The sequence below is a fragment of the Amblyomma mixtum genome, chromosome 3 (assembly GCF_055824585.1).
Source record: "Amblyomma mixtum isolate Tamu chromosome 3, ASM5582458v1, whole genome shotgun sequence".
Classification (NCBI taxonomy): domain Eukaryota; kingdom Metazoa; phylum Arthropoda; class Arachnida; order Ixodida; family Ixodidae; genus Amblyomma; species Amblyomma mixtum.
Genome location: NC_143014.1, coordinates 30994157 through 31256953, shown reverse-complemented (window position 1 = coordinate 31256953; position 262797 = coordinate 30994157). Strand labels below are relative to the sequence as shown.

The window sequence follows — 262797 nt, the reverse complement described above, 5'->3', positions numbered from 1 at the left end:
GGACGTCCTCGCAACCATCAGACGCGACCACACTCAGGTGCGTCGGTGTGCGTGACGCTTGCGCTTCCGCGTGCGTCAGCATGAGGGCCGTGCAGCGGTGTAACCGCGAAGCTTGCCGCCTGAACACTATGGTGCGCAAGCACTGCCAGCGCACAAGAGGAGTATTTTACGCGGACCATGGTGTTGTGATTCTACCCCCCCCCCCCCCCCTAACTCTCTTTGTGTGTTCCCGTCACATCTGTATCCACATAGGCCATTCCCAGAGGCAGTGCGTGGTTCTGCTAATGTGGTCTTTCTCCGTGCACGCGCTCCCATGCGACCCCCTGAAAAGAAAGGTGGAACCGGACACGAGGGACGGATACGACTCCTGGATTCCACGTACCTCCACTTCTGCCTAACTGCCACGACGTGTTTTTCTCGAGTTCCCCTTAAACGGCACCCAACGCAGCAGTATTGATGAAAAACTGTAGCGCTCGAGACGAGGACACAACGAAGACGACAACACATGCGCTAACTTTCAACGTTGAAAGTTAGCGCATGTGTTGTCTTCGTTGTGTCCTCTTCTCGAGCGCTACAGTTTTTCATTATGAGCAACCAACTCGCCCAAACATCCACCCTGAGCAGTATTGACCCTGCGACCTTGTGTGTACAACCGTCAGGGTGACATGACTCAACGCCTGCTGTCACTTGCGGAGACGAGCGTCTGCCATTCAACCGCGCCTGGCTCTTTTGTCAACTGCGCGGGTGACGCCGCTGCAGGTGTTCGCCTTCGGGCGTTTGCTTGAAACAAGATATGGAATCCACCTGGCCGGACGGGACACTTCCGAGTATCCAAGTGCCTCAACCGAGGAAGACGATGAAGCGGGGTGACGCCGCTGCAGGTGTTCGCCTTTGGGCGTTTCCTTGAAAGAAGATATGGGATCCCCCTGGCCGGAAGGGACACTTCCAGGAAACTTTATTCAAGTGGCTCAGCCGAGGAAGACGATGGAGCGGGGTACGACCTTGAGGAGCACCCGGACGAAGTCCCTACGATTGGTCGAAAAAGGCGGGAAGACCTCGGGAGGGACTATTTAAAGCGCTCGACACGTTCATCGAGGAGCTATTCCCTGAGCGATTCCTTCAGCGTTTCCCTGAGACTTCTCAGCTTTTACCCTGTTTGTCTTTGCTTGTAAATAACTTTGTAAATATGTGAATACAGTTTTTCCTTTGCTTCTCCTACTCCCTGTCTTCGGCCCACGTTCCTTCCTCCGTCGGCACTGCGGCGGTGCTCCTGGACCCGATGCCTGGTGGAACACGCTACTAGCCCGGCAAAACATATAAATGGGCTGCAGCTTCTTCCACCTGCATGAGTGATGGCCGCAGACGGCCTCCACCTCAATTTCGAAGGTGTGGCCATCGTCGCGGGTCACCTCCAGCAAATCCTGCTCTGGAGACCTTCAAGGGCCCCGTCAACGTGGTCTGAACACGCCAATTCAAAAATTAAATACTGTTATGTTCGTCGAATCGCTGAATCGTACTCGCTGAGGGCGTTTGCTGAGGTACGTAACTTTTTTTTCCTGCAGTTATGAAGGCCTCCTTATTGACTGAACGAGTTCACAGGCGGAATAATTTTCCGAGAGATGAAGGTCACCTAGCTCTCCTAGCTCTGGTATATTTTATTCGAGTTGGCGCAGTTGAGCCAGCCTCCAACTCCTACTCCTCTGCGGTGAGAGGACGGGCTTTTCTACTCCCTGCCGAGAGTGAGCATGACATTTTATTCCTGAAAGAATTTAGACATAGTCCATAGCTACCGGAGAGAGTAAAGCAGCCAGCTTACTCCTTTCGTTCGGACTACACTTTTTAGATTGCACGGGGCGCTGCATTGTAGTGCAGTTTTGCTTAGTACAGAAATACTTTCGCATCATCGCCATTTACAGAGAAGTTAGCCAGTGTACGAACAGTTCCTTTTTGACAATACTCATGGTGTACCTGAGTTTCTTATGCTACCGTTCGGTCGTTCTGAACACTTTCTCGACGCCTACATATGTCTGGTGCATCAGAGTTCCATCTATTGCGGATCAACTGAGCCGTAAATAGAACAATGCGATTTGCGCTTCGGCTTGAAGAGAGCGTAATTAACGTCTACGTGTCCATGCGTGACTGTGTGTGTGGATGGTATTGGTCGTTCTTTATGCGGGGTTTGTTGCAGTTTCCTGCGTTCGGCGCTGCTCTTCGGCGCATTCAAGGTAGCCTGGTTTCCATGCCGCGTACAACCGCATACGCGCCGCGAGCACCGGCGTCGTGCGGCTGCTGCGCGTTGCTCCCAGGCGTAGTAATGCTGGGTACTATGCAAGCGTACGTGAATGAACACTGCCACCATGCCAGCCACGTCATGCGTGAGCCACGAGGCCGGATGCTTTGGCAACGAGGTTACTTCCCCAACAATGGGACGCTTGCGTACTCAGACACGCTGCTGAGAATTCTCTGTCGACGAGAGCGTTGTCAATGCAACATCTTTTTTTTTTCTGAGAGGCGGGGGGGGGGGGAGGCAATTTTCTTTTATTGCCACATTGAGCGGTGCGTGGGCTGAAAGCACCGTTGATTCGCACTAAGTGCGAAGGTGGTCGTTGATCTGGCTGTCCATGGAGCCTGATCACTTGAAGATTCACGCTCGATATCAGCATTGTTAAGAACTGCTCCTGCGTAAGACAGCAGCGTCTGGAACAGCGGGGGCGTAAGGGATGGATAGTTGAGTACCTATGGGTGGAGATATGCATTTAGTCTACTTTTCTGAACTGCTGCGGCGAAAGAAGAATTCCACAAGGTTTTTACCCCGAATTGAGATAAAAATACGCGAGTAGTTTGGCTAGAATTGCAGTAACGTTTTAGTATAGCACCAAAGGATACCCGTAGCGCTCCCTGCTTGAGGCATTTTGATATTTAATAACTATCGCAGTCAGCATAAATTAATACGTGCTAGACGCTGCGGTATTTCGCAATGTGTCCTTGCGCTCAAAGCCTTCTATCCTCCACAAATGCAACTGCCACTATTTAGCAGCACAAGTGCGACTACTGTGAACAGGCTGCAGTTTGTTTCTTGAAAGAGCTTCTGCAGAGAAATACACTTGCGAAATGAACTAATGAAATAATTAAGGCACACTCTGCTTTGGCTGTCAAGATGTACCCTTTTGGCGTACAGTCTGCTGCTGCTGATAATTCAATTCATTTAATTTATTTATTCAGCACCACTTCATAGTACTGGGAGTGTGGAAAAAAATCCATCAAAATCGTCGGCCTGACGTGAACCGCGCTCCAGTTATAAACATCGGTTTGTAACGGGAGCAAGCGTTATTTTGCGCACGCCGAAACCGCTATAGACAACTATTGGCATCCCCATTGTATAGGGCGGTGGCGAGTGCCATCTTGCAATTAAAGCGGTTGCTTCATCTATTTTGTGCTATTATACCCCCCTCCCCCCCCCCCCCCCCCCCCCAAAAAAAAAAATGCAGATATAACGCGCCATCTGTCGAATGTTATGACTACTATACATCACCCTACAGGACGAACAGCGGAGAAAAAAATGACAGTCGATTTGAGCAGTTAGGCCAACTGTCCGTCAGGTGCTCCAGAACTGTGTGTCCATTGTTTTGCATTGTTTATTGCGCGTATGCGTTGTTATTCACGATATTTTTCTGTGATTGAAGTGGATTAAGTGTATTCTATGTGTTTGCATATATAGCACGGATGAAGCAAAGTTGATACCAGACACAATGATTATTACAGTCGTTCTATGCATGCATGTCTGTCACAGCTTCCGTTCTGCAAAAAATTCGGCGTCGTAGTCGGTGTTGTGAGCGGGAAAATGATTGCAGTTTAGCTAAGCTAACGTGGCTGCCACACCTGCACCCCTCTTCCATTTGAAGGCCAAATTGCTGCGCCGATGACCTCGGCTTGACCAGGCCAGTAAAGCTTTCGCTTTAAAAAAGGTGGCCCATCCAGGTTACAGTACCTTATGACGTCATCACAGCCTGCCCCCCCCCCCCCCCCCCCCCCACACACACACACACTTATATTACTATGCCGCAAAAAGTTTCTTTTCCTCAAAACTCCGTTTTGGAATTCAGCCTGTGGTGGTCTTTCCTGAAATACCTGATATATTGATATTAGTTAAAAAGTTGACTTTTAGAATTTAGTTAATCGCCTCACTATTTAACTTGATTCGCCCGTTTTCTGACGTCCGCTAACAATGGTATTAGTATGCCGCAAAACGCTTCCCCTTGCCTCAGAAACCGTGCCTATAAAAATTAGTGGCGGGCTTCCCTGAAACACTTGGTACATATGGATGCCAGCATATATGCTATACACCCACACCTGGGCAGATCAAGCAAGCTTCAGGCAAAGATCGCCGAAATCGGTGAGTGGGGGACCTCAGTGCTAGCGTACTTATAAGCATCTTCCGCGATGAATACGGGGACCAGTAGGAGCAGCGCCTGGTCACAAAGGGTTTTGTTTGTTCAGTCTGCCTTATCAGGGCTGGTAGGACCTTGTTGCGGTTGGGCTTCGCTCTGGATGCTGTGGGCTGGGCTAGAATGAAGCCAAGTTGTGGTCTCTTAGGACAGAATTATGGGCCGCCTACGCGTCTTTTACATCCTGGTTCACGATAAAAGCTGTTTGCTATGCCCTCAAGAACCGGCACCGTGCTGGAGGGTGCGTTTTCTTTAATATAGAAAATGAGCCGTACCGGGTGAAGTGGTTATTCCACCTGCGTACTTTCTTTCCCTTTTTACCGCTTAAAATTTTATGGATATTTCTACCCCCCCCCCCCCCCCACACACACACACACACACACAAATTTTCAGGGATCTTCTACGAAGGAACAGCGTCTATGAAGCGAATAAATACGTATGCTTGAGACAATATTGCGAGCAGCCACCAAAAGCAGGCACCCGTAGTTTTAGGCATGGAAGGCCCCAATGAGCCTCACCAAATTGCTGTAATCGTCAGATGTCTAGAATTGTTGGTCATGAAGTATTGCAGGTTAAAATTTTTGGAGGAAAACACTAAATTTCTATAAGGGTTCCTCTGAAACCACATTGCTTAATGGCAACTTCCCTGAGGCAAATGTATGTGCATTGAATATTTTGCTGCCTGGCTACGTGGTGCAGTGCCTGTGCTGTAGAAAAAGGTTAAAAGAGCGTTGGAAAGTATCAGTCGAGGAATTAAAGGCTCGGATGCGCTGACTTCTCGTCACAACAAGCGTAAATATCTGAAATAAAACAAAAGAAGAAAGAAAATCTGTCGAGAGAGGCTGTAAAGCCAGAGCTATGATACTCGGGAACAATGGCATTAGTACTACAAGGTAGGTAAGAAAACATACAAACCACCGAGTGCACGTAAAGGCACCGATGTAGGATATGGATACGGTTTTTGATAGTGAGCGAGCTGTCACTGAGCGATTCTTGGCAACAAAGTAGGGAATAAACGAACAAACAAACGAACGAACGAACCAAAGAAGGAACGAATGAAGGAACGAACGAACGAAAGAAGGAACGAACGAACGATCGAACGAACGAAAGAAAAAAGGAACGAAGAGGCAAGCAAATGAACCAACACCAAGAGGTGGACAGACCGACAAGCAACCATTCCGACACACGGAAAAACAAACATCCAAACAACGAAACAAAACATTCTCGAGCAGCTTTTCACATTTGCGGGATGCAAAATTGGAGGAACCAACGGCTCGATGTGAGCGGGCGAAAATGGATCGAAATGGATCGTGCCCTAGCCGCGTCGCCTACTGGTGCCCTGAGTTCGCGCATGTAGTATTCACGCAGATCCGCGAACGTGTATACCAGGCGTCATGGGCTCGAGTGAACGTATACTCCCAGAGTAAATCCGCGCTCCAGATGTGCCCATTCCAACACACTCCGAGCACCAAGCGTCCCCGCGGTAGAGCTCGCCTCACGTTCGGAAGAGATGCGGAAAAACGGGTTTCCGCAACGCGCTGTACCGTCGAGCGCGCTGCTCGCCGAAGCCTCCCTCTCTCGGTTTCGCTGGCGTAGTATCTGCAGCGTCGGTATGTGCGCCCGGCGCCGAGCGAAGACTAATGCATGCATTCCGCCCGCTCCTGTTCAGTAATATAGGTAGCGCGCTCGCAAATGAGGGGAAAGTAGACAAAACAGAGAAAGCAGCTCGCCGTGGGTTGCTACAGGCAGCGGGAGAATTCGCCCGCCCCTCCGTCACCCAGACCACGACGACGGCGCCATTTATAAAAGCGCGCTGGCTCCGAGTAGAGCAGAGCTTTCGCAGCCGCTGGTTCTTTGATGGTGACAAATGCAAATTCCTCGGGCCCTATTTCAGCGGATCGATCGGTTGCTACCGAGAGCACGGAAATAAAGGTATTTCCCCTGGGCGTCACTATCTTTCGGGGCCGCCGGAGAGCTTTTATATAATGGGGCGGTAAGCTGGAGCGCGGAGGAAAAAGAGAAGCACAGCGCATGCGCCTCTTGGACGCTGTTCCGAGGATGTGTGGGCGGTTTGGTCCGGTGTCCAAAGCGGACCGGACACGTGGTATGCGTCAAGGACGCTGCTAAGCTTTCACGTGGCGCTGCATTTCTTTGGTTTCACCTCCATTACGTGAAGCTCCACAATTGAGTAAAAGAAAAATATTATCAGTTATCACAACGATGCGAAGAAAATGTTGACATCATCATCATCATGCGCCCACTCCATGACAAAGACCTCTGACATATCTATTCAATTAACGCTCTCCTGCGCCATCCGCGGCCACGTGCACCTTATCCCTGAAATTAGCACCCTCCGCTGCGTCACAGGTGTGACCGCCGCCTTGGTCAGTTGCTCCGCAGCCGCTGGGGACTGAGAACCGAGGGTTATTTGATGTATTCATATAAGAGGTTGCGGCCGAGTACAGAGGAGAGAAGCGCTAATAGTCTAGTCCCCAGTGCTGTCTAATTCGCAGTCTAAACCCTCCCGTTGGTTTTAAGGAAAGGAAAGCCGCATGACAGGCTCACTAGGTCAGTGGGCACCTCAATCGCGCTTTCAATAAACAACCATCAATAAATAAATGAAACAAACACTGCCGCGACTGGGATTCGAACCCGCGCTGGCGCGAACAGATATATGCTTCGCTGGCCATTGTACGAGAGCACTATGCTATCGCCGCAACCGATCGCGCCTCATTGCACATCGTCGTCTTCATTAACTAATACTAATACGGAACTAATATACACACCCTGGAGCTGTGCTTGCACATCGTCGTGTTCATCAACTAATTCTACTGGAATGAAGAAGATGACCGTGCACCGACGCCAACGGCAACGAAGCTCTTGAGGCGCCCGGCTGACGCTCGCGCTGGCGACCCTGCATGCCTTGTGACCCTGCCTCTTGCCCCACCGCTTCATATATCACTTGTGCAAATAGTCTTCGTCGCCGGCGCTTCCCACGTTCCAAGAAACCACCCTTCACTACTATCTAATATCGTCGCCAGACGTGCCGACGACCAGCAAAGCAAAACCATTAGCCAACCAGTCCAAACACATGCTTTCGCACGCCTACTCGGTTTAATAATTGCTTTAAAAGCCCTACCGCATTTTCGTCTCATGGAGCGATCACTCTTTCATAATCGGCGAGTATAAAAGGTCTAGAATGGCTTTCTTTACCAGCGCAATATTTTCTTGCCTGCAACTTTGCGTGTAGGGTGGTAGATTTCACGTTGTTTCGAAACAATATAACGTAATTTTCTTTTTTTTTTAAACTTAGCTATGTGAGATACTTCCCTCGGGGTTAACGACGATGGCATCCGTGTTTTAACGTAAGACAAGCACGGTCATCTCGTGCCGAAATCTCGAGCCTGAAACTGGGGGGACGTAGAGAGGGCGCAGTGGCCCTCCATGCAAGTGGAACGGGTGCTCAGTGGGAGCGGGAGTTCAGACACGGTAGAGCTGTTGCTGCTACTTCTTTGCTGTGGGGACAAGCTTTAAAACATTGCTGCATGTCGCTATGAAAGGTATTCGCCGTCACTCTGTGCCAGCGTCTTTTTGTACTTTCACTCTTCAGTTTTAAATTATTTTCTGCAGCCTTTTGTTGTCACCCTTTATTTCCTGCACCCATTCTACAACGCAGAGTAGCATGTCGAAGATTTTCATACTTGGGTAAAATGTCCACCGTTCCATGTGCGTCTTGAAGAGTTTTCTACCTTCCTCTTGCAACGAAATTTTCCACCCCAAATGCTTCTACTTTATTTTGCCACACAAGAATCCGTGCTAATTAAGAGGTCGAGGTTGTTGATAGCTACTAGTGGGATTAGCCTTGGAAATATTTTTCCGGCAATTGATCCACCATAGTGATACTCAGACGTTAATAAAGAAGGCAATTTCCAGGCCAGATATGTGATATACCATATTTACGTCGGCTTGCGCACAATTCCCACGACAGTCAACTGCAGCTGTCACCATCTGGAGTCCAGGTCACAGTCTCGGCGAAATTTAAGAAGGCGGGAAGCATCCTTTCTGTATGAGCGGTGTCCGCGCGGGTATACGAGTTCTTGGAGTGAAGCGTGTGGCGCTCCTGCCCTCTAAACTTCTGTACGCTACACTTCCACAGTGTGTGCACGATTTCGTCAACTACTTGCCGAACTCATCTCCACAGCGCATAGTACGAGAATTGGTCCCCGCTCTAGCCCGGCAACGCACAAATCTATGGGTGCGTAGTAGGCATGCGCGAATATTCGGTATATATATACGCTCCTCAACATGTTAAGTTGAGCCTATAAATCGTTCGTCAGGTCAAAGTTGGAATTCGCATCACCAGTTTGGAATCCTCATCAGGCTTATCTCATTAATTCTCTTGTGTCCGTCCAAAATAGCGCGACAAGTTTATTCACGCATCCTATGCTTTTGAGATTAGCGTTTCTGCCTTGAAAACGGCATCTGGTTTACCGTCCTTATCATTCCGTCGTCGAACTTCTAGCTTATATTTATTTCATAAAATCTTCAATAGCCCCATGCGCACCGCTCCTTATATTCTTCCTCCCCCAGCAGGCATATCACTCCGCACCAGCCATCATTTTCATGTGGCCCGTCCACCCTCGCGCACTGTCACCTTCGTCAATTCCTTTTTTTCCCCGCACAGCTGCAGACTGGAACGACCTTTCAAGCGACATTTTCATCTTCTCCTTCTTATCCAAGTTCACTGAAAATGTAAATAAGTATGTACAATTGTAAGAACGTTTTCTTTATTAGTTACCACCTCTTATATCATTCGGTAGTCAATATTTGATTCCGTCTGAATGTTTGGTATGCGAAATCTCGAGATTCGCCTCGAGAGAATAATTTTTCTGGAACTCTTGCTGCGTGTGGTTACGCCTAGGGTGCCTCGATGCCAGCGCTGCTTTTCAAAAGCGGCGCTGGCATCGAGGCACCCTAGTTACGCCGGGATCGGCGAAACCACTCGCAGCACACAACAAAGCACACACCTTCTCCGGGATCGCATCGCGGCGCGCGCGCAACCAAAGCCGAGACTGCGCGCCGCGTACTGGAGCCATGACTCACGGCAACAGACGCAAGCAGGTAGAAGCGCGGCTCCCCGATGCGTACCTGGACGATGTCTGCGGCCGCGCTATCCGCGGTGTGCATGCGCCGTAAACGGCAGACCGATAGAGATATTTAGCATAGCGAGATCTGCTTCCGAGAACCGCCAGTGTGCACGCGTCGATTTGTCCCGATGGGGCAGGCCTGCAAACAGCTGGCCGGCGCCTGGCACCCTGTGGCGTCCTCAGGGCGATCTACGCTTCCGCAGTAGCTCCCCGCGGAAACGGATCACACCGTGCTAAACCTCTCTAATCGGAAAACGCGCGGCTCCCTTGACTTGAGCGGAACGAATCTCAGCTGACTGCAACTGCCGCAGGCGCTTTTCTCCACGCGAAATTCGCTGAACAAGCGTGACGACGCGAGCACGAAGGGGAGCTAGCCTAAGACACGTGGAGATGGGTGCCCCTTTAGCAAGTGAGCGGTCCTAATCCGCTTTGACTCAGGGAAGGCGTTTTTCAACACCACGGGAAATGCAGAAAGGAAAGAGAAAAAGAATAGAAACACATTATTGTCACAGTCCGAGGCTGACGCGGGGTGGCGCTGGGAGCTTGGCGCACGTAAAGTCACTGGAACGGGAAAAGTACCGCAACCAACGCCGGAGTCGCCGACCCACCGCCATATTTGGTCCAGCGCCGCTGAAGCGACGGCCGCGCGCGGTGCATTTTATACTGAATAAATTAGGTTTTGCGAATTGTGCATGCTTTTACAGCAATTAATGCAGCATACTGTTGTTCACTTGCTAATTAGGCGAAAAAGGGCTGTAATTATTAAGGCGGAAGCCCTTCTAGGCTCATGGAACGAAAATCTGTCCGCGGCTGTGTGACCGGATGTGTCACTCGTGCATTAGAAGGCATGTAAGGAGAGAAATTTGACCGTGGCCGATATGGGCAAAAACCGATGTGCAACCGAATTTTTCCACCACGGACACAATGGTGACCTCCAAATCTGGCCCGAGCCACTCTCAAATTTAGCCCACTTCCGCCGATTTGCACCAAAATCGATGTCCAACCTAATTCGACTACGGCGAACGCGATGATGACCTCCAAATTTAGCCCGGACCACTCTTATATTTGGGCCAACCACCCCTGAAATTGGACCTCGGCCGATTTGGACCACAATCGTTGTGCAACCTAATTCAACTGCGAAAAACACTATGGTGACCTCCAAATTTGGCCTGGGCCGCTTAAAAGAATCACAAACGATGCATAGGAAGGCACAAATGCTTTTGCATTATCGCACGTAAGGAGACTTAAGTGCTCCCCTAAATTTTTAAGGCGAAAGCCTTTAATGGCTCATACATACTGTCGTGACCAAGACGTGTTAGCAAATTTGTCCGCGTTTAAGATCGGTCGAAATGGTCGTGACGTCACTGCGCGCGAATTTTGACGGGTGTCCACCGAAATATACGAGACAGTTACTACGCAATTTCATTTTCTTAAATACAATTTTCGACTGGTGTTCACCGAGGTATGTGAGACAGTTACTGCGTAATTTCCTTTCCTCAAATACAATTTTCATTTTCTTCATTACGGCACCTCTTTCTCTTTCTTCTTTCACTCCACTTCCTCCCTTCCTGTACGGTGCGGTTCAGGTGTCCACCGAGAGGCCAGAGAATTACAGCGCCATTTCCTTTCCTCAAAAAGCGTTGCGTTCAAAGGGCAACGCATCGCGCCGAACGGGTGGTGGCGTTCCGTGGACTCCCTGGCAGCGCTACAACACGCTATCGCGTTCCACTCCTAAAGGCAAAGATTAAGCGTCATTAATTGGCAGTTAATTAATGCACCAACAGAATGCGAAGTGAACAATCGTGTAGCAGAATGCAGCCCTCAGGCTTTCGCCTTTCACCACTTTAGCCGCTAAAGTTCCTCGTAATTTTGCTTTCGTATGCGTCACGTGTACTATGATGCATACTTGCGAAAACTTGCGAACAGCGCGGTGTGTGTGCGCTCCGCTCTTCGCATTTATTAAGGCGGAAACCTTTCTTGTCTCATGAGTGGCGTGGAATGGCAAACAGCGTTTTCCCGATTCCCGCCGATTGCCGCTCCCAAAAGCGCAGCAACCAGGCATTCTTCGATGTCTTTTGCAGGCATCAAATGCACAAGCGTCAATACGCGACTGGAAACGCTGCGCACGCTTATCTAAGCCCTTTAGAGCAAGTTGTGTAATGCTCCGGACGATCTGCGTGTCGGCGACCGCGAGAAATAAGCAAGCGGACCATTTATGGCGAGGAATGACCACGTGATCGCGGAGAACGAATCGGGAGCGCGCGCGCGCTGGCGCGGCGGCGAGAGAAAACGAATGCGGTACTTTTCCCGTTCCAGTGACTTTAGGCGCACGTAGTGTTCCTGCACAGGATGTTTCACCTATGACTTTACGCAATTTTTAAAAATAGGCTTTTGAGTTGGAAGAGCGCTTTTTTCGACATGGCACTGTCAACGGTGTCAGTACATCAGAATACTGCTGGGGTGTGCTAACTAGCAGTGTGGTTAATTAATAGTGAATAGTAATTTTTTTAACTATCATTGTTAGGGTTCTTAATTATTGAGAGGCATATAGCCTACCGTAAGTAATATTCATATTAGTTGTTAGAATTTCGAAAACGCGGTTACCCTCGGAAATCAGACCCAACAAATTTTGGCTACATCGCACCAAGATACATACGATATCGAGGAGTTTGCAGGCAAAGCAACTCCTTCCGTGCATGTGACTCGTCGAAATAGCAGAAATTTGTTAGGCCACAGCGCCGAGGGTAACCGCGTCTTTTTTTTTAATTGAGCAAATATGCCCTGCGGCATAACAGAGTTATACATACATGTGCAAACCGATGGCGGCTTCAAATGCCAGCAAAGCCCGATATTGGGGTTCACGGGTCCAGATTCGAGGGCATTCGAGGCAGTAGGGGCTCTACGGCGCGTAGCCTGTTCCCTGGCCATTGTTGTCGATGTGTGCACCATCGCGCAACCACGCCTTCGAAATTCTAAAAACTGATATGGATATAATTATGGTGGGCTACATGCCTTTTAATAAATAAGGAGCCTACGAGTAATAGTAAAAAAAGTTAACTATTCAATATTAGTCAACCAGCCTGCTAGTTAGAACATCTAGCTGTATTCTGACGTGCAGCTCCGTTCAGAATGTTATGCCAAAAAAAAAAAACGCTCTTCTAACTCAGAAAGCCTAAGTTTAAAAATTGTGTAAAGCCTCGCATGAAACGCCCTGCATATGCTCCCGCAGGGAGCGTGTACAGGAACACTAGGCGCGCGGTGCGTGTGCCTAGCAGGTGTCGTGAAGTGGCCGCCTAAAGCAGCATCTGCGCAAGGACGCAATAGCAATTAAGAGCAGCAATTGGATGCCCCAAATATAGGTCTCACATCCCACAGATACGTCGGCACCGCATATAGGCCGACTCCCACAATTTTTGATGGCCATTTTTGCAGAAAGTCGACACAGCTTCAATGTGGGTGACAAAGCTTCAGTGCATTCGCTTTTTTTTTTTTTTCATATAATGGCCTCGTGTGTTCGAAAAATAAACGATTTTGAAAATGTGTATTGTGTCGTTCAACCTTTTTTGTTTGCCAGAAGTATTAAAAAAAATTTGAGGGGACATTTTGGCTCCGCCTTAAGCGTATGACGTGATAGCGTAATGAGTTAATTCCCATATATGCAGAATGTCATTCTCTACTCTACGTTCACAGGTCCCTGGTAGTCCTCGTACCACTCCTGGTGCAGTGGTGCAGCGGTTAAGGGGTGCGCCACTGCTCTGCGATGGCAGGTGCTCCCAGCGGTGGGCTTTTTGTGGCCTAGGTTGCTCTTACCGAGGGACCATTGATTAATTTAAATGTCACCTGCCACGGTGGGCAGTTTGTGATGACGCCACAAGGTCACGTGACAGGTGGCCACCCTGCTTCCTAGGTTGCTTTCTGGGTATAACCTGCGAGAGCCATGCTCGTGATTTTTCGCTCATAAAGCCTACAACACCAACGCCGTATTTTCTGGGTAACAGTGCCTTCAACGCTATCGCTTTAATATTCGCTTCGACATTATTCAAAGAAAATGACTTTTCGCTTCGAATTCACTTCTAATCAAAAACCACTATTCGATTTTGCGCGTCGTGGTTGGCGTGCGGCGTTCGCGCGCTGACGTTGCCGCGCTCGCGATCTATTGCGCCTGCGTGCGGAGTAAGCAGAATCAGCTCTGCTCAATGCGGTACCTTTACCGCTTTCGGCCACAAGTACCCGTCTTGAAGGCATAAACTGCCATCAGAAGCGGTAAATGTCTCACAAATTCAACATCGCGTGAGCGCTTCTTGGACAGTTTGTAGACAGTTGTTCACTCCCTGCATTCTCTATGATCACCTCACATAGCTTCATCTAGTATGACGGTTTTCTATTTTTTTTTTTTTTGCAGATTGCTGGCTTGGGTGTCGTTCTGGACCTGATGTCATGGACCAATGAAAGCGGATGAAACAATTACGGTGAACCTCCACGAGATCATCAACCGCCGGTCCTGTCGCCAGGTCGATGGTCCGATGCATCCTCAACACTTGCTGTGGACTTGCTTGGCAACCTCATCTGTTGTAAAGCGTCATACAAGGCCAGCATCTAAGGAGGACATGGGCTGCAACCGCTACTACACTGTGCCCCTATGTTGCATTCTGCTCCCTCCTATGGCTGGCAGTCTGGCTTGGACTTTTGAAGCGAAAAGCTTCACTAGGCTAGTCAACTCCGAGCCTCGCATGTGCTCCGTCGTTAGAAAAAGCCACAGCTGCGCATGCGCAGAACTGGGGGACGTCACAGGAGAGGCGCAAAAACCCTCGCCCGCTGGGGGCGCCCAGGCCCAGGCCAGGCCCAGCGCTTCCCCTCTCTCGTTCGGGGCCCGCCGCTGCTCTTCCCTCCTCCTACCTCGGATTACCCCGGAGCGACCACGATGGCGGAGAGGGAGGGAGGGGGAAAGACCCACGTCATCACGTGTGCGGGCAGGTCTCCTTTCCCGCTCCTCTCGGTTTCGGCGGCCGCACGGGACACAGAGAGAACGGAGAGTGGAGACGAGACGTCGGAGACAGCGAACGCGACACCAGCGGCACCGTATTCACTACACGCGCGGCTCCTCCTCCGCCTCGCCGCAGCTTTTCGCTTCGCAGTTTTTTGCATTGACGCGATGTGGTTATACTGCATGTCTCTCCTCGCACCATCACTCGAGGCTTCGTCCTCAATAAACAAAGAGTTAGTGAGTCAATAAACGTTCACTGGCAGAAATCTTAGGCTTGTGTTCTGTACTCAGCCATAACGGCCATCTTTGCTTGCAGAAGAGTCTCGGCACAGGTGGTTGAGGTCCTCAGTCCAGGAGCCGTGCAGCTGTGGCAGCGGTCCGGGTTCGTTGAACTATAGGTAGAACTGGTCCTCGGCCTCCTCGGCCCTCAGCTGGTCCTTCCCCTGAGACTGCGAAGGGAGGAATTCAGGGGCACTGTCGGGTTGCGTGATAGAAAGGAGCGCGTACGCCACACAGATCAGTTAGGTACGGGTCTGGGGTTACAGGTAAAATGGAAGGAAATACTTCTGGAGGGGAATGAGGAGCTCTGCAGTCTTTTTCACGTGACGCTTGTAAGGTGAGGGCAGCGATGTTGTAGAGGTAGAGCATCTGCCTCGCGTGCAAGAGGACCGCGGTTCGAATCTCGCCGCTGCAAAATTCTACTCCGGATAAAAGAAAAATTCGCGTGTCGATGGAATTGAACAACCAGACCTGGAATACGACCTGATACCGGCGACCAGAGCCGAATACGCACTCCCTCACTAGAACGGGATTCGGCCATCCTGGTGTGAGACTTCGCCATCCTCTTCTATATGAATTACACTAGATAACCACCCGGCCTTCAGTTTACAGCTGCTCCGGAGCAACTGACGAAGGTGGCGATCAGACCTGTGAGACAGCAGAAGGTGTTAAGAAATATCTGGCTCCGGACAGGCTGCCATTGAAAACTGAATCTGGCAATGTTTAACATTTAAACCTTATCTAGTGAGACTAGTCTAGCAGCACTATTCGAGGAACTATCGGTTATTAAATGGGATGTCATAGGACCTAGTGAAGTAAGGAGAACAGAGAGAGAGGCTGGGGCTGCATCTGATGTTGTTAGCTTCTGGTGGGATTAGCCTTGGAATTATTCTGCCAGCAAATGCTCCACCGCACTGACTTAGATATTAATTAAAATCAGCAATTTTTAGCACGGACCTGTGAACTGGCAGATCTACTTCGGCAAGTGCAGAATACCTACAATAGTCGTCGACTGCTGTTTGCACCGTCTGGAGTTCAGATCACAGTATCGAACGAAATTTAGGAGGCGGGAAGCTTCCTTTTTGTATGAGTGGTGGCCAAGCGGGCAAGCAAGGTCTTGAAATGAACCATGTGGCAATCCTTCCTTCTTAAAGGGCGCTGGTAGGAAACACCTTTCCGCGTCGAAATCGTGGCAGCACATGATGCAATGCTCTACATAACCGCACACAACACCTGAAGAACACAACGGAGACGATGCCAGGTCCGTCTTATGCATCCATGTTGGGGTGTAATAAAGTGGCTCGAGGTCTCTTTCGTCCCTTGGTCACACACGGCTGGTGGAGTGGACACCACAGAGAACCCAAATGGCTGGGGCCCTTTGAAGCATCTCCTGACACCTTGAGGGATTTGAGGGATTTCGCTTGATAAATTCGCAGCGCTTCATGGGTGAGGTTATCCGCCGCCTCGTTGTCCAAGACGCCTACGTGCGAAGGTGTCTAATGGAAATTTATATAGTTGCCTCTGCAGTTCAGATTATGCACTCAGCGCAAAAAGCTAAGAGGCACCCCTTCAGACGGAAACCCACGCTCTAACCTTTGAAGGGCAGATTTCGAATCTGACAGTATGACAACAGGTTTTGCCGGCAAAGACCTTAGCCTCCGTAAAACCGCCTCAATGGCCACAATTTCATTCGTTGCGGAGGACACGACTCGAGTAAGGCCTGGAAATGTTCAAAGATGGAATATGAAATGCCATAGCGCCAGCTCCACTCACGTTGTCCCTAGAACCATCAGTGCAAACATTTTCCAATGTTCACCTGCGATTGCACGGATCTCATTGAAGTGCGAAGACAGAGGTGATACAACCGAATCCACAGCACGTCGCTAGTGGAGGCGGGAGTCAAGAATGATGCTAAGAAAGCGCATGTGACTATATTGGCGGATGCACGAGCTGCCAAGGCCTATCTTCAACCATGCATAACGTCTTCCAACACCTGGAAGCAGAAGAAAGCCCGACTTTTCCCCAGATATAGACAATCCCACACATTGAAGGTAATCCTGTGTCGAAATTAGGGTCTGTCGAGCTATCACGGCTAATGTTGATATATGATGGTAGCCGGTAAGCCACAAAATGGTTGGGAACGTAGTTAAACCGAGTAGACATGCGAAAGCAGGTGTTCGTTCTTCAATTGGAGGGGGCACTTAAGCTCCGCCTTAAGGGCATGTCGTGATATCTGTATTGGGTTAATACCCATAAATGCAGAATTGGTCATTATCTACTTAACATCCATAGATGGCGGCGAGTCCTAATACCACTACCAGCGCAGTGGCGCAGCGATTAAGAGATGCGCCACTGCACTGGCAGGTGGCTGCTTCTGTCACAGCCACAGATTGTGCGAACCATGTTGCTCTTCCCCAGCAACCTCTCGCGTATCTGCCGCGACACTCCTCAGAACTTACCCGAGCTTACCCGAGTAACTCGGGTAAGCTCGGGTAGTAACTTCTGTACCAATACAAATGCAGTCTGCATATACAGACATAAGGACCTGCCTGTGATTTTTTTTTTCAAGACCTCGGGAGGACTAGCTATTGTAGCGTTGAAGAGCGTGGGGTAAGAACACTTCCCTGAGGCACACCTCGCGATGCAGTCCTTTCCGTGCTTGAAGTGGTCCCTATCACCACTCGAATCGCATTATCGCCGATGAACGAGTCAATTACTGTAGAAGATAGCCCTGTGCACCCATGGCTTGCAAACTATTTAGTATTGAGCACTAACGGACGCTTTAATAAGCTTTTGCTACGTGAAGGAAAATGGGTAGTGAGTAAAGCCCAAAAGCCATTTTATGTTGAATGTGGCTTACCAGGTCCAAGACGCTATCTTGGGCACTCATGCCTGGGCGGATTCTAGTCATGCTAGATGTAAGTGCCTTTCTTTTTTCGGGCCACCCACGTTAAAGTCGCATTGAAGAGGAATCTGAATTGTTTTTTTTTCTTTTTTTTTCCCGCGGGAACTCGGTCTACATGTTCCGAGCATTCTCAGAAACTTCGAATTATTGCCCTGTGCGGCCGATTTCCCTAATTTAAATCGGATTAACATCCGGCTCCCGCCTTTCTTTTAATTTCCCGCAGATGGTGGGAGGAGTCAATCAACACATGGAGTTGTTTTTCAGGCAGTCGCGTGGGGGCTTTGCTTTAGCTTTTATTTTGTTTTATAGGTTTCCGTGAATAAATAGGTCTTGTCAGAGACTACATAGCTGCAAATTAGGCCCACAGAAATAAAAATACGCGTGGACTCTTGGCTTTCGCCGATCACTACGTATCACTCCGCCAATGGCAGAGCGGCAAGCCACCAAGGAAGTTGAAATGCTGGTTCACTCCTCCCATCATCTGCGGGGATTAAAAAAAAAAAACACGGCAGTCGGGATGTTTAATCGTATTTGAATTAGGGAAATCAGCCGCACAGGGCAATACGTAGAAGTTTCTAAGAACGCAGAACTTTCTGCGGGGCTAGTTGGTTCATTGTGACGTGAGTGAAAACAGCGCGAAAGAAGCGCTATCTCCTGTCCCTTCTTCGTTTCGCCTTCGGGCTTCTTTCGCGATGTTTTCACTGATGTTCTAAGAACGCTCGGAACGTGTAGATCGAGTTCCAGCGGTAAAAATACGAGTTCAGATTCCTCTTGAGTGCACCTTTAAGCGACCACTTGCCAGCTTCTTCATCAGCTTAGCCAGACAGGATGTGATCGACACAGAATGATACGAGGCCATGTCCGTCATCTCTGCGAGGATTCAGCACCGGAACAACACCAGCCACTGTCCATCATGACGGAACACCGCCGGTCTACCAAACTTGATTGAATTAGTTCAGGAACGCCTTCGTGTGGTCAGGAGAGAGGTTCTACAGTATTTGGTTGGTGACGCCATCGGGACCAGGTGCACACTGATGCCGTAGGACACTCGGGGCTGTCTGCAGTTCCCTAAACGTGAACAAGGCGTCTATGGCAGACATGGACAGAGCAGGAGGCGGACAGGGTTCAGTTCCAGAACTTGCACCTACAAATGCATCTGCAAAGTGTTCAGATAAGCATGCAAGAGGCCCCTGCTTGCGCCATACGAAGCATCAGAAGACTTCGAAGGAGGATATTCACCGGCAAGGCTCCCAATAACTTGCCGTATCCTTGGCATCGGAAGGGATACAGTCAAGCTAGCACAAAAAGAAGTCTACTGAGACCTGAAGAGTGTTTGCGTGCCGTCTAATAGCAGAATTCGGCCTATTGAAGGCCGTCTTCAGGGCTCTGTCGGCTTCTCTTTTTCCGTCGTCAAACAGCGCACAAAAAATACTGTTTGACGATGAAAAAAGTGAGGTACCAACTGGCCCAACGTTCTACCTCAGTGATGCTCAGAAGCATTGACACCAAGTATGAGTCTTCGGAACTGAGCCGGCAATTTATTATGAATTTTTAAAAATCGTGTTTTTTAAAATTCGCGGGCCACTTGGTGTCTTCGTAGGGAGCAATTCTGAAAACAAAATCGGGAAAACAGACGTCACTAGTCCCATGACGTCGGCAGGCCACCACACGCTGTCATTCGCTAGAGCCGTGCCGACGTCACGGGCACACTTCCGGTAGCGGTGAAAATCGTCTGCTCGAGCTGCCGCGCGACCTCCCTCGGGCAAGCGCGAGCGAGGGCATTGCCTTCGCGCATATGGTTTTAATTTACCTCTGCCGCCTCTTTCTGTCGCGAGTTCGGGAGCCACTCGCAGTGCCTTTTTCGACCGCCCAAGATGAATACGCCTTGCTGTGTCGTCGGCTGCAAACCCAGTGATTGGCGAGGTGTTGAACTCAGGCATGTTATTCCTAGAGACGTGCGTGAGCGAGCAGCCTGGATGGAGCGCATCGGACTGCCAGCGTCGCACGCCCGCCGAAGACTCCGCGTTTGCGGTCGACACTTCGCACCTGACGCTTACTACTATAACCCAGCGCTCGTTCGACAGTCAGGCATGAATGTCAAGCACCTGAAGCTTCGACCGAAGTCGCTGCCGACACTGTTTCTTCCCGCCGGGAAAGTTAGTTTCCAGCTAACAGCGATCGGTATGAACGTTTACACGATATGATCTGCGATGGAAGACAATTTTATCCACGAGAACTTAAAAAAAGGTGCCGCATTTACTTAGGGCACAGGACGAATTCGAAGCGTTAGCTGTCGCGGAGGGCCTTGGCCTGACGGCTACGTACTGCTGCGGTTCACATTCGGCTGCTGCTTCGACATGCAGACTCGGTCCCGACCTTCTTTCACTCTCCCGTCCGTTTTACGACCGTAATACCGTATGTTCCTTGTGTTCTAAGTCGGGCGGCGCGATTTTGCGATCCCGCAGCCGGGTGTCCAACATCATTCGACAGCTAGGCTCAGTATATGCACGGTGTTTCACGCCAAGACTTGGCAGCATCGGTGTGACGGCCGAACCAGCGCACAAAAAAATAAAACATTGTGTGAGCCGGGAACAGGTCCGGGTCCATTCTGCCAACTAGCAAAGAAACCCGACGCGCGCCGCAATCCAAGAAAGCGCCGAGACCGGAGAGACGCTGCCGACGCACGCTGCTCCTAGGGAGTGCGACAACCGGAAGTTGTAAACCGAACGTCAGCGAATGACGTTTTCATGGGCGGAGCCCAGTCCCGGAGCTGTTTTCTTTATTTTTTTATGGTGCCCCGCGCGTACGAGTTGAGGGGGGGAGAGGAGGAGGGTGATTTTTAATCGCCTATAACTTCGTTGTTATTGATGCTAGCTCAAAAATTCTTGCGCTGGAGTGACGAGTGATGGATTGCCTATCTTTACATAATCTCAATTAATTTGTTTCATAGTCACTTTAAATCCAGGCCAGAAAATGGTAGCGTAACTTGACCGCAGGGGTTTCTGGCATCTTATTAAATAAATTTTGACAATAATATCCCCAGATACGTATGCTAGGTGCTCTCTGTACTTGTTCCAGTGGACACCATGGCTGATTCTGCAGCCACGCCGACTGCATTCGGCAGCAAAAACTATATTTGGGTAATGGTTACTCCATATGCGGTCAGGTGCGGTTCACCATTTCACTGGGACGTCAGGTGAGTCCAAAATCAGGTATATAGCTGTGGCTGAGGCTGGTGGGCGAAAGAAGGCGGGGCTTCCATCGTTCGCAACACAAAGGTCCAAATTGCCAGCGATGTCTTCAGGTTGTCGTCCGCAGGAATCCGTGTACCTGTCACCCCAGGTAGAGTGATGAGTGTTGAAAACACCGCATATAGTTCGAGGAGCTGGGCAACGGTCACAAACTGGTTCAGAAGCCAATCGAACGTTACCTTTTTCCGCGGAGACAATGTACACAGATGCAACAGAAAGGGTTCTTGAGCCGAGTTGCATCCTCGTAGCCGCTACTTCAATGACGTCCGGTGACGCTCAAAGGAGCATGCAGAATTTCTCGGCGTAAAGTAGAGCGGGACATTTCCGTCGGGAAAAGAGTTTATGCTGCAGTTTTCATGGGTAGCATATCCAGACATAGACCTGCCACTTGGCGGGCCATCTTCGGAGAGGGCCAATACTGTAATGGGTTTCTTTCAAAAATAATTTCAGCACTGCCAGCCGACTGATAATCCCAGCGCAGTTTCACTGCAATGTAAATGGCACTTTGCTGTTGTTTTGAGTGCCATGATCTTCGATACAAGCCATATTAGAGCAAAAGAGCGTTCGCCGCGAGAGCAGTAATTACCGACTCAAAGGAAAGCACCCGCTGTAGGAAGTTCTTCAGTGTGCCATGCATCATCGCTGGGACATGTGAACGCATGGCTCTGAACAAAACGCACCGCAGGTCAGACAGACCCTAATTTTTGAGCTCCTTCTTTTCCGCAACGCATTCCCTCTCAATGTTGAACAAAAGATGCAGACTGGGACACACTCCTGACTACAGTAGTGGTTTATACGTCGTTTGTGTGGCACGGGAGGGTACTCTCTGCCATGCACTATGGTAGTTACCTGGTCCCTTAGGAGCATGGGCACTTTTTGCTGAGCAGCTCTCAAAACAGCCGACTCACTCGCAGGGGACCGTGGCACCTGGCTGGGCACCGGCCGCTCAGAGACATGGACACTTTCTGGTGATGCGGCTCGAGAATCCGGCTATAACGCACGGAACTGATCACTTTCAGGAACATATTTCTCAGTATGTCGTGTTTTGGGACCAGTAATGAAAGACTTTCAACGGTTTAGGGCGCTGGCACGGAAGGGGCAGCCGCCGAAACTCGCTGGGTGGTCACCGCCGCCGTTGACACAAAGTACGCATTGCTTGCTTTGAAATCGTGCGCCCGACCGCATCATTTACAGCACAGATACTTGGCGCAATATTTGGCCACATGTACAAACCATTGGCATCTAAAATGACGGGAAGGCGTTTCTGTAAAGTTGGCAATTGCGTGCTTTGTGAATCCGAGGTCAATTTTTTTTCTCTGGGCGTTCGGTGTTCGGAGCAAATGCAGCACAACAGAGTTAGTAGGTATCGTTGCTCATTATTTTCCTGGAGGCTCCACACGACGCACTAGTCGCCGCACATGAAGAACCCCTTGTGGTTTAACCTAAAGAAGGTCGTTCTCTGAGTGCTACGTTGGGACGCCCTGATAACATACGTGTTGTTCTAGTAGGAGTGGGGCAACCGGGCATTCACTCTTATGTCACCATTTTAAGAGCACTGTTGAAGGAGGTCCACCTGCTCTTCTGCCAGATGAAGAGCACATTGCGTTGTGAATGGGCTGCGAATCTGGGCTGATCCTAGCAGTGACTCAAGGGCCGTAAAGAGCATGACGGGGTTTCGCTCTCTTAAATCGACCCCTTACTCAGTTGGCAAAGCTATAACCGGAATCTCCACCGTTAGTTGCTTCCGATGATCGACTCTCCAATTTGAAACGCTCGCTGTATAAGTCAGATATATGCGCCACTTCCTCGTCACTGTCCGCGATCTTTGAGTCATCCCCACTGAGCGAGAAGCGCTGGACTGGTGTTCTTCCCCGTGGCCTGGCAGTTCCACGCCCTGTAAAGCCATGCCACCCTCCTCTACGCTGGCCTCCTTCGGATGCCGCGGTTCCCTTAGAGAAAGAGACCGTTCTGAACACGCGGTCACTTCTATTTGTATCTTTTCTTTTATTCATTTGCGCGGAGTCCTTCCTTGTCATTTTCATTTTTACTGAATCATCCTATGTCAGTTCATGTCCCTCCTCTTCCCTAGAAATGGAGAGACGGAAATCCCTCTAAACACCATCTGCCATCCGCTACGATTGGCAGGTGGAGACCGGGCACAGATGCCGACGTCGAACAGTTTTCACCTTCACGGCACTCCTTTCGCTTCAAAACACAGCATGCTGAACTGATGCGTGACTTCAGTACCAAGGTAGAAAAAAGGCAGGCTGGAGAACAGGCAGTTGGTGACTACGGCATAGATTCAAGGAATAGAAAGGGAGTGAGTAATTAGTAGTGTTAGCAGAGCGAAATAATTTACGGATCATGAATCCGCCGCTGCGGTGGCTCAGGGGTTGTGGGGCTCGGTTGCTGGCCCGAAAGACGCTGGTTCGAACCCGGTCGCGGCGATCGCATTTCGATGGCGGCGAAATACTAGAGGCCTTAAAGAACCCCATGTGGTCGAAATTATCCCGACCCCTCCACCACGGCGTACCTCATAGCCTGAGTCGCTTTGGGACATTAAATCCCATAAAACAAACCAACCAGATTATGAATACCTTCATCCGCAAACCACAAAACGGGAAGTGGACGTAGAAATATGAAACAGCCTTCATACTGTGCGCTTACCCTGGCATTGTGCAAGATGTGGAGGTGCTCAGCAAGGTGTGAAGCAGTGACCACAGGACGATAAGGACTCGCATCAGCTTAGGCCTAAAGCGGAGGAAACTAGTAAGAAGAAGTCCATCAAATAGCTAGCGGTAACGGGGAAAGCAGCGCAATTCAGGATCGCGCTGCAGAACAGATATTCCGCTTTAACCGAGGACGACGATGTTAATGTTCAAGCAATGAACCATAATCTTACTGGCCAATACCCCGCCGTGGGTATGTGCCATTAAGCCTGAGCACATCATCATCATCTTACGGATATTGCGGAGTGCGCAATAGAAGTAGGCGGTAGGATAGTTTGACAGGATACCTGTAAGTTTCCTCAGGAGATTAAAGTTCTGATTAAAAAACGCCAAAGCATGAAAGCCTCTAACCAGACAGATAGAATAGAACTGGTCAAACTATCAAAATTAATTAATTACCGTAACGTAGATGACAATTAACACTGTGAACGGCGGTCACTCGAAAAGTTTTTTTTTTTAGCTTAGTGAAATAAAATGCATTTTCCGTGCTTTCTTTTCCGAAGCCTCCAGCTTAGTGCGCTAGCATAGTGATCCCAAGGATCACTAAGGATCAGCGAAGGATCAGCGAAGGATCAGCGAAGGCATGCACGTTGTGCATGCCTTCGCTGATGTGCGCCGCGAAAGGCGTTGCGTTCTTTCTCTTGCTACCAAGTTCTTGTCCGCTATTCGTCGGATCGATAATGAAACTCAAATTATCACAAGGTGGCCCTAGAGTAAGCTTGCGGCACGAAAGGAGAGGAGAAAAGTGCCGAATGGGACGTCTTCCCGGCTGAATTTGTGCGTGTGTGAGTAAACATGCCTTCCTTTCGGCTCATAGAACCCTTTCACAGAACGATTGGCCACTGGCAAAACACAGCGTGACTCGCAGTCCCCAGGAATGCGACGATTATAGGACCCCTGTAGCCGCGCGCTGAGGTCGTTTACATAGCTGTGCACAAACAGTACAGATGGTTTGCTTTGCATGAAACGCAAGGTGTGCTCTCTTTATCTTAAATATTATCTACCCTTGCTCAGGTACCCAGAAATTGTAGTCTTACTCGCTTACACACTACGATAACATTGCAGTATAAGCGTCAATAGAGAAACGCTTCGCGTAGGACCGGCGCTTCCCGCTAATTGTTGCTTGTTCCTATTTTTAAATCGCGTTGCCTAAAAATACGTTCGGACACCACTCTCGTTAATGAAAACAGCCAAATTTGTTGTTCAGAGTCGACGCCGACGACTGCTGCCGGCTGCCTTCATCTCGTGCTTTGCAGACTGGGTCACATCGGCACTTTTCCCTTATTTCATGGGCCGCCGTGGGGGCTCAGTGGTTATGGTGCTCGGCTGCTGACCCGAAAGACGCGGGTTCGATCCCGGCCGCGGCCGTCGAATTTCGATGGAGGCGAAATTCTAGAGGCCCGTGTACTGTGCGATGTCAGTGCACGTCAAAGAACCCCAGGTGGTCGACATTTCCGGAGCCCTTCACTACGGCGTCCCTCAATGCCTGACTCGCTTTGGGACGTTAAACCCCTATAAACCAAACCAAACCCTTTTTGTACGCACGTTCTGCGATGTAGGCAGTCGTCCCTTTCAGGTCACTGTAGCCAGAACTGCATTCGACGGCTAGTTTCATGTGCTAAAACTTGTGAATTCGCTCCACACAATCGCCGAAATCGCACAGACGAAGCTTGTGGACTCACTATAGGCCTCGTCACAACTGGGGCCGGCGGTCCCGCCGACCGAAATCTAAGATCTGGCAAAAGTTAACCGCTGATTTCTATTAGAGCGTGAGATATTAAATGCAGCCGCCTGTTTTGCTTTTCCCGATGCGTATAAGGTACACACAAGCGCAGTTTTTGATGCCGTCGCTTCACCGGGCATGAAGCTCGCTCGGCCGCACAAGCCCAGGCGACGGCGGCGAGCGACAAGCGGCAGCGTCTTGCGGTGTTTTTTGCCCGTGTCGCTTGCCTCGCCTTTCGGTTCTACGCGCAGGCACTGACTGAAAGCACATCTTCGCTGGTGCTCGCACGTCGCATATGTCACCGTGGCTAACATGAGGTCCAATAAGTTTTAAAAGTTTTAAGTTTATAGAATGTCATAACAACTAGCCCCCCACCACAATCTTCTGGTTCCCACTACGCTCCCTCTTTACACTATACTCCGATACGCGGTCGTTGGTCGTGCTGGAGTCGTCGTCTGTCTAGCGTGACAGACCGGTGCGTCAGCGAAGGCATCTCTATACCGACCAGCACACCGACCGCCTATCGGCGTCGCATCGGCCTAGGGTGACCGGACCCTAGTTATACCGAAGAAAAACTACGTTACTGTTATCGATTTTGCGGTACCAATCACTCACATATGAGGGGCGACTGCTACTTCGATCGCCCGCGAAAGTACAGGGGACAAGAGAGCTCACTGCGCGCACTGCAGCAACGATAGTTGACATTTCTCCGTGTACGCCATTGTGACGTCCCGAGAGCATTCAATATGGCGGTCGCTGCCGGTGGGAGGAGTTTCCCGGTCGCAATATCGATCGCATTTTTTGGACTGTGAAGCGCATCCGGGGCACCCGAATTTTGGAAATTGAATTATAGGCTCTTGAATTATTTGCTGAAGTACAAAACTGCAATATGAAGAATGACCATGTCATTGCCCCTTTAAGAATGAAGGTAGTCTATAAGCGGCCCAGAAGAAATTGTGCATAAGCAAAATCTGATGTATGCGCTAAGGAACAAGGAAGGCAATGTCGTTACCTGTACGGATAAGATAGTTAAAGTAGCCAAGAAGTTCTACAGAGATCTATACTGTAGTCGAAGTAATCAGGATGATAATGAGAGAGGCAGCAGTGCAGAGCAATTGAACATCCTGCTGGTAATGAAAAAGGAAGTAAAGAAAGCCTTAGAAGCAATACAAAGAGGAAGAACAGCTGATGAGAATCAGGTAACGGCAGATGCGTGGAAGGACGGTGGTTGGAATGTGCTAGAAAAACTTGCTACCCTGTGTACGCAATGCTTTATGACCTTGACCATACCGGAATCTTGGACAAATGCTAACTTTATCTTAATCCATAAGAAAGTCGACGTCAAGGACTTGAAAAATAACTGATCGATCAGCTTACTGTCCGTTGCCGGCAAGGTGAATGCGTCGTCAGTCTGTTTCACCTTGTCCTCTGTCCGTGTTCTTAAGCGCTGTTATTTTTACGATGGTTCACCACCAACTCGCCCAATCCTCAGTTCTTGTTTTTTTTTTTAGGATGGAAGGTAAATGGGTTTATGGGGTTTAACGTCCCAAACCGACTGACTAAGCGATGAGGGACACCGTAGTGGACGGCTGCTGAAATTTCGACCCCCCGGTGTTTTTTAACGTGCAAAGTTCTGGCGATCGTTAACGTAAAAGTACACAGGCCTCTAGCATTTCGCTTCCATCGAAATGCGACCACCGTGGCCGGTATCGAACTCACGTCTTAACCATAACCACTCAGCCACTGCAGCGGTTGCTCCCTACAATGTATTCACTAAAGTAATCGCTAATAGAATCAGGATAAGGTTAGAGTTCAATCAACCAAAGAGCCAGGCATGCTTTTGTAAAGGCTACCCGACAATAGACGATTTCCACACTATTAGTCAGTTAATATATAAATGCGCTGCATATAACCAATCCCTAGATATAGCCTTCATATATTACAAGAAAGCATTTGTCTCAGACGAAACCTAAGCAGTCGTATATACGACAGTTAAGAAATCAGGGTGTAGAAAAGCCACATGTAAAAATAGTAGAATATATCTATCGCAGCTGCTCAGCCGCCGTAGTCCTCCATAAAAAAAAAAGCAATAAAATATTGCGGAGACACTTAAGTTCCACCTTAAGGCTATGACGAGGTAGCGTTAATAGGTTCCTGCAGAGGCATGGGGTCCTGTTTGCGTATCACTTCGTAGACATAGTCATTTCCTACTTCAGAATCATTGCTTGGGGGTGTCCTATACCACACCTGGCGCAGTGGTGCAGCGCGGCTAAGCGATGCGCCACTGTTTCGGCGGGTGGCTGCTTAAGACACAGCCACCTGTGGCATTTGTGAGACTCAGGTTGCTCGCTCGGAGCAACTTTTCGCGACCAAGCATTAATTTAACTGCCACCTGCCACGTACAAGGGCACGTGACAAAGGTGGCAGGTGAGCTACCTGCTTTTTCACTCACAACGGCGACAACGCCGACGCTGGATTTTCTGCATAACGGGAGCCTTGACGCTGTCGCGTTAAAATCCCATAAGTAAGGGTGTCAGGCAGGGAGACACGATCTCTCCAATGCTATGCACCGCCTGCTTACAGGAGGCATTCAGAGAGCTGCATTGGGAAGAGTTGGGGATAAAAGTTAATCAAGAACACCTTTATAATCTGCGATTCACTGATGACATTGCCTTGCTAGGTAACTCAGGGGACAAACTGCAAAGCATGTTAAAAAAAATTGGAGGGGCAATTTTTAACTAAGCTCCTCCTTAAGCATATGACGCGATGGCGGTAATGAGTCAGTGCCAATATATGCGGAATTGGTCATTCTCAGCTTTACACTCATAGGTCCCTGGGAGTCCTCATACCACTCCTTGCGCAATGGTGCAGCGGTTAAGGGATGCGCCACTGCCCAGCGATGGCAGGGGCTCTCAGCGGTGGGCTTTGTGCGATCCAAGTTGCTCTTCCCGAGCATCCTCTCACGGTCAATCATTAAGTTGACTGCCACCTGCCACGGTGGTCAGTTTTCTCACTGTCCGGTGGGTAGGTTCTGATGTCACCCCAAGGTCACGAGACCTACGTAGCCCACCTAGGTTGCTTCTCCGGGGGTGGCTTCTGATACCAAATCAAAACACATCATAACAGATTCGCGTTGGGCGTGTAAAAATTATGAGGCTGGCTGGATAACTCCACTAGCTGAACGAATACTAAGGAACTGCAGCCGAGACACCGATCCTACTCCCCGCTGCATAGTTTGGACTCCGGGCCATCAGGGCCTAGCAGGACACGAAGCTGCAGACGCGGCGGCCCGAGCACTCATTCACCGGGCGTTCCCATTGGCTCCTGAGCACCTGAAACCTGAAGGTGGCTCTTTACTCTCGTTCAAAGATATAACATCTTATTATAAGGATAGGCACCGCGTGTACCCAGCCCCTGCAAAGGGAAAGCAAACGAACGCGTTCTACTTAGACTATTCACTAATACAATGCTGTGCCCGGCAGTATTGAAACACTTCGATCCCGCGTTCACTGGCAGGTGCAAACACTGTGGCGAGGTGGCTGACACCTACCACATGGTTTGGGCTTGCCAGCGCAACTTAGCTCTCTCCCCCCACCCCAACCCTACCAGAGAGGAATGGGAGGCGGCCCTGCTTGGCTGCTCGGACCTTCAGGCCCAAAAGGCTTTGGTCAAGAGGGCTAAGCTGGCGGCTTCGACCAATGGGGTCCCGGAATAGGGACTCCACCCATTGCGGGGCTCTTTAAGAGAGCCTCACCTCTTTTATTAAATAAAGGCTTTTCGTCATCATCACCTGGGCCACCCCACGCCACACTATTTATCGCTCACAACGCCGATGCCGGATTTTCTGCGTAACGGGGCATTTAAAGCTATCGCGGTAAAATTGACGGGATGGTTACCACTGGTTAACACGAGATTCAGTGGCAGCTGTTAAGGTATTTGTGCATTACGATATGTTGTGGTAGAAAATATGAGAGCGACCTGACGTCTGTATAGTTCTGTAGGGCGGTCTTTTTAGATTTCCACATGCAGTCGTTTTTCGTCTAGGTCTGTTCTCAAAAACATTGCTTTGTTGACCTCTCTAACTACATTATATTGGATTAGCTTTCTGATATTGGCAATTATCTCATTTTGTATGTGTGGACTGGAGTACAAAGCGTTGTTCCTAGCTGTTTGAATGTGATCACCCAACGTCCCCTCCATTTGCTCTGTAGCGTAAAAGCGCCCTGCAGTTGCCGTCGTTTTTTATTGGCCTTTCAAGAGTAGGTAAGTCGCCCTACATCTTTGCCGCCTCTTAGAGCGAGGTCTTGTCTTCCGCAGGGCACGGTAGTCTCGGCGATTGAGCGCAGTTTCGCCTTGCTGTCTTTAAGCAAGTCCTTCACTTGCTGGTTGAGCTGCATGTGGACACTATCGACTTTACCGCTCATCACATCAAGGAAGCTTTGCGCTTCAATAGTAGCCCTCTTGTGGTAATCTGTCCGTGAATGGCTTTCGAAAGTTTCAATCACATGTTTCTATTTCATTAATGAAGTTGTCATGAAGCTTTTGCACGCTTAGTGGACACCAGCTTCAGTTTTAGCACGAAAAAGCAAGCAAGTTTTACAAAGTTCTCCCTTTTGAACGTCAGAAAAAGCAAGCCACTTATATCGTTGAAGCCAGTGACACTGGAACTTTCGTCTTTTGCCGTCTTTAGACACCCAGACGTCAAAGTCGTGGCCAAGATGCCGTGTTCATCAGACTTCGGCGCTCTTTGACGTCGCCAGAAACGCCTGTGTTATTAACGTACAGTCCAATGTCATATGCACTAATTGGGGTAACAGTTTTTGCTTCTTCTACGGCTTGATGAGATCTCTCGGTATCCCTGCCTATCACTGCTTCGTTTGTGTCTGAGGAAGTGGAACCTAGCTGCTTGCTAAGCTCTTAGTAAAAGAAAAAATGTATTCAAAATTAGCCCCAATATGCATTGTACCATTTAGTGCATCTAGACATTGTTTAAAGACTTGCTTTGAGCTACGATGCTGATGGCTCAACCAATAAATGTTCCTGACCTCACCGCTGATCGCCACTAGCTAGCACTATGTGATGATCTTACAATACAGTGTACAGAGTTTTCTGGACATGTAAATTGTGCCTTATTGCACAAGTTAGATCATTTCAAATTAGATCACGCTAAGAATGGATGATCAGTATTTTCGATTTACCAAGTTATATTGTGTTACATGCCTGATCAATCATATCGAAGCTCAAAAACTTGATCTCGAGCGGTGGACTCCTGCACTTGCAGGCACTGCTGTTGCTGCCAACTTCGGAAAATACTGGAAGACGCTTGAAAATCTATAGAGGGAATGTTTAAGCGCTTCATCGCATTAAAACTTCACGCATGCGCGTTGTCCTCGGTATTGCGCGGAAGAAATGTAAGTAGCCCAATACGTAGAACAAGCTTCAAAGTGAAGCTTAGCGATGCGCTAAAATATGGCGCCTATTAGAGAGGGAAGCGGGGGGGGGGGGGGGGGTATGTTACGTCTGTTATTAAATTACTATTAACTGCCCCACATAAAAAAAAACTACTCGAAACACTTTGCAAAAAATGGGTTTCTTTATAGGTACGAGTAGGTTTAGCCTTGCAGAAAGGTCTCATTAAAGGTGCTGCGTCTTTCAGCAATACCATGCAACGTGAGTTAATGTTTTTATTTCTTCCATTAGATAAAGAAACCTTCCTGCATGCCAAGTGCGACAAATTGTAGAAAAAGATAATCTTTCTGAAATTGCTAAGAATAGCTGGGCGCACTCTGCAAATTTTGCAAAAACGCTATAAAATTTACAGGAACCTCATTGTAATATATTTAAAGTTAATCATAAGTTCAAAACCAAATTGTGCATTAGTTCATTGCTTTCGAAGTAGTCCGAAGCTCCGAAAGGGTACTTGAGCACACGTGCGGGGCTAGGGGCTCCAATCAGGAGAGGAAACAAAATATATTAGACTATTAAGAATTTCGTTGAGAAGCAGAACCGTGCAAAGAGAAATTGCTCTTCAGGTCACCCAAAGCAGCGAACAAGAGGCAAGTTCTGAAGTATTCGAGGGAATAAATAAATTTCAGTTGGTAAATTCTCTCGGCTGCCGGCAGAATAGATAATAGAGAGTTTTAGAATAGCGTCGTGGCGAATAGGGTGACCCTATCCGCATGCGCTTAGCGTTAGGGGAACGGGTTCACGTTTTCTGTCTATAGAATAGGGTCGCGGATGGTCGCTTTGCGTTGCTTGAAGGCAGCGTCATGACGGCGGGAAAGAGAAGCTTTCAGTAATGGTTTTTTTTAATATTTTGCATTGAATATGGAAGGTAGAAGAATTTTTTCTACCCCTGCATCTGCTATCGCTGCTGGAAGCACCTGAGCTGGGGCAGCGGAAATAAAGGATAGCAGGCAGTGTGTAGAAGTGAAAAGAAAGAGGGGAGGGGATAGTAGAAAGGACAGGGGGAGGGGTACACTGAAAATAAATATATTTACATATACACATGATAAATATAAATATATACAGGTCGCACGCGCGTGAAGGTCTGGTAAAAAATTGCAAACCTGTTTGTGGAGATTAGTAGTTCAAACCTCCCGCGCTTTCTGACGTCAGTCGTCGAGTACTCGCTAAGCCTAGCAGCTCTGTAAACACGGAAGCAATCTGAAAATTAGGCGTGTTTTATCGCTAAAATTTTGTTGTTCAGGCAAGTTCAGCCAAAGCGAAAGCCTCGTGCGCCTTTAGTTTGATGTGAGCGTCAGCCACAGAGCAGCGCCAACGACGAATGGGTGATGAAGCGAGAAGCCCCGCTTCGACGGGCGCCGCCATGTAGACCCAACGTAAAGCGGCTTTGGGGCGCACGCTATTTCGCCGATTTAGCGTTAGCGTCGCCCGCTCACCCAAACACCCAAGGCCCGATAGCGTTCTGCGCATGCGCAGTAGCATCCCGCTACTCCCCGATGACCCAAAGCGATAGGGTGACGCTATACTAAAACCCTCTAATCATACTTCCTTATCCGGAAAAGGCATGTCAGCGAATTTTACATCGTTCATTCTAGATCAGTTTCTGCGGAACGCAGCATTAAATGTTTGGACTTATACTTTATCTGTTTTTTAAGATAAAGCCACAGTTAAAATAAAAAAACTTCATGTACGCCACGTTTGCAAAAATTTAAAAACCACATAAATTTAAAAAATTACATGAAGTGCACGTACTGTTCTGTAATTATAATTTCCCTGTATTCAGATGTGAAGGCATATTTCCGGAACATGCTTTAAGTTATTTCTCCTGGCGTTTTCTCCCTATTTCAACGTCCATAATTTTTATTGATTCCATTTCTGCGGAGTTTAACTTTCTAATTCTTTCGATAGTCTTGTCTGTATTGGGCACGGGAGTAGTAAGTAGAATTAATGACCGGAATTCTTGGCAGATTCCTGACATCAGGACGGACATTATATTTGCAATCTATTTAAGACTTGGTGGAAGGGAGGAAAAGGGGAATCCTTCAGTTGACTGATTTTACCGTGTCATTTATTATTCGAAGAAAATATTTTGCTTTCAAATATGGGCAATCTGCAACGCGCTTTGAAAAGACACTGCGGCGAAACGTTGGAGTAAGATCTCGCACCAACTATGGCCGCTGAACTCAAACTGTCGCCAACGCCCATTCTTAGGGCGCACGTGATGTTTGTGCAATCGACCAAGGTAGAAGAGCGACTGCCATGTTCTGACGTCAATCGGGACGTCTTGGGTTCGTATTCTGGCGGCATCGTTTGTGTGTGCTGCCGCACAGCGCGGCTGCACGTGCACTAGGCCTGCGCCAGCCGTGGCTGAAATGAGACCGCGCCGCCACCTCCGGTGCGCAGGATCCTCGCGTTGCCCATGGGACACAATGGTTTCCCACGGCGCGCACAAAGACGGACGCGGAGGGCGACATGCGAGCACCCACCGGCAAGGAACCCGAGTCCCGGAAGGCAGAGACAAGCAAGCGACAAAGAAAGGGTGCACGCCGTGGCGGCGGTGCGGGCAGTGCGCATGCCCGGGGATCGGCTGTCTAGTCGACGCCTGCGCAGCGACAGCATACTCCCGCCGCTGACGAATCAGACAGCTTTCGGCCACCCTCCTGGGCAGACGGGCCTCGACGTCTGGGGTCGACCTGCGGACGGCGACTACGTGGGTGGACGCCATACGGTAATATGACTTCTGCGCAAGGCGCAATTACTTGCATTGCATGCATGATCAGTGGTATTAATCGCGGAGTTAACGGCTAATTAATATTAAAGAGTAGTAAAAACGTTTTCAATCTATGAACAACATTGCTGCCGGTAGCGGCCCTTTAGACATCGCCGTTAGGCCTAAGTCACAGTAACGTTGCCACAGGTAGCCATGATTAGGCTTTTAAGATTAAAATGTTCATTCCTCAATTGTGCATTAAAGGATTAAAGAGTTAACTGCGCCGAAGGGCTAGGACATCGGGAGACACAATCACAACACTTAGAAGCGCAGACTGACAACTTTTTGTCAGTCTGCGCTTCTAAGTGTCGTGAATGTGTCTCCCGGGTGTCCTAACCCTTTCGCGCAGTTAACTCTTTAATTCAGGAATGAACCAACTAGCCCGGCAAATCCTTTTGCATTAAAGGCTCACCTGACAGTCTGTAGGGAAATTAGTTACGCAAGGAAGACGTGAAGGGCCGAAAACACTAATGTCAGAACGAAGCAATCTGCAATTCACAATTTTCGAAGAGAAACCTGTTCTGTTCTGTAGAATTATTGACAGCACAGGTGGATCTAGTATTACATCAGTAACACTTCACATTACACGCCGGGCACCGCCCTACAACGAATTCTAGGCCTAGGTTCCCGCCATTTTCTAGTACCTCGAGTCAAGATGGCGGCGAGTTTCCGCTACCCTAGCTGCAATTCGAGCACTTCCTGTCTCTCTTCTGCTCCCACCGTATTCGCTCCCGTGATTCCCTATTTTACCGCCGCTTCGTCGAATCGCTATTTTCGCATTTCCGTGTGGTCTGTCTAGTTCTTACGCAACTATTGAGCTTATTGTGAATGCGAAAAAAAAAGAGGCTGGAATGTACAAAGGAACACTATGATCGAGGCCAGTCTAATGTAACAATTATTTTCAATTTGATTGTATTTAATTCTTGGACGCTGTGCTGACTGCTCGATCCCAATGATAGCGGTGGTGTCACATTGCTTGATGCAATTACAGACGGATAAAAAAGCAGCAAGAGAATTTTGAATAGATCCATTATACCGGGTGTTTTTTAGAAGGTCCAAAATTTTTAAAGAATGGTAAATTCCTTTAGATTTATTTTAACCCTGGGGCTATACTGAGGGCTACGGCGGAGGCCAGGTAGGAGGAAAACTGCTTTAATTAGTTCGCTGATTAACTGAATACGTTCATTAACTTTTATAATTTTTATTTTAGGGGATATGTTGTATTAGCAGAATTGGAGATGGTCTTCCAACAGTACAGCCAAGAAAAAAAAATTCATGAAAAAATTTTTTGCGCGCGTTACGAAGCGAGAAAAAGTCACCCTGGTAGGCAGCTTCACACTGTAACACAGCGTCTGTGAGCGCCTGTGACGTAGTCCGCTCCGCCCTGCGCTTTGTGCCAGTGCGTTTTTGTTCCAAGGCGGCATTCCGTGAGGCCGCGGAGTGAAGCGAGATAAGCCGCGATAGCGCAGGCCGCCCGTCCAGGACGCGTGACGAAAGCGGAGGGCGGAGCGAACTACGTCAGAGGTGCTCAGCGCCGCTTAGTTACGGTGTGAAGATGCCTACCATGGTGACTTTTTCGCGCCTCGTAACGTGCTTGAAAAATTGTTTATTAAAATTGTTTTTTCTCGGTTGGACTGTTTGGAGGACGATCTCCAATTATGCGAATACAAAATACCCCCTAAAATAAAAATTAGAAAAGTTTATTAACATATTTAGTCAATCAGCAAACTAATTAAAGCAGTTTTCCTCTTTCCTGGCGCCCGCCGTAGCCTCCAGTATAGCCCCAGTGCTAAAATAAGTCTAAAGAAATTTACCTTTTATGCGAAGCATACTACTTTAGCTACCACTTCAGCCCTTCACCGTGGTTATGCGCCTCCAAATCACGTGATACATGACGTCACACCACGTGACACGATGACGTCACGACAGTGGAGAAACGGGGGCCCATCTCGCGCCGTCGCTGTGGTTGTGCGCCTCCAAATCGCGTGACACGATGATGCCACACCACGTGACACGATGACGTCACGGCAGTGGAGAAACGGGGGCCCACCTCGCGCCGTCGCTGTGGTTGTGCGCCTCCAAATCACGTGATACATGACGTCACACCACGTGACACGATGACGTCACGGCAGTGGAGAAACGGGGGCCCACCTCGCGCCGTCGCTGTGGTTGTGCGCCTCCAAATCACGCGACACGATGATGCTTCGCATTCTCCAGGCTTAACCAAGTTAAGCCTCAGCCATTTTTTTTTTAAATTCTGGACCTTCTAACAAAAAAAAAACACCCGGTATTACACCAGCCCTTATAAATGGGTTGAGGGACGTTGTAGGGTACGTGCCTGTGCTGTCAGCTAACTATTTTCTCTATATGCAACTTTGTCTTCATCCGTCTGGTTTAGCGATGTGCCATGATATTGCACAGTGAGTATTTTACATGGCACATTGTACAGTGATGTATTGTACATTGTATTGTACAGCGACGTGTGAACAAGTGCCACGCACAGTAGATTTTCAAATTACAACTATTCTCAGTTTCGCTTAGAAAGTTGCCTCTTTTTTGCGCTTTATTTGGCGGAACTGACTCCTGGCGTCTTTCACACCTACAGGCAACGGCTTGATGATTTCGAAATCATTTTTAATCTCCAGAAATTTAAGATAGAAAGGTTCTCTTAACAAGGCCGGCTAAACACAACAATTCTTCCTGTGATTCAAACTTCATTCCTTTCGCCCACCGCTCCCACTAGCCGATCACGACGGTACCGGAAGTGTGGCGTTATTAAAGCCACTGCCGAATGGCGATAGGAAAGCAAATTAAATACAATTGTAATGAATCCTTTATATTATCCCGTCACAGTAGAAAATTAAACTTCACAGTATACCTAAGTCCTGCCTATGGCAAGACAGCGCAGGCCCTTATGGCGCAAAGATTAGTTTGGTTTGTTGGGGTTTAACGTCCCAAAGCGACTGAGGCTATGAGAGACGCCGTAGTGAAGGGCTCCGGAAATTTCGACCACCTGGGGTTCTTTAACGTGCACTGACATCGCACAGCACACGGGCCTCTAGAATTTCGCCTTCACCGAAATTCAGCCGCCGCAGCCGGGATCGAACCCGCGTCTTTCGGGTCAGCAGCCGAGCGCCGTAACCACTGAGCCACCGCGGCGGGGCCAAGCGCAAAGATTATTTCTGGATACATATCCTTCTGTCTTAATTATTGTCTCACCTTTGATACATGAGCCGGCGACATGCATTTACTTATCAGGACGGGGATTCCAATTCTATCTCTTTTCATTCTCCACCATTGACAGGGGCGCCGCGACGCCTTTGATGTCATCGCGGTCAGCCAATCGGTGCGGCGGCTGATAACAATGAATAAAATGGAGTGAAAATAATTCCTATAAGTGCCCAATCCTGATGTCGCGGCCCCTCCAAGACAGCACCCTCTAAAACTTTGTCATATGTTCGCAGCTGAAGCCACTCAATCCCACGCACGGTCATCTCAGGTGAACTCGCATCGAGAGACTGTCGCTCCGGTTGGTGCGACGCCCGCCGCTGTTCGGCGTGTTCGAGCATGCGGGAGGGGCGCTCCTTTTGCGCCCCGCACTTTGCGGTAGGTTCTGTCGGAGCTGCGGGTGCTCGTGAATAATCAATTAACGAGAACCCCACACCAGGATGCGGAAGCGCGCGTGCCGCTCTCCTTCGCCGCAAATCTTTTCGCGCACGGTGGTCGCACACGACGCCCAACTGTCGCCACGTAGGCTCGTTAAACATTCACGTTGGCAGCCAGATCGGCTTGTGGCGCCGCAAGCGGTGGGCGCGCGCAACACTGGAAGCGGAACGACGCGGTGCACAACTTCGCGAAAATGGCGCTGGCTTTGGCACAGTCGACGAGGCTTAGCTGAGCGCGGGCAAGCATGCACCACTCGTGCCTGCTGTCAAGGGTGCCGCGGTCCGGGACAAATGAGGCGCCCTTGCAAGCTTGTGGCCCGGACGGCAGCGGCTGGGCCTGAAGAGAGCTGACATCATCCAGAAAGAGACTCGGGTAATCCGATGCCGTGCCACGGTATTATTTCGTAGTTTTGTTTTCAGGGCGAGTTGGGGCATTTGCTCGAGCGCTCAGTGTTTCCATGGCCTTCGCTAATAGGCCGGAAACAAGGTCAACTGGATTAGCTGGGACGTCACGAGGGGCTGTTTGTTTACCGCTGGCGTAGAGAGTGGAAAGGGCGGACTTCTATCGAGACCCACACCAGCGACATGCACTTTATGTTTAGGCCTCGACGAAGCCGCATAACGAGCCTTGCAAGTTGGAAAACACCTTGCAAATATGAGGACATCAGCTGTGCAACACGGGCTGCAGCTCTTTTCCATCACGCACGCACGCACGCACGCACGCACGCACGCACGCACACACACACACGCACACGCACACACACACACACACACGCACACACACACGCACGCACGCACACACACATGCACGCATGCACGCGCACGCACGCACGCACGCAGGACTATGGTAGCTGTGCACTCGTTATAGATATCTTCCAATATCTGCGCCTTCTAAACCCAGATTGCGCAATGCCTGCATGACAGCTGAGGTTTGCACTGAGTCAAATGCTTTCTCGTAATCAATGAAGGCTATATAGCATCTGGTATACTTGTGTCCTTTTCCCACACAATTTTTGCAATCGCCCCTCTGTTCACAGCACGCAGTGAAATCGCTTCCTTAGCATTCTAAACATAACTTTAGATTCACTTAGTAAAGGCTGCAGTGTTTTCAGATTACAATAGTTCGCAAAAATCTGCCAGTTGCATAGTTAGTAAGAGCAATTAAATGCGAGTCAATTAGAGTTTTTTGTGGGGTCCTAAGCCATGGTGAGAGTAATCTCGGTGAAAATTTTCGAGTCTTTCACATTCAATCCCATAAGCATTTTGAAAGGCTGAGCTGAAACAGCCCGTGCATTCGTAGATTTTTATCGAGACATTAGAGGGTGCTCAGAAACTGCACTCCTTAAGCATTTTAACCTGCCGCTTTCTCCGAAAAGCAGTTAGTGCGCTGTGAAGTTCAACCTGGATATTGCAATTAAGAACATTTTAAAGGACGAAACTGCAACTAAGAATTTAAACTTAAGAACCCTTTGAGAAAGGTGGATATCTCTCACTGTGACTTTACCGCATGCTATCGAGGAAAATCGGGAAACCCCATTTAGCCCCCGTTTTTATAGACTGTAAGTTTTTTGCAGTCTTGATTCGTGGATGCAAGCGGATATTTAAAAAAAACTTAGTCTATAAAAACGGGGGCTAAATGGGGTTTCCCGATTTTCTTCGATATCATGCGGTAAAGTCACAGTGAGAGATATCCACCTTTCTCAAAGGGTTCTTAAGTTTAAACTCTTAGTTGCAGTTTCGTCCTTTAAAATGTTCTTAATTGCAATATTCAGGTTGAACTTCACAGCGCACTAACTGCTTTTCGGAGAAAGCGGCAGGTTAAAATGCTTAAGGAGTGCAGTTTCTGAGCACCCACTAATGTCTCGATAAAAATCTACGAATGCACGGGCTGTTTCAGCTCAGCCTTTCAAAATGCTTATGGGATTGAATGTGAAAGACTCGAAAATTTTCACCGAGATTACTCTCACCATGGCTTAGGACCCCACAAAAAACTCTAATTGACTCGCATTTAATTGCTCTTACTAACTATGCAACTGGCAGATTTTTGCGAACTATTGTAATCTGAAAACACTGCAGCCTTTACTAAGTGAATCTAAAGTTATGTTTAGAATGCTAAGGAAGCGATTTCACTGCGTGCTGTGAACAGAGGGGCGATTGCAAAAATTGTGTGGGAAAAGGACACAAGTATACCAGATGCTATATAGCCTTCATTGATTACGAGAAAGCATTTGACTCAGTGGAAACCTCAGGTGTCATGCAGGCATTGCGCAATCTGGGTTTAGAAGAGTTTTATGCGCAGATATTGGAAGATATCTAACGAGTGCACAGCTACCATAGTCCTCTATGAAGTCAGCATTAAAATTCCACTAAGGTAAGGTGTCAGGCAGGGAGACACGATCTCGCCAATGCTTTTCACCGCCTGTTTACAGGAGGTATTCCGAGGCCTGGATTGGGAACAGTTGGGGATAAGAGTCAATGGAGAGTACCTAAGTAACCTGCGATTCGCTGGTGACATTGCCTAGCTAAGTCACTCGGGATATGAATTGAAAAGCATGGTCAATGAGTTAGACATGCAGAGCAGAACGATGGGTCTAAAAATTAACATGCAGAAAACCAAAGTAATGTTCAACAGTCTAGCAAGGGAACAGCAGTTCGCAATTGGCAGCGAGGTGTTGGAAGTAGTAAGAGAATATGTCTACTCAGGGCAGGTAGTGACAGCTGATCCGGATCATGAAAGGGAAATAAGTAGAATATGAACGGGGTGGAGCGCATATGGCAGGTTCTCTTAGATAATGAATGGCAGTTTACCAATACCCCTCAAGAGCCAAATATACAACAGCTGTATCTTACCGGCATTCACCTATGGGGCACAAAACGTGGAGGCTAACGAAGAGGGTTCAGCTTAAGTTAAGGACAACGCAACCAGCTATGGAAGGAAAAATGATCGCTGTAACGTTAAGAGATCCGAAGCGGGCGCAGGGGGTGAGGGAACAAAAACGGGTTAATGGAAACCTAGTCAGAATCAAGAGGAAGAAATGGGCTTGGGCAGGGAATGTAATGCGAAGGCAAGACAACCGCTGGTCCCTAAGGGTAATGGAGTGGATTCCAAGAGAAGGCAAGTGTAGCATGCTAGTTGGGCGGATGAGATCAAGAAGTTTGCGTGGATAGGGTGGCCGCAACTGGCAAAGGACAAGTTTTATTGGAGAGGCATGGAAGAGGCCTTTACCCTACAGTGGACGTAGTCATGCTGATTAAGATGAAGATGATGATGCTAGATGTCGCAGAAATATTAATGTAAACAAGTTTTTTCAAATAGACGGAGTGTCCTAGGCAAGCGGAACCAACTTAGTCATTCAGTGCTGTTCAGAGTCGTGTAGCTTTATCTGCAGTATATTTTTTCGTTCTAGAAATTTTATGAATAGTTAGGACAGACTGGCTCAATTATTGAATATTGGCTTCGGGAAAAAGTGTCAATTCGAAACATGTAGATCTTTTGAAAAACAGCCGGCGGAAATGTTTGCAGCAAGATGGCGCTTTGGTTGCTTTTTTACCGGCCGTAAAAGAAAGAGCTTGAGATTCAATATCTACCACTTGACAGCGGGTCTACTTGAGTGCACACATGTGATCTCAGATGGAAATATCCTGCGCCCAATGGAAACACAAAGCCCTGGTGGAGACAGCGCTGCCGGAGATTACTCTATTTTTCCTCTGACAGCGTGTCTTGAGGCGCTGTAGAATGGTAGTTCTTGAATTTCGCGCGATTCCTGTTAGAGTCGGTTAAAAAAAGTTACGTAGATTGTTCCTTGTTGCAAGTATTTCAGCCGTGTGCTTTTCAAGATGATCTAGTAGTTTTGATAGGACACTTTATTCACGAAGACAATATTTAAAAAGTTAGGTCATTCTAATTAATTAGGCAACGTTGCTGCACGAGTAAAATGCTGCAGACTAGGCTACACATGTCTCAACAGCAGTTAGTTTGCTTTATTCGCCTAGAAGACTTCGTCTTTTAAAACTTGATTACATTTAGCTTGGACGCCCAGTATAGCCGTCGAATCGGCGGCTGCGCCGTGGGATCGTCGCTATTTGACCGCTATACTACCACCTTAGCTGCCATATTGACCTCGGTCATTTCGGCTTGTCGGCCGAGTCTGGATCGCCGGGATAGCCGGGAACAGCCCGTGGACTCGTCAACTAGGGACGCCTTTTCTGGCAGCCTAGTCGCTCGCGCTCTTCGGCGTCCCAGTTCTGGTTTCATGCTTGATACTGGCCAAAATGAAAGCATCCATTCCATCCAGCAGACTTTTTTTTTACTTGGATACGAGAAAGCAGACGACTGCATCAGTGTGGGCTAGACAGTTTTGATCACAGACAGTCGCCAGTTACAAAGCAATTGGCGCACTTTGGACTATTAGTTCGATAAATGGCGTGCCGAGACATTTCAACAAGTCTTCTTCCGTTGTATTGATCGCAATGAAATCATGCGAGTACCACGCATGCCCTGTTTTTAAGACGAACTCTTAACGAAACGCCTCCGCAACAAGGCTTCCGTTCCTGGAAGTAGGTACACGTCGCTTGCATTTGTTAATCTGGCAAGACTGCAGAAACTGGTTGCCGACAGCTGAGTAGATGCAGCACACGTGCTAAGCTCTTCTTGCATTTCGAAGATTTTCACAACACGTTCAACCCTGAGCATTTCGTTGAAAGTAAGGTAGAAAGGAAATCTAGAAAGACCGCCCGTTTTCTTTCGAAATGAGTTCGTTAAACCAGTGAGACAAATGCGTTTCCTCAAGCAAGCGAAGTGAGCAGCGAAAGCCAAGTGGCGCGAGCCGCGCTAAACGGGGTGCGCATTCACCGGTGGCTGCTTCGCTAACAGCCCCGACGCTAACGTGGCATATCGCCGAGGTTGTTGCTCTTTCTCGTTGCACAACAGGAGCATAATAGAGCGACCGGTTGCCTCGCAGGGCTGTCTGGATGAGTGGTTTGCCAAGAACATCAGCGAGCTATCTCTGCGACCAGCCTGTTATAAGGAGCGCTCGGTGGCAATCGCTAGACGTCTGAGCAGGCCCACTACAGAGAGCGCTACATTTAGCTCGTTAAAATAAGCTCGACAAAAGCAACGCGTGCTGCTTGCCTTGCAGGAATTTTTGGATTTGCAAACAAAAACGATGCAAGGCCGTGTTTTTGTCTGCCACCCAAGTCGGCCCACGCGGTGTCAGCGTCTACGTGCCTGCTGTCTCGCTCTTTATTCTTGGCTCGGGCTAGGAGTACCCCCTATCACGAAATCTTTCTTCGCTGGCTGACTGCTCGTCAGTTCAATACTGACGTTAGTCGGTTCTGCGAAGCGAGGTTTATTATTATTATATCCCTACAGGTGGCGGAAATCGCGGCTGGTGAGCGCAGCACGGCCTTTGACACTCTCCGCTTCTGTGACGTCTACAGCGCAACCTCTGCCAAACAGGTGTTTTCTTTCCGGTGAATAGCGGTGCATGTGCACTTACTTTAAACCCAGTCCCGCTTGCTGTCGATGCCGTTGTGAAGCGATATGCTGCTTCCTTGCACGGTGGCAGCAAAGCGAGCGTTCGAAAGAGCGAGACGAGGGCAGAATGCGGCGTTTGCTTCTCGCCATTTCTGCGTGTTTCTGATTGCGAGGAATGACAAGCCATGGCAGGTCACCCTGATAAGAAACCCGCCATCCGCCACAACATTCTCAAGGCTTGGCAACGGTCCGGTGGTCGCTTCGAGATGCTTTCGATGTTCGCATATACTGGTTGCGCTACGGAGCAGTGAGCTCACATTATGCCGCAATGTTGCCGTGACGTAAACGGACGCGATGAATTTGCGTCCTAACGACGTCTTGAACCAGCCAATTGGGATTCATTTCACCGCAGCGCCGTCTAGTGAGCATAGCAGACCCTTAAGAAAGAGCGACTTGGGAAGAAGAAACATCAGTGGCGCTTGCAGTATCATATATAAAAAAGTTTTCGTTTGTACAGGCTGTTATAGCTAAGTAGTTCCGAGCTGTAAAAAACGCCAACGCGTTCTACGATGATTTAACTAATGCAGAGATATAGGCGGTCGTCCTTACCCGCTCAGCATATTTTTCAAATCATCCTGATTTGGTAATTAACAAAGACAAATTAGCTAAGTTTTGCCGTTAACTTTAGCTCACAATATTTAACATAAAAATTGTAGACCACTCTGAGAAAATTACTTTCAGTTGTCTTCGTCAAAGTAGCTTAAGTGTAATTTCTTTTTTTTTTAACTTAAGGCCCGTGAGCTTTACGAGTTGTCACTTGGTGGTGGTGGTAGTGATTTATTTTTAAAAGTAAAAATAAAAAAGGTGAAGCAAAAGAGAGTTGCCGGCCGCGGCAACTGCTATCTAACATCTTAAGCACCCGAGCTGCAGCCGGCGGAAATGAAAGGGAGAGGATAGTGAGGAGATTATAGAGGGAAGCGATAGCAAGAAAGGACAGGGGAGAGCTCTGTACACTATTTACAAAAACGAGTTGTCACTTGATCAGGCGTTTTAGCTTCGCGATGTTACACCTGGAGACAGCTTTCTATAGCAGCACTGAATAATGTGCCAAGAATGCGGAGGTGCTACAGCGGGTACATTGTGATAATCAAGTGACACCGATGCTTTGCACGATGCGGTGCCGAGCGGAGGAGGTTTGAAGCCGCGAGATTTGAATCAGGTTGTGTTGCTCGACTATGTGGCAAACATAGAGAGCAGGTCCGTGTGATATAAGGCTGCTATTTGTGTGAAGGAGGCAACGCCAGTGATCCCTATTCGTCCTGAGTCATGAAGATATTCAGACTGGAGAGCTTACCGGAAGTGGTGTCAGCGTAGGGTAGGAAACCACGCCGTCTTTTCTTCTACAGATTGCTACAGCGCTATGGAAAACGGACAAATGAAGAAGACACGCAAGCCAGGAAGGGCGCATGGTCGTGCAGCAATTTTTAAATCTCGTGGGCTTCATGTCACTTCTAAAAGAAAACGAACCCCGCTAAATTTAATTTGAAGAAAACAACTGAAGTGAACATTTCTCAACATGTTTAACAACATTTACACTGAATATTTTGAGCTATAGTGTTAACAAAAGTTAGCGAACTTATATTTGGCAATTAGAAAACCAGGCGCGTTTAAAAATATACTGAGCATTTCAGGGCGGTTTCTGACAACCCGGCACTAGTCGAATATTCGTAGCGCGTTGCAATTTTTTTTTGAAGCTTAGCATTACTTAGCTGAAACAGCCTGCATCGAAAAAGAAGCCGAGTTACACTAAGGGAAATGAACTTTTCGTTAATTTTACAGTGATATGAGCTAACTCGGCCCATTTTGTCGCACTTAGTAGTTACTAGCAATTTGTAAAAGTATAAAGAAACATCGCATATGAAGGCCCTATCGAATAACTGTTGACACACAGCAATAATCGCTGTGTATAAGCAAACGTTTATAGCCTGTTTTCGGCGATAAGAAGATTTTGGCGTATTTCGTAGTAGCTGTGTTTGGAGCGTTGCTAGAAATGATAGACGCTCTGCCCGTGCAACGTCCGGGCTTTAAGAGCAAATTTTTCTCACATATCCAAAGAACGCACGGTTCGTTTACTGGCTCGGTTAGTGCTCCCGTACGTTGCAGTCGTGCGCGAAAAGTTGACGTGGCAAGAGGGCACTGGTCACCGTCACGGGAGGGGGGTGCCGCAGAAAGTGATGTCTGTGTACATGCGAGTCGCAAGCCAAACTTTCTCGTCGCTCATCAGTGACAGGCTGAACAGCCGCTGTATACGTCCAGGGCAGTAAATTGCGAATTCCGCCGGCCGCCTCTTTCCTCGACAAAACGAGAGGGGATAAAGAGTGTCCGGACGCCGCGGAAGAAAGCAAAGAACGTAGGAAGAAATGAGGCAAGCCAGTTCGAGCGCGAACAGACGACCGGCCCTGTCGGAGCCCGGCGAGTGCGGGCCGCGCAACGTCCTCCGACCACTTGTATATAAACACTCGCGTCCAGTCGGACTGTCTCGCTCGCGAGAAATTTACTGGCGCCGAAGAGGAGAGGCGCTGCTGACCCCATGGGGCTGTTTGTTTTCGGGTACCGGCGCAAGACCGCACAGATCGTGGGTCGGGCTCAGTTTGCTTTCATCTTCGTGTCTCTCGTCCCCGCGGGGAAGTGGGCCTGACCCCTGCGCGCGCTCTTCAATACGCTCACTGTTGTCTGCGCAGTTTCTACCACCGGCACAATCGGCCCTCTCGTTCAAAGCACCGCGCCGTGCGAAAGGTGCTAAGAAACCAAATTTGAAATTTTTATCCCTTTGCAAGCTTTAAAGGCGGCACTGATAGCGACAGTATCGGGTGGCATTCTGGCAAGCTTTTCCTGACTGCCGTGTATTTTAAGCATACTCACATTTTAAACATACTCTCATAATCACATTTAAACATGATCATATTTTAAACTTGCTCTCTACTCTGGAACCGTCCTCATTGACAGCGGTGTTATAAAGCTGTGTCATTAATAAACTCGATCACCATGCTCTCATTAATAAACTTTCATCATGTGGAATTAGTGGGACAGTTTTAGCTTTACTCTAACCTTATTTTGAAAATAAGCACTAGTTTTATATGTATTAATAAACAAATGTTATCTTTCTTACCAAACATATGTGGTATACCTCAAGAAAGCATTTGCGGCTCCTTTTTATTTACCACTGCTATCAACGATATTGTCAACATTGACGCTTCAGTTAAAATCGTTAACTACGCTGGCCATAGTACCTCACTTCTGAGAATAATATCAGCCAACTAGCATTAAGGTGCAATGATATCCTTACTAAACTGCAAGCATGGTCAGAGTAAATCAAATCAACGTAAATCCAATTAAATACAAAGCTATAACCTTTCGCGATAAGGAGAAAGTAGTTCCTCCGCAGTACTCACTCATTTTTCAAGACCAGCACAGAGAAATAGTTAATCAACATAAGATTCTCTAAATGATACTTATCTCTCATATTTCAAGACCAGCACAAAGAAATAGTTAATGAACATAAGATTCTCAAAATATACATATCTTCCCACCTTTAATGGACGCCCATATGGAATATATCTCTAAAAATCACTCTGCTGCTAATGGTGTAACCTCGTGCTGCTGCACATTGCTTCCCCTAAGCACTTAACTACAAATTCATTAAGCTATGTTCCTTTCCCGCGTTAATTACGACACCCTTGTGTATGCGACAACAACCAAAACAAATATGAACAAACTTCTCGGCTTGCAAAGAAAAATTGCTCATCTCATCGTAAAATTTGAACCAATGTCGAGAATTAATCTCGCAATAGCATCGCTAATATGATTCGTGTGGATAATATCTATGAATTTTGTTTGTTGCAATTAACGTGCTTTTCTTCGACCGGTATTAGTAATTTCTTGGAATTCTGGCTATCGCGCTGCCGTTGTAAACACTCGATGTACTGGTATTTGGTCTATATCGCAGTTTAGAACTAATTACAAACTGCAGTCCTTGAGTCATAACCTTTAATTTTTTCTTCACAAATATTTTTTTCTTCACACGCGTAACACGTACTTGACGCTTCAGTTGTATTGCAGCCGACAGTCCTCAAATTTTTGGAGCTTGCCGAGCTGAGTCTGTTGCCACAAAACTGACTAAATTTTGTTAAAACGTTTGTGATATATGCTTTGCATTGCAGAACTGGTGCCCTCGAATTTGTTTGTTCTTGTCTTTGCTTTAACTAGAACCATCCTTTTTACTGTATTACTGTTCTATAATTGTTTTATCTGGAAGTTGTTTATTTTTTCAACTGAGCCCACCCCTGTAAAAACCCCAGTTGGGGTTGACAATACAGAAATAAAAAAAATTAAAAAATAGGCACTGCTGGTTTTAGTCCAGAGCAGCGGAGAACTTATTTTGCGCAAATGTAATCTGCACCCTTCCCTTTGTTATTACTTCAATTATTATTCGTCATTATAAACTCGTGTCTTGCTGCTAGTTTCACTATTGATAAACCTTTAGTGTGCTTCTATCTGTTGTGTGCTACTGACGCAAGTTTTGATTAAAATCTGGTGGGTGGTAGTGGTTTATTTTTAAAATAAAAAAATAAAATGTGAAGCAAAACAGAGTTGCCGGCCGCGGCAATTACTATCTAATATCTTAAGCACCCGAGCTGCAGCCGGCGGAAATGAAAGGGAAAGGGAGAGGATAGTGAGGAGAAGTATAGAGGGGAGCGACAGCAAGAAAGAACTGGGGAGATTAAAATCTCGATGTCTGCACCAAAATTGTTTATAAATCCTGTTATTTCGTTGTTTGCGGCAGCCATGCAATGTAATGGTTTCCTGGACATTCGTCAAGCCGCTTGTACATCGTTACGTTAAGGGACCAATTAAATTTCTGGAAAATAAATTTCATTTTGATTGATTTGATCTGATTGAATAATTGTGACCTCGCACGTTACACTTAGGATGTTCTGCAGCGATAGCTATGGACATTCCTTTGGTACGCTCTGTGAAACGTCATTTGGAACTGGTTTTGGATTCCCATGAGAACTCTGTCGCACCACTTTGGAAACTACATTGCGATCTCCTTGGGGAGCTTGGTAACTACTGTAGAAGCACCCCGTCTGGAGTTGATCATCAGAGTGTCTCCTTCGGAGTATCCTTAGCTTTGCAAGAAGGTTATGAGGAAAGGAAAAGCGCTGTAACTGTCGCGCGAAGTCTCTCGCCGCTCGGTGTAGAGTAGGGTGTGGGGTGTGCACTCCCAGTAGTGTAGGGCAAGCCGCTATCGCCATAGAAAATATGCAGCGGTTCCGTGACGCGCGATGTCACACGTGAGAGAATCTCACTGCGTAGAATGCATCGCTACCAAACGATTGCCAGCTGCAGCTTCGAGTGGGTCTGTCGTGAACATTAAGGGTGCACTGAAGAGGAATCTGAACTCATATTTTTACCGCTGGAACTCGATCTACACGTTCCGAGTGTTCTTAGAAACTTCGAATTTGCCCTGTGCGGCTGATTTCTCTAATTTAAATCCGATTAAACTTCCTAGCTCCCGCCTTTTTTTAAAATTCCCCGCAGACGGCGGAGGAGTCAACCAACCTTTCACCCAGTCCTGTGGCGGCTTGCCGCTCTGCCATCGGCGGAGTGATATGTAGTGATCGGCGAAAGCAAAGAGTCCACGCGTATTTTTATTTCCGTAAGCCTAATTTACAGTTATGTAGTCTCTGACTAGATCTATTTATTCACGGAAACCTAAAAAACAAATAAAAGCGAAAACAAAGCCGCCACGCGACTGCCTGAAAGGCACGCCATGCGTTGGTCGACTCCTCCCACCGTCTGCTGGGAATTCAAAAAAAAAAAAAAAGGCGGGAGCCGGATGTTAATCCGATTTAAATTAGCAAAATCGGCCGCACAGGGCAATAATTAGAAGTTTCTAAGAACGCTCGGAACGTGTAGAACGAGTTCCCGCGGTAAAAAGACGAGCTCAGATTCCTCTTCAGTGCACCTTTAACATGTGCACTGCGGGAGCCACATGGGACTCCAAGCTCTGTTGGCTGGTTGTCTATTCGTTGTTTTCTAGCTGCATCTGAACGTTCACTTCTGTGCGACCGTGTTTTTCGCGGCATGTTTCAGCCAACTGCCCACGAATGAAAGAATTTTTGGAGTGTTACTGCTTCGTGTTAGGTCATTACAATGAGATTAACTTTGGCCCCTGAGAAGAGGGGATACGATGGGCCCCTTTCCCTTGTTGTCGCGACGAAGACCCCGAGAATTCACTGGCGCGACCGAAATTCGTCCAGTATTGGACGACCGACACTAAGACCAGATATAAGAGGAATGGAAGAAGGTACCGCATGGGGAAAGGTTTTCACTCAAGGAGGAACACACAGTCAGCACAGAAGACGCAGGAAGAGGGCCAGTCCTGTGTACGGTCCTCTGCACTGATTGCGTGTTCCTCTTTGCGCCAAAGTCTTTTTCCTGAACACCTTTTTTAAACCCATCGAAGGATTTTAGTGCGAACTAATTAACCAGTCTTCATAACTCGAACGGAGGCCATTGCTTGATGACGCCCTGTCACAGCGCCGAAGGATTTCAGCACATCTTCCTTTGGGGTTGACGGCTTTGTAACCAAGTCCGGGATTCTTGGACATAAATTTTATAATAGTGCAGTATTGTAAGGTATCGTTATGGAAATATTCAAGGTAATGGTTTATTCTTCCAATGCGTAGCAAAATCTTTCTTTCAATTTTGTCCATCGGTCGCATCGAGTAGTTAAGATTGCCATAGAAGGTTTGAAGGTTTGAAGGTTTATTTATTTCCGCAACTGGGTGTTGCGAGGACAGCCAGGGAAAAAGCTGTATAGACAGCTTGAGAGGTCCTGGCTTCCTCTTACAGTGCAGCATTGACGGTGGCGGAGTACGACATCAAACAAAATGTAAGTAAAGTATGTTCGGTACAGAGAATGAGACATGTACGTTCAATACGTAGTACATTGTGCTTATAAAAGAAAGAAGAACTACATTAGATCAAAGAGCCTATAAAGGCAAACACAGGGAGGAGAAAGTAAATGACAGCAAAATTGACAGGTGCACTCAAAGTGGTAATAGGAAGAAAAAAAAAAACTACATGAACATTTGGGGCAATTCTTTCAGAGAAATATTGGATAGATCAAGATTCTTGTGGCAGTACAACTGGTGGAAAACCAAGGAAGAACGTTTTTGACGATAGCCATAACATTAATAGCAAAAAAATTCATTCCTACCGAGAGAAGATCTGCAGATATATTGATTCTAATAGTGTAATCTTAGGATGTACGAAAAAATTGCGTTCGTAAACTATTCCCTGTTGAAAAGCGCGCTTGTCCAGAATTTCTGCGTATGGTGCAGTCATTTCATCACGGTACAGCGTTTGCTACTGCTTCGGATCTACTGCCCATATCTACAGAATTTATTACATACCTTTTTGCTACCGCTGCACCATCGTTAGATATGCACGTTCTGCGGCAAAGGCTTGAAACCACGCCCTCGGTTCCGGATGTTCGAATACGAGGAGGCGACGTACGGCAGAAATCCGGGCTCACACGCGTAACACGTACTCGCCCACGCTTTACTGACCAGCAGGGCCACTTTTTTTTTTTTTGTATTTGCGGCACGTCCCAAGCACAGCTCCTCAACACTGAAGTCACAGGATGCCCTTCATTCGCTGACTGTCGTCGATGTCGTCATACTTAACGTACTGCCGTTCGTCGGCAAGGTCAAAAAGCGCAGTGACACACATACCTACTTACCCTCTCCAACATGATATGACCACGTGTAAATTCAGCTCACGGCAGCGCACTTCGTTACATGAAATGCGGCTAGGCTTTTATTTGTTAATTGGTCGCCATATTGCTACGTGTCAGTGAGAGAGCCCCATTCGCGGAGGCGGGTAGCCAGCGTGTCAGAGCGCGGTGGCAGCTGGGAAGGTTCGAGAAGGACGACCCCGGAGGTGACGCGCGCATTTCAGGCCGGCCACCCAACAACTCACACCGCCTGCTTCTATGGCACGTACTACATGCCTAGCATTCATTCGACTGCTCGCCTCACAGAATCGAGTTTAGTGGATATATGCACATGAAGCGGCAGTACAGAAATAGCCCACAGCGTCATGACTTAAACGACTTCGGGTTTAGTGCATGCTATAGCGCTTTAGCCCCATCAAAAGTTAGTCATCTTTAGGCTCCCCACAGAGTTGCTTTTAAAACCTTCATCGGGGAGAAACGACGGCCGGGCAAAAGGGCGAGATCGGCCTTGAAACACAGGTCAGCGCTTGTTTCGAGCGGGGAATAACGGGAGTGTACACACGGCGGGCAATTAACCGTGTGGAGACTGCGCGCTCATCCGGTGTCGCTCACAGGCGCTGTACGTCGCACCGGATTCCGGGACTCGGGCCGCGAGTTGCTCCTCCGCCCCGAGCGGAGCACTTGTTTGGCGAAGGTGGAGTTGAGCCCCGCGCTGGCTCCAGCCGGGCGGCCGGTGATAATTGCGCTCGTGTCAACTGGGATCGCCGCCGCCGTCGTGGTGACGGCCTCATCTCGTTAGGGCGCTGCAGCTTTGGCGCTGATTACGCGCGTCCTCCGGGAAGAGCGTGGCGGCGGCCCGCTACGGGACGCAGCGCCGGTGGTGGGGAACTCGCAGAATGTGCGATGAGCGGAGCTTACGAATGTAGGGCTTATGCGCAACGCACGTGTTGGGAGTCCGGTTGTGCCCATGGGGAACGTAGGCGCCCAAGAAAAGGGCACTTTGAAATTCAAACCCATTTGGCTTGGAGATCGTATAAAGAAAGTTGGGAAGGCGGTCGTTCCTGGAGTCCACTCCGAGACCAAAGGTCGGGGGCGTAGCGGCAGGACTGCGCTCCGATGGGTCACAGAGGGGGAAAGAGAGGATGATCTGCAAGAAGACTTTGCGCGCTCCTTGTTCCAGTCGCGGATTCGTTTCCTGTCGAGCTTCATACGGAGAGAAGTGTCCTGCACATTTCTTGTGCACGAGAAGATGCTGGTCCCGAAGTGACAGCGGCAACTCCACCGTCAGCGTCCTGCACTGGGAATAGATTCGCAAGGCGATCTTAGCTCTATATCTATTGCCGCGGAGCACCGATACAACAAAATCGGGCGGAGAGCAGAAGGCCTGCTCGAAACTGGCCGGTGATTTCAGTAGCCCGGACGGTTGAGTTTGCTGGCCGGTTATAGTGAAGAAACTGCAGGGCCACAAGAAAACCAGGGACACAACGGATGAAGGCGACAGCATAAGCGATTCCAGATTTCAGGAAAAGGGGAAGGGGAGCTCGTACGAAATTTCACGGTGTACGCACAAATTGAAAAAGAAAGGGAAGTCAGAAATATAAATCATTGCCTTTTCCTTATTGCGATGCCATGTGAAGATTACAGAGCGTAGTATGCAAGTCCTAATTTTTTGTTATTACATTTTTGTTCAGGGCATCATCACAATCATCATCATCATCAGCCTGACTACGCCCACTGCAGGGCAAAGGCCTCTCCCATTTCTCTCCAATTAACCCTGTCCTTTGTCAGTTGCAGCCACCGTATCCCCGCGCATCTTAATCTCATCCGCCCACCTAACTTTCTGCCGCCTCCTCCTATGTTTGCCTTCTCTTGGAATCCACTACGTTAAACGGGGTTAACTAAAAGATGATATTTGGATCGATCGTCATTGCTAAATTTGACCGATCGTGCTATCGTTTGCTCTTTTCTAGTAGTCATCATCATCAACCTGACTACGCCTACTGCAGGAAGAAGGCCTCTCCCATGTCTGTACAATTAACCCTGTCCTGCGTCATGTGCGGCTTTCAAGCGCCCCCGCACCCTGCCCGCAATAACGCTATTTGAAAATAACAAGGCACCAGATTTTTTTATCTGCAGTTTGGACCCACGGCACAGCGCGCCCACAAGCCAAACTGCCAGCTGCCTGTCTTAAACCACCACCTTTCTTTGTATTGCTCGTGCGTGCGCGCTGTACGCTGCACACGACGCGGTACGTATATACGCTTCAAGTTGTCTAAAAGCGCACGCGCCAGTTAGTCGTGTTGATAGATCATAGCGTTTTCGTGTATTTCTCTTCCCTCCAGGGTAGTGCTAAAGCGCAGCACAAGCCAATTTATGCGGGAACGGTGCCTATATAAAACAGGCTGGTGCTGACAAGGAAAACTGAGGGAGCACGAAAAGTGGTTGGAACGTTGGAAGGGCTCCATGACTGAGGTGCGCTATCTTCCTGCACTCTGAGCTGTATCTGCACGCCAAACGACGCCTGCCTATAGCGGCAAAAATTAACATAGGCACGCGGCTCCATGCGATGATCGTTCTCAGTCGAACTCTCGGGAAACGCCAAGATCAGTTGCGCAAAATACGAACGTACGGCTGCTGCGTACACACGCAGGAGAAGGAGGGACAAGCAAAGTGCTGATTTCTTCTTCTTCTTCTTACGTTTTGTCTATGTCAGAGTTCCAGATTGTCGTGCATGGCATTCTTTCGGAAAGTGGGTAAAGCCGGAACATATGATCACGTATGTCGAGAAACACGTGTTGCATGTCTTTTATCGGGCGCAGTGAAGTTTACTTCGGCTTCTAGGCAGAGGATCATTCGTTATATTGCAAGGGTATTATACGAGTCATTTTCACTCTTATAAAATCGTTGTACGGATGGAGCATACAGATATGAGGGAAAAAGTAATGGCCGGTCCTTTTGCTTAAAGGTACAAAACCACAACGCCATGGTGACAACACAAAAAGAGCGGTGAGAAAAGTCCGCATCGAGACACCAGGTTTAAACGGCCACACATCGAGCGGCAATGCGCGATTTAGCGATTCTTTTATGTCAACGCACCCGCTTTTTTTCATGACTTTGTCAGGCAGTCGAGGTAGTTCGTTGCCAGCCCAGTGCTGACCGGTAGTGAAGCAATCCAGCATGATCTACGGACGCGCTAGCTTCGATGACCGGCGTAAAAACCGCCCCGGGGGAGAGCGTGCAAGCGAATTAACCTCTCTGCGTGGCCCATCACCTGCAGCGCAAGCCACGGTAGCTCGCGTGCCGCTTTTCTACCACGCTAAATTGGCGGCGACGACGCTTCCCTTGCCTGGGAACGAGAGGTCGGTTGGTCGGCCGAGACGACCTCCCGCAATCGAACTCGCATGGACGGCTGAGTGCCGAGATTTCTCATTGTGGCCGTGCAACACAGCACGCTAAGCCAATCACAGGCTCCTCGCTGCCACTGCCCCCTTCCGATGCGAACAGATATCAAGAAGGTGTTGGGATACCCTTGGGCAGATTCAGAAGGGTACTCGCAAAATAATGGCGGTTTCGCTCTTTCGGTCTTTGCTCTAACCTAGCCTTGAACCAGTAATTATGGTACGAAACCTTAATTACTCCAGCATGCGAGGAAATAATCATATGGTCATTTATTAATGAAAAGTTTCGGCGGCGCCTGGAATGAGACCCACCACAGTGGCTTGGTGGCGGCAATCAGCTGCTGAGCATAAGGTCGCGAGTCGAATCCCGACCATGGCGGTCGTATTCCTTAGGAGGCTAGATGCTAAAACGCCCATGTATTTGGCGACGTATGGTGTTTCTTGGGCGTGAGAACCCACGTACCATACCATACCATACCATACCATACCATACCATACCATACCATACCATACCATACCATACCATACCGTACCGTACCGTACCGTACCGTACCGTACCGTACCGTACCGTACCTTTGATATGTGCAGGGAGTGCGCCGTGGCGCCGCTAGGGATGGTGAAAACTTTTATTTTTAATTACGGTGGGGTGGAATTAAAGCAGTTCCTTGGATTGGGCGGCATCTCAGGTCCAACTGATGCCGAGGTAAACATAGCAGGTGGTGTCGTGTGCTCAGAAGACGCGCCTACATGACAGGTCCGAGATGAGCTGTCAGTGTAAATCGACCTCTGACGTCAACCCTCAATGAAATGCGTCACAAAAACTTGCAGACTCCACGCATAGGCACCGAATAACTTAGCCCCGAAAAGTCAAGATGATGCGTGGTGTATATTGATGTCGCGGGGAGCAGCTTTTCCGTAGTAATCTTACAGATTACTAAATGACACAGGCTGCGTTGACTGTTAACACTTTGCCATTAGGCACCTTTGTTACACATAAGTCCAGCCACATGCCTATAACAAGCTCGAAATATTCTGCTTATACTCCTTCGGGAGCCCCAAGGTGATTGTAGAAATAAATTACTAGTGAGGCATTTCTCTTGTTATTTGTTGTTATTGTGAACTAGAGAGTACAATGCTGAATTTTTCGCCCTCACTGCCGGACGGCTTTTCGTGCTTGAGCTCCGAACGAGGGGTAGCTGGCAGGTACGACACCTAGGTAACGCGACCTCGTGACGTCATCGCAACCTGACTACTTGATTGTGAGATAACGGCCCACCGTGGCAGGTGGCAATCAAATTATTATTGGTCGCGAGAGGTTGGTAGGGGAGAACAAACTGGGTCTCACAAGCCCTGCCGGGGGCAGCTCATGCCATCACGAAGCAATGGCGCATCGCTTAACCGCTGCGCCAGGAATGGTATGAGGGCTCCCAGCGATCAATGACTGAAAAGGTTTGGTTTGGTTTATTGGGGTTTAACGTCCCAAAGCGACTGCGGCTATGAGAGACGCCATAGTGAAGGGCTCCGGAAATTTCGACCACCTGGGGTTCTTTAACGTGCACTGACATCGCACAGCACACGGGCCTCTAGAATTTCGCCTTCAAGAAATTCAGCCGCCGAGGCCGGGATCGAACCCGCGTCTTTCGGGTCAGCAGCCGAGCGCCGTAACCACTGAGCCACCGCGGCGGGGGAATGACTGAAAAGTAAAGAATGGCCTATTCAGCATATATGGGCATTAACTCATTAACACTACTGCGCCATACCCTTAAGGCGAAGCACAAGTGTCCCCTCCAGCTTTTTTTTTGTTTATTCCTTGGCTAAAGGTAGACAGCTGGGCTAGTTGGTGGTTTCTAACACTATGACTCTCTCCGTGCGTTTGATGTGCGCTGGAAAGATGAGTAATTCCTTGGTCTCGTAAGAGGGCCACAACTAGCACAGAAACATGCAAACATTTATGAAGAATGCAGCGCCAATCGTGCTTATTGTTTCTTTCTTCTAGACTACATGCCCACATTTATTTCACGATCGCTTAGTTGCCCCATGATGGGAACTTAAAGATGCTTATTTAACTGCAAAAGATGACAGAGGAGAAATGTGCTTTAATCAACTTTTCAGTTGGGCAATGAAGCAGCGCTGCAGAATAATTGGCTTCAGTTATGCAGTACAAATCTCCGTCGAAAATTCCGGTTTGGAAATTAAGGAAAAGAATAGTGTACGTAGATGAGCCTGCAAAAAAAAAAAAATGTTGGTCCCGGACCAGTACGTGATAAGCTATCAGCTCTTCGCACAACACATGAACTGCAGTTTCCTGAAAAAAAAAAAAAAAGTACTGAGCGTATCGCATGTCCTTACCATACCTAATGCTACGCCGCCAGCGGCTGCGTAGCCCATTTATTGCCGACGTACCAGGTTAACGATTTTTGGGCTTGTAAAAGGAATAGTGAATGCAACGTTCCCACCTTCCTTGTATCACTTATGGTGTGGTTGTCAGGCTGCATAGTTAGACGCGCGCCCTGTCCCTTTTCCTCTGGGCGAGATTTTTCTGTAGTCACTTCCTCTGATAGACGCTGTTTCGTGGCATAGCCAACAGACTGCAGCCTATGTCGGGTTGTTCAAAGCAACCGATCCTTGTATCAGAGTGCACTGGTATGCCGTATACTTTTGAACTGTCGTCCAGAAGGTGCTCAAGAAAGTCATAGACACGATGTCTTGATAATTCCATTTCCAAGATGACAGCCCCACGATTCTTGTAACTGCCGCGAGGAACTGCTGCCAATGGTAGACCGTGAGGGGTGGATGGATGAGGCGAAGAAGACTAAGAAGGTGATGTCAGCGGTTGCCTTTAACTAACATTGCCGTGGCGCAACGGCACAAGAGCAAGGACAATGGCAACCGGCTTATAGGACCTGCCGTAAATCATCAATTGTGAAGGCTGAAGGCGCAATACGCACGAGACGAAGTCGATGACGAGGTTCGGGAAGCTGGTTTTTACGAAACCGGTGTCATCGACATCGATTATAAAAAGCTTAGCGGCCGCAAACTGTGTTGAAGACGAAGTTCAGGTGTCATCGACTAATCCTTGGATTCGAAAGCAGCACGACGAAGATGGCGACGAGCGATGACGGCAGCGGGACAGGGAAAATCGTCAGAGGCAAAGCACAACGTAAACCATATAACAATTTGGCATACGGTGCTCTGCACGACGTCCAAGTTTCACCGCTGACAGGGGCCAACCTTTCATTGTTTTATTCCTGCCACCGGCGTCCACATCGACGCCGAGCATGGGATATTTCATTCTTTCTCTCTCCCTCGCGAACATGATGCGATGCGTGCCCGCAGACTCGCGTCATCGCGCGTGTTTGTAAATACGACGCCTGCACCGACGCGGCCGGGTCGCTCGGTCAACCGCCCACCGAGGGCGCGTGCCAAACGCTGCACGAGGAGAGATCAAACGGTCGTCCGTTGCGGGAAAAGAGCGCTCGCACGCGCGCAGCAGCCACGATAGGCGAAATGCAAATCGAGCGTGCCGAAGCGCGCCCGCTGCACACTAAGCATGCTGCGTCAAGGCTGGCGCGTACGGCTCGCAAACGAGCTCGGAATCGACAGGAAAAAAAAAAAAATGAAACATACGAGCAAGTGTGTAGGGGGGGACGACGAGGGGGAGCGCATAAAATTCGTTCACGCCTTCCCGAGCTGGCAGTGCGGCTCGGTACAACGATTTGCGGTCATTGCGAAATGCATCAAGCTTCGCGTACGACGTGTCCAGATGGGCGCAGGCGCTGAAAGACCCGACGTGAATAGGGATTAACGCTCGCTGGGGCACTCTCCACGCAGATCGCGCGCGGACAGTTTCACGTCTCTGTTGCTGCCGCTGCTGCACTCTGTGAGCGCGTTTTATGCATAACACGAGCCCCGCTGGCAAAACTCGTTTCATTCTGCCTGCATAAAAAAAAAAAAAAATTCTCAAAGATATTGAGAGCCGTAGTTTGAGCTTTTGCGCATTGTATCTTTTTTTTTCACCTCGCGAGAAACAATTAAAAAAATTTGATCCCCGGGTATATTTCCACGCTTCCCCGAGACAGCGGCTCGTAAGAGACGCTTATTGAAACGGTGTTGAAAGGAGCGCTCCGAGTACGTTGTGCTTGCTCGATTTCTACTACGGATTTATTTGTCATACATTTTTTCGGCTTCATACGTCTTCTCCAGAACCTGTTAGGTGGTCACAAGGCTCGCTTAAACATGCTTAAATATGAATAAGTATACTTTTTTTTTGCAAAAAAAAATACAGAAAGTTACAAAAAAATTAACCGCTATCTACGTCACCATCACATGCCTGAGACTAAATTATTCGAGCCAGAAATGGGCCTCAATTATTTAAGAAGAACCTAGCTCAAGAAGCACGACACACATTTCATTGTTCCTGAGTCATTAGACAAAAATGCCACAGCATGCCTTCAGATCTGGGTGTTTGTGCTGAGCGAAGACGCGCTGACACACTCTACTCGCGTTCACTCTTGAAGAGGGCCGTCCCATTTGAACCGTATTGTCACCAACAAATAGTTAACGTGCGCAGGGCAAGTTTACTTAGACCTATTCTGGGACGTGCAAGGCAGCAGGTATAACTCGAGAGAGGAAAACGAAAACACCTCGTCCCTAGAATGTCCATGGCTTGCCAAGTCACCTTTACTTATTTCATTTACTTCAGTTTCATTTGCTCTTTCATCGGAAAACAATGGGGTTAATCATTGTTTTCCCATGTAAAATTTACAACTTGGTTGGTTGGTTTATGGGGTTTAACGTCCCAAAGCGACTAAGGCTATGAGAGACGCCGTAGTGGAGGGCTCCGGAAATTTCGACCACCTGGGGTTCTTTAACGTGCACTGACATCGCACAGTACACGGGCCTCGAATTTCTCCTCCAAAGAAATTCAACCGCCGCGGCCGGGATCGAACCCGCGTCTTTCGGGTCAGCAGCCGAGCACCATAACCACTGAGCCACCGCGGCGGTAATTTACAACTTAAGTGGAAGGGGAATTCCCTCTTATGAAATCTGCCACTGTTTGCGTTGCTTGCTGGGATTTCCGCGCGGCCTGCACCGCTGTAAAGGAGGTGGTGAAATAACGGAGTATATCGGCTCGTCTTGCAATAAAAAAGAGTTTACCATATGTGGTTGCAAGCAAGAATGCGAGGACGTGAGCTTTGCGAGCTCTGCTTAGCCTCCCAGTGCGCGTAGTACGCAGCCGCTCGTGCTAAGAGCAAGCTCGATGATTGCGGCATGGTCAATGCGATGGCCACCTTTCAGCGCCCATGCTACGTGCCGTTCCGCTCGCGTACGACTCCCTGTGCGTGCGTGGCATGCTAAAAGGCTCGCTCGAACCAATTGGCCGCGGACTGCATTCCCCTTGGGCGGTCGCCGCAGGTGCCTGGTCGACGGCCCACTCTACAGGGCTCTTGCTCTAGCAAACAAAAGAGCTAACCTACAGTTGGCGCTGCAATTTAAGAAAAAAAAAAAGAAGAAAAGAAGTGCGACGGCGGCTGTGGCAAGCGTCGAAATCCGTGTCTGTGACGCAGTGGGGATGAGCCGCGAAATCCTCCTTACTCGCAGAAAATCAAGATTGCTGATCTGCAAACGACCATTTTTGTGAGCATGAGCCCACTGTAAAAAATGTAACAGAATGCATTTCATGCATCACTGAAAACATTGCATGTGCCGCTCTGTATTCAAGCAAAAAAAAAAAAAAAACTCGCGTTACGGCTCGAAAACGCTGCAAGCTGTCCATAACCAGAAGAGGGAAGGCATATCTAGACAGCCTTGTTGTTTTTGTTTTTGTTTTGCGCGAGATTAAATTTCAGTACTAGAATATAATGCTGATGCGCCCCCGCATATTTCCCATTCTTCTGCGCACCGCTTTCTTTATTTAAATGTGAATTTAAATTTAAACGCCTGTAGACAATTTAAGCCGGCTAGCGCGAATCGGCAAGCGAACACTTTTTCTTCCTTTCTTTTTTTTTTTGTGGTCACTGTCAGACCGTGCGTGTTTTGATACTTGCAGACAAACAAGGTATAGTTCCACTGTGTGTTGAACGCGCCGTACTGTCGGAAACTCAAAGCTGCACGGCCACATTTCTCACGGTCTTTCGCTCACAGGTTTTGCAGCTTTCTTTGGGAGACAGGAACTCCGGATGCAGGGGCGCAGGGGAAACGTACCCCCCCCCCCCCTAGTTACGATCCCTCGAACAGTTTCTACTAATGTCGGATTTATAACTGAAGTGCTCCAACTGTACCATGACATAAAGCAGTCTGATCTTATTTTCTTCTTAGGTTTATATCAGGGCATTTCTTTGAACAATGTAAGGCGATCGCACCCCAACAAATGAAGTTTATTGATAGATTCCACTTCATCCATGTAATAAGCTCTCTTACTAAGCACAGATATTTTCTAGCTGATAGTCAGATCACTCCTCGCATGCACGGTTCTAAGAACACCAAATTTTGTTTGATAATTTGTAGCCAATAAAAAAGTTACATTGGCTAAGCTGTTGCTTAACGCGAACGATTCAGCGATCCGGTTAGTGAAGGGTTCCGGATAATTTCGTGCGCTCACATCGCACACATGGGCCTCTAGCCTCAGTCGAAATGCGACCGCCGCGGCCAGGATCGAACTTGCGTCTTTTGGACCACCAGCCGAGTACAACAACCATTGAGCCTTGCATTGCAGGAAAGGCGTAGCGCGACTATAGGACGGCTCATAGGTGGTGGTAGCCGTAAACCGGCATTGGTCAGGACCCTCGGCTACTGAGCGCGCCCTCGGCTTCAGTCCCTTCTCTTCTTCGAGCTAGGCGGTCTCCCTGGCTGCGTTCGCGGCTCGAGGAGCCCCCGCCACCAGCCGTTTTTCTTAGCTGTACAGCGCGCTCGACTTCCTTCCTCAAGTGTGGTGCCATAGCAGCATCCCTTGCTGCTTGCGATTTTTGACGCGCCATTGTGCTCGGTCACTCTTCATCGGTCTTAGCCGTGCACGCGTTCGGCCGCCTTGGCGGCCTTCTCACCTTTGTGAGCGGCTGCTTGAAGCTGCTGTTAGCAGCGCTAAGGAGCTTTTCTATCACCTGACTCACCCGACAGCATTGCACAGCCACTGCAACAAAGCTATCTGGCGCCAAGCACTTGAAAGCGCCGGACACAAATGGGCGAAAGATGACGAGGACCACGATTTCGAGCACGCAGCGCGGGTAGCTATAGCTCGACGCTGCGGCGGTGGCCGACTGGTACAAGGCATCGGGAAATGAAGCTCAAACCCGGTTCAAACCAGGGGCGTGGCAGTGGTAGGGCGAATCTTTGTTATCCTGGGTTCTCTTAAGGCCGAAAACTTGGGAATGTTTCAGAAATGTTCGGCTTTGTGTTTGGCCTTCTGTCCGCCACACTTTCACCCGAGTTTTTCGAGATTGAGAGCCGAAAGCATTTTAGGCTAAGAATGAGATCCTTGTGTAAAATGGAGGAGGCCATGCTTGAATAATTCACTCCGGGCGAGCACAATTCGTAGCATCCGTGCACTACTCCAGATTCCAAGACCACCATCTATTCCGCTTCGGCTGCGTTCGCCTTCCTTGCAGTCGCTTTGACAAAGGTAACTTGCAAGTATTTTTCCCTGAAACAAAAAAAAAAAGAAAGGGTTCTGCCTGGCGTTTGCGTCCTACTGCGCAACACGCTAAACTGAACGAAAACTCAATGGACGATTACGATGCTCGGTAAGGCGATACTACAGTGCAACTTTTGAGAAGGATTCCTACTACTGAATGTACAGGCTTTTTTTAATGCTAAGTGAAGTATTTGAGACATTTTATTGAGATAACGTATTTTCTCCGTGTTTTTTTTTATTTTCACGTTTTTAATTTTGTGCGTTGAAGCGCACCTTCTCTTCGAATATTGTTATTCACAGTGACAAAGGGCCGCCTTGTGGTCTGATAAATGAACGCATATGCATTTTTACCGTCGCATAATGTTCGATCCCAACTCTATCATTTAAGCCAGATTCGCATCGCGTGGCCTTCGTTGTCATATTATATACATGTCTGAGGTGTACGACCTTGCTGTTGACGGAGCCTTCAGGTTAAGGTCTGTTTCAGGTTAAGCATGCAAGGTTTTCTATGCAGAACAATATGAGTAGTATACTCCATTAAGGCTGTTTTGTTTTATTGTCATTAAAACAGCTTGCTTTCAATTTTTTTTCATTGCCGATTTCCACTTTCACTGAAAATTGCGAGGTGATTGATACTATGAGTCATTACGTCGGTATTTAAAAAATAAAGATGATAATTTCAGATCATAGCGCGTCACACACTCACTTGGCACAGGTGTTATTTATTTATTTATTTTACTCTAGAAAGACCCTTTGAGAGGCCAATATATGGGGAAGGGTAAAAGAAGACAGGTATGACTAAGAACTTTGCTTTCATGCAAATTTCTTCTCGAGTCCTGTACACTTTGCGGCTGTCGAATCAGTAAAAACTACCTCATCATGATTTCTTGTTCTACCTTCCGTCTGAAAGGATCAATGCGTTGTTCATCGAAATATTTATTTCAACCATCCGCTTTCTCATAAAGCAAATCATGCTAAGTTCGCAAGTGATCCTTTATAATAATTGCATGCTGCCGGGCGAGAAACGATTTTAATTTAAAAACTTCTAGTACACCATTAAGACTAAAAACGTATCGTTCCGTCAATCCATCTCATGTCACCTAGCACATGGCAACCTAGTATTCCTGCACAGCTTGTAGACCGGTCTTACGTACGTAATATGTGAAATTTATGTTGTTTAATGTGTCTCCTTCTGACTGTATTTCTACGCTCAAAAGAAGTTGTTAGCCCTTTCTCACTGCATTAACACAGGAACCTTTTACGCCCTGTTTAAAGAAGCTATAGGTTACGTCATTCGCTTTATACGTGAAGTTCACGACTGGTAAACTCATGAGAGCTGATTATGGGCAAAACAGCTCAAGCAATGCCTCAGTCCTTAGTGGCTTTAACTGCTTGTGACAGAAAGGTGTTCCAAGGCCAAAGCATACGCTAACGGCTGCTTTCTCCAACCACTGGCGTATTATCACAGACTGCGTGTCGCAAGTGATTCACCGCACCACGCTTTCCCCGGGAGCACGGCCCTTTTGCTGACGGGCCGCAACGTTGTGCGCGTACAGCTTTATTCCAGCAGTGGGTCATTATATATCCTTGTCCCCGATGTATTGACGTTATTGCGGCTATTACTCCCCTTCTTATTTCGATCCTTTCTGCCTTATCTTCGTGCATTGGCGCTGTTCCCAAAGTTGACGCTTGCCGAGCGCCGGCGTGCTCAAAATCACACCTGCCGATTAATTACTTCATGCCTCCTGTTCTTTCTCCGCTCGTCTCCACTTCCCGGGACGATGCATGTGCATGCTTTCGTATTGGGCAAGTGAGCATTGTGTCATGTTGCTTTCTTCCTCCTTTATTCGTGGATTCGCTCCTCGCCCACTTTGATGCGCGTTGACATGTGCGACGTTGAACGATGCCACCGCTCAGAGCTTTTTTTTTTTGTTTTGCAGCGGGCCACAACGTCCAGCTCCAGGGCGAACGGGGTGGATACAGCGGTTGCTCCAGACAGACATTCTGACAGCAAAAGTTTTGACCGATCCTCTAAGGTATACTATTGTGAGCGGTGCATTTACCAGACGAGTGATTTTATATTCATGTGAGTCAGGCAGGTTCCTTCCTACTTTCTCTTTTGTTTCCTTCTCCTCCCGATTCAGCCAGACCACAGCGAAGATGTCAGATCATACAGTGCCGATTTTATTTACAGCTATTTACAAGCGCGGTGACACAGTTTTGCCGTCAGGGTGCGGCCTCTCTGCACGTTGTCCAAAAAACTACAGAGAATATTTACTACATTCGAATCGGAGCGAAAGCACGGATTTGTGCTACGTAGAAGACGACTAATTGTGAAACAACAGCTCGAAGAAGACGGGGACAACAGTGAAGATGACAAAAGGAGCGCTCGTCAGCGCTTGTTTTGTCGTCTTCACTGTTGTCCCCGTCTTCTTCGAGCTGTTGTTTCTCAATGAACCGGTACAAACTCGCCCAACTCGCTCTTCTTCTAGAAGACGCCGGTGAGTAGGCAGTGCCGCGGGACGGAGATAGAAGGCGACGACGCTCTCCAGTGCACAGCGAGACAGTGTAGTGCAGTTTAACCCGAGGCGTGTTGGCTGCGGCGATAGCCTAGTTGTCTCGCTGAGCGGCCCTTAAAGAGATCTGTGTGTACATGACGGTCTTATATTTAAGCACACATGGCAATCTTAAATTGAGCACACATCTTGTAACCTTACAGCTTGATCATAATCGCAGTAATGCATTGTGGATCACAAGGACAATTACGGGCGACCACGAATGAATATGCGGACTGACGGGAGCATCCTATGTTAGGGCCATGTTTCGTGCGCAGCGTAAAGGAAGAAAAAATCTACAATGATGAAATTGCATAAAACAAAATACGGATGAAAGGGTTGAAAAATCTAAGGCAACAAAGCGAATGAAAGGAGGTCCTTCGATCCCACGCCGCTCAGAAACGTGAAAATTAACCCGCTAGCGTTGTTCGGGTACTCGAGGTCCTGCACAAGAATATATCGTCACAAACAATGCGTCTGGCGCTTCTTTCGCCGTGCGGAAGCACATAGCTTGCATGCAGTCAGTTGTCGTAGGCTGTAAGGCAAGCAAGCGAAGAATAACTGTTTTAATGCACGTTTCGCTTAAGTCACCGTTTTCTCTGCAAATATTTTTAGGTGCATAAAAGATGGACCTGTTCGCCACAAAACAATTGATATGACACACAAGTTGGAATGGAGCCTTGTCACATCCGTTCGTCCAGGTCTAGATGTTGGCTGTACAATTTTATGTACTACTTCACTTCCATGTAGCGCACCATAAACAGATGCTCGGGATGTCATAATGGCGGACCTGCCGCGAGAGGATGCGTAGGGTGATTACCTCGTAGACCTATGTGCCGTGGTAACCGCTGAAAGGGCTGCGTCAAGCCTGATTCCTCAGGGGAAATGCATAGGTCACTGTTTTTCTCCGCAAGTGGTAGTGCGGCGACGATATCTTGCATAGCTTTGCCAGTGCAGCTCAAGGAAGGCAGATGATTACTGTTCATCTAGATAGTATGGTGAGGATGCTTGAGGACAAGCCACGCAGCAGAGTGCCGCAGTTGTAAACGGCGCTTTGATGTTCAGGCGATAGGTGGCGTGGTGGGCTATCTCTGGCAGCCGTGGACGATGAGCAGTGTGTGTGTGACTAACAGAGCCTTCAGCATATACTTGCGGGGACTTGTCACATGACGTGCTTAAATGTTCCAGGTCAAGGAAACGACTCGCTACAAAAGGTAGGCTTGGCATAGCCGGTATTGAGTACATAATGTGTAGCGGGTCACGAAGTTCGGGTGGACGATAATCATAAGCAGGCGACCATTTACTTGCTTGTTTCAGAAAGGGGCTGCAGGATCAGTCTGTGCAGTCTTTCTATGAGTGCAGGGTGCCTCGTTCAGCCAAAAACGCCACTGGCATAGACAGAGCCTCTGCGCAGTTCGGAAAGGACGGAACGCAGAGGCACAAGTGCATCGCATTCCTGTTAAAGGCCTCAGTGCGGCCTCACCGAGACGTATTGATACCCAGCAATGCCATCCTGAAGTTGGAAACCGACGCGCTGTGCTTACTGCGCAGTCGTAACATGGCCGGCTGAGAGCAGCCCTATCCCCACCACACACCGCGCATCGTTTCCACAGCCGCACTTTGAGACCTTCAGGTTTCCCAAAGCGTTATTAGTCACCACATCAAGCGTAAGAATGACTCTTATGCTTTTATACCTTTAATGCGTTTTATTCCCTCAATGACCGCAAAAAGTACAGGTCCATTGAAAAAGAGGCAGGGGGTGACTACATCAGTAATATTCACTCTAATGATACGGAGACGTCGGGCATTGTACGACCTCCAAAGTCGTTTTCAGCGAATTGAGCCATGGTTACGCAACTTCACTTTCGGTTTCGTGGAGCAGGCATGTTCTCACGAGTCCGCACATTATGCCACGCGGTACATTGCACAGTGTAGACAGGTTGCTCCAAATGGTCACGAAAAGTGCGCTACAGACAAACTTTCGCACTCGCAAGCCGTTTTGCACTGGCTGCAGGGGCTTCAGGCGAATGGCAACTTGGGTGCCGTCTCACTTGTAACGCTCGATCCTGCTGCACGTAAGTCTTTGGTCATTGGATGAAACGCTCAGGAAAAATTATCGGAGTATCCCCATAGCGGACAAACATTGATGTGCAGTCGTTCAAAGCGCCCAAGTTCATTTATCAGATCGTATTGGCTGGAGAGATACCTCGGGTCGTGTCACGTCAGTAACTCCTCATGGAGTGGTGTGAATTGAAGCCTCCACTAATAATCTCGGGATGTCCGCATCGCTGACTATTTCTCAAGAAGCCTTTTGGGTCTCAACAGGTCGCTGTCCACACATGCATGCTGTGCGCACTTGTTTGGTACCAGTTAATACCTATTGAGGTTATACGGTGCCCGCCGAGGTAAACTGGCGCAGTGTAATAAAACATACATATAGCTGGATATTCTGTCTTGTCTAGCCACTGCGTCTGGGCCTGCAAGCTCGTGCTCAGTGAACTCTTTCCGGAGAAATTTCTCAGAGCGGTGTGAAAGATTAGGTCGCAGACCATTGGCATTCCAACGAAGCATGCAGAGTTCTGATGGCCGCAATGTCAGAATTGATTTCAGGCGGCTCTCAGTGCAAGCTGGAAAACAAAACACGATAGTGCCTGCGGAAGCGCATGAGACCACTGCCCTTGTATATCGGTAAGGAAATGCAGTGCCAAGCTGCAATCGTGTCTAAAAGGGTGTGTCCTTGGTCGGTGTTCTTTGCAGTACGCTCTGGTAGACACGTCCGAGCCATCCTGGCTTCAGAAGGCAAGACTTCGCGTTCAATTAAAAATGTTTTGCTCTCTCTTGCTCTACCCAGGTCGGACAGCTTTGAAGTAAGTTGGGTTCCCTACACTGTGATTGTGCTCCGATGTTGCCGACGAGGACAGGGTTTTGCGGGAAGCTTTGTGCCCTCCTCCGCAACTGACGCCCTTTCCTGCGGATGCAGGACAAAGGCGTGGATTCAGCTCGTCTGTCTTTGCGCGCGGGTCGCTGCGTCGTTCACATACTGCAAACTTTAGACTTCTTGGCACGAAAAGCATTCATCGCGATGAACAGAGTGCGGCTTTATTCACAGATTGAGTGACGCGCGCATCCAGTGCACACGTTGGAAGGAAGGCATCCACTTAGAAAAACAACCTTCACGCAAGTGGGCTGTTTGAAACGGTGCAGCCAACCAGATATGCTGACTGCGAAACCCATCATGACACAGCCCACGCTGAGGCTAAAGTGCGCAGAGCAGTCTTTATACTGCAGACTATAAGGGCGATAAGCCACGGTAAACCGCAATGTAAGTACATGCTGCACGACACATGCTCAATCCCTCGCAGTCAACGCGGTTCACATCCTCACTTTCACTAATTTTATAGGGCAAGCTGTTAGTAGAGCACGTGGCGGTTTGGCGTCGTGCGAAGCCATGCGCTTTTATGACGTCAGCATCCCGTGGCGCGTCACTCGGTGCGTGGCTCATGAGCGCGCCGTCACCCACTAGCTCGCCATTCTGGCAGAGATGACGGCTCATCCACAGCAGGAGGAACTTCGGGAACGCTGCCGCGAACGCGAGCGTGAAGATCCGGAGTTGCCTGCTCGTGAAGCGGAGAGAAAGTGTCAACAGCTAAAGGATCCTGACGAGTGATTTCGCAATGTCGAGAATGTACTACGTTTGACAGCAGGGCCAGGATCAGCGAGTGCGTGTCAGTTACGCTTCGAGGTGCACTAAAGAGCTTTCTGAAGAAATTCATTTTCACTTCTATTTTGTTTTTCGGGCTTCCTTGAATAGTTTCACTCGCAGACAAACATAGCCGCGAATTAAGCCCACCTAAATAAAAATACGCGTAGACTATTTACTGGTAGTTAAGAAGAACTTCTTGTTGGGCGAGTTGGTGCATACTGTTGTAGGAACGAATTGCGCACAAAAGACACACACAGGAAAACACGAGGGGGACTGAAAGAGCGCAAACTATCAACTGGTGTTTATTGGATTCAGAGCCGCTTTATAGGCAGTGTGCACACGTGCCTACAAAGAGGGGAAGGAGGGGGTAAGGAGGCAAATCAACCCTGCGCGACAATCCATCAAAAACGCTCCAAAAAATTCTTTTCCGCGTTGTACAATGAAACAGAGGTGTCACTCACACATTTATCACCTCTAGCCTTGATGTGGTATGCCTCTAGAAGTTCACGGGAAACTTTGTCATTACTCCTGCCCAGAATTCTGATATTATTTAGCAGTGGCTCACAACCGGTGCATGCAATGCAATGAGCAGGCAAATTCGCTCCTTCTCTATTCCTAATTGAACGCTGATGCTCCCCTGCGCGTTCATTCAAGCAGCGCCCTGTCTGGCCCACATACACGCGACCACACTTGAGCGGGATGAGATACACAACGCCCGTGGCGCATTTTACGAATTGTGCCGCATGCTTTATCACGCATGCTCTTCGTCGAGCGCCTTCCGCGCTGATCCTTGGGCACAACCCGGCGAGCTTACGTGGCGCCGAAAACACCGCATGGACGCCATGCCTTTTTGCCACTTTTTTATGTTGTGGGCCACCTTGTGCATATACGGTATGACCGTAGTCTTTCTTCGCGACAATCGCTCCTCGTTGTTGGCGCGGTTTCCTTTTTTTACCTTCCGAAGAAGGTTCTCGGCCACAGCTGAGATGACCTCACAGGGGAAGCCGGCTGAAAGCAGCCTGTTTATCTGATTGTGAAAGCTGGTGTGCATTGCATGCGGGCATGACTTCGTCAGAGAAGATTCCAGGCACGAGCTAACTATGGCTTTCTTAACTATCTTCGAGTGGGCAGAATCATAGGGAAGAAGCCCTTTCTGCGCTCTCGGTGCGTAGTGCCAGCAGATGTGATAGTTTGCGCTCTTTCAGTCTCCCTCGTGTTTTCCTGTGTGTGTCTTTTGTGCGCAATTCGTTCCTACAACAGACTATTTACTCTTGCGAGACTCAGGAGCATCACTGTGCAATGGCCAATGAAAATACTATGATCCCTGAAGACACCCAGAGTAATTTTTATTACTCTTTTTGGACATGACATAAGCAATAACGGCTACATATTTGTGGTTTAGATAACGTACCACTGAAATAACAAGCCCGAAGCAAGCACACTATGTTTATTCTCGGCTGCTGCCGCAGGGGTGATGCGCTCGGCCATCTGCCCCGGTCGGGCGCGCCGCTGCGCGTATTACTCCGCCGTAAGCAGAGCGGTAAGCCGCCAGGCGATTGCCTGAAAGGCACTCTGCGCGTGCTTTTCGCCATGGCAACCATGTTGGTTTACACCTCCTACTCTCCGCGGTTAGTTAAAAATTTGCGGGTGATCAATTGCATTGATGCGGTGGAAATGCGTTAGCGTTCTTCTTCCACTCGCCAATCTGTTCCACTTGTGAGTCCATTGTCTTTCGCTCTCCAATCTACTGCGGTTGCGATTCTTTGCCGATTACTTGCCGATTTGCGCCTCGCTTCGACGCAAAATATGTCGCATTGTTAGATCGCTGCAAGTCTTCATACCAGTACCGGCACAGTGTCGCCGAGGTTATGTAATGCGCCACTGGCACTTGCAGGTGGCTGCTTCAAACACAGCCGCCGATGGAGCTCATGAGGCCCAGGCTGTTCCTCCCGAACAATGCGATGCGAGGAATAGCTCCCGCAAGCCTCATTTTTGAACGCGTAGTTATTCAGAAAGGCTGTATATTTTGCACGTAGGCTTGCTGTTATCTGAGTCGTTCTAACGCGATAGCCTTAAGGTTCCCGTTGTTGTTGTCGTCGTATTTTAAGCAACGGCACATACCCACGGTGGGGGATTGGCCAGAGTTTGGTGCAGATCAATAAATAGGAGAAAAATTCATGCAGACGTGTCTCAAACGCCTCATAAATAAAAACTGAGGAAACGTGGAAAAGAATAAAGAATTTTTAGTGATTTCGAGGAGTTTTGAATGAAAATCAAGTAAGCGAGAAGGAGATCGTTAAAAAATAATAAAGAAATAATAAAAATTAATAAATAGACAAACGTTCTGGAGAAAATCCGGCGTCCTCGTCGTCTGCGTTGTGAGCTAAAAATCCCCGGAGAAGCAACCTAGGTTGGCCACCTAGGTCACGTGACCTGGTCCGTCATCACAACGTGCCCACCGAATTGGGGGCAGACTGAACATCGGGGAAGGTGGCAGTTAAATTAATGATCGATCGCTAGAGGTTGTTCGGGAAGAGCAGCGTGGGTGGCCCATGGTGGCAGCACCTGCCATTACAACGCAGTGGCGCATCGCTTAACCGCTGCGCCAGGAGTGGCCTGATTACTCCCAGGGATCTATGAATGGGAAGTCGAGAATGACCAGCTCCGCATATATGGGCATTAAACCCATTAACCCTCCTCTCCCCTAAAGGTCGAGAGGGGGAAAGGGTCAGAGGGAGAAGGTTGACGGGTGGCGCATGGAGACAGGCAAATCTCCCTAAGCACTACCTATTGCAGGTAAAGGCTTCAAACAGAAGCCAATGCCTCCGGACAGTTTTCGCCACCGTGACCCTCCTAATCCTATCGTAGTAAAATAGAGACTTTGGTCACACTGCATAACCATTCGAAGTCTTAAGAATGCTCGAAGCGTATAGATCGAGTTCCCGCGATAGAAAGACGAACTCAGGGTCTCTCTAGTGCACCTTTAAGCCGCCAGACCAAGAGACAGGCGAACGCGAACCGCTGTGGTATAACTCGGGCGAACGTCAACCGGTTTTCGGTAAGCAATGGACACGTAGCAAGGCTGGACATTTCAGTGTTTTCTGTACGCTTCAGCGCACATTTCATCGGTATGGCATCACTTGGAGGTGGTGGGCTAAACGACCAGCTGGCGCTGAACTTCGGAGCGTCGATGATGGTCGCCTGGTAATTTTTATAGCACTCAACGTTCGGGAGACGCGTCGATAACCATTAATGACGGTCGCTGAAAGTAGCCCGTCACAACTCGCTCATGTTGTCACTCACTGGATGCATAGGCTGGTTGATTAAATGCTAAAAACCATTTGAAATAATTTTGCCCGTACAAAACACAGATTGAACGGCGTCCACAGCTGGCGTTAATTGACACTTTTCTCCTTAAGTAAAAACATCACTAATTTACTAATAAGCGGGACGGAGAGCAATGTAAGTCCAGCACTGATGAAGTCCGTGCGCCTTCTACTGCCATCTTTCTCTTCCTCTCTTTCATGCGCACGCGAAACACGAAGAAAATGGATACGCGTAACAGTACCGTCGGCATGCGAGGCGCTGTATAGCTATCAAAACGAGCTGAATCTGCGCGAGCACTTAAGGAACCACGCGCACGTGATAGCACACACGCTTACAGAAGTCACTGTGGGCAGGTATACTACGTAAGTAAAATCGTTTGCCCTGTGCCAATATATGATACTTCCAAAAAAAAAAAAGAGGTAGGCGTACCTTGCACGTCACGTCAGCGAGGTCGCTGCTACGGCGGCCATGTTGATGAGCGCTTCGAGACATGGGCGTGTTCTGTATGCTGCGACCGAATGCTTTCTGCCTGGAAATGCCTCCCCTTTCGAGTGCATAGCCCTTTCACGAGGGCTACGACCCGCAGCGATCGGATCAGCGCGTGTTCGTTGCGAGCAAAAGGTTCGGCAGCTCGGGAACATCGACCTCACACGACGTGCAAGGAACATATATAAGAGCGCCGGCGCCAACCTATTCTCGAACATTCTACGGGGGCATTGTCATGTGCTTGGTGTTTTCTGGTAACTCTGTGACGGCCGAATGGAAGCATACAAATCACTATAATTGCACATTCACTTCGCTATTGCTAGGGTGAATAGCTTGTCAGTAACCCTGCTCAAGAAGGCTAAGTGCTCTTACCTGGAGGTATCGGTTCTGGATGCTAAAAGAGCGTTCACAGAAACGTTCATTTCTCCAGTCAGCTACGGCGGCAGGAGAAGATTGGCGCACGGCTGTATCGCTACCCCCGCCGAGTCAGCGTGCCGTTTCTGGGCCTCACTCGCTCTTTTTCAAAGCCGTGTCGTTTTTCACTGCGCGCTGAAGGCGTGCGGAATCTTTATGATTGGCACATTTGTTGAAGAGAAGCGGCAAGGCCCGGAGCAATCGGGTTTCCTCTCCGCGGGCTATTGGGGGGGGGGGGGGGGGGGGGTCTCCATTTCTGCGCGAACAATCAGGCTACACAGTAAAGCTTTCCCTGTTCCTCCATTATCATCCTGTCAACAGTCGAAATCGCGGATTTACTTGTAATAAATTAGATCTTCTGCGCCACACGCAAGCTCCGTCGCTTGGTGTGCGCCTTCGTTCCCTCGAACTGGTTGTCTTCGTCAGAAGTTTCCCATATATACTTAATGTCGCGGCTTGAGAACAGCGGCAGCTGATGGCTCACAAACATGGCGGACGCCTATCCCACAATTTCATTCATTGACGTCAGTGCAAGCTATCCATAGTACACTTGTTGGGCACGGTCTCGAAAATTCACAGTGCGCAGAAGCCTTTCTGAGGCGAGAGTAATCTGTAAAATTCAATTTTGTGTGTTTTAATTGTTTGATAGTGTATATGACACTGAAGTGTGGAAGCTTCGCGTGGAAATTTTATTTAAAAACAAGCAAACAAACATAATAAATTAAGAACGTTAGCTTCAATGTGGGCACCGGCAATCTTGGTCAAGGCACCTTACATTTAAAAATTCACTTGCAAGCACTTTTGCGCATAAACCGAAAGGAATGGAATGAGTATATCTGGCTTGCTAGCGTTAGACGCTGTTGCCGACGAAACAGTTCGAGATACCCGCCTCAGAATTCAAGGACAAAGGAGGCCCAGCGTCTAACATGCAACTGCCCTGAACAATGCGACCGCCCCATGCGGTAAGCCAACAGAAACCCCCCGTCGTTGTCCGGGACGCGTGGCGCATACAGCGGACTTTTATGTATATATATATATTATTGCGGCGCAGCGTACGGGACTCGGCGCTCCAATAAAGGTCGCGCGCGCGCTTACCGCCCTTGTCCTCAGCGGGGGTGGCACATGCAACAGTGGCTGGCGCATCCTGTGACGGCGTCAACACTGCAAGCTCGTGCAAACGGACGCCCTGTGCCACGTCATCGTCGACCTCGCATTGCAGCAACCAAGCCGGCGCCGACATGTTACTTAACAATGCACAGCGGCCCTGGGTGTGCTACCAGGCGTGCGTAAACAACAGCGTGTGGCTCTCAGGAGCACGTGCTGGGGCCACCTTGGGGCCGGGCGTGCGGGGTGCAGTATAGCATGCGCTCGTCATGTCGACCTGTTGCCGGAAGAAGAGATCGCGTGCGCTCGCGTCTGACGGGACCTCGAGCGAGGAGCCCGAACCAGCTCCGGCCGGTGCACGACGACAGAGGACGCGGGAAGTCGGCGCTTGCTCGTTACGTCAGGTGCTGCGAGTGAGGTGGACACGGACCCGTCTACCACCAGCAGTAGTCGCGCGGAACCCCAATCGCTCTCAGGCCGGGTCCACCGATAAGCCGCGTTGTGTCGCTGCCGCAACGCCGTTCAACTGAAGCCTCGCTGTCTCTCGGAGCTGGTCTAATGCGGCAGCTGCTGTCTCAAGTGTGAGTGTCGTTGCTGTTGGCGGAGGTGGAGTGTGTGCCGGTGGCTTTAGCAGTATACGTTAGCTTGGCCCAACACTTAGCTAGCATCTTTTTAGTGGACCCAGTGACGCGTCACTCCAGACGGAAGCGAGGAAAATACGTGTTACCTCCTCAGTTGTGTTTTTTACCTGGACCGATCTAGAAGCACTAGCTGTTTTAGGCAGTCTGTGAGCTTAAGTCAGCTCGAAATGTGCCGTTGATGCAGCCTTGCGCTGACACAGTTTTGAGGTGAGTAATCACTTTCAGTGCTGGTTATCGGGCGACTTGGCCCGATACTAGTGACTGGCGTTTTATGGTATCTGCGATAGTTGAGAATTTCCATGTGCTGAGTTGCGCAGTTTTATTTGTCGGAAATTGTTTTGGTGTGCATAGGGAGCTGTCAGTCTTACTTCTGCACTTCTCGCTGGGGTAACATTGGTCATCTTTGGCTAATTATGATGACCGCACTGATTCTATAGCCAGCACTAATTTTATTTTTTTTTTTTCAAAAGGGTTGAGAATTGGGCGAGTTGGTACGAATTCACACTTTCTCCTTGTCCTTGCGGTGCCACAGAAGAGAAAGCATGTTTCCCCCCCCCCCCCAATTGAGCAGTTTTAGGCACAGTTCTATCTGTCCAGCTAGTTCGAGACTTCGCTACTGGGGAGGCGTTCACATACTTTGGCCGCAGCGCAACGCCTCATTAAGAAGCGACGGCTCATTAGAAACACGAAGTCAGCCCAGCGCGGGCTGCGTGTCTTTCCACTTGATCGCACCCAGCAAACAAGTTTCACTTGACCGATTCGGCGCTGCACGACCGTTGGAAACCCGAGGCCAGCAGGCGACCCGTGTTGAGATGATAACGTTGTGCGAATGTTGACTGACGCGGCCACAAAGGGCAAATGCCATCTGCTAGCCGAACGTGGCCTTTTGCTACTCTCGAGCGTTGATCGCGAGAACCGCTGGTTTAGAACGTGAACGCTGTGGACAGCGGGGCAATGTCAGTGTAAGCGGCTACTCCCGATGAATGGGTTTGGTGGGCGGCGGGGCGCGGAGAAGACTGCTCGTCAAATGCTTCATTTACCGCATAAGTCACGAGTGTTGAACGGGCCGCGCTGGTTACTAACGAGTGGTCTGTGTTTGCAGGGTCCGAGAAGCGCCGCTAGCGACTGTCCCATTCCATGAAGCCCGAGGGCGGCCCTCAAGCCGAACTGACGTACGGGGCGATCTTCCTGCTCGGTGTGACGGTCGTGAGCACTGGACTCGCCCTGTTCCCGACCTACAACAAGATCCTGGGGGTGGCACTGATCGCAGCCGGCCTCGTGACTATCGTCGCGGCCGCGCTGCTCGTCGAATGCTTCTTGAAGCGGCTGCGCGCCTGCAGGCGCGGAAGGCCGCCGGCGTACGCTGCGGTCGCCTCGCCGCACGCGATGGAGGCCGGCGAAGCGGCGGTGCCCCTCACCGAGCCAGCCCCGGTGCGGCGACACTACAGCCTGCCCGTGCACGCTGTCACCCCGCTCGGCCAGGGCCGCTTCGCTGTGGGACGCGACCTCTCCAGCGGGCGCAGGCTCAGCACACCGCCAAGCGACCTGCCTGCCAGGCGACTGTACTGCAAGCTGCAGCTCCGACTGGATAGCCCCCTGAGCTCGATGGCAGACCGAATGGTGCGGTCGACCGACTATGAGCCGCCGTGGCCGGAACCCTCCTGCGTTGACAAGCTCCTGCCTCCTGCGCCAGATGTTTCCTCCGATGAGGAACATCCTGCCTCGAGCGAGGCCGGGAAGTGCGCGCCGCGAGCCCCGTTCTGTCAGCCGCCCTCTTACGCCGAAGTGTTGGCTCACGACCTCCGCGGCGGGGCCAACAGCGTCGCGTCGCCCGACAGCCAAACCCTGCCCGCGGACGGCGGCCGGATGACGCCGGGCCGATCGTCGGCGCCCGAGATTCTCGGCTCGCCTCCGTCGATTGGCGCCGCGCCTATGGGCCGATAGTGCGCGCGCGAGAGTCGGCCGTCGCGAACCGCTGTCGCGCGCGCCCACTTCGGCAGCAGGCGCGCGCGGGCGGAGCAGCAGCTGTTGTGTCTATGAAACGAGAGCCTTTGCTCTTCAAAACAGCGTTCATCGGCGAGCGCACAACTGTGCGGCAGTGCCTGTTTGCTGCGGGCAGTGCTGCGCATGGGATCTCGTCGGTGAGTGTCTCTCTGGCTTCCCCCTGCCGCTCGTGCTGCGCGCGTCATTCTCGTGCGGGGCTCAGAGGTAACTGCCAACGCTGAATGACGCGCCCGGGCCGTCCTGGCTGCACCACGTGCGGCTCGCGTTGTGATGTTTGCTCGTAAACGTTGGCACACCTGGGTAACTAGTTCGTTTGCGCCCCCTACCCCTCAGAGGAGGCGTCCTGTTGAATTTGGCGACATGGTGGGAGAGCAAAGGCTCGCGTTTAAATCAATCCAAGCAAGAATAGGATTCAACAGCTCGTAGACACGTGGCTGCATTATGCGACTAGCGCCAACATGTGGTCGGTTTCCGCGCTACAGAAAGGTGTTTCGTTCCTGTTTGCTTTTCTTGCCTGCGTTGCTTGCGTAGGACACTGAGCGAAATAAAGGCAAAATTTGGATCAAGGAGTGCCTATAACTATTGCCAGAGAACGCATTATGACTGGCACAACAGCTTGTATACCTCCCCCCGTTACGTTCGTGGGTGAATGGTTCCCATACCTTAATGTCAGGTCGTTCAGTATACCTGCCAGCTATCAGTTTGGCTCGCTAAGTCGGTACCCTTAAACGTTTAAAAATACCTTACAATCGTAACAGTACGACAGGAAATGAAGCTTTTAAAATGTTAGCCGCTTGTAAGAAAAAATGTAATCGTTGAGTCTTTACACCTGGTAGCAGGAATCTTGTGTGCTGTTCTGAAAACAACAAGAAAATGCGCAACGTACTTCTGTCCCTGGACGACATTCTATCGCACTTGTTATTGAATCTTATCTATGCATGCGCCTTATTGGAGTAGATATCAACGTCTTAACAGGTGAGTTTAAGAGACTAAGGATTTGAACGTGGCATCATGCTTAACACATGACGCCATGGTCGGCTCTGCAGTCCATCTCATTTAAGGCTGCTTCTTTCTAGTCTTACAGAACTCATCTGATTATCGAAAGTCACCTCAAGTACTTTTCACTATGCTTTATATTCTCAAGCACGTTCTCAGTGTAGACACGCTGTTTATCTGTCGCCTCATGTGCCACGACGCCCGCCTCATTCACGACACCAGAGGTCAAAGTAGCGAGGCTACGCTAACGACCTCTCTTTATCTTTTTTTTTTTTTGAGGGCCATATTATAGAGCAGATAAGTCCTACGTCTAGCACTCATGTTATGCTGGAAACATTGGCTGCGTGAATAGAGAATTGAACTTTATTCTGTTAAAAGATTTAGAAAAAAAAACAGAAAACGGATACGCAAAGCAAGGCAAGGCAGAGCTCTGAAACCAGAGCTCTGGCTCGTCGTGATGCGATATGTCAAGTTTTTGCGACGAGGTTTCCAAGAGAGTTTCTTCACCCGAAACCTTGGTCATCCTAACCGAGCACGCGTGGACGATAAGTTTGAGAGCGTTTTTTCATCCATTGGCACGCAGTGCACGTCACACAAGTTTGGCAGTCCTTCATTTCGTTGCTGAAAGCGGCGGTCTGATCACTCCGAAAATGTGTTTCGATAATGTTGTACCCCTTGCAGGCAGTGCGATTTCGCGTGCCTCTACCTGTCGCTGGCGCTAGCGGAGGATTTAAATGCTGTTCTTTATTTACCTTTTGTTATGTGCTTCGTGTCACACAAGTTTTTGTTCTGTGTGGCGGTTGTTTTCATAAAAATGAAGAAAAAAAGAGAAAGGGTTGAGATCATGTCCCCTATCTCATCTACCTCGGTCGCGAGTTTTGTATGTTGTCCCTTCTGTTCCTTTCCTTGTTCGCTCTATAGTGACGCTATCTGCTTTTGCGTCACTTGAGCGAGTTTTGTATGTTGTCCCTTCTGTTCCTTTCCTTGTTTGCTCTATAGTGACGTTATCTGTTTTTGCGTCACTTGACTGTATTGTGTTATGAGTTCAGTTGCTTTTTATATGAGTGTTATGAAGGTAGGCAGAGTTTTCATTATCAACACCTGAAGACATAGCTCAAGTTAAGTACTCATGTAAGGACACGGCTCCTGCTGCATTAAAGTGACCTTGAAGAGATGTGGAGGATCGGAAGCTAATAGCAATGGGAGCGCGACCAACGAACCGTCCACGTGACACGACAATGGGAAGAAATGATAGCCTCGCACATGTCGGAGTCGCAGCAAAGCGATGGCCCTAGGCGCTACTAACCTCCAGGGTACGCACGGTGTGGCGACAGACTGCCGTGGTTTCTATCGCGCTTCATGATTTTAGCTGTCATTCGGAGTCACTCTTACACGAAAGCCCCTCTGCATCACCGAAAGAGCAGACATACTCAGCGCGAAGGTTTTTTTTTTTTTTTTTGAAGTTGCATTTGGTAGATGGGTCCAGTAAGCAGGCGCGCCACTGCTGGCCGCGCGTTAATATGCTTTCAGGGGCAACCTCAGCGCAAAAAAAAAAAAAAAGGAAAGCAAAACAGCAGGTTCTTGACTGTAATGCGATCGGACGGTTTCCATTAAGAATTTCCCGACTTTGGCAATGCAGATTAATGTTCTGCCAGGTTCTGCCCACGCATGCGGCGGGTCCGTTGCGGTCTTTCAAAATCAGTGTCCCGCGTCAGGTTACCTCAAAACATGTTCTAGCCCGCAGATATGAACGCCGTGCCATTGAGACCAGAGGCCAGCACCGTGACGATGTAGCGTGGTTCATCGCACAGACAAGGAGTGTCTTTGCAGTGTTTGAAGTCGCGTGCCTGAACGCGCAGCTGCAGTACTACTGCGTGCAGCCAGGAGTGCGCCCCGTCAGCAGCAAAGAGTTCTTTGTACCCGCGCGAGTGAAGACACTCCCATTGCTCCTATAGTATTTCCTCCCTTTTGAAACTGCAAGGCAATGACCCTCAATTGAGGGCTACAGTATTCATAGATAAATAAATAAACTTGCGAAAGTTTTCTTTCGAAGCGGCGACGCGTAACAAGCTTAGAACAAGTACCCAAGGTAGAGTTCGGCTGCCGCATGTGAGCTCCCTGTCTCAGCGGTGTAGTCTGCTGTTCTAGACGAGCGACCTGTTGCGCTCAAGGGGCGCAATTCGGTCTGAGCGCGCGTTCTAAGGCTGTGGAAGGAAGACGAAGCCTGAACGCATAAATGTTAACAAGGGCGGGTGCACTATTTACCCTGCATGCAAAGGCGTCGTAAGCTTGCGCCAGGCATTCGCAACACTCATTTGGCCGTTGGACGTAATGTAAGTGCTTAAGTATCGTAACAGAAAAAAAGAAATTCACTACGCCTGGTCAGTTCCAGTCTTTGCACATCCACAAACGATTAGGTGCCCTGGGGTGAAACTTTAAAATGCATGGGGCAGTCTATTCATACCAAAGTAACCACATTAATAATATTAAGTAGCCTAAGGAGTAAAATTTCTCTAAGTCGCTCGCATAAGCTGCGACGGCCTTCTTAAGTGTGCACCTCCCAGGGACACCTGGTAATCACGCATCCAAGCTGACGGATTAATGTTGCTGGCCTTCAGAGCGCCTGTGAGGCTGCAATGTTTCTCCCTGGCCTGTGGTTGGTCCGCACCAGATGGCAGACGAGGATCAGAGAGGGCGCGAATCAAGGAACAAATGTCATGGTACAGAGTCATTCGTGGTATGCCCAGGACTCTGTTCTAGTTTTTCCTTCCATTACGGGCCCTACTCGTTGCTTCTCTTGGGATCAAACAGAGTCAGAAGTATTTAACTTTTGAAAGTTTTTCACTATTTTTCACTTCATTATTTCTTATATTTTTCTCTCGATATAACTTTTACTGTTTAGTTCCCGTTTTTCTTGTGGCCTATAACTCGCAGTAGCCACGAGCTCCTTTTTCCCGGAAAAACATTCACACACAAGTCGCTGTTTTGGATACGTTAATGCAGTGAAATAGCGCTGACACGTCCGCATATGTGCGCTGACATTTCCTCATGTGCGTAAGCGTTAGCCTTCTTTTACTTTTCTCAAGCGAAGCGCCTCAGTAATGGCAACATGCATTGGTGGGCAAAATATTAACCGGACGGAATTTCCACGGAAAGCCAACTCAAGCTACACACCTCCAAAAAACTTTGAATGAATATGATACGCACATTAAATGTGTGTTTCGCACAATCACTGAGCCCATCGATCAATTCAAGAGAAATGTTAAACATCATGCATCTTCGAAGTCGGTCACAAACTACTTGTCTATTTAGGACGCTAGTCTCGGCCATCCTTCTCGGAGTCGCTGACGGAGTATGGCGTTCGCACTAAGTCAGCCAGGCTCTTCTGAGCCACAATTTACAGCGGTGTAGGCCACACACTTCGCTATGCTGACCCATCCAGGCACCTCGCCAAACTAGCGGGCCAAATCGCTCGTTTTAACAGTCACACTGTTCTGACAATTTCATCCGGTAAAATTCCCCTCAAAGCTTTCCGTAAATGCTTAACTGCACGGCCGCTTCGTTCTATGTACACTGATTTGTGTAGAAAAAAAAAACAATATTTCAATAAGCCGCACCGTTGTTTAAGTGGCAAAAACGAATTCTAAAAACGGAAACCAACCTACACACTGCAAAATGTATATAGTTAGCTGTATTTTTTAGTTGTAGGCTTGTTTTCACAGCTTACATTAGTTTACATCAATCGCTGCAGCGAATAGATGCACCGATACGCAGCTATGTATGCAGAGAATGTTTTTCCGCGGAAGTATTTTGCTGTTCATCCAATATTATCTCTTTATTATTGTATTCAGTTTTATATCTTTAAACATACCAAATATTTTACCCCATTATTATGATTTTACTTCGTTTGCTGGATTTTTTTCATTTATATATGTTTCGAAGCAGCTATGAATATTCATCGCACGTCCGGCACAAATACAAATACCCACCTGTACAGATGCGTTGACTACGTGCATGGGGCACCTACATGCAACCAATATTATTTCTGGATGCATCCTCAAATGGGTATTTATGGGCATTCATTTCAGTATTCACCACAAATGAAGGACCCGAGTTTCAGTGGTATGAAGCCGACAATAAAGCTATACCTGTCATACAAAGGGCATCAATGTGAACGAAGCGTTTTTCGAAATCCGTGTGAGATTTGTGACGTTATGATTGCGCGAAAGTGTAATTTGTCAGTGCCATATTCCGAGAAATGGTTAAGTAGCATATTGATGGTTCGTTGTTCACCACTGAATCCGCTTCGCATGTCCTTTTGTACGCCATAACCATTTATCTTTGATCTTCCTGTGTAGTCAGACACAATTCAAGGACGAAGCGGCGAATGCTCTTCAGAGAAAGCCCTCCATCCAACGACGTCGACCGGTTGTCGTGACGTCGCGGTACATCTGTTTAAGCTGGGGTTAATCCCCTCGCGCCCGCCAGCCTCAGCGGTGTCACGCTAGCACGTGCAAGGGGATTAAGTGAGATGCCATGACAATCGGTCGATGCCACTCGCTGGAGGGCCTCCTTTGAGAGGCATTCATCTCTTCATTCTTAAGTTGAACATGACTATAGTCGGCATTTATAAGGGCAACTTCGGAGCTTATGAGATGCTCACGCATTTTAACTAACTTTTCATATAGGTTCTCTTCAGTCTCCTTATCCTTTATACCGAATTTTGCAGCCATAGGGAGCTTTGTATTGGCCTAAATGGATATTAAAGTGAATATGAAAGCGCAACCCTGCCTTTTGGGCGTGGCAAATGTACCCGGCCCGTTCACGCTCACTCCGCTCTTGCTGAACGAGAAAACGTATAGGGACTGTATTCGGTCACTTCAGACGTTGACATAATCTCTTGAGTCGTGAAAAGCGCCGAACTGACCGCGCTGCTTAGTCCGTCTCCATCTTTCTGTTTTCGAAATTTTTGAATTGCCTTTAGAGTATTTTGAAAAATGGTTTCTCGCCATCGAGAGTCGGAGGTCTGAGAAATGTAATGCCATCGTCACCTCAAGATGTGAGAAAAAGCTCCGAAATCGCCCATCGAAGGCGCGCCACGCATATAAACATTTAAAATGTATGCATTCATTGTACGTGCCATGCATATCTGTAGTTGCTAAGGGTTTACTTTCAGTATGCCGTGTGTGATTTTAGTGCCTGTACTTCGTTTTCTTTTTTCAATGTATCCATTTTTGCATGTTTGTTTTGCACTACCCAGCTTTGTTTTGTCCTCTGGGTCCTTACGAGGGTATCCGAAATAAAAAGTTTAATAAAAGTGCACCGAATAAGTTGCTTCTAGTTAGTACTACATGCCTGCCAACGTAACACCGTAGACAGCACCGAGGTATGGTGTAATGCAGGGCTGCACACCACAGTGCAAGGCACAGGTCGAAACACTGTGAAAGGGAATACATGATCACGTAGCCAACAATTACTCTTCAAGTATGTGTGAAAAGCGAAGTTCTTTGACAAATACTTTTCTTCTCGGAAGAATAACCATTTGAAGTCTTTTTTTTTTAGTTCCCATGAGCAAATAAAAGTAAACAGGGCTCTTGCGTTTAAACTACATACGTGTTCCCTTTCATAGTGCTGCTTCCTGTACATGCCGAAGGGGAGGACGCGGCGTCAGTCCCCTACTTCCCGTCGACGAATCGGGTCCATGACCGCAACGCTGTCCACGTGACGACGGCTATCGCGTCTGCTGGAGGCACTCTATTCAGAGTCTGTAGCGTGGGTTTTATAAAAAGGGGCTAATCACACTTGTTGCATCGTAGCACCCAACGCTGACAAAGTGCCAAGAAGTATGCGGAATGTGCGGTTGTTTTCAATGCGAACTAAATAACTGATCTGCAATGTCGTTTCTGCCGGTGAAGTTTCACCGCTTGGTCGGAAAATGACGCGGCGATAACAGGCCCAGTTGAAAGGTGCGCGATCGGCCCTTCATCAAGTCACTCGCGGTCACCGAGCTTCCCGTATGTGTCTGGGCACGTGACTTAGACCGTGCGGCGAACCGAGGATAGGCAGCTGTCCCAGAACTGCAGGTACGCGGGCGTTTTAGCATTCGAGCCCTTTTGTAACCGTACTATAGGGGGTATTAGCGTGGCGTCATGGGTTATTAGCTTCAATGGCGCACGCCGCAGCAGGTGGCGATACTCCCTTTGACACGCGCGTAGCCTTTCACAGTGCTCCATGGACGATAAAATGGCGGACATTTGGACGTCATTGAACACTGCCTATTGTCAAAGCCTCTAGGAGTCGGGAGGCAGAGCTGCGAATTCACGAGACAGCCCAGCAGTGCGCATGACCACAAGATATCCGGCAGTGAAGAAAAGAAGCAAAGTAGGGAGCTTCCCGTCTGCCGCCACCTACGCTGAGCAAGGCGACACGGTGGACGGAAACGTAAAAGTGAACGGGTTGACATGTTGTACATATGCGTGAGCAAGAAATGACATCGAACGCAGCCAAAGGCTTTCTTTTATTTGTAATCTATATTTATTTATTCTCAGAGCCAAAAGGCACCAAAGACAGCAGCGCTTACACAAAAATATAAAAAAAACATGACAAAATGAGCCCTCTGATTCGAGAAAATTTGCAGTTATACATGTTAGATAATGCATTATTCAATTAACGGCGATCCTCAGTCAGTGCCAGTGATGGGGGAAGGCGAGAACACTCTTGGGATGTTAGGGGCGAAAAAGATTGAATGTTTCTGCTCGAAACAAAAAGGCATTCCTAATCTCTGAGGGGTGATCCATATGGGGGCGAAATAAATTCTTCGCGCTGGACACCGCTATGACAAGGACAAACAGGCCAGTCTACTTAGAGGGAACAGAGCAGCGTCTCCGAGGTCTCGTGTTCTGGTGTATTCAAGTGTCCTTTGGACAGTTGCTGGTACAGGCGTCCCAGAAAACGTCACTGTATGCTGCGCCGGGGGCCAGCGGCAGACAACATAGTCCCCTCTTTCTTCACAACCACTGAAACTGCCACAACGCTGCCAGCCACTCTATTCGCGAAAAAATTTAAATGCTTCAGATGCACCCGTCGAACGCTGAGTGCCACATGTTGCCGCAGTAGAAATGCATTCCGAGCGACTGCGCTTGTGGTTGGCAACAGATTACTGCGCCTCGGCTTCGCGGTTCATTCCCATGTTCTATCAAGGCCGACTTCACTTCTTATTGCTATAGTTCCTCTCTTCCAAGCGCACCTCCCACCTACGGCACCACGCAAGCAGTGTGCACTTTTAAAGGCACTGTTGCTTTCTATTGCAATCCAGGTGAGTTTGTATATGAATATTTACCCGGCTGAGCTCTGTAGTTCGGACGCAATAATGGTGCCGCTAAAACCTGGCTTCCGAGGCATGCTTTTCCGCATGAAAGCTGCTGTCGAAGCTAATCCCAGCAGCAGTCTACGCATGTAAAGTCCAGCGCAATTTGAAGTTTATCGCGTTCGTTTCGGCTAATACGGAATTTGTAAATTTCTCCTGGAGTGACTGTCACTTAGTCTACGATGAAAATGACAGTGCAGGATGGAGGAATCATTCGGCCAACTGAACTCATGTATGCTCAGAATTCTTGCGAAAATAAACCGCGTTAAAGCAGGTTAGGCCTCAAGTGATCACCTTCTAATTGCGTCAGACTGTACGAGCCATGCCTCGCGCCGCAGCAGCCGAGGAGGTCGCCAGCGCTATGCAAAACTAACGACTTGTTTCACACGTTCTGTGGTGTGGCGCACATTACAAATGAGCCAGGGAAGGCCCGCTTTGCGAACCACTCCCATGGCGGCGGGCATCCGCGTTGCTTGCGCATGTTGGACACGTGCTCTGAAGGATGCGCACAGCCCAGACGTTACCGGATGCGGCACCGCGAAAGCGCTGCATGCCTGCGCCCATTTCGCCCACAGGCGCCAGCTGCGAATCGCCGCAAAAACCGGGACGGCGGCTGTGCAGAGAAGGTGTGCCTGAGCGCTCAACCTGACGTCATGACCGCGCACTGTTTTCTTCCGGGAGCTGAAGAAGCTGGCTTAAGCTGCACAAGCGCCAAACTCAATCCGTAGCCAAGTACGATGCTTCGCGTGACGCAGCGATGACGGCACAAACATTACTAGAAAAATACACGCGCGCGCGATAAATGGCTGAAGTAGCGACTGAAAACGATGCGTCCCTTCATAAGATGCCTGAGGCGTCCTCATGCAAGTCGTAAAACTTTATGAGGGGCGCAAGTAATATTAACGTGGCGGTAACATTGCTGACGTCGAAGATGCAGTGCTATACCGATAGAAACAATCTAGCCCCGGATGCGGCGAGCTTTAAAGTCGCCGAAGCGTGATATCGCATGGCTGCCAAACCTGGTGGAAGTAACAAGAGGAAAACCTACGGCACGAGTTTCATTAGAATGTCAAGAAACCTCTGGAGCTACCCTTTAAGCCTTTCAGAGCTGAATTAGCTTCATTTCGATACGTCAAAATGTTTTTAATGGTGTAAAAAGCATCTAGGAACTATTAAACAACAAGAAAAGTGCAGCCAATGCGGTTTTTAGTGCTGTTGCACGTGTTGTACCACCAAGATCCAGTGTGCACATTATACTACAAGGCCACGAGGCGAATACGCGTGTCCTAAATGAAAACGCACGTACAAACACCAGCGCGCGCCCTACTGAGAATAAGCTTCCTCTACTGCTGAACCAGTTTGTGGATAGCCCGCGACACCTCTCATCTAGAAAACCTGCAGCGCATTGTTACGCACCACGCACAGCAAACTTGTAGCCTGCGTTCATGCGCATACGTGTCATACTACTTTCAGGGTTGCCACATGCTACTCACTCGCGTCTTGCCTTACCGAGTGCGGTAAAAAATTTGCCAATCCTGCTAGCTTAGCAACAGCATGTCATTATCAGCTGAAAGTCTCCTCACGGACACTTCACCCGTAGTGGACTCTGCAATTGAACGTAATCCTCAGCAAGGATTCAGTTACCGTCCGAATCCTTGACGCAGTCACAGAAGTTTAGAGAAGCCCAAATTATGCAGGGACGCTATTTGTAACCATTGCCGCAGAAGTCCACCCCTCCTCCCACGTCGGGGCCAATTTCTTTGGCTCTCACGCGTCAGGCGAATCTGAAGAGCACAAGCGGGCTGATAATACTTACACACGAGCCCTTTGTCAGGTGCATTTATGCTACAGCTGTTCGTTAATATTAGCTGGAAAACGCAAGTTTCTACAAATGATTTCTCTACGCTGCCTTTCCCTGTGTTTCATTGAGGTTGATATTTAATACCTCACGGCACAAGTGCTGTGGTAGAGTGTGTTTCATTGCTATGAATCGTTAATACTTCCCGTTGGCGCGAAAACAGCAGATGTTATCATGGTAAGTGCGCGACGCACCACGGATTGCGAAAACTAAATAAAGAAACGCGCATTTTTATGCTTTATATCTTTCGTTATTTGAGAATTAACCACAGGTTTTTTTTTTTTCGCCCCCTACTATCACCGTTTTAGGAAGATTTATTTCAGACAAGAAGTACACCAAATAAGTTCAATCGCCATCTACAGATTGGCTTTTTTAATATTCATGTTGAAGCAGTTTGGTGCGTTATAGAGTGGAGGCTTGTTGGGAAGTTTGTAAAATGGTCCATCTAAGTCGAACATACGGGTACATTTTCGAGTGCTTCCCTATGCCATTAAAAATTCTTCGAGAGTTTCTGCTTGTCTTCTTAGGAAATTATGACAGCACTTTTTACTCGCTGTGGTGACCCGGAAGTCTAGGTGTGTTGCTATCCCAGGCTAGACAGCTGATATTATTCATGGTTTTTGTGGCAACATTTTGGCCAGCAAGAAAGATCCCCATACGTCAGTGGGTCATTACTCTTTTCATGCAGTCTAGGCTGCGGTCAGAATTAATCCCAAGCACTATAGTGCGGTCTTTGTTTGCAAGGTTGCCTTGGGAGGTGAAATTCGACTTGTCAGCTTTTCATATTCTCAACGGCATGCTGTCTTTTTCCTCAGCAAGCAGGAGGATACATCCCTGGTTTTTCGGGACGGCGTGACAAAGCCGATTGCACGCAAAACATTTGTCATTAGCCGGCATTCCCGATCCGGTCGTTTTTTTCAATAAAAACAACGCTATGACCGGACGGCAGCGCGATCACAAACTATAGTATTAAGCGCGGATGGCAGTGGATCCAACTCGTGCTCTTCTAACGGCCTCGCGCTAATCATAGCTGCGAAGCGTGAAAAGGTCTGCCTAATGATAACACCAGCGAACGCTAAGCCATATCCCAAAGTGCTGCCAGAAATAATAGACAAGTGCGAAGGTAGATGTGCCAGGAATTGAAAGAGAGATCCTGCATCATTTTGAAAAGGCCCGCTCATTCCGTCTCCGCAGTATCTAGCTAATTTTCTTAATTATAACTGCGAAACAAAGCTTGTCAACTTCGCAACTCCGCACTCTTGGTCTTCTTTACTGGAAGGCTCTACTTCGGTTTACCGCATCGTCCTTTCGAAAAAAAAAAAGACAGGGGCAGAAAACTCCCTTGCCCTCGCCCTGGGGCAAACGGGTGACAGCGATGGCTGCACTACACAGCCACCCCTCACCCGCAATTTCTTGTGCGCGAGCGCGGCGCTTCGCGATGTCGTTAGATGGGGGCGTGTAGGCGCGGCCGTTCTTCCCGGCGCGTGATCCGTGCTCTCAACAGTACATAACCACGACTTTCGGTTTCGCTTTTTCAGTTAGACGACAGCTTTTTGCGGCGATTTGGCTCAAAAGCGCCTCAAAATGCTACCTAAAAGGTGACACACAGCCTGAGGATTTCTTGTAAAACAGCGCAACGGCACAAGGCCAGAGGACAAGGAAGGACGATACACAGCCTGAGGAGTAAGCAAGCTAAGAAGAAAGTCGTTTTGATCAAGGGGAGTCGAACTGTTGTTTTTCGCGTGCATAAACACAGCACTAATCCACTGCAACACGGTGGTCCCTAATATACAAAGCTCATCACAGGAGCAGTGGTAGCAGTCTTTGTCCAGCTCAAACCTGGAAGACCAGGCGAGAGCTGCTGCTGTCTCCGTAGCGGTCCTGGACTAGTAGCTCCAACCAGTCGCTAGAGAAGTCTTTGTTCTTCTCAATAAACGTTATTTATGCTTATAATCTTTTGAGGCACGGAACTTCCTTTCTTCCACTATTACCACCAATATCATAGCAAAAAAAATCATAGGGGTACCTATAATTACTTTGTGTAGGCAATGCGATAACATTGAAGCTGCTGGCGCCTTCCCCGGAAGGGACTGGTGGTGCTTGTGAGACCCAGTTGCTTTTCCTGAGCACTGCGGAGAAGGAATGGCTCCCGCAAGCCTCCTTTTGAAGCGAAGAGCTTCACTAGGCTCGTCAACATCGCGCTTCGCGTGAGCCACCCCTTGGCGCCGCCGCGGCGCGCGCTACGTCGCCACTTCTCCTCCTCGCCACCGGTTTACCCCTCGCCGCTGCTGCGCGGTCGCCGCCGCCATCCCAAGAGGAGAAGGTTCTTTCGCAAGGCGTTGCGAGAACGCGTGAGCGGCGGCGGCGGCCATAGGAGAGGCCGCGCGCTACGTCTAGCGCCAGCTGCGTGCTACTACTTTGATCATCGGGCCATCTTTATGGCTATAAAGAAATTTAAGTGCAAGACATTGTGTCCATGAAAGACGAAGAAATAAAGAGATTTTAATAGCCTTGTATAACGATTGTGCAAGCTTTGTATACCTAAGACAACACGTTTTGGAACAGCTAGAAAGCTATACCCAAATTGTAACCCTATGTATGAAACCTTAAGCTAAACCACGAGCATCGCCACGAAGCTTTTTGCTTCGAGATATCCAGGCTTAACACTTTAGCTAAGCCTCAGCCTAACTTTTTTTCTACAGACAGCTCTTGGGAAGCTATTTTGAACGTAGGCCTGCTCTTAGTCGTCTCTTCTTGACTGAATGGTGCCAGTCGTTTTCTTTTTGGTCATTAGTCAACCCCACCTGCCGCGGTTGGCAGGTCGAGGCTTCACGCAGACGAACCTGTCCTGGTGACATCCTTGCCCGTCTTGTGACGTCACTCAGGAGGTCACTTCTCGCCAGCCAATCAACGAATTTTATGACAGACGACGGCGGAGGACGCCGGACAACGCCGATTTTCCCTCCGATGACGCTTTTATGCTGTCGCGTTCAATATATGTACAACAAAACCGTCACTCGCACTATGACTGAAGTAGAAGGTTTAAAAATCTTTGTCTTGAAGAACTCAATACAAGAAAGCCATTGAGGAGCCGGAAGCTCAAGTCCGATGGTTTTGAACATATCTTCCTATTACATCTTTAAAGTAATGTTTAGCTGGCCGTGAGTCAGGATCTGCGTGATGCACTTCCATCCTGCTCCTCCATATACGTACTTCAGTGATTACCCTCAAGGCCTCTAGCACAGACGGTATTATAATAAGGGGTGGCATAAGTAATGCGAATGAAGTACAGAAGTCAAACACATAAGTACACGTAGTAGTAGTAGTAGTAGTAGTAGTAGTAAAAGACTTTTATTCGACCAAAATTTATAGGCCGAGCATTTCGACCGCCTGGGCGACCAGAAGCCGCTGTTCTTCTTCCCCTTCAGCGCCAAGCCAGTCGAGCCAGGTGGTGATGGATAGAGAGGGTGGGGGGAAGGAACCCGACTGCTGAGCAGCCGGGCAATAGAAGAGGCAATGGGCCAGGTCCGCATAGATACAGGGGCAGTTGGGACAGGAAGGGTCCGATCGATAGCGATAGAGGAAGAGGCGGGACGGGGTGATAACTGCATTCATCTGAATGTGCCGAAGAAGGCGAGACTCCGGCACCGTGAGTGATGGATGAGGGGGAGGGTAAAGGCGTTTGTCGAGGCGGAGCTCAAGGTAGACCTCTTTTATGGTGCGGCGAAGGGTGAGTCTCCCACCGTCCTCCGAGGGCTTGGGCCAGGGGATCAACGGTGCCCGGAAAAGTGTGTCGCGGGCGAGCTGATGGGCCAGCTCATTGCCGTCAATCCCTGAATGCCCAGGGACCCAGCGGAGGAAAACGATGGAAGGCTGCAGTGCGGAGACCGCTCGTTCGACCTCCTGTTGGAGAGAAGGGGTCAGGGTGCGTTTCTGTATGTTGTGTATAGCGGCTTGTGAGTCTGAATAGACTGTGTACTCTTGGAGAGAGGCAAGGAGGGCAAATGACTGGAGGGCATGCGCAATGGCGAGAACCTCGAGGGACAATGCGACGTATGTTCGCATTGTCCCTCGAGGGACGTATGTTCGCTGTTAAATATGGGTACTTTTTCAGGTGCTATACTATGCAGGCCCAAATCTATTGCAAGATCGTATCGCACACCATCCTCGCTTTCAATCAGGAGGTATCTGATGCCTTTGGGGTGAAGTGGATAATCCTTCTTAAGTGCCCTTTGAAGGTCGTCTTTTTGCCTTGCCTGCCTGTCTGTCTGTCTGTCTGTCTGTCTGTCTGTCTGTCTGTCTGTCTGTCTGTCTGTCTGTCTGTCCGTCCGTCCGTCCGTCCGTCCGTCCGTCCGTCCGTCCGTCCGCCCTCCCGCCCGCTTGTCCGTCCGTCCGTCCGTCCGTCCGTCCGTCCGTCCGTCCGTCTGTCTGTCCGTCCGTCCGTCCGTCCGTCCGTCCGACCGTCCGTCCGTCCGTCCGTCCGTCCGTCCGTCCGTCCGTCCGTCCGTCCGTCCGTCTGTCTGTCTGTCTGTCCGTCCGTCCGTCTGTCTGTCTGTCTGTCTGTCTGTCTGTCTGTCTGTCTGTCTGTCTGTCTGTCTGTCTGTCCGTCCGTCCGTCCGTCCGTCCGTCCGTCCGTCTGTCTGTCTGTCTGTCTGTCTGTCTGTCTGTCTGTCTGTCTGTCTGTCTGTCTGTCTGTCTGTCTGTCTGTCTGTCTGTCTGTCTGTCTGTCTGTCTGTCTGTGTCACTGAAAGAACGGGATTATGCTTTTCCGGCAGCGCACGACGGAAGCGCACTGACTGGTCCAAACCATCGCGTCTCTCCTTCTCAGTAAAGAAGCCACGTTTTAATGCAGACATGAATTATACAGCTTGCACCCCGCGCAGTGTTCCGTCCATGGGCTTAACTCGCGTCCGCACTGCACAGCTCACCTGGATAAAAATAAAGAGTGCCTGTGGCAAGTGGCCTCGACTGGCGTGCACTCCGTGCATGGCACCAAGTAAACGGAGGGTGCGTTATCCAAGCAAGCTTAAGCGATGACGAAGCAGAAGGGGTGGAAACAGTAGTGGTCGAAAACCAAAGTAATGTCGCAAGCGCAATGGGCGAGAATGCATTTCTGTACCGCAGTTGCATCAAATACTTCGCGGATGTATCGGCAATTTTCTTTTAGTTTTCGGCTCGTTCCCTCTTCCACCGTTCTTCCCATCTTGTTTTTCTTCAGGTTAAGCAAGGCACATGAAATGGCGCGAGCAAGTATTTCAGCATGTAACGACACCAAAGGTAACGGTATGTACCCAGCGTGCTGTGTCTCCTTGCCCTTATGCGGGACCGCGCCGAGTCGCGGAGTGTCACTCTGGCATCACGCACGTACGCGAAGCAGAACGAAACGCTTGCGTCGCCGTGCCAGCGGCAGCGACTCGGGCGAAATGACGGGTTGGCGCCTGGGAGCCTGGGAGGAAACCTTGGAGGGAGCCTTGATTAGACTTTCAACGAGCACGGCCCGCTCACCCGTGCGACGCGTTGGCTACAGAGTCGCACATCTGTCCTATCGGGCGCCACGCAAATCGCGCTCTCCCGCTGTGCGTGACACCTTGTTTGGCTGCTGGTTCTCGGCTGCTCGAGCCATTTCGCCCCTTGACAGACACGGCACGCCCTAAAATATTGCCGATGTTATTTATATGGCGTCTTGGTATGGATCTACCTGCAAGGAAAAAAAGAAGCCATAGAAATTCACCGCCCATTAGTGCCCGAAACTGCCTACTTTTCTTTCCCACCTGCGTGTACAAGACGTTCGACTTCTTTCCAGCGCGGCGCATTTCGTTGTGAGCGAAACGCAAAAGCCTTCGGAGGCTGTGTGCTTTGTGAATCAGGCAAGGGCCTGCCTACCCTAAAGGCGACATTTATCGTTGCATTCAGGTTCATTGACACGTCTAATTCGTCGTTTGGAAGTGGAAAAACAGTCGGAGGTCAGGGTGGGCACGGCTACGTTTATAAGGTTTGGTTTAGGGGTTCTTTTGGGTTTAACGTCCCAAAGCGACTCAGGCTATGAGGGACGCCGTAGGGAAGGGCTCCGGAAATTTCGACCACCTGGGGTTCTTTTACGTGCACTGACATCGCACAGCACACGGGCCTCTAGAATTATAAGGGGAGGGTGCAGCGTACATGCCACTGAAATGCACATACCGTTTCCCGAATTCGGCCGTGGAAAACTGCCGCAAAAAGAGATAACTTCCGCAGTATTTGCTCTTCAAGTTCTCGTGACACGATAAGAATAAGAAAATGGCTGCGGTTTGGCTCAGCTAATCCTGGTTATGCAAGAGAAAGTCACGCTTGCATAACCAGCGTGACTTCAGTGCCGCGAGTGTGCCACAATGTTGTCAGCGCTAACGCATTCAGCCCACATCTCTCTCTCTCTCACCACCCCACGTACCTCAAAGCGTGATTGAGGCGTCCACTGACCCAGGGAGGCAGTTATGCACCTTCCTTTCCTCAAAATCATCTGAGTCAAGGACGTTGTCAACGACAACGCCAATGAACACACTGAACGCCGATAGCGTACGGCTTCAGTTCCGCATTTCTGCCATAACGTTGTCAATGCCAACGCATGCAGCGCACATCTGTCAGTATACCTCCACGTAGCTTAAAGTACGACTGAGGTGTCCACTGTCCCAGGGGGCCAGTTATGCGCCTCTCCTTTGCTTTTGAAGCTCCCGCTCTTCGGTTTCGGCTGCCCGTTCAACGCGTTTACGCTCCCTAAAGATTTCTAAATCCCTCGCACGGTTGGCAATCTCGACCAGATGATCAGACTCGGCCCGGCGTCTGCGAGTACCCACTCTCGAGGTGGTCGGCTCCGGCTGACTTGCTTCGTCCATAGAGTCCATGGCGAGACACTGGACAGGCAGGCAGCGCGCAGCGGCCGCGGCGACAGCGCGCGGCTGCAGCTGCTGCGAGTCGCTTCGTACGACACGCGGTTACTTCCGCAGCTCCGCTCCTCCCGTTCAAGATCATTCGTGCCGAAATCGGCTTTCGCTTTAAAGAAGATCACGTAACACTTTTGCCTTATTCATGGCGGAAAGCTTCACGCGAAGACGCGAGGCCGCTCTCAGTGGCAGATATCGTGGCACTGTTGCCTCTAAGGCGATCAACTGCTGCGGCAGCGTGTCAAGTCGACCGTCCTTGAGATGCGTTTGTAGCTCTTTCAAACTCATTACAGCTCTCTTCAGAGCGCTCTTCGAATGTGATAACACAAGGACAAGGTGGACACCACTTCGCTTCTCGCCCACTCTCCCCTGCCAAAAGGGAACTCTGCGCTGATGAATGCAAATATAATCCGGTATGTTTCTACATGCACATCGCATATTTCAATTGCTCGGAAGATACTAACTCGTAGGGTTGTAAAGCAGGATTCACGAGCTGTTCAAAAGTTTTCGTCTCTATATTGGTCGGTGATTACAGTGCAAGTGTCGTAGTCAATAAGGCTGCCAATAAGACGACAGCTCAGACAGGCGCAGCGCGCATAGTACTCTGCAAAATCGCTCTAGTCAGTGAGACGAAAGCATAGAATATGCAAAAACCCCAGAGGGTATAGTAATTCGTTATATACAAGACGACATAAGAACACCTTTTTGAATCCACCGCCGTTTTTTTTTTAAATCCTCTCATGCAAGCGTGCTCGACGATTATTTTATTCACCTATATCATATGCTTCACACTTAGAGAAATAAATGAGATAGGGGGCGTACAGGTGCAGTTATCACCCAAGCACTGGTCACAGCGGCATACAAAAAGGGAAAAATAAGATAAATAAACGAAGCAACATCCATACGCGCATTATGCATCGAGATAAACAGCAAAGCCGTAAATGGTTAGCGAGTGGCAAAATCGGAGCACAAGAAATCAAGAAAACTGATGAAAACCTAGCAGACAGTTCTCTACTATAGTAAGCACGGTCAGATGCGTTAACCGCATTATCCGCAAGCCCACTTGGAAGGTCAATGGCACGTCGCAGGGTAGATGAAGTGAAATGTTCACGCGGTCAAAATTACGTATGAAACTGCGATCACCGTGCAAGCGTCGAAAAAAATCCAAGTGGTTGTGAAAGAGGGAGAGCGGTTAGACTTTGTCTGGAAGTTATTTTTTTTTGTGTGTGTGGAATAACCAGAGGATTGTTATTTTTAGGCGTGAATCTGAGGAAGGTAGCGTTTGTGCAGACGTATAGTTGATGATACTCAAAAGATGCTGTAACCTTCAGCGATGATGCTTGCGGGGTGGTTCTTATAATTTAGGCAGCTTCTAATTATATATTTGTGACGGGACAAAATGGTCGGCGCCTTTGTATTTGGTCACCAGAAGAAGAAAAAGAATAAACTTTATTCTGAAAGGCCTCTCGATGGGAGCAGTGTGGGTCGCTCCGGACTTGCTTCGTCTAGTCCAGGGCCCCCGCGGAGGCAACCGCCGCACAGGCAAGCTGGTCCTCCAGGGCCGTGCTCGTCAAGGCCGCCTCCCACAGCGCTCCAGTGTGGGACTTTTGTGGGAGATAACTGCCGGGTTACGTTGGCAGGCGGAATAGTGCAGCCCTATCCCCGCACTGTGGACATCTATCCTCATAGGCATGCACTGGAATGAATTTTGCTCAGTATGCACGGAAAGGCGCCTGTCTGAAGCTGGCGCCACCGTGTCGCCTTCCCTTTGCTGACCTTAAGGTGGGGCGGAGTTAACCGTCTCTTACCGCCCCTTACGTGCTCCAGTCTTACGCCGTACCGTTGGGGTACAGGCTCCGGGAGCCACGATTCAACCCCCGCTCAGTAAAGGCGCGTTTATAGTCTGACGTGCTCGGCGCGCTGGCAAGCGTCGCTCGCGGTGAGTCACGCTACGCCGATTTCGCTACGCCAGACGAAATGCGAACCCGTCCATCCTTCGGCGCTGCGCACCGTCGGCGGCTCTCTTCGGATCATGCGCGCCGATCGCCGACTCAGGGGCCGTCCGCACTCCGTTCGCGCCTTTTTCTTCGCAGCCTCATCCGTTTCTCTGTATCCACGGCATCGTGCATCGTGGGTGATGTAGCATTTCCCATGCAGCCCTACTCAATGCACCCTTGCCACGGCATACAACTGAATCACACAAAAAAAGTGTTTAACTATAGGCTGTCAAGGGCACGCTGTTGCGTTCATAACGCGTTTGGAATTTTGGTTTATCGGTGGCGCTGCTACCTGGTAACCGACGTGGAGTTGCTAATGGACATCGTTAGTGCGGCGGTGTGCCTGCATAATTTTCTGCTCTCCGACAGTGTCTATTGCCCTAATGATTATAGCGACCACGTCAGTGGTGACAGAATCCGAGAAGGCGGTTGGAGGCAGACCTTAGCGCGCATAAACCATCAGAGTACTGGCAATGGCAGTCGCTCAGCTTCAGATGCCATGAGAATTCGAGACGCCATTGCAGAGTTCTTCATGTCTCCTAAGATTCCTTGCCAGTGCAACTGAGAGCAGTCAGGTAATGCTAATGCACAACATGAAGGTGCTGCCTCTCCGCCTCTAAACTGCGTTAATTTCCATGCAAAGCAAGCAAAAGTCACACGTTAGCTCAAAATGTGACTCTATTTAGCAATCTCGTGATCACTCAATTCAGGAGTTATACATGGATTGCACTAGTGGCATACCACACGTGTGTTGCTGTTGCAACGGTTCTTGTAGCATTTGTGTTCCTTCCACAACTTGCGGCGTTCTGCAACTACAAACGGAAACAAGGGGAAAAAAATTAGATCAAACATTACGGTACATGCAGCAAGTGGCATGTTCAGGCCAAGAAACGTGCAAATGAAGCCGAAAACGCAGTCGTAAACAGCTCACCTATGGAGAGACCGCTGCTCTCGCGTATCTGTTCCCACGCGTTCTCTTTGCGCTGTTGGTCCCTGAAATCGAATCGCTTAGTGTCATACACACAGGGGTGTCGTTGAATGGCTGCAATAAACTTCTCCACCACGCTATCTGACCATAGGTCTGCAGACTCACTCATGAGTGCACTCATACCGCCTCACTCACACTCACGTCTGTGAGTGTGAGTGCGAGTGAGTGGTTGCGAGTGTGAGTGGACGTGAGTGGGAGTACTAGTGAGTGTATGTGAGGGTGAGTGGACGTGAGTGTGAGTGCGAGTGAGTGGCTGTGAGGGTGAGTGGATGTGAGTGCGAGTGAGTGTATGTGAGTGCGGGTGGTCATGAGTGTGAGTGCGAGTGAGCGGTTGTGAGTGTGATGGTTTGGTTTATGGGGTTTAACGTCCCAAAGCAACTAAGGCTATGAGAGACGCCGTAGTGGAGGGCTCTGGAAATTTCGACCACCTGGGGTTCTTTAAGTGCACTGACAACGCACAGTACACGGGCCTCTAGAATTTCTCCTCCAAAGAAATTCTAGCCGCCGCGGCCGGGATCGAACGGTTGTGAGTGTGAGTGGACGTGAGTGTGAGTACTAGTAAGTGGAGGTGAGTGTGGGTGGTCATGAGTGTGAGTGCGAGTGAGTCGTTGTGAGGGTGAGGGGACGTGAGTATGAGTGCGAGTGAGTGGATGTGAGTGAGGGTGGTCATGAGTGTGAGTGCGAGTGAGTGGTTGCGAGTGTGAGTGGATATCAGCATGGGTGACCTTGAGTGTGAGTGTGAGTGAGTGGATGTTAGTGTAAGTGGAGATGAGTGCGAGTGAGTGGATGCGAGCGTGAGTAGAGGTGAGTGGTAAGTGGACATGACTGATGAGTGGATGTGAGTGGTGGGTGGACGCGACAGCGAAGTCCGTCGCGTATGTTTCTCGACGACGATACCCGCTCAGCTATTTTCATGTTGTTGACAGCTGAGGGAAGCAAATATTCACTACTGAGGGCGCTCGAAGCAGCATAAGGCTAGAGTTCCTGTATATGCTCCCGCAGGGAGCAGAGTTGCGCGAAGGTCCGCCATCATGTTCCAAGCTGTGCGGAAAAGCCACTTCTCGTACGTACAGGGGCTGCGTAGCTCGCTGTGTAGGGCGCTTGGGCTTTTTTTTCTCCTTTAAATAGATTGACTTGATGGCAAGTTTCTAAACGTAACGCTGAAAACTAATCTGTGATTTGCCGAGGGTGTGCACACAGCACGAAAAAAAAATCGCCAAAGGTTAACAGCAAATCGTAATCATGACAAACTGACGAAAAAAGACTGGAAGCGGCCTGCCAGTTTTTTTTTCTTTCTGGAACTAGTAATTTCAGAAGAACAAGCAGTTCCGTTCCAGATGAGACAACGTCTGTCCGAACCTGTCTTCCTGCGTGCACGTCTTAAGAACGAAAAGAGTATGACGATGAATTACTTTTTTTCACAACTAGCACCGCCGCGTGTTCTGTACGAGTTATGCGCGGAAAATACGAAAACGCATCTCTCTAAACCACATGAAAATAATTGTGCAACTTGTTGTAGGCAAGCAGACTAAAGCAACGGGAATGCATTGAACAAGGCGAGTCTGACATAACGAAAAAATTGACACTCAATTGCTTGCCCAACACATTTCACAATATGTACCCCGTTGCTAAATGCAGTGATAGTTCGGATATTTAAAGGACCTTGAAAGTACTCTTACACGTAGATCTTATTTAACTTTCCTCATTTTTTATCGAAAAGCACTATCGTTTCACCTTAGTTATTAAATTGCAATAGTTGTTGATTACTGTGGTAGGTTTTTTCCTGCCTGCTTCATCCTTATTGCTCGGAAAAACTAATTTAATGTTCCGCTTTGCATTTTTGTACTCCTTCTTCGTAGATTCGGCTTAGTTCGCAGTATCAAAACATTTCGTGACTCCTGGATATTTTTAAAGCCGAGGTTATAGGCTGATTTGCTGTCTTCTAGCTGAAATTATTCGCGGCATCAAGATTTGCGACACTTGTTTACATGCCATTTTTGCCTATGCTGTCGTCAAATCTCTCACTTAATCCTTGTCAGATGGTTTTTAAGGGCATTTTTACTAAGAACAATACTTTATAGCATAGGCAGACAAATGGTTTAGGGGGGTTTAACTGCCCAAAGCGACTCAGGCTATGACAGGGAACAGTACATGGCCTCTAGAATTTCGGCTCCATCGAAATTCGACAGCCGCGGCCGGGATCGAACCCGCGTCATTCGGGTCAGCAGCCGAGAGCTATAACCACTAAGCCACCGCAGCGGCTGCATAGGCAAATTAAATGTTTATGCAGGTGAGACTGGCATCCAAATGTAGCAAAACTTTGCATGAAATTTGCTTCTTGAACATTCATTTTCCCTTATATTTTACCTCGAACCATCACTACAGAAGGCTCGAAGCAGCAGTAGAGTAAGCAGAGCCTGCCCTAGTGAAGGGCCAAAGAGTTGCAGATGCAGACTGTAAATTCTGTACAATTTTAATGCAGTGATATGCTACAAATACTGCTTCGAGGGACAGGTATAGGCTCAAACTAGTATCCATAAAATGACACTAAGTGAAAGATATAGACAAACAAGATTTCCGTTGCCTGTTCCTTATTTGATAATGTGTGTAAGTTAGAAAAAAAAACTAGTGATTTGTTCAAGGTAAACAAATGTCGACACATGAAAAATGTTTTTACCAATACAATTCTGATTTCGCTGTCGAAACAGGCAAATGTTGGTTGTGATGGCACTGGTAGATCTTGGAACGCGTTAGAAATTTTTATTTATTTATCAGTACTGTAAGCCTTTCAAAGCCGCAAACAGGAGAGGTTCATTCTCAAGAGCCACTTGAGGCGCCGACGCACTTCGGCCGCTGACCTTCCACATGGAACTGCGTAAAACGCTTTGCCGTTTCCCGTGCGATTGCTGCAGTTTGGCGCACTGCACCCAGTCATAGCTGACGAGTGCGTCCGTCACTGCCACTTCAGAACACCAAACCTGACGCCACAGGTGTGCACGGAAAACAAATGAATGTAGCCGACAGCGCGGGCTCACATGAGGCGTCGAGCTGACAGGTTGCTCGGCGCTGCACCTGTGAAGTCAGCTTCTCCGCGGAGTGTTGAACACACGACGTCACGAAAATCATGTGATCGCCTCTCGGCGAATGGCGTTCGGAGCGGCGAGGGAAAACAGACGCGCAACTCTGCTACTTTTGGTAGCATATACAGTAACTCTACATAAGGCATCATGCCGGTGCTTTGGACAACCGAAGCAGAGGATTCCACTGGCACGGGAACGGCAATCTTTTGTTGTTTTTGTAGTTCACCGTTGGCACGGGCGCAGGCCCTTCGCGGATACAATGAGCCGCTACGAGTTTTGTGAGATCTTTTATCGAATTTCGTGTTCCCAGTCATGGCAATATAGATACATGTCTCTTGCCACACTCACCGCACGGCTCGATCTCATATACACAGAGTTACAAGGCTTACTGCTGAAGCAACGACTCTCCGTTTCTCGGAAATAACTACCGTAAGATGGGATCTCCAGCGCTGCAGTGGACTCTTAGGTTTTTTCTGTGCCCAGGTGTGTGCATTGCAGAGCTCTGCTCTGGCCGCAATTTGCTGATTGGGCCGAACACCCGCGAAAACCTGACCTACTTGGCCCAGCTCTTGAACTGCACAAGACCGACTCGAGCCCGGAAACGACGCGAAAACTAAGTGCGCTTTTCGGCAACGCCAGAGGATTCTTGTTTCTATCATGTATCATGCCCAGGGTCGCAAATCAAGAATGTGGTTTTTATTTTTTGTATGCATGGCATCAGACATGGTTATGGCTTGACGCCCAAGGCGACATCCAAAATAGTAATATTTTATCTTTTAATTTGCGCCAGAAATTATTGTTTCGTGACGATGGTGATAATGAAATTCGCGGTTCTGTGCACTGTTTGCCGCGTCCGGGTTCCCGCTAAAGGAATGTCAACCGCACAACTGCAGAGAAGGGGGTGAGTCACACTCGCTACCCAGCAGGATAAGGGGAGCCAGACAGCAGAAGATTCTGAGAATAAAGTGAAGCTCAAACCCACTACAGGAAAGTATACGTAAGGTCGCATTCCACTGTGCACGTTCTTACGGCAGGGCGGATCCGCGTAGCGTCGCGTAGCGCGGTCAACAGGACATTGCCACGCTAGCTGCAAGCATGAAGACAGTTTGTAAGCTATGGTACTGAACAGATGGGCCTTGAGGTGACTTTCCTCAAACCTGGGTTTACCAGAGGTGGAAACAACCTGCACTGTGGGAAAGTGAAAATGTTCGCGAAGCTCGCGTAATAAGGGAGAATGCTCCGAAATCTTGATAGTGGAGAGTGTACATATTTACAGTGTTTGTCGAGATGAGTTACCTTTTTTTCAAAATCATTGCTTGGCTGTGTTGTCCATTCCCATTTGTTGATTGGTGATGTTTTTCTTTTCCAAATGGTTTATTGGGTGGATGTTTGTGGAGTTATCTGATTAGTTACTGTCCCCACCGAGGGTGGGGGCATAAGGTTTAAAACCAGCTGTTTCGGCGGGACCGAGGGCTGGTTTTGTCGCGTAAAACTACGAGTTAGTCAAATGTAAATAAGTTTTCTCCTTGCTTGTATCTTTCTTTGTTTTATTAATTGTTAATAGAAAGTTGACCCCTCCAGAAGTGCCCTCTAGCAACGCGATTGAGCAATATTGAATCTGTAAGGCGTCAGGCATCCTTCAATAATCATCATCAGTGCAATTTCCTTCTACAAAATTGAGAGAACTCAACTGTGATGAAACGTTGCGGAGATTTTCGGCAGTGTATATGAGGTGACAACCTAATTGGCCGCACCCTTTTTGATTGGTTGGACGTGCAGTTCCTACTTAATTTTTATGTACTCGGGAAAGGGATATAAAATAGAATGGCCCTGAGCATTGTCACCGTTTCGTTAGTGAAAAAAAATTCAGGGGGCACTTTGACTGTCTAAAGTGGGTAGAGGCGGAAGCGTTTTCCGCACCATCTTCGCTGTTTCTGTGGCACTGGTGGCGTCGCATATAATTGAGTACTAATTACTAAGTGATGACAAATCACTAATTAATGGTTAATTACATATTAATGCCCGGATACTAATTAACTGCTAATTAATGACGCTTAAGCTTCGCCTTTAGGAGTGGAACGCGACAGCGCGTTGTAGCGCTGCCAGGGAGTCCACGGAACGCCATAAAGGAAATGGCGCAGTAATTCTCTGTCATCTCGGTGGACACCTGAACCGCACCGTAGAGGAAGGGAGGAAGTGGGAGTGAAAGAAGATAGATAAAGAGGAGCCGTAATGAAGAAAATGAAAATTGTATTTGAGGAAAAGAAATTACGCAGTAACTGTCTCACAAAATTCAGGGGAGCACTTTTTTGACCTAAAGTGTGGTCACTGATGTGTGGTTAAGATGTTAAGCTTCACCCCTAAGAGTGGAACGCGACAGCGTCTTGCAACGCTGCCAAGGAGTCCATAGAGCGCCATCGCCCATTCGGTTCTACGCCTCACTCGTCGGTAAATTGGTTTTTGAGGAAAGGAAATTATCTCTCTCTCTCATATCTCGGTGGACACCTAAACCACGCCGGAAGGGAATGGAGGAGGATGAAAGTGAGTGAAGACACCGTATTCACTAGATGCGCCTTTGTTCATTCCAAACCATCGAGCTGGCATGGCGGAGTGGATAGCATGCTCGTCTCTCACGCCGAAGACCGGGGTTCGATTCCTGAGCTCGACCAATTTCTTAATCGGTTTTGTTTATTTATATGGCCTGACTAGTAAAGCTAATTAGGCTAATTGGGTAATTAAGCAATTAACTAAGCTCAGTCCCACTTACTAGCCAAAGTACAATTGGCCCAGTTTGAAATTCGCGCACTGTGACGTCACGACCGTTTCCACCAATTGAAAAGCGTGACATTTTCTGTCGACAACTGCTGCTTACAACGATGAGACATTAAAGGCTTCCGCCTTAAAAACTACAAAAGAAAAGCAGTACAAGCGAATGAAAGCTAATAAGAATCAAGCTAGGGCGACAGTTTTCGTTTCGCCTAAGATTATCGTGCTAGCGAACCGTTTCGTTAGAGAAAAAACTACAAAAGAAAAGCAGTACAAGCGAATGAAAGCTAATAAGAATCAAGCTAGGGCGACAGTTTTCGTTTCGCCTAAAATTATCGTGCTAGCGAACCGTTTCGTTAGAGAAAAAACTACAAAAGAAAAGCAGTACAAGCGAATGAAAGCTAATAAGAATCAAGCTAGGGCGACAGTTTTCGTTTCGCCTAAAATTATCGTGCTAGCGAACCGTTTCGTTAGAGAAAAAACTACAAAAGAAAAGCAGTACAAGCGAATGAAAGCTAATAAGAATCAAGCTAGGGCGACAGTTTTCGTTTCGCCTAAAATTATCGTGCTAGCGAACCGTTTCGTTAGAGAAAAAACTACAAAAGAAAAGCAGTACAAGCGAATGAAAGCTAATAAGAATCAAGCTAGGGCGACAGTTTTCGTTTCGCCTAAAATTATCGTGCTAGCGAACCGTTTCGTTAGAGAAAAAACTACAAAAGAAAAGCAGTACAAGCGAATGAAAGCTAATAAGAATCAAGCTAGGGCGACAGTTTTCGTTTCGCCTAAAATTATCGTGCTAGCGAACCGTTTCGTTAGAGAAAAAAACTACAAAAGAAAAGCAGTACAAGCGAATGAAAGCTAATAAGAATCAAGCTAGGGCGACAGTTTTCGTTTCGCCTAAAATTATCGTGCTAGCGAACCGTTTCGTTAGAGAAAAAACTACAAAAGAAAAGCAGTACAAGCGAATGAAAGCTAATAAGAATCAAGCTAGGGCGACAGTTTTCGTTTCGCCTAAAATTATCGTGCTAGCGAACCGTTTCGTTAGAGAAAAAACTACAAAAGAAAAGCAGTACAAGCGAATGAAAGCTAATAAGAATCAAGCTAGGGCGACAGTTTTCGTTTCGCCTAAAATTATCGTGCTAGCGAACCGTTTCGTTAGAGAAAAAACTACAAAAGAAAAGCAGTACAAGCGAATGAAAGCTAATAAGAATCAAGCTAGGGCGACAGTTTTCGTTTCGCCTAAAATTATCGTGCTAGCGAACCGTTTCGTTAGAGAAAAAAACTACAAAAGAAAAGCAGTACAAGCGAATGAAAGCTAATAAGAATCAAGCTAGGGCGACAGTTTTCGTTTCGCCTAAAATTATCGTGCAAGCGAGTGCTGCTGTTCAAACAGCGAATACCGAGAAGGCATCGAAGAAAGTAACGTCCGGCGGACGCCACAGCCAAAAATTTTACCAGAAGAGAACAGAAAACTGAGGGCGGGTGGAAGGAGGGCCAGGAGCTTTTCATAAACAGGTCGAAGGGTGCCGCATGTTCGACACTGGTCTGTGCTCGTAGAGCAGGAAAGAGTTGAAAATTAAGCTCCACCACGCTCTCCCCGGAGTAAAAAAAAAAAACTTTTTTTTTTGTCTGGTCATGAAAAGGCTCCCGTCAGCGTCATGCAAGCGGAACTCCGTCGCCGGCAATTTAAGCGGCTGGAGGCTGCCCTGGAAAGTCAACTGCATACGGGCTTCCGCTGTATGTGTTCAAGGCGTGGTTCTGATTTGCTTCGCCTAATCTTTGGCACTGGGCGAGTGAAATCGAAATGAGCTTGTGAAATGTGATTTTGTTTATTTTTCGTGTTTTCAGTACATCGTGTACTGTTTTCACGTGTTTTCAGTAATCCTACCCGCACGGATATCTGGACAGCATGATGTATCCTTTGATCCGGATGCTGCAATTTCCTTTAAGAACTTCTGGTTAACGCTTTTTCCCAGTAAAGTCCTATCGTTTCAGAAGGGCGTGTGCTACAAAATGGCCCACAAATCAGCTGCATACGCATTCTTCCGCGAACGATGTTGGAGAATAATCTGGTGCAATGTAAGCACCCCACCTATCACCACGCGGATGCGCACGTGGCCTCTGCACGCACTGGCCTTAAATACACCGCGCTGGTTTGTAAAACCTCCTTCATCCAGGGATTATGTGCAATGCAGAAAACGTGCTGCTCTGCAGACATGTCCAATGATCGGTCACACATAGTAAGCTTAGGAGGTTTTGTAAATGAACTGACAATGACAAATCCTCCTAGAATCGTTATTACACGGGGAAGTCCTCTACTTGCAGTCCATTGCAGCATTTCCCTTTCCGTGAGGAAATCACAATCGTTTCAGAATCATGCTCAATTTTCCATGCCGCGAAAAGTATTCATAGTCACCACTTGACTCCAACGTGTTATGTACAGTCTCGGAACGTCATTGTCAAAGAAAACCAAATATTGACAATTAGACACATCCAAGACTACTGTCAAGGCAAACTCATTATTGTGAGGCGCTCGTACAAGGGATTGGGATGCACCCGCCCCCCCCCCCCCCCCCCCCCTCCAATCGTCTATGCCCCCTAATCGCCAAGTCTGCCGCACACATTTACTCTGTCGGACCTGTTCCGTCATTGTTTACAGTGCAGTGCTATGGCCAAGCAGGTTTTTTAACTGCCGAAGACCCATGATGTTGCGTTCCAAGATCTGCGTACTTGCGGGGTCATTTTGAGGCAATATTTTCAGGTTCTTTTTTGCAGTGACAGTAACAAAAAAAAAAAAACGAATCTGTCACATTTTCTGGTGTCTAGAGAGAATTGAAATTATTCCGGAAGCGCGATGTTACATTGATGCTTCAGCGACGCAAAGACTGTCTTCTTGTGCCGGTACTCACGTGGCGAACAAGGGAGGGTAAAGCCTCAGGGTGCTTACGAACGTTTCAACAAGAGGGCTGCTTTTGTCTGGGTGAAGACAAGACCTCTTGTGGAAACGTTCGCAAGCCCCCTGTGCCTTTCCCCTCCATTGTTCACATTTTGAGTGTCAAAAAACCAGCCGCTTATCCTCTCCATACCATATATTCCTCTGCCGATGTTACAGATTGAAATAAAAACTACTGCTGAATAACATCTTGTATATTTTGCAATTCCATCACATGGAAACAAATGTGTCGTAATAATTCCTCATCTTTGCGCTCCGTGTTGGCCGTAGGGCCTAAGTGACAAAAGGCTGAGGGGGGGGGGGGGGGCATGCACTGCGCTGAAACTTGGCTCATTCTCATGGAGAAGCCTGCGCACGCCTATGGACACCGTTCAAAAACTTGTCTAAGCATCTTAGCTGAAGCTGAACAGACACTCATCGTCTCAGCAGCAAGCGCGGGAGCACACGTGCATAGCATTCGGTGCATGGAATATGAGTGATGAGTGAGCACTTTCTTGGAGCATCGAAAATGTGAAAATTAGCCAGATAGCCCGACATAGCAAGGGCGGCTCACCACCACATCTTTGCGACTCAGGCTATGCTAGGGGAGCCACGGGGGAAGTCGGCCGCGGCAGTAAATCTCCCAGCCCCTCCGTTGTTAGCAAACAAGGAAAGATTGAAGGAACGTGAAGGAGAGTGAGCGGACATGAGTGTGAGTATGAGTGGTCATGAGTGTGAGTGAGTCGTTGCGAGAGCGAGTGGTCATGGGTGTGAGTGAGTGGTTGTGAGTGTGAGCGGACATGAGTGAGAGTGCAAGTGAGTGGCTGTCAGCGCGAGGGGTCATAAGTGTGAATGAGTGGCTGTGATTGCGAGCGTGAGTGAGTGGTTGTGATTATGAGTGGACATGAGTGCGAGTGTGAGTGAGTGGTTGTAAGTGCGAGTGGTCACAAGTGGAGCGTGAGTGGTTGTGAGTGCGAGTGATCATGAGTGCGAGTGTGAGTGAGTGGTTGTGATTATGAGTGGACATGAGTGTGAGTGTGAGTGAGTGGTTGTAAGTGCGAGTGGTCACAAGTGGAGCGTGAGTGGTTGTGAGTGCGAGTGGTCATGAGTGCGAGTGTGAGTGGTTGTGAGCGTGAGTGGACATGAGTGCGAGTGGTCTAAGTGGAGCGTGAGTGGTTGTGAGTGCGAGTGGTCATGGGTGGGAGTGTGAGTGAGTGGTTGTGAGTGTGAGTGGACATGAGTGCGAGTGTGAGTGAGCTAGTGGTTGTGAGTGCGAGTGGTCATGAGTGCGAGTGAGTGGTTGTGAGTATGAGTGGACATGAGTGTGAATGAGTGGATGTGAGCGCGAGTGGCCGTGAGTGTGAGTGTGATTGAGCACCTCTCATGATGCCGAGGTATGTTAATACGACGCAGGTGCCACGTTTGAGCCGCCGGCACCACTCATGTTGTTCGCGCAGGCATCAGCCATTTCTCTCTGCGCGATGCACTGCGGGTCGACGCAAAGGATTAAGGCAGGGTTGTCCTCTATTACCGCTGCTGTTCATGTTTTATGTGATAAATATGGAAAGAAAGCTACGAGAAAGCAATGTATGTTATAAGCTGTCGTATAGATTAAGCGGGAAGGTCTCAGATAAGCGGCTCCCCGATTTAATATATGCATACGATACTGTACTTGTTGTGTCCCCTTATCGCTTTTGTGTGTGTGCGCCCCCTCCTAACGACCACTCGCATTCCCCTCCTAACGACAGTTCGCATCCTCCTCCTAACGACCACTCAATCCTCCTCCTAACGACACTTGCCCCTCGTCGCACGCTGTCACCCGATGCCCCCCCCACGGTGCGCCCCCGCACCCTCCTCCTGTTCTGGGAAGCCACTCCCTCCCGTGGACGCTTCTCAGCTCCGTCCTTTCTTCGGGCGGCCAGTTCGGCTCCTGCCTCGGTCGACGCTGGTCGCACCCTCTTCAGCTTTAAATAAACGAAGTCTAAAAGTACCGTGTGCGTCTTTCGCTGCATTCAACACAGCGACCGGACACGACAGTGGCGACGAGAAAGTGGATTCGACCCGCGCTACGCAACGCTATTGACAAGCCATGGCTACGCGAGGGTTTCCCAATCAGATACCAGAATTCAACGGCTCATCGTGGTCATCGTGGGTTGGACGCCTTCAGTTCTACTTTGAAGCTAACAACATCACAGACCCAGCCTTGAAGAGGGCCAACCTGCTGACGCTGTGCGGGGAGCAGACCTACGATACTGTCTGCGCCCTTATTCAGCCAAGCACACCAGCGGCAGTGTCTTACGACGACATCGTAAAAGCGCTGCAAAAGCACTACGACCCAAGGCCATCCGAGGTCTACAGCCGGGCTCGCTTCCAACGACGAGATCAACTGGGAGGAGAAACTGTGAGCGCCTACGTAGCCGCGCTCAAGAAGCTCGCTGCCGACTGCAATTTTGGAACGCTGTCGACAACAGCTACCGGGCAGGAGGGAGACGCAGCTTCTTCTGCTAACACCACCATGCTTCCCTTGGACGTGATGTTACGCGACAGATTTGTGTGCGGACTGAGTGACGAGTCACTGCAGCAGCGCCTGTTCGCTGAGAAGGACCTCACATTCAGCAAAGCTTACGACATCGCCGTTCGAGCGGAGAGCGCCGGTCACCAGCAGAGAGGGATTCGCCGGAACACCGAGCCGGTACACCAGACAAGCAACCAGGTGCGCAAGCCTTCTGTTGTTGTAAAATCGGTCAAAAAGGCACAACGCTGCTGGCGGTGTGACGACCAACACAACCCCCAGGGATGTCGATTCCAGTCAGCCACGTGTAATTTTTGCCACAAGCGAGGGCATATCGAAAGGGCATGCATTACGAAACGGAGACTTGCCAAGATAAAGTCACCTTCCCAGCCTAATCACAGCGTCAACGCCGCAGAGAATACGCCGCTATCTGATCTCCATGGAGCAACATCAGCAACACCATCTGTGTTGTACGACCTGAACACCATGAATCTCGGCACGCGACCGAAGATTTTTACAGAAGTAAGCGTACATCACCAGCTGATTAAGTTCGAGGTGGACTCCGGCGCAGCCTGTACTCTGATCAGTGAGGACACGTTCCGAACTTCATGGCCATCTGACGCACCCGCCCTGCAACAAGACGACACGCACCTGCGAACGTGGTCAGGACAGAATCTGCCACTATTGGGCTCTGCCAACGTGCAGGTTAACTACAACGGCCAGACCCATACGCTACCTCTGCTTGTTGTGAAGGGCACAGGATCAAGCCTTCTAGGGAGAAATTGGTTTTCTCCACTTGGCGTGATGATATGCGGCAAACATCAAAACGCCGATGCGCTAAGCCGTCTGCCACTAGACGCAACTGTTGACGAACCATTTCCACCAGGAGACGTTCTGATGTCCGAAGCACTGCCAGAACCTCCGCTTACAGCAGGCACAGTTGCAGCATCTACGCAGAAGTGCGCAGCTCTCCGGCTAGTTTACACAGCTGTTCAACAAGGCAACGTGCATAAACTCAAAGGGGACAACTTCGACGCTTACCGCAGGCGAGCTACAGAGTTGAGCACCCATCGCGGCTGCATCATATTTGGGTCCCGAGTTGTGATGCCGAGAGAACTACGCGCACAAGCTATGTCTCTCATCCACGCCGGACATCGGGGCATCGTTGCAATGAAAAAGTGTGCCAGAAGCTACATGTGGTGGCCTGGCATTGACAACGACATCGAAACAGTGGTGCGAGAATGCAAGCCTTGCCAGAGCAGCCGGAGCGCCCCGCCGAAAGCTCCTGTCCCAGAATGGGAAAAGCCAGACACACCATGGCACACACTGCACATTGATTTTGCAGGACCAATTGAGGGCTGCACTTTCCTTGTGGTCGTGGATGCCTACACAAAGTGGCTTGAGATAAGGCAAATGGGACAGACGACTTCGGCAGCAGTCATTGACAACCTCCGATCACTATTTGCAACGTTCGGCCTGCCGCGCAAGGTAGTGTCGGACAACGGAACACCGTTTGTGTCTGCGGAGATCCTCAAGTTTTATCGCGACAACGGGATCTCATCAGTTACATCGGCCCCCTACCACCCAGCGACAAACGGACAAGCCGAGCGCTACGTAGCCGAGCTAAAACGCGCCCTTGAAAGAGATCAGACAGGCTCGCTGCAGCGCCGCCTTGCGCGCTTTCTCTTCAAGCAGCACACGACGGTTCAGAGCACAACAGGCGAGACCCCCTCGAAAATGATGTTCGAGCGTGAAATGCGAACCCAGCTCACAGCCATCCTCCCCGAGCCAAAGGCAGAGACGTTCCGGGAAGAAAAAGCAATTCCGCGCTGCGGCACGCTTAATGAGGGGCAGCGCGTCCTCGCCCGACAGTTTCTGAAAAAGCCACGCTGGGAGGAAGCTACAATTGTCAGACGCATAGGCCTGCGCTCTTGGCTCGTCAACATACATGGCACAGTAGCACGCCGACATCTCAACCAGCTGCGTAGATTTACGACGCCGTCTGAGAGCTGTCCGCCAGCGGAGAGAACACGTGCACCATTTTCCCACATAGCCTGGCACCTCTTCCCGGAAGAAGAGACTTCGCCCAGGACAGACCCAGGAGACACAGCGAACAACAGCCAGCCTACAAGTGTTTCTCCCCCGAGCGCACAAAGCCAGCGCGCCTCCACGCGTGAGCGCCGACCCCCTGCACGATACCAGGCAACTTTCTAAGGGGGAAGGAAGTGTTGTGTCCCCTTATCGCTTTTGTGTGTGTGCGCCCCCTCCTAACGACCACTCGCATTCCCCTCCTAACGACAGTTCGCATCCTCCTCCTAACGACCACTCAATCCTCCTCCTAACGACACTTGCCCCTCGTCGCACGCTGTCACCCGATGCCCCCCCCACGGTGCGCCCCCGCACCCTCCTCCTGTTCTGGGAAGCCACTCCCTCCCGTGGACGCTTCTCAGCTCCGTCCTTTCTTCGGGCGGCCAGTTCGGCTCCTGCCTCGGTCGACGCTGGTCGCACCCTCATCGGCTTTCAATAAACGAAGTCTAAAAGTACCGTGTGCGTCTTTCGCTGCATTCAACACAGCGACCGGACACGACAGTACTGTTTGCAGATAGCCAGGAAGACTTGAAAACTCTGATTAATTCTTGTGGAGTCGAAGAAGACGTTGTAGGCTTCATTTTTAGAGCAGTAATGTCAGGTCTGATGATTTTCAGTGATTCAATTGATGAGGTGCTTACAATGCAAGACCATGAAATACCCAATGTGTCAGCATAGAAATATCTCGCGGTAAGGGCAAACGAGGGACAGATTACATAAAAAAGCACGAACAGGCTGTTAGGGCGAAAGTGCGAAAAATGCCGTGATAATTAGGTATATATGGAATTATGGCGGCACAGCAAGTATTCTGTGACTGCAGCGCGGCGAACGGGACATAGAAGAAGGAAACACTCAGGGACAGCACTGTATTGTGTCCCTGAGTGTTTCCTTCTTCTATGTCCTGTTCGCCGCACTACAGTCATGGAATATCGTCACAAACTCGCCCAAAAACTTACCTGATCGAACAGCCGCCGCGATGGCTCAGTGGTTATGGTGCTGGGCTGCTGACCCAAACGACGCAGGTGCGATCCCGGCCGCGGTAGTCGAATTTCTATGGAGGCGGAATTCTAGAGGCCCGTATACTGTGTGATGTCGGTGCACGTTAAAGAGTCCCAGGTGGTCGAAATTTCCGGAGCCCTTCACTACGGTGTCCGTCATAGCCTGATGTTCTGGGATGTACTATCATGAGCAATATGAACAGGAACACAGGAGCGCATGCTCGGCAGTCTCGAACCCTGCTTGTAGCGATACGTGACGGCCGCTTTCAGAAACAAAGTGGAAAAGGTGGTCCACTCTTCCATTTCTCAGAAGCAAGCAACGGAGCGCGACCCATTCCACAATGTTGCTTAACTATGAGACATCAGTATGGGTGTACTGTGAAATCAGAAAACTACCTTACACACATTTCTATACGCCTAACTGTTACCCCTCCCCACGGCGAAAGCAGCGCCATCGCGTATTGCTTGCGCCAACGATCGGTGTCGGTCTATAGACCTTTCACCGGGAATTTTTCTCTCTCAGATTTTATTGCGCGCTTGCTGCTTGTACTGAACCAAAGCAACTGCGTTGGCACAAAACTTCTTTTTTTATAAATTAATTGGCCTCAGCAGGAAGCATAAATATTAGGCGTGCAAACTGCTGGGCTAGTTGGTTCATATTGCAAATAAAGGAAATCAGCGAAAAAAGACGCAACACAAGAACAAAGAAGGCGCACACCACCACGCTGGTTGTGGTGTGTGCCTTCTTTGTTCTTGTGTTGCGTCTTTTTTCGCTGGTTCCCTTTATTTGAAATATTAGGCGAACGGTGGAAAAAAGAAATTACTTTGAAAGAACATAACAGTGACCACTATTGTTTTCGTTCAGAAGAGCGCCCTTACGTGGGAAGCAAGTGCCAAAAGTTCCATTGCTATAGGTTGAATAAACTGTTCAGGAGTATTCCGAAATAAAGCAGAAATTCAATTTTATTTTATTTTTTAGCGAAAGCTCAACTCCATGACCAAAGCTATACAAAAGCCGGGCTATCGCTGAAGCTTTGACCTTGACTTTTAATAAATAAATACTGCCGCGACTGGGATTCGAAGTCGCGGTGGTGCAAACAGATTAGCTTCGCTGGCCACAGCACGAGAGCACAGTGTTGTCGCCCCAGCCGATCACACCTCGTGTTAAACTGCGACACACTCTCGCGCTCGCTGTGCATTGCACGTCGTCGCCTCAGATCAGATCAGATCAGCTTAGCCTCGATCAGAGCTTAACCGGAGCCTAATATCGTCGCCAGACGTTCCGGCGGCCCAGAAAAGCAAAAACCATTAACCAATCAGGCTAAGCACGTGCTTTCGCACGTCTACTCGGTTTAACTACGTTAAAACCTGGCCATTTTTTTCTTTGATGGCATAAGTGTATTTGAAGTTCTTTGAATAAAACTTCACGAACGAATAAGTAGAACAGCTGCACAAGCGACCTGGAAAGCTCGAATTAGTTGGTTTGAACAGGAGCTGAAATATTGGCAAGACAAATTGAGGCTCATGTTAATCTACCGTTGCCCTCAGGTACATGCTCTTTAAGAGAGGGTTTTGTTTTTAAATAGCGTCAGAAGCCCTTTATGTAGACTTTATTTTCTCTCTTGCACCTTTTCGCGCTCGGCTGTTTCACGTATACTCGGTGACATTAACATCATACAGTCGACACTGTCCCTCTCAAACGCGTTGTGGTCTCAGATGAGGGGTACAACATTACTACCACCTAACTTTACTCCCTTCAAACTTTCAAGTTCTGATTGTGTTTCGCATGATTGACGCAATGCAAGAATAGTGGACAAAACTGCCATGTGACATATTCGCTGTCCTTACCGTGGTTCTGAGTGCATTCTTAAGCGGCAAGCCAGGGTTTGGGTGATATCTTCACCCTTCTTGCTGGACGCCCAATATCGCCACGGAAAAGCACCGTTCAAACAACGCCAGTCACGAGAGCAGTGGGAATTATAAGCGGAAGGCGATCTGGATCCGATTGGGTCAAGACTTCCAAGCAACGACAAGGTCGAATGGGCTGGCAGAAGAAATTGGGAGTCGAAAACAGAAAAAAATAACCCGGTGAATAAGCGGATCTTGGCCGGTACCAGGGCTTCGTCGAATTAGCCCCGTCCTTACAAACCGCGGGCTCCTTCGATAAGTTCTGCTTTTGGCTGTAGGTACGCATGCACTGTACAGGGCTACCAAAGCAAGCTTGTTTACCTCGGAAAGTCTAGGTTGCTCTGGTCTGCCAACCTGAGCCAGAGCTTTTAGCCCGAGAAACCATCGGAACCCGCTTTTGTATATGCAGAGCTTTGATTTTATTATTGTTCTGCTGCAGGCTAGACCGAAGAAACTGAACTGTGATGCGAGTGAGGCGCCACATAAATGCAGTTCTTTACTTAGAGCAAGAAGTTCGCAGAAGATGACTGGTGAAGTAAGGCTGTTACATATATCATCGTTGAAGAGTACTTACCAGTCTCCTCAGCAGAAAACGCAAGTAAGCCCCATGACCTTAGGCACTGCCTCTCCGAGTATTCAAACTTTAGAGACGCAGTTCATTGGCGCACATTATTGCACTGCAACGCTTACATTTAGGCTTACACAGAGTCTCTGTCAAGTGCTACATAGTGGCCGGTAGTCCCACCTGGATGTTGGATCCCATCTCCGTTTTCTTCATGGCGCTGCTTGCACGCGTACAACCCCGGCGTATACTAATCAACCAGTCTCAAACAATCTTTCTTCGGCATTCTTCCGTGTGCAACAAAAGAAATGCCGCGACACGAAGCTGCGACGAGGGCCGCTTTTCGTCCCGCAGCGCGAAGGTTCTGTACACATGCTGAAAGAATGTTCGCATATTTAAACCTGTATATTGCACTTAAGAGACAAGAGCACGAGAAACTTGCGCGCGTATATTAACGTCCCACATACAGGCTCACATGTTTAAAAGCACATGCTTAAAAGAGCAAAAAGAAAAAAATTGTATAGCACAGACCATTTCATTGCATAGCCTACCGTACCTAATTATCATTGATATATGGGTTATAGTGAAGCATTATTTCTACGCTCCGCGAAGGATTCTCGGGCGTACAATTTGTTTTCACCGTTTCACTGTATTCGCAGGCGAGCGAGAGAGCCCAGCTCAGAGACCGAGGAGAGGATGACGTCCGAGAGCTCCCGTTGGGTGGTTGAGCACCGGTGTCCATGAAGCGCAGCGCCCTCTATGCGATCGGGGCCTTCCTCGTGGCCCTGTGCGTGGCCGGCATCTTTTGCATCATCCTCGCTGACATCACCGTCGGCCTGTTCATCATCGGCACGGCTCTCACAGTGGCTTTGCTCTTCGGCATCGTGTGGATGGGCCGCGCCTGCTACGGCGGCCAGCCGCGCCGGCCGTCGCTCAGCACGTCGGCGGACGAGCCTTGTCAGCCGCCGGGCGACTCTCTCATGGCCATTGAGATTCCGCCCTACCCAGCACCGTCCGAGAAGGCGTTCCAAGAGGCGCACAGTGACCGCAGCGACTCGAGGGCTGTGCTATACAATAGCAGAGACGGTGCCGTGGTCATAACGAAGCGACCGCCCGTTCTTGGCGAGACAGATGATTACAGTGGTGTGCATCTCTAGAGAAGGTCTTCGCCACGAAATTCATCTCCATTCGTGATTCCCCGAACTGCGATAAGGTTGTCAGCTGCGCTTGTTTACTTTTTTTCAGGCCCCACGTGCGATGTTATGCTACGGGTCGTATGACAGGAAGTTGAAGCGCCTCTTTTTCAGCTCTCTCGATGTCTCCCTCCCCTTTTTGCCTCTAGCAGCTGCACAGCTTGCCGAAAACACACGGTCGTCACCTCGATCGCGTCCGGCGCATCTGTCGCGAGCAGACGTCCACATGTGTGCCAGCCTGACGCGACCCTCCGTCGTCCGTGTATGCCCCGCCTGTCACCTTGACGCGCCGTAGATCTCCAGGGATACATAACGAGAGTTCCATTGCGAGGCTGCTGCATTCCCCGTCCCTGAGCAATGGCAAAGCAAAACACGGCAGACAGCACCCGAAGGGCTGTGCATGCGCGCCGAGCAGCTGGGTGAAGCCGAGGAACACGAAAACATGGTCGTTCCCTCCTCCGGCTACATCGCCGCGCCGTTGGAAGCGGTGCGGCTAGACGGTGCGACGCAGCAGCTGCCCACCAGCCCCCGAGGAGAGCGGCCGGACAGCGCGAGGACCACGCACGCCGCGCTCTGCTTCGCTGTGGTCGCCCTGGTGTTCGTCGCGGGCATGGCGCTGCTCGCGTCGGGCCTGCACTGGTGGGGCCTGTGCCTGCTGGGCGCCGCACTGCTCCTCCTGGTCTCCCTGTGCCTGATGCCTGCCGCCGCCGGCCGGCAGCCGGAAGCCGCGCCGCTCGCCGGCGAGCCCGTGCCGGTGTCCATGTGCGCGCACCTGCAGTTGCGGACGATCAGCGGCAACGCGGTGCCCTACCTGCTGGAGGAAGTGACGCTCGCCGACGTGAGCCGCATGTACCCGCCGCCGTTCCCGCCGCCGCCGTATCAGGCCAAAGTAACCGACCCTCGCAAGCAGTGAGGCTACGTCGACGGGCCGAGACAGACCCATTGTGGACGCTGTGAGCTCGTGCCCGACTGTGTGACATTTCATACATGCATGTTTATAGAAATATAGCGTTTCTTTACCGTGACCGGTTGGTCTGTGTCTGGGTGAGGGGCAGAGTCAGTCAGCGCTCTGTTGACATGCCTCTACTCCTTTTCCCGGTTCAACGATTTGTCTTGCAGGGTGCCAGGTATGTTGCAGTTCTGCTATAGACCCATGCGACTCGAACAAAGCCGCATCAGTAATAGGCTTTTTTCTTTCGCTCTCTTTTTCGTCGCCAGTTTTGGCGGTGACATGACGCTGTGTTCGTTTCATGCATTTGCGGAACTTCTTTTCTATTGTGGCATCCTTACAAAGTATCTTCCGACACACAAAGCTGGCGACCGCGTCCCGTGTACCAGCTGGTTGCATTAGGGAGTAGCATACTGCAGGCTGCGCATAGTGAAACGATATACTATAGATGAAAGAAGTCATTCGATCCATAGCTAAAGTAAATCAAGCCCTCTTCTCTATATTGATCCTTGCGTTTGCGGAACTGAAGCAAACGCCATGCGTCTAAGAAAATTTAACTATGAGAGGCTCTTTGTTGCGACCTGCAACCCTTGACGACAATATCGAGTGACCGACGACCAATAAGTCAACTAGAAGTCGTGGCGCTTACCAGAGAGGAACGCACCGATTTCACTGCAGATACAAATGGATTCGACGCGCACTTCTCAACGTCGAAGCCATTCGACTACGAAGCTGATAAAAGAAGGAATGAGCTGTCAACTTTGTTTTCATCCATTATAAGACACAGTTAAGAGTACTTTGCTCTTGCATGCCGCGCTGTAAGCAGCACGTGTTGGCATCGACGAGGCAGGATGGCAAAACTCATCTCCATGGAGAAGCCAAAATGTCAAAGCGCGCCACTCTAAGGCAAACGCTATCGCTAAAAGTACGTCGTACGATCCGGTACATTCTTTTATGGGACACACTGCACGTATCCGAGCAGCACTTTTTTAAAGCTGTGGCCAAAGGTACCTCGGACGAACCCGGCAAGTATTTTTTTTTCAGACTACGTCGGTCGGATCCGATCAATATTTTTGATAACCAATCTTTCAAAAATATCTTTCAAAAATATATATAAATATTTCAAAAACGTATCTGCCAATATATTTTTCGTCCACGTTCGGCATCACGGGTACGTCGGTGTGTCTTTCTCCGTCCACTCTCGGCAGTCGTAGCAGTAGGCAGGCAAATCCAAGCCGACACGATCACAAAGTGCGCAGCTAGGAACACGACCGCTTCCCGTTCGGTGTAACCGTCTAAAGCGGTAATTTTATCGCCGATTCAATAATGTTCGCCCACTGACCATAATGGGGCGACCGTTGTCCGGTGCGCATACTTCGAGTGCGCCAGCACTGAACTTTGTGCTGCTACAAGCATGACAAGCACCATATCTTCCTGTTGTACCGTTCGCCGCATAAAATATGGTGGCAGCACGCGAGCTGCAAATTACTCGTGACGGTTATTTCGATGCAAAAACTATACACGTGAGCTGTGCTGCCGCTGTGTCGAAGCCTGCTTCGTGTCTGTGCTAACTTCGGAGCTTGAATGCGCACCGCATCGGCGTGGCTGCTGACGGGTGCCTTCAGCTTGCTCTAAGCTTGAACCAGCGACGTCTTTAACTCTTCTCCCGAAAGACCAGGCGACGAGCTTGGCTGGGCCGTCGAGGGAAGTCTTGCCCCAGCAGTCGGCGGCCGGCCACTTCCCTCGGCTCTCCGTTCCCCCAAAGCGTTGCTCTTTGCCCGGAAACGGCTTGCGCGACTAGGCAGTTGAACGCCCGTTGGCCGAGTACGTACTTCCGGTTTGTCATTGCTCGTTCCCGTGTAATGTAGTGGAACACATCTTCGTCCCCGCAGCTGCGCAGGCCTGGCCATCGCCCCTGTGGTATCATAGGCAACAAATAAATTCGACAAACAATTTCTGCTGCAGTGACTTCAAGGCAGAGTCGCAAATATTTTAAGATGAACATTCCATCTACCGGTAAATAAAGCCCGACATTATATTTCTTGCTGGTTACGAACGGGCGTCTGCAGTATGAGATACGTAATGTGCTGGGTATGGGCAGTGGATCTACGTAATCACCGCTGCGTTTCAGAAGTCAGCGCAGAATCGCAGGCAGCACTAATGTGGATTATGGCTTGCACGCTTATCGAGTGGACAGATTGCGAGACTGTTACTGAGCAGGATTGCAAAGGCAGCGAACGAACCTTTGCTGGGGTACACTGTAAACAAAAATATACCCAAAAGGGAGTAAAAATGGTGACGGGCACCTTTTTTACTCCATTTGTGAAAACATTTACTCCATGCGTAGGGAGTAAAAAGGTGGACTGTCCTCCATTTTACTCCCATGAGGGAATAATGGAGTAAAAATGAGGATTTACCAGCATTTACTCCAGTCTAGAAAGGGAGTTAATTGTGCCAAATACTCCACCAGTGCCGAAATGGAGTAACAAAAACACCATTTTGTGCAACCCGCCCGCCGCCTAGCGTCTCGTCTGCTTCTGGTCAGTTGTCATATAATGGCGGTGGGTGACGACCGCTTGGTTACCATCGTCGCTGGATCTCTGCTGACTTCTGCTCCTTCACGGGCGCCTACCGCGGTACAAGATATCAACGTGACGCCGTTTTCCGCTACAGTACGTTACATAGTTGAATTGCTCCTGTGAAGTCTCCAGTGCTCTAACGATGCCTGACTTTCCTTTGTTTGTGTCGCCACCCCGTTACAGCCCCCGCTTAGGCCTAATTCTCAGAGGCTTTTTTCAGTGTGGTTCTCGCAATGTGTTGCAGCAGATTATGTGTTGCATGAACATGGAACTGTGATAGAACATAGTGTCAACGCTGAACTCTTGATTGAGCTCATGAGGCCACATTTTTCCTCAGCCATGTTTAAGATCCAAGCCTTAATGAAGTGAATATGAGAGCAAACACTGCCATTCCAAACTACCATCAGGTGTATTTTCACCTTTTCTGCTCTGGTTTTGAGTCAAATATAGCGTGGTGCATGACCGTGAAAACTACCCAGCGTCTCCTTTTCAGTTTTGAACTACTGATTACAATCTTACATCCCTTTATCTACGAGCATGGCCAACGAAACGAGCTCGTACAGCAAAAGGAGACGACAAGCAGACGACTCGTGCCGCCTACGCCGCCGCTGGGCTAGCAGACGGCGGAAAGAATGCGTGACGCCGGGGTCACATAAGGGCAGCGCAGTTTCCCAAGTTGGGTTGCCGGCGGCCCGCAGAGCTACTGGCCGTTTCCGCCGCTGTCACTGCTATAAGAATGAGCCTGAATGAGGATAAACACGACGCCATTTTTGGGCTCCATTTCTGTGGGTAGTAAAAAATTTACTCCCTTTTCACTCCAAAATAACTCCCTTTATACTCCAGAATAACTCCCTTATTTAAGGGAGTAAATAAAAAACACCATACATATGGAGTAAAAAAACCTCCTTTTGGGTGTGCGTTAGAGGACAAGCCATTTACTCCCTTCTGGGTGTTTTTTTGCTAACAGTGTACGTCGCGTCGTCTGCTGCGTCGCTTGCAGGGCTTCGCATAGGGACGGTACGAGCGACGGTGGCTCTTGCCACGTATCACCCGACATTCCGGCAGCCACACGTGGGGATGCTGGGACGTGTGCGTTTCACTGCATCTGGACATGAATAACCAGGCGTCTCGTCCTCATCGCATCGTACTTACTGCATCGACTTAGTGACAGTGTAATGAATGTAAAAACGAGAGAACTTCTTTCGTACCCACCGCTCCTGAAAAGTCGCGAAATTGGCGTGTAAGCGAGCAAGCGGAATGACGCACATGAGTTGACGTCACTTCAGAAATGGGATTACAGCGACGTCCACGTGCCTGTAATGAGAATGAACTCGAAACGTTGGAGGCGTCTCTGAACATTTCGCTGCATAAAAGTGATACCAGGCAGGCGCAGAGAGAAGACTATGCGTCGAGCGGTTAACCGCTAAATCTGTTTCTTAATTATTTCAGCTTTTCCTACACCACAAAACTGAACAGTTAGATTCATGTTTCACTGATAAAACAGCGCATTTACAAGCTTTACTTATGAGTTTAATGAACGCGTGGTACTCGTCACTGGCATGAGTCAAGACTCTATATTAGGCTTCTTTTTTATGTGCTTCAAAATCCTAGGAGTTAGAAGCTGAAGGAAATTAGAATATATACATTTATGGTCCCATTCAAATATTTGCCGAAGAAGCCATTAGCTACCAAGCACTATACATTCCAAGTGCTATTCATGGGTCCAGAAAAAAACAAACAAACTAGGGTTTCATTGTGGCAACAACCTCATTCCGTGTAGCAGAGCGATACAAATATCTTCTCATCTACAAAGTTATTAAATCTAGGTGACCGAAATGCGAGGTAACAGAATACATAAACTTTCGCTGTGAGCAGTCTTGCACACGTTAAAGAAGTTAAGTAACCGATTACAATTACAATTCATCATCATCAGCCTGACTACACCCACTGCAGGGCAAAGGCCTCTCCCATGTCTCTCCAATTAACCCTGTCCTTTGCTAGTTGCCGCCACTGTATCCCCGCAAACTTCTTAATCTCATCCGCCCACCTAACTTCCTGCCGTCCCCTGCTACGTTTGCTTTCTCTTGGAATCCACTCCGTTACCCTAAGGACCAGCGGTTATCTTGCCTTCGCATTACATGCCCTGCCCAAGCCCACTTCTTCCTCTTGATTTCAACTAGGATGTCATTAACCCGCGTTTGATCCCTCACCCACTCCGCCCTCTTCCGATCTCTTAACGTTATACCTATCATTTTCCTTTCCATAGCTCGCTGCGTTGTTCTTAACTTAAGCTGAATCCTCTTTGTTAGCCTCCACGTTTCTGCCCCATAGGTGAGTACCGGTAGGATACAGCTGTTATATACTTTTCTCTTCAGGGATATTGGTAAGCTACCATTCATGACCTGAGAGAACCTGCCATACGCGCTCCACCCCATTCTTATTCTTCTAGTTATTTCCTTCTGAGAAGGAAATAAGGAAATGAGAAGGAAATAACAATTACAATTACTTTATCTCAAAGGTAACTGGTTTCAAGGGTCGATTCTAGCCCCAGAAAAGTAACTGAACAATTAAAGAAAATCAATCGATTACTGCTGAGTTGTTTGCTGTTGCTATTAGTGGCTATTTACAGGTGTTAGCACCTGTAAATAGCAGCGGCATCTGCCATCGAAACCTGAAGCACCTGAGATGCGGCTAGCGAAAATAAATGGACAGGGAGAGAGAAAAAAAAAGGGGGAGCGATAGTAAGAAAGGATAGGGGTAGGGCGGCAATATAGCTACTGTTTGGTCAAGGGAAGGTACAGAGAATGCACGGAAAAAAATCTAAGCTCACTAGAAACATGGCACTCCGTGGAAAGTGCTTGCCCAGTCCTCGTCCGCGTTTCTTGCTCTTCGCTTGTCGCACTTTAGGAACAGTCATGTATTTCAGGTGATCAAAGTAAACTTTACAGTGGTAATTTAAAAGAAAATGACAACGGGCAAGCTCTTAAGTTCCAGGCAACAAAGCCGTTCAACACGTCGTCATGTTTTCTCGGTAACCCAGTTACATCTGCAAGAGAACACCTTACGCCTTGAAGGCTGTACCAGTATAACAACTTGCTGACCAACAATTTCTGCATGAATGCAGTTTTGGGGAGTACCAAGCTGCCTGGTGGAAGCAATGACTGTGCACACGTAAACTTTTCTAGCGTTCTCGTTTAAGCGCGCACATCGACGCCAAGCGCCAGAGCACCGCTTATGGTACGCCTACCCACGGAACGAAGAGACGGCCAGAGAGAGCTTTTGCAATGGGCGAAAAAAGCAGCAACGTGCGATTAAAAAAAAAGGTAGAATGATCCTGTGTGCTCACGGCCAGGTAAAGTGCAACGCCCGCACATCCACCACCCCACTAGAGCTTCGTGGGGACGCTGGCTGTGCACGGCCACCAGCTTCTGCCGGTCGACCCCACGTGGGACATGGCAGCCAGCGCTGGTCTTCTGTGCCAAGTGGAGCACCCTCGGTGGAAAAATTCTAATAAAGTGCCCCCCTCCATGGAACGCAAGCGGTACCGTAGATACCCCGTGTTGTATTATTTTTACGAGACATCCTCTTGTTACTACCAATAACGTTTGTCCCGCATATCGATGGGTACTAGCGATAAGAAAATCAGGCGCATTAGTGGAGCACATTAAAATTCTGGTTCCTTGCAACTTGATATCGCTGGGCAAGTCGGCTCTGTCCTCTGTCAGTATCCAGGGGCCCAGGGGCCCAGGTATGAACGCGCGCGATGCTTCTCTGCAGCCGGTCCGTTGTCGCTCTCTCACGATGGAAACATCCCCGCTATAGCCGGAGGCAACTTAAAAAAACAGCCGTTAATAGTGAGGCGTAGTCTGTGGTGTCCTGTATTTCACCACTGACAATTGTAAACGAAATCAGCTTTTTAACGTTTGATTATATGAAACGAGCCAGAGGCATCGGAATTCACGGTCATAACTTCCTCTGGGAGATAGCTTCGTGTTTAGGTCACAAGAAAAGCTTTAACAACTGACTTCTTTTTTGTCGCGGCTGAATTGTTTGTAGTGGCCCTAAATGTGGATGGAGCTTCAATGCAGAATTATCCTAACGTAGAGTTCCTAAAAATTGCCTAGAGAAAAAAGTGGCGCCACCATATCTATGTGAGCTTCATAAAGAGCGTTGCATCCACTATGGGCATGCAGGGAATATGAGATTCTGTTTTTGGCTTTCCTACTCTTGGGACGAAAACATGGATGCTTTCGTGGAATCACGGCAGCGCCGCGATGCAGTGGTTAGCTATCTGTCCACCGCGCAGCCACGATGCTCTGCATCCTGTGCAGATTAGATCATTTTAATAGCGCTTTTTTTTACTTATCTGACAAATTTAGCATGAATGGATTCCGCAGTAGGCTTGTATGGAAGTTTTCCTTAGAGGTTTGCCTATGTACAGTTGTAGTGAAACAAATAAATCCGCGCGTTTGGTCCAACAGTTGCCAAGCCAAATACAGAACCTTATCTCCTCGGCATGCCCTAGGTGGATGAAATGCGGCGACGCCAGTTTTCCCAATAGGTATGCATGAGAAACTCTGTGGTATCCGATTGCACCAGCCTGCCGCCAAGTTCACGTTCTCGAAGCTGTACAGTTTGTTAAAGCAAGCTTTTTGAAAAAAAAAAGCAACTTATTACCAGCAATCAATTACGCAAAAATAATTGAATTACCCAGAACGTTACGCTTTGAAAAAAATAATCAATCAGTCACAAATTTACGAGAGAATGAACGCGTTCCGCACAACTCTAGCCCTGAGCAACGACGCCGCTCTTGGGGCAAGTGACAGGCCTGCGAACGAAGCGAACCTGGCAAGGCGAGATGGGCAAGAGCATGGGCAAGAGCCACCGCTGACCTCCCGTACCTCCCGCAGGCTGCCGCGCCATCTCTCGTCGTGCGACCAAACTCTTGTGAAGCTGCGGCACCCTCGCTGTGGTGGCGTCAACTTGATCTTCAAGGCGACATTTGTCTACACGCTTCGGCGAGTGTGAAACATTTGTTTCTCACTCGCGGAAGCGTGGCGCCTTTGCCAAAAGTAACCAGGCTGCATGATTTGCTTCTCACTCGTATAGTGTAACTCTTGCGGCTTCCCTGAAGATCAAAAGGTCTCGAAAGGTGAGGGCAAAGGTTCTCCTTACTTTGCAGACATTTAGAGCTTGACTGATGGAATAAGTGTTCCACTATACGACTAAAGAGCAGCCGGCAAAGGCGATGCATCTCATATGGGGATTACAAGGCATACGCTGCAGGTGCGCGCTCTTGCTCTTTCTCACTTCGTTTCTTTTTGTCCCCTTCTCACGTGTAGGGCGAAACTTCAGTCTGACCAACCTTCCTGCCTATCCTATGTTTGCCATATCTGTCTATAAAGGTTTCAGCAATTAAAAGGACTTGACTTAGTCTTGACGAAGCGCAGTTCTCTTGTCGAAACGTTGACTTGCAGACTGAGGCTTCCCACCTTTCACCCATTGATTTCGTTCTGAGAAAAACTTTTTTTTGTCACTTCCGAGGCGCTGATTAATTCTTAGTTCTTACTTGAAATATGTGGCAGAGAGAAAATACGTGGCTTCGTTCTTTCTTGAACTTTGTAGCAGGCTTACGAAGAGAAGAGATGCTCATAATTCTTTTCGGTAATGTTAATTAATGCTGGTTCTATCTCGTATACGAAGATAAATCTCTGAGGAAGAGCGCTTTTTTTGTGTGATTGGTATTTTGGTAAAAGTTTTCTTAACAATCCCAAATATAACCGCTCTGTCTACAAATGATAGTAATTCTAGGCGCCGATAGTTTAATGAAAGTCACGTAGCAGCACTGAAAATGTGTTAATGGGGAGCACCAGTTCTTGAGAACCGTCATGTCACTCATGTATTCAGCTGTGCGAACATACCTGCTTTTCAGCGCACATGCACGTACAGTCGCGGGTAAAAAAGATTAGCACACACGACGGAACACCAGAGCGCCGGAATGACAACGCGTGGCGCTGCGGGTGGCGAAGAGGCTGATAACGAGAGTGCCGGGCCGTTCCCATTCTACATTGTTAGGGGGGTTCAGCGGACTACCACGGGTAGCAGAATTAGTGGCTAAAGGCAGCGCTATTATCTATTGTTCCCGCGAGTTCCTTTTGACAAACCATCGCGGACATAAAAAAACAGTAATAAAAAGAGGCCATCTTTGCTCATGATAACCGAGCCAAAATAAATGCCGCAAGCACAGTGACGTAGGGTCGGCACTTCAACGCTCGGGCGGTGCATGCTTGATAAAGCTTACTTCATGCCGTCCCCCCCTACGCTGCAAACATGGAAACGGCCCGTTAGGCAGGTCTGCGTACCGCAGCGGCGCGTGGTGAGATATACGAATTCTAAATGCCAATGATCTGTGCTAATATTTTTTGCTCGCGACTGTACGCAGATGCACGCCCGTGACACCAAAGGCAGCACCTAAATGAGGGTGGTGTGAGACCTTCCGGACACGAAAATTAACGTTAACCCTCAGCGTAGTCTCCATATAGTGCTACACACTTGGTTCACTGCGTTTCAGGTTTGTCCATCCCACCAGATAAGAAGCCATTGCCAACTGCAAGCCAAACTTCTAAGTTTGCGAAGATGGAGAAACGAGAGGAGGCCAGATCTGGAGTGCAGAAAGCGTGAGCAACCAATTCGAAGCCTAATACGCATTATTTTGCAACTGGTCTAATCTTTAGGGGTATCGCCCAAGGTGGAGTAGATTGGTAGTAAGGGAGCAATTGCTCATTAGCATTAACCCAAGCATAGCTATAGCCCGGATCAGGACGATTTTTTCTTCGACTACAAAGTTTCTATGAAAGCTGCAGAGCTTTCCTTTGTAGCCTTGTAGCTTATTGGCTGCGCTTGGGTGCGTTCTAATGAGTAATTACTCCTTTATTATAATTTTTGTCCTTTCAATCGCCATTCCTTCATAACGGTGAAATGGGCTGTTTGCACGACAACCTGAGTTTCGACAGCTACTAAGCGTCCAGAGAGTACTTCATCTCCACCCACGTTTTAAGTCGTTCGTCGAAGAGTAATCCGTCGTCAGAGCCGGAGCTCAGTCCCCGTGAACTGCATCCAACCGTCCGCTTGTTTTACCGCAGTGCGCGAAACTCGACTCCATTTCCGTGGCGAGTGCTGGCATGGTATACCTTCAGAGGTATTTCGAGCAGGAATAACGCTCCGCTTCTCGCTGGTGTCTGGCCTGAGCCGGCCTGAAGAGCGACGCTTGCCAACCGTGAGGACACCACGCGAACTGCGGCGCCATATAATATAAATCGAACCAATATGTGCAGAGTCCCTCTAATATGCGATCTTACAACGGCGCAAACCACGAAAGGCGCCAAATAAAACGAACCAGTATGCCGTGAGTGAGTACGACGCATTTATATTAAATAAAGAAACTGATTTTCCATCTGAATATTTTAGACGGAACCCATGCCTCGCAGTTGTTCTTTCTGTTCGTTCAACTACTGAATATTGATCACTCGTGTGATACACACCCTGACTCCGCTTCGGCAAACATCTTTTATTTTGACGAAATGTAGCACTGTGTTAGCTTTGTTTTCCATTCCTATCTGTTCCTAGCGGACAAGGTAAAAAAGGAAAGTGGAACAAGGCTTTACAGGCGCAGCACAGCAAAACAAAAAGACTTAATGTCTCGAACAGGAAGAAAATTTGTATCTTTTTTTTTGCTCACAGTGCGTCTACTTTCAGCCTTCTTTTTTGTGTTAGTTTTCTCATTCTGCTAAGTTCTTATTTTTGCGGACAAGGCTCAACAAGAAACAGGAGCAAGGCTTTTTGAGTTGAAGTGCAGAAAAAATAAATCGCAAAACTTCCCTGCAGCTAATAAAAGTAATTCTTTTTCGGTGATAGCGCGCCTTCTTTTAGCCTTCCCTTTTTTTTTGTTTCCTTTCGCGGCCCTGTGCTTTCGAAGCGAAAGCTTCCCTACGGGACCTGGGGCTTCAATCGCGGACCGTGTTAATTTGACCTTCAGCTGAGTTGGAGGTCGAACCATGAAAAAGAAATTGAATCATTATCTATGACTGGGAGTCGAACCCGCGGCTGCGCGAACAGATCTCCTTTAAGGGCCGCTCAGTGAGACCAATAGGATGCGGCGATCCGAATGTAGTAAACATTCTCTGTAGTTTTTTTCGCTTCGTGGGGGACGGCCCACAGGGCGAGCGACAAAGCAAGCACTATTGATGTCGGTATAGCCATTTTATGCTCCGACACGCTAACTTCGAGCTACAAGTAAGAGTGGAAGCAGGGGAAACATCTAGATGCATGCCAAAATTACTTGTTCCACTTTATGACTGTTCGCCAAGCTTCCGCTATTTTGGCGCGAGGAATTTACTTGTCTTCGTTTGATTTGGTTTTATGGGCTTAAAAACTAAACAGGTAATCACGTGCTTTAAGGACACTGTAATGTCTGACAGAGCCTTTGATGCCTCCTCTGAGCGCAATTTTGGGGAACGTGAAGGGTTGTGGGAGAGACGAACTTCAATGTTGCTGGAGATATTTGCCTGCTTACGCGCACTGACAAGTTACTCTAGATCACATCGATTAAAAACTAACGGTGCACATGCACAGAATCGTGAACATATGCTCTTAAGGGCAACGTATACGGGCTACCGCTTTTGAGAGAAAAATATGAAGCGAGAAAGAAAAGAAGAAGAAGAAATAAACTTTATGCAATACATTTTGAATTAATCACTTCTTCCTTTTCTCTCTCTCTCTCTTTTCCATCCAAACTCTTATCTCTTTTCACTCCCTGCCCTCCTTGTGGTAGACTCCCCCGGTATTGCTCTCCCATGTGCTTTTCTTTTGCCCTTAGTATGTACAGGTGAATAGCAACCTCTGCCTCCCGATTCTTGGCCGATCTCCCAGTGTGGGTATGTGCCATATTTTCAAAGACTAACAACAACAACAACAACAAAAATAGTGGGTGGGGATCCAGGTCCGGGCACGCAGTAGTGCGGCCAGGCCGTCTCTGCCCGGCGCGCAAGCACTCGATGGCCTGCCGCGCTGATGAAGTCGGTCCGGCGCTCCTCCCATCAAAGTGGTGTAGGGTTGGGGAGGGAGGAGTATGGGAGCAGGCCGACGCCGTGTGAGGAAGGAGGACTGTCTTCGCAGTGCGGACATCGAGGAGTGCCCAGCAGACCACGGAAACTGTGGAGGAGGACGAGGCAAGGTAAACGTTGGTCTGAAGCTGGCCGGTGGTGTCGGGAAAAGTGGGGATGAGGAGGTGGCTAGTGCTGCATGGGTAGCCTCAGTTCTGCCAGGTAGGAGGATGCGGAGAAGACACTAGGAATTGGAGTCGGCGCCGCATCCCCGCAAGCTCGGTCGGAGATTTCGCGAGCTAGCGCAGGAGCGTGCCTATTACCGCGGTTGCTGTTATGACCAGTCACCGAAAACAACGAACAGGTGTTAAGCGGGTCCATTGGGATGGGCTCAAGGAGTTCGACAATGTACCGTGGAGCTGACTGGAGAGGGGGTGACGACAGGCCGACTACTGTTTAATAAATATAGCAATGTGATGCTCACATGCAATGTGCTTAATTGTTCGACGTGTGTTTCAAGGTCGGTAATGGCACGTAGATGCAATTCGGTGGTGGCGTGGAGTGGTGAAAGGCGCGGGTTCACAACCATCGTAACAACTAGATTGCGCGAAAGGCTGGCATTCGTGTAGAAAGTTAGGGAGGTATGATCAGCAAGGAGCAGCTCGGTAAAACTAGAGACTAGCAGCCGGCGCAAGTCCTGATGCGATGGAAAACCGTGTCTGTGTGTAACGAGAGTAACGCAGATGTCCCAGACAATTTCGTGCATGACTATAGCCAAGACCTCAAAATATCTAGTTACCCTGAAGCACACATACGGTTCAGTTAAAGGTCGAAAGGTCTTGAGTAGTCTGGAGGAGTAGGTGTAACGCCTTTGCAACAGCTGCCACCTCTTGCACCTCTGCTCCGTCGCGATGGGGGGGGGGGGGTGACGTCAGACCAGCAGATGGTGACATCGTAGAGCTATGCGCCGCGGACTGAAACGGCGCTGGGAGACCCCTGATAAACCCTAAGCCCTCGCATTAAAAACGCTACGTGATTTCCGCACCACCGGACATTGAGAAAGTGCTTCGCCGTATGGCCAGACATGTGTCCTTTCAATCGATGTTTTTTATCTCTCTCTATATATTTTTTTATTTGGATGTTAGGTATCTCTGTAAACAAGGCTGATAAGTAAACGGTGAAAGCATTTCAGAAGCTTCGCTGGTCGCGCGCTTATCGCTAGCCGGAGAAGCTCACACACGTACGCAGCCGCATGCGGCGAACAATGGTGGTGGTTGCCACGGCTACACAGGCACTCCACGCTATCGCCTTCCCGCATTCATGAGTGCGGTGTGTGAGCGCTTGTATGCGTGTGAAGTTAATATAACATCGTTCTCGGATCAAACAGCACTCACATATACGAGGTTGTGGAATTCCGCACACATAGTGTGGCTCACGTGCGACCGTCCCGATTCCCCCATCTCTGCGCGAACACATGTAACTGCTCCAGAATTTCCAATATCCCGGATGCCAGCGGAATTTGACCACAGAACAGTAATATTCTGCTTACTCTTGACGCGGCTTGTAGGTGCGCTGCCATATCGGCGTATCTCTGTACTGACGTGTCTGAAACGGCTGGTAAAAATTTTCCCCGGGTGATCTTATGAACATGATTGAGTGGTTTAAGTACGAGTATAGCGCATAACTGAGCACCTCAGCAAGCAAAGCACAATGGTTGGTTTTTGGTTTATGGGGTTTAACGTCCCAAAGCGACTGAGGCTATGAGAGACGCCGTAGTGAAGGGCTCCGGAAATTTCGACCACCTGGGGTTCTTTAACGTGCACTGACATCGCACAGTACACGGGCCTCTAGAATTTCTCCTCCAAAGAAATTCCAGCCGCCGCGGCCGGGATCGAACCCGCGTCTTTCGGGTCAGCAGCCGAGACAATGCTTAAATAGTAATAGGAAGTACTCTACTGCTCGTGAGCCTGGTTAAGGGACAGCAGTTGAGATGTGTAGTGAATGACTGAAAGTAGCGGGGAAGGGAGCAAGTATATCACTCTTGTCCAAATAGTCACGGCACATCGATCCAGGCAGTTGGGAAAAGGTTGGAAGGAAAATAAAAATTTGTTAAAACTTATCTCATCCGCGCACTAACAAGTTATTAACATCTTATCGATCTCCCTCAAAAAGAAAATATATAACAGACGCTTTTTGTCACAAGCCTACGGGGCCAAAACATGGAGGCTAACGATAAGACTTAAAACGAGACCAAGTTCAGCAGAGTGAGGTTGAACAGGGTGTTTCACCTAAGACTGTACACAGTTTTTAAAAATAGTCTTTTTGACTTAGAAGAGCGCTTTTTTCGCCATAGCATTCTTAGCGCTGCAGTGCATTAGAATACAGCTGAGGCGTGCTAACTAGCAGGCTGGTGAAGTAATCTAACTTTTTAACTATCACTGTTGGGCCTCTTAATTATGGAGAAGCGTCTAGCCTACCGCAATTAATATCCATATCGATTTGTTGAATATCGAATACGAGAGTACCCTCGGCGCTGCTGGCCTACAAATTTTTGCTATCTCGACGAGTTACGTGCACTGAAAATTGTTTTGCCTGCAAGTAGGTCGAAAGCGCATGTATTTTGGCGCGATGTAGCAAAAATTTATTTGGGCCACAGCGCCGAGGGAGACCGCGTTTTTGAAATTATAAAAACTGATGTGATATTATAATTACGGTGGGCTACACGTCTTCCAATAATTAAGGAGCCTAACAGTAATACTTATAAAGTTAACTATTCAATATAAGTTAACTACCCTGCTAGTTAGCACGTCTTAGCTGTATTCTGATGTACTACACTGCTGAAATTGCTATGTCGGAAAAAGCGCTCTTCTAACGCAAAAAGCCGATTTTTAAAATTGCGTAAAGTCTTAGGGGAAACGCCTTGAATATGGAAAGGAAAATGATGGATGTAACGTTAACAGACAGGCAGAGCAGAGGATTGTTGCTGTCAACGATAGCTGAAACAAGGAGAAATAATTGGACTTGGATAAGAGATGTAATTCGCAGCACTGGCAACAGCTGGGATAGCGGATACCAAGGGAAAGGAAATCTAGCTGGATGCACTGGAGCGCCATGGTGACGGCGAGGTCAAGAAATTTGCTGCGACACGGTGGCTGTGGCTGGATCAGTATATCAGAGGGAGGGACCTTTGTCGTCCAGTGGACATCAACATCATCCCCGGCCTAAATATGTCCGCTGCAGGACAAAGGCCTCTTCATTATCTCTCCAATTAACCTTGTCCTGCACAAGCTGCGTCCACCTTATCCGCGCAAAGTTCCCGATTCCATCCGCCCACATGATTCTATGACACCCCTTTGTTACGCTTGCTTTCTCTTGGAATCCATTCCGCTAGCCTAAGGGCCCATCGGTTGTCTTGCCTTCCATTACATCCCTTGCCCAAGCCCATTTCTTCTTGATTTCGACTAGGATGTCATAAACTCGCGTTTGTTACCACATCTACTATGCTCTCTTCCTTTCTGCTAACGTTACACCTGTAATTTTCCACAGCTCGCTGCGCTGTCGCCAACTTAATGTCAAGCCTTTTCGTTCGCCTTCGCCTTCAATTGCAAGCCTTCCTTCTTGAGAGATTCTGGCAAGGTGCTATTCATGGCCTGATCAAGAGTGCGTGCAAAAGGCACTACGCCCAATTCTTATTTTTCTAGTTATTTCACTCACTTGGTACAGGTCAGCGGTTGCGACCTGCCCTGAGCAGATATATTCCCCCGAAACTTCTAATGCTTCGCTGCTTATGGCAAATGCTGAACCTTTCCGAGACTACTGAACATTACTTTAGATTTCTTTATATCAATTTCTGTGCCCATCGTTCTGCTTTGCCTGTTCAAAAGCTTTCTTGTAATCTATGAAAGCTTCGTTTCTTGAGAGAGCTTGCCGGTATCCTGTAAAACTATCCTGCCGTCTACTTCTATTGCGCACTCCAGAATTATATTTTTTAGATTATCATTCGTTGCGTAAGATCATTATTGAGCAGGAAAGACTGAGTTCTTCTCGGACAGCGGACGAGAATATCGACCGAGATGCAGTCTCCGTGCATTCCCGTTGAGCATTATCAACAAAGGGTACTGCACATACACAAACAAGAACTAGAAAGGTGTACAAGCAGCGCAGACTAATTTTTATGCGAAAGAAGACGCATCTCTTATAACTTCAAACCGTCATATCAAGGGCTAAGCGCAGTCCAAAAACCTGCCTTCTTTTAGAGCGCAGCTCTTAGGCTCCCGTTCCTGCATTCCGCGTCGTAGTCGTCGGCGTCGGTGTAGTCGGCGTAATACGCCACGCACCTGACAACCATGCCAGGTATAGGTGCAGCGGAGGAATGGACTCCCGGAAGGTGTCTGCCACGGGAAAATCCCGGAGGGTGGCTATCGCAGCGTAACAGGCATCTATCTGCCAGCGGTGGCAGGTGGTGTGTGATGAGCTGCGCTCAAATTTCGCATTACCGGTGACCGTAATTGTCTGTCTGTCAATTTTTTAATAAAAGTTTAGGCAGGTTTTTGGACTGTGCACAGTCCTTGATATGTCGGTTAGAAGTTACAAAAGATGCATCTTTTTTAAATAAAAATCAGTAACGAGCTTGTTATGTATCCTTCTCGTCCTTGTTCGTGCGTACGCAGTATACTTTGTTGATAATCATCGATCGACTCGCCCAACAACAGACTCTCTTTCGCTTTGAACAGACGTCCGTAATCGACAACACCAAAGAGCGTTGAGCTTGGATTGCGGGGAATAATGCAGTGTCTCTGGTTTAGAATAGCGGCGAATCACTGTATTGGATTCCTTTGAGTTATTGAGGTGGTGGCATGCAGACATGGACACTTTCACGAGTGCAAGCCCTTCTGAGGCCTTCACTTGGTGAGGTGAGGGTGAGGGAGAATTGCCGCAGAAAAAATTGGGGATGGTGAGAATGAGGGAGAGCAGGAGTGGTGAGGTGAGGGCAAGATGGACAGGTTGACGGTGAGGGCGTGTTCGTTTCTGCCCCGGCCTTTATTTAAGTTTCCCATCCTGGCACAGCCGATTCCAGAACGCGAGTGGACGCGTAGACGACGGCGAAAGGAGAACTTAAGAACTATCTAGAGGCCAGCTAGAGTACAAACGCCTTCTTCGGACGACCCTTTTGTCTGACCTACCCCTTGGACGGTCCTGCTTGTGCCGCTCGATGTAGTGCACCAAAGGCTCTCCGCCTTCATTCCCACTCACGCCGCCCGCGGGGTCTGCTACACACACGTTCGACTGGGGCTATACATGCAGCTGCATGATGGCAACCGCTTAAAACAACAGGATGCTTGGCAGCTTCGTGTCGAATCTCGCTGCTCCTTGCTGAGTCGCTGCTTATAAAAATGGCCAAGATATTCTCGCATTTGTTCGCCAAGAGGGCAGATGTTGTTGTTAGGGCTTGGGGCTCCCATTTCTTCACCGTTCCTTTTTCTTTTGTTCAAGCAAAGGGCAAAGTTGCTGTGCACTCAGCTTGAGCTCGATCGCCTTGCATACTCTGGTAATAAGAGCGAATACACCGGGTTGAAAACGGAAGCCATCAAAATTAACAGCGCCAAAGACGACTGCGTGGGCGTCTCTTCGATCACCCTCATCGAAAGAAAAAATTGACAGGTGATTACGATAGCTAGTCGGTAATGAGAAATTCGAGCGCAGCTCTTCGCGGCTGGCAGGTGGCGTTTTACGCTGCTAGCCACCCTCCGGGATCCTCCCTTGGCAACCACCTTCGAAGACGCGTTTCGCTCTGCTACTTGGACAGACGGTTACTCCTACTACACCTTTTGTTATTTTGGTTGTGCTTTTTCGGGGCTGTCCTTTCTCCTGTTATTAATGCGACACCATTATGGCTCGTTCACACTTGGGCACTGGACGTCGAGAGCGAGTGCAATACACCGCTACCGAAACGATCTCTCGTTCAGATTTGCCCGCCACCGGGTAGCCGCTTCGTCCGCAACTACTCGCGTTAAGCGTGTTCCTCCACGCCTCATCCTCCACATGCCGTCTGCTCGCGGCACAGATATATATGGTTAGAAAAAAGTATAAACGGGTTCCGTCTGTCTACCATAAGCGTATGCACGCTTACGTACGCTAAATGCAAGCATTATGCGTGACGTTACGCATTTGTCATATTCGCAGTTTTCGTTCAGCGTCTGCAAACTGAGACGCAGAGATAAGCTCAGTCTTGTCGCCCCATCTGGTTTTTAGAACGGGAGACATTTTCGTCAACCGACTGACGCTCCTTTTTAGGCCTTGAAGCGGCAGATACAACCTAAAAAAATGCAGCAGTTGATAACAATGGGCCACAGTCCGCAGCATCCTGTATTACTCCGCTAGCCAATCACAGCAGTAAACGAGACCAGCTTTTTATTGTTTGACTTTATTAAACAAGCCAGGTACCCAAGCTCTAGATGTTTTAATTTTTTCTTCTCGTAATTAGCTTTTTGTTAGAAAAAAGTTTTATAAATAGACAATTTTTTTGTAGTGGGGGAACTCTGTGCGGCGATCCTGAATGTAAGTGGAGCTTCAATGCAGACTTCAGTTGTATCAGGCTATAAATAAAGAAATGAAACAAATTTATCGTTCACACGCTTTTTTATAGGCAAGATGAGATGAAGCGAAACACCGTTGCTCTATTTGTGGCCAGTGAAAGTTCGGTTACACAACACATAAATACTCCCGAAAGCCGAAGATTGGACAGCCGTCGCCATAGCTAGGTTGGTAAAGCCCCGGGCGCAAAATTTGGAGGTCGTGGGTTTAGATCCCACCGGCGGTGTGTGGTTGTTTTTTCTTCTGCTTTCTAATCAGTTATCTTTAAAATATAATGACCTGGCTTGGCGCTGAAGGGGAGGAAGAACAGCGACTTCTGGTCGCCCAGGCGGTCGACATGCTCACCCTGTAAATTATGGCCGAATAAAGGTCTTGTACTACTACTACTACTACTAATGACCGCATTAATCTCCCATTGATGAACAGGACAAATTAAAAAAAAATATCCCTTATGCTCCTTGTTTTCTGTGACTGCTGGCTACGTCGTGTACCGAAAACAGCAGTAACAACGGCGAATTCAATCCGGAGAGAACGTCCCTGCTTCGAAGGGCGCTGCCATGGATGTCGCTGTGGGAACGCAACTTCCTTCTTGCCTTCCCAATAGGCTGATGAAAATCGGCGGAATATTTTCGTCAGCAGAAATTTGTCCTGGACCGTTCGGGCTTTCGGCTGGGTATTTCGGCGGAATCTCTACCGCGGCAGCGGATTCCAGTTAGGCTCGCCGCCGAGTGCCCAAGTGTGAAGGAGCCATATGACTTCCATCATGCGATTTTGTGCCCTGCGCCTGTCACAAAAGTCGCTCATCGGTCGGTCGAGGCAGGTCACGTCACCTTGTGACATCTCCGCTCCCTCTGTCTAAACTACCTCTCCCATGCGACACAGTATGCAGAACCTAAGGAAAGGAGTAGCGCCAAAGCATGCAACCACAGCCAAAGCATGCAACCACAGCCAAAGCATGCAACCACAATTAGCCCCAAAAAGTTTTATTACTGTATACAGAGCTTTGCGTTTTACAGTGCCCCGTACCATTATCGACGCTATTCCTTACTAATCCGCCTCCGGCCTCCTTAAGTGCTCGGTTAGCATCGGCCCAACTGAAACGCCAGCTGGCCTTGTCGCTCCTAGCCATGGAGGTTTTAAACTTGATTTATGTGTTGATGAAGTAATTTCTGGTGTCCATCAATGAGTCGATGAATGTATCTTTTAAACCGGCAAGTAGAGCAGTGGAGGGTACGAAGAGTACCAATTAACAGAAAAAGTCTTTACACTTTGAGCGGCTTTCAGATGTGAACCGTGAACATAGTTTCCAAACCTTTCTCCCGTCACTTACGTGTCCCAGAACGAAAATGAGCGGACTTGTATTTCTGCATTTGTTTCTTCTCGGAGCACGTTTGTTACCGCAGTTTATGGATTTCTGAACTCTTCGCCGCTGCTGGTATACCAGCAGGCGAACAAATGGATGCACGGCCTTCAGTATATCGAAGCGAACACGAGGTGGGATCAAAGCAAACGTTGCACGATTGGCTCGGCTGCGCTGCAAACAGTCACAAAGAGCACGAGGATAACGGCCGCTCAGCAGTATAGTTCCGTGTCCCGCGCCATACGCTCTGCTGCAGCAGGCACGCCTTCCTTTCGGCGAAGTATTCAGTGCGTGCACTTTCAGTCGCTGATTGCGATTAACGCACGTGACCCAATGCGTGTATAGATAAAATCAGTAAAATGCGTCTACAGATAAAATGCGAATGTGTGTATAGATAATTAAAAGCGAAGATACGGGCTTCAGAAACGGCTGTTTGCGCTTTTTTTGTGTGCTATTCTGTGATCTTTATTTATTATTTGCGATTTATTACTCAAGCAAACCGATAAGAGGACATTTTATTCCTCCCCTTCTCTCCCGAGAGAGCCGCGCAAACACAACCCCAGGTAAGGGCGCTACGAAGATAAGCATACTGCTCCGCTGCATGCGCCGGCCGTGCGCTTTGGAGGCTTTGTCGCGAAAACCGAAACTTCTCCCATCCGTGCAGCCATGCGGCGGATCGTGCCTCCCGAACTTTGCGCCGCCAGTGCGTCAAATACCGGGAAGGCAGTGAAGGCGAAATTTCACGTCCCACAGCAACGCCAAGCTTTTCATGCGCCTTAAGAGGATTTACTGCCGTGAACGTACGACATCACTAACGCTTTGAACGCTGAGGGCGTCTGACTGACTAAGGTTTCAAGAAGGTTACAGCAATACGGCATCATTAGGCAACTACAAACGTCGTCTGTTTTGCAAGCCTTAACGACTTTCAATTACCCTTGTGAGCTCAGAACATCAGTAGTCACTAAAATGCTACCATAAAAGGCATCTAAAAAACACCATCACCATCAGCATTGCAGCGAAGCGTCTTCTCTCGTTGCTGTGCGCCTTGTGATGCGACGAGTTTCTCACGGCGCCATCGCAGATGTGACATGTGGCGCGATGGGCAGGTCGTTTTAATTGCATGCTGGCTTCTCGGAGCTTCTTTCCATTGGTGTTATACGGCATTCAAACCTTTTTTTTTTTTCTGGTTGTTTCTCGAAGCTAGACGACTGACCTGTAGGACGTCAGTGAAGTGGAGAGCTGGCGAGTTAATACATAAGTGACAGAAAAAATCAGCGGAGAGGACTCAGGTAGAGTAAAGAATAGAAGACAACGCTGGACTATCAACTGACTGCATTTCAGTGAAGATCACATATGTAGGCTTCAGCAATGAAACCAGGCATGTGCGCACATGAGAGTTCGCATTACAAAGGCAAAACAAAAATAACCAGACCTTTCCCCGGGATTTGAAATTGGGGGGATTGTCTGCATTTCTCAGGAGGGGGGAGGGAGGACAGAGGAGAAGCGGTAGTAATTTTTATTTCAGTAGTTAGTGTGTTGCGTGGGACTAGTAACGTTTGTGACTCCTCTAATGCTCGACCTGAAATCCTTGGCCTGCAGACATTGGCCTCCGGATCACCCAGGAAACAAAGGTCCTGCCCAGCTGATGCGGCCTCTTCAGAGGACACCGAAGAGCTGTAACCCCTTTCGTAGGCCTCTACCTGGCGGCGGACGAGCTGTTGGGATCGTATTACTAACAACGCGGGCAGAACACGCGGGAACCGTGAACTGTCAACCAAGCCATCATCCTCGCGACGGCTAGGCGCCGGCTCCTGACAAGCAGCGGCGGCGTCTCCCCTTTGTCTTGGGAAGGAAGGGATACATCCCCACCTCGAGTGCAAACCAGCCGGACGGCGGCGGAGAAAACAAAGTCTCCAATCCTCCGTGTACTGAGAACAGCGGCGGTAGGGGGAGGAAGCCGTCCTTTCCTACGATCGCTGCGGACGGGAGCCGACGACCTCTTCGGAAAGCACGACCTTTCTTTGAAGGAGGCTTCAAGTTGACCCTGGTCAGCACCCGGTAACGGCGGGGCTTTACTCGGTGGTGAAACTTCGTTGCGGATAGAAGTGCTGTGGCCTCATCATCATGACCACCGAAACTGCTGCGAGAGGGCCCCGGTGCAGCCTCCTGCTATGGGCGGGCCCCCCAGACGGCATGTACGGCCAGCCAATTGGACACTCATCGCGTAACTGCATTCCCCAGCTAGGGAGCTGGGGACATTAGAGGGTACAAAACCCACCGCAAGGCAGGATGCAAGGCTATGCTATGTCTTTTGAGAGCTGTAAATATGTAAAATAAGCAGCACTAGTCTCCTCTTCAGCGCTACCCGGCTCTCTCTTGACCATCACCACAGCCTAGTTTCAGACCAAACACCGTCCACGCAACATGGGGCACGACACACAACTTGGGCTATAACACCGCATTGCAAGCTCTTAAGAGTGACGCTTATCACGGAGTGACACTTGGTGCTGAGTGACACTTATCGGGTGCTTCTGTATTTCACCTCCGTCTAAATGCAGTGGCCTCCGCATTTAGTATTGGGTCACGTGACCTTTGGCTAAGAACCCAAACACTATTACCCCTCAGCCGCGGCGAGTGTTTTCCGACAGGTTTGCGGCGGTCCAAACTACGCTGAGGCACAGCCACGTCGGCGATGCGCCTTGGTCGCAGCTCGAGGACACCACGACCGCGCGCGTATGCATCTGGCTTCCGGCCACCCTCGCGCGAGTTACGCAGCCAGCGCGCTGCGCGCCCCGCTCGACCTTTCTCACGCGCGCCGCGCCACTCGCATTGCACCAGGGAAGCCCGCGTAAGCCGGATTCCGCGGCCGCGTCCGTTGATCCAGAACCCGATGTGGGTGAGCGAGCCACTCCGCGGGGACGGAGAGACCGCAGGTATGAAAGGCGCACGGGGATCGGTGGCTGCGCCGTCATCAGTAGCCTTCGCTGCGCGCAATGCGTTGGCCTGAGTGTCACATGAGCAGAGGGGCCCGGAGAACGCGTGAGCCGAAGCGAGCTTCAATGGGGCTCCACATTCACCTGTGCCCCTTACTACGCGACACGACATAACTAGACGCAGGCTGCACAACTAGCGACTCGAGGAGACCGATTACAATAAAGGGCGTAACGCTTTGGGTGTCTGCCAACCCGCGGCTCTGCAGCGAAATAAGGTGCTGAGCAAAAGAGGTCGGCAGAGCAAGGAGGTGAACTACATCCGGTAGATTTTGCCCAGTGGCTTTAAAGTTCGGCTGCTGAGGCCAACGCCACCGCCTTGAGTCCCGGCTGTGGCGGCCGCTCTTCGACGAGCGACAGATGAAGCAATTTCCGCGTGTTGTGCGTGCGATGACTGTGCGAGTTAAAGGAGCTTAGGCGATGGGAATTCATCCGGGGCCCTTCACTACGGCGGCTCTTTCTGGCTCCTCCCACCCCCTCATTCATCATTTCCTGCTGCTGAACATCTTTATGTTCATAAAATTGGTTAAGTGATGTATAAATGTAATCCTATTGTCTTCTAATATAGCTGGCTTTTTTATATGCCAGTGCTTTGCGTGAGCGCTTTCTTTTGATTAATTCTAATTCTTCTGTTATACTTGTAACTGTTCTTACATGCGATTGTTGCATTAAACTTATGCGAGTGACCGACATGTTTTGATGCTGTCCCAGTGACACATCCACAGTTTCCGCGGTTAGTCGTCTCTTACCCATCACTTCCAAGTTCCAACCCAAAGTTATCCTCTCCGCTAAAAAGCTATGGCTGAAAAATCCCAGTTTTTGCTCTCTTCCGGGACAAAGCGATTAATGCCAAAGGATCGGTTTAGTTTACGGGGTCTAACGTCCCAAAGCGACTAGGCTATAACGGACTCCATAGAGGAAGTCTCCGGCTAATTTTGACAGCTCATAGGTGGGGTCAGCCGCGCTCCGGTACCGGCCAGGTCCCTTGGCTGCTGGACGTACTGTTGACTCATCTTTTTTTCTTCGAGGAGGGCAACGCGCTCGGCTACCTTTGTTGCTTTTGCAGCTTGAGGAGCTGCCACCAGCAAGACACCCGCTGCACAGTGCGCTGGGCATCCCTCGCCGAACGCGCTGCTTTACGTGCCGCAGCGTTCAGCCGCTAGCGTTAGCTGCTACTACTACAAATTCTTCTTCGAACATTACTTGTCCTGTTCCGGCTTAGATTCAAGATGGCGGCTGATCATGGGATCAACCAAACACGCGCACACGGCCGCCGGGCCGGCACAGGCAACCCGGTTTTGGCACCACTTAAATTCGCCATTGCTGACCAAACTGTGGCCCACACGTCTGACGCAGAGGGCTCGGAGTGGTGGAATACGAATCGGCATCGTATGGCGGAGAAAATTACTGCCGAGTTGAAGCTTAGTGTGTGTGAGGGATTCACACCGACGACCTTTGGTCCTCGAAACCGTAATGGGGGAGACCTTCGGTGGGCCATGGCGGATGAACCATTGGTCGCAGAGGGATGCGGGTGGTACCAAACGAATTGTCGTTTCGTGATGGTATCCAAATTTGGGAACTGGGAGTGAAATTCGAGCATGATGAATTTCAGCCTCGGACATAACGAAGACGGTTGCCGAACTATCATCGTTTGAATGTAAAACATAGCTGAAAAAAAACATTGCTAACGCTCTTCAGTAGGACCTGCAAAGGTGGTGAGCTCATTTTTTTTTTGTTTTTCCGCGCTTGGAAGCGTACTGAGCGTTCCCATAGCGCTCGCCCACTCTTCTACGGCTGGGCCTCCTTGAGCGCCTTTTACCTCTGTGCGCGGTTACATAAAGCTGCTGGTGGCAGCATAGGCAGGCCTATCTTTCACCTTATCCGAATCCATTGCACGACCACGGGTGCAGCTCTACTACAGCACCCAGCATTGCTTCGAACGAAGGGATGAAAGACGACAGTTTTGCCCCTTGCAAGTTCTAGATACCAATTAGAACACAGCCCGATACACTCGAAGCTACACTCGACGCATTCTCCAACCGCGGTGGGGGCTGTGGAAGGTAAGTAATTCCCTCCTCTCAGATGAAATCTTTCAGCGCGCTGTAGCTGCTTGCTTCAAAGATACGTGGGCACGTGCAGATCTCTCAGTCTTTCAAAAGTGGGATAGATTTAAGCAGGAGTTTAAGAAGCTTGCTACTGAAGCATTGTTGCGAATCACATCCTTGAAGCGCCTTCACCTTCGTGAATTGAAGTGCACCCTGAACGAATTGCATGAGTTGAAAAGAATTTCTCCGGATCGTACTTGATGATATCAACAAGATTAAAGCGCAGTTAAAACAGTTTAGCGCAGAAAAGTACCAGGGTGCCTTGATTAGGTCGCGAAGACTGGAGTTCAACAACCATCTCGCCGCGCGTTTAATTATGAAAAGCAGGCCACTCTTTCCAAGGTTTTAGGAATTCGTTGCGGAAGTGATGCGTAGACTGACACGGCAGGTATTCTTGGTACTTTCTTTAACTATTATGTGCGGCTCTTTGGTGGTAGTAGTAACCTGATCAGTGGGTCTGATTTCAGTCACTTAAAAGAAGCATTTCCTTGTATTGACGATTAATAGCGAGCAGCCATTGAGGAGTCTGTTACTTTAGATGAAATCAAATCGGCCATTTCTTCCCTGCAGAGTCAGGAGTCTCCTGGCCCGGACGGTCTAAGTAGTGAGTACTATAAAGCGTTTATGCCAGCTTAGTACCTACCTTGTTGGAAGTTTTCAGTGGAGCTTATGACACGGGCTTTTTGCCTCCCACTTTCTACACTGGTCACACCCTACTAATCCCGAAAAGCACAGACGCAGATCGATTTAAAACTGTTGAAGGGTATCGTCCGATGTCCTTATGCAAAGTGGATAATAAGATATTTGCGAAGGTTTTTTCTTCTCGTCTAAAGCTTGTGGCATTAGAAATTTATTTGGGCCGGACCAAGTGTGCGGGATCAAAGGCCACAGTATCCAAAATCATATCAATATCGTACATTCCGTGTTATAGACAGTGTAAGATGAGGTCAGTCAAGTGGCTCATATTCAGATTTATCTGCCAAAATCTTTTGATAAGGTGCATCATGATTTTTCGTTTCCTGTATTCGAGAGTGCAAACACTGGTGATGTCTTGCTTAAAGGCATACAACTATGTTATAAAGCGGCAATTGCAAGAATGATTGTTAATCAAAAGTTTACCAAACCTATTCCACTTAAATCATCTGTTCGACAGGGCTGCCCCCTAACGTCTAAGTAATTCGCTTGATATCTTGAGCCCCTATGTCGTAGTTTCATCAAGAACACAGCAATTCGTGGCTTCTCACAATCGCGATGTGAAATTAAGACTTTGACGTATGCTGACGACGTTGCCTTTTTCTATACTGATAAATAGAGTGTGGTCGAGGTTTTGCGTGTAACTGGGCAGTTTTGTGATAGTTCGGGTGCACCTCTTAACCTTGATTAATCAAAGGGTTCCTGGCTTGTTCACTGCGGTACAAAACCAAACTTTTTTGGCGGCATCAGGTGGAACTCCGAAGACTCACAGTGTTTGGGGCTTCCCGTGTATCGGTATCGTAATAGTGGGCGTTGCTGGGGTTTTTCAGATCTTGTCAAGCGGCAGACCCAGGCTTGGATGGGCAGGGAGTTGTCTTTGGTTTGGTTTGGTTTATGGGGTTTAACGTCCCAAAGCGACTAAGGCTATGAGAGACGCCGTAGTGGAGGGCTCCAGAAATTTCGATCACCTGGGGTTCTTTAACGTGCACTCACATCGCACAGTACACGGGCCTCTAGAATTTCTCCTCCAAAGAAATTCCAGCCGCCGCGGCCGGGATCGAACCCTCGTCTTTTGGGTCAGCAGCCGAGCACCATAACCACTTAGCCACCGCGGCGGAGTTGTCTCTATTTGCATGTGCAGAAGTTTGCAATATCTGCTTGGTTTCGAAGCTTATCTGTGTCATGCAGGTGTTGCATTGTGCCAGGTTAAAAGTACAAGCAATGCATAGAATTTCGGCGACTTCTGTGTGGCGCTCTCAATGGGAGCCTATGCGTCGGGACAATTTGTTTCTCCCTCTCGAGGCTGGTGGAGCAGGTCTTCAGCACCAGTTTGTTCATCAGCTTGTTTCAAGGTTTTTCTTTCTTAAAACAGCAACCCATCCATTCCTCCCAGCTGCGTTTAATACACGATTAAGTGGCCATTTGCCTATTCCGTACGCGCCCACCGGTCATAGGAGTGAGGAGCCTTTGTGGGATTTCCTTGAGAAAGTCGCCGACTCATTCCACTTCCTCATCGTGCAGATTTCCTCAGAATACCTATACAATTATCCACAAGACAAATAACAGACGTTTTGATTGAGTCGTTGTTTCCTGTACCGATGTATTGGCAGCCGTACCTTTCCTTGCTGGATAAAAGTGTATTAAAGCGGGTGCAACGAATGTGTGTTCAATTGGCCGCGAAGAGTGTTTTTTTAATTTCACACGTCAACCTTGTCTGTCAAAGCGTGGCTTCGTGCAAAAAGGCACTTTTGTGCCATGGCCAGTGAACTGTCGCGTGTGTCAGCAGCCAGAAACTAAGTGATCATTGCCTTGTGTTTTGCCGTGATGCCGTGTGTGTGTGTGTGTGTGTGTGTGTGTGTGTGTGTGTGTGTGTGTGCGTGCGTGCGTGTGTATGTGTGTGTGTGTGTGCGTGCGTGCGTGCGTGCGTGCGTGCGTGCGTGTGTGTGTGCGTGTGTGCGTGCGTGTGTGTGTGTGTGTGTGTGTGTGTGTGCGCATGTGCGTGCGTGCGTGTGCGTGCGCGTGCGTGCGCGTGCGTGCGCGTGCGTGCGTGCGTGCGCGTGCGTGCGTGCGTGCGTGCGTGCGCGTGCGCGCGCGCGGAGGGGGGGGGGGGGGCTAATTTTTAACTGACTGAAAAATTACATTGAGGGCACGCCCTATACGATAAGAATTTTGCCTGCAATGGAAGATTCTAAGGTTCCATGTGATCTTTTAGTGCTCATGGGACTGTTTAGCTTGTGGAAGAGCCGCACCACAGATCGCCATGCAGGGCCGCGACGTTCATCGCAATTTCTGTTCGGATGCTTGGTTTGGTTTATGGGGTTTAGCGTCCCAAAGCGACTAAGGCTATGAGAGACGCCGTAGTGGAGGGCTCCGGAAATTTCGACCACCTGGGGTTCTTTAACGTGCACTGACATCGCACAGTACACGGGCCTCTAGAATTTCTCCTCCAAAGAAATTCTAGCCGCCGCGACCGGGATCGAACCCGCGTCTTTTGGGTCAGCAGTCGAGCACCATAACCACTGAGCCACCGCGGCGGCTGTTCGGATGCCTTTACTCGTTACACGTGTGTGTCGCTCGGAATTTTGTTGTGCGGGCAAAGTGAGAGCAGGATGCTGGTGTGATTGCGATGACGGGTTGCGGGATGCGACCTGGTTAAGTCGGGCTTGAAGCCTGTTAGGGTGGGTGTACTTTCATGTAATAAAAGGAACTTTTACGATCGGCTCTTGGTCCGAGGCACTGGGATTTGAAGCTGCTCTATTTTCGCCGCTGCTGATTCAAATTCCGCTCTGGCAATATGGCGAGGATTTAGCTGTGTTTTTCCGTGCTCCGAAAGTCGCATTGCTTTCTCTCCTTTGCGTTCATTGAGGGCTGTCATCGCGTCAGATTTGTTTACTCTATTCTTGGATATCACCTGGTAATGAATAATGCTTTGTGAAATTGTGCGGTGGTTTATGGAAATAAATTAATCAGCGAGTAAGTACTACCTGCTGATTTATCTGTGGTTATTGTTCTTTTTATATGTTAACATATGGCAAATTCGAAGTGACAGCACATGTGGGAATTTTCTTTTTAGTGCGAAGAACTCACGCGCTCACCAACATCGACCAAGAATCTTGCCATCTTTGGTTCTTGTTGCCTAGCAAAAGCGACGCCAGATGAAGCTAAAAAACTTCAGGGGGCACTTTGACTGTCTAAAGTGCGTAGAGGCGAAAGCTCTTCCCGCACAACTTTGACTTCCTCTGTTGCACTGGTGACGTCACCACTGGATGGCGTCACACATAATTAATTACTAATTAACAAGTAATGACAAATTACTAATTAATGACTCATTACTGACCGATGACTTCGTTGCTTGGGTGTGTCGATTTGCCACTCTTTTCTCAAGTTAGCTGATGGACATAAAACATCGCATCATTGTAATAAATACCATGTTAAAAAAATCGCTATAGCCACAGCCGAACATGCCTCGTGTTAAGCAGCAACACACTCTCGCGCAGTGCATTGCACATGGTCGTCTCCATCAGCCAATACTACTATCAAACTAATATTATTGCGTACTTTAGGTGAATAAACATTTACAATGATAAAGTTGAAGACTCGCATACGTAAGTGGCTCCGTGGGCCAGTGGATACCTCAATTGCGCTTTCATGTATGCGTGGCCTTTGTACTATAATCGGCTCAACGAAATTCAAACCGTGAAATTTTTTTAAATGGGGAGTGGAGGGAGGCGAAGGGCCAACCATGACTGAGTTCAGAAACTGCATTTGAACGCGATTCACGGACTGTTCTGCCTGGTATTACGCGCGCACTTGTCAACCCTATACGGCTGCTCAGAAAAGGATTTAATACCTATGCACTGGTTGCAGCGAGACGGCGTTACTATGCGGGCGGACAATGGGACATTTTAGCCTCGACGCGGCGTTGCGTGGCTTCGCACCACATTCGGCTTCAAGTTGACACCCCTCGCACAGGGGCGCACAGTCGTCGCGAAGGGTGAAATTGGACGAGCCGGGCGGCTAGAGGTAGCCTCTGCACGATATGCCAGCTGCTAGCTAAGCGAGAAATATTCTCGAGCACGTCGCAAAAGTTTTTAAGAGCTTAGCACGCCCGGGGCGTTTTGTGTGCTGGTTATCGTAACCAGCCGTGCCAAGTCCCACTGAAGGGCAAAGTGCTTTCCCATTGATCTACAGTTAATTTTACTGAACACAAGTCGTGTCCCTGAAAATTTCCTAATCTTCACTTTTCTGATCCATAAGAATAGAGATCCTCCGTTCTAGCTCCTCTACTGGTCGATTCAGAAGGAAAGATTTTATGGGTACACCAAGGTATTATCAATTGTAACAATAAATGTTTTACTTTCGAAGCATGGAAGCCTTCGATACACAGCCACCTTGAATTAATGCTCAGTTCTTTTGCAATGCTCGTGTAATCTCGTGCCGCTTACAAACAACATATAAACTACTAAATATATGAATTTATGTTTCGCCATCAAGTACTGAACAAAAGTAAAAAAAAAGAAAAGAACGAAAACGAAGTTTCAGATTCCTTTTCCGCAAGAAGAATTATGGAAAAAGGGGGGCTTTATAGCCTTCAGGATCCTTCTCAGTCTTTTCCCATAGATATTGTCACGGACGCCGGTAGGACGTTCTATTCCTGGCAGAACAGTACCTGGCGAGCACACTGGGCAGAGCGCAGCCGGCAGGCCCTAGCACCGAGCAGAAGAGGACGAAGTCCGGCGCGCGACAAAGGTCGAAGAAAGACCGCACGGGGGCGCCGGTAGAGTGATGTCTAAACTAAGTGCGGCATTGCCCCTCCCCTCTGGAAAGGCATCGACTCGATGCCTGAAAGTGAGGGGGAGCCGCGTGTGGGTGTTAATAGAATCCCAGGCACTGAACGTGGTGAGAGTTGTCCTAGCGGGCATGGTATGGCTTGAGTCTTGCGACGTGCACAATTTCGGATGTCGGCGGGCGTCTGGAAGAACGAACACTACCTTGCGGGCGCACTTCATACGTAACGTCGCTGAGTTTGCGGAGTACCTCGTAGGGGCCGAAGTAACGGCGCAAAAGCTTCTCGGAGCGACCGCGCAGACGGATGGGGCTCCAAACCCACACTTTATCGCCAGGCTGGAAAATGACTTCGCGGTGACGGAGGTTATAGCGGTGAGCATCGAGTTCTTGCCGCACGCAGGTTCGTTGCCGAGCCAGCCGGCGGGCAGCCTCTGCATGGCGAACGAATGCATCAGCGTCGGCAACGGATGGGCGTGCAATATCGGGCAACAACATCGTGTCCAACATAGTCACGACTTCACGACCGTGCACCAAACGAAATGGCGTGAACCCCGTCGTCTCTTGAAGGGCAGTATTGTAGGCAAACGTGACGTACGGAAGGATTGCGTCCCAGTTCTTATGGTCATCGTCGACGTACATAGAAATCATATCAGCGATAGTCTTATTGAGGCGCTCGGTTAGGCCATTGGTTTGAGGATGGTAAGCTGTGGTCTTACGATGACTTGTGCCACTGAGCCGCATAACTTCCTGAGTAAGCGTGGACGTGAACGCTGTGCCTCGGTCAGTTAAAACAACATAAGGGGCGCCATGGCGGAGGACTATGCTGATGATGAAAAAGTCCGCAATTTCAGCAGCAGTGCCGCGGGGAAGGGCTTTCGTCTCACAATACCGGGTTAGGTAGTCGGTGGCAACCACAATATACCGGTTACCCAATGATGACGTGGGAAACGGGCCCAGTAAGTCCATGCCGACTTGGTGGAAAGGAATTCTCGGCGGAGCAATGGGTTGGAGCAAGCCAGCCGGCTTGAAAGGTGTGGTTTCTTCCGACGTTGACACTCGCGGCAAGTGCGTACATAACGCTTGACAGCCACAGAAAGCCTGGGCCAGTAATAACGGTGACGAACTCGTGCCATCGTTCGAGAAAATCCGAGGTGGCCGGAAGGAAGCTCGTCGTGGCATGCCTGCAAAACGTCAGTGCGGAGCGCCGTTGGAACCACGAGCAGGTAACCGGAGTCCGTCGGGCCGTAATTTCGTTTGTAGAGGACGCCATCTCGTAAGCAAAACGACGACAAGCCACGCGCGAATAGACGAGGCGGTAACGAGGCGGTACCCTCAAGATAATCGATGAGTGGCCGTAATTCCGTGTCGTCCCTCTGTTGTTGAGCGAGGGCGGACGTGGTCAGAGCACCAATAAATAGAGGGTCATCTTCGAGGTCATCAGAGCTGGACGGGATAGGAGCACGGGACAAGCAGTCAGCATCGCTGTGTTTGTTGCCCGACTTGTAGACAACTGTTACATCAAATTCTTGCAAGCGAAGGCTCCAACGAGCTAGCCGGCCCGAGGGGTCTTTAAGATTCGCGAGCCAACAGAGTGAGTGGTGGTCACTCACGACCCGAAACGGGCGACCATATAAGTAGGGCCGGAACTTCGTTATCGCCCACACAACAGCTAGGCACTCCTTTTCAGTGGTTGAGTAATTGACCTCGGACCGAGATAGCGTGCGGCTGGCGTAAGCAATCACGCGCTCAACACCATCTTGCCACTGGACGAGGACTGCACCAAGGCCAATGTTGCTGGCATCGGTGTGAAGTTCTGTATCCGCCTCCTCGTCAAAATGGGCAAGAATGGGCGTTGTTTGTAGGCGTTTGCGGAGCTTTTCGAAGGCGTCCTGCTGTTCCTGTGCCCAGACGAAAGGCTGATCGTCTTTTGTCAGCCGTGTGAGAGGCTCAGCCAGCCTGGAGAAGTCTTGCACGAAGCGTCTGTAATATGCGCAGAGGCCAAGAAACCGGCGCACAGCTCGCTTATTAGTGGGAGTCGGGAACGCAGCTACAGCGGCCGTCTTGTCGGGGTCGGGGCTGACACCCTCAGGTGTCACAACATGGCCCAAAAACTTCAGCCGTTGGTACGCGAAGTGGCATTTTTCCGGTTTTAGAGATAGACCGGCTGATCGGATGGCCGTCAATACTGCACTCAAGCGTTTGAGATGTTCGTCGTAGGTCGCAGCGAAAATAACCACATCATCAAGATAGACGAGACACGACTGCCATTTGAGGCCAACCAGGACAGTGTCCATCATTCTTTGAAAGGTGGCCGGAGCGGTACACAGGCCAAAGGGGAGCACCTTGAACTCGTACAAACCGTCGGGGGTTATGAACGCGGTCTTTTCACGGTCACGTTCATCGACTTCGATCTGCCAGTACCCACTGCGTAGATCAAGAGAGGAAAAGTATCGGGCATGACGCAGGCGATCGAACGAGTCATCAATTCGGGGCAACGGATAAACGTCCTTTTTAGTAATCTTGTTGAGGCGACGATAGTCGACGCAGAATCGGAGAGTGCCATCCTTCTTGGCGACCAGCACAACGGGCGAAGCCCACGGGCTTGTTGACGGCTGGATAACCTCGTCGCGGAGCATTTTCTCAACCTGCCTCCGAATTACCTCCCGTTCTTTCGCAGACACTCGATAGGGGTGGTGTTGTATAGGCCTCTCGCCTTCATCCACTACAATGCGGTGTTTAGCGACCGATGTTTGCCGAACTTTAGAAGTGGTCGCAAAGCAGTCACGAAAAGAGTCGAGGATCATGTGGAGGCGGTGTTTCTGATCGGCGGTTAGGTCGGGGTTCACGTCAGTCATAACGGGGGCGTCAGACGTCGATGCATGGGTATCGTTGAGGGACAAGGCGCAGTGGGAGACTGAGTCACTAATTTCATCGAAATAGGCTATGGCGGTTGCTTGCGGCAAGTGGCGGTATTCGGCGCTAAAGTTCGTAACAAAAAGCTGCGTTCGCAGTCCGCGGAGGGAAGTAACACCCCGCGCAACGCAGACTTGTTGACTCAGCAGTAACGACAGATTACCTTCCGCAACCCCGTGAGGCGTGCGTGGGTTGGAGCATTCCACCGTAATAAACAAACTGGAGCGTGGTGGTAGCGTGACATTGTCATCACACACGCGAAAAACAGGCCTGTCGGGCTCGCTGCGGTCGGCTATGGCACACTGAGGTGAGAACGTCACGACAAGTTCGCGGAGGTTGATTATGGCACCGTGTTCCCGAAGAAAATCTAACCCGAGGATGAGGTCCTTCGAGCAATGAGCCAACACAGCGAAGCAGGCAGTGAAGGTTACACCACGAATCTCCATTCTAGCGGTGCAGACGCCAAGCGGTGTCACCAGATGGCCTCCAGCTGTCCGGATGTGCGTTCCAGGCCAAGGTGTCAGGACTTTCCTCAGGACAAGCGTCAGACCACGACTCATGACGGAGAAATCGGCGCCGGTATCTACGAGAGCAGTCACGCGGCGGCCATCAACGATCACCGGGATTTCAGCCGAAGCTTGGTCACCTTCAGAAAAACGCTGTGTGAGGGAGGTCGGACTAGGTGATCGTTCTCGCGGTCGGGTTGGGGCGTCAAGCGGAGGCGTCTCCGGTCGTCGAAAAGTCGTCGGACTTAAGGGTCGTTCAGATTGTCCGATTGAGGCGTCAAGCGAAGGCGTCTCTGGGCGTCGAAAGGTCGTCGCGGCGGGGGGTCGGAGGTCGGGTCGCAGGCTAACGTCGGTGAGCGGAGGATGTTCGTAATTATGTCCGGTGACGGCGGCCCTACCTCCGGGGGTCGCCGTCCTCAGTTTTCCCGGCCCGGGCTGGAGGACTGCCGGACGTAGGACTGGCGGGCTGGTGAAGAAAACCGTCGAGGCGACGGTGACCTGGACTGACGTTGTGCAGTGGGTGCAGGTGGGACGTTGGCCGCTAGGTACTGATCGATCTCGCGGGGTCGTTCACCATAGCGTGGCAGGGGTGCGTCTGGCGAAAAGCCGCGCAGGCCAATCCGGCGGTACGGGCAGTGACGACGGATGTGGCCTGCTTCGCCGCAGTGGAAGCACAGGGGCCTGTTGTTCGGCGTTCGCCACATGTTTGCCTTCGTGACGGGTGGGCGGTCGTCTGGCAGCGCTGTCGTATGCGGGAATCGGTGGGACGGCGCGGTAGGGGCAGGAGAGTAGAACGCCGGCGGTGGTGGCGCAGGACTTCGCAATGCCTCGCTGTAGGTCATCACATAAGGCGCTGGCGGTTGCGGAGGTGGAGTGGGCTGCACCGTGCGGCGTATCTCGTCACGGACAGCCTCCGAGATGGCGGTGACACTAGGAGGCTGCTCCACAGAGCGAAGCTTCTGCAGCTCTTCGCGAACGATGCTTCTGATGAGCTCTCGGAGGGAGGTGTTCTCATCCCCGGACCTCGGCATGCGGCACTCCACAGCAGTGATGTTGGACGGACGGCCGTAGTGCGCAAACCGCTGCTGCAGGGCGCGCTCCATGCCTGCCGCTTCCTTTGCAAAATCGGCGACTGTAGCCGGAGGATCGCGCACGAGCCCAGCGAACAATTGCTCCTTCACGCCCCGCATCAAGTGACGCACCTTCTTGGCTTCCGACATCGAAGGATCAGCGCGGTTGAAAAGCCGGGTCATATCCTCCACGAACATCGCCACGCTCTCGTTTGGCTGCTGCGCTCTCGATTGCAGGGCCAATTCAGCACGCTCCCTCCGTTCGTTGCTGCTGAACGTATCCAGCAACTGGCGCCGGAAGTCTTGCCAGGTGTGGATGGCGGACTCGTGGTTTTCGAACCACGTCTTGGCGGCGTCCTGGAGGGCAAAGTAGACGTTCCGAAGCTTGCGGTCCTCGTCCCACAGATTAAATTCAGAGACCCTGTCATACCCGTCCAACCAGTCTTCCACATCTTCAAACTTGTCACCATGAAATGACGCGGGCGTACGAGGCGAATGAAGAAGCAGCGGTGGCGAACTCACAGATTGCTGGAAGGTCTGGCTGGCCACCGTAGAGGTCATCTTGCGGGATGGCGCGGTGAGGGGATTGTACTCGGGGGCTAAGCCTTTCAAGCGGCGGCTTGACTTGTGGACAGGTGTCGTGTCCAGGGGGTGTGGCTGAGCGCTGGAGGTTCCTGGGACCTCTTCGTACATAGATCGTACCCCGCACCTCCACCAAAAATGTCACGGACGCCGGTAGGACGTTCTATTCCTGGCAGAACAGTACCTGGCGAGCACACTGGGCAGAGCGCAGCCGGCAGGCCCTAGCACCGAGCAGAAGAGGACGAAGTCCGGCGCGCGACAAAGGTCGAAGAAAGACCGCACGGGGGCGCCGGTAGAGTGATGTCTAAACTAAGTGCGGCAATATGATGAACTGTGCCTCGATTCCTGTTCAATGTGTCGGGTGTCTTCTGGATCATTAAGGGTCCTATCTGTTGTCATGTTAAAGTTTTTTTCTTTTGCCACGAATCCGCCTCATCCGAAATTATCTAGTGGCCGGCGGTCTGCACACGTTCCGTAATCGCATTCTTCGATGTGCGGTTGTTCCTAACGTCGTCTTGATGCTCTTTTATGCGTTGCTGCAAGTTCGCGGGCAGTCGTTGTGTGGGATTCGGTAAACCACACCAGGGAACTTGGACAACTTCAGCTCGAAACTTATTTGCTGGCACGTGAGCGACGAGCACTCCGTGCTTTCTCAAGATCCGGGAATGCCGACTTGAGGCACATTGCAGCACGCATCATCGTTTTCGCTGTCAAATATCATGCTGCTCGCTTCCGTTCAGGTTTCCTTGTCACTTTGTTGACGAACTTTCTAGGCTAACCGTTTCGCTTGAAATAACTTTTACCAATTTCAGTTCGTTACCGAAGCTTGCAGCAATTTCTTGTACTGTTGACTAGTGGCTTGGTCAGTGACCCAATCTTCGCCCTGTTATAATGCTTCATCCTGATGACCAGATGGTCTTTCGTCGAACGTTAAACTTCTGTAAACGGCTGTTCTCGCGATTCGTGCTGCCACGCGTGACCTCTCAGCATTTACGAAAATTTCTCACAAACGAGCACGCATGCACGCTTGCCCAATGCAGAACGACAGCAACCGCGCGGTCTACGCTAACCCTTTTATTTGGCGACTTTGTCGTAGGACGCCCGGCTCTGCCCGCTCGGTGCTGGGCCCTCGAGTATTCCGAGAATGATGAACGGGCCGGCTGGTCCCTGTCGAGAGCTATATAACACGCCGTTCCAGTGGTGCGTTGTAACCACGGTGGTTATGATTACAAATAGTGTGCTCTGCACATTCCATATGCTTTACTGGCGAGTATAAGGGTTCGGTGGCGTGGAGATCTTTAATTTTTACAACGATCGTGACGACTGCCATACGTACGCAGCAGCCGGCAGATGGGTTACGCATTTCGCTCAAAAGATTATGCTTTCCCTTTTATCTTCCTGGCAAAAAGTGTATTTCGCGAGCAACGCTTAACAAGTCGCTTGCATTGTTTGTTATCGAGACGAATGCTGCCTTTTTTCGCAGATACGGAAAGCAATTTGTTACAGAGAGGAAACGAGACTCGGCAACAAAGAACAAAGCTCGCACGCGCACTGTTAGCGCCTCTGTGCGGAGTATGCGTCACAGAGATGTCGCCCGCGGAGAATCTGCGGAATGCGGCGAACAGTGCGGACTATCGGAGCTGAGACGTGACTTCCCGCGTCCACCGTGTGGACGTCGCTGGACGCGCTTGTTGCTGCGGCAGCGCATTGATGCAAGCGGTTGTAATCGTGCCGCCGCGAAAGCAGGCGAGGTCGACTGGGTGAATTACGCAGAACTTCCTTCGTTCCGAATATTTTCGAGTCGTGCCAGCTAAATGCAGCCACAAATGTTTTTCGCTCTGCTTCTTCAAACCCTGTCCTCCCTCATTCCCCCTGTATTTCCTATATAAAGAAGAAACAATAAAGCGCTTATATGCTCTGGCGCTGTCAGAGCATATAAGCGAGTTAGAGGCCAAATTCTCAAAGCGGTTTGAATGTTGAAATTTCATGGGAAGGGATAAAGAGTACCACAACTGTGGCGGTACACAAAGGATTAAGGCAAGGTTGCCCTCTATCACCCCTGCTGTTCATGTTTTATGTGATAAATATGGAAAGAAGGCTACAAGAAATTAATCTAGGTTATAATCTGTCGTACAGACTAGGCGGAATGTAGTTGAGCAGCGGCTCCCGGGTTTAATGTATACGGACGATATTGTACTGTTAGCAGATAGCCAGGAAGATTTGCAAACTTAGGTTGATTGTTGTGGAGACGAAGGAGACGCTGTAGGTTTCAGTTTTAGCGAAACTAAGTCAGGTGTAATGATTTTCAACGATACAACTGATCAGGTGCTTACAATACAAGGCCACGAAATACCCAGAGTGGGCAAATACAAATATCTCGGGATATGGCTAAACGAAGGGCAGATATACACGGAAAAGCATGAACAGTCACTTAGGGCAAAAGGGCGAAGAGACGCCGGGATAATGAAACATGGGGCATTATGGGGCTACAACAAATATGAAGTACTGAGAGATATTTGGAAAGGAATAATGGTGCCGGGGCTTACTTTCGGAAATGCGGTTCTGTGCTTAAGGGCAGAAGCTCAGTCGAGATTAGACGTAAATGAGAGAGCTGTTGGAAGATTAGCACTAGGTGCCCACGGCAAAACCACAAACGAGGCAGTACAAGGGGATATGGGCTGGGCATCGTTCGAGGCGCGGGAAGCTAAGAGTAAAACACTATATGAAGAACGCCTGAGAAAATTGGACGGTAACACTTGGGCAGCTAAGGTATTTAAATACTTATACAGAAAGAGCGTTGACTCACAGTGGCGGAAAAGAACTAGGAAACTAACCAGTAAATATGCCGGACACGAGGACGGAGATAGAAAGAACATTAAATGACAGATTAAAAACGCGGAAGTTAAAAATTGGATTAATTCAATGGGAAAGAAGCATAGTGTAGAACTATATCGATACTAGAAAAGGCAGATCAGGATAGAAATTTTCTATGATAACTCAGAAGGCAGTGCCCTACTCTTTGAAGCTAGGTCAGGGTTCTTCGAACGTGCAGCTACGAAAAAAAAAAAATCAACGAAGGTGATGACACATGTGCACTGTGTGGTAGATCTGTGGAAACAATTGAACACCTCATACTCAAATGTGATGGGATCCATCCGGATGCCGATGCAGGCGCAGTCACTCTTCCTGAGGCCCTAGTGTTTAAAGGTAACAATGGTCATGTAAATAAATCTGCAGTGAAAGTTAGCAAAAATCGATTGAAGGATTGGTGGCTGAAAAGCAAAAGCAGAGAGGTGACAGAAGGTTAGAAGTGTAGGAAACAGTAGTAAAAGAAGATGGCGAGTTTTAATGAGAATTAACAACACAGTTGAACAAAAATAAAGAAAAAAAAGGTGAGCATGGCGGCAATTGCCACAACCACGTTTCAAAGGGGGCGCTCCTATCCATCCATCCATCATATAGCACCTCGCACGCAAGCCATTCGCGAACTCTTCTTGCCTGCGAGGTGCCTCGATGGTTGCCCTCGATTGCTGCGAGGTGCCCTCAATTGCTGGCTCGAGCTGCACTACGCAGTTCACTACCGTGAATTTGTGAGGCTGAGTACATGCAGACACGGGGTTATCCGACTGCGTATAGTTGTCATGTACACGGCCTATGTAAGGCAAACGAACAGGTTCAGTCATTTCTCTGAAGATAACTCCGAAAGATTATAGGAAAGGAACTGACTTAACAAACCAACCAGGTTCATTAAAACTTAGTCACAAGTAAAATAATTTGTTATATTCGAACATTTCACGAGGGTCTTAGCTGGATAGGCTCTATGTTCGTGTGTGCACTCTCCCCCACACACGCCATCGTGGGCAACAGTGCTACCCATCGCCATGAAACCTCGATGCAACAGCTTCTGTGATGTAGATAGAGAATGTCATAATGCGGCCCCACTTCCATGATGTTCAACCTCGTTGGCAGCAAGATTTTATTCGAGACGACTGTAGTTGCCAATGATCTCATCAGTTTCATCCGACTGCTTTTTAATGCGTTTTACGTAATGCTTTGTTAATATGTTTAACATGATAAGGAGATTGTAAGTGTTGCTACGAAAGATTTCACGCGAGATTAACGAAGTGTTCGATGTGTTCTACAGTTGTCACGTGACAGTGATGGAAACATGCATCTCTTTCATCTCTTTACACTCGCAGGATCATCTTTTCCTGGAGCCAACAGAGAATACACGGGTCGTGGGTTGACCCCAAGTTCGACACCCCTCAACGAATAGCACACAGCTTAAGGATTTAATCAAGACGGCAAAGCTCTTCAGCAGGAGTATGTGTTACAATTCAGCTTGTCGGAAGGTTATCCCAGATCCGTTTTTCATGTATTACAGCCAAAATGCGCGTCGATGTTTGTGGGGAGGGATGACTCGTCATGGTGGCTGAGTGCTTGGCGATAGCGTTCGCAACTGAGCATAAGTTCGCGGGTCCGACCCTGGCCACGGCGGCTGCATTTCGGTTAAGGCAAAATGCGAAAACACTCGCGTACGCTAGTTTTGGGGCTTATTAAAAAGAAAAGAACGCATAGCGTTGAAGCTAATCCCAAGCAATCTACTAAACCGGGCCTTAAAGTCACAAGCATGCCACCATATTTTCAGAGCACAGGCTGAACACTTTTAGTTTAAGGTCAATAGGTCATCGTGGAGTACTTTTTGACTTCCATATTTTTCACTACATCCAGTTTCAATAAGTGCGTTTGAGAGAGAAAACGAAGCAACCAAATCGAGCTGATCATCCTCGCGGAATGACTTCGTAGTCCACACTACATTCACCGAACAAGCTTATATTCTTTCTCAGTCTTGGTTTTGGTTCCATCGGGTTTAACGTCCCAAAGCGACTGAGTCTATGAATGACGCCGCAATGGAGGGCTCCGGAAAATTTCGGCCAACTGTGGTTCTTTAACGTGCACCGACATAGCACAGTACAAGGGCCTCTAGAATTTCGCCTCCATCGAAATGCGACTGCCATGGCCGGGACCGAACCCGCGTCTTTTGGGTCAGCAGCCGAGCACCATAACCATTGAGCCACCGCGGCGGCTGCTTCCTCGAAACTTAACCATCGCGGACAGTGACACTTCGGCTTAACAGTACATATTGGTGGGCTAATTGGTGGAGCACTGCCTAAGAAAAGGTAAAAACAGCGCTAAATTTAACACGCACCGCAAAGAAAGAGGGACAGGACAGCGCCCGTCCTGTCCGTTTTTCTGTGTGGTTTGTGTTAAATTTAGCGTTGTTTTTACTTTTTGTTAGACAGCTCTTCGGTTTCATTACCGTAGTCTCCATTTACCCTTGACTCAAGTTCTGTGAGGCACCGTGCGAGCCCTGGAAAACAGCACATGTCGCCTGTGTTAAATAATTTGGCGAAATTATGACCCCCATCTAATTTTATGTGCGCCCTTAAAGGCCGTAATGTTTATCGATGCTTGTCGCCTCATTCAGTTTCCGCAACGCTCTCAGCGACGAGGACATATCTGTCATCTAAGGAGCAAGTGCAGGGAGGAGTATTTCTTGCTCAACTGCCCATAGGGCCAACGAGGAGCTACAAGAGGAAGCACGATGGACACTCGTCTGTTTATTTGGCGCTGTGGGGTCCCGTGCCCAGGCAGGAATACGACCCAGCATAGGACGGCCCCTGATCCGCCGCAGCACTCACACTCACTCGGGCGACACCGAGTACATGGCCGATTGATTCCGTGCCTCCTTCTCCAACATGAGGATGACGCTTTCGTAAGAGGGCGGCGGGAGCACCACGTCCTCGTAGGATGGCGGCGGTGGTTGGCTGGCGGCTCTGGTGGGGTCCGGTGGGGACGTGGTGGTGTACACGTAGGCACCGCCGCTTATCGTGGGCACGCGTATGACGAGCGCCGTATGTCGCCGCGAGTGGCGAGACCGGCGACGGGCGGCCCGTGGCGGGTACCACTTGCGCCACTTGACGGTCAGCACTATGGCCGCTGTCAGCAGGATGGCGCCCATGGCGAGCATAAACACGGAGATGATGCGCAGCTGAAGCCGCCGGTAGGGCAAGCCGCTGGTTAGCAGCAAGGCACCGCTGACGGAGAACACGAGTCCGAAGGCGCTGCAGAAGGCCACGCAGTGCGCGATGGGCGGCACGAACGCCGGGCGACTGCCTGGCACGTTCCTGCTGTGGCCCACCACAGATTCCTCCATGGCTGCTTCTGCCCTCGCGATGCAGCTATCCGGTGGAACCGCGGCTACTGGAACCGGCCACGGAGACGGCTGGAGCCCAGTGGTTCCATTGTGGGCGCCGGTGCGGACGTGCCCTGAAACACGGTATTAGATACACCACAATGAACACCAGTCCCAACGCGACAAGAACACGCGAGGTCAGTGCACCACCTACTATTGAGTTTAGCCTCGTTTGTGCGAACGTCCAGACACGTCTTCCGAGCTCGTAATCGGTCAAGTTATGGAAGCTCAAATAAGGAGACTAAAATTACGGACAAACTTAGCGCACGTAGCGCACAGCGACGCCTGGAGTTGGTCAGCAGAGTTGCAGTGCCTCCGAAAATGTGCCAGCACAGCTAGACGATCGATCTCTGCTCGCTGATGCGAAATGAAAGAGAGGAGGCGGCTGGAGATGGCCTCAACCATGTGGGATCAGCGCCATATGAAACTGCTGGAAAGAGAATTCCGAGTGCAGGAAATCATGCGCAGCTAAGGACAACGGCTGACTCACCTGCGGGCCGCGTGTCGTCTAGACCCCTAAATGCAGCTATTCGAGTGAATTTTCCCGTTAGAAGGACGAGCTTCTGCCCTACGCGGAAGACGGGGAAGCCTGTAGCGCGCGCAGTATCACCGCTCGCGATGAGAGCACAGTAAATGCTGGCAGCGACCGGAGCGCGCCGTCGCCTCATATACGCGCGTAACTAGATAGCCGCCGCTGCACCTTGACTCCTCCCCAAGCCGCCGGATACAGCCCTCAGCATACACAGCGCCTCTGCTATCCGGTGATCTCAGCGCAGCGATGGAATTCGAGTGACGAGACGACCGGAAGCTATAGCGCTTCTGCAGGGGGCTTAACAGAAGCGGCTGAGCAGTGCCAGTAGCTAATGGACTGTCGCGAAATCACAAGATGCGGTCGCACCAGGGTCACCGGTCATTTGTTTTGCACTAAAAATCCTAATACAGTCATGCCTCGTTAACATATGGACACTCTGGTTCCCAATCAAAGCTGTCCAAATTTTTCATTGCACTACTCTGGTGTTCTGCACTCAAAATGTAGAAATTGAGACATCCGTTTGGGGTAGTAGAGATTTTTTTTTTCTCACCGATGTTCATAATAACGCGGCAAGAATACATGGGCCCCATTGGGCTCCGTGCATAGTCCCTCTGTCCATCGTCCGGACAGCGAGTTTCCATATTAGCGAGACGTAAATGCATTGGAAAATTTTGTCCCCAGAAAAATTGTCCATAATTTTAGTCACCCATAATAAAACGGGGGTCGTATTAACGCGGAACGACTGTACTAATTCATGAATGAGGGGCTGGACTTTCTGGAGCTTAAAATGATGGTTCACCTCTGCTTCTAAGCTCTTACACATCTATTTTATTACTTTATGCAAGCAGACACACTGTCGCTATAAAAAAAAACTATATAGTCATTAATTCCCTCTACTTGAGCCTCCAAGACAAATTTTCATACACTTTTTGCTAGCTACTTTGAGAACAAATTTTTTGTTGAATGTTCAGTAGAAAGAGTTATCTTATTTGGGTCACTGAGCAAAGAGAATATTTTAAGTTGTAAGCCCCGCATCCGACTGCGTCAGGTGTAGAAATAAAAAATCTACTCGGTTTCTCGCCAAATTACCTTATTTCGTGAAGCGCTAGTACTTAGCTTTCGCTTCAATTATCTGCACCCTCTGTTTCGTTCCCTCTCGCTCATGCGTTCGTAAGCAGTCCGTGCGAACCTGCACAACGCGCTAACGCCAGTTAAGCTCCGCTAAGCTCCGGTCACGAGACCCTGCGTGAGAGGATGCCAAATCGAAACAAAATTCCTCGCGATGCCTTCAAGCCCTTCTCACTCAAAAGCATGGCTATAATGCACAGCATAACGTTGCGCACAATAGAGAAGGAATCACCTGTTAAAGTCGCAGTAACGTCTCCAGGCAGACGGCCGACAGTCAATTCTAATCAAGACAAGGTCATTTTTCATTACGTCCGCCACAGCGAGAGAAGTGGAGCAGCAAAAACCGCAAACGCAAGTAGTTCGCCGAACGCTCTTGGCGCCCCCGCCATCCATCGCTCTGACGATTTCAACACAACGCGACTCGCGTATCAGTGCCATGGGAGATACGCGAGCGATGAAAGAAAGAGAGGGATACTTACAGAATTGGGCGTTCCATTGTTGCACCCTCCAGGCAGCCGGGGTCGCGTCTTCCGCACGCAGGTACGGCCCAGCTGGATGCATGGCCGGCGATAAGGGCCCACGCTCCTGCGGAGTCCGATAATTCGCATGATAGCAGCCAGGCCTGGACGCGGGTCGATGTTTGCGTGTGCGATTACAAGAGACGTGCGCGCTCTCCTCAGGGGGTGTGGTCAGCCCTGAGTTCGGCCGACTGTCGAGGCAAGCCACCGCTGCCATCTCAGCCGCTCCTGGTGCAGGAACGGACCGTTCTCACTTAGGCTAAACCGTGGGGAATATCCCCCTCCCCATTTTAAACTCTCCACAGAAGAAGCTACATTCTGGAGGCGAATACAAACACCTTCCCTAACCTATACTTGTCCAGCCTCATACTGACACCTGTCCCTGGTGCTGCGGTAAGCCCATGCTCTTCCGCATTTCGTGTAGTTGCGTGAAAAAACCATCTCAAGTGAGAACATCACAGACATCACACATGCATTGGAATGCAGCCCTGATCAACATTGGCCTGGAGGACCAACGTCGACGATCTGACCGGTTCTTAACATCACCGCAAGCCACCGGAATCGAAGTAACGAGTAAGCCCACCTGACTCGTCCAACATTTTAAAAACCAATAAAGTTTTATCTCTCTCACTCTGTAACTCTGTACCGGCCGCGAAAAAAATAACCTGTCAAGGGCTGCTACCCTACGTCATGCCGGCTGCCGTTAATCGCTCTCCCGAGCCTGGGAGGACGGTGAAATTCGTAGGCGTCTGACGCGTCTCTGAACCCGTGGTCGGAAGCCGTTGTTTCCTCACAGTAATGTTTACCCCTCTTGGCGGCGAAAAGAAAAACCAACTTTTTCAGGACCTGAGTTGTCAGATTCTCCAGTACAAATGAGACGTTCAAGGGCATAGACTGAGCTGGAGATTGCTCCTCAGTTAAGCTGTGCTAGAGCATAAAAGCAGTTAGCTGGATCTGATCTACATACACATCAGTGGGCCGCTGACAAGAACGAAGTTGAGCAGCCCAGCAGAGCTGGCACCGGCACTCGACGGTAATTCCGTCCCTATTTGATGTACGCTCCGTGCTTCGGGCACCCGGCGAATTCGCCAAGTTTCGTGTTTCTAGAAAATTTTTCGAAAGTGAAAATCCTATATGATTATGTTTTGATGGCTTACTGACGCTTCACCGTCAATTATTATGGAACCCATGAAAATATATGCGAAGGTAATTGCGTTGCTTAAAAAGCAAGACCAAGGGAATATTTCTCTAATTGTTGGGTCCTTTAACTTTGATTCACGTCAGATTTATGGTTCAACAAGGGGAAGCTTTGGGCCAGTTGGTCTGACATGTTGGAGAGGAGGAATAACCGCGAACTTGACAGGACTGAAGAACGAGAAGAGTACAGGACGAGCGCCTCTCCAACATGTAAGATTTATGGGAAGGGCGTTGCACGGTCACATTATGGCTTTCATTTTGGACAAATGCTTTTTGACAGAGATTAAGCCAATTCGGCTTCAGGCAAGGATATTTGATATAGCTCACTCTTGTCGGCTTCATTTTACCATCCAACTTGCTCGGTCCCGAAAAAAGCATATGCCATGGTAGCTGCCCCAAACATATCCAGCTAAAATGACAGCATCGACCACTGGATATTCTTGGAAAGGTCGCAAGCTGCAGATTTCCTTAATACTTCGTAACATGGAGCTCTGAACTCCCCATTAATAGAGAATTATATTGTTACCGAAAGGGCAGTTCCTCTTCCTATTCAACAGAACAACCATGATATGGACTGAAAACCTCAGTTCGGAAAAGAATACGACGCCAAACAAAGGGACATCTCAAGGATCCAATTTGCCTAATCCTTCCTTACTAGAATAGATGATTTTGTTACTGCTACACTTGCTAATTCGGGCAGGCAAGTGGCTTTTTCTGTCTTATCTCCGCATTCCTTCTTCAAGAGGGCTGTGCAAAAGACTCTCAGATAAAGCCGATACGAATATAAGCGTGCAGCCTCGGCGCGTCTCACCGCGACGACCATGGCCTCGCCGGAAAACCTTGGCCCTCCTTCGCCCTCACCCTCACCTAGTAACATTACCTGGCTCTCCTTCGCCTTCACCTTCAATTCGTCGGCCCTCCCTTATCCTCGCCCTCACAATCAGCTCTGTTAACTTTCAGATTATTTTTCCTTATTACAGATATGTGCCGATGTTACTGAGTCGCATAGGTTCAAACTATAGCTCATTTTCCACTGTATGGAGCCGCGTGGGTCTTGCTAAGCACTCCAAAGTAGCCAAGAATATCCCCAAGATATAGCAAAGGAACTGTTATCATGGTACAGCCAATCGCTGATAAGAGCCGGGTCAGTCTGGTACTTCCAGAAGCGGCTAAAATCAACAGTGCCGGGAGAATTGGGATTGTGAAACACGAATAAAAATTCTCACAACACCCTAAGCAGCAACTCAGATGAGAGTTCCAAAAGAAATCTCCTGGCTATGGTAGAATAGATACTGCCATAAATCATCGGACCGACCTGCTCACCGCTGCACACTACTTAAGTTTGGAGGGGGGCCGTGACAAGCTATTCCACCCCACTTGTGCGAAAACGGAGACTGCTGACTGGCGAAAGGGGTCACACCTAATTAGCCGTTGACCGGAACCCAGGGGCACACACGACAGACTGGACAATGGAAAAACTCCACTCCGAATCAAGTTGCAACAAAACACTATCATGCACAGAGTAACGACGTCATTTCCAAAAGGCAAGATTACACGACCGGGGAATTACAGTCGCACATATGAGACAAAAGGGAGATGTGTTGAAGTTACCACACAGGCAATGCCGGCGTAATGACAAAAAAGGATGACGCAAAAACGTACACATTGTTACTCAAATTAACGACGCCAAACAAAAGTACAAGACGAGATACAGAGATCGAACGGCACGGACAAGTGTTCGGGCGAGCGGAGGGAAGCGGTGGCTTATCTGCGGAGTGGGAAGGTCCGGTTGCAAGATCGCCGCCGGGCTGCGGACAATCGCTGCGTGGCCGATGTGGTGCAACGGATTACGGTGAGCTGGGACCACGTATCTTCGGGTACGCAGTCACTGCATTGGACATATGAGACCCCGATAGGAAAATCGTTTGCCTGACACATCCCTTACTGGCTTCAGTGTTGTCGAACGCAACGATCTCCTCCGAGCAACTTGCTCGGCCCACGTCCTTGTAGAAAAAAAGGGTTATCTAAGAGAACTGCGCGCAGATGTAGATCTCAAAAGGAAAGCGAACAGATTACGGGAGCGATGGGACACAGGGAGAGACACACGTACAGACGAGCGCTCACTTGCAACTCAAATTTCATTCCGCAGAGCGATATGAGGAAATATAGAGGGCGGCAAACATGACTTCACAAGGAGGCGACAACAACAACAACCACAACAACAACAACAACAAAGAACAAGAAGAAAAGCCCCAACGAAACTCCTAACGAGTGGCACTTCTCCTCAAAGACCTTCCGCGAAAATACGTTGCCTAATCCACCCGGTAAGGGCAGGGAAGGGTGCTAGATAAGGAGAGAAAAAAAAACTGGCAGTGGCTTAGCTCTGATTAAGCCTGGATATACAAACAAAAAGCTGCAGTTATGCTTTGTTTGACGTCGTGGCTGTCGCAGGTCGTGCACAATGCACTGGGAACACCACGATAACGGTGTAGGCGAGCGCGTTATATAGCCCTCCTTCCGCATGCGTAGTAACTGTGGTAAACACGCGGCTGCAAGTAGCGTCATACGAGGAAGCCGAGCGCGCGCCGATGTACACTCGGTAAACACACGCAGAGCGCACGAAAGACGGCGAAGGTCGACCGCCGCCGAGCGCGGCTCCGCCGGTCCACCTTCGCCGTCGCCTTCGCCGGTCGACCTGCGCCTCTCCAGTGACGTCACGCGGCGAACTCGGGCATGCGCGGCTGTGGCTAAAATTGATCACGGCGCACGCCAGACCTGGTGTTGACTAGCCTAGCGAAGCTTTTCGCTTCGAAACTAAAAAACAGCGGAAGGAACAACCCCGAAAGAACACAACCTTATAAAGGAAAGAACAGCGGCTACTGGAAAACTTTCGAGGCGATCTATTGAACTGATGCGGAGGAAATGCGACAGCATTCTTCAATTATCGCCAATCTATTCTAATTCTGATTTTATTCCAAGTCATATTCTGCGATATAAATGAATTCGTCTTTTACTTCAGCGTTTCGTTCTTGCCCTCCCCATTTTGTCATCTTCGCTTGTTTGTTAACTTCGGCTGTGGTAAGTGGCTACGGTAACTGCAGCGGGCCGTCCAGATGTGGCCTGGTCGGTTCACTGACCCACTTGCTGTTCGTAAAAGGGATAGGTTTGGTTTATTGGAGTTTAACGTCCCAAAGCAACTCAGGCTATGAGGGACGCCGTAGTGAAGAGCTCCGGAAATTTAGACCACCTGGGGTTCTTTAACGTGCACTGACATCGCACAGTACACGGGCCTCTAGAATTTCTCCTCCATCGAAATTCGGCCGGCGCGGCCGGGATCGAACCCGCGTCCTTTGGGACAGCAGCCGAGCGCCGTAACCACTGTGCCACCGCGGCGGGGCGCAAAAGGGACAGCAGTAGGCGCGCAGAGTACGGTGCCTCGGAGCTCGTAGAGTCTGCACAGCTTGTGCACGTGCTCGAGGGGTGCGGACCACTTCCGTCGACAAGATTCGGCCATTCCTTTTAATGCGGCAGTATTAAGAGGACCATGAAGGCGAAAACTGCTCACCCATCGGTGTCTGTGAAACGCTTCCACCTGCCAAGCATGGCAAGCGGCATGTGGTGTTTAAGGTGTTTAAGCGGAATTCACGCAAGGGAGCGCTTCGGGGAGGGGATGTGATGGCGTTGCCGTCCTGCGCAACCCTCTCCCGCGTTTCCACGGGCGGCGGATGTGCGACGGAGTCCGATAGGGATATTGCTGTTGTCAGAGTGCCTGCGCCACTCCTCCGCCAAAGCCGGGTTCAATCAACGATTCCGATGCCGCCACTAGCGTCCAGCAGAGCGCCACCCGCGAAGTTGCCAGGCGCGCGAAGAAACGGTCGCGTAACTCTTCCAACCGGAGGAGGTTACACGGAGAAGTCTACCCCGGACATGATGTTAGAATAGGTTAGGTTATGACCCCGGAGGAGGTAACCGGAGGAGGTTGTAACCTCTTCCGGTTTCCCCCGAGGGGGCTCGGCGCCCCCACGCCGGCGTCCAAATGCGTCATGTTTCGATGACGTATAGAGAACAGCCTGCTCGAGAGGGGTGTTCTCCCTCGTGTGAATTCTGCATTAAGGGGATTTCTCTCTCTCTCCCTGCTATGGTTGGCATGTGGAAAGAGGGTATCTCACTCTCCAGTAGTAGGGGAGAGGCGGGAAGGTGGCTTCCATGGGGAGATCCTAGAGGGTGGATGGAGGAAATTCTGACACGAGCAGAGGAATACGCAACCTGAGGAAGGTTGCTGCGAGAACAATCCGCCGGGTGGCTATCGTGGTATGTGCCCTCTCTCCACCTGCCACGCTTGGCATGCAGAAGGTGGGGAGAGGGTAGTCCTCCTCTCCACATGTAGAGCGGAAGGAGAGGCCGTACTAAGATTGAGTCAGCAAAAGCGATAATGACTAAGAATAAAAGGACTCAGACAACAGCTGGCCTACATGCCTCCCGATCGTGCAAAAATTAGACTTGCGGGAGCTATGCCTTCTCCGCATTAAGGCTGAACTACATGTACGCGAAAACTCATGCGAAGGCGAAGGCGATGGCGGCAAGCGACGAGCGCCGCCGTCGCGCGAAGCATTTTTGCCGTGGCGCTTGCCTGGTCGCTCGGATCTGCACCAACAGAAAATTTCGCTCGTCGCTCGGAAGTCCCCCCCCCCCCCCCCCCCCCGCAATTAGCCTAATCAGACTCCCACTGGCCGCTTCCGGGTTGTCACAGCTTCTCCTCCGGCATGTCTCCGCTTCAACAAGCGCGTCGTTTTGGTCATCGACGCCGTAGAGAAAATGTTTACTTTGCCGTAGCTGTGAGACAGGCCCGAAATGTTTAAATAATAAGAACAATCTGCTAGCATGTCGCTTACAGAGGGCTAACAGCATTTGTAGCGGGCTATACGAGCGGGCGCGCTGCAGGAATACTATCGAGAGATGCGTGTCGAGCCGCGGATACCTACTTTGCCCCGTATTCTCCTTGTGCACTTCATAACCGCCCTGTCTTGGTCTATCGGCCATTGCAGCAGCTACTATTTTCTTACTGACAACAGTTATCATAATCGCCGAGGGCAAATATGAGGCAGACATCCACATATTTTTTGTGTCCCTGCTATGTGGTTTAGGCGGGCCTGGGGGTGGATGCACTCAAAATGTTTGGTACGGCACAACTATTGACATGATAACTCAACAGCACAGCCTATACAAAATGCACCAGTTACCATATATCGTGTGATAAGCAAGTCGAAGCAGTTGCAGATTTCGCCTAGCGCATCAGACGACACATTTTATAGTTTTTTTCAAAGCCGCAGGGCAGCTGCCGCTCTAGATATTGCCTCCTTTATAAAGATGACTGCCAAGTACTACATCGAAAACGCGCTGCCCTTAACTTTTCTCCTTTTCTTCCTTTCCACTACTGACGGTAGCTAGCGATACTCTCAGAGGGCGTTTCCAACACGCACTAGAGCACGCCAACACAGGCAATTAGTAGACGACGCCTGCCATCACCTCCTTCGCAAATGAAACCTTCCGTGTGCTTTCGGCTAACCTTTCGGCGGTTCAGCAGACGAAAACATAAACAAACACTGCCTGCGAATTACAGTACGTGACACATGCAGCAATGACTCAACATAAAAACATCTTTCGGAGACACTTCAAAAGCTGTTCAAAGCTCTTTAAATTAATTTTAAATCTGTCGCAAAAATCGGCTAAAATTACGTTAGCAGGCGTATGTTCCTATAACACGTCTGCTGAGTGCTAACGCTCGTTTCTTGCTCCTGCGTCATTCTTTCGGCACTAGAGTACCCGTTTGCCGCGAGGTTAGCAACGGGACATTGCTATGCCCAAATACACGCCAAGCAAAAGAAGGGGCTATAGGCCAGAGTATCGTCTTTACCCGCTATGTCCAGAAGCGACACGCGTGAACAGAGGATCCTCAACACTATCTGTAGTTGCTCTGTTGTGTGCAGCCTGCTTTCAAAGAATCTGATTTCGGAGGTGACTGCAAGAGACGGCTACTAAAGCCTGATGAGTTTATTTAGAAAAGGAAGGGCTAAAGTCGAGTGGTGATGTCGCCAGATTCCCAGCGCCGCCGCTGCCGCCGCTACCCCCTACCACCCTGCCCGATTTAGCGGCAAAGCGCGATGTTTGTGCAATATTCCAATCGCCGATCCGGAGTAGCTCTTCGAATTCGCGAAAGAGCGAGTTCTCCGTCGTGGTCCAGTCTAAACTCAGGATCTGAATTGCAATCGCCCATCAAAAACAAGTTTTTCAGGTGCGCGGAGCAATAACACTTGCCCCGGGTAGTCGATTGGAATACGCCGTTAGACTGTGATGGTATCTTGTTTCATTTCCTGGCGACCACCCGCAACTCAAGGCACGACGTCTACAATGGGAGAGCAAGACTTTCGGCAGGCACCTTTATAAAGGAAATAAAGAGTCCACTCTTCCTGTATCCTATTTTTTCCGAGCCCCTGACGGAGCACAGTTTCCAATAGCTTGAAGCAAAATCTCTCTATTTTTTGACTCCTTGTTGGGCTTCAAGGATACAACAAAGGTAAAATTTAATATTCTTCAAGCGAGAATAAGTCTGCGAAATTTAAATTTCATTTAAATTTAAGTCTGCGAAAGGTCGGTGTCTGAAAGCTACTTACACAAGGCTCTAGTGTACCAAGAGCTTTTTTAAGATAACGGATTTGAGGATAAGGCAGGGGGGGGAGAGAGACTGGAGAGCTGCGTGTCAGTGTTTCCGTCTGCCACTTCTGCTTCCAGGTTTCATTAGGGCATGTTTTTTCAAGCACCATTTCCTCTCTCCGCACCTCCCCCCCCCCCCCCCCCCTTTTTTTTCAACACAACCTAAATCCCGCAAAGCCTCAGAGAAGAATTAGGTGCTTCAAGTAAGAAACGACGGTAGTCGCGAAATATATGGGTTCCCGGTCAGGCTAATAACTGTAATAAGTATAAATAAACTGTAACATAGCTTTAAGCTATAAAATAAGAACATTATTTCTCATGCGATGAAATCATAATACAGCAGTTTTTTGCCAGTTTTATTATAACCTTGCTACATGCGTACCGCTCTGTGTGCCGAGTGTAGTGATTGCGTGTTGTAAAAGCTGAACTTGGTGCTTGTTATAAAGGCAGCAGCTGTTACGTATTTTGTGCCTTTGGGGTAGTAAAGTGGACGCCCCCTCGACTTTTTCTGTGGAAGGGAGACTGCTGGGAGCCGCCGCCACTGAGAGACCGCGGGGCTGCTTGCTAGGCTGCCACGTTGTCGCCGCGGGTCCTTTAAGTGGGCGCCACATTTTCACCAACCAAATCAATCTAAACATTGCAAGCGCGGTTTTGCAGAGCACAGATATCGCATGGGTTGTGTTCTATTACCGGTGTCCCTCTTTGCTTTGCTTCATTTACCTTATTTACACTTTTAACTGAGTACTTGTTAACATTCGAGAACTTTAACATTGACGTTCTGTTCCACGAGCGATTAGAACGTGAAAACATCCTGCGAAAGGACGTTTTCACAAGAGGCAGAAGTCGATGACACAAACATTTATCTATCGCGTTAGCGTCCTTTCGCTGCTATTGTTTTCTGATCGTTAAGTATCATTTAGCCCTTCGATAACCTCCGAATGCGACGGTGAGCCGACATGCGTACGTGCCGACTATGTGCAGTGTGGTGTTTTCGTTGGCATCCGGTGGACATGCCAGCGAAAACACGGCCGATATGCTGATACTGCGTTGCAGTTCGATATTAAAAAAACAAAAATGTGACTGATAACCCGGAGGCGCCCACTACGGGACTTCTCTCAGACTATATATCTGGTTCCCAGACGTGGAAAACTTACTTTTGTTCGTGCTGCGCCGATTGCGTCATCTATCATCACTGACTCGTCGATTCCTTCCGGTTGTCTATGATGAAACGTGAAGCTCATTCCGGTCCCACGGCACGCGTCGACGCACGGCGACAGCGCTCGCATGAACGAGAGAGATAGCAGGCCGCCTTGAAACGTGATGGTTCACGACGCGAGCCACAGTTGGGCCACAACTGATGCACAAGCAACAGGCGCAGCGCACCGTAAAAAGCGCCGACCGGTGCGACAAGCTTTCTTATCAGTGACCACGTTGTTTGTTCCTTTGCTCGTGTCAGACCGCACCGTGTGTGCGGATCGAATGAGGGCAAAGTCGCGCGCGCTTGCGCCTTCGGTGGAACTCCGTGCGCGACAACAGAGGTTCGCGACGGCGTTGCACAAGGTGGGGAATCAGAGAATCAATTTATCGGAACAGAACAGCCAAAATCTCCGAGACATGGCTTTAGCTGAACTATCTGTGCGAGGACCACAAGTGCACACTAAACAAAGCCACCGCCGTCAGCAGCCGTCAGCTTTTTAACACGCGCTAGGCAGCAGTCCGAATCCCCATGCTGAAAATAATTTCTGCTTGTCTTTTTTTTTTTCTCGTCAATAATTAAGCAGCACGTAAATCATTTATTCTCCCCTGGTTGTGTGTTACCTTTCAGGCTGCATTTTAAGACTCTTTCGAGCCAAATTGCGCTTGAAAAGCTGCCGGACGAGACAGGAAGCGAAACCGAGAAGTTTTGTCTTGTATCGTTGAGAGAACAGAATCACGTGCCACAAATTCCCCACTGCTCGGCTCAAAAGCAGAAACTGGCCTGAGAACACGCGCCCTATGAGTTATTTTGGGGCTTTTTGAGAGCGGCCGCGCGAGAGAGTATGCTCGATATGCGGACGAGGAAAGGTCCAAAGAATATTTTGGGTGTGGGTTCCGGCGATCTTGGTGTGCTTTGGTAGAACTGCCAACCTAACTGGCCTTTTCATCCAGATTATATACTTTAGGAGACATCGAATAGCGAGTTCTTGAAGGACCCTGCTACTCGGCTGCGTTAACGATTTTAAATAAAGGCATGTTCGAGGTGCTGCAAAGGCCGCTGCGCGGCTTGTACATGCTCACCTTTGGTGTCCTTTCCACGCATCTTTCACTCCATATGCTACAGCACACATCACAGAGTCCGACTCTCGGTGTACCTATACCGCGCAGCTGGAGAGTTCAATTACAGGGCGGCATGCATTTGACGCCGGCTCATTCCAAGCTTCCCAGCGCACACCAGTCCCCACGGCAGCGTAGCGCTCTTATTTCAGAAAGAAACAGATTAGTGTAAATGCTGCTTTTCATACCATGGCGGGATGCTTGTATACGCATCACCCAGCAATTTCCACAGCGCCAATATTTACCCGGCCCTCATTTGTGGTTTTCTTCTTCTTCTTCTTCTAACTGAGTTTTCTTAAATTTCCTCTTGGGCGTTGGACGCCTTTTATTTTCAGTTGGTTTTGCCTGCGATAACCTCTGGTTCGCTGCGGGCTTCCTCTCAATTTTTATTGTGAAAGCAATACTAGTTGCACTTTCAGCCAGTCGCGTAGCGAGGCCGGTAGCTACCAAATTAGCATATTGGATTGGATTGGATTAGATTGCATTGGATTGGATTGGATTGCATAACCGACGCATCACCACAAGTCTAACCACAAGCACCACCACCAGCTACACTACCAGCTGAACCATGGCGTAGCTACGGATATTGCTTTCGCAATTACCGGGCTTAACCAAGCTAAGCCACAGCCATTTTTTTTAGTCTTTTACGTATTACAATAACTGGTATACCTTAGAGCTTCGCTCTTACCTCTTGTCTCCATACATTCTGATGCGCGAAGTGCCGGTCACTTCAAGTTTTGAATTTGCAGTTTTAAATTCTAATCGGACTCTTGCTTTTGCTCGTTCGGCCACGTGGAGGACAGTATAGGTAGAAAGCTTTCAGCGCCCCGCTCTTTCGTGACGCCGCTGTGTAGCGAAAAACTGTAATGTACTGCCCGCTCAGCTGAGAGCCGGGTGTTCAAGAATCCATTACAGGCGTCTGCATAAGACGTAGTTGGGGAATGAAGTCACCTCATGGAAAGCCACGTTGTAGCTGCTCACGTCGCAGTATCCGGTCGTAAACAGGGCTCGGTTCTTTTCGGGTATATTTCATTAAAGGCAGTGAATTGAATATTGACCTAAGTTGTACCTTCGACGTGCAAATAGTCCCTAGGAAGAAACCCTGCCAAGAATAAGGGCTTAAATTGCCGAAGGGGATAAAATAATTCTGAGCTACACAGACGGCCGGATTTTCCTTGGTTCTTGAATATCATCCAATTTGAATAAGTCTCTCGAACAAGAACTTTGATACTTTGGGTCAGTAAGACATGCTTCTCCGGTGTGACCTTTAGAGGCGAAATTAGAGAGCTCGAGTATATTTTAACGCAAGCAGTGCATACAATTCCAAAAAAAAAAACTGAAGTATATGCTAAAGCGGGATAATTCTGTGCAGCAGGCCGGCCGCGCCATTGAGATGGCTTGCGCTTTGCGCGCCGTCCGTTCTCGTGTCCACTATCTGTATGGGCGCCGTCACGGGGGAACAAAGGAGCACCCGCGGCCGGTGTTGCCAGTGCGCGCGAATGTGGGCCAGAAAGGAGGAGACAAGAGAGAGGGCGAGCGACCGGCCTTTTTATTTCACCACTCCTTGGGTTGGTCCGAGTCGACGGCGTCACTAGGTGGACAGGTTGGAGCCTTCCTCACGCGTGGTGCTAGGCAGGGAGCCGCCTGCGAGAAAGGGCACAGCGCGTAGGCTCAGCACGGGTGGGACGCAGTCAAAGAGCGCGCCGCTGGATGTTGCTCCGCAGCACGCAACGGGGTGGGCCCTCCGAGCGCGCCACCCCTGCGCCCAGTCACCACCTCCCATCCCTATGAGGGAGAAGTGGTAGCAGGGTGGCTGCAAACGCCAACTGTCGTCGCACAGGCGCCGTCACCGTAATCTGCACGGTACATTCGCTGGTACAACTGACTGAGACGGGTCTGTCGCCGTCAGTAAGGTGCTGTCTACGAATCCCGGTTAAATGTCTGTCTATCACAAGCGCTAGGACTCCGCGGGACGGGCACCCTCCCTTAGAGCTTCTACATGACCTCCTGCACATCACGTCGAAGCCTGTGCTCCTCACGATCAGTATTGGTTCTGCTTGCTGCACTCAACATCGGCTCCGTCATTTAGAACTGACATTAAATAGCAAGCAAACAACTACGCGCCAGCCACTCCTGAAACTCGCATCGGAAGCTTCAGGCACTATTTTTCTTTTCTGTCACTCCGCTCTTTCTTTCCCCCTTACTGTACTCTACCTTTCAATTCCCGCTAGCCGCAGCTCAGGTGCGTCAGGGTTTCGATGACAGATGCCGCGGCTAGAAACATCCTTTCCTTTCATTTTTATTTCATTAAAAAAACCGCTAATAGCTTCAGATAACGTCTATACGCCTTTACTGACTTTCAGGCGCATGATTCACAAACAAAGTCTCGCAACAACATGAAAACAGTGCTAGTGAGCGTCTAAATGTGAAACTTTCTGGATGCCTAGCAGCTATACAGCTGCACTTAGCGACTTCGTATACGATAAATAAGCGCTTTCAATTCCTTCAAAATCGCAACATTTTCCTCTCTAAGTCAACAAGCCTCTGATGGCATTTAAATGGAGGTGCGCAGTAACGGAATGCACCACCATGGAAAAAAACGAAGACACAGACCTGCGCCCCTGCCCACTGCTAGTACACGCCTGTTCTCGTCCAAAATTCCAAAGGAACAGGGAGGAGTGTTAATTGAAATTATCAATGGGGAAAGCCAGCGATGGCAGCACTAGCATCTTGTAGACATTTAACTGTTGCGTTTCTCCAAACCACAGACTGCGGGCTCACATGACTAATATTTCAGCATAATGAGTTAATGAGACTCAGCAGTCAAATAACTAGTAGGCAGCTCGAACAGTATTGGCAGAACGACTTCAGTATGCATTCTTCCCTTTCGTTATTGTACGTCTCACGATTGCAAGCGAGAGATAACAGCTGACAGCTACAGAAACATGCGTGTGCGTTTTTTTTTTTTTTTCAATGCTGTAATTTCGCGATGCAGGAATGAAAAACTCGTCTTGTGTATGCTAGCCAGCTTTTGATTTTCAAAGACGGCAATTGACTATAGTCTAACAACGAGGAAAATTTCTTGAAGGTATGGCACGGAAGCAAACCGTGTAACTATTGAAGAGAGCTGCCAGAAAAAGTTTCCCACTACATCCCCCTCCCTGCCGGAGAGCCCATGCTTACGGTTTGTCCACATTCGCCTATTTGCCCCTACTCAAGTTGATCTTATACCCTTAGAAAACGGCTGATAGTTTCTGATGGCAGAACAGATTATAGTATGATAAGCCTTCTCGTGAAACCAGCTGGATCACTTGGCTTTATTAGATTCCATATGCTGTTTGGACGTCGAAGTCCTTTCAGAGCTGAACGTAGGCAGCGCAGCCTATTACGGCATAGCGTGCCCCTTGCGTCAGAAAAGCATCCGCGACCGATGTTTAAGCAAGCGGATTATATACCGGCTGCTTCATCTAAGCTGTTATGCAATGTTTGAAAACAGACTGAGTTAGAAGGGCACTTTTTTCGGTACAGCATTGTCAGCCGTGTAGCGCATCAGAATAAAGATAAGATGTGCTAACTGGTAGGCTGCTTAACTAGTATTGAATAGTTGACTTTTTTTTACCTATTACTGTTAGTCTCATTATTTATGGAGAGCCGTGTAGCCCGCCGTAAGTAATATTCCTATCTCGAAAACGCAGTTGCCCTCGGCACTATGGGCCAACAAATTTTCCTACATAGCGCAAACATATATGTGCTTTCGAGAAGCTCTCGGCCAAAGCAACCACTCCAGTGCGCGTAACTCGTCGCAAAGCGCCTCTGCGTTTGTGGGAAAGGCGCCTAGCAATGGCTGAACCGCGGCCACTAGTGCTGTGTGCCGGGGAGCAGCAGTGAGAGGAGAGAGGAAAGCAGGTGCGCTACCTTTTCTCCCGATCTTTAGCCGCACACTTTGGACAGCGCTTGGTCTTATGGGCCTTTTTAAGAAATCTTAGTTTGTGTTCCTTTTCTGCGGGACCTGTGGATTGAGCACAGGGCCCTCTGTTCCGATCAAGACCTCGCGCACCACGTAGCGTCACGAAAACAGCACGGGCCTAAACGCACGGCCCTGACGGCGTACGTGACACGAGTGCCAGAAACCCGGCAGTACACTGCAAGAGTTACACACACCACCTGTCTCTTACAAGTCACAAGCTGAAAGCTAAAACTGACCTCAAATTGTGCAACAATGCAATCGACGAACCATGCCTGTTAATCCCGTGTATGGCTAGCATATGCTACACAACTTACAACTTAATCCCCCGCTACTGCAGCAACCAGCTGCCGAGAGTGGATGATTCAGCCATTAGCACTCATAATCCGGTTCCTAACGCTCTAGTGAGTTAGTCCTTGTCATTTACTGGTAGTTCAATACTAGCGCCCTGCACTCTTAAGCATACACATCGCGCTGCGTCGAAACATAGATGCGCAAAAAGTTTGTGGCATTGAGACTTACACGAAACCTCGGACCAGTCAATGGGGGCGTAAAAAGGGTTCTTCATCAGGTCATCGAAGCCGCCCTCGGGTCTGCAACCAAGACGCCTTTTTGGATTCTGAAATGGAGAGAGAAGGACGGATGCACCTTTTGTCCTGGAGCAAACAGTACGCACGGAGGGAATGCCTGCTTCCTTCTCGGGAATTTTAGCTCTCCTCACGGGCAGAAAGATAGCAAAATGCAAGGGGAAAAATGAGAGACGATTCAAGGTGGTAAGGCCAAATGCGAATTAGATGCGCTAGAACTTCGGTTTTAACTTCCGTTTCCGTTCGAGACTCGGTTTTCATAGTCAAGCAGGCTTCAGGCAACGATGGGCGAAATCGGGGAGAAATCGGGGAGCCTTAGCGCTGGCGCCTAAAAAGTCCTGAGTTTGAAGTGCTGTACTATCTCGTTTCAGAGAGCAGCTGCAGCACGCCCACCGCCACGGACCCATTTTTGCAAGGCAATAATTCGCTGCGCTCAACTATAGCCCTCCTGACCTATTTAACATGAAGAGATTCGACTTCCTGAGTTCCCTGCTTTCGATGAACTCTCCAGGTCGAAAATTTCAAAATACGCTTCCCTTGATATTCTGACCGATACACAGCTTTGAAGTGCTCGTGTTCCGCACTACATGAATTACAATAAAATAAATTTAGTCGCACGGGAGTCGCAAGTTGGGTCTCACCCTACACGCCTTTGTTGAGAGGCGCCTCGTGCACTTATCGCACAATGTTCACGGCAACCAACGCAGCGGTCAGCAGTGCTGGCACGATTCTCTGTCGTGAGTCATGCAGAGCTTTCTTTGTGTAGGCGTTATCCGCACTGAGCGAAGACTGCGCCAGTGCAGAGATCTGGCGTATAAACGCCACAGTTACGAGATAGCCGGCGAACTGAGCCCTTAGTCTCATAGCTAGAAGCGCGTAAAGACACTTAAGTACCGTCTCTGACAAAAGCAGCCAGGCTGCAGGGTTTTCTTCTCCCTTGTATAGCTGAGCGCTTGTGCCACCCCTCTTAATCTGTGTAAGGTAAGCAGATCACTTCTCATCGCCTTTGAAAAGTTTTTGATCTTTAGGGAAGCCGTGATGAGAAGCAAACTATGCACCTTGTTTGCTGCTTTTGGTAAATACGGTACGCAGAGCCGCTCGCAGCCAGGAATGTGGTTCAGCGTTTAAATTAGGCCAGGCAAAGAGGCTAAAATTCCACGCAAAAAGCAAGCCGTGCTGGTAGCAAAAGTCCGCTGGACCGGACGAAGCCTGTCCATGCACACGAACACGACACGACACGAGCATGTAAAAGGGAACGAGCTCCATTTGTCTCTAACCATGCAGCATACGTCCTGCGTGGTGTGGCGCTATTTCGTCGTCCGGGTGGCCACGTACAGTCACCTGCGGCTCTCCTGGCATTCTTAGTGCCTATAATACGGTGGCAGCGTATAAGTGTGTCTCCTGCCTCAACGCGGAATGCCTTTCGTAGGCACGCTGCGTCCTCATGTAAGCATGCCCAAAGCCATGACGAGAATTGTTGCCCTTTTGAGCGCGAGACTAAAAATGAAAATTGCGCGGTAATGCTTCGCAGAGAAATTGTTTTCTACTGTTAAAAATGCTTTGCGTGACGAGAAGAAACGGGAGCTTACCTCTTTGAGGATTTCTCTCAGCAGCGTTTGAGCAGACCTCGACAAAGTCCTTGGAATTTTGAGAGGGGCAATCAAGGCCACTAGCCAACGAGAAAAGAAAAGCAAATATGAGTCCAATGAAGCACAATATACACCAAAAAGTCAGCACGCCGCAAACTAGTCACAGGGGAACAGTAACGTCAGTCCGAAGGAAAACAAGGTAGGCAAGCATGCAGGCACAAATGTTCAGGCGTCCTCGGTGGTCGCCTCAACTCCCTGCTCCGCCTCGCTTGGGCCGGTTTCTTCCACAGCGGTGTTTTGTTCTGTGTCAGGTGCCTGCGGCGGAGCGCCCTTGCTCGCGGAGCCCAGCAGCCAAGCCTCAGAGTCCCAGACTCCCACGGACCCTGCCTCCCCTTCGCTGTCGCCCTGGTGCCCCTCCGTAGTCTGCGTGTCAGTGCCTGCATCGCCAGACTGTTCATCCCCCGCGCCCACGCTGGTATCGCTGTCCTTGTTTTCCACTTGTACAGACAGGTCCTCAAAGGACGGCTTTGGGCTGTGCCGCCTTCTCGCTACCTTCCGCCGTCGGGGCGACTTGCGTAATATGCGCTTGTCCCAGCCCGCATAGCAGTACTGGTCCATGACGAGGTGGAATTTGGACAAGCGCAAACTGACTGCAGCGGTAGTTATCATCAAGCCGGCAAGCAACAGGAGACTGGTCCAAGCCCCATGGTAGTTGCCCAGCAGCGTTCCGCAGAACAAGCTGTAGCCCTGGTTCATCACTTTGTAGACGGTTCGGCACTCCGCAGCTGCAGAGTTTCGGTTTTTCACACGCAGTTGGCTCAGCATCATTTCTGCCTTGGTGACCATTTTCAGGTAGAAGTCCGACAATGCTGGCTGCAAAATTTCGTCGTTCAGCTCGCCGGTGCTGTTGAGAGTGAAGGCCCGGCTCATCCTGGTCGTGCAGTTCGCCCCACATCCGGTCTCCTCAGCTGCGGGCACCACCTCCTTGCGTTGCAGCTGCTCGGGAAACGAGTCCAGGTTGCGAGGCCTCGATACACTCGGCTCCATACAGGAGTGTATTATTCTGCTCGGAATAAGGCTTGTGTCACCAGAGAGCAGTTTCGTAGCCGCTTCGTCGAGGATGTGCCTCTCCCTGCCACGGTACGGCTCGCAGATGTAGCACTCGCCGACGACACAGCCGGAAAGCAATACGCCAGCCAGGGGAACGGCCAGGACGCTGCAGAGACCCAACACTGCCGGGCAGTAGAGCATGATGAGGCCTGCCTTGTGAGAAAACGAATTTCGCAGCGTAGGTGCCATGCCACGATCGTGGTTGAGGATGCCCATCGCTAGCGCGATGACCAGCAGTGCCCCCACGAAGCAGACTACCATCGCCAAGACCATCATCGTGAGTGGAGCGAGGGATCCAAAGAGGTGGCGCAGGCGAAATTTTTTCTCAAACTTCTGAAACTTGACCTTCACGGCAGTGAGCTGCTTGATATTGCCATTGCCGCTATTCTCGACCATGAAAGCCCTCGTCCAAAGAGCTCGCGCGAGACGCATTCTCTCTGCCACTGTCTTCTTCTTAAAAATCTGCGTGGCGTTCTGGACCAGCTGTTGCTGCGCCTGCTCAAGGCTAGTGCAGTTCACGTTTAGAAGCCCGTCGGTGTCGCCAATCATGGCGCGTATCAGCTTACCGCAAGAAGGGCCTTTGGATTCGAAGGGGTTCACGTCCAGCCTCTCCTGTAGGTACTCCTTGAAGGCCTCGCTGAAGTCGGCGTCTAGCTTCTGCGCCTGCAGTGCAGCCCTCTTCAGCACAGGGTGCGATCTGTTCCATGGAATGGGCGTATGCTTGGCCCGAAAGTATCCTTCCAGCTCATCCAGGCCACGGGCGTAAAAGGTCGACGTCTCGCGCAAGGAATTCTGGATGCCGAAGGCGAAGCCCACAATCAGCACGTTCACGATTACCGTCGAGATGGTGAGCGATCCAAGGGCGACGCAGTGTACGTTGTACAGTTCGTTGTAGAGCGGGGTAATCACCTGGACGCGCTGGCCTCCGCATTTGCCCATGAAGCGGAAACCCAGAAAGGCGAGCCCCGTCGGCACCATGAAGCCGCTGATGGCGAAGAGGGCCACAAGCATGCGGAAGGCCGATGGCTGAAACTGGGCCAGGCTGGCACAGATGCTGAACAGTCCCCGAGCGTTGCCGATGCGTTCCAACAGCTGCGCATCCTTGGGCGATGAGATGAACAGCAGGGCGAGGCGGCGTCCGAATTCACTCCAGACGGGGAGGAAGCTGCCGTCGTGACGCATCGGGAAGGCCTACCCCGTCGGGGTCATACCCGCCGGAAGCCGTGTGTGCCTTCGGTGCCGCCGCTGCGTGCCCACAATGGCCGGCGGAGAAAAGAACACACGTGCCCGCACGTGCCGTGCCGCCAGCCGCGGCCGCTTGCCATCCACGGAGCCAAAATCCAGACCACAGAGCGCGCGCCACGCCGTGTGAGCAATGTGCACTGTTTATTTGCAAGCACCGGATCCCGCACTTCTCATTTCACAAACTTATGCGGCTTTTGCTCAGTTTCACCTCCCCGTGGCATTGACTGAGCGGACCCTGCAGACTCAGTAGCAGAGCTCTGCGAGCTCTGTTCAGCCGACCTGGCCGAAATGAGTTCTTTCGGTCGCATGTCGTGAAAGGGACAGACGGACTTTGGGGGAATCGCCGAGATTTCTACGTTGCACGATTTAGGTGTCAGAGACGCCGCGCTGCTAGAACTCAGGAAGTCCCGCGCCCGTTCCAGCTGAGAAATCGGTATCGTCATTGTACTAGTGTCAACGACACACCAGTGCGGTTTCGATCGAGTTTTAACATTTTTTACCCTGATGGCCGGCTCGCCTGTCTCAATATCGGCCAAACTACTCTCCGTGTCCTCCGTAAACATGCCTAACAAGTCCTCGGAGAAGAGGTCGTTTGGCGGCTCAGGTAGACGCAACGGTTCCGGACCTTGTGGTTTTCGTTGCGCGAGATCAGAAGTTTTGTTCTGTTTTTTCTCTGCTTTACCTTCCCCCAGTGCGTCGGCCTTCCTGCTTTTTTCGTTTGCTTTAGGGCTACTATCGCCGCCCTTTCGAGAGGCGCTACCAGTTCCAGCTCTGTGACGCCCCAGCTTACCACCGGCGTACCTGTGTTTGCTGTCCTGAGGATCACCCCCCGAGCCACTACTTGACTGGCCGCCTTTTACGCTGCCAGCTCTGCGCTTTTTTTTCTTTTTGTGCTTTCGCGTCGGAGGGCGCGGTGGTTCCGGGAGTTCGGGAGGAGGAAGCATAGTGAGGTAATACTTTGACAGCATTAACAGTGTGGGCATCCCGACTGCGAATAGCAAGACCGCTAAGAAGAGCGTTAAGAGCAATGATTTCAAATACTCGAGGAATGAGTCGCAGAACAGTGAAATCCCAGTGTTGACAATGCCGTACACTGGAGAACACATTCCTGGCCCGCTGTCCTGCCTCGCTACGACAGCTTCCCTCGGCGAGGCTCCGGGCACTAAGACCAGCTCCGATTGCGTTTTGATGGTCGCGTAGTGCTCAAGGATCGAGCACAGATAGTAGAGAAGAGCAATTTTCACCGCGTCGTGGACTGCGGGTGCTAGCCTCTTTGAACGCCTAGATGACGCCGGCGTTGCAACTTTGCGATCGTAACTACTCCAGGCGCTTTGCGCCCATGAGAACCACTGAGCCTCATGGTGCTCGACGACAGAGGCTGCGGCCTTGCAACGCCGGCGCGGGTATCTGGAAAGTAGCGCAACCAACGTAGGCGCTGTTTCTTTGGTCGCTTCCTGCTTTTTTTCGCCTGTGTCCATATTCTTTTTAATAAAAAAATTTATCGATACGCCTTCGCCGCCACAGTACCGCAATACATCACCGACGTACATTTTGGCGAATGCCTCAGCTTTCTCACTGCGTGGCCACACCATATCTTGGGCGTAATCGAACTGCTGGTAATCCTTCCTTCTGTACGCATCGCAAAAGTAGCACTGCCCTGCGATCGCATGCGGCATGCTGCGTTTGATTACAAGCAAGGACGCTATGCAAGACACGAGCATCATGCAAGCCGCTGCCAGCAAAATATGACCAGCAATATCCGATATCGGCTTCCTCTTTAGCGGGTCTTCATCTGCCGAGTGGTTTTTGTGCCCGAGCGCAGTACCTGCCGCCGCGACGAGTGCGGCAATGGCGAGCGAGTAGACGGCAATGGGTCGCAGTATGGGGTAGGCATAGTATCCCCATATTCCGGTCATCTCGTCGAACCAGACAAACCGCTGCATCATCTTCGCTATGCCTTGTTCTGTCATCGTTCCGTTTTTCTTTTCGGGAGCTTTAGCATTCGCTTCTTTCCCTTGTTGCAATCCATGCACGGAAATGTCTGCCAGGATTTTGGCGGACACACTTCTCTCGCGCTCGGTAGCCTTCCACGCACCACTGAGCCGACTTGCCGTCCGGTTCCAGTTCACTGGGCTCTGCCTCGCAAACTCAACGAAACCGGAGAAAGAGAGGGGGTGCGGGTGCCTTTCCACTTGGCTTCTTGACCCACTTGCCAATTCCTCGCTGGTGAGGTTTGTGTATACCCTCAGGTCGTGTATCGCGTTCTCGAAGTACTCCGGAGCCTTGCCAACGCTGGAGCCAAGGCCGTAGTTGGCCAAAAAGGCAAGCACAAAAGCACAAAGTGCGAGGATGATGACTCCCTGGGCGACCGTCAGGAGCTTTGTGTAATAATACATGTAGGATGAGTCCACCTGTTGTCTTCTTTCCCCGCCGCACTGATTAGCGAAGCGTGCGCCGATTACACCTGCGCCGACGAGGGCCATCAGTGTCCAAGCGAACTCGGTGAAGAGCAGTAGCAGCTTCGTGCCAGGCTGGTGGGCGGCCACGAAGCGGGGCAGATACTCGGGCGCCACGCTGACGTCCTTGAGAAATTGGTTGCCCGTTGGACGATCCGTAATCATTCTGACGAGGATGGTGAATATAGCGCTCCAGGGCAGCAGGTAACACCTGCTGTCGAAAGCCTGCAGGTGGTAGCGCTCGGTCGCCCGCAAAGTGTCGGGCCATTGCTCTCTGGCCTTGCTGGGAACAGTGGCACTGCCGTCACCGGACGCGTCGCTGAGGGCGTCGCCACATGACACAAAAAGGGCGAACAGCGCAAGCACAAACATGAAAGCTGAGGCGATCATGCTATGCTTCCAGCCTGCCCCATGGTCCCAGCCGGCGCTCAACCGTGCCCGCCGGGGCTCGCGCCAGCTGACACGGCTGCGCGCGCACGGGCAAGAGCCGCTTTCGCCGCGTGAAGAGGGCGCTGCGGTTCTGTGCAGGGCAGTCACTGGTATCCCCGCGCCGCTGGGCATGGAAGGAATATGGCCACTGTGTTCTAATGTTGCCAGAACAGCGACCCCAAAAGTTTGCAGATAATTGCATGAAGCGGCGGCCGCCCAAAACGTCTGGGTTCTCTTCTATAGGGACTGCATACATGCGCAAGTTGCTGCTTAGACAGTTACAAAAATCACTGCTTCCAATTCCTTCTGTGTGTTAAATCACGACATCACTAAGCTGCCTGTACCAACTGCTCAGAAGATTTCTTAATTTATGCTACCGACGTTACGGAGGCAGATGCGCAGGGCACCCCAGAAGTCATTTTCATGCCGGGAGCGTCAGGCAGCGGCCGTCATATTCCTTCCAGATCCGTTGGCGGGGAGAGAGGTTCCGCGGTACTAAATTTTTCCAGTGAGTAGTGCAGGGACTTTCTCCAGACATCAGTGTAGAATGTGCCCTTTATTGCCACGTGATCTGATCAAGGTGCTCCATCAGTCGGCCGTTGTCCCGTTGGAGAGCGCGAAGCGTCTGGTAGTTGTTTTTTTTTTTTCTATGCAGCACGTTAAGCTACTGCCAGAAAACTGCGCTACTGGCGCCGCTGTTAATCGGGGGACGAAACGCAGTATTCACATTTACGCACTCGAGTGTTACTCGGGCGACCGAATGCAGGCAAGGTGTATGCGGTAACCCTTTCGCTTTTCTCATCAGACAGCCCGTGAGAACAGAAGCACAGCGTTACATAGACTGGGAAAATATAAAGCACATATGCAAATGGTAGCCACGAGAAATACGATGATACCAACACTCTATAGGCACCACCACAGAGAACATAAGTGCATCGATTCAACGCTGCGTGTTCAGCAGCTCTTTGTTTCACGTTGAATATCATTAGGTACGGTAACAATTTTCGGCCTTCATCCGTACATAGACACAGCATCAGTTTTGTTCTTTTGCCTTTTGCTTTTTTTCTGTCGGACCAACTAGCCTACCCGGCTGCATGAGAGGCATGGTTTCGGAAAATGTCACATCACTGTGCAAGACTCGCCTCTCCCGTGACTACCACCTCTTTGGGACCGAGTACTTACGGCGGTAACGGATGTCCCTCCTGGCCAGGTGCAGGTCAACGCCTTTCTCAGCGGCGTAGATGGCCAGCGGCGTTTTGCCGACCAGCATCACGAAGAGCACTATGCCGAAAGACCACCAATCGGCAGACATACCTGGAGCGGGCCATCGCGGTGTTTTACGTCAAGGAGCTTGTACGATGGACTAAGCCACACATGAGCGTTATCAGGACACATCACTATCAACAAGGCAGTCCCATCGAAACACGCTGAAGAGCTGAGACCAATCGAGTTGACTCACTCCTTTCGAGTGATTAGAAGTAAGGCAGAATCTTCATTATGCTATATTTCTTTTAATGAACACCCAATGCCCCTTTGCTAGCGCCAGGTTTGCAGCGCTTCTTGCACCTCATCCCGCGTAACAACCATTCGGAACAAACAGGTGCCTTGGTTATTGTTCCCCTGGTTAGTGTTGTTGAGCGCCAGAGCGAACTGCAAGGCCCACCTAGATGCAGTCTCGTTTCCTTCTGTGGTCGGCCAGGTCCCTGACACCAGTCACTTAATACCTGATTCTGCGCACGAAGGCACAGATTAATCTGATCGTAGGTGCAACCTAGAGATGTCATCTAACCCATATTTTTATCATTCCTTTGTTTTGTCTCCTTCTACGACAACTCTTTCAACTTTGGAGGACATTTGCTGGCGAGGATCTGGCACGCCACCCCTGAGCTGAGCGCCTAATGCGGTCTACTTTGTATTGCATGCTGGCTTAAATTGGTGAAGATCAGGCGCCAGGTGCACAAGGTTGTTGCTGGGCAATGGCAGTAGGCAAGCGGACAGTCACGAAGACGTTGGCCAACCACATCAGATTCAGAGACAAATCTCACGTGAGGAGGCTGTTCCACAACTAGCCGGCTCACCAGCTTTGGTTAATCCACAAGAATTGCTTCGGCAGTAAACGCACCGACAAAGATGAATTTTGTGAAGCTCGCCTACCCACCATTCTGGTCCTCCTGCCCGTGATTTTTTGCTGGTCTCAAAGTAATAACGTTATGAGGAAACACGCCAAAAGAAGGCCCGTTTGTCATGCTGCGACTAAAACAAAAATATTCGGCCTAGTCGGTGACGCCGCAGTGCGATTTTCGGTCCGCGCTTTCACATGAAACACGCGCCCAGCGAATTCAGTCGGAGGGACACGCAGGTTGCTTGATGTTCGCATAGGTAATCCATGAATAAACGCGACAGAAACGCTACGCGCAATGTATTGGTGATGTCGCGAGCAGCGTACTTTCAGATGCAAGGCAATATTTCGTATGTTTTCATCTGAATAAAAATTTAGGAGAGCACGAAACACTGCTTATGTGCTGTGAATGCGAAAGCATCTACAGCCGGCCAAATCGTTAGCTAGCGTGCTCGACGGCCACCTTTTTTGTGCTCCTGGTCTTCAGGACGAAGCAAGGTTGCGGAAATCTCAATATTAAGCACAGGCTTACCAAGCCCATGCTTACTTTAGCGTCCAGTGAGTTTGCTTCGTCCTAAGTGGCAGGAGCACAGAAAAGGTGGCCGTCGAGCACGCTAGCTAAAGATCTGGCTGGCTGTACGTGGGGTGTTCGGCTGCTGCGATGGCGTACTACTCTAATGCAGTGGCCAGCACAGGTTATCTGTTCGCTCCGTTCGAATGAAAGTTGATGAAGAATAGGCTACCCGAACTCAGCGCGATAGAACTGCTGTTTAGCGCGTGGGTTGCTGTGCTGCGGTGATGGAGCAGTGCTCTGATTACTGGCCAGCAAAGCTCATCTATTCGCCCCGGCCTGGGTGTGAAACAAACTGCGGGAGAAGTTTTTTTTAAGAAATACTATTTGCTTTCTTTCCTGATGGTGTAGGAACTGCCGATGACGTCATGAGGCGGATTTCCAGCCTCCAGAGCTATGTAACGCTTTAGCATTAAAACAGTCTGGCTTCCGCCTCGGCAACAGCTCCCATGTGACCCCACGTCGCCCGCCGTCTCGGCACTCCCCACTGGTAAGTCCTACAGCAGCATCACCGGCGCTGCGATTGAATTCCACCCGAACGGAAACCCGTCTGCGGCTAGACGTACGTCTCTCCCCGGTCGCAGACCGACAGAATTCGCAGCGTGGCAGGCGAAAATCGCACGCATGTGAAACGGGCCTGATAGCACAGCTACGGCACTAGTTAGCACTAGTGATTAGCACTAGTTACGCGCCACCGGAGCGGCAGATGGCAACGCTCGACGCTGCGGTTACGAACACACCGATAAGAAAAGTGTCAGGTATACGTTTGGAAAGCACGGCGCCACGCCAGCCGCACGGTGACGTCATCGGGGTATTTTTTTTTTTTTACACACGACTGTATGACGTAACGAATCGCCGTCAAGCGTCGTTTCCGAATATCCACCTACTGCTATATAAGAAATGCCAAGTGGAAAGTGCCACCGATCGTCGATGAATTAAGCGTGCACCAAACCACACCCTAATCACCGCTCTAGGCGACGACGGACAAGATGCGCTCATAGGACGCTCTTCATAGCAGTTTGCGTTTCGGCTGCAAGCTTTATCTGCAACGTGGTGACGTTACTGTCCAGATGAGTGTAAATTCACTATACTGCATTTAATATACAGGTTGTTTCACCTAAGATTTTTCATAATTTTTTAAAAATAGGCTTTTTGAGCGAGAGAAGCGCTTTTTCAAGCGTATTATTGTCAGCGGTGTAGTACATCAGAATACAGCTAAGACGGGCTAACTGGCAGGGAGGTTAACTAATAATGAATAACTTTTTAGCTATTACCGTTGGGCTCCTTAATTACTGAGGCGGGTAGACAACCGTAATTAATATCCATATCCGTCTTTAGAATTTCGAAAACGCGGCTAACCTCGGCGCTGTGACCCAACAAAATTTGGCTATTTCTGCGAGTTACGTGCACTGGAGAGGTTGCTTTGCCTGCAAGCTTCTCGAAAGCGCATGCATTTTGGTGCGATGTAGCCAAAATTTGATGGCCCAAAGCGCCGAGGGTAACCGCCTTTTCGAAATTCTAAAGACTGATATGGATATTGCTTACGGTGGGCTGCACGCCTCTCAATAATTAAGGAGCCCACCGGTAATAATTAAAAAGTTAACTATTCAATATTAGTTAACCAGCCTGCTAGTTAGCACGCCTTAGCTCTGTCCTGATGTACCACACAGCTGGCAATCCTATGCCGAAAAAAGCGCTCTTTTAACTCAGAAAGCCTATTTAAAAAACTGTGTAAAGACTTAGGTGAAACATCCCGTAGAACTGTTGCACACAGACGATGCAGAACTGTCTGTGACCTTGTCTACGACCAACGGCCCACAACTGCACATCGACTCCGGATTAATTTCGACTCGCTGAGATTATTTAACGTCGATCCTGCGTCCTCGAGCTCAGTGGCGAAACTTAATAGCCGCTCATCCAAACATTTTCCAGCAGATAAATGCGGCAGGGAGTGCCTCATTCTTTTTCCCGTTTGCCACTGGTCACCTCGGCCTTTGATAGCAGAGCAAGCGTAAAAGCTGCTTTCTGGCTCGGCTCTTGCACTACAAGCGAAAATTACCAGTGGTAGAGGGACTAGAGAATAGTCGCAAAATGCATCGCTTAATTACACACTGCTGAGTATTCCTAATGTTTGGTGTTGAAAAGAAATATCTAAGCAGTAAGCGACGTTTCATTCCAAATGATGGTAAACCATGCTTCAGGAGTCTGGTCCCTGGTTTCCTGCTTACCATAGAGCTCCTGGCGAATGACCTCTGGTGCCATGTAGGCCAGAGAACCACAACGGCACCAGGCTTCAGTGCCGATCTGCAAAAGAGCGAGAGGACAAAAATGAAACCTATGGAGTGAGTTAAATTTTCATCAGCTATACTGACTGAAACCTGCTATCCATTGCATGGTAGGTTTTCGGTGTTAATCGTATCAAGTTCGTTGCGGGATCGACTAATAAGCGCGTCGCTTACAATGCCGCTGTATGCCTCTGAAACATCGAGTTGATCAAATATACAAACTTGGGGCCGCAACGCCCGAGGCCTTAAACGTAGCTGCTAGGGCTTGCAAACAGTGCCGGTGTGCACCGCGAAACATCTGCTGCCGCCGTTGCTCCCGGAGTTCCTTTGTCGGCGGCCGATGACCTCGCCTTGCTCCATTTGACATGTCGACGACTGACGCCATTGTGACAGCTAGCCATGCATGTCAATGCTTGGCGGACCCAGCGCCTTGAATGTTGGAGTTATTAAAGCGCCTGTTCTACATTTACATCGCGCTTCTGGTGAACACATTATTCTGGACGTTCAGGAAAATTCTCAGCAATTGGTAAAGAGTTTGTTTCACTTAAGGGTGCCTAATTGCGGTTTTCAGCCAGCTATTAATGCAGCTGTTTGCTGCCAGGGCGCCTGAAAGCGAGTGGGAACTGCCCCGACAGCTAGACAGAAATTGAGACCCCGTCACACTCTGTCATTCAGAGCATATGGGCTGCTTCGCCGCGTATGCCTTTCCTGTAACTTGCAGAACACATGCGTAAAATATTTTTCCAGCTTTGACAGCGACTGGCGTCTCTTTGGCTACATGCTTCAGTACCCCCGTTTCGTGTTAGCATGAGCAATCGGCACGCTCCCGGTTGAAAGCATGCAGCAGAGCAGTTTGCACGAACTTTGTCTTTTGAAATACTGACCTGGCTCAGTCCAAAGTCGATCAGCTTCGCGTTTCCGCGGCTGTCGATCAGCACGTTCGAGGAGCTGATATCACGATGCAGAAATCCTGCGAAGTAGCGAACAGAATACAGTTACTAGGACGGCACAGACTAGGGAAGGAGCACTACTATTGGGGCTGCTGGGTTCCAGCACGCGATATATTCAGGGTTGTTTTGCTTCTAGTCTGTTTGGTGCTGAATTGGAGCGCAATATAAAACATCATCTACCAGCACCTTGCGGATAACTTGTACAGTGTATTCTCGTTAATTCGAACATCTTGCTAATTCGAACTGACACTTTGGTTTCCTGACACATCAGGTGCATTAAAAAGGCGGCTCTTAATTCCAACTCCGCATCATTCCAGCAAATTTTTGGTCCCCTACGAGATTAAATTACCGAGAATCTACTGTACTTGGAAAAGGTACCTGACGTGCCAGCAAAAATGTACGGGACAGCGGTGAGTCCTAGTGAGCGACAGGCTTACCGGACCGCGCAAATGTTATAATTGCGAAGCAGAGGAAAAGCGGTCGTTCGTATAATGGGCAGGTTTCGGGGCACAGCGCTCGGGAATATTGTGTTTACTCACCCCCAGGGCTTACAAGAACTATATTCACCGAGAAGGGTAAATAATACAGGAACAAAATTAGAAAAATTTTAAAGAAGCATAATATCAGAAAATAAAAAGGACGAATATCTTCAGAAGTCTATCTAAAGCACGCGTCAGTTAAAACAAAAGGAAATAAAACGCAATAAATTAACATGAAATAAATGAATTTAAATTGAACTACTTTCCAATCCATTATAATCCTGGCAAAAATGACTACACTGCTAATTTCCAATTGATCAATAGCCCAAATTAAAAAAAAAACATTCCCCTATGCTTTGACTTTCCCTTCCCCTACAGCAGTGACTGTCCGCTTCCCTCAATTTATGTACAAGAGGTTTAGATGCGACAAGGTAAGCGCAAAATTTAACACCAAACGCAAAAAAAAATGAAGTCACGACAAATTCAAACACAGGAACGTCACCGAGAAACTTCGAGCTCAGGTGTGTTTTGTAATATGCAGGGTGTTTCACCTAAGACTTTCTGCATTTGTTAACGATAGGCTTTGAGTTTGAAGAGCGCTCCTTTCGATACAGCATTGTCAGCAGTGTAGTGCACCAGAACACAGCTAAGATGTGCTAACTATAGTAGGATACAACTAAAAAAAAACAGCAGTTATTAATACTGGGTCACGGTCCGCGGCGTCCAGTACTACGCTGGCCAATCCCGACAGTGAACGAAATCAGCTTTTTAATGTTTGACTATATTATACAATCAAGAAAACTTTTAACAGGGCCTATTTTTTTTTTCTCGCGGAGTATTTCTGTGCGGTGGTCCTGAATGGGGGGGGGGGGGGGGGGGGGTAAGGGGGCTTCACTGCAAACTATAGGAGGCTGGTTAACTAATATTGAATAGCTAACTTTTTAACCATTAGGGTGAGCGCCGCAGCGTGGACGGGGCAGAGATTCTCACGTGGCACGTGCGCCGCGGAGTGACGCGATTTGATGGACACCGCAGTTCAGTCTCCGCAGGCGCGCCATTTTCGAATGGCGCAAAATGACACAATATTGTTGCGCCACGGCGGTGAGGGTAACTGCGTCGTCTAAATTCTAAAAACTGATATGAATATCAGTTTTTAAGGGCAATAGCTAAAAACATAACTGTCCAATATTAGTTACCCAGCCTGCTAGTTAGCACGTCTTATCTGCATTCTGATGCACTACATCGCTGGTAATGCTATTCCGAAGAACGCGCTCTCCTAACTCAAAGCCTAATTTAAAGACTGCAGAAAGTCTTAGGTAAAACGCCCTGCATACCAAATATACAGACATATAGCTAGGTGATTAAAATAATCGTTAAATGCTCTGTGATAACTAGTGCTTCAGGCAAGCTATTCCAATTACGGCACGTTTCTAGGAGCAATCTATGTGTATGTAACGGTGTGCGCTGAGTTGAAATAGTTAGCGCAAAAAACACAGGCACCGCTAACAAGTGAGAGTTTTATCGAAAGACCACTTGCTTTAATACGGCAAGGGCTCATTAAAACCAAAAGGAACTAAGCACCCAATCCAATCCTGTGCAATTTTTCATACCATTGCCTGCATTGTCTGCCTATTTTGTTGATAGCTGCATGAATGAGAGACGTTTTGATGATTACAGGAGATGTGTGCCTGGTAGTAAACCTGATGGGCTACATCGAGGCCTTGCTGACACACGTGCCTCCAGCTTTGTCAATTTCCGCGGCTTCAAAACTTTTTTTTTTTTCAAACTCAGGACCGCACTTCCGGTTAGTACACGACAGCTCTGCCAAGTGGCTTCCCGTTGTCCTGTCCCCGTTTCTGGCGTGCTCCCTTAGCCTTTCATTCAGGCAGCCGCGTCTTTGGCCTACCTATACCTCTCACTGCAGGCAAACGGTGCGGACAAAGCCGTGTGTCAGCGAGGCCCCGATATTAAGGCGGAAGCCTTTAATGGCTCATCGTTGTAAGCAGCAGTTGTCGACAAAAATGTCACGCTTTTCAATTGGTCGAAATGGTCGTGACGTCACCGTGCGCGAATTTCAAATGGGGCCAATTGTACTTTGGCTGGTAACCATGCAACCAATGCTTCAAGTAAGTTAGTTAGTTTTAGGGTTTAACGTCCCAAAGCGACTAAGGCTATGAGAGACGCCGTAGTGAAGGGCTCCGGAAATTTCGACCACCTGGGGTTCTTTAACGTGCACTGACATCGCACAGTACACGGGCCTCTAGAATTTCTCCCCCAAAGAAATTCCAGCCGCCGCGGCCGGGATCGAACCCGCGTCTTTCGGGTCAGCAGCCGAGCACCATAACCGCTGAGCCACCGCGGCGGCCTTCAAGTAAGTGGGACTGAGTTTAGTTAATTGCATAAGTAACCAATTAGCCTAATTTTTCTTTCTAGTCAGACCAGATAAATAAATAAAACAGAGTAGGAAATTGGTCGAGTTGGGGAATCGAACCAGGGTCGGCGAAGCGCGAGACGAGCACGCTAACCACTCCGCCATGCCAGCTCGATCGTTTGGAATGAACAAAGGCGCGCCTGGTGAATTTAGAGTATTTTTTTTTTCGAGGGGACGTTATTTGAATCCTTATTTTCGAAACGTGCACTGAGCTAGACAAGCGCAGCCGCGGTCCCCTGCGTAATAGTAGAAATGCAGTGCAGAAAAAAAAAGCCACTAGCTGGTTTATGATACGAGATTTTACGTATCTTGAGATCTTCGTGCGGGGAGAAAGCTTACCCCCTTCTGCATACAGCCTGTTTACAAACGGAGAAATTCAAAGTTCGCCTCCGGAGACGCATTCTCCAATTAACACAATTTCCAAATTATACTGCAAGCTATCTTGTCTGGGTATGTTAACTGTACAATGGTAGTTAATTGGAGTGGGGTCAGTTATTGCCGATATAGCGTATACCTTTTTTTTTTTTTTTGAGCGCTAGCATCCAGGTCCATCCTTTGGTCCTTGTTTTGATGGTGTCCAATGATTCTGAGCGTACGGGCACGGCCCTTTCAGGCGCTACTTGAAATTTCGAGTGTAAACTAATATTTTTCCGCCTAAATAGTACGCTGAGGCTCGGAAAATTAAAAAAAAGTACTTTATATGCGATATGATCGACGCTAAATTCGCCAGGAACAAATGAATCACTGTTAGGTGTGGACACCCACAGAAAGAGCTTCGAGTCTGCCGCGTACACAACTGCACATTGTGCCTAACAGGGTTAATACAGGAGGCTGTACTGAAGCTTGCCAGAACAGCAACTTGGGCTTGTTGGCTTTCCATCCTAATGTTAACAGAGCAGCACGTAGACGCGACACGAGAAGAGAGGCGCACGTAATGAGCGCTGAACATTCAACAACGTTTAATTGAAAAGGACACATCTTATATTCGCACGGACAACACACGTGTCACAGACATGTCATTTTACACTATGATACACACGTCGTCCTGCACACTCAAAGCAAGATTACCGCACGCACAACAGCTGAAGTTCCTTTTTGTTAACAACATGGACGGCTTGCTAACACTTTCCCCCTTCGTATGGCTATCTCGGTGGCCTCAATAATCTCGCGGACCCAGTGGTCATTGTGTTTATTCGACACTTTACATTGTTTGAATTCCGCGGCACATGTTTTGGAAAGGCAGTCCCTTACATGAATACCTAAATTCCTGCAGGCTTGATCACCGCTAATTTTGTGCTTCTTCAGTCTCTCGTTGGCGTACCTGCCCGTCTGCCCAACATACTGTTTCCCACATTTTAAAGATATTGAACACACAACGTCTTCCGCGCATTCCACTTAGGGATTCTGGCTGTTCATTGTGCACCCTTGCTGCCTTTTTGGCTGCACAATAAACCACCAGAATCCCTAAGTGGAATGCGCGGAAGCCGTTGTGTATTCAATATCTTCAAAATGTGGGAAACAGTATGTTGGGCAGACGGGCAGGTACGCCAACGAGAGACTGAAGAAGCACAAAATTGGCGGTGATCAAGCCTGCAGGCGTCTAGGTATTCATGTAAGGGACTGCCTTTCCAAAACATGTGCCACAGAATTCAAACAATTTAAAGTGTTGAATAAACACAATGACCACTTGGTCGGCGAGATTATTGAGGCCGCCGAGATAGCCATACGAAGGGAGCAAAGTGTAAGCAAGCCGTCCATGTTGTTAACAAAAAAGGAACTTCAGCTGTTGTGCGCGCGGTAATCTTGCTTTGAGTGTGCAGGACGACGTGTGTACCATAGTGTAAAATGACGTGTCTCTGACACGTGTGTTGTCCGTGCGAATATAAGAAGATGTGTCCTTTCCAATTAAACGTTATTGAAAGTTCAGCGCTCATTGTGTATGCTTCTCTTCTCGTGTTCCGTCTATGTTCTGCGCTGTTAACATCAAGAAGGTACTGAAGCTTGTCACATTCTTGCTAACGAAATTTCTAATAGTCTCATATCGATGTTAAAAATTTCAATATTATAGTGATGGCGGCTTTCTCAGAGCTATTCATGTACTATCGGGGGCAAGTGTCCAGGACGTGGGATATATTTTATCGCAACGGGAGGTCGTCTCCGGTACGGTGTTCCAATACTTCGTCTTTATACAAGAAGCAACGCTCTTGCAGCCCGCAACAACGACCTGCTGGTAAAATGGCAAAAACCGATATGAAATATAGCTTGCCGGAGCTTTACCGAAGTAGCGGCATACGTCGTGAAGTGCGTCAGCTTGTCTAACTCATCGTGTGGGCTGCTTCGTGCACCGAGTGCAGGGTAGGCATGCTTCCAGACAAGCGCCCTAGGCGAGCGAAATCCATTTCGTGCCATTCTCGGTACAGACCGTGATGACGCAGCGACGCATTTCAGCGAGCGGTGGTGAGTCCTGTGGCCGCATTTTATAACAATTAACATAATTCCCGTTTAATTTCGCCGTGACGTCCATGTACAGCACGTAGGAAAGCAAACGGCCGATCACGGACATAGACGGTCTGGTCGCGACGCCGCCGCATCCAGTCTGGCTGAGTCACACGGGCCCCGCTGCGCTAATTCGTCGCGCAAACCACTCCCAGTTTCTTTGCCGAGACTGAATTAGCGCCGATACAGCTCGTCGCGCGTGTCAAACGCGTCGTTGCGTTGCTTCGCGTATGGGCGTCGCTCCCGGTAGGCCAGTGCGACATGGGCTCGAGACATGTTTATGCAAGCACGTGGCATCATGGGCATGTTTTGGGCATGCCACGGGCATGAGCATCATGGGCACGACACGGCGATTATGTTTGCTCTATAACACCCTACGGCAAAGGGAGCAGCAACCAATGGCAGAGGACCAAATGGAATGGACAAGAAATGGACTGTTAGAGAATACGGCCCCAGGACATTTCTTTCCCCGATAGTATACGTAGGCTTGAGAATGCAGTGTGGTTAGCCTCGGAGACACGCGGATTAACTTCCTGAGGTGTGCTATACAGTCACCCCACGAAAAAAAACGGAGGTGCCCTCGGAGAATTTCCCCACACCGGGAGCGATACGGTGTTCCACCTTCGGGGCCTTCAGTTCTATGTGGGCGTATTCGCGCATGGGACAAAACCACCGTTTTATTTTCTTTTCGTTTCTTTTTTTTTGTTTCGCTCTGCCCTGCTAAATTTTGTTTTGAACGGATTAAACGCGTTTTACTCACTGCCAGGCGGTGGAGAACACAGGTCGATAAAAGCTTATTGAGAATATATATTAATTTCGAGAAGAACAAACAACGCACGCTTTGTGAGAAGGTGAAAGAGTGCCTGCCTTTTTCGTGAACGTGCTGTATGGCCAGGGCGACCTGGGCCGACAGCAGGCGAGCAGTCTCCTCCTTGAAAGGCCCCTTCTTGCGCACCAGGTCGCGGATGGAGCCCTCGGGCAGGTACTCCATCACGAAGCACCAGCTGCGACAGACACCGCACACTCCCATCAGTTCGGAAAACAAGGGGGCGGAAGAGAGCGGAGGAAGCGCTCTGGTGCCAGTGGGTACCCTTTGGGGGGAATTCACCACGCTTCTTTAATGAGCCCGCGCCACTGAACCAAATTTGCTTCTTTTCTTGTTTTGTGACAGAACGTTCAGGGGCGGCTGGGAAACGGTAACAGCCACATTAACACATTCTACCAGTGCAGTAGGCAAACAGGGACAGTGTTCGTGCATGCGTGCGTGTGTAGAGAGGGGGTAAGTGGGAGTGTGGATTGGTGGGGATGTGCTTGTGAATTTGTGGATAAACGGGGGAAAATAAATGGTAACAGAATGATGTGTTTATTTTTTAACGCGATAGCAGTAAGGAGCTCGTGTCGTAGAAAATCCGCCGTCGTCGTCGGCATCATTGAACGTCAGCGAGAAATCCACGAAAAATTGTCAGAGAGGCAACCCAGGTTTAACCATGCTAAACCATCAGCCAATTTGTTTGACAGAGCATAGATTCTCACAGTTAGTGACTTAAGCAATTTTTCCAGAAGTCTGAACATCGCCCAAGCAGCGCTGCAAGTACGCCTCTGTTGCAAGCCAATCAGATTACTTAATACGTTCAAAATTTCTCCCGGACACATTTTGCATTCATGTACTGCGGACGAGGCACAATGAAGCGCGCGAACGCGCAAAGCGGAACTGAATGCCACGGCTATGGTTTCTATGAAGCTTATAATAAACAAGCCGAAAGCACAATAGTGTGTGATCTAGGGTGCCGTCCGACAGCGGCGGGCATTATGCAGTCGAGCAGAAACACGAGCAGCCTCGGGTGCACTCTGGTTTCAGAGCATGACAAACGACCCTGCGCACGGCCTCAACTCTCGGATGCAGAGAGTCGTGTTGTGCCGCGTGCGCTCAAGTGAAACCTTCGCCTCTGTCCTTTCCCTGACGGGCATTATCATTATTTCCCGTTTCGAACTCGGATGTAGATAGCTTCCCTGACCGACAGTGCACCACACGCACAAACGGCGGCGCCTCTTGGAATGTGTCTTGACGAGTGTAACAACTGCGCCTGTAGACCATTCTGGTCTTTGCCGATGGGCGAATCAGTATTGAAAGAGCTGGGCTGTCAATGCGAAAGCTTTTTCATCGCTAGCTAACTTGGCACGTTCGTGTAGAGGCTGCAAGCATCTATGAAGCTTTTGTTTCCGCATTCGCTATCCTTCGCACCGTGCTGCACGATAACAAAACCTTGTTCTTAGGAGTTGAATACGGCTTTGCCCATCGATCGAAGATAAATATTCCGCGGATAATCGACGTAAGGCGTGGCACTTTGCCCTACAGTGCGATGGCGCACGTTTTGGGGAATGTTTGACGCTCCCAAGCGGTCTATGTATGCGCTTCACAGTGGGTAGTCTCGCGCGATTTGAAGGCTCTCGCGTTCGTTCCGACTAAAATGGACTTTAATATTAAATATTCAGGGGCGAGACAGTCTACACTCAAAGTGGCAGTGCAGGGTAAAGAAATTTTCGATTAGCTAAATAAGCGTATTCCTTTCAAGATTCTTGCCTTGTAATCTCAGTAGGTTAAAACTGAAGTAATCACCTTCATAACGCGTCAGACTGTGCAGCTGTCTGGAGCGTTTGTTGGTCTTCAGCTCTCGCTAGTGTGGTCCGCGCTGATAACATCGACATCCACAGTGCTTGAGAATAAGGCGGAAGGTCGCACTATAAGCGACTTCTGGGGGTGGCCGTGGGCAGGAGCGATGCGACGTAAACGAACCACCCTTCCATGATATGCAGCGCGAACAGGACGAAGGACAGAGAAAGGTACGCAACACAGCCGCCTGTGTTTGCGTACCTTTCTCTGTCCTTCGTCCTGTTCGCGCTGCATATCATGGATCATCGTTACCGACTCGCCCAACTTTCCACCCAAACGAACCACGCTGCGCTGCTCTAGCGCCACTCACGCATTATTTCGGGAAAATTTAGTGGTATGGTGTACGCATGCGCGACATTATCACTGACACATAGTGTGAGTCACTAATGCCCATCATAACCCTCAACTTCGACTAAGGCAAGCGCGAAAGCAGAGTGACTATAAGGAACCATTACCAAATACCGCCATCTGTCTATCTTCAACCACTGAGTGACTTCAACTTTTAACGCTTTAGTTCCCTAGAGTAATTCACCAACGTGCGCTAATGGCGGCGGGGTTATCGTGGCGGCTTAAAAAGCGCCATAACTGGAGTGAAATGGCCGTCAGTGGGAGAAGTTGGGGACGCATCAACTGCTCTGCAGCGCTTTCAACGGGTGCTGAAGCGAGCAGTGCCAACGTGTCCCACATGAGCGAGCCTCCAGAGTCGCCAGCGCTTCGCAAAAACGCGCCCGAGGCCTCAGCTCGTCTTACCCTTTGGCCGTCTCGAAGTAGGCGCGGAAGGTAACCACGTAGGGATGGTCCGTGACGGCCTCCCAGACGGATTTTTCCACTTCAACGCGCTTGCGCTCCTGCAAGCCAAACGGGCTCCTTGAGACACTGTGCGCAGGTCAACGCTGCCGCTCAGCTTTATACCTTTTCCGGGTTTTGGTTCTTCTTGCGAATGTACTTGAGCGCGGCCAGCTGGCGGTTGACGCGGTGGCGCACCAGGTAGACGATGCCAAAGCTACCCCTGCCTAGCACGTTAAGCGTGACCAGGGAGTCGAGGTTCCAGCTGACCGTCTCCTTGGGGTTGATCCAGATATCGGTGACCACCTTCTTGGGCGCGCTCTGACAGAGGGAAACACAGCGGCACTCGTGAGGCACCCGGTCAAACGCCGCGTGTCAGCTATACAATCGCGAAAACCACCGGCTGCATCGTCTGTAGTTCCCGAGTACTTACAGAATCTAAAGACGATGTGGACAGACCCGTCGGGGTCCTGCTCAATGCAAAATCCTCATCAGTTTGAACCCGGGAAAACTGGAAAAGCGAGAGCGTTGCCGGCTCAGCGAACTACAGACGATGCCAGATCGTGGCTGGAGAAAGCGCTCTGTTCAACGTACCGCGGTGCTCGTGCCGGCCTGGTCCATGAACGACTCGACCTTCTTGTCAGCCATGCCGGCCCCGTCCACCACTTGCTTCTGTTCGAGTTCCTTCTTCTTGAGCTCAGCCTTTGAGTCGTGCGACCGCGACTTGGCGCGCGTCGCCTTGGGCTCGACCTCGGCGGCCGCCTGGTCGTGCTCGTCGTCGTCCTGGGGGCGCTTTTTCTTCTTCTTCTTGGCCACCTTGGAGCAGGTGGGCTGCTGTTGCTGCTCCTCAGGCTCGACCAGGCCGGCGTCAGGTGGGAGAGGACTCATCATATCAGAGGACTTCCTTCGGCCAGCTACCAGCTCCTTGACAGCCGCGTTGCGCGAGGCCATGGAATGACAGCCGCCTTCCAGCTGCTCCAACCGCGCTGTCGGCCCGGAAAGTGTCGCCAAATTTTGCCTGCGCCGCGGCGAGAGATGCATGACACCGGACGTTAGCAGAGGTGCGCTTTCTCTGTCTTCCGCAGTCTGGGGTCTATGTAGCGTTTCACTGTCACTACAGACCACGCTAAACAAGCAACCCGTGGCTAATCACTCCCTTCTACAGGCTCAGCACAACCTTGAAAAGAGAGAGTCTGGTGCAAGAAGGCGCTGCATTCTATTCCACTGAAGCCAAGCTACTTCGTTCAGGAAGCCCAAACTAAAGCCAGCTTCAGGCTTCACGCAATAGTGCACGCTTTTCGCGCGAGTACAGGCTACAGGCGCCAGTACTTGCTCTGTACAGGGTCAATCACACTTAGAGGGAACACGGCTCCGGGTGGCTGCGCACACCCGGACCACTATTGTCACCAATCCGGTAGCAAACCTGTTCAAAGGGGCAGATCACACGAAGCACCAAGTCGAGGTCTCTCTTCTCGTGCGCCACTCTGCACTGATTCATGAACGGGTTAGACGCAATGGCACTCCGCAGGTACGTGGCCACGCGGAGCCGTGTTCCCTCTAAGTGTGATTGACCCTGTACGTATTTGACGCACGATGGACGGATTCGCTTAGGCTGGGGGAGACAACAGCAGTTGTGTCGCGCCTGAGCTCTGAAGCTCGCGGAAGAGGTTCGTGTTCACTCTGCAGAGTTTCGGGGAACAGCTAGAGAACTGAGCCTAGGACGCCGGAGAGTTCAGTCGCTAGCAAGCGTCGAGTGCCTCAGTGTTCCGAGTTTCGTCCAGACCTACTTTGCGCCTTTTGATGGACGAAGAACTTGCGGTCTGAATCACCAACGCCAGATGTGTCTGCTGCAGGATGTATTTACTTTCCTCGAAATCATAAAGACAGAGATAATGTACCGTTCATGCCCATAGCGCCCCTCAAGTGGTGGCGCCGCGAAGAATCAAGTGAGGAGAGGAGGACGAAGAACTAAGCGCGCCGCAACGCAGCGCTTCCAACTCACGCTAGCGCAGCTCGGCGCAGATTTCTTGTCGACCTTGAAACGCGCTCTTTCGGCATGACTTAGCCTGTCGAAATAATGCAAGGGTGATTCACTTCCAAATTACATCTTCAAGTGGTGATAAAATATAACTTTAAGGAGATACTAATTACGATCCCACAAGTGCATTTACTGCACTTATTATGAGTGTTCCAAACTCAAGCACTTGAAAGTTTTAATTCGCCTATAAAAAAATTCACGGGAAATAACTGAATTATAAATTTCATCTTTAGATAGTGATTAGTTTGAACTCAATGCAGATACTATTTATGACGACTTAAGTGCATTTCTGCTATTGATTATGAAGGCTCAAAGTGAAAACAAATTTTGAAATTGCTGTTTGAAAACTGCGAAAAATAAGATCTCGGGAGTGAGCCCTTGAACGCGTCCCGCAATAAAAATAACGCAACTATTACATCTGTGTTCGTAAACTAAATAAATAACTGCACGCTGCGGCGGAAGTTTGTCTCAGAGCGCATAGTTGATGATGCTGTAACTAACAGTTGAAACACGGCCATTACGAGGACATTAAAAACGCTGCGATACACTGCTCCAAGCCTTTTTGTAATCGTTTGGTTTGGTTTGGTTTATGGGGTTTAACGTCCCAAAGCGACTAAGGCTATGAGAGACGCCGTAGTGGAGGGCTCCGGAAATTTCGACCACCTGGGGTTCTTTAACGTGCACTGACATCGCACAGTACACGGGCCTCGAATTTCTCCTCCAAAGAAATTCAGCCGCCGCGGCCGGGATCGAACCCGCGTCTTTCGGGCCAGCAGCCGAGCACCATAGCCACTGAGCCACCGCGGCGGCTTTTTGTAATCGACAGAGAGATAAATTGCTCATAATATATACCTGAGCGCTGATGATCCCACACGTATCCGTAGCCCCGGGTTTGAACAAAGCAGACGGCAAAAAAAAAAGCTCATCAACTATGTTATCTGCCCATGCACAGCCTTCCTCTGGCTCCTCCGTTCTTCGAAATGCAGGTAAGACTTGAGATTACGCTCCGCCTTCTATACTAAGCGCAGACATTCGAACTTCCTCGGGTGTGAAGACAAAATTTCGCTTGATTATGTTTCCATCTCCAAGTTTTCTGATTCGTGCTCATAACTGCAACGTGACGCGACCTTGTTTTTTTCTTCCTCAAGTTCGCCGCTTTGCTTCCAAAGCTCCACTCATCCAACCGTGTGGTAGTCCCTTCGCTGACGTTTTTTTTCTCGCAGCCAATTTTCTCTGCCCTGCTTTGTCTCCCAATTTTTTTCTCTTCTGCTGCGCTTTGCTTACCAATAGGCTAACAACGAAGAGCTTGAAGCGACGTGCGAATGGGTGACCAGGTTGGAGGCCCACACTTGCACTATGCACTAAACTGTCGTCTGCTTAGCACTAGGCCCACACTTACGCTATGCACCAAACTATCGTCTGCTTAGCACTTTGTACGCTCACCGCTAGATGAAAAAAAAAATAAGGCAAACTATACAGGAAAGCATACACGCGAAAACAAAAGGCGTCGCAAACTATTTTGTTATAACCTGCCGAAATCGTTCAGTTTTATGTAAACGTCTCTAAGGGGAAAGGTGGCGCTAGTGACAAGAGTGAGCCGCGCCGTAAGGGAAGGGGTAAAGGAGGGAGTGAAAGGAGAGTGATAGAAAGAGGTGTCGTAGTGGAGGACTGTGGAATAATTTCGACCACCTGGGGATCTTTAAAGTGCACTGAGATCGCACAGTCCACGGCATAGAGTTTCTTACTATTACCTAGAGGGAAAGCTGGCGCCCCTTCTATGGGAGTTTGCATGGAGACTCCTCAAGACCACTTCAGCCACCATGGGCGCTCAAAGCATCATGGGCCGGTGAGCTACCGACTGCAGAACTACAACTTTTAGCCAAAAAATAATAGAAAAATAACGCTGTTCGACAGTAAAGAATGCCCTAACATTCAATATCCTGTCTAATGATTGCAACAAATGACCAGAAAAGCATGTAAATGCTAAGTTTGCCCGAAATAAGAGATGGCTAGCTCTCCTATTGGCGAAGTATTGAACATCACAAAAACTAATATTTCGTGCTTAACAGGCGCACTTTTAAAAGAAAATATGTTTTCAAAAAAATGTTGTTGCTTAAACACTTTAAAAGGTTTTTTAATGATATTTTGAAAAAGAAAAGCCTTTTATTGGCGTCTTGTGCTGTTGCGGTTTCGCTGCTATGGCTTTTACACACTGCGTTCGCGCCCAAGTCGTCTGCGCAAACACGAACAGCGTTTTCGGAATGAAATGTCTCGGTAGTGAAACTCTAAGTTCCCGAAAAAATACGACTGTTCCGCACCAAGTAGCTCACCGGCCCATGATGCTTTGAGCGTCTATGGTGGCTGAAGTGGAACGCTGCCAGCTTTCCCTCTAGGTAATAGTAAGAAACTCTACGGTCCACGGGCGCCTTTTAAGGAGCAAGTCTTATAGGCTCATGGATCAGCAATGTGTCCGTCTTCATAAAGTGTCCGCGCAACCTGTCAATCACACTTAGTTAAGACTTACTTAGTTGCGACTTAATTATTAAGTAGTTAATACTTAATTACGTTTCGTTCATAACGAATTTCCCGATATAGCGAAGACGTAGTACGTCGTAACGCGATCAGCACACGTTTGTGACGCCACCCATGACGTCACAGGTGGAGGTCACTGATGACGCCATAGGTGTCGCGACTGATGACGTCATAGGTGGCGTCACTGCTCCCCAGCAGCGCGCGCGCTCGTCTCTCGGTCGACGCTTCGTTTCCATACTTAACAGACGCTCGATGGCGCCGAAGCGAGTTCCTGTCTCCTGCCACCAAGCGCGATCAAAGGTGTCAGAAAGGCTTTCGCCTAAACGGAAGTCAGGTGACTTAAGTGCTCCCCTTATTTTTTTGCGTTTCATGTTAATATGTAAATTGACTTATTAGAGTGTACCTCTCCCCCTGTACTTTCTACTATCTCCTCCCTCCTTTCATTTCACTTCTACACACTGCCTGCTATCCTTTATTTCCGCTCCCTCAGCTCAGGTGCTTCCAGTCGCGATAGCAGATGCCGGGGTAAGCAAAAATTTTTTCCTTCCATTTATTATGTCATTAAAACCACTTACTACTACTACTAGATAGAAACGCGGCCACCGCTGCTGGGTTCTCACCCGGGAACTCCGGCTCAATAGCCGAGCGCGCTAACGACTGAGCTACTGCGGCGGATAGACAAATACAAGAAACGCAATAAACACTCCAGCGTGCAAACTGAACACGACGCAAACTTTTATTATTCTTGTCGAACAGCCGCGATCTAACGCTGTCGAGCAAAGGCGCGGAGAGGTCGCAAGAGCCTGTTCCGGGGGAGATTTAAAAGTTTTCGAGCAGCCAGCTACACAGGAGTACGTTCCTTAACATCAACGAATGCTTACATGAAAACATAGTTGCAACTAATCAATACTGCACACGATGTAAGCTATCAAAACATTAGCGCATCGCAAAAGCGCACTGGAACGGACGGGGAAAGCGGCAGACGCAGCCCGCCACGCTTTGCAGGGTGGCCAACAGCTTTTGCAGGCTCTGCTAAGTGCCACGCAAGCTTTTGATACGGCATCTTTTCAAGTTAACACGGCATGCCACTCTTGATACGATGCGTGCTCCAACATCTGCTGGCCTTTTTTTTACGTTTGCAAACATGTGCGAGACGTTGAGCACTGCACGCGGGCCTCAGTCCGAGGTCCGAGCCCGGCCCAAGACCGCGGCACCACGGCTTAAAGCCCAGGTCAGGCCGGTGGCTTCAAGCCCGGGCCCAGCCTGGGCCCACTTAATTACCACTACTGAGGCCGGGCCTGGCACGGGCCATCTCGTGAAGCAACGCAAGAGGTAAACTGCAGAGTCAGTGTGCTAGTAGGCACCTACTACGCAAGTGTGTAGCTTTTGTTTTAAGCTCTGAAAAAGGAACAAGACATGCCTTCAAATGAAGCAGCATGTTTTATCTACGATCACGGATGCACAAACGGCTACCAGCCCGAAAGTGATGCAGAACAGACCAAGAACTAAATAAACACCGCTTTGGGTAGACAAATGGCACATTTGTGCGAGAAGCCAAAAAACAGCTTCGGTGGCAGCGCTGTCCATTGCCTAGCACACCCTGGTTGGCTGTCTTTTTTTTTTTTTTTTGGCCGCCACGTAATCAACGCGCAAATAATTAGCGCTTGGTTATTGCAAAGTCGCAGCTCTTGCTTGCCTTCCTCAGCGCACGCGTGATCGAGACTGATGTCTGCGTTGAAAACAGCTACGTACAACTGAACTGGCTTCATTCACAGATTTCGTTGGGGCCACGGGCTCACGATGATGGGGCCAACAAGGACTCCTGTGCCTGAAACCTAACACTGAACTGCGTCTGGTGCAGGCGCAGTTAACTGGGCCTACGTACCCTGCACTAGCCTTTAAGGGCTAAGTGTGCCGGCGCCCTTTCGTCGCTGCTTCGCCGCAGCGGATATCGGTCGGCGAGGTGCCAATAGCACGCGCAGTTTTAATACCAGACGGCTGAGCCCTGGAGTGGTACCGCACGGCTTGGCACGGCGGGTGAGCGCTGTAAAAACACCGCCACCGGTTTGATAAAGGCCTCGCTGGACGACGGATGCGCAATGGCGCAGTACCTCTCACGCAGGGAAGTATTCCCAGGACGCTCGATTATTCCTCTGTAGGCCTAACTACTGAGCCCCAAGAATTTCAAAATCAGCCCCACCACCCGACAGCCAGCGGCGGCATTTGTCAGACTCCGTAGGGCTACGGCTAATGGCAGAAAAAAATGGCTGCAGCTACAGAAAAACCGCGCTCAGCAACCTGCAGGTAGAAAGCGGCACAAATACGAAGAGGACCGAGGGCGTCTGAAAGAGAAGTTGGGCAAAGCAGATGGGGACCGGTAGGCCAGGCCGGCCTTGCCCTACCGGGGCCCGCCCAGCCGCACTGCGCGGCGGACCCGGGCGCGGACGCCGTGTCCCCCCGGGGCGCCACGGCGGTGTGGCAGCGCTCACCTTCGAGTCGGAGTCGAATTCAGGCCATAGGAAGAGGCGGTGGTCCTGGGGCCTCACAGCGGTCTCCGGGCAGCTCGGGAGCCCAGAGCTGGCGCTTGCGCCCAAGGTGGTCACCCGCTCTTCGTGCGCGGGCCACGCGCAGACCGCCAGTAGGCCAGCTGGCGCGTGTCTTCGTTTTCCTCCATATTCGGGCCCTGCAGCATCGAGGCCCATGCTCAGAAGCGCGTCCCTGTTGGCCTCTTATGGAGTCAGAAAAAATCGTCAGCCAGTAGCGAGGCCCCACATGCAATCGCTATCCCTGTGTTCAAGGTCGTTTCCAGCTTCGTAACAGACTTCTACGTGCGTACCGCTGCGGCTTTTGCACTTTCCTCTTCACGCTGTCCTTTTCTGTCTGTTAGACTAACAAAGAAGTAAAAAATTACCAACTCACGGTCTGTAATTTTTCTTCGTTGCACCTCCTCCTTTTTGCCCTCGTTCGTAGGCACAGTCCCAGTAACTTTGGAAAGTTCAGAGACGATGAGATCCGTGAAGACGCCTTACCTGAGTGACGAGTCCGTGCGCTAAATGTCGTTGGAACGTTGAAGTTTCATTCGGTGCAAAAAAAAAAATCACCCTAACCGCACCCGACCGGTCCGCTTTTAGGACCCATAATGTTGTGCTTGTTTCTGCCTTTTGCAGCCTTGTCTAATTTATGTTTCAATACATAAACGATTCGCCCGAAATGAGATCTTCCCGCAGCGCTTCCTCAAACGTGATTTGCGCACAGTGTCACGGGGTTGTGCCTGTGTGCTCTCACGAAGCGTTGCATAATATTATGTCTTTTTATGGGGTTGAACGTCCCAAAGCGACTCAGGCTATGAGGGACGCCGTAGTGGAGTGCTCCGGAAATTTCGAGCACCTGGGGTTCTTTAACGTGTACTGACAACGCACAGTACACGGGCCTCAAGAATTTCGCCTCCATCGAAATTCGACAGCCGCGGCCGGGATCGAACCCGCGTCTTTCGGGTCAGCAGCCAAGCACCATAACCACCGAGCCACTGCGGCGGCTTCATAATATTATATTCTCAAAATGCATACCTCCTATTCGAAGAATTGTTTCACCTAAGATAAACACGAAGCCCTTTTCTGTGAAGCCGTTAGCCGTAGGACTCAATAAGAAGCAGCTACGGCACTAAGAATTAAGAAGGGGCTGGCGGCTGCCACCTCTCCCCAAAGCCAGATATGTTTTTATTGAAGAACAATACTGATCCCTCCCCATGGTTAAACACAGACTCCTTCATAGCGCAACAGATGTGACACACACACAAAAAAAGGTGCGAGCGCTCGTCTCGTCTGCCTTCTGCTTTGCATCACATGAGTTATGCAATGAGCTAACTATGTGTAAGCTAACTAGCCCCAAAGCAAGCACTGCTGTAATCGCTCGCCATTTGCTGCGATTGAAGCTTTGAAAGAAAGAATTTTGCATAATTGACCACCTCCAAATGCCTTAGAGTTGTCGATAACTATGTTCATGACGACACTTGGCGCAAACGGTGCATTATAAATGTGTACGGGTCTTATAAATTTTAGGATTCAAATTTCTTGCACAAATCTTTTGAAGAAAATACCGGGCAGCTTTCAAAGTAATGCAGGTGTTTGGCTGGAAAGTCCTGCGGTCCATCTGAGTAATCCTGGCTTCACATGCATCAGGAATTGGGGGTCGGTTATCACAGATGCAGTGCACCGGTTCTCTCGGGGCTGAGTCTGCCTGCCCTGCGAACACTTGAAAGCGCTCAGGCTCGTGCTTTAAGGGCGTGCTTGGGTTTACCCGGCAAAGCTTCGACATGGGGCACATTTTACGAAGCCCGTGCCTGTACAGCCCGAATTCATTTCCAACAGGAGCCACTGCCGGCGCATTTACGACAGCTGACCAGCCATTGCCATTGATCAGCGCTTGATTTGGGGCTAGTTAGCTCACACATAGTTGGCGCGTCCAGACACAGCCTATTCAAAAACCATTAAGACGCAACGCAATGAGATGCCTACGAGCTACATGCCACATCAGATCGCGGAGGTGCCATTCTGGGTAATGTCAGATCCCTGCGTACTGTCAGGGACAAAAGTAGCGACCCCCCTCCGAGTTCCGAACCGTGACGCACTGCATGCGGGCGCGACCTGACGACGCGCCCCTGGCGTCGAGACCGGCGCACTGAGCCGGTAATGGTTCATTCTCCCAATGCATAGCACAATCTTTCTTTTAAAGTTTTTCCGCCGCTCACACCCGTAGCTAAGTCTGCCATAAAAGAGCAGTGGAGAAAGTTTTTTAAAACTACAGCAAGAACGTCAACAGCAAAAAAATTGCAAGCCTGCCGAGGGGAGATCTGCGAATATACTATACTTATTGTAATAGTGAAATCTTACAATATATGAAAAAATTGCGCTCATAAATTATTGCCGTTGAAAAATGATTTCATCCAAGAGGGGTCAGTTGCTGGGCTAGCTGGTTTTCAGATATCATGTGATAAGCAGCTCTTGCAGGCGAGTTGTGTGTGTCGTTTATCCTTCAGTGTCCTCGTCTGCAAGCGTTGCATATCACATGATGTTATCCAGAATTTCTGGGTATGGTAATGGCGAAGGAGGGATCGGAGCGGAAGCAGTATAGGATGCGTGTTAAATCGTATGGCTCTCAACGTGAGAGTCTGCGAGGTTGTAAGCAATAGGTGTGGCAGATAAAAGATACTTTGTTCAAATACTTTCCACTGCTCAGACGCCAAAGAAAAGTCAGGCGCCGAATTCATGCAGTTCTGCCATTGCGACGGCTGATTTGTGAGACACTGGGTTGTCATCATGAAAGGGCCTTTTCTAGCCGTTTTTGCGCGCTATCACTAAGGCCCCCACTCACCGATTTCATGGATTTTCACCTTGAAAGCCGAGCCTCAAACTGAAACCAAGTGAAAATTGAGGCTGGTGCACCTAATTCGCATTTGGCCTAACCACGCTAAATCATCCGTTATTAAATTTTTTTTCCAGCTCAGCCTTGAAATGGTAAAGTAACATTACATAATCATCATCACCCTGACTACTCCCACTGCAGGAGAAAGGTATCTCCCAAATCCCCCTCAAATAAACCCTGTACTGTGCCAGCTGCTACCGTCTTATCACGGCAAACTTTCACGCCGTCCGCCTGACTCTCTTCCGCCCCCTCCTACGCTTGCCTTCTCTTGGAATCCGCCTTACTCCCTTCGCATTACATGCCCTGTCCATGCGTATTTCTCCTACCTTACTTCAGCAAGGATATCTCTCGTTTGTTCCCTAGACTCACTCGATTCCCTTCCTGTCTTTCGACGTTACACATGCCACTTTCTATAGCTCCCGCACTATCCTCAACTTGATTTCCACCATTTTCGTTAGCCGCAATATCTCTGCCGCATATGAGAGTATTACCCGCCGCTCTACCCTGCTTCTTTAGGTCCTAAATCATCGTCCACTACTCGTCCCCTAATTAACCGGGCAACGTCATCCGCAAATCGGCGATTACTAAGGTATTGTTCGTTCACTTTTGACCCCACCTTATCCCGACATTTTTTTCCCAATACATCCTGTAAACATGCGGTGAATAGTAGCACGTATAGATCATTCCTTCCTGTTTGATATCCTTCCTGATTGTGATTTTATCACTTTCCCTGTGGAGGACTATGCTCGCTCTGCTGTGCGTCTGTATGCTGCCCAGCACATGCGTCTCTTACATCCTAGTTGCGTAATGTGTGCATGAATGCCGATGTTTCGACTCAACAAAATGCTTTATCGTAATCTATGAATTGCATAAATAGGGGCTGGTTATTTTCTGCGCAGTTCTCTATCACTTCACTGGTGGCGTAAATATGTTTTACGGCATACGGTAACCAGCCGGTTACCGTGGAAGGAGGAGGGCTGCATTGACGTCGCTCATGACTTCGCTGGAACGCGCCACGGCAACCCACCCCGATGAGTGGTCCGAACCCAGTGACGTCACGGGTGGCAGCCTAGTTCCTCTCCCTCGTTACTCCTCCCATTGCTGTGACGGCCCTCCGAAACACATGTACAGACATCGTCTGTCTGAACCACGCATTGGTGCAACACCTCGAGCACATCTCCTGCCACTCCTCAGATTACAAGGCTCCTTTCGTGGCAGTTAAGAACTGTGAGAAAAGTGCTGCACGGGGAGCGAATATGTCTGAAAAATAATATAGAGTGCTGTATAACCCTACATATATGTGCAGGTCGCTCTTAAATTTCTTACCTCAAAATATCGCGATATGAAAACACAACAGTTGTCGCTGAATCTCGTGTTGCATAGTGGCAATCGTCCTGTGAGTTAAGAGATCGACGGTTACTTTATCCTCGCCTGCGCGTTTCCGTTATAATTATTCCGGCTACTGTACAAATATGCATATAATCTCTCGAATACTTTAACTATCTCACCCGCGAGAGATGCCGCCGCGGTGGCTCAGCGGTTATGGTGCTCGGCTGCTGACCCGAAAGACGCGGGTTCGATCCCGGCCGCGGCGGCTAGAATTTCTTTGGAGGAGAAATTCTAGAGGCCCGTGTACTGTGCGATGTCAGTGCACGTTAAAGAACCCCAGGTGGTCGAAATTTCCGGAGCCCTCCACTACGGCGTCTCTCATAGCCTTAGTCGCTTTGGGACGTTAAACCCCATAAACCAAACCATCACCCGCGAGAAACCTCGAGTTTTGTTGCGAAAGCAACACTACGCGAGTCGCCGAGCCATTTCGCGGAGCTGACGCAAGTCCATACTGCGCATGCGCGAGGACGGCGCACAGCTGACGCGCCGCCGCCGTCGCTGCGCGGGTGACTCAGAGGTGCCGCCGCCGTGCTCGCCAGTTGCGCATGCGCAGTAGCGGCGCACAGCTAGTGTGTCGGGGCCGCCGCCGCTGCCGCGCGCAGCGAGCAGATGTTGCTTTTGCAATCCTCCAAGTTTAACCAGAGCTAAACGACAGCCAATTTTTATTATATGTTCCCTCTTTCACGTATTTGCTGAAAATTTTAATTGAATTGCTAAAACGACTCGAACTCGACAGCACCGATCGCGAGCAGCCCTCCTTTCTTTGTGTCATGTACTACCACCCATATGTGAAACACAGGGGCAACTATAATGTCCCTTTATTCAACAATTACTTTCGAAGGCATTAACTGTCTCGCACAGCAGCTACAGAGTAACGGCTGTAGAATCAGGGAAGTTTTTTACGCAATCTGGAGTCTGTTTATTGCAGGCGGTGTAAATAAACACAGAAAGGCGGGCTGCGGCCATAGCAGAGATGTAACCCCCCCCCCCCCCCCCCAGAAAAAAAAAGAAACAAAACCAGTTTTCTTCACAAATCAATCGTCACTAGAACAGCGTAGCTGGTGGGTTGCTGCTTACGTTCCGAGCACTTAGCGGGAGAGTACTTCTTTCAGCGTTCCTCCAATTAATTTATGTTGAATTGTGTCGTTGTTGCTCTGTGTGTCTCCTGATGAATGTGACCCAACTAAGACACCTGCCCCTTTTATTTTCGCACTCACTGCCCCGCAACTTACCTGCTGATTTCATTTGAATTCCCATAAAGTATCAAGAGCCAAGACCATGCAACGTTCGAACAGAGCGCACATATCCACAACGTCGGCACTGAGGTGGAATTACGTCAGCAGAGGCAATTATCCTCATTTGCAGGCTGTCATTAAAGACGCCAATTCGGGATAGCACGATAGGGTGGATGTGGACACGTGTCAAGCTTAGCGGCTGGAAGAACTTGAGAAATTCACTGAAGATTTTTCCGCCATGGAGGCGAGATTTACACCCTGGAGGAGTGGCAGGGCTTAGGAAAAGTGTTGGCAGCCCTGGCGCAAGCTGTCGCAGCCACTTCTGAACTTTAGAAATTTATTGAAGGCGGCTTCTACAGCATATGGGTGAAATTTAGCATAGAGGTGTCTAAAATGGACGTCTCGCTCGCATCCAACATGGCTTTCGCCGTGATAGTTAGAAGCTCTTGTTAGGACGCCACCTCTTCAGTGTCACAATTTATCGAGATCCTTCATATCACATCAAGGTGTAATTCCTGGCGTGGAGTAGTTCTTCACCTTCGTGCTTAGGAGGATATTGGCATAAGTAAACTAGATATTTTTAATGCTATGCACTTGTACAGTCCAACCCGGATACATTGAGTCCGTATATTTCAAATTATTGGCCATATCCAACACACAGATTACCCCCTCAAAAGTCCTGTGTAAAAGCACAGAAAAGTGGCGCAGCATATCGAAGTCCAACTTCGCCAGTTGTTCGATATGTAGAACTGCGCCCATGCCCCTGCACGGGGCGCTTCACCTAAACGGATCTTCGATCACTTTTCGCGTGTGGAGATGGGTCGGCTTGCGGAGATGGGCCTTGGGCACCTGCTGCCAGCGCTAGGGCTTTGAAACATGCGGCAAGGTGAACGTGAGGTGTGTTCGGGGGTAGCTTTCGATCCATTGCGCTCATTTTCCACACCACACTCCTGTCTTGCGGTGAAGCCAACATAACTAAATCCCAGCTGCGCACCTCATTTTGTGTGCTTCGCTGACGAAGACGTTGCTGAAACCGACTGCACCTCAGTGTTAATAAGCGATTATTATGTTTATAGTGTACTCGTGGCAGGATTAGGCAAATTAGGATAGGGAGTGTCTAGTTACAAAAAGCCGTCCGCTGCGACTTCAATGCGACGCAAGTTACGCCTAGTAGCACCTAGCGAGCCGGCGGGCTGCCAGTGCGCAGTTTTCAGAAAAGCTTATCCAGTGGTCATCTTTTGTATGTAGATTTATCGATATATCGAACTATTTCGTGATCCCCTTTGAGTTCGATATATCCGGGTTTTACTTGCGCCTTTCAAGTGAATCTTCCACTCCAACAGGCCTGAATACCTCTTGTATGCACGCTATTAATAACAGCGACGAGACTGCGCCACCCTGGGTGACTACCTTTCTGATTCGCGTTGTATGACTTTTCCTGTGCAGGGTTATGGTTGTGTCGTGCAGTCCCTATAGATACAGAGAGCGATACAAACTTTATTGCGGCACAGATATTGCCTTGTGGCTTTACAAATATCTCCTCAACGCCCTGATTACGCAGTACTTGCGTGAATTACCATTGAATCCCATGCTTTTAAGCATGCGACTCTTTTAGGTACTAATCTCAGCAAACTAAGGCGAACGTCATCTGGAAATCGAGGCAAACCAGAAACAGGACATATAGCTTATCCGCAACGTTCCAAAACTTTACTTCCGAACAGTATCTACAAAAAAAAGTTATCAAGTGTTTAAGTTCTGCTGTGTGACGCGCTAAACTCATTGGAAGCTGTCGCTGCACTGCTGCCTGTCTTGCTAATGGCGAATACCTTCCTGCTTTCTGGCCGCCTAAACTGCAACCAGCGCTCGGAACGGGCGCTTAGTCACGTGCCTGAACGCTGGTCACACGGACGACAGCGCTGGTCATGTGATGACCCGTGTCTCAGCATGTTCGCATGACTAAATATCCGGTCACATGGCTGGATGCTGACGACGTACGCTGTGAATCCGTCAGGAAGAGCTCCATACATGGAGGAAGGAAAGCCAGGAGAGGCCCCCCGCTATCCGAGCTGCACTCCGAAGTTTGTGCCGGAAGTCACGTGCTTTTTGCAAGGGCTACTGGGAGTCCTTGGCCGACGGCGCAGCCAGTAGTGACGCTGGGCGCAGCGGTGTCGTTTGCTACATTGTCTGCTGCGCACGCGCAAGCGCTAAAAAAAAATAAATTGGCTGACACAGCGGAACGTAAAGACCACCAAAAATGGCGAATGAGGCTAAGAGCGCTGTCCAGCTAAGAGAAGATCTGGAACGGCCTAAAGACGCGAAAGCGGCCAGAAGGACTACGCACACTGCCAAGCTTCCAGAATAGAAGCGAGAGAAGAAAGCTTCGGCCGCTTGGACGGTCCGTGAGACAAAGCCGTGCATCGGACGTGTCACCGTTCAAACTAAGCCCAATTGGGCGAATTGTGTGTACTATAGCGATCGGAAAAAACGCGAACAACGTGGCGCCTACGCGCTCCGCTGCTCGAATTTCTTTTAATCGCGCTTTTGCCTGAGCTGTAAGGAAAAATGTGGAAATTGCGGGGGACTTCCGCCATGTGGACCTCTTTAGGCACGATGGGACAAGGCGGGCACAATGTAATTTAACACACGCGGGCTGTAGATGCACACATATGTATACACCCACAAAATTGGCAGTGGTTTAGCTCTGATTAAACCTGGAGGAATGCGAAAGCAACGAGGAGAGAGAGAGAGGCGATTGAGAGCGTTCCCGGCACGCTAGCTATGCGCCGCTACTGCGCATGCGCAACTGGCGAGCGCGGCGGCGGCACCTCTGAGTCACCCGCGCAGCGACAGCGGCGGCGCGCCAGCTGTGCGCCGTCCTCGCGCATGCGCAGTATGGCCTTGCGTCAGCTCCGCGAAATGGCTCGGCGACTCGCGTAGTGTTGCTTTCGGACCGAAACAAAAGACGTTAGAGTCGCCCTAGAATCCATCGCGAACGACTCTAGCGTCTTTTTCTTGCCACCCAGGTGAAACGGTGATAGAACGATAGTTCTTTCCTTTGCGATAGTACGTATAACACCGTGGAGCCATGCCGTCCAGATGTATTTGAGCACAGAAGTTTCAGGTGAAACTGCTGTGCTCAATGGGACTACAAACCGTCTCCTTACCATTAACTGTTCCTGTCATTCAGTGTCATCATTTGCATTCTTCCTTTGATATTTTTATTATGTTTATTGTTCTTTTCTCTTTCAGTGCTCTGAATGCACCACTATAAAGTGCCTATGGCTGTTTTGTCATATTCCACAACAGTGACCAGCGGCCGCAGCGCGTTTGATTGTCAGTACGGCTGCCCTGCTGCATGTGAAGCACAGCGACTCTCCTGCGTCGGCGTGTGTGAGCGCGTGTCTGGGTGTGTGTACTTGTGTGCGCGTGCATGTGCGTGTGTGCTTGTGTGTGCATGTGCGTGCGTATGTGCGTTCATGCGTGTGTGTGCGTATGTGCGGGTCTGTGTGCGTGCGTGTGCGTGTGTTCGCGCGTGTGTGTGCATGCGTGTGTGCGCGTGAATGTGCGTGCGTGCTTGTAGTGTGTGTGTGTGTGAGAGTGTGTGTGTGCATGCATGTGTGAGTGTGCGTGCGTGTGCGCGCGTGGGTGTGCGCGTGCGTATGTGTGGATGTGTGTGCGTGTACGTGTACGCGTGCGTGCGTGTGTGTACGTGCATTTGCGTGTGCTTGTGTGTGTGTGTGAGTGTGCATGCGTGCGTGCTTGTGTGTGTGAGTGGATGTGTGTGCGTGCGTGTGCGCGCGCTTGTGCGTGGATGTGTGTACTTGCGTGTACGTGCGTGTATGCGCGTGCATCTGCGTGCGTGCATGTTGGTGCGTATGTGTGGGTGTCCGTGCGTGTGGGCGTGCGTATGTGTGGGTGTGCGTGCGCGTGCGTGCGTCTGCGTGCTTCTGTGTGAGCGTGATTCTGTGTGTGCGTGCTTGTGCGTGCGCGTGTGTGTGCGTGCGTATGTGTACGTTAGTGTCTACGCGTGCTTGTGCTGTGTGTTTGTGTTCGTGTGTGTGCGTGCATTCGTGTGATTGTGCGTGCGTGTACGTGCGCGTGCATGTGCGTATGTGCTTGTGTGTGTGTGTGCTTTTATGTACGTGCATGCAAGTGTGCGTGTATGTGTGCGCGTGCGCCTCTGTGCTTGCGTGTGTGTGTGTGTCCGCGCGTGTGTGTACGTGCGTGTGTGCGCGTGAATGTGCGTGCTTATGTGTGTGTGTGTCTGAGTGTGTGTGCATGCATGTGTGTGTGAGTGCGTGGGTGTGCGCGTGTGGATGTGTGTGCGTGTACGTGCGTGTGTGTACGTGCGTGTGTGCACGTGCATTTGCGTGTGCTTGTGTGAGTGTGTGTGTGTGCATGCGTGCTTGTGTGTGTGTGAGTGGGCGTGTGTGCGTGCGTGTGCGCGCGCTTGTGCGTGGATGTGTGTACTTGTGTGTACGTGCGTGTATGCGCGTGCATGTGCGTGCGTGCTTGTGTGTGCATGTGCGTATGTATGTGTGGGTGTGCGTGCGTGCGTGCGCGTGTGGGTGTGCGTGTGTGCGCGTGCATGTGCGTGCGTGTGCGTCCGTATGTATGGGTGTGCGTGCGTGCGCGTGTGGGCGTGCGCGTGTGCGCGTGCGTGCTTCTGTGTGTGCGTGCTTTTGCGTGCGCGCGTGTGTGCGTGCGTATGTGTACGTTCGTGTGTGCGCGTGCTTGTGCTGTGTGCTTGTGTGTGTGCGTTTGTGTTCGTGTGTGTGCGTGCGGTCGTGTGATTGTGCGTGTGTGCGCGCGTGTATGTGGGTGTGTGTACGTGTGCGCACGTGTATGTGGCTGTGTGTATGTGTGCGCGCGTGTGTGTGCGTGCGTGAGTGCGCGTGCATGTGCGTATGTGCTTGTGCGTGCGTGCTTGAATGAGCGTGCGTGCGTGCGTGTGTGTGTGTGTGTGTGCGTGCGCGTGCGCGTGCGTGTGTGTGTGTGTGTGCGTGCGTGCGTGTGTGTGTGTGTGTGTGTGTGTGTGTGTGTGTGTGTGTGTGTGTGTGTGTGTGTGTGTGTGTGTGTGTGTGTGTGTGTGTGTGTGTGTGTGTGTGTGTGTGTGTGTGTGTGTGTGTGTGTGTGTGTGTGTGTGTGTGTGTGTGTGTACCCACCTGTCACGAGCAGTCACAGCAAACGAGGGCTCCGGCCACGGTGATGGTGCGTCGCAGATGTACGCGGCCACTGGCAATGTATTCTTCACAGTCGTGGTATGGTCCCGTAACCAGAAATAGATTGTGATCAGTGGCAACGTTCAAATAGGGTCTCTAATAAGGACCATGCCTTTATCCCTGTTCGAAAGCAAAAGAAATGCACAGACACGTATCTTCGCTCTAGCGTGCGCTTTAGTCTGCAGCTTCAGACAGCAGGTTGTATTAATATTCTGTACCTGCGTCGCCACACGTGACATACGTAACCTGCTTATCTGTAGCGGCGATCACAAGTCTCGTAGGATGAAATGTCCACATTACTTCTGCGCTCACCGTTTAGTGAAATAAACACACAGTACACCGTTTCAGGTCAGAAAACTTTATTCCAGCCAGAGAGTGGTACTTAAATTTATCTTCTTTGCAATTTCTGTTGTCCCAGTTCGATGAAAATGATCAAAACGATGCGATAATGTGGCACACTGCGTGCCATCTTTATAGGTGTAACATACTGTGTAGAAACTACGCTCAAAGGAAGAATAATTTTACGGCCAGAAGAGCGCTTCCAGCTTTATATGTTGCAGACATTTCCAGCCGTGAACTCGTTGCCTGTTACTGCCAATAGGTAAATAACCCCCGCAACTAAACACCGGCATGAGAAGAAAAGAACGCTATCCTAGCGTCTCCAAATGATGATGTGCAAAAATATCACATCTTTTGTCAATTCCGTCAATGACGCCACCATGGTGCCCAAAATCCGGCGCATCTTCTTCTCCTTAGCTTCGTCTCTTTTTTTCTCTATTGATGCCGTTCTTGTTGCCGTATTTGATATCGTCGACAGTTCTTACTTAGTCTTGGAGTTATCTTTTTTTCCCCTCACAAATGGTCGTTGTGCTGCGGTTTCCTTAGCACCTTGCAGCACCGATGCCCCATGTTTTCACGCAGATATGGCCGAGTGCGTCCTTACAATGTTTATTTTCTCTCAATAGCCATTTATTACTACAAAGAAAACATATCAAGACGTGTTATTTTTGTTTCTTTTTGGTTCGTGTTATTTTATTTCAAGGACACGCGTTCGAGGTCGTTGTGTATACTATCAGCGCCAAAAGAAACGCGAAAAGCAAAACGAGAACATCTTGCGAGTATGTTTTTACAGGCTAGTTGGTGCAGACTAGTTGGTGAGAACATCTTAGTCAAGGAAGACTGAACGCTAGGGCAGTTGATTTGCACTTCTGAACTGCCGCGGTGGCCAAGTCGTTTGAGCATCCACCTAGCATTCGGGAGGTGCGGGGTTCGATCCCCAGTGCCGCCGGGCACACATGGGTGGTACAATGGGCACAAGCTCTTCTTGTCTGGCGCTCGCGGCTTCTTTAGGGTGAATTGCTTGGGGGAAATGGGTGTTTGACCCCACCTTGAGTAGAAGAAGAAACCTTGTGCCATGGCGCTCTTTGGCCACAGATGGCCTTGCGCCATAAAAATTCATCGTCATTTCAACTTCTGAGACGCGAAGAAGGCTGTTGGAAGTGTTAATAAAGTCCGCATGTATCTATTCTTAAGCAGGTAATATTTTCGTCTTTTTGTGCTCGTGCTTCACGTGACGCTGATGCGCTGTCACGGACAAACCAACCTGAAATTAAGCAGCCACGTCCAGAAACTGTAGGTGACTCCATGGAGCTACAAGGAAAATGAACCAGCAACGAGATAAACACCTGTCCCCGAGGGCTGCTTTCGTGTCGCTTCCGCGAAATATCCCTGCAGTGATAAGTCTGTCACGGTGAAAAGTCTGCAGTGATAAGTCTGTCAAGAAGACGCCCAGGGACGGGTCGCAGGAATGATACGAGTGACAACAAAGCGAAGGCCCTATCGATTCATCTAACACCAATGATGTCGCGCTTGTCTCCAGTCTGGTGGCGGTGTCATCGCTTCGTAATCTCGCCTCTGCACGGTGCCACCATTAGTTTTCGGTCGTCGCGTCTTTTTGTCAGGTTACTTTGTCCATTTCTGCGCAAGCATGACCCGTGCGTCATTCCACTTCTTGCTATAGTGCACACATTTAACACATGCAGGCGGCCTCATTTGGAGTAGCATGCCAGGTCAACTGCCAGGCACACCTCTCCTGCAATCATTCAATATATATCTCCCTCCTTCGACTTGGCGACTAGTACTGGACACTAGGTTGCTTTGAAATAAAAAGATAAAAATAGGTTAGAACTCTCCTCGTAGTATTTTCGGAGGATTTGACCCGGAACGCACATGCAAATATAGTCTGTTGAAAAGCGCGGAAAGCCGTTGGAATATTAATAGGTGCCGCAATCTGTTGCCAGCCAATACAAAAAGACTCCTTTGCAATTCCTTATTTCACTCACATCTCAATTACTGCACACTAATCTGGAGAAACATATCACATAATCTGCTTATGCTCATCTTGTTGCAAAAGAAAGCTATCCGGGCTGTACAAAATTTTTGCTTTGCAGAACACACACAGCCTCTCCTATGAAAGCAGCATAATAAAGGCTACTGACGTGTATGCTTATAAACTAATAAATACCTTTAAAAGTGCAGTTAGGAGAGGTCAAGAAGCCTTATTAATTTTTGCGGACTTGCAGAGAACTATACCACTAACCTTGAACAACAATGAAATATAAACCTTGCCTGAATTCAGAACTTCGGGAGCTGTATTCACCTTAAACATGTCCTGGGGCAAGCATATAGATTATATATCATTAAAGCTTGCATCAGTGGAGGACATTCAATATAAACACAGACATTTCCTCCCAAGAAGCGGTGGCCTAGTGGCTGAGCATCCGCCTCGCACGCGGTAGGTGCGAGGTTCGATCCCCAGTGCCGCCGGGTACCCACCGGTGATGCAATGGGTGCAAGCTTTCCCTTGGCCTGGCGCTCGGCTTAATTAGGGTGAAATGCTAGGAAAATGGGTCTTTGACCCCTACCTTGAAAAAATGCAAATACCTTGTGCCATAGCGCTCTTCGGCCGCAGATGCCCTTGCGCCATTAGAATTCACTATCATCATCATCATCCCAAGAAGCATAATGTTGGTTCTGTAAAATTCTCTTTTTTTATCCCACTTAAGTTACTGCACTACGGTCTGTGGAACGACCACAACAAGCAACATACAAAAGCTTGTCAGGTCACAACGCAAAATTATAAGAGTTATACTCGCCATATGAGAGCAGTAAAGAAGAACATTTTCCAAAGTTATAATTAGTACGGGTTGAAGACATCTATAGCTATAATTTATGTTCAGCACTGATAAGAGAACGCAATGCAAACCCTAATATGCTAATGAGCCTAGCAGAACTTTCCATTAAAAACACTAAGTCACGACGCACGAAATCCGGTGCATTGGAAAATTTATCCTGATCGCACAAATTACGCAACGCGAACTCTACGTTAGAACATTCCTCATCTACTGAACACCTACCTAAATAGTACATTGATGTCTTCTGGCTGCCTACAAAATAATTTAAGGCTGTTTTTTAACGGTACAGCAGTTTAAGCTCGGAAAAATCTTCCTACTTTAATAATTTCAGTTTTCACACGCGATTGACTGCATCACGAGCACGTTTGTTAAGGTATGTTCTCTTATTTGTTCATCATCCGACTGCCTTCAGAGTGGTAATTTTGTTTTTCACGTGTTTCAAGTGTTTTTATCTTCCTATAAGTTTGTTTTCATGTCATTCTTTGGTCGCTGCCATTCTTACTTATGTATGACTAGAATACTTCTCTTCTTTGTTTCTGTGTGCCCTACTTACCCAGTTATTTTTGTCAAAATAAAAAAAAAACGTTTTGCTGTCTTATGTCCGCCTATCTTGTTCTGCTTAGGCTGTATTTAGGTACTTTGTCGCGTGACCCACTGCGAAATGCGGTTTTTACCTCGTTTCCACCATGTCTTACGGAAATAAATTCAAACTGTATTGTACTTCTAACTTCTATCCTCATCGTCATCAAGTGTTCTGGAAGATTTCATGGGCGGAATGGGCAGAGAATGGGCGGAAACGCATTTCACACGCATTACCTAGCATGCTCAATGATTTCATTTTAAGGGACGCAGACGTGACATCTTTCAGTAATCAACGTTTTTTTAATATTTTTGTAATCACTGAAAATTTTTTGTCATCGTGAGGTATCACCCGTGCTTGTATGTGTGAATGACGTTTCAGTTCTAACATTTTCTTTGTAACAATATCCCTGTTATTTACCCTATAAATGTCTATGTGTATCATTGGTAGAGAGAGGGTGTGGTAGATGGTCCTTGGCGATCACAAAATGAACAAGGGAGGGGAAAACCTCAGGTTGCTCAGGTAAATAATTGTGGTTTGACGATTATATAACCTGTGTGCACCGTTATCAAATATCTTTGTGAGTGTTGCTTGAAGAGGACTCAAACTGTGTTTGTACAGCTTTCCCTTCCCCTTTTCACTTTTGTGAAATAAACAAGATTTGATTGATTGATTGATTGATTGATTGATTGATTGATTGATTGATTGATTGATTGATTGATTGATTGATATTGTAACGGCGCAAACAAACAGACGCACGAAGAGGAAACACCGCGTCTTGTCCTGTCTCTTCTTCCTGTGTCCCCGCTTACTTGTGCGGTTAAAACATGCATTTCAATACCAATGAACACATCTACCACACTTCCCCCGCGCATTTCCTTGTTCGGCTATGCTTTTAATGCGATGGCATTAGGGTTGAGGACACGGACCCTGTGGCGTCATCACAGCCTCTCAATCGCGGCATGTGACAGCCTGTCTACAGGCCTGTGCGCCCACCGTGGCAGGTGGCAATTAAATTAATGATTGGTCGAGAGAGGACACGTGACCATCGGATGTCGTCACAACCTGCCAACAGGGTTGTGAGGAACCTAGTTTATGAAGAGCAACCTTCGTAGAGAATCGAAATGAAGTCAGAAAAAAATATGATATATGCAAATGTTGGCACCATCGCAGCAGAGCGGATACCTGGTACGTGCAGCATCTCTCAGTCCTAATATGGCGAGTGATGAACCGACACTTGCGAAGAAGCTGACGCGCGCACGCACGCACGCACGCACGTAGGCACACACACACACACACACACACGCACGCACGCACGCAGGCACACACATACGCACGCACGCACGCACGTGCACGCACGCACACGCACACACACACACTCAGAAGTTGCAAGCTGCGACAAATGTGAAATATAATGATATAGCGCAGCTCTTAAGCGCCCGCTCCTGCGTTGAGCGGCGTGCCTCGGCCTCGGCGTAACGACGCACGGAGCGCAACGGAGGAGGAAAGACGGTGATAGCAAAGAGAGCGCGAGGAGGAAAGCGGAGGAGGAGAGAATAGCAGCAGCGTGAAGAGGAAAGTAGCGCGCGCCATCGTCTGCTCGCCGATGATATCACCGATAAGAAATGCGTCGCTCCCCAGAGATGGCTAAGATGGCACCACAGTAGCGCGCTCTGTAAGCGCGCTGGCCGTTCGCCTGAAGCGAGGCTCATCGGCGGCGGAACGCTATGCGAGCTGCCCAAGTCAAAACCCAGAACCGCCTCCGTCACTGCGCCGCCGCACCGGACATTTGTGATGTGCGGCACCTGTTGTGGACTTGCCCACCGACGGCCCCTATTAGAAAACGGCTCCTCAGGGAGGTGTGCCTGCGGTGGAACCGCGAAGGTGACTGTGTGAAGTGGACTATGAACAATCAGTACACCAGCAGCCTATGCGACTACATCGCCGAAACTGATCCTTCTTCTAACTTTCGATATCCTCCATTCCATTCCCCCTTTCTGAACTTACGCCTCATGGCAGACCTCTAAAAAGAAAGAGTACCGCAGCAGCTGCCCTCAAAAATCGAATTACCGAGAAGCGCAATCGTCGGCGAATTTTTTCTAATGATTTTTTCTGCTTAGAATTTCATCTACGCAACGTGCCTTGTTGCACGTTCTCCATCTCAAGCGTCGATTATAGGCCGCATCTGGCGCTGCACATGTCCTCGTAGAGAAGGAAGTAGAAGAGCAGCCCATTTTTCTCTCGCGCCTGCCGGGCCGCGCGTGGCGAACGCTGGAGTCCAGCGGCGGCTACGCGGCCCATGTAGCTGGTGGTTAAAATGACCACTTCGACAACTGCATTTGTCACGGTGGCCCTTTTACTCCTGCTCAAGAGCGGCAGCCTGATGGGTCGTGGTCCCGGGCCGCCGGCGCAGGAGTCCAGTCAACTGGCGTACACCATGGACGTGAATCCGGTTCATCCTTACCAGGCGCCCGTCTACTACATGCGCAATTTCATCAGCCAGCTGGAGTATAGGCCCCGGGACATCAACTTCTTCCTGGAGCTGGGGAGGGAGCCCAACGGTTTCTTGGATATCTTGGACAATTACCAGCATGGCATCAGCATGGTAGTACAGATCGGCAACGCTATCCTGGCGTTGGTGGCCATCGGCGGTGTAGTCGTCGTGGCAGCGCGCTGGGCGGGATACTGCGGTGGAGACGACTTTCAGGAGGTTACGCCATTTTCCAAGACTGCCTACACCATCACCATGTCCATGACATTGTTCCTGGCAGCCGTAGACTTTGTGTTGGCTTTTCTGCTCTATCAAAGCAGCAGTGACCTTAGTATTGCCATCGACGCCCTGCCTGTTGTCAAAGAAATGGCAGCCAAGGACCTTGCAGCCTTCGTAACCAACACCATCAACCAGAAGATGGACGCAGCCGAGCGCAAGAAACGGCGCCGCCTTGAAGAACTTGAGGACGACTTCCAGAAAGCGTTCAGTCGGTTCCTAAAAGCTCGCCTGCACAGTGACCTGATGCTTCACAACGCCATCAACGTCAGCGACTGCGCCCAGAGCGTACGGGAGATAGGCATGCTCTTCGTGAAGGATGGAGCTCAGAAGCAGGGGCGCCGCCTTCTGCAGACGAGCAAAAGTCTCGCTCGAGTGAACGACTACCGAGAACGGCTGTGTGACCGGGTGGCCAGTTTGGTTGGGAACAACACGGCTACTGAGAGGAGAAAACTAGTTCACAGGCTGCAGAAAGAAGTCCACGAAAGCATGCAAGCCAGCGCGCAAGCTGAACTGAAAGAGACTCTCAACGGCTTGGACAGAGCATTCAGCAGACTGATGTCATACGGTTCCAAAACTGGCTGGTGGGACAGGTTCCGCTCTACGGCGATGTTTGGGATTGTACCTTTCTTCTTCATTTTAATCGTCGCTGTTCTCGTGCCATTCGCTATAGCAGCCATGACACAGTTCAACTTTGAAGAGGAGCCTGAGGAACGGAACATCCGGTCGCACGTGTCCGGTGTAGCGCTCATTTACTGTGCTTTCTTCTTGTACATATTTGTGGTGTTGGCCTTGTACGTAGCTTTACAACTCTTTCCATACGGCGCAGTGGGCGAGTGCTACCTCTGCGATGCGTACAGGCAGGGATCGTTCACAGTCCTCAACATGCTTGCAGTACGACTTTGGCCCCTCAACGAGCGAGCCTCGATGTTTCGTGGCATACACCCCAGTGAAATATTGAGTAAATGCAGTCACGGAGACGCCACGCTAGCAGACCTCAGCATACCAGCCGAAGTGCGCCAAGACATGGACGCTGGCCACAGGACCTCGAAAGCTCCCTCGCTGGACATGGAGCCCTTCAAGCTGGCCCAGCGGATGCCGTCGTTTCTCGTCCATGACCGGCACGTCGCCATGCTGCGCGCTGACGATGTCAACGTGACGACGTTCATCACATCGCTGCGCACAAGTCTCTCTAAGGAGCGCTCACTCAGCGAAAGCACACGCCGCAAGACCTCACTTTTCCTTCAAAAATGGGAAAGACTTGACCTGGAGGACGCTACAGAACGCCTGGCTGTCACCAGTTACCGTCGCATGCTGCTCACTATGCTGCCGAAGTACTACAAGGAGTACTTTCACGGGCCGACCATTGATCGGCACATCGGCAACTGCGGGCCTGTGTACAATGTGGTGGACAAGACCATGAGCGCAACATGCGATGGTTTTGTGGACTCGCTGTTAGCATTTGTCTTTCTGCTTGTAGTGGCGGCTGTGGTGTCTACTCTGCTGGCGGTTATGGCCGCGAAAGGTGGAAAGAAGAATAAGAAGGGCAAAAAGAAGGGCAAAAAAGGCAAGAAGGGCAAGAAAAAAGGCAAAAAGAAGGGCAAGAAAAAGAAGAAGAAGAAAAAGAAAGGCAAGAAAGACGGAGAGGAGAGTAAGTCGGAAAAATCGTCCGACTCCTCTTTATCCAAGACAACGACTCCGGAACCGGCGAAGAGCGTCACACCCGCACCCACGCCACCAAAGACGCCACCGAAGACTGCTTCGGAGGACGCCGTCATCCGTATAACGACCACTCGAACGGGCGACAGCCCCGCGGGCTCCGTGGACCAGACAGACTTCTTGGAGATCCGCATCCCGAACCAGCAGGAGCTGGCGCCGCCGCCAGTGGTGGTGCAGCCGGCTAAGACACCCACGCACACTGTAGAGACGCTGCACATCCAGATCCCGCAAGGCCAACAGGTGGCGCAGCCAGTGGCGGTCGTCGCGCCACCACCACCTCAGCAGCAGACGTCCACAATTGAGATCAGGGTTCCCCAGAAGCTGATGCAGCCTAGACAACCTCAGATCGTGGCGGTCCCCGCTCCGGCCAGTCGGCGCCAGGTACAGCGCGTGGTCTCGCTCAACATGGTTGGCAATCAGAACGCGCTTGGCTCCCGGCGCTCGACGAGCCAGACGTCGGTGGTGCAGCTGAGTCCGACGCGGCAGGTGCAGGTGCTGCGGCAGCCCTCGGGGCGCCAGCTAAGCCCAGTGCAGTGGCCCTGGAACTATTGGTACCCGTACTGGGGCGGCGGCGGCGGCCAGCCCATGGCGAGCGTGGTAACAGAGTCTACGAGCTCGGTCGAGGTCATCGAGCGCGCGAGGATTCCCGCCGTTGCTCGCCGCGTCCAGTCGGGCCCTGTTGTTGCCCGGAGGGCGTACCCTTATTACGCGTACCATCAGCTCTGGTGAGAGGCACAGACTCGGACCAGGACCATGTGCAAGCAGTCTTTAATGTGTCGAACCGGATCGCCGCTGCCGTCAGTGAGGCTGGCTCTGCTGCTGCCGCCCCTATCCGCTGGTCGTCTTGTGGGGATCTGGGCCAAAAGAAAAAAGCCAGCGTTGGTCCCTCGAGGCCAGTCGCAGTTGCCCTGGCCTGCTCGCAATGCCGCGCATTGTGCGCCTGCCCCCCCGTAAGCAGCGTCTCTTCCCTCTCTCGTTTCAGAGTGCGGCGTGAACGAGCTACGTCGGGGTACCTGCAGCCCGATTCCGTTTGAACTATGAGCTCGGAAGGGCCTTGTGCAGACTGTAGGGCCCTCGCATTTCCTGCTTGCGTCCCTATCTGATGGCGCTCCTATTCTGAGTACCTGACTGAGAAAAGTTTGACGCGCGGTTGTGAGACGTGCTGTGTGTCCGGGACGAAGCTCACTGCGCAAGCTGTTCTTTGCGGCCTTGATTAAAACATGGAAGCGTGCCGTTGTGCTCTCACTGAGACAAGAGGGTGTTAAGGAGTTTGGCGCGTGTGACGGATTTCACTTGTGTACGCTTTACAGCACTTGCATTTGTTCTTCCTTTATTCCGTTGCTCTTGCGCTGCTCCTCCCACTTCCATCGTTTATGGAAGATGTTTGAGAGCGCTATTGTGGCTGCAGTCGCCTTTAGACGGAATACCAATTTTTCGTCGCGCCCTAAGTCATAAGTTACTTTACTGTGACCGATGCAGGTAAAAAAACGCGAATGAGTGCACACTGCAATCCCTTTTTTTTTTTTAGAATATTACTCTACCTTCAAGCTTGAGCGATTGAAAAACAAACTTTGGGTTAACTTACTGATATGCGGCTGTATTTAACCATGCAATATTTTCTTTCCCTTCGTTCATCTACGTGGACAAAAGCGCCATACAATTTGATTAAATATTGTTCCTGTCTTACGTTTATCATATGGTTTGTTCGGCAGGAACCTGTGCACGATGGAAGACGATGAAGCCACTGTTTTATGGGTAATGAGAGACAGCGACCTTGTAGTGCTTATACTCAGAAAAAATGAGTCGCATAGGCGACAAATATCCCAGTTGAATAGGAACGAAACTCTATATATGGTGACGCAAAGACAGGCGCGTGTTCAGCCTCTGATGCAATGATTGTTTATCATACAAGGCTTCCTTTGCATACAGCCCAACCCGAAGCGGCCGCGACTGCACCCAAGATCGGGTGCCTCGATAGAACCCCTTGCAAATTAGAAGTGTGCCGTCCGCATCGTACCAGTGAATCCACGATCCTGACTCTACTGCCAAAAACGCGTCGCCTGAGAGAATTTGACCATGCCTATGTATTCTTCATAGATTCAGTCTCATGCCGATATGAGCGTTCATTCCTGAAACTCGAAGCGATAATTAATAGTGCTGAAAGGCTCTTCATTGAGCTTCTTCCCTCGGGGTGAGCTAGCTAAGAAAGCCGCCATTTCAGCATTTCAGCCTGGTTGGGCAGAAGAGAAAGAAGAAGACTTTGTTGAAAGTCAAATCAAGACTCTAGATATGGGTAGAAAGTTTAGGATAGCATAAGGATTCCCCATTCTTGGCGAAAAGTCCAAGTAGTATCTCTGGTTGCCGACGTGACGTTGCTACAGACGTCAACCTTCCATTTGTAAATATTAAAGCTGTTGGGGTTGGATGTGTCTGGCCGTCAGTTTTTTAATCATGACCGGAACGTGCTACGTCCTTTTACATGGTTGGTGTAATATCTGTCAACTGCATGCTTCGATTAACTTGGTTGTGTGCTGCCTCGGAAATACAACAGAGTCCGCTCACCTTACATCGGCTGATCAGAATGCCAAGCTCGTAACAAGAAAATATTTACAAGGAAGCAAGGAAAAGCTTTTGAGTGCTGCATGTTGTTTAAAAAAAAACGGAAAAAAATTGACTATTAGGAACTATAAAGAACAAATACCTGGCTAGCCTCGAAACATAAGTGATGGTGCAAAAATAGTCATCAGCTATTAACTGCTCTGCTGTTAAAAAACGCTCTGAGACACCAGTTGTCAGAGGACATGTGGCAAAAGGTGGAAAAAAAATAAGTGAAAAATGTAAGGCTGCAAACATCTCGCTTATTTTTGTTTTCGCACATGAACTTGTTCAGAACTAATAATACTGAAGCACAAGGTTCAACTGTTTTCTAAATGGGGCTTGTAAGATTGTTTACACTGCTTAACGCATTTTTTTTTTCACATTACCAGACTGAAAGTGCATTGTCGTGCCCGATCTGATTCATTTGAGCATGCGTTTTCAATTGTTAACATCCATGTTTCTCTATGCCTTGTTTCTCTTTGTCGCTTGAGAGCGAAATGTCTACAATGTGAATGTTTTCAATGCACGCCAGCTTGTGTGATTAAGATGCCGCACTCAAATTGGCTGTTTTTCAGTGGTATAAGAAAACTAAATTAGCATATTATAAATAAATGCGATGAAAGTTACGTAAATACCCTCGATACCACTTCAGAACATGCTCAATGTTTTGTGAGTGATGTTAGGCGCACATGCGTGGATGTGACTCGTACGACGAGGAAATCCCTCAAAACAAAACCGGAAACACTGCGACTGTCGTCCACTTTTACTGGAACTCTTTCCGTGGTCATAGCTTGACCCGGTGTGCGCGTTGCGCGAGTGTATACCAACCACGTGGTCTAAAGGCTTTTCCGTACTGCACATTGTACAGAGAATAATCCACGTGCGAGTGCGCAGGGCGACACGCCTTTACTATTACGCGTCTCCACTGTTTTAGTGCCGAATGGCATCGTGATGTTCTGAATCGCTTCCGCCCTGGCCTAAAGTTACTCGTAGTGCCACGTTTCCGATTCTGTTCCTTTGAGTTTCGCCATCGCTTGAGTACGGGTTTTGAGCGAACTCGGTTAGAGCCATGGTGACAAGGTTTTGCATGTTTTGATGAAGGCGTCTCAGTTGCACGCAGGAAGCTCAAGCAGGAAAGTGTAGTGCTCTCGTGAGGAAAGCTCGTCTTGTTAGATAACTGAGGGTTTTCTAGTTTATTAATCTGCCGGGTGTTTAGTACAAGCGCGTGTCAATTAAATAGCTGGCGTGTGGACGCCTTCGAGTGCTGCCGGGCGCAAATTGCAAGTGACCCTCGTCCCTTGCAGGCCCGACGTGTCTCTGTAAGCATGTTTCTGGTAAGCTGCCCTTCATCTGCCCTTGAAGCAACCCAGAATCAGCATCAAAATATAGGAGCGTAATAGAGCACTTCCGTGCTCAGAGGTGCACAGAGTTTTACTGCGGAGTCAAAGTGCGCATTTTCCAGGTGCTAAACATGGCGCACGAAATGCCCTTGGTAGCATTGCTTATCTTTGTGCAAACCGAGAAGCCATGACTGCATTCCCATCATCTGACTCGGTGAAAGTACCGAAGGAAGTGTTTTTTCTTCGCCTCGTTCTTAACTAGACAGGGCAGCAACTGCGTGTGAATAAATAACATAATTCGTGAAAACGAAATACCTTGGGCCAGCTAACATGTTGAAAAACTATCAGTAGGTCCGAATTCAGGTCATTGTTTTTTTGCCACTAAACCTGTGTCAGTTTGTTCGTTTTAAATTCTTTGTGGAATCCAGCACTGCAAATTATATGACTAGCCGCATTCAGTTACCTTTGACTCTGTGCCTACGATAATCATATTTTTTCATTCAGAACCTATAGGCGGCAATAAAGACTAAATGAAATAATATTCCAACCTTCTTCAAAAACTATGGGACGAGTTTATTGTTCCATTGTTCTAATGCCTTCACTGCTGTTCATCAGTGAGCTATTCTCCGTGATTTTTTGTGCATCAGAAAATAAAAGTAGCGTTAGTGATTAAAAGAGGACAGTTCTCGTTGAGCTACAAGGGTCCTTAAAGTCAGCTCGCTTTTGGCGCCCTTTGTCCGCCGAGAAACCTAGTGCACGCTCGACGCTGCCAGCATTTTGTTGCTGCGCTCGCGCGCTGCGGTGAAGCGGATGAGAGGGCTTCGTATGGCCGCGAAGAACAAGTGGCGCGCAGTGACCCACCAGCATGGAGCCTGTTTGGGCAGCAGACGAACGAAGTCTTTCCACCTTAAGCGATAGTCGGCAGTCAGCTCATGAAGGCAGCCTACAAGGAAACACGTTCGATTGTATACTCTTTTAGACAGTGACTCAATCGCAGCACCCCTCCCTAGGGCCTTGTTCGTTAACCAGGCCATTGTGGGAGTCCAACACCTGCTTACAACGACCAGCAGGCGCCAGGTTGAGGCGATCTTCGATGTCGATGCCTGCAAGAACATCAGGTACCGTGACCAGATTCTGCAATAGCTTATTCGGGCAAGAAGGAGGAGGTACTGAGAAGTTTATGCTTGTGTACACGGGTCCTGCAACTTTAAGAAAGGCACAATCTTCCGAAAGTATTGGCTCCTCCGAGCTCAGACTTCGTGAAGGCAGCATCACAAAACCATTTTTTGTCCGATGTAGCGCCAGATAACGGGACGCAGCCAGTTAAAGAGACAACGATGGCGACTAGATCCTGCCTTTGTGCGTCCCGCTACCTTTTCGCCCAACTCTAGTCATTTATAACCATTCTTTCACCTGAGTTTCTGAGTTGAGACCCGTGCAGAACAAAGCCGTTTCCCGCAGGCCTCTAATTATTCCTGTTTTGTCCCAGCCGCGACCATGTTACACGTTACACAGAAGCGTCTTGAAGAAAATGGCCTTCAGATACCAGCAGATATGGGTCCTTCACAGACAAGCTTAGCAGAGAAAAAGGGAGCGCCTATTGTCGGTGTGGTTGAAGGACACAGGTTGAATAGCTGTTCTATGTCTAGTTGATAAATGCATCTAATAATTCTGTGATATGGCGCCCCTTACTGGAAGCAGGACAGCAACCCTGAAAGTGCAGATTGATGTTTGTTTGGATGCAGCGAGGACCAGTTGTCTTCCGACCACACCGTCAGTAACGCAATACGAACACGTCGCAGTGTGACGCAGCACTGCTGCAGTGGAGAGAAAGGAGGGAAGATGGACATCCTAGAAAGCGCAAGGTGAACAACGGGTGAGAGGTAGGAAGCCTCTGTCCTCTGGCCAAGGTTTCGACAAGAGGCTTCGTCTGGGCACTACTGCAACGTTTTACGAAGCGAACTGTCTGCCTAGTCAACACCACATTTTGCGATCACGTCAGCTGGCGATTTTACAGCGCTTCTTTTGCTTGTCAACAGTCTGCCACAATACAAAAGGTGCAGTTCAGTTGTCTTCGGAAATGGGTTTGTTAGTTCAGCGCAATTGTGTCCACTTCTTGTTTTTAACTTTTCTTTGAATTTGCAAACGTTAGCGCTTGGATACTGATCCTAGTCACAACGGCCCACAGTTAATCCCGTTCCGTCGTAGCAAACTCCAAGTCCAACATTTTTTTTTTGTTTTTCAGCATTACGCGAGGTTTAATTAGTGTGCTTAGATCTTTGTTACTTCGCGCAATATGCACGCACTGGCTTCGTTAAAAGTTCTTTTTGGAGGCATGCCGATAATTCATTTGTGTTAGATTTCACTACCATCAGGCTACAGTGGAGATCTTTGAGACACTCGGGTGGGCATAATTTTAGTGGCAGCCACAATGCCAAAGTAAGTTGCGTGACTACCACCACGCAGTGAAAGAAGGAAGAGTACAGTCTTGGCATCACACACTCAATGCGAAGATTGTGAAGACCGCACACTTCTGAGCACAGCACATGCACTTTTTGTTGTTTGTTGTTGTTTTCTTGTGTCATGAGCTGCATACCCTGTCACGCCCACCGAGACCATCGTACACTTTCCGCTACGGGGTCGCATACTCACGCACGCATTCCGACTTGCACTTGGCCTCGGTGTCGAAGCGGTTGTCGTTGCCATCGCAGCCGCCGTACACGAACAGCTTGCACGCGTTGGTCTTGCTGTCGTAGTACCATTTGGTGGAGGCGTCCTCGCAGTTGCCGGGGTCCTTCTTCAGGTTGCAAGCTTTGTTGTGCGCCGCATGGCCTGCGCACAGATTGGTCCGTTGTCTGGCTGTAGCGTCTCAGTGCATGAGAAGTAAAAAAATGCAAAAATCGCACGAGCTCTTTCATGCAAGCGGGCTCGTTTTGCAGACCTGCAATGGAGGTTTGCGTGCGTAAAGAAAACCGGATCTTTGGAACCTGTCTGATCTTTAGCTTCTTTTTTTTTTCCTTCGGAATAACGATTCTGCGAGTGCTCTGAAGCTTGCGCTCAATTTACGACGCGACCAAAGCCTTCATATGAAGGAGCTGCATCCAAGTCGCAGTCTTGAGGGTTGCCACCTCGCTTCTGAGTACTGAACCCCAGTTTGAATCAGCTTCTGTCGTGGTCGCAGATGCACGAGCCAGACTACGAAGTGGTGGTCGCGATATTCGCGACGGCTGCTAATGAGTTGAAATTAGGACGCGTTTACGAGACCCATGCCCTTGCCCCAGGTGGGACAAACTCTGCTGTGCGCCAGTACAGACGCGGCTTTTCTCTGCTCCCATAGCTAATGCTCCCTTTTCTCAGCAGCACCAGTTAGCCTCCAGATGTGGCAGTCTTCTTTGTCCAACTACAAAGAAAACTGCGCGCAAAAAATGTATTTTGCTCCTTGGAATAGCTGACAAGTGAAACGTACGAAACATTGCCACCCAGGAGGTGTCCTTCCTTTCTCTCCCTGTTTTAGTGGGTAAGCAGTGAAGGTGCTTATTATGAATACTCAGAAAAGGTTGTTTTCGTTTCCCTTTTCTGTTGTCTTCTTCCTTTTTCTTTATTTTATCCCAGTATAAGAACATCGAAGAAAGCCACGAACTTCACAGCTGAAAGAAGGAACATACACTAGTACAAGCTGGCTGCTTCGCGAATAGACCTGCATCATTGCCGCCTTATGTTTGAGAGAGCACCTACAGGGTTTACGAAGCTTACCGACGTTGCCTTGTGCCTTCCATTTCAGGACTGCCTTCCATTCAAAACGTCCAGTTACAGAAACAAGTGGTCAATACAGAGGCTCTATTCTGAAAGAATGATAGGAACGCTCCGTTCTGCTCGATGGAAAGCGGGTGTCAGTTGAGCGACGACAAGTAGGCATTATATTTCTTCAGGGTAAAGATGCGTGGATATCGATAATTGCCACTTTACTGACAAGTGAGCACTGGGCGCTGCAGCCTTCAGTCATCGTGTATTTCTCAAGCCTGCGTATCTGAGATTTAGCTCCATGTCCTAGCTGTCCCTCATTTATGCACGTGAAGGCTTTAACTCGCTAGACCGTAATTCGTGGAAGCAGCATTCGTTCATTGTGTCACCTCTGAAGCGTCACTGAGATCTGTCGGTGTCACTAATGATGAAAGCGTCCCCACAGATGCGTTCCAAAATTGCCGAGTCGTAACCTCAGACATTTCATCACAACGAAACATCGCATTTCAGCCCTCTGCGCTCATGCCAAGACTGGTGAGTATGAAGGTAATCATACGTTCGATGCCTGATCCTGTACTGCAATTACGTTTGAGGTGCCTGTCAATAAAAACCAAAAAAGCAGAAGTTTTATGCGGATATTGTGTGCTTGGCGCGAAGTAGATCCCAGAGTTAACTATTCACCTTTCTGCCTTTTCTGCGTGTTTTATAAAACTCTCGTATTTAAGCGCATATGTTCGAAATTTTAATACCGAATCGGTTGTCACGTTGCCTTACTCTTTTTGCACATCACTGCACTGCGTATGCTAATATAACTCAAATAAAGTTTCTAACGGAATATTTGTTCTGCGATAACGTATCTGCCAATCTACAATCTACCAGCACATAAGGTAAAAAAAATCGAAATTATGATGCGCTTGCTCTTTAGGCGCCAAAAACAGCGGTTGCGGGTATTCAGAACAGGTTCTGTAATTAAATTTTTGCACTAGCAGCGTGGCGTAATTAAGTTTCAAGCGTCTTTATTGTCTTCTGAACGCGCCGCACTTTCCTCGTATGTTATGGTCACTACTACAGGCAGAAAATGCAAGCACAATGTAGTTGCACGCACACTAACCATGAGACGCAGCAAACCTCAAAGTTTGCCCAGTGCTTTCGATGCTGAGGAATGTTGCTATTGCGATCCGTGCCAAGACAGGTTAGTGCAGGCGACGTTTAGTGCATAACGGAGTATGTCACCTTGCTGCAAACCTCGAGGTATACAAAGAGAGAAAGGACGCGAAATTGTTGCGCTAACCCACAAACCAGTTCCGCGTTTTATTTAATTACGTTGCGCCATCATCGTCGGTAAATGCCCCATGCAGCCGGCTAATACCCGTCCGATGGGTTCGACCGCAGAGCTGGACGCGCGCTTTCCCACGCTGTTCTTCGCCGAGCGCCCTGGAAGCGCGCAGGAGACGTGGCCGCGCGTAGCCTTGACGCGCGCAAGGATAACGGGTACGGCGCTTCCCTGGCCGCGAGTGCCGTCATGGCCTTCGGCCCCCTATCTCGCCATCGCGTGCGCGCGCCAGAGGTTGCGTGGACTCCTTCCGAGCGATTGCAACGGCATTCCCTGTCCCGGTTAACAAACGGAACAGAGACTAAAGCCGTCGGGCAGAGAGTGCGGCGGCGAGTGCCAGGTCCTGCTTCTGTGGTCGAGTTCCAGAAAGCTCGCCCACGAGGAGAGCCGGCTGACGTGCGTGCCATGTTGATGGTGGTCTGCCGCCCTGCGACCTCCATGACGCGATCCGAGAAAGTTCATCCCACCTATCTCCGGCCCCGCTCGCCCCCCTCGGCGTTTTTTTCTTGGCTTCTTTTCCGCCCCGTCCTTTGCGTGTCGAAGATAAGGCGGAGACCAGTTCCGCTGGAAGCTCATATACCGCATGCGGACCACGATTCGCCGGGTAAATATCGAAAACTGCCAGCTGCCCGGCAGCAGACCCGCGCACGTTGTCGGCTGAGAAACGCTCTCTTCGAGCTCGCGAAAGTGTCGGGCACCCCGCGTCGCGGAACAAGTGGACGACGCACCGAAAGGAACGCGACAGCGCCGGGCTTAACTTGAATGAAGACACACAGCGACACTCAGCCAAGGTACACCAAAGCGCGTGCGTTTCAGCTCCACCAATCACACTTCCGCAGAGGGGGCGTCGGTTCACCCTGATAAAGCAGCTGCACACATTTCTTTTATTTTGACCCTTAATGGGAAAGACGAGCTACTGAGAGCGGGAGCAGACGTACTGCCATGGAAGAAGGAAATTGCACCCCTCAAGCGCTATACAGACAGAAAATAAATCCGTGTCGTCTGTAGCGCTCGAACAATGTGAATGCTTACGAACTCGCCAGGTTTACACTCTTCTGGAGCAGGGCACGTCAGAAGTCGAAAAAAAAAGTGCAGCGAGCCTCGTAAAAAGGAACGGAGGTCACCGTTTGTCATGCCGCGTGGGGTCCATATATCAGGCTTGTGTCGGTTACTGCCTTTCACTGAAGTTTCACAAGTGCTTGTGCTATTGCTCCAAGCAGTCTCGAGAGAATGCTTGCAGGTGCCTCGGTCGGAACCACAGGGGAGACATCAAGCGAACGAAGGAGACAAATATCCTGCCCACGCTGCGACGTTTAGCGGTAGATTACTACCCTAACACACTAAACGTAAGAGGTGAGGAAGTAACGAGACATCACAAATTAACGAAAATTTTTTTTGCGTTGCCCATGGCTTGAAACCGATTCGTGCAGAACGCCCAGCCTGTCATTTGTTTCTTGCAGCGTGTCCTGGTATCTGTCTTCGTTGTCTACTCTCGATTAATGCGTGTCAAAAACATGAGCTTGGCCGACTTGTGTGGCGGATGGTAGACGCTTCTCCCAGGGGGTCACACCACGGCCATTGGCGTGTGCCAGTCTAGTTAGAAAGCTCTGTGTCTATAGTCGTGTACGCTAGCTTCCAGCGTAACTGAATAGCTGTGGACGGTATATGGCGGATTCCGGTGGATACGAAGACAAGACTGGCGCAACCAATGGCCGGGGCTGCCAGCGCTGCGAGGAAAAATGTGCGTAGAATAGAAAATGTGCTAAGCGCGAACCACGTTTAGCGCACTTTGCAGTTCTTGTTCCTTTTTTAAGCATTGCTTAGCCTTTTCGAGGCAACCTGCCAAGTGCATTTCGAAACACATGCCATCTTTCTCATGCATTCTTCGTGACTGCGCGCTGCGTGAGCTCAGCCACTAAGGCGTGGCGCGACCAGCCACGAGGTCCCGTTTGGGTGCGTGTAAAATTTCCGAGCAGTTACCGTGAAAACATTAAACCAGGACAAAAGTCGCAGCTTAGAGCTTTGTTCAAAGTGAGATGCAGCTTTTAAGCTTCAATTCAAGGCCTTTTTCACCAAATTGCAATGGCTCTTAATTCGTGCAGTTACGAAAAAATAAATCCCCACCAGGCGAATCAGCCTGTAAACACTTTCCACCGTACCACGTGTGACCTACGCAATGAAATTTATAGAAAACGAAAGTATTTGCTCTCCTCAACCTGCGAGTCCAGGCGTTGCAATAAGGTAACAAGGAGAGCAATCTCTTGTGATTAAAGCGCGCATTTTTTTTTTGCTTGAAAAACAAGGAAAGCGAGGCAAGACGTGAAGAATAAAAGTAAAAACGCTTAAAGTGGCCCCACTCTATCCATATCTTCTTGTATGAACTAATTATAAAGTATGCCAGGTTACGTCCTCGGGGTGCTTCATAACTACTGGATGCTAGAGGTCCTCCCATGGCGCGCGGTGTTCCTCGATGTTTACGCCTTCTCCGAATCCTCCGGCAGGCCGAAGCATCAGTGCTAAAGAGAACTTGACGGCAGTTTAAACCAGTGGCGCGGGCAATGCTACGTTATGTCACCTGTATGAGGGACTATAGGGGGAAAAAGACTTATCAACACAAAAAAAAAATACATCTCATGTATACGTAATAAAAAAATCCATCTCATGTATACGTAATCCAAGGAGACTCGAACGTATGCCGGAAAAGCATGCCTCTGTGTCTTCTGCGTGTGACGTTAAAGGGACAAAAAAACGCCAAAATATGCGCTATCAATGATAAAAATTCGCTGTTATGCTATCCTTTGGCCTTGTAGCATACGGCCGCACATGTGATGCAAGCGTTTGTCCTATTGCGTCCGAATTGTTAGGGAAAAAACACTGAGGTGCGCAAAGGTCACAACGAAAAAGGTTATTCTCAGTATAGATCTGATCATAATCAGGCAAGATGCACTGATAACCGACTACTGACGCACCGCAGCGACGACTCGACGACCTCGGAAGGAAAGGTGGCGATCGAGACGTGACACTGGAAACGCAACAGATTTCAAAGTTCGTGGTTCCGATAAACCGAGGCGAGGGGCAAGACCAGCGCTGTGGCCTCCAGCACCTCGAAGGCTGCTATGAATAAAAGCGCGTGAGTAAAGCGATCAACACTCCAGAGTGTGAGTGCACACACGGAAAGAGATGACCAAGATTAGCAAGGTGATCAAGATGAGACTTATCTGCTCCTGAAGATTGTTTTTAGACACGCGAAGCAAACTATGACTGCACTTGCACATAAGGAAAAGGTTTCGCCCCAGAAATCTCGACGTCACAAGTACGGCGACTGTCTTTTAAAGTATTTTTTGATTTACTTTTGCCTGAGGTGGAGCGGAAAGGAGTCATTTATCGAAACGGGTCTGCAAATGTTGAGGGATCCAAAAACTCCATTAGTTCATGAAAAAAAAAAGAAAAGCTGAGTCTGTGAAGTTAATGTTGTTTTTACGTTGAACTGAACATAAGCAGTAAGGCTGTAGCGAAACTGCGAACAGTTCTGCGGGGGATTTGTGCAACAGACACTGGTGTACTCTCAATGGGCTGTCACGCAGAGAAGCGAGCCACACAGAAATTCAACAAACGAAATCTGCCTAGTCCTCACCCATAAATTACGCCCTTGCGCTCTTGAAGGTTCGCGTGTCGCATGCAGACCTTGCAAACTGCTGCCAGTAAACTCAAACTGCGGAAAGCTCTTGTCTTGGGTGTTTACGTGACTCTTCTCATGCAATAAGCATCGGCAAGGCACTTGAGTTCAGCCCTTGGGACAAAGTGTGCTGGCAAGAATACTTCGCAAAACCGTGGCGTTCGATTAATTGAGAGAATTAATTGCCACATGATCATCGTCAGGCACTATATTCATCCTTGTAGTGATATTCTGCACGGCAGGATTTTGCTTTATCGTAGAGCCGTCTATCGAACGGCGAGTTCGTTGGACGTCTCCGATATCTGTAAGAATCGTCATATCGTCATGATGATGGAGGCTCGTCTGTCCACAAGTTAATTCACGCCTCCTTCACTTACCGCCTGGTTGTCATATGCAGCAAGAAAACGACCGTGATAAGGGAAAGGAATGCCCTGTTATATTTCAGTTTGTTTATTCGAATAAAAGCGACGTCACAAGTACACACTGTCCTCTCTCTCTCTTGATGAGAATTTGGTTACTCACTACGCCTGTTGAAACCTAAACCGTCTAATAATATTGAGGCTCAATACAGCAGGCCTGTGGCTGCTTCTATCTATCAGACAAATGTATTCTCTCCTCTGTTGCATCCTGGACACGAAACACACGTGGCCCCGTTCAGGTGGCAGTGTACATTGCTCCGCGACTGTGAGCTCAGACCTGTTCTTATGCATCTGCGGCACTGTTCCGCATTTCGCCCCACCACCCAGACATCTTCTCTGGGCGGGCCGTCTGAACTCGATCCTCCTCGCGCAGAAAGAAAAACGTTGATCGCTGCCTCTCTCCGGACTGTCTGGCACTCAGCATCGGGACTCTGTTACAAAGCTCTTTGTGCGCGAGTAAATGCATTCGCATTCGTTACTAGCTGTCCTTGTGCAATGCGCGGACAATGGATATTATTCAGGCATCGAACAGCACTTCTGACTCGGACGGCACCGCAATGCAGAGCTTGCTTACGACAGGCGATGTTTATGCCGCTCTCTATCCCGCCTTTGGCCCCCATTCCACGCTCAGGAAACCGGACTTGACGTTTGGGGCTTTTCCGCTAAAGTAGAGCGCATGAAAAGAAAACGCAATCTCTGATCGGAACAGTACCACTGGGACGTCGCCCAGGTCGATACTCGCCGCACGTGTCCAGCCCTTCCTGTATCTCGAGCGCAAGTTGATTGTGTCCGCTGCTCTTCGCGAAGAAAGTTTTGTACCAAATCAATCGCACTCAGCCACGCCTGATAGGAACGGCAACGCTGGGATGTACAAGATTGCCGCTTCAGAGTGGAGGTAGACTCACCACCTCAAATTGCGTTAGTAAAGTACGCATTTCTGCTTACAGCGCGCAATGATTCTGAAATTGCAATCGGGGTCGCATTCGCCTATACATGTACAAGCGCAGCAGGCTTAGCCGAGAGAGTGCCGCCGAAAGTCTACCGTGCAGGCCTGGTGATATCTGACGAATCAGAAACGCTGAAGAAGGTTAGTGTCAGCAGGCAAAGAACTCGGTCGCGGGCACATTGTTCGCGATTGTCGAAGTCGCTAAGGAGAAAATCAAAGAGTGATCACTACGAGACGTCGGCGCCACGTCACGCTGCTGGTTTTTTTCTTTTAACAGCAACAGAACGCGACTTAGAGACGCTGAAAGTCACCCACTAGTGCCACACTTTCCTCACGCCCCAGAAAACGAGCTAAGGGAAAGCCAATAGGGCTGAAAACGAATCGAATGAAGTTTTGTAATGCATTGGGAGCTGGAGAATCCAGAGAGACGCGAATTGTACAAAAACCAGGAAGGCAGGTGAGAACTGCACAAAAATTTATGCAAGAATTTCCTGCGCCAAGGGCTGAACGCAATAAGCGTGAGATATAGGATCATAATTAGATAACGTTCGCGACGATATTGGCAACACGGTGCGAGAATCCCAGCCGATTGTTTCGAAGACGATTGCGGCTTATGCGGTGCCAAAGAAAGGTTTATGAACTTCTGTCGTTAAGCACAGCTTCCTGACGCAAATGACAAAACACAGCAACCATTCCTGTAGAAGTTTTCTTGCCCTTTTCTTTAGGTATGAGGCCCCGATTGTCCACTTTACACCACTTAGTGCTAAAAATCAAGTAGAGGCTTTGATCTAACAGCGTCGAAGTTGTGTTTAAAATTAATACAGTGAGTCTAGCTGCTTCGCTGACCAGTGTAGCCCCAGCATGCTTCTCACTCAAATGACCAAATATATCTCCTGGATAAGCGTAACATGCCGAAGCGAGCGGTGAACTCGAGACGCCTACTGAACACGAGCCTCATACGAATGACTCGTAAGCTGCGGCCGACTAATTTCCACTGAGGAAAAGCCCGTAAGGTCCAGAATTGAATGTTTTGAGGAACTGATCGCCCCTCAACGGCGCACTTTCCGCAAGAAGCAGACGGGACAAACTGCACGTCCCGTATGCTTGTCCGGTGAAGAATAGCCAATAATCGAAGCGTCGTTGACGAAACTGCGCGCTTTTTCACTCCCTCCATTTGTGGCTGACGACGCCGACCAACGGTGCGACGCGTTCCCGTAGTCGTGCCACACAGTGTCCAGTTGAAACGCCAATTTCAAGCCGGAAGGAAAGCTCGCGAGGGGGTCTGACAACGGCCGCACAGCAATTAGCGGTGTCTACTTACACACGAGTGAAAGGGAGATGATGAGGAGCAGGCAGACCAGGGTCTTCATGTTGGCGGCGCAAGAGGCACAAAAGCGAGCCCTCTCCTCGGCGGCTCGTTTAAATACAGCGCCCAACCGGTTGCACGCGGGTCACCTGACGACGCGAGCACCGCGGCGGCGGCAAAGTGGAACAGCTCCCCCACCGCACGCCGCCGCTAACGACTTGACGCGGGAACCCGGAAACCATCAGCCGGCGGTCGCGCCCTTCAGCCCCGCTCCCGCGACCGCGTCTGACCTACTGGAGACGCCGAAGAAAACCGCATCAAAACGCCTCCTCCTAGGATTAGCAGGCACGCAGAGGCAGAGATGTGGACCTCCCACACCGCCCACACGATCGCGCTTTTGTCATCCCACACCCGCGGTGGGAGAAGCCATGTCGAACCAAGGTTACCCTCTCATCGTCGCTTTCTCGAGGGGATCGCAGCCCCTCCTCGCACAGCGATCTTCGCCAAGCGTGCGCGTGGTCGGATGCGATGGATAGCTAGGCAAACAAAAGAAATGAAGCGTATATCCTGGGTCTTTTCGAAGCTCCCCAGAAGATAGAACCGATAAAAGGCGGAAAACTGTAGCTAGACACTTCCGAACGTCCCGAGGACGTCCTCAAATGGCCAGAACGTTCTCATCCTGAACAGGACATTCTGAGTACCATTTAAGTGCATCATGGCTAAATGTTCTCATAATGATGTCCTAAGTCTGTATTTTGCTAGAATACTAGAGGATGAAAATTTCTGAAATGTCTTACAACCTTCCTATCACAGGACAATATTGTGGAATTAAACTCAGACCAAATCTCGCACTTACAATATGCGTGTAAAATAATGATATAATGATGTAAACCATTGTGACCTAAGAAATTTATTCCTTGAGGAGACATCTTAAGATATTTTTGCTTTTAAACCTGGTCTTATGCATTGCATGCTTATGATGTAGTTGGACTGCTTAGACTTTTGGACTGTCGTCTTTTCCAGTTAGGCCGCCGAATCCAACTCCGAACAGAGCTATAGGGCTCTGCGGCCCTGGACATGGTAAAGGCGTGCTGTGCCTCTTCTTTTTGCTTATGCTGGTTAACTTCTCATATATTAGCTTTAAATATGGCTCTTCTATGAGAAAAAAAAAAGCTCGATACAAATCCTAGAGTAGTACTGAAAACGACCCCAAACATGACCCTCAAGACATCCTGAGTATGCGTAGCGGACTGACAAATGGATCCCAGTAGGACTGCTTGAGGACCAGGCAGGGACAACCTGAGGACGTCTGAGCATCCTGATGTGGGCATCATGAGGTCATACTCAGCACGTCTTTGCGTTCTCTGGGTACCACTTCAAACGCCGCTCAGGTGTAGGTAATTTAGCAAATACTTTTCTCAAATACTGTGGACACCAGTCCGGATTTAGGCTGTTGGTGCGAGGTGTAGGCATTAAGCACGATGCAATAGAGCTTGTTCTTGGGCCATTTGGTGCATCTTGAACATTTAACAAAAGGGAGGCACCAGCAGACACAAAGGCGCGTACACAAGAAAAGAGACTTTCAACTGTGCTTTTTATTGAAATATAAAGTTGCCGCACAAAACATCCGACGCATGCGCATACGCAAACACTCATACGACACGCGCATTGATGACACCTTTGATCATCCTTATCTATCCTCCAGGTAGGCAGGTTCCTTGTTGGTTAGACACAGCGACGTATCACATAGTTATCTTCCTGATTGATAATATGAAAGGCTTTAAGATTTCCCGTTCATACCTAGTTCTTCCCCTCCCCAACACGGTGACGAGCTCGAACAATGGCACGGGTTTTTTTTAACTTTTTGCAGCTGCATGCTGCAATAAAGAGCCGAATGCCTTCCTAGAAGGACTAGATATTCGAAAACTTTGCGCAAAAATGACACGGACGACACAGAACTGGACGGGACACTTCTAAGATTTCCTGCTGGTATCTAGTCCTTGCAACAGTAGCTTGGTTTGGGCTAGTTGGTAACAGTTCTTCGAAAACATAGCGCAAAAAGGACACGGACGACACAGAACTGTACGGGACAGACGCCTGTTCCGTGCAGTTCTGTGCCGTCCGTGTCGTTTTTGCGCTATGTTTTCGAAGAACTGTTACCAACTAGCCCAAACCAAGCTACTGTTGCAAGGACCAGATACCAGCAGGAAATCTTAGAAGCCTTTCATGCTATCAATCAGAAAGATAACTGTGTAAGTGACACGTCGCTGTGTATATCTAACAAGTAATGTGCCTACCTAGAGGGTAGATAAGGATGATCAAAGGTGTCATAAATGCGCGTCTCATATGAATACTTAAGGACGCTCATGAGTCGGTTGTTTCGTGCGGCAGCTGCATACGTCTCTTTTCTTGTGCACGCGTCTTTGTATCCATTGATACCCCCCTTTAGTTATATTTTCATTAAGCATGGTGGCTGATGTGTTGGTGGACAATGTGGACATCAAGCACGCGAAGACATGCAGTTGTTCACAATGAGTTTTCTTCTCACAATTCGGCAAGCCCCGAGACATGGAACATCTGACGTTGGCCATATGGGCTTCTTGTATCTGGATTTGTTGCGTAGCATGTGCAACCTTCGATCCTCCATGGCTTTAGGCGCTCCTACTGCCCGGCCAGAACGTACCCGGCGCGGTGGTCTCCTAGTTTTGGCATTAATGCATGGTGCGTTCAAAGTTTTTCCTTTCTCGGTTGAGGTGGGATAGCTTCGAAAACAGAGATTCAGGGCTGACTGCTAGAACCGCGATTGGCGCTTCGAGCGCGAGATCTCGGGTTATTGCGTCTTCGTGAGGACGTGGGAAAGCGGAGATTGAATCAACCGATGTGTGGGCAGCCTTGCAGGCTTGTGTCCAGCGTATTAATGAAGCCAGGCAGTCTAACTACAGCGACCGTTGACAGTACAGCAGCCCATTTCCCAGCGCAATGTGGCGGTGATGCCATTGCTTGCGGCCTCTACGTATTATCTGCTACCACATTGGGACTAATACCATGCGTCTAAACCCAGACGCGACCACTCATAACAGGCACTTACATGAACAAGTAGTATGCGTTCCAGAGTTCAAGCACGGGCCATGGGTTTGTTTCGGTTTTTCTTGGCACTTTTTATAGAGGCGGCTTGAGGAGAGAAAGGAAGGAGGCAAAAACTAACCGGAAGTTCATGAAACCTGATGCGAGAAAGCTATAATAGTAGTTAGATTTTTACTCTTGACGAATACTTTGATGTTTTTACTGTAATGAAAGTTTTTACTTTAAGCCGAGGCTTCACACACGCCACAGAAGTTTTCTGAAGGGCGATGACGGGCGGAGGTGGGTGGCTCTTCTCTAGGATGGCGGTGGGGGAGTGGGAAGCCCCCTAGCTAAGCGGTTGAGGGGGAAAATGGATTCCGGAGGGCAGCCGGCCTTCCCACTTCTTCATTGAATTAGATTTCGCTGTCGCTTTTTTGCTCCCCTGGGGCTTCTAGCGGGTACCGTATCTAGCCTACCGCATTCTCCAAAACAGCGTCTATACCGGGGACCCCGCTCACCGGCGTATCGTTTGGGCTCCTGCTCACATGGGCCTTGAGGGAAATGAGGCAGCTGACGCCGCCGCCCGCGCGCTCTCTCACCGGACATTCCCCTCCGACCCCGACGATCAGGAACTCGAATTCACTCCAGCTTACTCGTTTAAAGACATTTCTTTACTTTATCAATCTGGCCATAGTCTTTATCCCCGCCCGTGTAAAGGTCTCTCAAAGGCGGAGGAGCGGCTTCCGCTTCGCCTATATACAAATACTTTGCTGTGCCGGCAGCTCTAAAACACTTTGACCCTTCTTTCTCTGGCAGCTGTCCGCACTGTGCGGAGAAGTCTTCGGACATCTACCACATGGTGTGGGCCTGTCCCTCCAACCCTGCTATCCCCCCTCACCCCAATCCAACCCGGGAGGACTGGGAGGCGACCCTGCTCGGCTGCTCTGACCTGCAGGCCCAACGGGCCCTGGTCGCGCGAGCCCGGGCAGCGGCCGACGCCACTGGGGTCCCGAACTAGGGACCTCCACCTAGTACTTGTGAGGGCTGGCCCCCTTTGGGTCAGCTCATACCTCACCTCCCGAAGTTTATCTGTAAATAAATGTTTTCCACCACCCACTAGCGGGTAGAGGCCGTGTGCTGGGTGGTGCTTTGGAGGGTGGAGTTGGGTAGATGGGTGGGCGCCAAACGGAGTTCCTGGAGGATGAAGATGGTCGATGTGGAGTGGAGGAAGGGTGGGCAGCTCTGTAGCTAGAGGGGGGGGGGGGGGGGTGCTCCTGGAGAGTGGAGGCGTCGTTCATCGAGGCTTCACAAAGACAGCGCCGGCATTTTCGCCAAGTGCCTCTATATCGCAGTAAAAGCGCACACAAGCTCCGGAAGTCTGGACAGACGCGTTTAGTTTGCACGGCTGTAACCATGTGCCGCGTGGCGCTGAAGACTCAGGATCATCGCGGGAATTTCGAATGTTCGGTATATCTCATTGATTTCCTATGGCCGTCGGAAATGGTTGGTGCGATGAGGTGGGAAGGGGTAACAAAAATATGAGAGGTAGGCAGGAGGACAGGGTATTGGGTAACAAAGAGAAGATATTTGAGGGTATTGGTGAGCGCTAGCAAAATACAGAGAAGGACGAACACACAGGACTAAGCGAAAGAAAGATACGAAATGCATTGGGGTGGGGGCTCTCGTCAGAAAGAATAGGCTGTTCGGGGGCAACTCACGGCGGAGCGGCCGCCAGATTCAATCGCTCCGCCAACTCCCCTCAGAAGGGGCAAGAGAGCGCTCCAGTTTCCGTTCGAAAAAGCCAGCGACATTTCAAATGACAGGGATCGTCAACTGTTGCCTTCAGTGTCACACATTCAAGTGAAGAATTTCAACAGTCTCTACGGCGTCTTGCATGCTCTGGAAAAGTGCCAAAGAAAAATATAGTGAAACGAAGAAAACTGCTGAGCCCAAGTTTTAGTCTCCAACTGTCACGGGCGAACGCACAAGCGAGGCATGCGACGGCCTGACGAGTCTCGTGGGTTGGAGGAAGGACGCACCGTGGGAAGCTCCAAGCCCTCAAACGGCAGCCAAATCTTCGACGAATGTGGCAGTATCAATACACTTCGCTTATACAGGTCTCGCCGGCTTGCAAATTTGCGCGACGTAAACCCAAGTTCATGTTCGCTTGACGCCAGGTTTCGAGGAGCATCGAACAATTCTGCTGCTGCAAACGACCATTAGAGGCAAGCTCCGTCCGACATTTGTTATCGACCTTGCCACCTCTTGGTTCCGAGCCTGGAGCCGAGAGTCTTCTCGCTGGCCGCAGCGGCTCAGAGAAATTCGCGGGGAGAGCGTCTTCAGTGTTCCCTTACGACGACTGAGAGAGTGCGCGTGGGCTGCGATACGCCTTTGGCGAGCCGCCGCGGCCTTTGCCCTCGATGTCGCTCATCTGTGTGGTCGTGAATGGCGGCCTGCGCTATAGCCACCCCGTGTTTCGCCCTCACGCCTTGAGGTCGCCCTTGTATGTAGGTCATTTAAAGCACTCTGGGCGAGCGGTGTGGGCTTCGCCTATGCAACTGCGCTACGCTGGAACCGTTGAAGTAGGTTTGCTGTCATGAAGACATGCGGATGTCGGCGCTTTTGTTTGCAGGCATGTAAAATCGCCTTTTCTGCGCGCGCGCGCATGTGTGCGTGCGTGCGTGTGTCTGTGTGTGTGGGAGGAGGGGGCGGGGAGGTTTAATGCAACGCAAGACAGTGCGCACATAACACACAAGCTTGTAACCTCATGTCCTTAGTCAATTGCACGATCCAGACAGCATTGCAAGCAGCGTGGTAGTCATAGGATTGTTATTGAAAAGTATTTGCAGTTAAGCATAAAATGATTTACAGAATTACCACAACAAATTGTCGCACAGAATTAAAACAATAACTGTAAGCACTACGGGCGAATGGTACCGACTAAGTTCTGGTGCGTGCTGTGCGCTAGTAGTGAGACGGAGAGAGAGAAAACATTTTTACTCAAGCAATCTCAGGTGGTCGGACTCCCTCTTTCGAGGGTCAGCTGGACTGTACTGCAGCTCGGGCTCGCCCCAACCATCTCCTGTTGTTGGTGCCGCAGGACACAGACGAACAGCGAGCCCACGCACTGCTAAGCCATCGGATTGTTAATTCTTGGCGCGCCAAGGTTTTCTTGGCAAGCCCATAACATGTGGTACAGGTCGTCCTCCTCTCCGCAGTGCATGCAACCTGATGTGTATAATTCGGGGTAGAACCACGATTGAAAAAGCTACAGCGCACAAGACAGGACGAAGGGGGAAGGAGCGATACGGACAGCGCTAACTCAGTCGGAAACTTCAGCCGTATTAAAGTGATCGAGTTCAGCGCTGTTGCTTTTCCCTCCTGCGTCCTGTCTTGTTCGCTGCAGTTACTTTAATCATGGACTCGTACCGACTAGCCCAGCTTACTTACCATTAATCTTCTACAGCCCGGATACATCCTGCTGAGCTTCTTCGGGCTGAACATTGAACCTGTCAGTAAGCGTCTGAGTGTGATTTCTTTTTCATTTAGCTTCCTGTGTGGGGGTAGATATGTCCTAATTCAAAGTGTGTATTGGAGAATTTCCGTGTGTGTGAGTAGATGTTTTGTAGAGTTATGGTCAATCATGTGGGGTGCTCGTTGGAGTAGAGCTCAAGCAGTGCCGTTCGCGCCTTCATGCCCCTTGATTTACTGATGCCCTCTTTTATTTATTTATTTAGGCATATTTATGTTACTTTTATACCTGCAGATGAGAAAAGTTGCTGAGTAAACTCCAACAACATCGTTCCGTCCTAATCCTACTGCGTTTCACCCGCTTTCGTTCTGGAAAGGGAGGGAGGGATGCTGCGGTAGATGGGAACGGGGTGTGTAACATGCGTCTAAAAGGAACAGGCGGTCATTGCGGCAGGAGGCTGCGGGAACCAACGACCACCGGCGGTTTATTTCCAGCAGTTTTCAGGCCGCACGAAAGGAATGGAGAGAAGAAAACACGAGGCGTGATGTCTATTCAGTCTGATGCACGGAGGAAGCGGGAATGACGGCGAACAGGATGATATGGGACAGGGGAGGTATATGGAGGAGGAGACTGGAGGAGAAGAGAAGAAGGAGGACGAGTTGGGAGTAAATCCCTTAAATAATCTAAATATAGCGCCATCTCATCTCTCCTCTTCCTGCGCCGCCGCTTACTCTCTTCCTTTTCAACTGTGGCTCCCCTTACGCGGTGCTGAACTTCTCAGCGGAGTGATCGCGCTGCGCATCACATCGGTGCTTGCGTGCACCGCTCGCGTTGTTTGACAACTCGGGGGAGGAGGAAGCAACAACGCAAGCCAGACAAAAGCGCGCGAAAACATGTGACGGCGCTCGGCAAGTGGGAGGGTCGAACGACGATGGGAAGCGCAGGGAAGGAGGTGGGCGGAATTCTTCAAAGATTGGTGTTGCTTTTAATTAATTCAGGGGCCTTAGTTGAGCTTTCTGTTCCGCACGTAGCCAATGCCAAGACAACCAGGGCGGCGAAGTTGAAGACTACACTCAAGCACTCCCCCGTGTCTCCTCGGGAGAAAGAAAGCATCCGATATCCCATACCAAACACTCAGAGGAAGTTGAAAGGAAGGGCAAGCAGTAGACACATTTGACTGCCGCATGGCAAAATCCGTACGCTACCTGGATAATCCAAGCCATGCCTTGTTTGTTCGCAAGAATGCGGAATTCTCCGGTGTAGCCTACAGTCTAAAAAAGAAGACTACAAGATTCCACAACAGCAGGCTGAAATAAGCCCTAAAAAGCCTTTTGCATCAACCCAGGCGGTGAACGCGTGTCCATCCTTGAGAGAAGTGCATGAAAGCATCACGTGCTTCGCACCGCGTGTCTCCAGCGCAGTGAAAACGGCTCATTCACGACGCTAAGCACTTGGCGCGCAAATTTCTTGCTTTAAGACTTATCTAAACCAGCGACGCGTGTACGAGCAGCGAAGGCAAGAAGCTGCAAACTGATGATTTCGTTCCTTTCTAAGCACTCTGTTTAGACGAAACGAGGAAGACCGGAAAGAGACAGCAACAGGAGTGGCGCGCATTTCCTTGATTTATGCTCTCGAATAGGTGAGCTCATCGCAAATCTGTTTCTCTCTCTCTCTCTCTTGTTGGCAAAGGGGTCGACAAGTGAATAAGCAGTCAGTGATTATTCGCATATCAGTCACGTGTGGGGACGGCACAAGTGGGGGCTTCCTTTTTATCGTTTTCGTGCCTTCCGGTTTGTTCTTTGCGTTCAGATATGCATACGTCATTCTCCGCCTTCTTTTGTCATCCAAGAAGTTTGGTTTGGTTTGGTTTGGTTTGGTTTGGTTTGGTTTGGTTTGGTTTGGTTTGGTTTGGTTTGGTTTGGTTTATGGGGTTTAACGTCCCAAAGCGACTAAGGCTATGAGGGATGCCGTAGTGAAGGGCTGCGGAAATTTCGACCACCTGGGGTTCTTTAACGTGCACTGGCATCGCACAGTACACGGGCCTCTAGAATTTCTCCTCCAAAGAAATTCAGCCGCCGCGGCCGGGATGTAACCCACGTCTTTTGGGTTAGCAGCCGAGCACCATAACCACTGAGCCACCACGGCGGCTCATCCAAGAAGTGTTTGTTTCCCTCGAAGAGTTAGCGAGCCGTAGCCATTTCACTTGATTGTCGGGAAGACTTCGTCACTCGCACTGTGGAAAAAGCACATGGCGAGTCCCCAGTGCCACCTGTCGTTTACACCATTTTCTCTCATCAAATCTCTGTTTATGGTAAAATCCGCATATTTGACATTAATTAGAGGTAATAAAGGCTTGATATAGACTTGCTTGTTATTAAGGGCTCAAATCACTTTTAATTAACAGGATTAGTTTGGCGGCTAGCCTGTCCTCATCGGCTAAATGCTTCATGTGACCTGAACAAGATGGCCACAAAAAGAAAGATGGGTCGTGCATGCGCAGGCTCACAGCTATACATATGCTATAAATCTAAATTGTCTCCCGTCCGCTTCATCTATCACGTCAGATATATTCTTTTTAGGACAGATATGGGTTTTAGCTATACGTGTAGGCCATTGGATACTCTTTCTATAGCCGTGCATTCTGCGTGCTTGTCGTACCTTTCGCAAGCGCCGGTTTTCCAAGCGTTGCGCTGACACGACTCGCGAATACGTACGTTTTTCGCAACCACAATTTTTGCAATGCGACTACCTCAGCGAGTTTGCTTATTCCTTTAGCGGGAGGCTTTCGTGACTTTTAATTCTTGGCGACTATTCTCATTGTTTGACTGTGTTGGCAAGTCGGCTCCGCATTTTCGGTTTTTGCCGTTCGATGCTGAAGTGCTCGTGTTAGCGGCCATGATGCTTGCGAACTGTAATCAACGTTTTCTTGGACAGTATATATAGTTGTATCGGCGTAGACGTGCGCGCGTGCCTGTAATGGAGGGGCAGCGCGGAGGGAAGTGGATGAAGAAAGGAAGAGAACAGATAAAGCGCCCGGTCAGGCTCACCCTGGTCGGGGTCACGGCCCGAGGGATCGAGCTGTCGATACGGCTATGCATAGCCACGGCCGGCACAGGGCGTGCTTGCGTGAGGCCCCGAGCTGTCGGCACGCCCAGCTCCCACAGATGTCCCTGAGAGCCCAGCGTGGCATGGGATCATCTCCGTGGCGCTGATGGCGTGCCGATAAAAAATGATAATAAACATCGCTCACGCGTTCGGAGCAAGTATCGGGCTATACTATAGCTGCAGTGCTGAAACCGCAGCAGGAGGTCGGAGTGGTTTTTAGAATAAACTGGGTTTACTTCGAGCGCCTCGCGGGCTGCTTGGACTTTTCTACTGATCCGTCAGAGTCGCGGATATTTCTGCCACGAGCTTGTGGTATTGTCTCACTCTTGCAACCCATTAAGCCAGTACCACTTAGGGAAGGACACCCTCAGGGAGAAATTTTCTGTGCAGAAATCATTAAAAATGCAACTTTTTCTACGAATCAAATACAAGAAATTCAATTCCCAAATAGGCTTCCCGTCCCCTCCAAGAGTTACCCATAGATCCGCCGCTGCTTAAAATTAGCAGCCGAGTAAACGCATGCTGTGTTTTAAAGCTCACTTCTCAGCCACAGACACACGGAGCTCCTATCGCATCGTTTTGCGATACACTAGCCGCTTGTAGCATATGGGAGACGTATTTGCGTAGACGTATACCGGTTTACCGGACGCCTCTATGTTAGTACGCTTTCAGAGAATGACATTTCAGAGAATGACATTTAACAGCACTGAATTTTAAGCAGTGAATTTTAAGGGAAACTGCGCCACTTTTCGAGAATTCCGCGACATTCAGGGATTCCAGTCTTATATAGGTTGTAGGTAAAATGCATGCATTTTTTTTTTTTACGCTATAGCTTTTAAAATGCTGCAGTAATCGCCGATTAAACTTCATGCTTCTCCTCACAGCGTCGGGAAACAGCGGAGAAGCCCTGGGGTGACGTCACGGGCGGGGAGATTTCAAATTTCCTCTGTATCGCCCAAACCCTGCCGCATGTTGTCGGATGCCGCCAAACAACGGGCCGAGAAATTTGCCTTCGGCGGCTTTTTGTTTGTTCCTTCGATGCAAATGCTTCTGGGTTTGAAATGTACTGATATCGCAGATTACGTCGTCATGTACCCCAACTCGGAACCATGCGCTGCGGAGAAGCCTGAAAGTCGTTTCATTGTTTCGTCGTTTCGTTTCGTTTCATTGTTTCATTCGGCGAATACGCCACCATTTCGAACGCTGGCCCAAAAAGGCTTCGCATGCTTTGCCAACAACTTTGACACGTTCGACCACTTCAAGCTCGTGGTATTCTAAAACTTATGCAGTTTCCCTTTAAGAACTGGCCTAACAATGGCCCTCGTGAGACAAGTTAGGATCAATCTTCCACGAATCCGTAAAAGCGTCGTTGTGTCCTTTCACCTCAACGTGGTGTTTTGCGAACTGCTCACTTCTGCTTTGGGGGCGCGCTGCGGCAAGCCAAGTGACGCTGGGGAAAACGACGCCCCACACAAGGCTCTCGAGAGCACTCAACCGCGTGCACGTTCTGCTGCGATCTAACAAAACGAAAGGGCAGCGTAACTCTTTTTTTTTTTTTTTCAAGCATAAAGGCTGGTTCACCCAATCAGAACCACGGCGTTGAAAGTGGAGAGTTGCGCTCAAAATAAAAGTTTGCGGATTCGCGGAAAAAGCTTTATCTTTCATTTGACTCGATCTTCCAGTGGACGCATGCTTCTCTTTGAACTGCTTTACCTGACCGCACGGAAAAGAGTCCCCGAATTCGCATCCCTTTACTTTTGTCCGTGACTGTATGTTTATCGAGAACAGAACTTCAATGTTTGTTTTCTTTTTAGCGCCTACCTCTTGCACCCAGAATAATTATTTGGATTTTAAATATTATTCGGCAAATTTTTATTGATGACCCTTTAAAACGCTGGATTCAAGCAAAACGTTTCGACTGCAGAAGGTTGTGAAGTGTTGAAACGAAACCCTAAATATTCCCGTTCCTCAAAAGGCATACCTTCATTCTGATTACGTGCGCGAAGCACCCACAGGGGCTTGAAAGGTGCCTTCACTGGCCGAATACACGGCTCAAAAGCAAATTCTGCGTCCTGGGAACTTGTTACCAAGGGTGTATATCTTGTGGTCCAGGGGGACAGGATGGCGGGGGCTTTAGAAACGTTTGGTCGTTTATGGGGTTTTAACGTCCCAAAGCGACTCGGGCTATGAGGGACGCCGTAGTGGAGGGCTCCGGAAATTTCGACCACCTGAGGTTCTTTAGCGTGCACTGACATCGCACAGCACACGGGCCTCTAGAATTCCGCCTCCATCGGCCGGGACCTAACCCGCGTCTTTCGGGTCAGCAGCTGAGCGCCACGCATAACCACTGAACCACCGCGCCGGCCGGCTTTATAGAATGGCCTTTCTCGTGAGGTGAGAGAGAGAGAGCGGTTGGGGTGCAAGCACGGTGTAAGAGGTGCAAGTATCGCTGTATGTCCCTTCCTCGACACAGAGGATAGCGAAGTGCCTAGGAGAGTTTTCTTTTTCTCTCTCTCTGCACGGGCATTTATTCTGAAAGTTCTTTTTTGTTTTCTGAATAAAGCTGCCGTTATAAAGGTAACAGCGTCGACGGTCTTATGCGACGTCCTACGACTGTCCCATGGAAAGTTTTCAGGTATTTCCACGCATTGACAAACTAAAAAGTATCTCTAAATAACTAACTGGTTAATTATAGAATACCAGGTGTCCCAGACAGCAACCGTCAACCGTGATCTTCCGTCTTTTTGTGATATGTGTTACTTCTTTAACTGGTTCGACTTAGCTGGCATACCCTATATCGGCGATAGACTGATAAACTAAGGGAACTGAACTCCATATTCGCCTTCCTCCATGTTACCACCCTTTGCTGAGCGCTCTTTCGAGTGTCAGGTGTCAGTAAGAGTAGATAGGTAGCCCAACCGTTCCGGGGTTTTTCCAGTGTGTCAGACGGAAAGGATGAAAAAGAACATGCACGTGCAGGTTCCTCCAGGTTCCTTTTCATTCCTTTATTTTTTGAGCTGTGATTTGTATTGTTGTCTATACTGCCCGGGCTCGGTTCGAAACCTCGGCTCTGTCTATATTCCGAGTTTCGCCGTTCCCGAAACCGTTGTTTTCAGCCACACCCGATTGGTCGGAGCGCCAGAAGCGGATGACAGTCGGCTCGGTTGCGACTCTGAGAGACTGCAAAATGTCACTGCGTTTAAGTTGCCGCAGCAGCATTATTGCTCTTTGCCGTTAAACGGAACACGGCAAAAAAAGAAAAAAAATCAGCCACATTTTCAGTTGTGCATTAGACGCTGCACTAAAACGGTTAATTCACCGAATCGGAACTTCAATAAATGCACACAATATTTCAGCTACTTCAGGATATTTCAGGATGTTCAATATTTCAGGATGTTAGGAGCGTCCTCTTTGAAACGGGGTGCCGGCAAGTGCCATCATGCTCGGTATTCTCGGATTTTTTTATATCATTATGACGTAATCATGATGAGTCATCACACTGATCAGAAAGCCAACATCTGTTGCGCTCTTGTATCAGACCGACACCATAATCTCTTGATACCGCCAAAATTCGTTTAGGAAACTCTGCTTACTAACAACTCTCTACTAGCACTTGCTAAGGGCCTCTTATTAGGAGTATATAAGCGTGAGCTGGGGATATGAAGAAGTTCGGATAAAGTGAGTGTATCGGCGTGGCATGTATGTGTATAGAATTGTAACGGCCTATTCTCGATCTTGCTTTTACTTGCTCCTTTAGGAGGGTCAAAGGACGCTGTTTGCTGTAATGACTGGCGGGTCTGGTCCTGGACTGTTCCACGTTTCAGCGAAGTTTGTATATATAACAGTAGAGTGGATGTTTACGTTGTGTGTACGAGTGCATTACCGCTGCGTTTATGTAGGATGTTAAAGAGGCGTTAGAAAAAATAGCATTCAAGGCACTGCTTTTTTGGGGAGCCGAAAGCATAGCTTTCGATACATCATAAAGCATTCAGTAATGCGTCATGAATTAAAGACATATTAATGAGAATCTAAACAAGTAAAAAAAACACATCATGTCGTAATAAGAAAATTCGTGACCAATATTAAACAGCAATTCATCGGAAACTCAACTCTGAAATCATCAGGTATACCTGATGAGCGTGATGTCCAAAATCATTGACTTTTTATGAGAAACTCGTCACATATTTTGTAAAGGATAACCAATCTGTCAAACTTGACGGCATAATTATAAATTCATTTTTTTTACATATAAATTCTTTGACTTTCAGGGCTGACCAATTTTTAATCCTTAACTTGTACCTTTACGTCACCACCCTTCTTTTGAGCCGCCAATCTTCCAATCGCTTTTTGCTAACGTCTACCGCGGTTTACCTTTGTTATCTCTAAACCTTAGCTAGGGTGTCAGGGAGAGTGATTGTGCCAGTATCGACAACTCGATCAATATCGCTACATTCTAGTGAAATATTTTAAATTGTTTTTAGGGCTTTACCACACACTGCGCATGTGTTATCTTCTTGACTGAATTTCTTTTTGTAGCTTCGCATTCTAAAACAACCTGACGACCCCGACTTTAAAGAGTATAGGGCGGTGCCTCTTCGAGTTATCATAGATCGATTCCTTTCTGATTTCAATTTTGCACATAGGTCTAGCGCCTGCTTTTTTTTTTTTTTTTTGAATTAATCCAGTTCTTACCCTCCGCGTTTTTGTGCATTCACTGCCATCTCGGGGGACAATGACTGAAACCGCACGCACTCCCTCCATTCATCGCGACGTCGCCACCTTCCGTTCGGCCTGGCAGAAGACAGAGCGCGGCGCAGTATAGCATCGGTCGCCGCTGGAACGGAGCGATTGTAAAACAAGCCGTGCCCGTCCGGTCGTGCCGCCGCGTTCCCGGATGCGACGCGAGATCAGTGGAACGCGGTGCGGCACAGATTGTGCCTCACGGCCGGCGCGTCCGCTCTCGCCGAGCGGGCGCGATCTCGTTTCATCCCTCGCGCGGCGCAGAAGGCCACGCCGCTCCTGCGTGGCTGCCGCCTTCGGCCCTCCCGGCCGTGGGCGAGAACGCCGTGCGATAGGACGACCGCAAACAAATGTTGAAGCGAGCGGTGACCGTTCACACAATTTTAAAGGCGTGTTTGAACTGCTCGTATTTCAGTTTTTTTTTCCAAAAGTCTCATTCAATGCTGTGTGGGGGTGGTTCATGTTGAGTTTCTTCTCTTGAGCGGCAGGAGACGATTGAAAGCACAATTTGGACTGCTTTTTTTTAACAATCACGATAACAATAAATTCAACAAAAACGACGCGGCGCAAAGGCACACGGACTACCATCATTGGTCAGTCATCAACGGCCGGTTCGCGTGATTTTTTGCTTAACCGGGGTCTACTAAATTTAGGTACTGGTAAACTATATTAATGTTTTTTTTTTCCTGTTTCTGTTTGGTTCACTGACAACGACCACGAAGTTCGCGGAAGCTTCTGTAACGCCCTGTTCTTTCTCTCCTGATTTCAAGAACTTTGCTCGGTCATTTACGTAAGCACTCAGTTGCCTAATCCCCAGCGTAGAACGTCGTTGAGCGATTATTGTTTCTCGTGCACATAAATGGCGCAACTTGCGGAACCAGTGGATGTTAGGCTGTTGCAAATGTATAACTTGCGCAGGAATTCTTACATTTCTAACATACGTGCGTCGTCCTTTTAGCAAGCTGTGTTTTCTTAGACAAATTATGACCAGTTCGTTCTGCGCTGATACTTCCGACTTATTCGTCAATTATTAGGCCTTAGTTACAATATGTTTGCACCGCGTGGGAGCAATTTACGAAGACTAGCATTCATGCATTGAAGATGATTCGGTGAAATTTCCGCCCTACTGGCTCTCCCAAAGCCTAATAATACGGCATGCCCCCACTTCAAACTCGTTGAAAACATTAACGGCGAAAGTTGGTTTTTTTTGCTCAAAAATAAATTATCGAACAGCCCCGACCTATATCAAATCTCCTAATCCCGCGACTAACAAGACATAGCCATACCCTTTACCAACTATAACTACCTTAAGTACCAATCTTCTGGCGTGCGATGTCAGAATGAACCAGGTGCCACCGAATTTCCAGCGAGCACAGACAGTATCTTCCGCATGTTATCATGACTTCCAGTATGTTGAATTTTGATCGTTTAATGCGAATTTTTTTTTATACAGCTATAAATTCCAATCTGTGTTTGAAACTACTGGTATAAAATTTTTGTATTTTGCAATAGTACAGAAGCCTCAAACGGAGCCGGCGGTGGCCGCCCGACGTTGTCCATAACAATTCTGATTGGCTGGAGGGAAGTGACGTCATAAGTGACTACACCATAGCGGTGAAATTTCATTGGCTGGAGAAACGTGACGTCACCAGACCACAGAATGCCCATTGGCTATTGAGAAGTGACGTCACCAGGTAGGTAGCGATGTCATCGGACCAGATGGTTCTGTGTGAAGCCGCCACATGCCGCGGCAAGTGGAGTACGGGAAAGGTCGGTAGAGCAAACTAGGTCTTTGAAAGTTATTGCATTGCCAACACATAATGGAATTAGGTGTCCCTTTGTTTTTTTTTGTGTGTGTACGAAGTCTTCTCTGTCACTGCTCTTTGTATTGCTCCTTCTGATTGTCCTTATCGAGACCACCAGTACGTAATAATTAAGTAGATACAGTCGAGCCCACTTATAACAGCCGCAGATATAACGAACGCTCGCTTAGTACGAACGAGGGCGGTGCTACCGTCAAAATATGTATTGGGGCAGTGGCACAGTGTCTCACATAGAACGAACTGTTGTGGCCGCAACACTCGGTTAGAGCGAACGCGAAGCTGTCCCGCCCCTGTAGTTGACCGAGCCGGCGGTGTTTGGCGCGGTTTCGCTCGACTGCGAACCCGCGGCAGGCGAATTTCGCGCACTTTGTGTTCCCCTGACACGACGCGGCAGTGGCATGGACGGCAGTGACCGGTGGCTGCCTTTTGTCATCCGCAAGTCACGTAAGCCGCAATGCTTTGGAAGCTACGTGCCCGTACGCTACAGGAACAACACAAAAGCCTGGATGAGTCGTGACTTATTTGCCGAGTGGCTTGTCGAGTTCGACCGCGACATGGCACGAAAAAACAGGAAGGTCCTGCTCGTGCTGGATAACTGTGCGGCGCACCATGTGCAGCCTTCCTTGAGTGCGGTGACAGTGCTCTTCTTGCTTCCCAATGCAACCTGCAAAATTCAGCCGCTGGATATGGGCATCATTCATGCGTTCAAGGTGTGCTACCGGCGGCGCGTCATCCAACGCTTGTTGATCGCGATTGATGCTGCCATGCCAGTTCGCATGAGCTTGCTTGCCGCCGTGGAGATGTTGAAAGCGACGTGGATGGAACTCACCGCGGAGTGCATAGCAAATTGCTTCCGCAAGGCGGGTTTTATGGGCCCAGGCACTGAGGACGCCAAAGATGACCCACCGGAAGGCCGGTCGCACGAGGACTTGTGGAAACTCGTCGTTGACACGCAGCTGGCCGGACCTGACGTTGCCTGGGACGATTTCGTTTCTGCTGATGACGACGCCGACATTGCGGAGCCATGCACTGACGAAGCTCTTGTGCGTGAAGTGCGAGCCCTTCCTGACTGCCCAGAGACCGACGAGGACGATGACAAGGATGCTGCTCTACCGCCGGTTGCTGTGAACGCTTCAACTGCGATCGGTTATATCGCGTCGCTTAAGGAACTCGTGTGCAGCAGAGGCCTTGGCGATGAGCATATTACCGCGCTGGAAAAATTAGAAACGGCAGTGATGCGATCAGCTTTGAAGAAGCAGACATGCATCACTGACGTTTTTCAAAAATAAAGTCAACTTTCGTCTCGCTTGCTCTTTTTGCCCGTATTATAGGTGGTCCACTTACTACGAACTTTGGATACAACGAACAAATGCCGCGTGACGATCAAGTTCGTTATAAGTGGGCTCAACTGTAATTACTAAATACGGTCCTGGGATTTCCTTTCCTAGTTTCCCAACGAGAATATTGTTGATGTACCGTTTGGGCGTGTGCGCGTGTGTGTATGTGCGTAGAGCAAGTGGACTGATGCACATTAAAAAAAAACAGAAGACTTATTTCCCAAGGTTTCGACCAGAGTCTGGTCTAATTCAGGGTGATCCATATACAGGTGGCGTCGCGTAACTTAAACCAAGGATTTAAAGAAGGTGGCGCACCGGAGTTAGGTGAAACCAACGACATATTGTTTCCCTTCGTGTGGCGCTCCTCATATATATATACACGACGTTCTGACTGGTCCTCCAGCCAAAACGTCGTTAATTAAATAGTTACGTTTTTCAATTTCTGGTTACTTTTATTCTGGTGTTTCCCCTTTTACGGGCGTTGGACACAGAACAGGTGAGCGAGAAACGGGTAGTGTGCGCAGAAATAAGTAGATAGAAATAAAAATATACAAGTAAAAATAAAGAAATAAGCATGGATAGGAAAAAAGAGGAGTGGGACCCGCACGAAAAAATGGAAAGTGCGCAGAACATGTAAGGAGTAGGGCAATACAATATTCAGATGCGACCTCTCCTTTGTTTGTTAAGCACCGTATGCTTGCTTATTGACAGGCGTGTCGAGATGAGCTGAGATGGTCGACAGCGTGCGTGGCGGTGCAGCTACCTTCGTGGAAGAATGCGGGAACTTATCGCTCCTCCTGGCCGCGAGGGCAGAGGGAAAAGAATCTTGCCCCACCGACAGAGGGAGCAGGGAAAAAAAAAACAAAAAGAGAAGAAAAGGTTTGGTTTGGTTTATGGTGTTTAACGTCCCAAAGCGACTAAGGCTACGAGAGACGCCGTAGTGGAGGGCTCCGGAAATTTAGACCACCTGGGGTTCTTTAACGTGCACTGACATCGCACAGTACACGGGCCTCTAGAATTTCTCCTCCAAAGAAATTCAGCCGCCGCGGCCGGGAAGAGAAGAAAAGCCAAATAAATGTTTCCTTTAACCAAGCGTATATTTCGCTTATACTCTTTTAAGCAGTCAAGCACAACCGATATATATATATATATATATATATATATATATATAAGGTGGGTGGCGCTGATGAACACTCAAGGTTAGATCTGACAGCCGTCGCCGCAGCTCAGTTGGTAGAGCACCGGACGCGAATTCGAAGGTCATGTGTTCGGTTTCCTCCGGCGGCATGTGGTTGTTTTTTCTTCTGCTTTTCTAATCAATTATCTTTAAGCGATAACATATTCAGTAATAATCTCCATTGATCAATTCCACAAAATAAATACATATAAAAAACGTGTTCCTTGGTTGCTGTGGCTGTTGGTTTCTCTTTCGCTTTCCCTCTCTCTCTCTCTACACACACACACACACACACACACACACACACACACACACACACACACACACACACACACACACACACACACACAACACACACACGCACACACACACACACACACACACACACACGCATACACACACACACACACACACACACACACACACACACACACACACACACACACACACACACGCACACACACACACACACACACACACACACACACAACACACACACGCACACACACACACACACACACACACACACACACACACACACACACACACAACACACACGCACACACACACACACACACACACACACACACACACACACACACACACAACACACACACGCACACACACACACACACACACACACACACACACACACACACAACACACACACGCACACACACACACACACCAGGCGTTTCAGGGAAGCCTGCCACTAATTTGTAAAGAGATGCTTTGGCGGCATTTATATCATTGTTGGCGGGCGTCAAAAAGCAGGTGAATCATGTTAACTTGTAAAGTGATTCCCTAACTTTAAAGTTAACTTCGCTGCTCCATAGCGGTCGAGGCAAAAAGTGTCACGTTGTACGTGCGTCACGGCGAGCCGCGATTTCATCGACGTCGCTCTGCGCCCCTCCGGCAAGCGCGCGATTTTCGAATGGTGCGAGAAAGGGCCCAAATTAGTTGAGCCACAGCGGCGAGGGGAACCTCGTTTTTCTAACTCTAAAAACTTATACGGCTATTACTAACGATCGGCTACAAATTTCTAATTGCAATCAGGTATCTATCTGTAATAGTGAATAAGTTGAGATGTATATGGGGTCAAATGAAAATCCTGTGTCTGGCGGCACCTTTTAATTCTCCTGTTTTGCCTAAGTGCATAACTTAAAATCTCAAAGAGAATACTGCGCATTTTTAGTAAGAGATTCACTCAGCGCCGAAGTATACTGCAAATTACGCTTTTATTTGATATATTTATTACCAGTCGCGCAAAAGTGCCCTGATGGGAGTACGCGGACCTATTGTGCTCTTCTGGTGTATCGGTGGTTTATTTTCAGGCGAGCGGCACCGACGTCTACGGTTGCAGTCGAAAGCACAAGTTTGAACTTTATTTTTTCCTGCCTTCCCGCAAAAGATGCGGCTGTGATAAGCCCCTCACGGTACAGGTGTGAGCTGACCGAAATGCTTGAACAGAGTAGCCGCCCGTTGCGCTCATGCATCTCAAATAAAGATTGTGCTGAAGAATTTTGGAGAACGAAGGAAAAAGGAAAGAGAGAACCAGCTACTGAGATGCGTACGTCGAGCAGGCCTCGAAGACTCCACTGTGCAGAGCGGCTGCAGGGGCTTCCGAGGCTTGCTTACCGGTTTGGCCACGCACGCGGCGCTCGAGGTGAACCGGAAAACACGGGCATCGTTTCCGCACTTGCGGGCCGTTTGTAATTTATACGGACCAGAAAAAATGTCCGCGCTTTCCATGCAGAACACGCACCGTTATGTGCGCTCAGCCCGCGCAGAGAATAAGACACTCCTCCAGCGAACGCGCCCTGGCAAGCGCGTAAAGTTTCATGCGGAGGTTCATGTTGTAGCAAGCACGCAAGCAAAGATTTTTTTTTTTTTAAGTGATACTTGTTCGGCCACATATTTCGCGTGATGTTCTCAAGAATGCATTTTAGTGCGAAAGCACTTCTAGCCGCCCTCCCCGGGTGTCAGCGGTGGCCGACTGTGCGAAGCCTGGCCAAGTGAGACCGAGGAGAAAACGCCAGCACCGCCAGCAATTAAACAGAGAACGGCGCAGCGTGTGAGACGTGCTGCACCATGCACCGTGCTGCCCTACCATAAGCTTGCCGTCCCGGTTAATTAGCTCAGTTGGAAGAGCGACTGCTCCGGTGAAGTGGTGGTCCCGGGTTCGAACCCCGGACCAGGACGAATTTTTCTTTAACTACGAAGTTTCTGAGAAAGCTATATAGCTTTCCTTTGTAGCCGTATGGCTGCGCTTGGGTGGATGCCAATGAGTAATTACTCCGTTATAACCTCAAAACTGCTTGCGCAACAGTGGTGACGAAAACTACGTTTTCAAATTCTAAAAACTCATATGGATATTACTTACAGTACAAGCCTCTCAATAAATAAGGTGACCAACAGTAAAGGTTAAAAAGTTAACTATATATATTCAATGTATATGTGCCTTGAGATATTTTGGCTTCTAAACTTATGTACTGCATGCTTCTGATGTGGTTGGACTGTTTGGATTTTGGGGCCATTCATCTAAGTGGCTTTTGCACTGAGGTGGCAGAGTTCAACTCCTGAAAGTGTTGTATTCATCACTGTATGAAAATATTGCATGAAGAACAACCTGTGCACCAACAAATGCGGTAAACGAACCAGTGTTGAGCATGGCGAAATTTTGCAAAATTTGTTGGTTAGAATATTCAAGACAAATAAAGCAAAAAGAAAGCTGTTTCACAACCCCCTTGCACACTCCCTACAATAATTAAGCAAATAATGACCTATATTCTCTGGGCTAAATTGTCATTTGATGTCCTGAAAACATATTAAGGCTATTCAGAGGAAATTTGAGGATGTCCTGAGGACATACTGAGACCGGACAACAGGACTGTGTGAGGACTTGTTGGGGATCAGGAGAGGACGTCCTCAGGACAACATACTGTTCCCAAAAATTAATCCTCAGGATATCCTGAGGATGCATTTGCGTTGTCTAGGTAGTTAAGCAGCCTGCTAGTACGTTATAACCATGTCTTGGCTCTATTCTGATGCACTACACCGCTGCCATGCCGTGCAAAGATGCTTTTGAGCTGGTTTACTAAATGGTCACTAGTAGTAGCTGCAAGACTAGCAACGTCTGGATACCACAACAACCAGATAGTCTGCATCTTTGATTTGGCAAAGATCAATGCCAACTTTCTGCCAGGGCAGTTTTGGGGTGTCAGATGAGATTGCTGGTTCTGCAGCTTGTTCGTATGACATACAGCACTCTTGGTAGTCTTTCCCAACTTTGCAAGTTCCAAGCTTAGTCCTGACCACCACACCCACTCGCATGCATGCTCTGGGCATTTAGTGATGCGTTGGTGACCATCATCATGTAGGTGACTCAAGACTTCCACCCTCTGACACCACGGTATAACAAGGTGCAAGTCTTTCATCAAAACACCATTACAAAGTGTAACTCTCGCTCTAGCTTGCCAGTATGGTCGCATGCACACTGGAAGAGAGCAATATTGTGGCCACCTGTTGCTACAGAAGCAAATCCAAGTTTTGCAGACGTTATCCGCAGCCTGACCCTGCTTCCTTCTCGAAGCTGCAAACTTCGTCAACAGTATCAATGTAGCCTTGTAAAAAACATTCGACTTCAGATACAAAGAGTGCTTCAGGACCTCGATCCCTGCAGCCTCAATAGGAGCAGAACCGTTGACAAGCATCTGCAATGACAAGGCTTTTGCTGGGCACGTACGTACACAACCCTGAACAAAAAGTACATTAGCCTCATCCGAAAATGCTCAATACGCGGCCTCACTCAGGAATGTTACTAGTGGTTTGTGGTCAGGCTCAAAGTGTACTTTGAGTCCTCTAAGATAACCCTCAAACCTCTCCACTGCCCATGCCAGAGCTTCCTTCAGTGCGCTTGCCCCGATATGGAGGCAGCAACGCGACATCATGCTTGTGACATTCTACACTACCAGCTGCAAATACACTTCAACTACATTGTCACCTGATTTAGCGCTTGAAATTTCCCCTTGTGTCAATATTTTATATAGGAGATATGCTGCCTTTTTTCCGTAAACACTATTAAGAACAGGAGGCAAATTACGGAATGATCAAATCACAAACGGATGAACTAGCCCCACTCCTACTGGTTGACATGTCTGGCAGTCTGTGCCGACCAATAGGAGGAGGGATTTTTGACCATTTTATGACTGTTTTGAGACTGTGATCTTTCCGTAATTCAGCCTCTGAGTAGGGAAAACTAAACATGAACTGCATGAGTTAGATAATGGTTTCAGAAAAGGTACAGTGCCCTGAGAAAGCAGGCAACATTGAATACAGCTTCCAGAGAAGAGGGATTACAAGAAAAGTGTACAACAGGTGGAGGGTACTCGCAGTTCCAGGAAACTAAAGTACCACACAAAATTCGGATAACACTGTTCTGCTGCTTCAGGGACACGTCTGCCAACACAACCCATGCTGACTTCGATGACGATAACTACAATACACAAAAGAAAATGTAGCCGATCCTACTCTGCATAACAATATTACAATTATTTGAGACATATCAGTGACTTGTTAGCATACAGGGGCCGATTTTGAGTCACTTCAGGAGAGAATGGTTGGGGGAGAGAGGGCAGCCCCGATGAAACCATGTATTTCTTGGACACGTTTCATTGAAAAAAATGGTGTTCAGCAGGGGTTTTCTAAAGCAAAATGGCCCCCCCCCCCATCAAATATCAAGTCTGCGTCTACTTGAGTGTCTGCAGACATAGACATGGGACAGAAAGGGCCCCTTGGTGAGCACAGCCGTCATTTCTTAACTCAGTTTCATGAAAGGTACCTCGATGACGGCAAAGTTTTGAAGTGGAGCTGGCTCTGTTATGCCACTTCTGTAGAGGGAGTATTATGTTTCTGTGGCAAGCTCTTCAACAGGAATGCCAAGTCGTAACTGGCGACTGCTAGTCCAGTGACTGTAGGCACAAGGCACAGATTCTTGGAAGCCACAAAAAGTCGACAAATCATTTCATGTGGTATCAAGCTTGGACAGAGACAAATCTCAAAATGAGGCATAGCAAATAGACTGACAAGGAGCATGAAGTCATCATGACGCAACAGAAGGGATGCTGGAAGAGTGTGCTTATCAAGATAACACTTTTTGTCTCTAAGCACCGCATAGCATTTCATGGCTCTACAGACCAGCTTTTCACAGAGAACATAGGAAACTTTCTGGGATTGATCGCGTTTATTGGTGAATATGAGGAGGTCATGTAAAAGCACTCCAGAAATACTCCTAAGGTTCGATGGCAAGTGCTTGATGTTCCAAGAGCTGGATATTCCTGCCATGTGTGATGTTGCTGCACATGACGTGTGTGAGCATATAACTCACCCTTGTGAACGACATGCATATAACGTTTTTCAGTGATTTTATTTTTCTTGTCTCCATACTGTAGACCGGGAGTGAGCAGAATTTAGTTTCAGGTCTTTGTGGCTAGTGGTGCTTGCAGATTTGGTTTAGTGCGTTTGTGCTCAGTGTATGTATTGTAGTTTGATTTTCGTACATTGCACCGACATGCACGCCACAGATGGCGTGCTAAGGGCAAAAATGTTCTTATCAATGAGAACTGGCTGTGAACAAATTCACAGTGAGGTACTGATGCTAGTGAGCAGTATTTGCACTGGTACAGTGGCAGTAGCATTCTATTGTGCTCTGTTAGACACCATGAGCGCGACAATGGGGCTACTTTAATTTTTCTTCAACGGGTATGCGAATAGTGCATTTTCTAAGCCGAATTGAATACAAGTATTGTAGCTAAAACTGAATCGAACACGAATCACATATTAGTACTAATATTCACTACTTGTGCGAATAATCACACAAAGCAGGAGATTGCGCGAAACATTCAAGCTCTGTTGTGACACTGCAATACGGTGCTATAAGTTTAAAAGTTGTGAAGTTAGAGCTATAGCTGCTAAAAGATGCAACACCAATCTCCACTAATGGGTCGCAACATGAAGTCACTGTGTTAACTCTAAGACCATCAAGTTATTGGTATAGGGAAATTACCATTTGCTTGGTTTGGTCAAAGACACTTTTCCTAAGCATTTCACCCCAGAAAAGCTGAGCACCAAGCCAGAGGAAGCCTTGTACACATTAGAAAACTGGTTGGTACACAGAGGTACCAGAACCACACTGTAGGAAATGCGACTGGGGCACCTTCATACGAGTCATGGCCTCCAAGATCGAGCATCAAGGCAGGGTTTCCTGAATTTGCCTGAGTACTGCTGTGTCATGCAGTCTTAGAAGCCACGTAAAAGCATTATGAACGCCACTACACAAATAGACCGCATCATGGTGCTGAATCCTTATTCTCCATCATACTTTTCACAGAAAGACAGTGCGCATCGTCGGTATGGGCCGTTTTTGGAACATTTGTCGAAGAAAAATATGGCGGGCTTTATTTGAACCTCTTGTCATTTTTCAAAAACTATTAGAAAAGTTGTGAACACATTCGATTCATTTCGAATAATTTTGAAAATACACTAGTTGATTCATCTGAATAACTGAATAAAAGGATATTCGATTCGCTATTCGAAATTTCTGAATATTCGCGCACCCCCATTTACATCTTGATTGTACTGGTGCAAGTAGCTGCTTCACAGAGGGTGGGGACCCTGTCAAGCTTGCCGCTGAATAGCATTTTGTTTCCTCTTACTCCGTTTTTTGTCTCCTCACAAAGTTATGAGCACGTGGTGATGTAGTGCTGAAAGTGCAGTATAGTCTTTTGATACTGCATTCTTGTGGTGCTAATTGCTGTCACACAATGCTTCCCGACTTCTCAACTGAAACTCTTTGCATGCTGTGTTTGAATGCATCAGCAAACTGCTCTTCTTTATCTAACAGCACCACTCAGCTCTTGTTTGTTTTATATGTCAACCATAAATGGTTGCGGCAAGGCCGTTTACCAGTGCCTCTAACCCTTCATTCTCAGCTATTTATGGTTGTGCACAGATGATGCCAACCAAAGCTGAGTGAGGCTGCTATAAGGGTCAAGACCTGTAAGATTTCAAACAAAAGCTGATGCTTGCAGCATTTCGCCATATGATGGTGAATAAATCCATAGATCCAGTGGACATTTTGCCATTGGTCCCATTACAGGAAAAATTTACAGTACATAAGTTACTGCTTGATTGCTGCGATTATTTTAGCTGTTTTATTAGTGCATTGTGTGTGTGTGCACATTTTGCAGTGGCTTCCCTTACTGATTTAAAAGTGTTGCTATGTGCCCCTTACAGTGCATGACATGCACTTGACTAATTCATTAGCTTTACATGATCCTTGGCATGGATCATATTTCATGCATAATGACCTCATTCAGCATGTATATTTATACTACACCATGTCACCCGGCTGGAAACTTGACTTGGAGAACCAAGCAAATCTGGTACAGGGATTTTGTGACTTATTTGAAGCCATGTCTGCATTTGTCATACAAATGCCGTGATA

General features: G+C 49.3%; 4 protein-coding genes, 1 long non-coding RNA gene and 1 pseudogene across 13 annotated transcripts; 3 read left to right on the top strand and 3 right to left on the bottom strand.

Annotated features, from left to right (window-relative positions):
* Positions 1 to 33343: 33343 nt before the first annotated feature.
* Positions 33344 to 115092, top strand: LOC149349562 (uncharacterized). Of its 6 annotated transcripts, XR_016290124.1 has the most exons (5): positions 33344 to 33657; positions 63613 to 63708; positions 75005 to 76043; positions 112752 to 112910; positions 113534 to 114456. XR_016290124.1 is itself a non-coding variant. In XM_089578534.1 (4 exons), the coding sequence occupies exon 4, from the start codon at positions 75040 to 75042 to the stop codon at positions 75844 to 75846; it is 807 nt and encodes a 268-aa protein (XP_089434660.1). In that variant the 5' UTR covers positions 33344 to 33657; positions 42736 to 42754; positions 63613 to 63708; positions 75005 to 75039; the 3' UTR covers positions 75847 to 82222. The 6 variants fall into 6 exon arrangements, 4 of the variants coding, with proteins under 4 accessions (XP_089434660.1, XP_089434659.1, XP_089434661.1 ...); XR_016290123.1 differs by lacking the exon at positions 112752 to 112910; XM_089578534.1 differs by lacking the exons at positions 112752 to 112910; positions 113534 to 114456 and adding an exon at positions 42736 to 42754 and having other exon boundaries at positions 75005 to 82222.
* Positions 115093 to 122400: 7308 nt separating this feature from the next.
* LOC149349561 (uncharacterized) lies at positions 122401 to 154562 on the top strand. 3 transcript variants are annotated; one of them, XR_016290122.1, is made up of 3 exons: positions 122401 to 122747; positions 124167 to 124272; positions 154497 to 154562. It is a non-coding gene; the product is annotated as an uncharacterized LOC149349561 (long non-coding RNA). The 3 variants fall into 3 exon arrangements; XR_016290121.1 differs by lacking the exon at positions 154497 to 154562 and adding an exon at positions 136250 to 138431; XR_016290120.1 differs by lacking the exons at positions 122401 to 122747; positions 124167 to 124272; positions 154497 to 154562 and adding exons at positions 126715 to 126827; positions 136250 to 138431.
* A 1341-nt stretch (positions 154563 to 155903) lies between these two features.
* Positions 155904 to 167992, bottom strand: LOC149349560 (uncharacterized). The gene is made up of 3 exons (XM_089578532.1): positions 167794 to 167992; positions 158693 to 158798; positions 155904 to 156627 (listed from the first exon to the last, which is right to left on the bottom strand). The coding sequence occupies exons 1-3, from the start codon at positions 167923 to 167925 to the stop codon at positions 156002 to 156004; spliced, it is 864 nt and encodes a 287-aa protein (XP_089434658.1). The 5' UTR covers positions 167926 to 167992; the 3' UTR covers positions 155904 to 156001.
* Positions 167993 to 170499: 2507 nt separating this feature from the next.
* LOC149349559 (protein kinase C iota type-like) lies at positions 170500 to 196071 on the bottom strand. The gene is made up of 11 exons (XM_089576794.1): positions 195715 to 196071; positions 195554 to 195631; positions 195247 to 195441; positions 195085 to 195182; positions 192531 to 192667; positions 186192 to 186277; positions 185251 to 185326; positions 181515 to 181646; positions 175093 to 175172; positions 173439 to 173535; positions 170500 to 170596 (listed from the first exon to the last, which is right to left on the bottom strand). The coding sequence occupies exons 1-11, from the start codon at positions 196069 to 196071 to the stop codon at positions 170544 to 170546; spliced, it is 1389 nt and encodes a 462-aa protein (XP_089432920.1). The 3' UTR covers positions 170500 to 170543.
* A 22977-nt stretch (positions 196072 to 219048) lies between these two features.
* LOC149349558 (uncharacterized) lies at positions 219049 to 221946 on the top strand. Its single transcript, XM_089576793.1, has one exon. It carries the CDS (start codon positions 219049 to 219051, stop codon positions 221944 to 221946), a length of 2898 nt encoding a protein of 965 aa, XP_089432919.1.
* A 3958-nt stretch (positions 221947 to 225904) lies between these two features.
* Positions 225905 to 236694, bottom strand: LOC149349557 (tabkunin 2 pseudogene; annotated as a pseudogene). The gene is made up of 3 exons (XR_016289415.1): positions 236592 to 236694; positions 227808 to 227987; positions 225905 to 226098 (listed from the first exon to the last, which is right to left on the bottom strand). The product of XR_016289415.1 is annotated as a tabkunin 2 pseudogene (transcript).
* Positions 236695 to 262797: the final 26103 nt, after the last annotated feature.

Coding starts and splice junctions, on each gene's coding strand:
- LOC149349560 (XM_089578532.1), bottom strand. CDS start 167,925: ATGCGAGCGCTGTCGCCGTGCGTCGACGCGTGCCGTGGGACCGGAATG. Junction 158,799..167,793: donor TCGGCGCAGCACGAACAAAA/GTAAGTTTTCCA, acceptor CGGACTCCGCAG/GAGCGTGGGCCCTTATCGCC. Junction 156,628..158,692: donor ACAATGGAACGCCCAATTCT/GTAAGTATCCCT, acceptor ACCGTGTTTCAG/GGCACGTCCGCACCGGCGCC.
- LOC149349559 (XM_089576794.1), bottom strand. CDS start 196,071: ATGGCCTCGCGCAACGCGGCTGTCAAGGAGCTGGTAGCTGGCCGAAGG. Junction 195,442..195,553: donor CCACATCGTCTTTAGATTCT/GTAAGTACTCGG, acceptor TCCCTCTGTCAG/AGCGCGCCCAAGAAGGTGGT. Junction 181,647..185,250: donor CATTCGCCAGGAGCTCTATG/GTAAGCAGGAAA, acceptor GGCCCGCTCCAG/GTATGTCTGCCGATTGGTGG.
- LOC149349558 (XM_089576793.1), top strand. CDS start 219,049: ATGACCACTTCGACAACTGCATTTGTCACGGTGGCCCTTTTACTCCTG.
- LOC149349562 (XM_089578533.1), top strand. CDS start 75,040: ATGAAGCCCGAGGGCGGCCCTCAAGCCGAACTGACGTACGGGGCGATC.